The 261,661-nt window shown below is 42.2% G+C and overlaps 2 protein-coding genes across 2 annotated transcripts; one reads left to right on the top strand and one right to left on the bottom strand.

The window, feature by feature from the left end:
• The first annotated feature begins 70,791 nt into the window (after positions 1-70,791).
• TMEM247 (transmembrane protein 247) lies at positions 70,792-77,082 on the top strand. The gene is made up of 4 exons (XM_054972495.1): positions 70,792-70,851; positions 72,469-72,699; positions 74,114-74,437; positions 76,879-77,082. Exons 1-4 carry the CDS (start codon positions 70,792-70,794, stop codon positions 77,080-77,082), a joined length of 819 nt encoding a protein of 272 aa, XP_054828470.1.
• Positions 77,083-120,625: 43,543 nt separating this feature from the next.
• Positions 120,626-245,386, bottom strand: EPAS1 (endothelial PAS domain protein 1). Its single transcript, XM_054983933.1, has 16 exons — positions 244,935-245,386; positions 172,463-172,653; positions 152,330-152,481; positions 149,805-149,889; positions 149,275-149,393; positions 148,981-149,183; positions 142,953-143,059; positions 137,553-137,700; positions 136,049-136,260; positions 134,967-135,154; positions 133,844-133,954; positions 132,440-132,936; positions 129,227-129,350; positions 127,783-127,906; positions 126,778-126,960; positions 120,626-124,761 (listed from the first exon to the last, which is right to left on the bottom strand). The coding sequence occupies exons 1-16, from the start codon at positions 244,958-244,960 to the stop codon at positions 124,610-124,612; spliced, it is 2,622 nt and encodes an 873-aa protein (XP_054839908.1). The 5' UTR covers positions 244,961-245,386; the 3' UTR covers positions 120,626-124,609.
• Between the last annotated feature and the right edge of the window lie 16,275 nt (positions 245,387-261,661).

Here is a 261,661-nt window from a genome sequence, read left to right as displayed (position 1 = left end):
CCATCAACCATTCAGGCTATCTGATGGTCCTGAGATTTCAGCCTGTTGCTCTGACTGCAAAAACCTGCATCTCAGGGCCAAAGCAGAGATCTGGCAAACCACTGCACTGCAGTGGCTTTTAGCAGCTACCCTATATTAATATATTGAGTCATCTGCCCCATGTAGGAACGGTGGCTAATCTCACACCAACTCACATCCCCACCCCTCTCTTCCCTTGTGCTTGGCAGGGAAGGGTGACGTGAACCTGAGACATAATGCAGAGTCAGAACATAGTGCAGAGTTTGTTTTTATGCTGTTAAATCTGGCTTTTATCATTATTTAATGTACCGTTTTATCAATGTGTTTTTTTCTGTATGTTGTAATCTGCCCTGAGCCCGTCCACAGGGAGGGCGGACTATAAATTTTAACAACAACAACAAGAAGTAATGCTTAAAAGGCATCAGTTTTGAACCTGCCACATCAGGCTGATCCTGGATCCTGCAGGAGATAAATATTTTAAATATAAATAAACATAATATCATGTCCCAGGGAAGATGCTGGAACAGATATTAAGGTGTCAGTCTGCAAGCATCTGACAGACAACATGATGATATGGGGAAACTGTCAGCAAATGAGAGAAACACGGTATGAACCACAAGAGAAACAACCTACACTGTGATTAACTTACTAAGAAACAAAATTAAAGCAACCTTGTAACAATTTTTATATATATCACATGGTCAATAATGACTCGGTGCTTGCAACTTTACCTCTTTACATCTTTAACAATGTAAAATATCAGTTATTAGTTTATCATGAAACATACAAGATCACGAGATTTGAGGACAAATCGTCTAACAAAATCAGGCAATTAATCCTTACAATGACATTTCATACAAATAATTCCTATCAGAACAATTCAGTTCTAAAGTGCTGAGCACTTGTAAACTGTTCTTTTAGATTATAAAGTGCTAGTGCCTGTTCGTTAAAGTGACTGTGCCTCACAGTAAACAGACAGACATATGTGAAACAATGCATTTCCAAACCAATTCAAAATGCAGTACGTTCTTCAAACAGACTTCATTGTATGTAAAACAGTTCTTAAGTAGTATGTCTTCACAAATATTCCAAGTGCAAGTTCCACAGTAACCACAACGGGCGAGCCAGCCAAAATTTTCCCATTTCAGAATATTTCCCATTTCAGAATATTTCCTTTGTCACAGCAGTTACAGAATTCACAAATCCTATCGGTGCCTACAAAATTGCAACGTTCTCCAATCCTCCATCACACGCCCAAGGCAGGGGTAGTTGAAATTCTGGAATATTTTTTGTGAGGCAACACAGAGGAAAGTCGCTTAGAGATTTTATATCAGGACTTCAGTGCCCTTCATTTCTGTCCATTCTGCCCTCCCCAAAGTCTTCTGCACTACAGAAGATATTAGAGGTATGTCCTGGATATTAACTATCCAATAAGCAAACAAAAAACCATTTTAATGTCATATTGTACTAAAAATGAATACATACATTATACAATTGGTAATATCACTAACTATTTGAAACTCTTCCTTATCTTAGTTCCTGGATATCTGGTTTAGAGTTCGCAGAAGGAGAAGGAAAGGAGACAATAGAAATATTCCTCCTTCCCTTTCTGTCAGAAAGAACACACAAAGCCCTGGGAGGGGGGAGTTTGTACCTTGGTGGCCTACACCAACTCTTGGCCCCCAAACTAGGCTGGCAGCAATGGCTGTGGTAGGCCCTGTACCTGGCAGTGCAACAGCCTACACAGTAAATGGCAAGAGGAGAGGAGGAAAAAGAATAGAACAGCAATAAGAAATAGGATTAATAGTCATAACAAAAATGAATGCAATTTAAAAAACCAGAAATGAACATGATGATTCCCAGAGTTGGGAATAAGGGCTAGTTCAAGGCTTAGAGCCTTCTTTCTTAAACCTGCCCCCTCACACACACACCTTGGCTTAAGCAACTATTTATTATAACTGGAAAATTATAACTTTACACACAGCATAAGATAATCCCCACCCCTAACTCCTTTCTGCTCCATGAACCAAAGGCCTAGTAGTCAGTGTCTTAGAAGTGCTGTTTTCCTGTTGAAGCTGGTCCAGCTACAGTCCCTCAGAAGCAGGCCTCTAGTGAGAAGTAAAGTTCTCAGGGCCTCTCTCCTCACCATCTGAGAGAAGAAATCAGCTCCAGTTCAAAGACAGATGTTCTGGCAGCTAACCTCCTCCAGAAGATGTCCCCCCCCCCCCAAAAAAGGAGAGCCCGCACCAGACAGCTTCTTCAGCTGAGGCCTTCCAGGACCCCAGTCCTTGGAGAGACCAAAACAGACTAGGACCCTTCCTCTACCCCTTTCAATTCTCTCTTTTTTTTTTCTTTCAGTCATTCCTACACACACTCTTCCTCAGGCCAGGCCCCTATACCCTCCTGATGGGAGAGAGGATAGAAAACCTGGAACCTCATGCTGTTGTGGTCTCCCTTCGCACATGCACTCTGGCACCAGCTCACACTGGCCACGGGAGCACTCCATCTTAGTCAATTCTCATTTTACTAAGATTGTTCAGCATTTGCACTTTAACAATCGTACTTCCATATATTCTTACATAACTGAATGTGACACCTTGGCAAAAAAACTCCCCAAAAACCCTTCACTCTCATAGAACTCAGCTGTAGGATTGCCAGCTTCCGAGTGAGGCAAGTCCCATTTGTCCTACTACTACTACTTTCACCCAGAGTACTAGAGTACCACAAAGATGAAAACAGAGTTGCCCTTACTAGTAACTGTTTTTCATCGAGTGGTCTTCTATGCAGGCGCACAACCCTCCTTCCTGCCCACTGTAAACTCTCTAGAACCTTAGTTTCTGTAGGGGTCTCCCGTGGTGGCATAGTGAGAACTAAGGGAGTAGAACCCCTCCTCCTGACCAGGTGATGGTTTCGATGGGAAAATACCAAGGGGAGGAGGGGTGTTCATAGTCCTCTAGAAACCTCTGGAAATCTTTTCTGTGGCTAGCCAGCTTGTCCAGAGTTTATTCTTCTCTACTTGCAGGTATTTATTTGTTTATTGAGTAATTACTTCATTTATACCCCACCTTTTGCCCCAACGGGGACCCAAACAGCTTATTCTCCAACATTCTCCTCTCCACCAGTTTTTTCTCACAACAATCTTGTGATGTATGTTAGACTAAGAGTGTGTGACTGGCCCAAGGTCACCCAGCAAGCTTCCATGACAGAGTGGGGATTTGTACCTGGTGTTCTCAGGTATGTGGTCTTTCATCTCTTCAGACCTATTCGGTACACATTAAAATTGGAGCTGTTTAAAATGAAATATAGACTATGTGGCAGACTCAGCTGTACTACATGGTATTGGGTCCTATCATGTTTGCTGATGCTATGAAGACTACATCCCGAAGCCAAGAAAACAGCCACACTACCTTTGAACATAATCAAATGTTCTCAAAGCTAATCAGAATAGACAAGTTTCTTGCAGTGTTGTCTTCTGGGAGTGTGAGGGAGGCTGAAGGTGCACCAAATGCTTGAGGCAAATAACACCCCAATGGTTCCATTTTGGGTCAGGGAACTCACAGTTGGTACCTTGCTGCATTTATCCTTGGCAATCTTGGGGTAGGTGGGATGTGTAGCTTGGCCCTATACCTAGACTTTGAATGAGGGTGAAGACTAGGAGATTCATTCATTCATTCATTCATTCATTCATTCATTCATTCATTCATTCATTCATGTATGTCATTTATAGTCCGCCTTTCTCACTGAGACTCAAGGTGGATTACACAGTATGAGGTTAATACAATCAGGATCAAGTAAGTACATTTCAACACAATACCATAAGGTAAACATATACAAGTTTAAAGACATAGCATTAGCAAGGATCCAAGACATAGTAGAGATACTGAAGCAAAACATAATCAATTCTAGGGCTAACATTAGACAGCATGGAGCAATAGTTTTACATAGGAGTACATATTTAATGCAGCAGATAATAGATGAAGCAAAAATGGTGATGAAGTCTATGATCCCAACTCGTTAGTGGAGCATCTGAGACCCCATCCCTACAAGGCAGCCCTCCCATTTGAGTAAAAAGCCTTTTTGAATAGTTCAGTTTTGCATCGTTTACGGAAAGCCAGGAGAGTGGGGGCTCTTCTGACTTCCTCAAGCAGGATAGGGGCCACCACAGAGAAAGTCCGTGTACGGGCTGCTGCTGACTTCACCTTTGTGCAGCCTGGTACCTGCAGGAGACCCTGTTCAGATGAACAAAGCTGCCCTGGAGGAACATAGGGAGGGAGGTGGTCCCGTAGGTATGCCGGACTAAAGCTGTGAAAAACTTTGTATGTACTTTGAACTGAGATGAAGCAAAGGCTTTGAAGAAGAGTTCCATTTTGTGGAGAAAGTCCAGCAAAAACATAGAGAGTGCCACAGAAGCATTCTGGCAGGGAAATCCAGGAGGGGCTCTGGCTCAGTGATTGAGCATCTGCTTGGCATGCAAAAGATCCCAGGTTTAATCTCCAGTTAAAAGGATCAAGTAGTAGGTGATGTGAGAGACCTCAACCAGAGACTCTGGAGAGCCGTTGTTAGTCTGAGTAGACAATACTGACCTTGATGGACAAATGGTTTGATTCAATATAAGATGGCTTCATATATAAAACCTTCCTCACGGGGTTGTTTTGAGGATAAAATGGAGACAGGGAGAATGTTGTAGGCCATTTTGGGTCCCCATTGGTGAGAAAAGTGAGCAAGAGGCGATTTTGTTAGGTGCTTGGAGAAAGAAGGTGATGTACCCATAAATCGATTTTCAAAGATAATTTGACAGCAGACACAGAATGCATTATTTAGTTGACTGCTGTGGAAAAACCACACCAGAGTGCTAAAAGGCTGAATTAGCAGTGCTTTTTTTCCTAAAAAAATGTTTAGGGGTACTCTCAGTTTGACTCAAGAAAATCACCATTTTATAGTTCAAATTGGAAAAAATAAATGCAGTCAATGGACAAAATTACCAAGAACTTGCATTACCTCATATTACACAGCTCACAATAACTTCCAGATTGGCATGAGGATGTGTTCACCGTGAAAGGAAATGATATCAGAAGACTGTCAGTGATGAGAATTATGGGTATCAATATTGCCAACCAAGCCCCTCTATAGTGACAAGTGCGCACAACCAAAGAGTTTCGGTATAGACAAACTCTTTGCGCAAAACGTACACAAATTGGTTGCCACCATCGGGGGTAGCAACAAGACTGACTAATCACCATGCTAGATTCCAACTACCAGAGCTCCAAGTGACTTAGAGAAGACTTGTTTGTATTTGCCTGCACCCTAAGGATCACCAGTTATGCCAGCGATCTCAGTGGCGTGTTCGATGCTCAAAGATGTTCCATTTTTTGTAATACAAACAGCGCTCCTAGTGAGTTTAAATATAACTAAACATCTTTGTTGCTAACATACACTACATAAAACTTAACAAATCACATAAATATCGATGGTGCTACACCTCTGAAGATGCCAGCCACAGCTGCTGGCAAAACGTCAGGAACTACAATGCCAAGACCACGGCAATACAGCCCGGAAAACCCACAACCACCATCGTTCTCCGGCCGTGAAAGCCTTCGACAATACAACGTTTGGAGTTGGTTTAGCGGGAATTCCAACGTTTTAAAATTTTTACTTTCTCCCATTAGATTCACAAAATGTTTAGGGGTATGCATACCCCTGTGTCCCCCCAGAAAAAAAGCACTGTGGATTAGTATCAGTGAGACAAAATAGACCCAGCCTTTGCAGGAGACCGCTCAATCTGCATATTCAAGCATGGCTCTTTCACAGGTGTTCTTTGAATATGATCTATTTTCCACATTGATTTAAAAAGACAAGCTCTGTAGGTACTTCCAGAGGACCACAAAAAAGGTGTGTGTATATGTGGTTCCCCCCCCCCTTTTTGCTAATAGTGCACCACTACTTGTCTGATTCAGTAGTACAATATGGATCACCTTCATCTGAAGAAATAGCTATGTTGGGGAGACACCACTCCCTACTTGTCCACTTGTTTTATTTATTTAGTACATTTGTATCCTGCTCATCCTCATAAGTCAGTCAGGATGACATCTTTTTTCTGTGCACCTCCCATTTTATTGTCACAATAACCCTGTGAGATAGGTTAGGCTGAGAGAGAGCAAGTGCCCCAAAGTCACCCAACAAACTTCAGGGCACAGTCGGGATTTGAAGCTGGGTCTCCCAGATTCTAGTCTGACACTCTACAGTACCATAATCATTGCCAGGTTTCCCCTTAGAAGACCTTAAAGAGTTGGTGTTTCACCTGCCACCATGTGGCCCCTGCTGTTGAAGATGCTTCGTCACCCCTCTCCTCGTATAAAGAGAGATCACTGTATTGCTGCTCATCCAGGTGGCGAGGGAGTCACTTTCTCTTTGACTCAGTTTCTCTCCAGTTGCTACCACCACTGGGTAAAGCCATCTGCCCACTCCGTTCTCACACGGACACAGCATCTGCTGCTCCTGAGAAGGGGCAAATATGAGGGGAAACTGACATTTCTGTACCAGGATTAGCTACATCGACAGAGGAGGAAAATTTTGACAATTTAATTTTTTAAAAAAAAATCAAAAGCAGTCTGTGAACCCCACTGCTGGGGTAAGGCAGTTAATGTGACCTATTTTGATTTTAAATTTTAATGAAATATAAAATCTTTCCCTATCCCTCTTTAGCGCTGTACTTCTGCTACAGTTCTTAAACAAAAACGAGATTAATTGACCAAGCTGCAGATTATACGTCTATCAAGGTCAGTATTGTCTCATCTGATTCTCAATGATTCTCCAGAATCTCAGACTGAGGACTTTTGCATCACCTGCTTCCTGATCCTTTTAACTAAAGATGCCAGGGATTGAACCTGGGACCTTCTGCATGCAAAACAGACACTCCATTACTGTTCTACAATACATGCCCATATCCATTTCATCTCGTTTTGGAACATACAGGACTTCTTCAAGAACTTCATTACAGAGTGATAGCATTTGTTAGAGGGGAGCCATGGAACTGATACCACACTCTCATTCAGTGTTAGGGTTGCCAGCTCTGGGTTGGGAAATTCCTGGAGATTTTGGGGGCGGAGCCTGGGGAGAGCAGGGTTTGAGGAGGAGAAAACAGAGAGAGAGAGAGAGAGAGAGAGTTCATAGATCTTATTCTGGATATAAAGTATGCCTGTACAACATTTGAATATATACATTGCTTCATGGAGGGGAAACATTCCAGAACAGAAAAAATTCACAGATCTTCTTTTGAATACAAGGCATAGCTGAACAACATGATCCACCAAGCTGATTCCAGGCTACCAGCCAGCCCATCAGGGGCTTGATAAACCTCTGCTGTCTGCCTTGCATATCAGGCATCTAGGCAGATCTAGCAGAAAGCAAGTGACTTCTTAACTTTCACATTACTTTCCCCACATCTGTTCATTACATGTATTTGTGAGTTGTGAATTTATGTAAAAGATGAATCTCAAAGCCTGGATAGAAGTGCCAGACACATTCTGTTAATTTTACTTAAATATTTGTACAGTGCTTTTCTCCCCAAAGCAATCCAAAGTGGTTTACCATAGAAAGTAATATAAACAAACAAAACAACAAACTACATTGTGGGTTTCTCCTGGAACCTGTGGCTGGCTTATCCAAAGACAGTGGTTGCAAGCCACAGGCTAACAGCCAAAGGGCCATGAACCCCTTCATTCTTGTTCTTCAGCATACACTTCTACCCATGACCAACTCTTGCACCTTAATCAAATCCCACTCTCAAAACCATTTTTCCAGTCTTCAGTTGCTAGTCCAATCTACAAGATGTTATCGTGGAAATGGAAGGAGGGAATAATCTTTAAAATTTATTTGCTACAAAAGTCTTGAGTGATATATCTGAAAACTAACAACAAATACGGTTCTGTTTTAGGATTAGTTTTTTGTTTTACTCTGGTGACTGATTATTTTGTTTTCTCACCATCTACAGTGAAAAAGAACTTGCAGAGTAAGCTAGAAAAGTTCCAACTACTAGTCAAACTCACAATTAGCAGAGAGATTGATGATGGTCTGTAACCTGCCAATTGCCACTCATTGGGAAGGAAATCTCATTGTTTGATCTAAATTTAAGGTCTAGCTCTCTTCCCCTGGCAGAATTCGCTCTACTGCATTTTATCCATAGGACGTTAAATTTTTCTCATACTAGAATCAATATATCTAATTCTCAGGATAGTCCCATCCATGGATACTTAAATCCAGAGACTGGAACCATGGGCAGACAAAACAGATCTTTCTACAAACCTGAGAAAAGCCTCAGCTTTGCAGAAAAATGTGAAATCTTTAAAAAAAATCGGTGTGTGTGTGTGTTAATCTCCCCAGAATAACAGAAGCAGCATCTGTACCTTGTTCGTCAAGTGAGAATTCCAATAACCCATAAAATGGGGAGTTAGTGTGATGTAGTGTTTACAGGGTTGGACTAGGATCTAGGAGACCAAGGTTCAAATCCCCACTCTGCCATGGAAGTTTGCTAGGTGACCTTGGGCCAGGCACACTTAACCTACCTCACAGGGTTTTTGTGAGGATAACATGGAAGAGGGAAGAATGATGTGAGCTATTTTGAGTCCCCAATGGGGAGAAAGGTAGGTTTTAACTGACATAAACAAGTAGGTAAACTTACCTGACATTTGGCACAAAAATGAGACAGCCCTGAAAATTTCATCCTTGTTGGATAGGGAGAATTTTGTTTCCTGTTTAAACCAGGGGACATTTTAAAAATGAATTGAATGACTAAAATTAATAGTTTTATTATGAACGTAAAGAAACTGAATCAATTCTTTCAAATGACTCGAATATTTAAATGAAGGGGTTTTTTGTTGCCACGCCTTGAAAACACTTGTGCAACCTGTATTTGCAGGCAGTTTTCCTCATAATAGTCGTGGCCAACATACGTAGTATTAAGAACGTAAGTATCACACAGGATCTTCAACTACATAATTTTATTTTTGACACTAACTAATGTAGATAATCATCTGTCTTGTCAAAAGCCCCTAGACATAGTATTTATTGTTGGAAGAATAAAATCATCTTAAAAGCAGAGAATTAAAAGCCCAAGTCAGACAGTGGAGAAAAGGCACCACTAATCCATACCCTTTTCAAAGCAGCTAGCCTTGATTAAAATCTTATCACAAATCATTTTAATAATGTTCATGATTACTAACCATAAAATAGTACCAATGAATAAATCACTGCTTTCAGTAATACTTATTTATTAGCCTGAGGCATGTCATTATGATGTGATCAGAAGAAAGCTCTTTATATCACTGAGATCTTCAGCATCTCTTTGCACTACACATAAAGGACGTCTCTCTCCTCCCAATGACTCCTAAACTCACTGTCAGAGGTGGGTGGGCACATTTCCTTCCACCCCAACACTGTCCCCTATGTCCAGAGCAGTCATTATTTTTGACACTTGATTGCCATGAGGGACTTGCCGTCAGATGGCAGCTGCAAGCTCCCTGTGGGAACCGAGTTCCAAAGCACACAGAACCCTGATTCAGTTTGGGATCAGTGGTACAGGGGGTAGAAGTGGCTTCAGCCTCCCCTCAGTGCTGTATTCCTCCTGACCTGAAACAGCCTCATGGGGCACTATTTTATTTACTATTTTATTTTTTATTTATTTATGGCATTTATAGTCCACCTTTCTCACTGAGATTCAAGGCAGATTACATAGTGTGAGATTAGTACAGTCAATATCAAGATCATTTCAATAAACAATGCCTTAGTGTAAATAAATGCAAGTTTACAAAGACGTAGCATTAGCAAGGATCCAATACAGAGCTCAAGAAATGTATTTGGCCTGTTGGAGGGCTGCGTATATAGCTGATCAGCACAAATGGCGTACACCCATGACCTTTTGGGTTGGGGAAATGGCACTGGGGGAGACTGAAGTTACTTCTTCCCCCATGCAGTTCCAACCTAAATCAGGAGGACTCTGCATGCTTCAGAATGAGTTCTCCACAAGGAACTCACAGCTATAGCCTGTCCACAAGTGCCCATGGTAGTCACGTGTTAAACATAGGTTAGACCCCTCATTTTTTTCCTATGTAAGTCTCTCTTTCCTATGGCAGAAAGTTAAGGAGTGCTCCCGGGAATATCACTGGGATGTTTAACTAGTTCAAGGCAGAGAGAGAATACAATGTCTAGGATAAAGACCAGGATTTGCCCATCTGTAATGTGTTCAAGTTTACAGCCCATTCCCATATAATTCAATAGGATGAACTGAAAACTGAGCCAGAGTGAGTTCTTTCTTTTTTTAGCATCTGCCACAGTCACTGGAAGGGTGCAAAAATCCATAGGGCTATGCACACTTCACTGAAAACTAGTTGCTGCTGGACTGCCCCTCTCCCTATGCTCTGTCATGACAATCTTGCTCACCTGACAAGGGCCTTCTAGAGATGCCACCCTACAAACAGGCAAGATCAACACCAGTTGGTACATGTGCATTCTCTCCTGTGGCCTTCATCTTATGGAATGGCCTGCCTGATGAGGTCAAGAAGTTAAACCTTGTGCTGTTTCAGCTCTGTTCAGATTTCTGCTTGGTTTCAGATTTACACAATCCTCATCCTATTACATTGCTTATTGGATGCCCCATTTCATTGATTGCATTGACTTACACTGTGTGATCCATCTTCAGTCTCAGTGTGAGAGATGAACTATACATAATATAAGTAAGTAAGTAAGTCAAGGCTCTCTTCTGAAAGAGAATCTGCAAGCCACACTCTTTTGTTCGATAGAAGGAGATGGGCAGGATCAGCAACTCCCTAGTATTGTTGCTCCTGCTCTAGCACGGCTTTTTATTGGCACCAACAAACCTTACAAGATGTGGATATCCACAGCCCAGGCTCTTCTGAAATGAAAGTGTAAGTTTAAACTAGAACTTTTGGGCAGGGAATACATGATGTTTCTATGTACTAAGTAAAATTATCCTTAAAAAAAATGTTAACCAGCTGAATTTTTCTTCTATCTAGTAAACACTCAACAGGTTCACACTTACCAGGGAAAAGAGGGGTAGAAGGAAACCTTTATCAGATATACTGTTGCCAAGCCCAGCTATGTTCACAGGAGTTGATCTTCTACCAGGCCTGTTGGAAAGATGGTGGGGAGAGCCATTCAATTACTGCTAAATTACTGTTATTTGTATCGTAAATGCTCTGTAACAATATGAAATGAACACAGACAAAATACAACTAAATATAACCTTAATAACCATGGCATTTTGAGGCATATTTGAAGAGGGAAGTTGTGGTATTTTGAAGAGGGATTTATTTCAAAGTACTCTGCATTTTAATTCACTCCCCCCTTCAGCCAACAGTCACACACAGAATCAAGTCACCAAAGCAGTGAGCTATAAAGAAATATGAGTTTATTGTTTATAGAATAAGCCCGTGATATATCACCATTTCAGGCAGAAATGTGTAAAGGACCAGATTTGTGAGGACTGTATCAGGTGATAGCAGCATTCATACCCTTTAGTGTGGTTCTTAGGAAAGGGCAGGCTGATGTGAGTGGAAGCTGTGTGTGTGAAAGGTTCTAACCTGGTGGCTAGTCAGGGAAAGCCTGTTTGAACTCAAGTATTAAAGGGAATTAAAATCACAATCTGAAACCATTAGTGTGCCTTAGCCAGGTTTCTCTGAATGTTGAGAGAGCTGGGCTGCTGATCTGTTCTTTAAAAACAATCTGTATCTAAATACATCTTCTTTGTTATTTTTATAAACTCCTTGTTTTAGTGATCTCTGTGTTTTCATTACTTACTAGAAAAATAGACAGAGAACGCAAAGCCTTTACACTCATTAGCAACTGAGGGAATGGTTTACATTTAAAAATAAACCCAGACCCCCAAAATTATAAGAGGCTGTGTGAGTTCCCTCAGCTGAAAGAAAAGGCTGGTCACAAGGTTCAAATTATATATAGCTATATGTTCCTGTGTCTAGGCATTATTGCAGCAGGTTTTATGTCCTTTGATTGAGAGAGCACTGGAGACTCAAGTACCCTTTGTGCTATTTGGTTTATTTACAACTACTGAAGGTGAGATGAAGTACAGGTGAAGAGGTACTACTCCGACAAGGCTGCCATCCCAAAAAAGCGGGCTGCAACACACACGCACGCACGCGCGCGCGCGCACACACACACACACAGAGAGAGAGAGAGAGAGAGAGAGAGAGAGAGAGAGAGAGAGAGAGAGAGAGAGAGAGAGAGCTCTTAACCCTGATTTTCTGTTTCTGAATTCTGATGATAATTCTAGATAAGTAACTGTATGAGTCCATAGCAACAGAATAACACATTTGAGAAGAGAGCTCTGATAATTCACATCAGTTTATATGGAAATAAATTTTGTTTGTGTTTAAGTTTGTACTTGACTCCTGTTTTAAACTGCATTTTTCTGCTATCTCCACCCCCCCCCCCGCTTCACTCCAGAGCTCTAACTCACTCAGAACAAGAGACCACCTCCTAACAATCAGATCCTGCTGATATCACCAAGGGCTATTAACCAACAATCTACTTAACAAAGGAAGAGCAATGTCATACCCCTCTACATTAACAGAAGAGCAGGACATCTGGGTATCCAGAGGTGGCCTGTATTTCCATCTGTTTGTCTTTGAGGAAGATGGAAGATGACTGTGGAGAAATCTTGGGAGGGGGGAGCATAAGAGAGCTGACTTTCTGGCAAGGGAATGATTACTGTACATGAGCTAATGTATTTTGTCATCTCTGTCTTGGATTGTTTTAATTTTATTTATCATATGGTTCCACAGGAAGTCTTGGACGATGATACTGAAACACTCTCTGAGATCATAGTTGATGGGATAAGCAACCACACAGCACAAGGCACACTGCTGCAAAGAGGAGAAGTGCTATAAAACAGCAGGGAACCATTGCCAGGTTCTTCCGTAATGGCAATGGGGCCTAATAACGATGAAGCTCATTTGTTTTAATGCCAGATGTAGCCAGTGTTTTTTTTCCTGAAAAAGGAGGTGCCAGTATGCATGAATGCCCAAGAGGTGCTGGAACACCATAAAGAGGTGTTGGAACTCCATTCCAGTTTGTTTCCCCTGAAAAAAGCCCTGTTTGCAGCCTTCATCTCTTTTATACACAACTAAGTTATAGTCAGATTCTGTATCACACAATTCTGCACAAAAAATGTAATTGCCTGGTTTATACATTATAAGAAAACCATGATTTCACAATCTGTGACAAAAACTTTTCTGCACATTTTCTAGCAATTTTTATTGCTGCTTTCTGGAATGTAACAGGAAACAACTAAGTGGCCACTGAATTGTGGTGTGTTTGAATGAAGTGGTGTTGGGTGGGCCTCCTGCTTTACCGCTTCCATTCATTTCCTTATGAATTTATCTTTGACATATTTGTGTGGAATGCCCATCAATGACTATTAGCCAGGATAGCTAAATAGAACTTCTAAATTTTAAGGCAGTATACCTCTGAGTACCCAATGCTAAGGATAACTTGCAGCCCTCACTAAAAATTGTTTGCTGGAATAATCCTGGGAACCTTGGATAGGGCCATTTGCTGAACAACTGGGAGGCTAGTAAGCGGAGGAATAAGCAGGAGCAGGTCTCTCAGTATGATTGAATCATGGATGTGGCGGCACAATGGCTAGCCTTGGAGATGTGGACAGGTCCTGAAAAGTGAAGCCTGGCATGATCGAGATATTTTGATTCAATCAAGGTGTTCTTATGCAGTATATCTCCTTGTCTTGCTACAGTCCTTAACAAAATCACCCCGTTACAAATTCTCTCCCCCAAACTGACACTTCTCATCCTAATCAGTTAATTGCATCTGCCTGCCCTTATTTAGAAAGTGTACCAGCTTGGCCATTACTTTGGACACAATTCCTTTCTGAACACAAATCTGCATTCCAGAGGACTGGACCTACCACAGAAAAAGCCTGTGACCTAGCTGTTGACATACAGACCATCTAGATGAGAGTACACCATGAGGAGAAGGCTGTCTGGCATGTGAAAGTATACTAGAAATACGGTTTGAGACTGCTAGTCTTCTCTTCCCACATTATGGTACACACAGGTCAGGTCTGCATTCCCACCCTGTCAAAAGGAATACAATCACAAATGAGTTGAGTGTCCTCTTCAGTTCCTGAATCATGCAATGTCCGATTAGGATGAGGACTGTGGTGAACATGGGGAAGGGACTTTATCCTTCCCCATGTACCATTTTCCTACTGGAAACTTTCCCAGGGGATACTATTTGGGGATCCCCATGTGTTCCCTGTAATACATGTGGGTTTCCCCAGTGGGCCCAATAGGCCCCCTCAGGACTGTTTCAGGCTGGGAAAATAGGGGAAGAATAAAGCCCCCTGGCTTCCCCATAATGAATTTCAACTTGGGTAATAAGGGGATCTCATTGACACTGACACGGACATGTATCTAGTACATTAATGTCTTCCTGAGTACACATGGTAATACCAATGTTGATATTGTCGTTGTTAAGGCTGTTCTAGTTTGCCGGGACTAGAGAAGTACAGAAGGTCTTTAACCTAGGGTACTTCTGAAAGAAACCTTATTCCCTGAGCCACTACTCACAAAGTCACAGAGTCCACCCACCTAGAGGTGCCAACTGTGGGTTGGGACATTCCTAGAGATGTGAGGGTAGAGCCTGAAGAGGGGGCTCAGCAGGGTATAGTGCCATATAGATGCTAGCCTCTAAAGCATCCATTTTCTCCAGGGGAACTGATCTCTGTTGTCTGCAGATCAGTTGTAATTCTGGGCCTCACCTGGAGGTTGGCAAAACCACCTCACAACCTTCAGATGCCCTCTGCCTGGCTTGGCTGCAGTTCAGCTTTCAGAAAAGCCCTGGCTACTGGCTAGAGACCCTCTGCAGCCAGCAGTCCTGATCCCTGGGCCTACACAAAGGCAACCCCATATGCTGAGCACCACAAGCTCTAATGAATTGGCTTCTACTTAGCTGTTTCCACACATCACCACCACCACTATTTTTTTCAAAGACAAGCTCTGTTTTAGGAAACATGTACAAATTGAACAAGAATACATTGGCACTGCAGATTAGTCCAGTCTTGACCACAGTAGTATTAACAATTGTGGGGTCCTCCCTCTGAGGTAATCAGGTACAAAGCTTTTAAAAAATGATGCCAGGATAAACAAGATGCTGTTCTGAACGAGCTAAAAAGTTACTCATTAAATAAAACTTGTGTATCCAGTCCTCTGTGTGCTTTCTCAGAAGTAGTCTCCGCTGTGTTTGGTTACATATAAGTGTGAGTAGGACTGTAGCCATAAAACAAGTATTTCACCTTTAGTCAGTTACGTTCTGTCACATGAGGTAAATTTAGTTTAAAAATAGACTTAAAATCCTCTGCACAGCATCTCTTCTTATCTTTAGTTCATGCCGAGCTAATAAGAGGTGTTTGTCAGCATAGATACTATGATTAAAACAAATTTTAAGTATAATGCTTCCCATTTTACCAATTCTAGGTGGGTCTAATTTGAGAATCCGGTTTCAATAATTTAGTGAATGGTATGAAATTGGTCCCATATGGCCACAATTCTGAACAAAGTCAAATCTGCTTAAATTAATTGATTTTGATGGATTGAACTGTTTAAATCTGTCCACAGTTTTTAGTGCTGTCTGCTAAGTTAATCAAAGAGAATATAGTTAATCATTGATGGATTGGCCAATCATGTTTAAGTAAATCTGCATCTTTCCTGTATGTGCACAGGTGCCTTTTTTGAAATAATTAAGGAAGCATAAGATAGCTTACAATTAAAGTTGCTAGCTGCCTGGAGGGTAGAATTGCCAACGTCCAGATGTGGCCTGGAGTCCTCCTGGAATTACAACTGACTACCAGACTATAGAGATCAGCCCCCCTGGAGAAAATGGCAACTTTGGAGAGTGGACTGTATGGATTCACATTCCAGCTGAGTTCCTTCCTTTTCCCAAACCCCACCCTCTCCAGGCTCTGCCCATAAATCTCCAGGAATTTCCCAACCTGGAGTTGGCAGCCCTACTGATGGAAAATGTGCTGTTAGAAGCTTGGAAGGATGTTACTTACCAGATGATGTTATTTACCTCTATACTATGGAAAAGCTTCAGCTGTCCATTTCTAGATCTAAAGTGAAATCCTAAGCAGAGTTACTCCAGTCTAAGCCCATTGTAAATTTAGGAAGAAAGCCCATCATCAAGATTTTATTTTTCATTCCCTATTACAGTAATAACTCCAGATAGTCTCAGAAAGTAGACACAATGATCCAGCCAAAGTTACCCATGCTTAGCATCCCATTGATTTCAGTGGAAAAGTTAAGTAAATGATCAGTCCTCTCTTAATGAAACCAATGGAACTTAAAAATTGCTCAATTTTACTTGGATCACACCAACTCTTGGAATTATATGGACCTTTGTAATTGCTTCCTTGAAAAGAAAAAAAAGATAATAAGGAAATAGATGTTGCAGAACAAATTAGTAGGGTCTCAGGTTTTGAGAAACTGGGCAATACTTTTAAAATGAGTCATGGAATCTGTGGTATAGAACTTAGATTCACTAACTCACTCAGTTCATTTCCTGACCTTTTCATTAGGATGCATAAAGTGCTAACAAAACAAAACAATAAATACTTTTTACAATTGGGTGATTAATATATTTCACAGAGTAATAAAAATAATAGTGTTATTGGAAAAAATCAGAAAAAGATCATGTCTTAGTACTGTTGAAAATGGTCCAGAGTGGGGAAGATAACTTCAAGACATATATTTATTTGTTTGTTTGTTTTCTGCATTTATAGCCTGCCTTTCTCGCTGATACTCAAAGTAGATTACAAAATATTAAAAAATGCAACGAGACAGCATAAGACATCCAATGAACCATGCAATAGAACTATGATTACAGTATTAGAAAACACTGCAAACAAAAACTGAGGCACGTTATGCGGAAAGTAGAATTACACAGATTGCGAACAATGCAATAAAAGCAGGATAATAACTTAGAATAATCATTATAATAGACTACAATCCTATTCCATTAAAAAGTGCCCTCCTGGACTGTTCTATTCTGCTACAGTTCTAATCCCTTCATAAAAATACCTTGAGGAACAGTACTCTTTCACACATTTAGTGGAATAATTGAAGAGTGACAGCCTACCCAACCTCCCCAGGTAGGCTGTTGCACAGGGTGGGAGCCACCACAGAGAATGCACGAGAATGGACAGTTATAGCTCAGTCCTAAACTCTGGACTCCGGCACATAGTGGATGCTGGAACATAGCTAGTCAGTAGCCTAAGCAGGGAGAAGACATCTTCTGGGCATGGAGCAGGGTCTCTACTGGAGAGTGTGTGTGTGTGTGTGGGGGGGTGTAGTTGTGAATTTCCTGCATTGTGCAGGGGTTTGGACTAGATGACCCTAGAGATACCTTCCAACCCTATATTCTATGATTCTATCCCAAAAAAGGAGCCAACCCCAAAAGCTGGAAGAATAGCAGCTACATCAGAGTTCCCAGGGACACCTGAGTGGCCATCCAGCCACTGGATGCATGAGCTTCATTACCCTAGCCAGCTGCTGTTCTTCCCAGAAACCCTTGTTCTTCATCTGTCTTGTAGAATCTGTGGTTTTCCACACAACTTCAGTGGCCAGATTGCCCCCTTTGCTAGAGACGTTGGTGGTCCCTTTCAGTTTCTTCCCATAGTGAGTCTCAGTGTTCTGTGTAAGCCCCTAAGGCACAGGTAAAATCTTAGACCTTTGCTGGTTGCTTTTTTCTCAGTACTGTGCTGTGGTGACCTAGTTCCAGATGAGAAATTTTCCCTTTCCCTAACTGTCCTCCTCCACCTGCATCCAACTCTCTACTATGATTGCTACAGACTTGTTAGTTGTCATTTAGACTTCCTTACAGCCTCTGGATTTTCTGTTCTGAATTAATTTGCGCTTTGTAAGAAAGTGTGAATGAAAGCGTTACAACAGAAAAAAGCAGGTTATCTGCTGTAGTTTGGAATGTTTAAAAATCTCATTAAAGAGTACAGTAGAGAATTTTTGACGTCTGCTTATTTGTACGCACACTCGTGCACGCACGCACACACTCACCACTTTCCTCTCCAAAGATTCAAAGCAGCACTTTAACCAAAATGAGGCTCCCTCGAGAACAAGCCTACCAAAGATGAGGGTGTCACCCTCCTGGGGAATACAACTAACAAATGCAAGCAGTAAACATGCAAACTTTGTATTCTCAAGTATAAGGAAAGTGCAACAGTGCATGTAGTGTAATAAATAGGGAATAAGTAGTATAATAAATACTTCCGATAAATAGTCAAAGGTTTTCAAAACAGTACACCAAACCACACTTTAAACATCCGTCAGTTCGAGCAAGTGCATCCACTTTTTGCTTCCTCCTTTCCAGGTCCAGAGGAATGCATCAGCTGCAGGGTCCCAACAGGCACCGTGTAGGTGATAGTCCTTGTCTATTTCAGTCATTCATATGGCCCTTTGAATTTTTCTCTTGCAGATATCAAGATATCAGACAAGCTCAGAGGACGCTGTCAGCATGTTTATTGCTTGCATTTGTTAACTATAATCCCCAGGAGGGGATTCTTCTTTGAATCTTCTTTGGTAGATTCAAAGCAGCATACAACGGTGATTTCTCCTCCTCCATTTTATCCTTATAACAACAGCCCCGTGATGTAGGTTAGGCTGAGAGAATGATTGGCCCAACATCATCCACAAAGCCTCTGTGAGAGTGGGGATTCCAATCCAGGTCTCCCAGATCCTAGTCTGACACTCTAACCATTACATCATGCTGTCTTCTCCTTCAATATAAATCATAAAGTTTGGAAAATGTAAAACTTAATAAGTAAGCACAGAATTTATTATACCACATGATGTTTTTATTACACCAGGAGTTTGGAGTAGAAGTAGGAGGCATTTAAGTTGTGCATTTAAGTTCATGAATCAGCCCAAAGAAGTATTCTGTGGAATCATTAACTTTGCACACACCCTTAACCAACCCAAGTTGATTCTATGACAGATGTTACTTTGCTACCTTTGTATATCCTATATTTTGGGACCATCAATCAATCCTTTTCAAGCAGGCGATAGCAGATGCAGGGATCTCGCTCTGCAAGGAGGAGCAGCCATTCTGAGGAGCTATGCATGCGGGTATAACCTCTTTCTCTGTGGGTTCCATGGGGCTAAACTGGGAACAGAACTTGCAAGACAACATAGTTAATACATTTCTTAAAGTCAAAACCTTTCAATATGCAGAACAATACAACAAGATTCGTATAACTAAACACATAGATGTAACAGAGAATGTAAACTCGCAGCCGATAATGTCTTTGAAATCCATTAAGCAACTGGTTATTGCTTAATAGAACTTTGCAGTGAGCAAACTCCAGCTTTTCTGATCCATCCAGTGCCAAAGTCTTTCACTACAGTCCCCGTAGAACAAGGAACAAAGTGGACATCAGAGAAGCCAGGCTTCAGGCTTCAGTATAAAAAATACAGCCTTGTGATAATAATAATATGATTCCAATAATAATACCAGTCCAACTAAATTTTACCCCCTTCACTATTTAATTTTCACAAACAAAGGTTTTCCAATTACCATATTCAATGTGATAAAAGCTCAGAAAATTTTACTAAGCTCCCTAGCAACCAGCTTCTTCCTTGGCTGCTAAGCTACAGACACTGACTTGTCTCCTGCTGAGCTAAACCAAATATTTCCTGAGGGGGAGGCAGGGTTACATGGGCAATAAAGTTTTTCTGACTACTAGTCATATTGAACTTTCTGAGGAGCATTGGTTGGATCCCTCCGACTTTGGCACTTGGTCTCATCCAATTCCTTTCCTTCTTAGGGCCACCATCCACCATGGCATTTCTTCATGCATTTCTTTGAGCTTCTGTAGTACAGTGGTTAAGTGGTTTGGCTGCAAATCAGCACTCAACTGGTTCAAATCCCACTACTGCCATGAGCTCAGTAAGTGGCCTTGGGTAAGCCACTCCTCTCAGCCCCAGCTCCCCAGCTGTATTGTGGGGATAATACTAGCACTAACTTGTTCACCACTCTCGGTGAGGCACCAATCTGTCTAGAAGAGCGGTATATAAGTGCAGTTATTATTATTATGTGCCATGATTCCTCCCCCCAGCATAGCTTTTTGGTGGTGACTCCCTCCTCCCTTTCTCCCACCAGCGGAAAAGCTAGCTGGATACAAACCTATGCACTCATACCCAGGGCCGGATCTACGGTTGCCAGCGCCCAGGGCAACCGAAGATGGGCCACTCGCGCGTGCGCACTGTGCATGCGTGCTCCCGGCACTGTGTGATGATGTCACTTCCGTGACATCATTACGCAGGGCGGCAAGTACTGCCCTGCGGCAAGCTGGCTGTCCCGGCGTGCTGCAGAGCTGGCAGTGGCAGCGCAAGTGGCTGGGAGGCCTCCCACACCATTTGCCTGCCCCGCAGGACAGAGGGTGCATGGCAAGCCGGCCACCCCCTGTCCTGTGGGGCAAGCGAAAGGCAGTGCGGGTGGCTGGGCGGCCGGCTTGCTGTGTGACCCCTGTCCTGTGGGGCAGGCAAATGGCATGGGCAGCCTCCCAGCCACCCGCACTGCCTTTCACCTGCCCCACAGGACAGGAGGCGCGCTTGTCCTGCCGCCAGCGCACTCCTGGGGTGTTACCAGAACTGCCTTTTATAATGGGGAAATTAGCTTTAGCAGTCTGGAACTAAAATTAGCGCGGATCTAACCAACGTTTACGGAGGTCCCGATTCCAGACACTCTAGTGACAAAGAGGCAGACTACGAATAGGTTCAATAAACACGTGTATTTACTAATAGTGTGGCGTAAGCCTGAACTTGCACATACATACAAGAAAACACACAAGGACTAGGAAATGCAGAGTAGGAAATATAGAGACGGTCGCATTTGCAGGTACCCAACGATGATGAGGGAAATACTCACAATCCTGAAGCAGAGCAGAGACATGAAAGCGAGGTGGTCCAATGCCAGCAATGGATCCACGGACAGACAGCAAGGGGGTCTGGATAGGAATGGTACGCGCACCATGCGGTCTGAGGGACCAGCTTAAATACCCCAAAACGTACCCTCGGGCTGGTGCTGTACTTGGTGGTTCTCACAGATTAAAACAAAGGCTCTAATGGGTTGCTGAATGGCTTGGATGGGCCACCTTGGTAATCTGATTGTGATAAGTGACACCTCAGGAAGAGGGGACAAAAGAGGGAGGGGGAAATCCGAGTGGGCTGAATGGATGTTCCAGCGGACAGGGCTTGTCCTGATGTCATCAGCTCTGGAATGCGGAGGTTTCTTTGAGATGCATTCTCTAAGTGCTTGGGATGGTCGGCACTTAGCTTCTTCTCTGGGGCGGCTCCTAAGATATGCAGAGCGGGGCGAGGTTCCCTCACTGCGGACGTGGTGTGTCCGCTTCGCCGAAATGGCTCCTCAAAGCAGGCTTCTTCCCTCGGTCTTCTGGCTGCCTAAGAACATGGTTGCCGGCAGGGCATGGCGGAGGCTGGTTTGCAGGTTGCCCGGTAGCGAGGGCAAGCTCGGGGACCGGCCCGCGGGAGGCTCCAGGCGGGAACTGACCAGGGAGCACCTGGCCAGGCTCGCTGGGTTTCCCCGGCAGGCGCCCGGCTGCTAGCAGCGGCTTGGGCCCAGATGAGGCAGACTTCCATGGAGGCAGGGGGAACAGCACGTAAAACACAGTCCATAGCAGGGAACAGGCGCGGTCCGTGGCAGATGGCAGTGCAGGCACGGGGCATACTCGCAATAAAGTCCAAACACACACTGGGAGGTCCAGATATAGGTCTGGGCCGGGTTGCCTAGGAAGAAAGTCCTTTGTGCAGTTATCCAGGCATGGTGTCAGGAAACTAACACAGTCTATTGCAGCAGCAAGGTAATTAACACGCAGGCAGGAAACTGACACGTGTATCAGAGCACATACGTGCAGGGCAATCTTGGTGTAGCAGTGAAGCAGCAACGCAGGAAACTTTAACGCAGTCCATGGCAGGCCTTATAGCAGGAGAGGGGGCCTACTTGGCAACAGGGGCTGGCAGCTGCGCCTGGTGCCCCCTCTTTGGTGGCGCTGGGGGCAGACTACCCCCTGCCCCCCCTTTTATCTGGCCCTGCTTATACCACTAGAAATTCTGTATGACTACAGGACAGAACTGCCAAACTGCCTTTTATTTGGTATCTAATATAGCTAATATTCAACACAGAATGGTAAGTTATGCTACCACACTAACAACACTATGCTAGGAAAATAAACATGAAAGAATGCAAAATGCATATGATGATATGTCTTACTGGGCCAAATTCTGCTGTGTTAAAAGCATAGACTCCTTTGAGTTATACAGAAGTTATGAATTAGCTCTTCGTTTTGTGCAATTTTAAATTTAACATCTGTGCAAATATGGGAATGGGGAGTCAGATTCCACATTTTCAATTCCCACAAATCACAGTACGCTTTTTTCCGCCAACCAGATTCTACTGTTGCCTGAAGTGTGATGGGGACTATAAATGGGCTACTAATGGTATACACCTAGGGCATTGTTATAGGAAACTTTGGTTCAGGGCTGTTACGTCACCTAGCAGCCATAACTGTAAGTGAGAACGTCACATCTAACAGTCCTCACAGCACATGTTCTGCCCTGTAATAATTTATAGCCAATCTGATTATGCCAACCGTACTTGTTCCTACTTTGCCATAAAAAGTAATGTAAGTGCCTATAAAAACTTTATAACTGTGTCAGTACAAGGTCTTTGATCTTTAGTTCTTAGACCCATGCATGTATGTAAAACTGCTTTTGGTTTAATAAATTCATTTAGTCCTTTTTTTGTTTAGGGTGTCGGTGATTTCCATGTTCAGCAGACTGAATAACCCGGCATGCTCTTGAATTCTCAGAACAGCATGATACGTAACAGGATTGCACCACATTATATCCCAGCTCATTTTTCAAGGTCATTTCCGTGTGCTTCTGGCTATGCACTAATGTATCACTTGGAGACAATAAGTTCCTCTGAAGATGCAACTTAAATCACTGCATGTCAGTGTAACAGAAGCTTCTTTTACATGTGATGTGGCATTGTACATGAGAGCTATCCAAGAAGATTAAGCACTTAGCACTCATTTAGTGATTTAAAGTATTCAAAGTGCTTCATAAACATTATCTCTGCAATCCATATGACAGCACTATAAGATAGGCCAGTATTATCCTGATATTGCAGGTGAGAGCCCAGGTGGAGGCTTGTCTACAGTTACCTGTTGACTTCTTGTACAGCCTGATTCAGAACTTCATGTATCCAAAGTGCATAAAATGCTTTTAAGCTAGCAAGCTTTCTCTTTCACTTTAGTGGACCTGGAAGGACTATTTCATACATACCCTTTTGAAAAAGCAAAATAGGGCCATCCACTGGATGGAAGCCCTCTTGTGCAAGTATTGTTGCTATATCATTTGAAAAATATCCATCCCTTTCATACAGAGCAATAAACTTTAAGTTATGCTCCTAAAAGCTACAGATTTGCTTGGAAGCTTCTTAGGGGTTCTTTGACAGAAGAATGGCAGAAACAGAAGCTGCTTGAAAGAGTTCATGTCTGTCTTGTCAGTCTTCTCCCTCAATGTGCAGCTACAAATGAGCATCCACTTTGCACTGGACAATAGCTACAACATGGTGGCAGCAGCATAACACCTCATCTGAATGTGGTCAGAAGTGTGAGCTCTTGGGCAGGCATCAAATGGCAAAGGCTTTTAGTCCTTTGGATGTTAGTCTTATGGCTCATGCCCTTGTGGGAACCAGCTATTGAATGCCAGCCCGCCCAATACGTAATGTTGTGTTTGTTAGGTTTAAGTTTTCTTTTTATTTTTGAGAGTTGCTTTAGGTCCCTCCAGGGAAAACAGTGGGACATAAATACTTCAATATATAAGACAAATGGGTTTTGCTCATTTTCCAGACAAATTTGGGAGAATGTCCCCCTAGACAGTCCCCAGCAACTCTCTGCAATGTGAAGGGACACAGAGGGATTCCTGTAGCTGAAAAGGCCTTCTTCAGATAGGGTTGCCAGCTCAAGGCTGGGAAATTCCTGGAGATTTGGGCCTGGGGAGGGATAGGTTTATGGAAGGAAGGGACTTCAGCCAGGTATAATGCCATACAGCCCACCCTCCAAAGCAGCCATTTTCTCCAGGGGAACTAATCTCTGTCATCTGAAGATCAGTCGTAATTCCAGGAGATTGCCAGTCCCCACTTGGAGGCTGGCAACCTTAGATGTTCTAAGCAAGTACAGTGAATGAGAACAAACTCTATCCCTGACCTCTATGCCAACAGCTCTCTTCACATTATTAGGAAACCTGTTGTTTTAGGCTCTGTGCACATGTTGCAATAAAGATGCCTAGCTCAGAATGTGGATTGCCATTGTAATCCTGGTCTCCTACTATGCAAGTCCATTATATGTGTGTAAAAATATGAAAAGGCTAAATTGATGTGGAAAGTTTTCCCTGAGCATAGGAAGTCTGGAATGCAGAAACAGCCCAATACATCATGGTGCCCAAGGCGGGAAATCTAAATGGCATTCTTATTATGACAAAAATTGCAAAATATATTAAATAATGGGTAATTTACCCTTGAATGTTGCCCTCAAAATCTGCTTCCTGAATCAGTCCACCCTACCCTGCCTAATAGAAAAACCAGCTCTGCTGAAATCCTTCAACACAGAACATTTTAATACCATGCATTCTTGCCATTTTACTTGCTCACAAGGAATGAGAAAATCTGACCGGTCTCTCTGGAGTTGGTTCCAAAGAAGGGATTTCTTTCCCTTCATCATTTTATCATGTGAAACTGTAATCCCTTTAAAGCAGCCAAGAAGCTGAAATGGCAAGATACCTGCCCTTTAAAAAAAAAGAAACAGAAATCAGTAGGTTTTTTAAGTACAGTGAATGTAGATAGGTATGCGCACATTTTGGAAAATATCATATAAGATGCAACATAATCGGGTACAAGACATCCAGCTTCCTACAAACTTTTGTATAAGCATCAATAGTAAAAAGGAGCCCCATGGCACAGAGTGGTAAGCTGCAGGACTGCAGCCCAAGCTCTGCTCATAACTAGAGATGGGCACGAACAGAAAAAACAAACATGATCTTCTTTGTCCATTGTCATCCACGAACAGGGACTCACGAGCAACCACAAACATGAACCTGTTCATGAACATGTTCATGGCTGGCTGTTCGTGGGGGCTAGCAGGCTCTCCTCCATCCATCATCCAAGTTTGGTCAAGATCTCTACTGTTCCACGCCCAGAAACCTGACCTGAGCAAGCAGCAGGAAAGGTACCAATAATAAATAATAGCTTGTCCCAGAGCCTGGCAGCAGCCCTGGAACTTGAAGGGGTAGATCCATATCCCACCACACACAAAGAAAATTCAAGCTCCAATGCACTCTCCCTGTCTCTCTATCAAAATGCCAACAGCAGCTGTCTCTCCGTCTCCAAAGACTAGCCAGCGCTGGGAGCCCCCCTCCCCCCTGGTCTTTGCTCTCTTGTAACAAATTTGGAGCTCCACACTTGGAAGGAAGACCTGCCTATCAAACTAAATTGGGCTTAGATTGAGGTTTCCAGGGCAACAGCAGGAGTTCAGACAATCCCTGCCTAAGGGAATTGATTGCAGGTGCCAGACTGTCTGGCTTGACGAACAGCTGACAAACGTCATGAATGAGGCTTGCAACAACCACTTATTTGTTTAGCATGGGGCCTCATGAAAAGCTTGTTCCCGAACAGCAGATTGGGCAGTCCGTGGCTTTTTTTTGTTCATATTGCTGTTCGTGCCCATCTCTACTCATGACCTGAGTTCGATCCTGACGGAAGCCGGGTTCAGGTAGCTGGCTCAAAGTTGACTCAGCCTTCCATCCTTCCAAGGTCAGTAAAATGAGTACCCAGTTTCCTGGGGGTAAAGTGTAGATGACTGGGGAAGGCAATGGCAAACCACCCCGTAACAGAAGTCTGCCAAGAAATCGTTGTGATGTGACGTACCCCCATGGGTCAGTAATGACTCGGTGCCTGCATAGGAGACCACATTTATCTTACCTAGTAAGTAAATATATACATAAAAATATACAGTGACAGCAATCTAGAAGGTAGCAAATGAGAGGGGTGGGGCAGGAATTATACTCATAGCTACATGTTTTGCTTCAGTGGCTACCAACCACATTCTAAATACTGGGCAACTTAACACCCAAGTTGTCCAATGATACCAGTATGCCCTGCCTTTTCACAGCAGGGCAAACTATATTCACTGAGAGTTGTTTTTAATTGTAAAAATGGTGCTTAAAAGACCCACCCCCACCACACTTCTAATCTAAATTGGACCCTCACATGTCTGGTTTGTGACATCTGGAAGTGACATCATTGCATCTGCTGGGAGTGCGCCTGGGGTGCCTGCTGGTGGCTCAAAACCTCCCACCAGTTGCTAGTGACCGGCAGGCAAGCAAGTAAACTGCTGGAAGACTGACTGCCACCAGCAGGCACCTGGGATTCCTACTATGTAGTAGGTGTTTCAGGATCACTATTAATATTTATACATTCGGGGCACGTGTATGAAAAGCCAGGGAAACTTATTTCCAGTCTTCCATTATATTAGTCTGTTGGCATTACCTAAATACAGAACAAAATTGTAGAATTGTAGGCAGAATTGTAGGCAGGAGGCAGCTGTCTTTCACTGCAAGAGCCTTTAGTGTCTACCAACTGCCCTCTCTATATTTATGCTGACCAGGGATGATACAGACTTTTGCCGTCTCACTGTTTCTCCTCGAAAACACCTCATTCTGCTTTCACCTGTCCTTTGTACAAATTAAACTCCTGAGTTTTTATTTTCATACCACTTCCTGTGTTTGTGAAATTTATACAGTTTGTAATGTAATTTTTGTATAAAATGCATATAAATAGAAATAAAATACATGTTATGCAACAAATGAATTAGGAACACCAGCAATGAAAACGGACAAAACAAAGCAGCTCACAGTGATAATATATGAAAAAGAGTATATTTATATACCCTGAATGTTTACAAAAATTTTTAACCACATGTTGATAGATACCACCACAGATTTCTCTGTTGCAGAAGGCCCTGGGTATACCTACTGCAAGTAATAAAGAATTACAGACATTTCTAATCTGATGAATTAGAAATATCTGTAGAAATAAACAAACGCACCCCACGATTTGTGGTAGTGAAGGTAGGGTTGCCAGCTCCATGTTGGGAAATTCCTGGAGATTTGAGGGTGGAGACTGGGGAGGGTGGGGTTTGGGGAGGGGAGGAGTCTCTGCCTGGTATAATGCCATAGAACCCACCCTCCAAATCAGCCATTTTCTCTAGGGGGAAAGCATTTGTAATTACAGGCCCCAGGAGGCTGGCATCCCTAACTGAGGGGGGATTGGTTTCCTGAAGTGTCTTCTATTACAAATTGCAGCTGAAAGGATGTAATTTCAAAGGGGAGAAACTGGTTGGGGGAGAGGGTATTGCTTCTATTTTATCTCCCAGACAAAGAAGGGGGGCATTAGCAAATAGCTGAGAAGGAAAGGTTAAACACCACTCTTTTCTCTTGCCCATCCATCAGTCAAAAGCCACTTCAGCCTTTTTCACTTGATAAAAGAAAGCCCTCAGAGAAAAAAAACCATGGACCTACACATTTTTTTAAAAAATTTACCATATTTATATTCCGCCCTCCCCGTCCTGCCATCAAGACTGTTTTACCTGTTGAGGTAAATGTTAGTGAAGAACAATTTTGTATCATTTCTATTTCCAAACAGGAATGTGGTGTAACAACCGGTACCTAAGGAATTTTTAGTGAATTTTTATTCATTGGTTAAGCAACTTTTACTATGATTCCAAAGTACAGAAAAGGCTCATACACCAGAAGGGAAGATGTTTAAACATCATAAATGCACAGTTATGCCTTAGCAATTGTATCACAGTTGGCAGATGCTACAGCAGTCATGCGGCCAGAATATGATCTCATAGTTCTGGTTTCTCTAACCGCACTTTATGAAAGAGCGCAGAGCAAAAGAAAGCTAAGCAGAAGCCACAAGGAGGATATAAGTTTGTAAGAAGCTTAAAGAGGGCAGTACAAGGTTGGAAGACTAGTTCTCAAACTAGACATGATGGGGGCACATGTACTCCTTGCTTATGTATAAAATGGGGGAGAGTCTAGTTTCCTTCCCAAATGGCACATGGCTAAAAAGGGAGCTAAAGTTTCTTGGCTCCCACATCTTATCTCCCCTCCTCCTATTTTTTAGTGCTACAGAATCTCCCCACCCCGCCGAGCTCACTTTAGAGTATCAGAGCTGGACTGAGGGGAAAAAGTGTCCAAAGCAACAGGCATAGGGAAACTTTTGCACAACAGCTGGATTAAATAGTGTTTGCACAAGGAAATATAATGAAATAGTTCCAGTCCTAAATCACAGGAGCTTTTAAGAAGAATGAAAACATTATTGCAGAGATGGCAACTGCAAACGTAATGGAAAATCTGCAAAGGGAAGATTCAGTCACCCCATTCATACCCCCACCTCGTCAAATGATAAAGAACATGTCAATGGCATCTTATATACTAATAACCAACTGGACCTGATCTGTGGATGCTTAAATCTGGAGACTGGAACCATGGACAAGACTGATCTTTCTACACATGAAAAATGCCCCAGGTTTGCAGAAAAATTCAAAATCTAAAGAAAATACATTGAGAGGAGTTTTTTAAAAATGCAGCAAATTAATAATTTAGATGAAAATTGGGGACAGATAGAACATAAGTTGTTTGGTGGGTGTGAAGGAGAGAAGGACATAGGGAAAGGTGACCAACCATACGTAGGCTGCCAGGAGGAGGGAGAGAGGAGATAGTGTGGGGTAGGGGGATACAGGGGAAAGTATCCCAGCAAATTCTTGCAGGTTCCCCACCATGCAACTGCGCCCAGCTCAGCTACCGTCACAACTGGGCCATAGGTAAGAAGCTGCTGGGCGGGGGGGGGGGGAGTGTGAAGACAGGGGACAGACAAAGGTGGGTGGGGTGAAGGAAGGAAGCAGGAAAAAGGGTAGAGGCTATGGAGGACAGGAAAGAGAAAAAGGACATGGTGGGGGAGGAGATCCTTGCAGATCCCCACTTGTATATATATGATGTTCACAGTCCACATATGATTTTAAAAAGAAATTATGTGAGCCTGATCTTATCAGATCTCAGAAGCTAAGCAGGGTCAGCCTTAGTATTTGGATGGGAGACTTCCAATGAAGACCAGGGTTGCAGAGGCAACCCTGTTAGTCTCTTGCCATGAAAACCCCACCCAGGATCGCCATAAGTCAGCTATGACTTGAGGGCAGTCTCCACCACCATCATAGCAGGAGGTTTCAGAACAAGGGTCTGGAGGTGGGCTGGCTTGAGTTAATCTCTTTAAAGATGATAAAATCTAAAGTGTATGTCCTTTCCTGATCGTAAGGTAATGGTTAAGAGCTTGAACAATGTTGCCCAGTTCAAATCTCAGCCCAGCCATTAACACAAACATTGTTTTAGACAAGACACTATTGTTTGACTTTAGACTGTAGCGGCAGTTTTAACACATGAATCTGAGATAGATCATCCCATTCTGCAAAAGTAATGGGACATAGCTAGAGTTGCGAGCATTCCTTACCCTCCCAGTATGAGAGTGGGGGACCTGGACCTGGCACTTACTTTGAGCATCCTCTTGTGTGTGTGCTCCCAACAAGGTGCGATGTTGTCACTTCCAGAAGTGAAGTCATGTGCCAGTGGTGGGCATGCTCCTGTGCTTCACATGGGCCAACCAGCCAGGTGAGTGGCAGCGGGGTGGGGTGGGGCAGAGGCTGGGAGTGGGGGACCCCTTTCCCTCACTGGAGAACCTGGCAGTCCTGGACATAGCTTTAAGCCTTATACCTGTTGCTTCTATAGATCTTAAGCTGTGTGTCGTGTATATTGGACACCACAACACTTTTTTAGTAAATGATGAAGCACAGTATCCAATTGCTGCATTGTACCTTACAAGATACATGTCTTAAACATATTCTTTGGACATATTGAGTTATTTTGTCCTTTGGGGAGGAAGTCAGTACATAAATTAATTTTGTATTAGAATACTTATTTATTTTTGAGGATGTTTATATACTTTTAAATTATTTGCCTTTCTCATAGAACCTAACCGACGGTCAATAGAAATTGGCCCTCTGTGCCTTTACAGTTGCTAAAAGACTTCTATTACAGCACTGGAAAGATAAAAGCCCACTTTCCATAATTCATTGGATTGAGGACCTTATAAACTTACATTTCAGAGTATTATATCTAGACAACAATTGCGTATGGACGTTCTTAGATATCTGGAGACCTTTTATAGAAGCTTATGTAAATAATTGCCACCATTGATGGGTTTTTTGTTTGTTTGTTTCTTGCTATTTGCTTTGCACAAATAAATAAGTATTTTTTTTAAAAAACACACGAACCTGAAAACATCTGTGAAAGCACTTTTATTTGTGATCAGGAACAAGTTCAGAATAAACAACAATTCACAAAGATACACAGAAAGATACAAAAATTTTCACAGCTGTGGACCCACAACTCTCTCTGCCTTGGAAGCTGATGAGTTGTCAGTTTCATACACATTTTCAGCACACATTAAATCCCTTTACAGATAAAAGAACTCTGATGTAAGAGCAGTGATAAACCACATGGTTACTTTATCTCTCAAGCTCAGATCAAAACTGTCAGTTCATTTCTGCATCTGTTGTATAGAACAGGAGATTTGCAACCTATGGCCTCATGTATGACAAGCATTTTACAGGACATGTTACAAAGAAATGCATTCTCATTAACTAGCCATATCAAGCCCTTCAGTATCAAGTATGACATTGTGACGGTGCCTGCTGTCCGGGTGGGTGCCTTGGGGGTCCGTCCTGACCCTGGCAGTGGGGGGAGCGGCGATCGGCGGGTCCAGGGTGCGGGGGTCCCTCCAGGGCCGCGCTCACAGCCCGTGTGCTGGCAGGGGCTTCTGGCTTCCTTTGGTAGGCCTCAGATGGCCAGAGGCTGTTAGGGCGGTTGAAGGGCCCAGATTCACAGTGCTCTGCCAGGGGAGCTGCCCTTCCGTCAGGGTCAGACTCCCTGTGCTCTTTCTCCCTGGCCAGGAAGCCTCGAGCCCCTTTTATACCCACCCTCTAGGGGTAACTCTGCCCCACTCCCCAATTGCCAGCTCCCCAGGTGAGGCCAATTACCTGGGCCAAAGCCGGCCCTATCACCTGGCCCCACCGACGCCCTGGGCAGATCCCACTGGCATCCTGGCACCTGGCCTCCCTTACCAAGCCCTCCCCCTCACCCCCTGGTTGGCCCAGCCCCACAAGTGGCTTAGCCGGCGGGTCCGCAGGCCTATCGGTCGCCGGCACCCGTTAATCCCCATCCCCTTTCCGGCTGGGTGGGTAGCGGCTTGCCGGGCCTGGCCTGGCGGCAAGCCGAGGCCCAGCAGCCGCAGTGCTCTTGCTGCTCCTCCCCTGGAGGCCCGTTCCGCCGTCGCGGCGTCCTCCTCTGCTGCTTAGGCGGGTGTCCCCGGCTTCGGCTCTCCAGCTCTGCCTTGCCATGGCGCCGGCATGTGCGCTTTGGCCGCTGCGGCTGCCACAGCGCAGGGCGAGGCACCCCGGGCAGCGTTCTCGTGCCGTCCGTCTTCATTTGGCTGCAGGCTCCTCCCGGCCTCTTGGTATGTAGGGGCCCCCCAGGTGGGGTGCGGGGTGCCCGCTGAGAGGGAGGGGAGGCTCGTCCCCAGATAGATATGGAGATAATTATACTGGCCTACCTTACAAGTTTGTTGTAAGCAATAGCGAAAATGGGTAATGCTTTGTGCACCGAGGAAGAACATGATCTAACTATTAAGCTCAGGATCTAGATTCATGCAACCAAATCCACAAACATAAGGAGCCTTTGAATTTACATTTAATGATGCCACATTTTGGTAACTGAGGGGAATTTCCAGTGTTTTCAGCATGGCTGAGGATCTGCTGATCAAAGTAGCTCTTTGGATCTCTTCTCCAGAAGTATTCTTCCTAAGGAGTCCATGTGCCAAGTTAAGTGTTGTGGCTTCTGACATGGATGTCACCCAAAAGTTTTTCCCTGTGTGATCTGTGAATGGTGAAGGAGAATAGGAATTATCCCACACAAACACAGCTAGACACACACTAGAACTGAGAAGCTAATTTGTCAAAATATTTACAAAGACTCAATCCAATGTGGCTGGTGAGTCTTCCAGAGACCATCAATGGCTAGTGGGAAAAACTCTGAAGATACTGATTCTTGTGGCATTTTGGTACAAATACAAAAGTTTACGAGCTCTGTCCTTTGAGCCATTTCTCCTGTTCTAGCAATGGCAACTGTACAATTATACTTGAAAAAAAATCATAAAATGTCTTATAACATGGGTATATTCTAGGTTTGATGTTATGGTACCATGACAGACATGTTATGACAACACGTCCTTGGTACCACTTCTGTATGTTTTAATTTTGGGTCTCTCTTACTGCCTGCTGCATTTGAAACATTTATTGTTCTGAGGAAAAAGTGGAAATGAAAGGCATGCTGGGATACATTCAGAGCCTCTGGAACACTGTCTGAGGACATGAGACTAAGCTTCTCTGAATACAGTGTCTGTCCCCCCCCCCCCATATTAGAGGGATAGAAAGCAAACACGAGGTTGTAGGTAACACCCAGATAACATGAGTATCTGTCTCATGTGAGGATGCCCTTTGTCTCACTATTTACTGAAGCTTGTTCAAGTATTTTCAGAAGCAAGCTGATGATGGGATTGCATTCTTGATGGTGATCCACACAGCAAAAACACAGTCAAAAAGCTCCTCAATGTATAGGTCTCCTGAATTACTAGGGAATGGGATATACTGTATTGGAGTACAGGTTTTGAATGTGATTGAGGCAACCTCATGCAATAAGGAACATTACTTCAACTATGTAGTTTATTGCCATAGGGAACAATTTTTCAGAGGGCTCCTAGTCAACAGTGCCTCTCCCTTCTTAAAGATGATCTCAGATACATATAAAAATTAAGAAAAGTAGACAATCTGATGTGTAATGTCTAGTTTGGCCTTTGAGGAGTACAAGTGTCCTGTTCACACGCACGGACCTAAGGCAGGGATAACAAACACAATGGGATATGTTGACCCCACAACAGCCAAAGCTGGCATTGAGGATATTTATAAGAGCGAATGCCTGCAGCTGGAGCAGTAGCCTGGATCCTGCAGGCACTCACAGCACGCTGCAAAGCCTTATGGTGGATTAAGGACTCTGGATTAGAGATGGGCACGAACTGAAATATGAACCAAAATTCAGCACGAACTGCGCTGGTTTGTGGTTCACGAACCAGTGGTTCATCAGAGCCCATTTCTGACAAACCACCACGAACTTTAGGTTGGTTCGTTTGGTTTGTTTTTTGGTTTGTCACTGCAGACAGCTTGGTGCCGATCAATCAGTTTCCTAGGCAACAGGGGATGGACTTCCTGCAGACCTTCTGCTGACCCAGAAGTGGCCTTCTGCTGCCCTGGAAGTGACCTTCTGCTGACCCAGAAGTGGTGATTTGCTGGCCCGGAAGTTACATTTTCATGAACCAAAATGAACCGATTCATGAACTGGAGCAGGTTCGTGAAAGTTCGTGGTTCATTAAATGTGATGAACCACAAACCGTACGGTTGTTTTTTTCCGGTTCGTGCCCATTTCTACTCTGGATACCTCATGGTTGTTAGAGAGGCCTTGGGTAGCCAGTCACATACTCTGCCATTTGAGCTGTGCTTCTGAATGGACTTTCTGTCTTCTCTGTTCTCAGTGTCCTGGTGGTGACTGTGGGACCTTTGACAGTCAGCCACTCTCCTTCATGGGTTGTCAGCAATCTCATGTTCTGATGATAGCTTCTGTTCCTGAGCATTCTAGCTTTAAGTCCAGTAGCTACAGCTGGCTACAACTTCCCTGACAGCCCCTGGGGGTCCAAGAGCCCAGGCACTTCACTGTCTGTCATGGTTTTGTGCTCTGTGGCATCTATCATCATAATATCTTCATCCTCTGATGTGGACCATCAGGCCCAATCCTGACAGCAAGCCCCAGCTCTTCGATTAGATGACTCTGCAATCCTAAGCATCTTTCTAAGTCAATTGAAGTCAATGGGTTTAGAGAGAGGTGACTTAGAACTGGAAAGATACTATTGGCTATTTATTTAGTGAAATATTTATATTCTACTTTTCCAAAGATTTTTGCATCAATAAAATCAAGCAATGAAATCAATACAAAAAGAAGTGAAAAATGAGATGGCTGCAAATTGTACAGCTACAGCATAACAAATATAAAACAGAGCATAATCAGCTGAAAGCTACTTTAACCAAAGATAGTGGACAGATTTGAAGTTGAACAGATCACCCTAAAGCTGAATGAAACCAAGTTTTTAGCTGGAACCGAAATGTGCCCTCCCCCAACTACATACCTGGCAAATCTTTGGGGGAAGGACTGTCCAGATGATGTCCCCTTTCTCTGGTTGCTATCTACACTTCTGTTACCATGTACTCAGAGAAGGCTCATGGAGGACCTTAGCCAATGGGCAGGTTCATGCAAAGTGATATTATGTGAGCTACTCTGAACACTGCCTGTGTGTTTGGAAAGTGGGAAAAATGCCACAACCAATCCTAGATCCCCTCCCAGCTGGAGCTAGAACACTGCAATCTATCAGTCTAATGCTTGTTGTTGTCATGTGTTGAGATTGTTGTAACTATTCTGTAAAGGGAAAGGTGGGGTTAAGGGGTGTGGACATTAGATTTTATGCCTTAAAACTCTTAATGCATAAACAAGGCCTCATTCTTCATGTGCTGACTTTCTTCAAAGTGATGCATTTTATCCAAGATAATATAATGTCAGGGATTCATGATATGTTCTTTTCTGCATATAACATGTTTCCACATCTGGACAGATGTTATTTTGAGAGGAGATTAAATGGTGCTGTTGTTGGCAGTTTGTCAGTGGGGGCTTTGCAATTTTATACTATTCAGACTTGGCCTAGGAATGAAATTAAATTGCTGAACTCTGAAATCAATCTAATCAAAGCAGAAGAGCCCATTCTTTGCTGGTAGAATAATACCTACTAAATTTAACTTGTAAATTTGGCACAAACCATAACAGTAACTTACATAACATAAATACGGTACTTGTGAGGCTAGCTGGATAAAGAAGTTAATATTCAAGTCATCCCTTCCTGAATCACAAAATCAGGATATTAAACTCATGCTCAAAAAGGTCATGCGATTAAAATAGTAAACAAATTAGGGACCAAAGAAGTGAGGGACCATGCCTGCTCACTATCAGAGGGTTGTGTGAATATGCTTTCTATGGTTTTGTTTCTCACATCATTGACAGGGTGGGTCACAATGGTTATAAAAAAATCTGTTCCTTCTGAATGCAGCTCCAATTTGGTAGAAATTCTGTATCTTAAAAACTTACCTCAAAAGGAGATGCATCCCACCAGAGGAGAAAAGTATACTGCAAACTGACTGACACTCTGTGTGTGTGTGTGTGTCAGACAGATGGGGGGGGTTGGTCGGTCGGTCTATAACTGGTTCCTTTCCCTTAAAAAAGAGGTAATCTTCCCAATCTTTTCTCCCCAATGGAACAAACAGCAGATCTGGCAGTTCCCAGCTGCAATTAAAACAGAACAAAACATGCTGCAGATTCACTATGACTGTCATCTGATTTGACCAATACAGAATAACAAGAAGTCACGGCAAGCTTTTTAGGGCAAGCAATTCATTTTTTTACATTTATTTATTTACACCTTTTATACCCTGCTTTTCAATGCAGGGTATCAATACAGCAGCTTGCACATTGTCGAAGACAGGTTTTATGAACTCGGAATGTTTGTGCTTGCAAGACGCAAGATGTGAGTATTCTAGCGGCTCATGCTTAGAAAGTATTTTCATTGACTGTGAATAAGCTTCAGTCTACTTTTCATCTTTAACATTTTACCATATAAAATACGTTAAAGGTTGGGCTTGTTTGGTTTTGCTTTTGTCATAGACCTAGAAATGAATGAATGCAATATTAAAGCATCTGCACTGATTTCCTTCTCTTTCTTTCATGAATAAAATAACAAGGACAAGATGCAAGGGATATTAAATTTCACTTTTTGGAAATCAAGTTCTCTGTTTGCCATTTGGGTGGGTCCGACAAGTCCTTCTCTCCCTGTCTCCTATTTGATGATGCTTTCAAAGCAGATGCTGATGTTGCTTTGACCTTTCAAATTATTCTAATATGGGAACAAGGTCTTTTTTCTTTTTGGCTGATTTTCTATTCAATAGGGATTTTCATCCTTGATAAATTTACCTTAAGAGTTCATTATATAGGCTTTGCTGCCTCCTTTAATGTTGTCTATTCTGGTCATCTTTTAAAAGAAAATTTGAAAAGTTAATTTGGCTGTCTCACTATGGGAAATTTACATTCAGGCTAGTAATTACCTGGAGGAAGGGTGGCCAACTGGCAGTACAGACACCCGCGCCATTTTATCTAGCACCTGGAATGGAAAAACTACCATGAAGTTTGTCCACAGTTTTGCTTGTATGGAAAAGGAGTTTTCAAAATACAAGAAGTGGTACCTCAATAGGTTTGCCAGCAGATCTGGATTAAAATGTCCTTTCCATTTGTCCAAATTCGAACATTATAGAAGTGGTTGACAGTAATGGAAATGCAGGAACCCTTCTTTTGCAGTAACGTATAAATCAAATGTAAGAAAGCAGAGAAAGCTGCCATTTTCTTGTTCTTCTCCTCTGGAACAATCCTTTGGGCTCTCTATGTTTACACAGAGGTCCCAAACCAATTGCTGGTCCAGGATTATATGAAACCAATACTTTTTAGATGTAGCATTAAGTATAAAATGTATAATCCTAATGCAGAAGCTTAATTTAAGATATAAGGGTTTGGTAAGGAGATTAGGAGCAAGATTTACAAACCACACAAAGAGAATATTAAAGTAATCCAGAGCCCCTATTATAAAACACAGCTGCAACGTGGTTTGCAATAGACTGAAATAAAAATATTTGACCAAGGATATTCCAAGGAGAATCCTCTTACAGAAGCAAACTTCTTTAGAAAAGTCTTGGTGGATATTTTGAATCTTACTAATTACCTTTACACATGGTAAACTACCCTTGAAACACACGTATTGATTTATGCACAAGGCAGTCCCAAGTATCTTTTAATAAGCCCAGAAAATCCACAACAACCATCTTTTAATAAGATTTGTTTTTAAACCATCTTTTTTCCTGGTAGGAATCCTGTGCCTTTAACAAGTAGATAAACTTCAGCTGATACAGCTTTCCCCCATTACTGAGTCTCCATCCCAGAAAAAGAGTCACCAACAGAATTACTTCCGGTCATGCGACAGAGTCCTTTTAAAAAAAAAAAAGCAGCCTTGTTTGGCGGGACTTGGCTATAATGAAAACTATGTTGAAACGTTATTTTTCTCCAGACCTACGGACAATCTTAATTGTGGCAAAATTATTTAGAATGGTGGCAGCAGCCAGGAGAAAAATCCATACAGGTGGTATATGATAGCCACCCAGGCAAAACACTCTGATACTTATCCTTCTCACATTTATTGGTACTTGTATTGTAAGAACTCGTCTCTTACAGAAAGGGAAGAACAGCTGTAAATCTCTGCCTTTTCTTATGTTAGAAAACTTGAGCCATCACTGTTCTTCCCAAAGATTGTCCTGGGAATTATAGTTTTGTATGTCGCCAGATTTGTGGGCTAGACCCCTGAAGTCCCTAAATGTCTACAGGATATAAGATTTTATGCCTGGGAGCTATAGTGTTTAAACTAGGGTGAAAATTGCTCCTAAAAATCATCTGCCTTCTACATGACCATGAAAACAGTAGCCAGGAGGCACATGGTTGCCAACTTTGGGTTAGAAAAGTCCTGGAGATTTGAGGTGAATGTGGGGAGGATGAAGTTTGGAGAGAAGAGGGACCTCAGCGAAATATAATGCCTACTCACCAGTTAGGGTTGCCAGGTTGACCAAGGCAACAGCTAGGAGGCTGGAAGAGTGGGGGAGGCATGAGGGGCACTTACCCTTTGTTGACACACACACACACTCCTGTGCCCCACATGATGACACCATATCTGGAAGTCACATCATCATGTGGGTGTGGGAGAGTGCATGTGTCTCACAACATTTGGAGCTCATTCTTAAAGAATTGGCCCTCAAGTGATGCCATCGCTTTCAGAGTAACCAGAAGTGATATCATGGCCCAGGGCATGGGAGCACGTGCATGGATGTTTGCCCAGGCTGCCTACTGGTGGTGGGCAATTGCTGGACAGCCTGCCTTTTCCTGCCAATCACCAGCAATTGGTGGGCAGAGGGGCAAACCACCAAAACTTTGTCGCTAGTAGACACCTTGCAAAAGCAAAAAACCAGCTGCTCTCAGCTGCTTTGAAAGAAAAAGAATAAAACAGGTATTAGATTTTCAGTAAAGTGTGTTCCCTTTTGCAGCTGGCAATATCTAGTTTGGTGGTTTCATATTGTTTACATAGCATGATCTGTATTTATCTGTATCTCTAAGCACTTTCATACTTATTTATGAATTCATTTAATTAGAGCATTGATTACTTTAAATATATTAGAAAATACTACTTATATCCATATTTATTACTTGACTGTTTTTCCTCCTCCTATTGTGGTTTTCCACCCTTTGCTTTTGAATTGTTGCCAAGTAGGCCCCCTCTCATGCTTTAAGGCCTGCCATGAACTGTGTTAAAGGTTCCTGCGTTGCTGTTTCACTGCTACACAAAGATTTGCCTTGCACGTGTGTGTCCTGATACACGTGTCAGTTTCCTGCTTGCTTGTTAATTACCTTGCTGCTGCAATAGACTGTGTTAGTTCCCTGACTCCCTGCTTGGGTAACTGCACAAAGGACTCTTTTTCTGGGCAGCCCTGCCCAGACCTGTATCTGGACTTCCCAGTGTGTGTTTGGACTGTTTTACAAGTGTGCCCCGTGCCTGCATTGCCATCTGCCACGGACCGTGCCTGTTCCCTGCTTTGGACTGTGTTTTGTGTGCTGTTTCCCCTGCCTCCATGGGAGCCTGCCTCATATGGGCCCAAGCCGCTGCTAGCAGCCGGGCGCCTGCCGGGGAAACCTCCAGCGAGCCTGGCCAGGCGCTCCCTGGTCAGTTCCCGCCTGGAGCCTCCCGCGGGTCGGTCGCCGAGCTTGCCCTCGCTACCGGGCAGCCTGCTATCCAGCCCCAGCTATGCCCAGCCGGCATCCATGTTCCCAGGCAGCCAGAAGACCCAGGGAAGAAGACTGCTTTGAGAAGCCATTTCGGCGAAGCGGGCACACCACGTCCGCAGCGAGAGTACCTCGCCCCGCTCTGCATATCTTAGGAGCCGCCCCGGAGAAGGAACTAATTGCCGACCATCCCAAGCACTTAGAGAATGCATCTCAAAGAAACCTCCGCATTCCAGAGCTGATGACATCAGGACAAGCCCTGTCCGCTGGAACATCCATTCAGCCCACTTGGATTTCCCCCTCCCTCTTTTGTCCCCTCTTCCTGAGGTGTCACTTATCACAATCTGATTACCAAAGTGGCCCATCCAAGCCATTCAGTAACCCATTAGAACCTTTGTTTTAAACTGTGAGAACCACCAAGTACAGCACCAGCCCCAGGGTACGTTTTGGGGTATTTAAGCTGGTCTCTCAGACCACTCGGTGCTCAGGCCATCCTATCCAGAACCCCTTGCTGTCCGTCTGTGGTCCCAGTGCTGGCATTGGGCCACCTCGCTGTTGTGTCTCTGCTTCGCTTCAGGATAAGTGAGTATTCCCTCTACCATCATTGGGAACCAGCTAATGCGAAAGTCTCTGTATTTCCTACCCTGTATTTCCTAGTCCTTGTATGTTTTCTTGTATGTATGTGCAAGCTCAGGCTTACACCACACTATTAGCAAATACACGTGATTGAAACTATTTGTAGTCTGCCTCTTTTTCACTAGGGTGTCTGGAATCGGGACCTCCGTAGACATAGGTTAAGATCCGCGCTAATTTTAAGTTACAGACTGCTAAAGCTAATTTCCCCCTTATAATAAAAAGCAGTTCTGGTAACAGTCTGGTGTAGGAGGTGCCCCTTTTGGGATATTCAACTAGTAGACACCTGGCAGGCTTACCACCTGCCCCCATCTTCAGCTTTCCCTCCTTTCCTCCCCTTGGCAGCCTTTCCCTGGGAAAATTGCTCAGTTCCAGCTGCTGCATGGTGCCAGCTGCTGACTTAGTTGTATGGTGTTGGCTGCAGGGTTGGGCCCAGCTGCTCAGTTAGGGTTGCTAGGTCCCCCTGTCAACCCAGCAGGAGGTGGGGGACCTGGCACCTACTGTCTCTGTTGTCTGTCATGCGTGCACAAAGTGTGCACATGCTCCTGGATCCGCATGATGACATCACTTCCAGGCCGCCTCTGGGAGTGTTCTCATGCTCCGCGGGACGGCAAATTGGGTCTGATTCGGCATGATTTGAGAGCACTCCCGTGATCTGCTAGAGCGCTCCTGTAATCCGCAATGGCCTAATTCGGGCCAATTTGGGCCCAAATCAGCCCAGATTGGGCTCGAATCGACCCAAATCTAGTGCTTCTGTGCTCTGCAGTGGCCTGATTCAGGCCAGATCAAGCCCCTGGGAGCTTGCCAGGCTGCCCAGGAGCGTGCCCCTGAGAGGCCTGTGCCTCCCCACCACCAGGTAAGCAGGAGTGGAGGGTGGGAGCAGGAAATCCCCTGCCCCCAGCGGGGGACTGGCAATCCTGTGCTCAGTAAGGCATCTCACTTTCCTCTGTATCCCTCTCCCCACATTATTTACTTTCCCCCCCTCTTCCTGGCAACCACTTTATCAACATATCTTTACATGCTTCCTTTTTCTTTCCTACACACCCACCACCCTTTTATCTGCCGCCCATCTTCAGCTATATTTACTATTTATTTACTTCATTTATACTCACCTTTCTCACCAGTGGATCGCAGACCAGCTTACTGTATTCTCTTCTGCTCCATTTCATCCTCTCAATAACCCTGTGAGTTAGGTAAGTCTGAGAAGATGTAACTGATCTAAGCTTCCAGGGCAGAGCAGGGATTCAAACCTGGCTCTCTCTGATCCTAGTCCAAAATTCTAACCACTACACCACACTGGTTTCTGTGGGGTGGCTGTTGTTAAATAGAAGCAAGTAGCCGAACCTGGGTAAGTCACACAAGTCTGGAAGCAACAAGTTGTCCAGTGGAAGCCACAGGGCCTGCCCCTATGAGTCCTTCCTTAAAGGCCACAACAGACCCGGAAATGTCCCAGCCCCTACTCATTGCCTTTTACTGAGAGAAATCAAGGCTGGAAGGTTGGCAATACTATTGTGGTTGTCTGGCAATGTCTATTGAGGACGTTCATTTCTTAAAGCTACAGTTGCTGGTTCTATTATTTGGGGTTTTTTTTAAACCCATTTTTTAAATTTCAGAATATTTTGGATACCTGGGTCTTTTTTCAGGTTTGTGATAAGATCTGACTTATTTGTCCATGGCTCCAGTCTCTGGATTTATGTATCCACAGAAGGGGCCACACAGAATTAGATATACTGATACACTTAAAAACATACTTAAAACATGTAAAATTATGGACATCAAGTTAACTGCAACTCCTGCAACATATATCACTACTAACTGTCAGTCAGAGGCATTCATTAGTTACTCTGCTACAGGAGCATCAAAATAACTCTGCTTTGCATTTTTTATGGAAGCGAGAGAGTGTGGGAGCTTTTTGTACCACATCTGGTAGGCTGTTCCAAAGTGTGGACATGGCCACTGAAAATAAGTGCATGTCTGTGGAAGAGCAGATCTTCCAAACAGAGGGGAGCGCCAAAAGTGAGGCACTTGATGATCTCATCTGGCACACAGGATCATATAAAGTACACCAATATGCCAGTGCTAGGCTGCGATTTTTTTAAATATTTGCACACAAGACTTCATTTCTGTTTTAAGACACTACTTACATTAGGAATAAAAGGTCTGATCTAAAAGTAATATTTCAATACAAGGATGGGGAAAAGTAATGGACTTAAAAATGTGTAGCATTTATGTTTTACGCTTTCATACCTGTATCTGGTTATTAGCAAAGAACAAAATATAAGTCTACAGTTTGTTTAAAGCAGAGATTTGAGTCTTTGGCATGTATATCTAGTATACTAACTTATTTAATTGCTTATAATAGTCACTTATCCAGTGTGTAGATCCAGAGAGAGCTGTTCAGAATCACATAACAACATAAAGTCTTAAACCCAAGGGAAGGACTGTAGGTCTGCCTTACCTAAATCAATAGGGTTTCTAAAAGGCAGTGAGGTTACTGAAAATTATTTCTTTGAACTTTCTGGCCTTTAGATCTAACCTTGTTAGAATCAGACAAGGAAACAAGCTATAGTCCTATTGGATAACTTAAACGTCATCAATTTGGTAAACTACATGCTAAATCTACTATTGGAATCCAGTAAATCAGAGATATCTCTAGTCAACTGCAGCAGGTATTGGAAATACTGCTGTCAAGCAGGTTTTATTTTTTAAAAAAAACAAGCTTATGTACTATTTATGAAGCAGGACAAGCACTGGAAATAAAAGTAATCCTTTGTAAAGCAAATGCTATGTCTGGACTCCAGAGGGCGTCAGTACTGACTCTTACAGACGGATAGAACATGGGCATAGAATGCTAAAACTTGGTTGCTGCCTGGAGTACAAGAAAGGATGACATCACAATGAAATTACTGGTGCAATTATATTGGCTTCTACAAGCTTTCAGGACCAATCCTAGTTTCTAAACTTTAAAGACTTACACAGCCTGGCTCTTGCTTACGTTCAGGAGAATTTTCTCCTACACAATCCTCTGAACTAACTCTATCACTTGGTCTCAAACGAGCATGGGTTAAAGGGCTTTTGTTGTATTCCTATTTTTGTTAATTATTTTAATATTACTTGCTTTAAGAATAGTTAATAAAGTCATCTGGAAAAGTCATGTTTTGCATTCCTCCCTTGTAGATGGATTGGAAAGGAGGCAGAGCAGGGCTTTCTGTCATGATACATACCGATTTTATGGAAAGCCTTCTCTTGTGAGACTCACCCCCCCACACACCCCCACCATTGTACTGCTTCTGCTGGCAATTGAAAATGTTCTTGCTTTCGAAGGGGTTTTTTTTGTAGCAAATTTTGCTGAGCAAATTGGTTTGTTTTCTGCAACAGTGTTTGGTTTCAGTTGTCTTACTGATTTTATATTGTTGTTTTAGAAGGTTGTATGTCACCGTGAGCTCTAGATTGTTGGAAAGGCAAGTAAGAAATTCTTATATAACAAACAGATTGAACATACTAAATCTCTGGAGCCCTGTCAAGTTCACTTCCTTCTGTGCAGTGAAGTTCAAAATGTGTTTTCTTATCTCTGCAAGTGAAAGGGCGAGAGACCATCAGTGCCATCCTAAGCACTTACAATAAATAAGCCTGCTGATATGGGGTTGGAAAATCCCTAGAGATGTGGAGGTGGAACGTGGTGAGGGGGGGGGGGTTGGGGAGGGGGGGAACCTCAGCGGGGTATAATGCTGTAGAGGACACCTTCCAAAGCAGTTGTTTTCTTCAGGGAACTGATATGTGTAGTCTGGGGTTCAGTTGTAATTCTGGGAGAACTCCAGCACCTACCTGAAGGCTGGTGACCTGAAGCCACATCTTTCTAAAGTCAATGGGTTTAGAAGGTTATAACTTTGTTTAGGATGGCATTGTAAAGATTTTTTTGTTTTACAAAATTGAATAAAAGTTGAACATTCAAAGAAGAGGCCATCTGATCAACTGCAGCTTTTCTCCCCAACCGTTCTAGTTACTGACATGGAACAAAACAGATGATAAATTGCATCTGAAATTCTCTAACCATGGGGGGTGGGCAAGTATTTGGGAAAACCCTGCTCATTAGGTAGAGTTAGTTTAGGATTTGACTGGCAACTGGCAAGAGAGGCGAATGACTTTGCTTCCTCCCTGCACAAGGGAGCCACTGCCGCCACCACCCCACACCCATGGAGAACGTGCCACCACCACCACTCTTCTTCCTGCACATACAGGGAACCTGCCCTAATCTCACAACCCTCACTGGGGCTGGGCTTGCCATGGTGCCACACCTCCAAATAGAGTTGATAGAGCAGCAAAACAATTGCAGAAAGGGGCTGTTCCGAGATCCCCAACCCCTAACAGTACGAGGGAAAGAAGGAACAGGCTTGCTGCAGGCCGTCTGCAGGGGCCAAGGGAGCACACCCAGGGCTGCTGCTTGCCATGGTAAACCCCGACATGGGCAGGTGAGCTGGATGGTGACAGGTCGAGTTTTGGCCCCCTCTGCTGTTGGCACCCGAGTTAATTGCCTACGTGAGCTTAATGGACAGGGTGGTCCTGCTAGTCTTCTCTGCTTCTCAAATTTCAAAACACTAAGTGTTGTTTACAAATTCCAAAAGAAAAACAGCAGTTTTGTGAGGTATTTTTAAATTTGCATATACATATTGGCATATATTTTGTCTTTATCCATAAGCTATATCCTGATGTCTCTTATTGTTTGTGTGTTGTGTGATGAGGGGATTTGGGTGTGTGTGTGTAAAATATATTTAATGTTGATTTTAATGTGTAAAAGTGAACTGTTTGAGGGATGTTTTCTCCTCATTTTTTCCATTTAAAAGAAGACTTTTGCACTACAGAGGGTCGTTTACTTTTAAAAACGAACATTGAGTACCATTAAAAAAATCTGTTTGAGTAAGGAGGCAGGTAGAAATTATGTGTGGAAAATTTAAACTGTATGCAGTATAAATTTAAACCCCCATAAGCCATCTGCATCAGTAAATAAAGAACCAGAAAGTAGTGAGAGAACAGCAAAGCATAAAGTCTTTACTTCATAGCAGCAGAATGAGTCAGCATCTAGGGGTGAAGCAACAATCATGAAATATTATAAAACCAGCCACAATCATCTGTACTGCAGTACTTTAGCACCCTTTTAAGAAATAAGCAAACTTCCGTATGTGTCCAAGGGATAAACCAGCCGTCTGTATTCATCTTGTATACAGGACTGAATCCAGGCAATGATTTATCTGTACTGGAGCTTGTACTTTCATTCATAGCACTGCTACAGCTGAAATCGTTTGCCTGTGGTCCAAGTTATTAATAGCAACACTACGTAGCATTTTATAGTATATTTATTTATCTATTCCCTACATTTCTCCTCAGTTGGGACCCAAAGCAGCTTACATCATTCTCTTCTCCATTTTATCCTCACAGTCACCCTATGGAGTGGGTTAGGCCAAGAGTGTGTGACTGGCTCGCAGTCACCTAGCATGGCAGAGTAAGGATTTTCAAAGAAACTAATATACAACAATAGTTCTTGAGCTTTCTACTTCACAAATATTTTAATCATTTTGTCAGCTGAGCAACTCCTACTTTCTGCCAGAGAACTTATGGGAAGATTATAGGTTATATTCTTGGGTGCATAGTTGCTGGCAACGTTGCTGTGATATTGCTGTTGCCAGGGCTTTTTTTCTGGGAAAAGAGGTGGTGGAACTCAGTGCGTTGCCAGCACAGGGGGCAACTCTTGGCGGGAGGTAGTGGCCCTGGTACCACATGCGTGGGTACAAAGTGCGCACATGCTCCCAGGACCACACAATGACATCACTTTGGGTCAGCTGGAACAAGGGGAGAGTTTTTTAAAGTTTAAGTCACCCTCGGTGAAAATGGTCACATGGCTGGTGACCCCACTCCCTGATCTCCAGACTGTCTGGAGATCAGGGGGCAAGGGCCACCAGTCATGTGACCATTTTCAAGAGGTGCTGGAACTCCGTTCCACCACGTTTCAGCTGAAAAAAAGCCCTGGCTGTTGCTTTCAAAATAAAAATACTTCAATCCTGCAGGTTTTCAGTGTGGTACAGTTTAAAGTAGAAAAAAGCAAGCTGTAGTGGTTTCTGATTAGCTAGCTCCTGTGTTGTCACCAATATACCTTTCTCTCTCATTACTAGAGTAGAATTGAAGGGGGGGGGCAAGATTTGGCTAGAAGATATTTTTGCTGCTTTAAGCTTTTTTTTTTTAAAGAAAAAAACAGACAACCAGCCTGATTCATGAAGGTAAAGCAAGACTGAGGGCTGGAATGAAAGTAATTTGCCTAAATAATGTTCAACTTGTTCATATGCATGTTTGTAATACAAGTAGTAAAGTGGAGAAGAACCTACCGTGACTGCATCTGTCTTTATCCTAAACTATACCTCCTTGTTGATGTGCACACATGCCTCCTTTCATTGCAATATGAATACATTTCCAGAATAAAAAAGCACCTTTCTGTCTCATCTCCATATAAAACACACTGATAGCTGAACAGTGACTCGCAGACCAAAGGTGGATAATTCTTTCAAATTAATCTGTTTTATAAAGATACCTACCAGAGTCCCCTGTGTCTTTCTTTACTGCTGTTTCAGCAGCCCAAGTGCTGCAGCATCTCTCTATGGCCCCTGCTTTTTACCTTTAGCTAGTAGTAATTGCAAATTATTTCTGAATGCAAAGCCACAGAATTACTTGTGTATGGTCTTGGCAGGGGAGGGCGCCAGCTCCCAAAGATTTCCCTAAAGCAATAATATCGAACACCATCTATTTATACAAATGAGTTTTCAACATGGCAATATAATCCAATGTCACCAAGAAACAAAACCTAGGAAAAGTCTACATATTTATTAAAGCTCTGCAGGATTGTAGTTTCCTCTTTTTTAAAGATAACCAAGTCCTGTGAACCAAACAGTTGTTACAGGCCCAGCAGCAGGATTTGGTTAAAGAACATAGTTGGTAACTGTGGTGCAGAGCAAGATAAGAGCATGATGAACTCCTACTTACTCTTTTGAGGCTGTGCTATCAAGAGACAGAGAGAATCTCTAACCTGGCAAACCTGGCAAGATAAATAACACAATATGCGAAGAGGAAGAGAGACATCAAAGAGGCTCAACGTACATACAGGGCTATATCCAAGATACGAAGGCCCCACTGCTGATTCTACAGTTACCTATGTTTCCCCCCCCCCCCCTTTCTGGAAGGACTCCTGCACTTTTAATAGTTCCATGACAGACATCCAACAAGAGAAGCTTTTGCTAGCTGGGAGATACGATTTTGCTCATTACACAGAAGTTATACACACAGGGATCCTGCCAGAAAGAAATGGCAACAGGAATTTTTACTTTGTTTGTACAATAAAACCTATATTACAGCCTAATTGTACATTTTTGCCCTTTAATCACAACCATTATTGTATTGTGAGGCTTTTGCACTGGACCTTGGATTATTTATTCATGCAGTTATTTATACCTTGCTTTTCTCCTCAATGAGGATCCAAAGTTACATCATTCTCTCCTCTTCCATTTTATCCTAACAAAAACCCCATTATATTGGATTGCCAACCTCCAGGTAGGGCCTGGAGATTTCCCAAAATTACAACTAATCTCCAGATGACAGAGATCAGTTCCCGTGGAGAAAATGGCTTCTTTGGAGGATGAATGCTACAACAGTATATCCTGTTGAGCTCCAGCCTCTCCTCAAACCCCACTCTTCACCCTCAAAATCTCCAGGTATTTCCCAAGCTGTAGCTGGCAACCCTAAATCTAAGGCAGATTATCCTGAGAGAGAGTGACTGGCCCAACACCCAGGCAGAGTAGGAATTCGAACCCACGTCTCCCAAATCTGAGTCCAATTAAAGTAAAGTATGCCCATTGTTAAGTAGGGCTGCCAACCTCCATGTCCGGCCTGTAGATGTCCCAGAATTACAACTGATCTCCGGACAACACAGATTTCTCCCAGAGAAAATGGCTGCCTGTAGGATGCTCTATGACATTATACCCTGTTGAAGCCACCTGCCACCTCTCCAGGAATTTCCCAGCCTGGAGTTAGCTACCCAAATGAGTAAGATTGCCACCTGGGTTGGAGAACAAAGTCCTGTTCCTTTAATAATGGTTTAATGTGTGGCAATGAGCAGCTGAAGCTTTTCATGGCATGCAAGTAAATAACACCCCATTAAAGGAGCTGGATTTCCCCCTCTCGAGGCAGTTGGCAACCCTCGTTATTTTGGCCTAACAGGCCTGCGCCTTTCCCAATCTGACTAGGAGCGAGACACTCAACAGACGAGGATCTGTGTGCTCGAGGGGCAGCGGCACCAGCTCGCTTTCTACCTGCCACGCAGAAGTAATGTTGTGAAGTGACAGAAGATTTGGTTCGCGCTCTTTCTTCTGCGGGGAAATCCCAAGCGCTTTGCCTGCTGCTCCTCGCCTCCGTATGCCGACAGGCGGCTACTGCCGCTAGGAAAGACTTCGAGCAATAGGAGCGAGGCGCGGCAACCTCTTATTCACGCTTAGCAATTCAGAGAGGAAGGAAATGCTTTCAGGACATGAAAAAGTAATGGAGCAGCCGAGTCGAGCGTGTGAGCTATGCGCACGGGAAGGCTAGCGCCTCGTGGTCAGGACCCATTAAACCAGTGAATAATTCATCTGCAGCGGGACAGCCGGAGAGGCTGCCTTAGCTCACGTACGAGTCGGAGGGGCAAGCAAGCCTCAGGAAGCGGAGGCGGAGGCTGCACGTACCAGGGGAAGCATCCGGAGTGCAAGCGTCCTGCGCGTCACGTCTCCAAGGGGCCCTGCGGGCCTCCACTGTGTGGGGGAAACCTCAGCTGTATGCTCGGCGCGAAAGACGCTGCAGGCTGTTCCTTGGCTACTGACTGTTTGCTCTGCTTTGCGCGCTTTGGCAAAGGGGCAGGGCAGGCATGGGCATGTGCTTTGTTCCAGCTAGAGGTTCTGTGCTTTCAGCGGCTGTAGGATGCACAGAAATTCAACAGCCGAAAGTGTCTCAGTGCTACCTCTCAGCAGAAGAGAAAATGGTACCTGTTGAATTTCTGCCTGAGTTTGGTCTAAAGCATGGCAACCGTGCAACAGCAGCAAAAAAGAGAGGACAACTTTAAACCAATTTAAGATTAATTTCAACCCCAGTTGTCAAATCCAGACACCGAGGCTTCTAGTACTATGTTTTATTAAAAACAAAGATGTATTGTCAACAACAACCAGACAAAGATGTCTTATACAGTCTCAGATGATTCATACATCTAATTCAATATTGTATTGTCGAAGGCTTTCACGGCCGGAGAACGATGGTTGTTGGGGGTTTTCCGGGCTGTATTGCCGTGGTCTTGGCATTGTAGTTCCTGACGTTTCGCCAGCAGCTGTGGCTGGCATCTTCAGAGGTGTAGCACCAAAAGACAGAGATCTCTCAGTGTCACAGTGTGGAAAAGATGTAGGTCATTTGTATCTACTCAGGAGGGGTGGGGTTGAGCTGAGTCATTCTGTAAGAGTTTCCCAGGGTGTGGAATGCTAATATCAAAGGAATTACTGATCAGATGGGAAAGCTTATGAAAAAGCATAACCTTCAAGCAGTATTCAGACCCACCCGAAAAATACAACAGATGCTACGATCAGCAAAAGACAGCAGAGACCCCCTCACCTCTGCAGGAGTATACCGTATACCCTGCAGCTGTGGACAAGTTTACATCGGGACCACAAAGCGTAGCATCCAGACAAGAATAAAAGAACATGAAAGACACTGCAGACTTGGACAGCCTGAAAAATCAGCAGTGGCTGAACATAGCCTAACTCAAACAGGGCACAGTATCTTATTCCAGGACACCAAAATACTGGACAACACTTCCAACTACTTTGTCAGACTGCACAGGGAAGCCATTGAAATTCACAAGCATAAGCAAAACTTCAACAGGAAAGAAGAAACCTTAAGAATGAACAGAGCATGGGCTCCAGTTCTGAAAAACACCAGGCCAACAAAACACTCCACACCCGACAATAGCCCTGCAGAGAAGATTAGCACATCAAGCACCAATCCATATGCAAAAGAACCTCCTCAGGATACAGTGAAGCCTCCCGCCATTAGCATTCCACACCCTGGGAAACTCTTACAGAATGACTCAGTGAAGCCTCCCGCCATTAGCATTCCACACCCTGGGAAACTCTTACAGAATGACTCAGCTCAACCCCACCCCTCCTGAGTAGATACAAATGACCTACATCTTTTCCACACTGTGACACTGAGAGATCTCTGTCTTTTGGTGCTACACCTCTGAAGATGCCAGCCACAGCTGCTGGCGAAACGTCAGGAACTACAATGCCAAGACCACGGCAATACAGCCCGGAAAACCCCCAACAACCATAATTCAATATTGTTTATACTTACTGGTAGTGGTATTCTAGGGTTTCAGACAGAGGAAAGTCTTTCCTAATGCATGTTTCCTGAGATACAGGGGACTACAGTGGGAATTTCTGCATGCAAAACGTTTATACTTATCAGGTAGTCACAGTGACCTTAAGACCCTCTATCAATCATTTGGTACAGTTTCTCCCATCACAACAGAAAAGTGATTGGGAAAAGCTAAGTGTGGGTGGTGGTGGGGATCCTTTGCAACTGCTGTTACTTGATAACTGTGGCTTACCTCCTGCAGTGTCTTGCCCCATAAACTTCAAAGTGAACAGAGGATCCCAATAAACTAATCATATGTGTAGGTTTTACTACCAAGTAAGCCTCCTTTGGGCAGCAATCCTGTACCTCCTCACTAGGGATTAACTCTTATTGAACTCAATGAAACTTATGTCTGAGTAAACAAATCTATGGTTTACATCTCGTTTTCAGAAATGCAATGGTGTAGTTTTTTTTGGTTATTTGGCTTTTGGTACATCACTGTTTTTGAATGTTACAAAGGAAAGTTCCTCTGGGAAAGGAGAGGGAAAGGAACAATTCTTGCTTTTTGGGGGAGTGGGGTACAATTTTCCCCATTATTGCAGACCCCCACTTTGCCTTCTGTGCTGTTCCTGAGGGTTCTCCAACTTTTGTGGGCTGCAGTGGGAGCAAGAGGTGGAAAATCCTTTTTTGCAATCTCTCCTTTATTCAAGGATCTTCTAGGGTTCAGGCTGAAAAATGTCTATTACAAGAAGGTGTATCCCACCCCACCCCCCACACACATGAGAGTAGGAGAGGCTGTAAGTCCTTATAAAGAATACGCTCAATCCTAGTTGTGTAATGTGTGAAACAGAATAGAAAATAAGGCTTGAAGGGCGAGAAAGAAACTATTCGTTGCATTTCACTACTGCTGGAATGTAAAAGAAGCATGAGCCAGCAGTCAGAACTGCCCTGGATTCATAATGGATTTTTTGGCACCTGAGCTGTAAATTGGATGCTTTGGCTGCGTATAAGGGAGGAAAAACAATAACAGTTATTGCACGTTGGGCATTTTTCTCTCTTTGGCTGTGATTTGGTGTGGGAGTGAAGAGTGTGTTGCCCAGTTTTTCCACTGCATTAATAGCAATTTGTAACTGCCACTTTGGAGGCTTTCATTGCCCTTTTGTGGATTCTCTATGTAAGTTACTAGCCTTTCCCCCCTTGTGTTCTCCAGCTTGCCCAGCTGTTCTTCTGACTTGTCCCTGCCAAAGAATTATGGTATTTAATTTTCAGTCACAAGAAATGTTTTCCAAATATTTTCTTCAGAGACTTGATGAGAAAAGATCTCACCATACTTATCTTGTCTGCATATCTGCCTAGGGTAACCAGATGTAAATGAAAATGATGCTCTTGTGTATTTAATACTGTGTAGAGGAAAATTCCAGCTCCATTTACTGAAGCTGCATCTATCAACATTCTCTCATAGTACTAATAACATTGTCTCTTGGCAGAGCTATGTTACAAACATATATTCGTTTTCTGCCACTTTAATTGTCTTGGTTTCCCCCACAGAATAATTTGTTGAGGTGCTAAGAGTTATTTGCTAGAGACACATGTAAACCATCCCCCCACTCCCAATTTCCAAGGTTCTCTGGGGAAAGGAAATGAGTATTATACTAGTTTTAAAATAGTAAAGAGTCCATTAGCAGCTTTAAGACTAACCAACTTTATTGTAGCATAAGCTTTCGAGAGCCATAGCTCTCTTTGTCAGACACACTTGAAACTTTATGCTACAATAAAGTTGGTTAGTCTGGACTCTTTATTGTTTTGCTACTACAGACTAACACGGCTAACTCCTCTGGATCTATACCAGTTTAAGCCTTTCCTATATATGTGTCCTTTGGTATGACCCCTTCAACTTTTAAGGTGGAAGAAATCTCATGCCCAAGGTGATCAACATGGGCTAGATGTCATTTAAGACATGACAAAAATCTTCCTTTTCCTACACAGTTGTCTGCTCAGTGCCGTCCAATGATGATGTTGCAGGTGGTGAGGGGCCTGTTATACATTCTGTGTCTTGGGGAATTTGTGAGGTCCTTGGCAACTCACAGTGATCAAGTTGTGAAGTATGTATACAATTGATCATATCTGATCCAGTGTTAACTCCACATTAAGTATAGTTCAGTGTGTGATTTCCCCCCCCCAATTGTATTGGCTACTGCTGATTTATGACTATTTTTGGCTGGTGCTACTTTTATGGACATTTTAATTTTTTATTTGCTTTGAATATTATTTTTGTAAGCTGTATTGAATGTTACTTTAGTAGCAGAAAGATGGGAGACAAATTTTCTGACTAAATCAGTAAGTTTCTAGTTTGGAAAGTTAGATCCAAATGGGTAAGTCTGCCTTCTGAGTAAGCATAGTGAAAGTCATAATGCACACAAAGTCCCACTGGGAACAATGATGTACTTCTTTATCTTCCCCTGCTAGTTAAAAGATACCCAGTTATTAACCCGGATGTCCCAGTGAGAGTGGTAGTCTATAAATAAAGTAAATAAATAGAATAAAAATAAAGAACTAGAAGAAGTGCAGAAGAAGGCTGTCAACATCCTTGAGGGGTTGGAGTATCTTTCCTATTAGAAAAAGCTGAAGTGTCTGGGACTTTTCAATTTTAAAAAAAGAGGTCCAAGGGAGTCATGATAGATGAAATTATGCATGGGATCCAGAAAGATATTTTTTCTCTGTCTCTCATAATACTAGAACTCTGGAGCATCCAACACAGTTGACAGGCAGTAGATTCAAGGACAAAAGGAAATACTCCTTTACTGTATAAATGATTAAATGGTGAAATTGACTGCCAGTGTGTATTGATGGCCATGGGTATGTATTTAAAGGGGATTAGATAGATTCGTCAAGGATAGGTCCATCAGTGGCTACTAGAAATGGTCACTAGAGGGAATTACTACATCCAGAGGCAGTAATCCTCTGAATATCTGAACTAGGAAGCAGCACCCTAGGAAGGCTTTGATGTCTATGCCCTGTTCGTTGGCTTTCCAGCACAATAGGATGGCCACTGTGTTAAAAAAAAAAAAGTGCTAGATTAGATGAGCCACTGGTCTGATCCAGCAGAGGTGGTCTTACCTTTCCATGAGGATAGAGCAGCAAAGAAGAAAGTTGCATTAAATAAAGCCCATGATGTACCCAGATACTAGTTTCTGATGCTGAGTTTAACTATCAGAGTTTTGTTAAAGGGAAGCCATGCACACCAAAGCCTCTACTTCCAGAACATTTTAATTGCACACATGATGAGGATGCTCACGGCAATCATGTCATGCTTCTTAATGAGAAAGAACATCAGCTCTCTTGCAATACAGATGATATGCATGAAGATGAAGCAGTATAGGATCAAGGTATACTGGTCCTGAGGCAAGAGGAGGTGGTGGCCTCCTCTTGCAGGCTGCGGGGGGAAAAGGAAAAGGAATACCATGAAATGCAATGTGTTTCACACACTGCTGGTTACAGGCAGTTCACACGAGAACCACCTGAGTTCGCATGCATTTTTCAAATAACAGTAGTCTACTTCCTCGTTAAACTCTGGCAGTAAAACACTTTTTTCTATAGTCTTTATGCTGCCAGTTATATCTAATTTGTATAATTTATCCAAACAGCAGAATTTGTGTTTTATTTAAAACATTTCTAGCCTGCTGCCTTGAAGAATGAGGATTTGAATCCAAGCCTTTCTACTTACAATTCTAGCCACATTTGCACCACATTTGTGTTCCAGGCTGGGGAAAAATGACATTCTTAAGGTAGCAGAAGGGGGTATGACAGAGCCATCTTTGCCTGTGTTGTACATGCTGTCTGCCCCCACCCCTCTTTTTTGCCTTACCATCGTCTTGATCAAAGGTTACAAAAACTTGCAAAACAGCATCTTACATGTGGTTTTGTGCAATGATCTCTTAATCTAAAAAATAAAATGAAAATGAAAAGCAGCCTTAGGTGGCTCAGACTGGAAGTGTTAGAGTGTTTAAGGGAAATTGTTTATTTTTAACCATTCCCAGCAGCTACTTTATCTTTTTCCTCATAGTAAAAAAAGCATCTTGGGAGGAGGTTGTGTTGTGTGTCTGGATTTGAGCAGAAACAAACAGTGGGGAAAGAGAGACATCTTTTGCCTCTATTGCAGCCTCCCAAGGCTGCATTTTCTCTTAGAAAAAGAAGTCAGATGAATGTTACACATATCTTCATGTGGCATCTAGTTTGGCCTAGAGGCAAGAGTGGAAGGTGTATGTGCACCATAGCAACAAGGTTTCTATCATACCACCTTCAATTTGTCAGAAAAAACCTCCACAAGTATTGGGATTTTGGGGTGGGTGGGAGGGGATTGATTACTGATGAAGGCCAATTGACAAAATTATTCCTGCTATATTAGCTGAGCTTGTCCATTCTTGTGGCATTTTTCCTTGTCTGTTGGCCATTCCAGGGCCACAGATAGAAAACTGGGGAAAGAAAAAGCACCTACTTGAGTCACTGGAGCCTGCAGGCGCAACTCTTCCATCTTCTCCTCATGTTCCCTCTGTTTCTCCTTGTCCTCATATCTGTAGCGTGTCATGGTGAGCTCCATGTCAAGACGCATCTTTTCCAGTTGGGTTGCCAGAGCACGAGTGTGTTTGTTTCTTGGCTGCTCCATGTGAACCCAGCTGTCCATCTCACCCTCTGTGGTGGGAAGGCCAGGGGGCAGATTGTCTGCTTCTACCTGTGCCTTTGCCCTCATACGCACCTCATCATCTCTGATGTCTAGAGTGTCTGTCACGTCATTGGGAGTACAGGGTGGCTCAGTCAGATCATCAACCGCTGATGTTAGTTCTGTCTGGTTGTCAGGAGCAGAGGAAGCATTTTCAGGGTTGTCCTCCTATCACAAGATTGAAGACATGTGAAGGAAAACTCCTAAACAGAAATCTCCTAAATAAATAAATGAAGTGGTATGACTTACACTGGTATTGTTTTTACCCATACCTGTACAACCTGTGACTAAGCTTCCCAGTTGCAATCTCACTGGGATTTATCCTGTTGCCTGCTAATTACTGGCAATTGGCAGGACATGGAACCCCCCCCCCCCTCGGCAATTGCCCACCACTGGCTGGCAACCCAGGAAAGTGCGCACTGGGCATACTTCCGGCAGGGCACAATGACATAATTTCCTGAAATGTCCTCGTTGTGCTAGTCACAGGCAAGCTCCTGCACTTCACTGTGGCCAAGTTTTGCCCCAAATCAGCATTTGAGAAGTGATGTCATTGTGCAAGCGCCAGGAGCATGCATGCATGCACTTGGATGCGCATGAAAAAGAAGCATGAGGTAAGTGCCAGGTCTCCCCCTCCCACTGGGAGGGTATAGGGATCTGGCAACCCTGCTATGCTGGAATCAGCACACCAACCATGCACTGAGGCCTGCCAGGTGACTTGTATGCCCTCTGTTTCTGCAGTCCAAAGCAGGCAACAAAAACTGAAGGCTTATTATGCTTCTGATGGATGGTCATACCTGGCAAGGGAGCTTTACTCAACTTGGTGGGCTAAAACTGGCTTAGGCCTGTTTTTAAAAAAATCTTTTACTTTGAATAATGTGCCCTGACCTGGGTGGCTCAGGCTAGCCTGATATTTTCAGATCTCAGAAGCAAAGCAGGATCAGCCCTAGTTAGTACTTGGATGGGAGACCACCTAGGAAGACCAAGGTTGTTACACAGAGGCAGGCAATGACAAACCACCTTTGTTCACCTCTTGCCTTGAAAACCTCATGAGGGGGTCAGCTGCATCTCGATGACAAAAAAAAGTTTCAAAAGCAACAACGATATAATAGTAGAGGGCTGCAGGAGATACCTCCCAGACAACCTTTATGCATACAAATGTGCAGGGCTTTTTTTCAGCGGGCATGCAGTGGAACAGAGTTCCGGCACCTCTTTAATATACTCGGCAATCACACGTGAAAATATTATTATTTCAAAGAATCCTGTGTGTTTCTCCTTCATTTCCCTCTTGAGAGTTCCACTACCTCTTTTCCCAGAAAAAAACCTTGCAAATGTGCCACTTTGAGAACAATAGAAACATTTTTCTGCTTTGTAAACATACTTCTGATGTGAGTCCCTAAAAAAGATTGCTCAGGTTTTTAGTGTAATGGCATTTGATTGGATGATGAGCCAGTAGAGATTGCCTGCTGGTCAGTGCCTGTGTTTCATAAGCCAAGTTGCCCATTCATCCTGACAATACCTTTTAAAATGTTTGTGTTCTTTAGACAGTGAAGACTGGATTTTTAAATGAATAAACAACAAAGTGCTTTAAAAATGAGTATAATAACAATAATAATATTCAATTTATATAATGCCCTTCAGGACAACTTAGAGTGGTTTACAAAGTATGTTGTTATCCCCACAACAATCACCCTGTGAGGTGGGTGAGGCTGAGAGAGCTCTGGAAGAGCTGTGACTGACCCAAGGTCACCCAGCTGGCTTCAAGGCATATGAAATACAGTTAGTACTAAACAGGTGCCTGGTTGGGGGACTATTGCAGTCAGTGCCCGATGTAAGCGGCTCTGAATCTTCTAAATGAACAGCAGGACATAACTATAGTCAAACAATAGTAATTCTTACCATAGGGAATTTAGGCTCAAGGTAAAGGAATTGTGAAAAGCCAGGCTTGAAACCACACACGGCAGTTTTCAGTTTCACTAGCATCCCATCATGCACCTCTGTACCTGCCCATACAGCACCAGAGAAAGACACAGCATTCGTACAAAAATCAAAGGCAGCCTTATAGTGCCAACTACAAATTGATGTAATAGATTCTGCTCTGTGACATCACATCCTACCTGCTGCTGTAACAAGGTCATAGCTTGGTAGCAGTGTCAGGTACAAAATTGAACCTGTGGCACCTTGACCTCAATCCCTAGGGCTGATCAGATCCCAGGGCAGGGCTCTAGGCCTGTGGGCTTTGTATCCCCCAGTGGACAGATGGAGAGCCCCAGGCAAGACAGCAGGATTCGAGCCCAGTGGCACCTTAGAGACCAACAAGATTTTCAGGGTGTAAGCTTTCGAGAGTCAGAGCTCTCTTCTTCAAAAGGTCTAACTCTCAAAAGCTTACACTCTGAAAATCTTGTTGGTCTCTAAGGTGCCACTGGACTCGGATCCTGCTGTTCTACTGCAGACCAACACAGAGATCCACCTAAAACAGTCACAGACAAAGATCCTTCAAATGAAATAAAGCTTTATTGAAAAGAGTTTTGTTTTCTATACTAATCTCACTCACATTCTCATCCGCTCAAGTTAAGTTGGCCAGCCCTGATGGAGTGTCTGGGGCTGCTATGCAGAGACTGCTAGAGCAGGAGAAGATAGAAAATATAACTCTATCCTGGCCCCTTGTGAGCATAATCCATTGTAGGACTGATGTTGGTACTGTGTCTCTGGCCCTTCTCTGCTCTTTGTTCAGATAGAAGGCTGTATGGCAAGGAAGTGGTCTCAAAGAGATGCATAAGTAAAGGGATAGGGTCTATAGACTTTACCACTATGTACTGCCTGTTGCTGTAAGTATGATCCTACTGGGTAGTTTATACGTTGTATAATAGATCAGACTTAGAATTGCTTGTGCTCTGTTTTAGCATTAATTCAACTTGGTATTAGATTCTTGCTAGTTCTAAAACTTTGCAAATTTGCATTTATACACTCTATTACATTGTTTATTGAAATTGACTGTGCTGACTCACTTTGTGTAATCTGCCTTGAATCTCTTTGAAAAAGGCAGAATATAAATAACATTAATAAAATAAATAAATGGATGGACGGTTCTAGCGTTCTCTTCTTGTTCTATGTTACCAAAGCATTTTTCACAACTGAAGCTCAGAATGCTTTTTGGTCTTGGTTGGTAAAGTATGCAACCCAAGTGCCACTTCAAATCCTTGCCCATTGATCCTTTGAATTGTGTGTTATTATGGTCCTGTGAAGACACATGGCCTTAAAACCATACATGGCTGGTGTCCAGTCCATGTATTTCCTTGATTCATCAGAAGAGATGTCCACAAATTTCAATCTTTTTGGAACAATGACCACCACATCCTCTTCCTTATCCCACTCTTGTAGTTTATCCTCATTATCCTTGTAACCGGCTGCATATATGATGGGCAGAGTCTATCTTGAATGGGGTTGCTGTCTTTTTCATTCACTGCAGATGGACTGTCATGAAGACAAAAGACTCCTTTGTTGGGAGATGCAGCCTAAGGCATACTGAGTGTCTCATCTAACATCACATTTATCTCGTCTTCCCTTCTGTTCTCTGTGGGTTAACAAGGCATTGCTTTATTTCTGAGCCATGAACAACTTTTATTCTTCCCTTGCAGAGCTTCAGCAAATATTTATTTATTTATTCATTCATTCCAATAATGCCCCTGTCCTTCTCTCATCAAAGAAGGAGAAGGTTCTTGGATAGCTGAGGAAATGCTGAAAGGCAGCTTGTGGCTGTGGTTTTCTTTGCCTTTTAAAAGGCTTCATATGCAGATGTGTGGATGAGCATTCACCAATACAAAAACTTTACAATGACAGTTTGGGGCACTTGGGAAGGAAGAGCAAAATGTTTCTTCTCATGGCCACTCTTCATGATCTCCATGCAACTCCAGAATTCACAATGTCAACATGCTGGCCTTTGGCTGTGTCAAGTAATACCTCCTCAGGCTGTAGAATTTTTAAAAATGTGAATTCTTCCATTTTTTTAAAACAAAGTAGTAGTTATCTACATATTAATGTGTGCTGCCCTTAAAAGAGGGAGGAACCATATGCAGACTTTACAGGAATTATTAAGCTTTGCAAAAGAGTGAAATGGAGTACGCCAGAAGCTGCCTGCAATCGGTTTTGCAACCAATATTATCATGCCAGTGATTTACGGGAAGTGTCTGTAGGAGTTAGTATGCTTCCTCGCCTAACAAGTGAGCATTTATCATAGATTAATAGAGTTGGAAGGGGCCTAACGAACCGTCTAGTCTAGTCCAACCTCCTTCCCAATGCAGGAACAGCCTAAAGCATCCCCAACAAGTGTTCATCCAGCCGCTCCTTGAAGACTACCAATGAGGGGGAACCCACCACATCCCTAGACTGCCAATTCCATTGTTGAATTACCATTAACATGAAGAGTTAAGATTCCAGCTACAAACACTAGAGGCTGGTGCTAGAGTAACATCTGAAGAGAAGGAGGAGTCTCCTGTCCTATTGCTTCTCAGAAATGATCACTGTATATTGCCAGAATCTGAGTGGTTTGAGAATTATCCAGAAATGCTACAAAAATCATGGCTTTGATCTCCTCCCAGGCAGAGGTGAATAAAACTTATGCAAAGCAATTGAGTCATCTGAGTTTTTGTAATCATCATTGTTGTGAATCAGTGGGGGTCATTAAGTGGCAATCTCAGAAATTTTTCTTATACGAATGGAAATATTGAGCTTATGGGGGGAGGAATTGGGCAAGATGCCCTTTAATGACTTCCTCCTGAGCATCCCACCTCATATAAGCACGCACACACACACACACCCTCCTGGAGGAGAGAATGGAGCACTTTTATGCTTCTTTAAAGCCCCACTGGTGCTGGGCTCAAAATGAAGTGGCAAGGTTTAGAAGAGTGTGAAAATGGCATGCCACACTTCTTCCTCCATCAGCAAATGGGAGAACATCTTATGGGCCTCTGTGACATTGCAAGAGCCTCTGAGTCAATCTCCCATTCCTCGAGAGGACAGTCCAAGCGTTTCTGATCAGTGATGGGCCCTCTGTTAGACAGCAGGTCTCATTAGATGCCCTTGCCTCCAACATTGACTTGGATACTAGACTCCTGTAATGTAATATATGTGGTGCTGCCCTTGAGAATGATTTGGAAGTTTCACACACACAAAATATTCCAACTCACCTTCTGATGGCCGTGGTTGGAGCATATTGCCTTCTGAGCTTAATTCAAGGAGCTAGTGATACATAGCTCATGGCCAGCACATCTAAAAGACTCATCCCATACCCTGTGTTCTTTTATTACCTTTAAAATAACTGGCAACACCCTCTTGAGTATATTGACTATGCAATAAGTTGGGTCATGTTGAAGGTTGTTATCAGTGGCTGGAATTCTCTTTTCCTGAAGATTTTCCTAAGACCAAGGCTGTTTCCCAGAAATGGGTAAGTGGTCTTCCCAGATTCTGTCTTTGTATTTATATTAGTTTTTCAGGGCTGAAGTAGAGTTGGATTAGGCAAGATGGGTTATAGCCAATGTAACTGGGGGTGGTTAACATACTGGGTCATCATATGTGATGAGGGAGAATATCAATAGACTAAAACAAATAAATAAATGGGGAAGCCTAACCAGCTATTATGGTTAGGTTATATTGTCCAACACATTCCTGAAATCTAGTTCTGGTATATGATTGTCAAAATCATTTTTGGATTTTCCCGTTATCATAATGATTAATTTAGGAACAATGCACTGGCTAGTCAGGTCTGAGAACAATACTTTACATACTGGCTCTATACACATCTTGTTAAGAAAAACACAAGAAGCTGGAGTGTTTCAATAAAATGTAATATAGTGCTGACAATACAGAGAAGAGGTTTGCAGTCATACGGAAGAGACATTCTGTGTGCATGCACTAGTAACCTAGCATGTTAAAGAAAGGCGACATGCAATCTTCATTCAGACTGTGGAGAAAAAGAAAAGAGATATATTCAATTGATAAGTTGTCCAGTCTAAGAGAGAATCAGATCTGACCCTTTCAGTGCTATCACTGAAGAATATAACCCACAATTGTTGAGGCCTAGCAAAGGAAAATACTCTTAATGTCTCAAAACATGATCAAGAATTAATATCTCAATTGAATACAAGTGATTTAGATCTCCTGTTTGTAGCAGAACCTTGTTCTTTTAATACTATATCTGATTCAATAGTGTAACTTAAGGGTTCACACAGGATCCAGCCTCAATTAGCAAGGGACTCTGGAAAGTAAGCCAGCTCCCCTGTAGACTTCTTATCTAAACCAAAGAAAATGATGTCAGGACCATTACTTCAGTAAACAGGCCCTGAGCTGGAAGAATGGAGTCCCCGAGGGAACCTTGGGCTCAATGTCACTATGGATGGAGATGCTGGCTGAACGCCCAGGCCGCTGGAAACTCTGCTTCCTGAAGTAGAAAACCATGATGCCCCTTGAGTCTCAGAAGTAGACATGGGCACGAAATGAAAAAAAACCTGAACTACCTGATTCGTGGTTCATCGCTGTTCCACGAACCACGAACTTCCAGTAACTTTTACCAGTTCACAAACAGTTCGTGGTTCATAGTTCCTGGAATTCAAACACCCGGCGCTGGCTTCTGAAGCCAGTGCGGGGTGTTTGAAACTGACAGACTTCTCCTGCCGCTTCGGGGTGACAGGAGAAGGGGGCTGTTTCAAACTGACAGCCCCCTTCTCCTGTCACCCCGAAGCGGCAGGAGAAGTCTGTCAGCTTCAAAATACCCCATGCAGGCTTCATCCGATCAGTTGAAGCCGGTGTGGGGTATGTGAAACTGACAGCCCTGTTCTCCTGTCCCTTGAGTGGCAGGAGAACGGAGCTGTCAGCATCACTCACCCCACACCGGCTTTAGCCCATCGGCTGAGCCCAGCGCGGGATAAGTGAATCTGACAGCCCTGTTCTCCTGTCCCCTGAGTGGCAGGAGAATGGGGCTGTCAGTTTCACACACCCCACACCGGCTTCAGCCCATGGGCTGAACCCAGCACAGGGTGTGAAACTGACAGCCCTCGTTCTACTGCTCGCTGGCGGCAGGAGAACAAGGCTGTCAGTTTCACACACCCCTCAGTGGCGCCAGCCTGTCTGGGGTCACAAACCGCTCACAAATGTGACAAATCAGGTCAAAAAGTTGTGGGGTTCGTGGAAAACGCGGCCCCACGAACCATGTTTTCCCAAACTATGAACCAGCTCAGTTCATGCGTTTTTTTGGTTCATATTGTGGTTCGTGCCCACCTCTACTCAGAAACTCCACTCTCAAAGAGGAAGTCATCCTGTTGATAAAAGCACTTGGACAATGCAATGTACAAAGTTATAAAAGTTTATTTTTTATCATGGTTATTTTTTAAAATCAGTGCAAAGGTGCCCAAGTTTTCAGCATTCCTTACTTACCCCCACATACTTACCCTGTGTAATTCACCTTGAGTCTCGGTGAGAAAAGCAGATTATAAATAATATGAATAACATAAATAAATAAACATATAGCCCACAGGTCTATTCCAAGAAAAGATGAAGGCAGACATGGGGAATATGGTGTGTTTTGAACACATTTGCTGCCTTGCAAACGTATTCAAGAAACTGAAAACATATTTTAGAATGTGGGCAGAAACAGTTTTCAGCGCATTTAATTGTTGCCTGCATCCTTAAGGAGGAGCTGTGGCTCAGTGATAGAGCATTTGCTTGGCACACAAAAGGTCCCAGGTCCAGTTCCTGGCTTCTCTAGTTAAAAGGATCAAGTAGTAGGTGATGTGAAAGATCCTGAGACCCCAGAGAGCTGCTGCCGGTCTGAGTCAACAGTACTGACCTTGAAGGACCAAAGGTTTGTTCACAGCAGGTTCTTCCTCTGGGCCGCATGAACCCAGCTTTGTAACTTGTGGTGCAGACAAACCCAGGATAGCACCAGCAAGTCACTTGCTAGACTGGCCGCTTGCTTCCCATGACCATTTCAGAATGTTAGGCCCTGGGCTGGGCTGTTAGGTCCTCACCCTTTGCACACGAGGGGCTTTCTTTTAAAAAAGTTCTAAAAGGTTAAATATGTTTATATGTATATATGTATGTATAAACAAATAAGTGCTATTTAAATTTTAAAAAAAACCTTTACCAAAACACAGTTCATTAACATTTTTAGAACAATTACCAAGAGTCTATGCATGGAACCGCCATGTTCTGATGGAGGAAGAACCTCTTCAGTTGGACGTAGGCTCCACACTTAGATGAACTGAGCGGCAGGAAGGATCCAACACATGATCATTACTTCCTACTTTCTTATACTGCCCTTTCTGCCATGGAGCTCTGGGCAGCACATATTGGCATCTCCTCTTCTGCCCCCAATGAGTTGTGATGATCATTCACATTTTTTGGACAGTTGAAAAATTATTATAATAGTGTGGGGGTGATGTTATGGATGTTAGCCAACAAGCATTCATTACAGCCAGTTGTTTTTCTCTGACTACAACTAAGGGTCACTCTAAACATTACTTCATGAGTTTGCCACAGAATCAACCTGGGTTTTCACAGACACACAGCAGCTCTAGGGAATGGCTTGCTTGAAAAAAGGAGAGGCCAAATGGGCTTGGAAAGCTGCTGCTAGGGGAGATACACCTCCTGCCTTTCTCATAAGCATTTTTCCCTGTGCAAAAACAGTGTGTGTGTGTGTGGGGGGGTGTCCCGCTTTTGCTGCTGCTCGTGTACACATTACCTCCACGTACAGCAGGAGAAATTAGAAATCTCTTCTCCCACACTGTTTTTGCACAGGAAAAAATCTTGGGAGAAAGACAGGAGCTTTCCCTCGCCCTGTGGCAGCTTTCCAGGCTGATTTGGGCTCTCCGTTTGTTATACAAGCCCTTCCCCAGAGCTACTGTGTGTCTGTGCGAGCCTAGGTTTTGAACTCATGAAGGAAGTAACATTTAGTGACCCTAAACCATGTTAATAACCTGGATAACTTTTTTGGGGTGGTTGCCCCAGGACAGTAAAACCTGTGCTTGGAAGGTAGTGACACTATGCTTGGAATTCATGCTATCAAGCCACCTCTGCCACTCTTAAAATGTTACGTTTGTTTTTATCTTAAGTTTAATTAGTTAATAGTAACTGTATGCTTTCTTAAAAACGAGGAGACATGAATCTAATCATTTCCCCTCAGGATTTCACTTGAGCTAATGAGCTAGCACTCACCAAGACTCATCCATACTATATTTTTAATACCAAGTGTATACAGTTGTAACAAGGAGGTCAGTGCAGCCAAATATTTACAAAATACATTTCCCCCACCACAACTGTCTCTACACATATCTGATGGTTTATAGCTGAAGGACTGTGTGTGTTTCCCCCACTATTGCCTGCTGCCGCAATAATATTGTTTTGGGATTTTTTTGGGTTTGACGTTAGCCTGTAAAAAAGTATTGGCTTGCTCATTACTTGGTAACATTTTTACCCCTTCTAGAATTTGATTCCTAATGGACCAACACAGCTACCTAGAATGTGCTTATCTGAGCATATGACTATTGCAAGCTTGACATCCGCATTTTCCATTCTTAGTTTGTATCCCCGCAGAGCTCTTGCCCACAATTGACCATGGAGGGTTTGCGGGGGGGGGGGGGCGGGCGGGCGGGAATCTGCATAATACTGCTGTGTGGTCATCTACCTTCTGGATCTTCACAGGCTCCTCTGCAAGGTCTCCCGAACCTACTTTGGTATGATGTTTCTGGGAAGATCATACCCAAAGCTGGCTTGGGATCCAGGTGGACTGCCTATTTCCATGTATCCCACCCCCATTTCATGTCACATCTGATGCCATTTCTCTTTGCACCCACCATTTCCACCACCACTGGCAGTTTTTTAAAAAAAAATTGGTAGCAGATATACCGCTATACTACCAATTAAAAAAAGACAAATAGCCCATCAGCGGTGGAGGGGATGAAAACAGAGAAAAGCTCTCTATGGAGGCTCCCTTGACACCCTTGATATAAGCGTTTGCATTCACAGCAGCAATGAGATCAAAATGGAGAATTATCCTAGTGTGGCAGAAACTCACAAAAATTGGTGATGGGGAAATCCTGACCTTGCCTCACTTAGTTGCATGGTGGGAAAAGGGATACAGGCTCCCACCTTCCCATATACATTCCACTTCCTGCTTTACCTCTCTAGGGAGTGCCTGCTGCCGCAGTTGCTCCATCTTCTCCACATGTTGGCGCTGCCGTTCATTGTCTTCATGTTCATATTTCAGCCTTGTCAGTTCAAACTCCATCCGCCTCTTCTCCAGCTCAGTCTCAATAGCTAAGTCCAGCTTGCTAGTCGACCACACTGGTTCTGCCCCACTTACCACAATGCGGGGCACCTGCAGGCCCAGGTGTTCTGTAACATCATTGACCTCCTGCTGTTCTGGGGGTGCTTGTGGCTTTCCATCCTCGGGAGTACTTTTCACTTGCTGCTCGACCTTTGGGATTTCTTCATGCTCACTCTGCTCACATGGCTGCTTCTTTTCATTCATCTCTGGCAAGTATACCTCCATGGCCAGTTGGACCTCTATCCTAACTTTCCCCATTTCAGCAAAGGTCACAGAAGATGTCTTGGCAGTGGCTTCTATGTTGCCATCAGAAGAAGCCTTCTGGCTTGATGCTCGGAGCAGGCCTTGGCGCTGGCGTATTTGCTCTATTTTCTCTTCATGGTGACGCTGCTTTTCCTTGTCCTCATACATTTTCCGCTCATGCTGCCTCTGCCTCTCATTCTCCTCAGAGATATGCTTCATCTTGGCCAGTTCAAACTCCATGCGCATCTTCTCCAACTCAATCTGTGTTATTGGGTCCAGTTTGCTACCCAGTTGTTCCTCTTCCTCTCTAGCTATTGTTCTAGATGATGTCTCCTGCCGCATCAGCTCCATCTTTTCCTCATGTTGCCGTTGCTTTTCGTACTCCTCATGCTGGTACTTCAGCACAGTCAGCTCAAAGTCTCTGCGTAGCTTTTCAAGATCACTGTTAACTCCGTGGGCCTGCTGGAAGTTCCTCCACTCCTTTTCTTTAGCATCTATATTCTTTTCCTCTTTGTCATCTGCTTCTAGTTGCAAAGGGCTATTTATGGCTTCCATTTGCCGCCTGGTTTCTAATGGTGTCTGCTGGTCACCATTAGCCAGAGCATCAGTTACAACAGAGGGGGTGGCAGCAGACACTGAAGAATCAACAATGGCTTCCTGAAGGACATAGGAAAAATTCATGGACAATGTATTTCTGAGAAGGAACTATCCCCCAAATCACAATTTTAATATGCCAAGCCAACTTGGTTGCATTATGCAAAATAAGTTTCCAATAAACAGTAGTACTTAATAGCATTACTAATGAAGATAAAAGTAGAATGAGAAAAAAAAGGCAAGAAATAAAGGAAGACTGATAATAGGGTCAAAGATGAACAAGAAGTGGTTCTCAGATGAGAGAAAGGGTGTCTTGTGTGCTAAACACAAGATTGATTGAGGTAAATCTCAACTCAACTCATGCTTAACATGTTATCCAAAACTTATCTTTAAAACGGAGGGGGGGTGGGGTGGAATTGGCTCCTGTGCATGTGAGGAGGCAGGAGAAGTGTCTCCATTCCCTCCTTTGCGCTCCATGTGCTTCAACTAGCAAAGAAGGGCTGTGGGGGGAGTGGCCATTAGTCTTATAGCTGGTTCCATGCATCTGCTCAGAATTTGCCGGTGACTGGGCAGACATACGGAACTGGGAGTAAGACAAATAACTCTCTCACGAGGGCATTTCTCTGCTAGTTAAAGTATGTGGGGTAGAAGGAAGAGGATGAAGACACTCTTCCTGCCTCTGCGCTCACATGGAAGCTGATTTTTGTTCCTCCCTCCCCCCCCCCCCGTGTTTTTAAGGCAAGCTTCAGGTCACATATTAAGAGCGAGTTGAGGTGGAGTTTGCCCCATTCAAACTTGTATTTAGTGCACATGTAAAGAGACCCAGTCATCGCTGGTTTTGAAATGTTGATGACAGCATAGAAAGGAACACGTGGCAATTAAAACACAATCATATGCAGAGGTCATTGATTTCAGTGGCCTTAGACTGGGGTAATGCTGCATAGGATTGCACTGTTAATCTAGAAGAGACAAAGGAATGAGTTGAAGGATATGTGTGATGGACAGGAGGCTGCCCTGCCCCTGAAAGATAAAATAGCCACTCAGCTGTTTCATCCCTGAATGGTGCCCCACCATTCAATCACCTTTCCCTCCCTCCCTATGTCCCTCCATGGCAGCTTTGCTCATCTGAACGGGGTCTCTTGCAAGTGCCAGCCTGCACATGGGCAAAATCAACAGCAGCCCATACATGGGCTTTCTCTGTGGTGGCCCCTACCCTATGGAATGGCCTGCCTGAGGAGATCAGAAGAGCTCCCCTTCTCCTAGCTTTCCACAAACAATTCAAAACCGAATTATTCAAAAAGCCTTTTTTCTCAGATAGGAGGGCGGTATTGTAGGGAGGGGGGGGCCTCAGATGTTTTTGCTAATGAGTTAGGAGCCATAGACTTCACCATTATGTTGCCTTACATATTATCTGTTGCTTTACATATGTCGGGTAAAGTATAGATGACTGGGGAAGGCAATGGCAAACCACCCTGTAACAAGTCTGCCAAGAAAACGTCATGATGCGATGTCCCCCCATGGGTCAGTAATGACTCAGTGCTTTACATGGGTCAGTAATGGCTCAGTACCTTTACCTTTTACCTATATACTACCTGTGCTTCATGTTGTTTAATGTCAATCCTAGACTTAATTATGTTCTGTTTCAGCAATTCTTCAACCTCATATTGGACCCTTGCTAATGCTGTGTCTTTGTAAACTTGTATTCATTTACCCTATGACATTGATTATGGAAATGTTCTTGACACTGTATGGAAATGCTTGCCCTTGTCATTGCTACTGATTGTACTAATCTCACTATGCAATCCACCTTGAGTCTCAGTGAGAAAGGCGGACTGTAAATGACAGAAACAAACAAACAAACAAACAAACAAACAAACAAACAAACAAACAAACAAACAAATGAAATAAATTTCAAAGAAAGGATGGAATGTTAGAGGGGAATGAAGCAGCAGTTCTGTACAGGTCAGCCTCCCCAAGAGACAAGACGTATCCAGGGTGGCTCTGCTAGTGAGGCAGACTGGTTTAATTCTACCTCTGGGAGAGGACAGAGTACCCAGTTGTGTGGCCTGTCTCTAGTGAAGAGCAGATTCAGTGCTATTTTGTCTGAATTCAGTGGCCTTAGAGTGGAGTAATTCTGCATAAGATTGCAATGTTAATCTAGAAGGGACAAAGAAACGAGTTCCCCACAAGCTGGTCATTTCCACATGTCCCAGCATAGCGCTAAACTCACACAACGGGGGAATCTTCCTGGTGCAATTTCTGATGTCATAGTGCCACGAAAACGGGATTGTGGCACAATGATGTCAGAAATCGTGCCAGGAAGATGCCCTCATTGTGTGAGTTTAGTGCTATGCCAGGACATGTGGAAACGACCGCTGAATCAACTTTATTACCATGCATGTGGATTCAATTACACAAAATCAGCATTTTTAAAATGAAAAGCATCATCATAAAACTTCCAGCATGAAATCTTGGAATGAGAAAGCAAGTATGGAAGCATACAAAAACAGTACAGGGGAAAAGCCAAAGTTCTTGTTTTTGTGGTGGAACAGTGGGCAATTGCATTCTCCTCTACCATATGCAACATTATGACATGGCTGCTCCACATGGATGCTCATATGTATAGAGGCCCTATCTGCATGATTATACCTATTTTAGAAAGGGGGAAGATTATGCTGTTTGGTCTTCAACAAGTTTGGGTTTCTGAATGAAACACCTGTATCACACATTATATTATGAGGGAAATGGAGGGGGGAGCATTCATCCACTATTACGGGAGCAAGCGCTTCAAGTAAACATCTGACCCAGACCACAAACCATATACTTTTTGGTCTTCAAGACCTAGAAAGAGTTAAACATAATAGGCGTAACATTTTGGCCATGTCTTCCATCCATCCATCCTAATGAATGGAAAGTTTATTGGGTGCTGAATTAATGGTCAGTATTATGCTCTGGTATGTCACCAGCATCTGCAAATGGTAAAAGGAGATGAGCAAATAAAAAGTTTCCCTCCAGCAGTAGAAGACAAACACCAAGCTCTTACCATAGAGAATTTTCTGGCAAAACGGGAGAGGCAGGCTTTACCAGTCAGAGGCGCTATTTGTCAGCCAGCCCCCTTCACCCTTCCTCGGATACGGATACTTCAGGTTGCAAATCCAGACCATTGGAATCCAAATTCTAGGCCAACTGTCTTGATGATGTCATGAGATTCCACCCTCAGCTGCTTCACATAGTTCCAGCTCTTCTGACAAGAAACACATTCTGTTGCTAAGGTTTTGGCCTCCTCTGCTCTCTAATGATTCTTTAGCTGAGCTTGGCATGCTATGCTTCTTTACTGAAGAAAGGCAGGTGAAGTTTTCAGTAGCTGTGAGAACATGACACTTGAGCCACGCTGGGCCAGAGCACAATTCCACTTTTTCAAGCCCACCAGTTCTAGCATTGCCAACTTTTTACAGTCCCTTGTTTCTACATCTCTAACAGTTTCTTGCGCACGAAAACTGAGTTCCGAATGATCACTAAAGAGCATTGAAAGCGCATTATCCAACGTGTATGGAAGCAGCCATTGTGAAAAGCTTCAACAAATCAAACTGCAGATAAAGGAACAAGACACAGCTGAGACACTTAGTTGACAGCCCTGTCTTCCATGGTAGATAGGCCACATGCCTCTGTGAATCTACAGCCCCATAGTTTGTGCCTGCTTCTAAGTCATCAAAAGTATACTACCTCTGAGCATGCAGATTCCATTCATAGGCTCTTAGCAGTTGTGGAAGAGCTCCCAGCCCTATCATCGTGGTACAGCTATTGTGATGGGTAGGTTGAAGTAAAAGTGGCCACTATTCTGTGTTTAAAAAATTAGTTGGATCCACCACTTGGATCCACCAGAGTGTTTCCCCACACATAGAAGGATTTTGTCCCATGAAGCACAAATCCCACTGTAATGCCCCCCTCCCACCGTAGCCCTAAATGCCCCTAAAATGCTGCTCTTGGGTGCCAGGGGAACCCTAGGAGCAACTTTGGGGGCATTTCAGATTACTGTGGGAGGAAGAAAACAAGGAAGTTGCACTTCATAGGCAGAAATACTTCCATCCATGGAAACACCCTTCTGTGGTCTTAGACGGCTCCGGCTGTAACTCTGTTTAGGATTGCTCTTTAAATATCCTAATCATCTAATGAACAAAAGGGATTTTGTGATACCATTGCAGTGATAGTAAAGCCTCTGTCAGTGATAGGCTGAACTGTCCCACATCCTCCAACATTTCACCTGCTTCAAAAGCCAGAGTAGGACAGGAAGTTTCAAAGTAAATCAGCACAGAGTACAACAGGTGGCAAAGAGCCTTGGACAGGGTCTCACAGGCTGTAGCCACTTCAGTGAGAATCATACGTGTCTCTATTTTTGTCTCTGAAATGCTGGAGGGTGTGGCCATCTGGTGTGTGGGGCCTGGTATGATGATCATCTGGTAAAGTCAATAGAGTGAGAGGAGGAAGGGAAGTCCTGCGTTCAAACTCCAGCTCAGCCTAATTTGCTTCATAATGCTATGATGGGGGTGAAAGAGAAGCCCAGGAGGACTGGAGACAACAGTCCTTTTCTCACAGCCTTTGTAAACCGTTCTGGCTGCTGTTGCTGGTGGATTTTTTGTGCCGTTTCAGACGCAACTGGTTTGGCCACTAGTTGTTAAAAGTTTTTTTTTTTTAACTTTTTCAGAGAAAACGCTTGTGTCCCATTTGCAATGTGGGATTGATCAGGTTTTTAAAAAACCCTTTGCTTCTGTTCCCAAGCAGTCTGTGTACTCGCTGCACTGCACTGTTTGAAATGTTGGCAGCACTTTTGCCAACACTGCATTTAAAAAATTTTCCCACCCATTTTCAGTATGTTCTATTTATTTTTAATGGATAGCGATTAGTACTATAGCGCTGTAATGGTCGATGTAGCAGGATCTCTGAATTCCCAGCTTTCATTAAAAAAAAATTCTCTAGCCCTTTCCTTTATAGGGATATGCCTTTTTCCTTATAACTCCTCAAGAGAAGGAGGTAGAAACTTGCTTCTTTTTTAAAAGTGGGAAATCTGGGAATTCAGAGAACCTGCAGACAGTGTAGATGAAATTACAATTACACTGGCAACAAAAGCATCCTTGAAAGACCAAATCCTTTTTACATTTCTAGCCTTGCTTTAAGCAAGCAGCAACATTGAAAATAACCCTTAGAATAAATGTGAGATCAGGCAAATGTGACAATCCACAAAGGGCTCTTAGCAACACTTATCTCAACTGCTGTGGTAACTGGAAAATTATGATGTCATCAGAGTGGAATTTTTTTGCATCATTATGGCACTTTAGGAGAGGGAGTCTGGTTTGTGTTTGAACGGAGTGAGTTTGCTTCAAAGCGGGGCAGCTGGTTTCAGCTTTTCTACATGGGGCAGATGGGGAAATAGAGGCTTCTGCCTTGGAAACCAATATTGATGTTCATACTCTTCCTGTGACTAAATCTGCTATGGTAAGAAATTCTAGCACATTCTTCTGTATCAGCAGGAGCACAGAATGTGGCATTTTAGAGACTTTGAGGAGATCTTGAAGCATCCTCACGGCTTGTGGCTCTCATATCCTTTTCCAAATGTGTGAGAAGCTGAAAGTGAAAATAAATTTAAAAAATCTTAGGGTATGAACACATGAAGCTGTCCTATACTGAAACCAAGCATTTGTCTATCAAGGACAATATCGTCTAGTCTGACTGCTGGCAGTAGATCTCAAGGGTGTCAGGCAGAGGTTCTTCATAGCTCCTTTATCACTTTAGCTGGAAATGCTTCGGGCTGATCCTGGGACCCTCTGCATGCAAAGCAGACAGACAGTCTACCACTGAGCCAGAACCTGTCCTGTTGATTATCCAAAGCCTAGTACTTTCATGTCTCATCAATATCAAACATTCTCACTGGGGTTGTAAAAGTCAGTCTCTTATTTTCCAAATTTGTTTCCACAGGCTCATTGTATCCTTAATGATCACCTTTTTATTATAAGTTTTATTGTAAACTTCTTTGGATGGCAATTTATCAAAAAAACATTTAATACATTTGGAAAAATGGCATTAATTTTACTTCAAACGATGACCCTTGCAACCTTCTGTGGCAGCATTACTACATTCCTAGCTCATTCCTATAAAGACATCTGTTGGTTGTTACATCTATTCTTAAACTCTGACCTTTTCTTCCTTCTGACCTTTTGCAGGAAACACCCAGAGATCCCCATTCATCATCCGAGTTCTCTAACTTTGAGACAGAGTCTGTGTATCACACAGACAAGGAGATTCAAGCAGATCTAGATCATACTAGTAACTTGGAGGAGTCTGAATTCTCTTACCAAGGAGGCATTGCAGAATTCAAGGACATACAGGCAGGGATTGAATTTGCTGTGCAGATCACTCCCCTCAAAGACACCAAAAAGCACAGGGAAAAGATGGTAAGTAGCAATGAAGGCAGCATGCAGAAGAGAGAAGTTGTCATTTTTGCTCTGGGAGAAGAACACTGAAACATCTACTTTAATAGAGATGTTGGTCTGTGGACCTTTTCTCAGGAAAAAAATCTTAAATTGTACTATGTAAATAGTATAGGTGGTGAAGGCTCTAAATTGTGTACACCTAAGCCACAAATAAATCCATGTCTTTAAGGTGCCACAATACCCTATTTTTGTGTTTCCTGTAATAGAGAAATACCACTAATGCTCTGGAACTGTTGAGCTTTATGACTTCAGGTGCTCTCATACTCCAGCATTATTTTGTCCCCATACAATTGCGGTTTATCTCCACGATTCCTAGTTTCAGAAGAGAGGACAAGGCAGTCCCTTGTTCTGGGCCCCAAGTTCTATGTGGTTAAAATATGGTGTAATGCTCTCCCAACTGCTGATTATACATATCTGGCTGCCTCTTCTCCTTGTAACCCTGAGCGTGCCAAGAGGGAGCCACCTGCCAGCTAATGAGGCCAGCAGCTCCACAGGGACAGGTGATGCTACCACTGTAACAGGACAGATGTGTAAAAGCAAAAAATGTCTATCAAAGGCATGGTGAGACAATTATTTGTTTGTGTTTACATTTTAGTTCCTCCCTTTGATCCTAGTGCTTCTATAACAACCTTGAAATTCCCTTAGACCATTAGGATGGAGCTCAGGCAGACAGCACCTGGGAACAGGGCCTTTTCAGTGGCGGCAATCCCATTGTGGAAAATGCTTTCCAGAAATGTCCTGTAGGCATGAACTGTTCTTTCTTTAAGTACGAGGAAAAAGACTATCTTATTCTTCCAAATGAATTACAACTTGTCATATAATAGTTTTTTCTGCTGTTGGTTTCTGTTTTGCTTTGCAGTTGCTTATTACCACTTACATTGTAGTTATACTGGTCTCTTTTACATTGTTTGCATTGATTATAAGCCTTCTTGAACACACTACATGGAAACACTCAGAGAATTATTTTCGATAAAAACATTTTGGGATTACATTTTAGTCTCAGTATGGCTAACAATATGAATAAAAATAGGTAAGACGTACATTAAAAACATATGAAATCAACCAGCAATATCAAATTGATCAAAAGCACTGTAATAAACACTAGATCAGCATTAGCAAATTAATGTAGCCCAGCCTAACTTCATAAGCTTCCAAATGGCTAGCAGAAGATACTATTTGAAATCTTGCTAAACCATTGCTAAAATTTTAGTAGAACTGAGTGCCTCTTGGGGATAATTCCAAAACCAGGTCCCACTCCCCAAAAGACCATCCTTATGGTAGATATCACCCAGATCTCTTAGAGTGCAGGTCTATAGAGCAAGGCTGGATGTAGTGGGAGGAAGGGCAACCTCTTCTTCTGTTCTTTTCGTTTCAGGACACCCCAGCTTCTTCATACATTCCAGATTACATGATGGAAACTGTAGACAATAAGAGTCAAGCCGAGCGGCTGGCAGTCAGCACCCAAAGAGGAACCAGTGCTTTGCAGCCTGAAACATACTCCAGAATGGCTGAGGTTAGCAGTTTGGAGGGAATGGGTCAGCTGCATAGTAGGCAGATCACAGCAGCTGACCTTGACCTGGAGAAGATAAGATTGGATGGTGCAATGACCAGGATGAGGTACAGGCATGAAGATAATGAAAAGAGGCGGCAGCATGAGGAAAAAATGGAACGGATACGTCACCAGGCAGTTTCTCGATCAGTAAGTAAGGAAGACATAATGGACAGGCACAACATTTCAGTAATAACAGAAGCCAGAGTCAGTATGAAGCTGCCTCATACTGAGTCAGATAACTGGCCAATTAAGGTCAGTATTGTTAAATCTTATTGGGAGCAGCTTTCCAGGGTACCAGGTGGAAGTCTTTCATACTATCTCCTGCCAGATCTTTAAGTGGAGATGTCTGCGATTGAACCTGGGAGCTTCTGCTGGGCCACTGAGCCATGGCCTGTGACCCTTTCCTTAGCCAGGCTAACCTGTAACCTCTTTTAACACATGAAAAGTGTCAGCTGTTCACTTCTATACATTTATCCTCTATTAAAAGGATAGGGTATTTTTCTCCAGGCCTGCTGGCAACCTGAAAGAGAGCTGCTGCTTGCCCTTTTGAATGAGGTACACTCACAAGCAGCTTAGTAGCTCCATTGGCTTTACATTCAGGGGGACAGGACTGTCAGCCTTATAGACAACAGTTGTTAAAAGGAAGAAATAAAGGAGCAGCATTAAAAATAAAAAGCAACTTTTAATCATTTAGTACATTACAAGTGGAGAACCCGCAGAGACTTGTGGGGGGCATCTCATTTCCCCCTGTAGCCCATCTCCCACTATTTCCCCTTTCCTTTCCCTGGCTTAGCTTTTCCTACTTCCTTCTTCCCACTGCCAACCTACCTTTATCTGTCCCACTGTCATCAACTTTCCCTCCTTCCCTCCCCCTGACAGTCAGTCCCTCAGAAAAGCCTGGCCAAACTACGCAGTAGCTTCCAGGCTGGGCCTAATTGCACAGTGGCTGTTGCTGGTACTAAGCCAAGCCCAGTTATGTAGTGGCTGGTGCAGGGCAGGGCAAGTTGTACAGTGTCCAGTGCCAGGTCAGTGCCAGCAGTTGTACAGTGGCTGCTGGGCTGGGACAAGTTATATGGTAGCCACCACTACCAGGCCGGGCTGAGTGGTGTGGATATTGAGTCTTTCATGGTTCCCACCAGGCCTGTCCCAGTGACTCCTTCTCCATTATGTGACGTGACAGGGGGGGGGGGACAGGACCCCTTCCAAGGTTGTTATGGCCTCTAAGTCCCCCTCTGTTCCATGGCTTTGCTTAACAGAAACCGAAGTTTGGAAGGCTCAGCAATGTTGCCTAGCAACCTCTCAAATGGCAATTGAGAGCTTAGCAGGAATTCTTTGGTTTAAAAAAAAAACATTTTTTTTTAGATTTTCAGAAAGGTAGGGATTTTATTTGGGTTTGTAGAGAAATCCCTGCATTGTCCCCTAGTTCTATTGTGTGGATTTATTAATCCACACTCTATGGCCCAGTTCACAATTAGATATATGATTTTGTTGCTGCTCATCATATGATCAGCCACAAATGGGAATAATAACATTTTATTTTGCCTGAAGCAGCAAAAAACCTTGGGCCAGAAGACATCCCAGTAGACCTGCTCATTTCAGCATATGGGGGATGAGAAGACTGGCCTCCTTGTCTCCTGCTGCATTTGCTGAGTGGCAACCGGGCAAACACATGGTGATAAGACTGACGCCCTGTGGGAGCTGTCAGAGAGACTCTTGCCACTTCTCTGGCCATTGGCTATGCAGGCACATTCTGCTTTCAGGCTGTACAGTATATTTTCCTCCTGAAGATTATTTTTTGCTGCCTCCCTCAGAACAGTTAGTGTCACAAGAATGCCAACAGTTCTACCTGTTAATGGAAATCAACCTTCATGTGTTTCACTCAGGAAAGGGGGTCATGAATGATCCTTCTGCTGCAAGGGGAAATGTGGTGGTTGGGGGGAATACATGGGAACATGTATGGTGGGTTTATCTAAAACCACCCTTCTGATCACCAAAGTACCTTCTTGTTTGATTGAGCACTTTCACCAGAATTTAGTCCAGCTTTAGTCAAAATGTGCTGGACTTTCATGGCAAAAATCTATTCATTGAAATAGTTTTGAAATGTATCTGAATTTGCACAACACTTCCCAGGGTATTTTTGAAGGATGCACAACGCAACCATCTTGCTGCAGCTGAGCCGGTCTGGGTCTGATTTGAGAAAAAAAAAAGAAGGGGGTTACAAAAGTAATAAGTAACTTTAACACAACCCAAAGCCTTAGAATCTGAAGCATCCTTAAGGTTGTAGAATGAAAGTTTAAGCCCATTTAGCTTCCTCTGGATTTTGAGGGCCAAGCTAGAAGTGACGAATTACACTTGAATGGCAAGTGAACAGACTCACATGTATTCCTCCTTGTTCACTTGCTCTCCACTTGCAAATGATTGAGTGAAGTGCAAGTGGAGCGCAAGTGAACAAGGAGGAATACACGTGAGTCTGTTCACTTACCATTCAAGTGTAATTCATCACTTCTAGCTTGGCCCTATGTCAGACAGAGCAGCCACATTTCTTAACAAACACATAATTTCCTTTCCTTTTTTTCTTTCCCCTGCAGATTGGACAAGAGCTCCATGAACTACTCCAGCCCAAGAACCAGTATGCCCTATTTTTTTTCTGCTTCATCTTTATCCATGTTATTTACACAGCCAGGGAGCTTGCTTTCTATTTTATTACAAAGCACCACATATTCTGCTTTGTCATTGTGCTGTATTTCATTTTCAAGAAGACTATCCTGGGTTACAGAAATAAGAAGAAATAGCCAGGAAACAATAACAGACTCTAGACAGTGAAGGAAAAGAAGAAAGGAAAAAACAGCTTCCCGGAGTCTCCTGCTTCCCAGTCCTGTCCCCTTTTCTTCCCTCTTCTTAACTATCCCCCTCTTATAATGTGTGCAATGAAAATACAAGTTTAGATGTAGCCATCTAAGGGCCCATTTCCGCTTTTGAATGCTGCTGTTCAGTGATGCCTGCCATTGTTCAATTGCAAGCACCTCTGCTGCAGCTGATCACCTGAACCTGCCACCTTAATAAAATGACCGGGAATAAAAAAAAAAATCTGATTGTGTTGTGACGTGTGAATAGCTGAAGCTGCTTTCAACTGAGTCAGACCATTGGTTGATCTGTAGTGTGATCTACTCTGATTAGCAACAGCTCAACAAAGATCATAGTTAGGAGAGGCAGGTCTTCCTGACATCTCTCCCTGAGAGCCTGTGAGATGCCAGGGACCATCTGCGAGCAAAGCAGGCAACGCCAGCATGATACCCCAGTTCCTCCTACCCTTTCTTTGAACATAGGAAGGGAGAGATTGTGGTGAAACTTGTGTGTTTCCAGTGGATGAGTTCATACCTGTGCAACACCTTGGGTTTTTCAGGATGTGAGTGGCCATCCCTAGAGGTGGAAGAGTGTGCCTGCTTACAGGCAAAACGAGCAGAATATTCTTCAGTGGGAGCTCAGGTTGTAACTTGTTATAGCAGCCATTTCCTGCCTCATTCACTGCCCTCCTCCATATCCGTTGGCACTTCTTCTGAGACAACCTTTCTATGGCTCTGGTATTTTATTCAGAGGAGTTAAGGCAAGTTGGAATATGGGTTGTTACTCACTCTGGGTACCAGTTTTAAATTAATTTACTTAGTTTATAGTCTGTATTTCTTGCTGAGCCTCAAGGCAAGGTAACACAATTTTTTTAAAAATACAATAAAATGCAATACAAACAATGCAATCAAGATGGGTCACAAAATGAACAAACAACACAGTGAAAACAGTACCATTTTGTCATCTCATTTTCATCTGTGATAAAATGAACATTGTGTTTTTTTTATTAATGAGAGGAATATGTGTATATATAGAATTATTAGACCTCCTGGCCATATACTTGATGGGGGGATCTCAAGGTCACTTCCAGTTACTTGCAGCTGAATGTATGAAGCGGCTCTGCTGGAAAATACCATGTGAAAGGCCACGTGGGAATCCTGTCCCCGTGGTTTAGCTCTGCTATATGGCTTACACATGCGAGACTTCCATTGATTACTGGAGCTAACCCCTGACTGACAAGTATGTGTGTATAGGCCTAATGAACTGAGAATTTAAGGGAGTAGGGGCGGGGAGAACATGTTGGGAAAAATGCACTCAGAACACGGAGCTCTAGAGATATGGTGTATACATTGGTTGCAAGTGTGGCTTCAGGCCACACAGCACGTAATGCTGTGCAGTAATGTTAGTCATTTCTACAGCACAGATCAAAGGATAAGATTAAAGCTGATATTTCTTTGAGCACTTTCATTTTCTTCTTAGTAATGCATTATTGACGTTGGGGAAGGGAGAGAATCCCCACAAACCTTTCCCTTGCCCTAGGCAGTTGTGTTCCCTTTCAGCAGGATCAGATGGTAAAAATATTCCCCCTGATCATCACTGGACAAGGTCTGCCTGCAAATGTATCAGTAGACAGAAGGACTGCATATCTGTCAAGAAACTCCACCCCTTAGAAGCCAGAGGCAGCAGCAGCACTTTAAGGAAGACTGAGAGGGAAGGAAGGCAATTGAGGGGCAGAATTAAAGCTACTCTCCAAGAAGGTAGGAAGAGGATCGGCTCTGGTGTTTGTTGCTACTGCTGGAGACTTTTGCAGGATCAGGATGCTGAGGTAAGTTGCATGGAGCTTTATTTTGAGAAAAGGGCAAAGAGAAAAACGATGAGGAGCATTTTGCAGGAGTATCTTGGTGATCCATCCTTCAACCTAACATCTTGTGAGCTGATGTAGCACAGTGGATCAGGACGTGAGCTGGAAAGTCCTCAGTCCAAATGGCACTTCTGCCATAAACTCACTAGGTGGCCTGAGGCAAGCCATTGTTTTCACCCATCTGTAATGTGGGCATAAGAACAGTGGCTTGCCTTCCAGGGTTGCTGTAAGAATCACTAATACCATGTATGTTAAGAAGTGATATATGCTGATTGGGTAGGTTTCCTACGTTGGGCTTCGCTATCCTGTTCATGGGTCTTCTTGAAATGCTCAGTTTCTACTTTTTTTTATAGACCGAGGCTCTGTGCCATTACAGCCAGGCAGAAAATCAACAGGTGAAGCTTTACCAGGCACGGGATGGAATCATAAGTAATGCTTTACCTGGTGAGTTTCTGCCTCTCATGTAGTTATGGAAGGCAGAGAGCCTCTGATTGAAAAAGCAGCAGATCTACAGAGGGCACCAGAATGATCTCATTAGGCCCTCTTCTGGCACTGTTGAGTCATTACTTAAGCTTTCTCACTGAGTGTATGAATGAATGGGGGGGGTCAGGATGACATCTTCTGGTACCACTTCTGACCCTCCCCATTCAAGGTCCCTTTTGCACACCAACAGCACACAGACTTCCTCTGCAAAGTTCCTACCCTCCATTTTTACAGATTGTGTATATGGTTGATAGTTGCAGTCCCCAGTGCAAACAGAATCTCGAATGTGTGGATGTCAGAAGTGGCCCGTATGATGTTCAGTTGTGTGTTTAGAACACGTATCTTAAAATAGCTATGTGTGTGTGTTTAAAAACAGGAGCACTGGCTGATGGAATGGTTTTTGGCAAATTACTATTTTGTGTATTTTAATTAATTTAATACCTCAGTCAGTCAGTTTCTGCAAACCTTTTAAATGTCTTGTCAATCAAGTGTTTTTCATTATACCACAGCTTGATTATTAGCCGGAGGTAGGTGGAGCATGCATGTTACTCCCATTCTGCAGTCACTTCATTGACTGCCCATCAGTTACAGGGCTCTATTCAAGGCATTGGCTATCACATACAAAGCCCTTCATGGCCTTGGTCCTTCATATCTATGCAATCACTTTTCTCCCTATGCTCCACCATGGCAGCTTCGCTCATCTGAAGAGGGGCTTCTGCAGGTGCTACCCTGCAGTGGGTAAAATCAACAGCTGTCCATATGCGTGCATTCTCTTTGGTGACCTCTAGCTTATGGAACAGCTTGCCTGAAGAAGTCAGGAAAATTCCCACTCTCCTGGCTTCCTGCAATCTGTGCAAAACCAAAGTATTTAGGAAGGCTTTTCTGCACAGATAATAAGGCTGTGCTGTAAGGAAATGGCTCAGAGAGATGCTTTGATAAAGGGATAGGGACTGTAGACTATGCTACTGCATACGGTCTGTTCCTGTAAGCATGTTCCTACCAAGTAGTTTCCACATCATCTAATATCATGCCAAATTTCTTAAGTTTTGTTTCAGCATTGCATTAGCTCTATATCATATTTTCTGCTTGTTTTCATTTTCTGTAATCTGTACTCTATTGTATTATCTATTTGAATGCCCTAATCATTGAAGCTGTTGATTTATAGTATGTAATCTGCCTTGAGTCTCAGCGAGAAAGGCAGACTGTAAATAACAACAACAGCAATGGTTTTGCACTCCTGGATAAATTATTTGCAGGGCCCCAGCTTTGATTAAAACCAGCCTACAATACCTATTTTATTGGCATTGAATAGAATCACAAATGACTTGATTTTTTTGGATTGGCCCATTTATGCCTTTGTTCCTCATATGTGAAAAAGGGCGTCTGACCTGGGTGGGATTTGGCAGATCACCTAAAGCAGGTTTGTGGCTTTTAACGTGAAGATCACTACTTTTTTCTCCTGGTGATTGTGTCTGTACCTTTAACAGATGCTTAGCTTGAAAAAAAATGCTGTAGATGTAGCATTTGTCCTCAGTGCACCTTTAGGCTGGCAAAAACTGCATTTGATGCATTCTTGTGTGCTATGAAGCTGTTAAAGGACAGAGACCTACTTCTACAGAATGTAGAACATGCTCAATCTTGAAAAATGATTTCTTAATTATAGCTATTACTAACTATAGTGTCATCTTCCACCAATATGTAAGAACACCACCATTTTTTTCTATGAAAAGGGAGAAGCTGGTGTGGTGCAGTGGCCAAAGTAAGAGGCTAGTACTTGGAAGGCCTGGGTTTGCTTCTGCACTCTGCTGTGGGCTTCAGGAAATAATTTTGAGTCAGTCATCATTTTTCAGCTTAATATAGTTGTTGTGAGACTAAAATAGGTTTTTAAACCTTGCATTGCTCTCCAGTGTAATAAAATTAATAGAGAGGCTTGTGACTTTGGCATGCATAGGTCCATTTAATTGGATTTATAACAATAACATTCAGTGTGTGGAATGCACAATGCTGGCTGGAGTCATGTAGGTGCTACTGAAGTACAATCCCATGGTCTGAAACACGGGGAGAACAGTGGCATGCCTCCATGGATTTAACCAGTAAAAATGTTAATTAAGAGCAAAGGAAATAGACCTGGGAGAGGGCATATAAGTTGCTAGATGTTTCTTAGAACACAGTGAAAGCATTTGCAACATCACTGAAAATACATCATAGGGCTGCCAACCCCATCTTGAGAAATTCCTGAAGATTTGAGGGGTGGAGCCTGGAGCAGATGGGGTTTGGGGAGGGGAGAGAATTTAGCAAGGTGTAAGAGCATAGATGCTACTCTCCAAAGCAGTCATTTTCTCCAGGGGAACTGATCTCTATCATCTGGAGACATGCTGTAATTCCAGAAGGTCTCCAGGCGCCACCTGGAGGTTGGCAAATTTAACATCCAGTCATCGCTTCATATGCTCAGTGTTGTGGGATCTGACAAGGAATTTAAAAAATGTCCCTGGAAAAGACAAGCACTTGCTTCAAGAAATACCTGTATGTTTCACACTCACTGCAGGAAAAGATAAACCTTAAAGTTGTGGGTTTCAAGTTCTCTTTTTTCTGGGAACTCTTCCCAGAGCTGTGTAAAAGTTAAAGGACAGCAGGTGATGGGGAAAGACTCTTTGCTGCCTGAAGAACTCCTGTCAGTCAGAGTATAAAATACTGGGTTAGGTGAATCATTGGTCTGATTCAGTATATGGCAGCTTCATCACATGGTCTGCTGTAGGAAAGTCTGATAAAATGTTTTGTAATGGGGAAGGTATTGCTCTAGGATCATGGAGACTGGAGTTCAAGTCATGAAGGTCAATGGGTGACGTTGGGCCAGTCACTCTGAATCAGCCTACTGTGCTTCACAGGTATGTTCTGATGACAAAAGGGGGATGGGGAAGCATGGGGGATGGGTTGGATAAAAATGGACAGATAGAACCATTCTGAGAAGTACCAACTACTGCCTCTTCACCACAAGATGGCAGTGCTTCACCACATAAATTCATTGTCACCCATAGCATGACTGGTTTTCTTTTATTCATGATCTTCATCTTTCCAGACTAATGGCCAGCAAGCTTAGCATATATATTTGTATTGACATGCTTCGAATACATCCAGTATTTATAACTAACTTTCCCCCTTTTTTTAAAGGTGTTAAGTAGATCTCAAAATAGCCTGGGGATCATTTAATAATAATTAGGCAGGGCCCTGCCCCAAGGGGTCTACAATTTAAAGGTTGGCAATGGACACATTTATGGAAAGAGAAGCTATGAGGTTTCACATAAAGGGGCAGTCTTAGTCATTCTCAAGCCCTGGGAAGAACTCAGAATTATTCAGGCAGTTGGGAAAGGAGGGCAAATAAGCTGTAGGGTACTTGAGGCCCCCGTGCTCTATAGCTGATCAACCCCCCCCCCCAAATCAGTGGCATCAGTGGCAACTTGATGGCAGCTCCCAGCATGTTCTCCCAGAACAAGGCCCAGGGCAGCTGAGCTGCCTCAGATGCTCCCTGGCTAAGCTAGGCCCTGTTCTGTCCTTGGGGCTCAGTTCAGTCAGAGAAGACCACTTCAGTCACATGCAGTTGCCTTACAATGAGCCAGATCACTGGTATATCGATATTGTCTCCTGACTGGCAACAACTAGGGGTTGCCAGTGGTCTGTTCCTTTAAGAGAGGCTTAATGTGTGGAAATGGCCAGTTTGAAGCTTTTCATAGCGCGGAGATTAAAAGCATCACCTAGTAAAGGAGCAGCAGGACATTTTACTGCAGGTTGGCGGCAACTCTCTGTGGTTTCCCATCAAGGTCACTCGTTCTCCTGTTTCTGGATCCTTTAAACTGGAGATGCTGGGCCACAGCCTCTCCCACTGGAGATGGGGCAAGGAGTAAGGGGGATTATTCAAGGTGAGTTTTATGGAGAGTCAAAGAAACAGAAGAGGTGACACTATAACCTAGTTCCCAGGGAGGTAGTAAGCCTGTATATGGGCAATACCTCTTCAGCAGCAGACAAGGTCTTGCATGATGGGCTGCTCTTCCATAAAAAGAACGCACATAGGAAACAAACGTCATGGAGAAAAGGTCTTGCCATCTTACTCTCATGCTAGTTTTCTGTATGAACACAAATCGAATGCAAATTCTTCTAGATTGGACATCTTTGCAAAAAAAACACAACCTCCTCAAGACTACCTTAATTCAATTTTTCTCCATTTTAGTTATGGACAGAACTTTAGGCAAAGATGGGTATATGAGTCTTGAGTTTGGCTACTTAGTGATATTAGTGTTTGAAATGAACGAATTTAAGATCTAGTGGGATTACCGTGTGCAATTAATCAAGAACAAATCTTCTTGAAGACACTGGGATTTTTTCCTTCATAACTAATGTCAGGCTTGTACCCTCGCCTCTTTAAAAAATACCCATCAAGTTTGAATTTCAGAAGTGAAACTTGAATATGCTTGGGTAAAAGGAGCTGAATCTGATTCCTGGAATGTTGTCAAATGTTGAATTTGAATTAAATTTTGTTTCAGCTCAAGAGCCGCTTCTCTATGGGCCAAACTAGAGATGCTGGGAGAACTGTGATTGGGTTCCCTCAAGTTCTTTTGCTGGTAAATAGCAATCAAGGGCCCACAAAGAAGGAGGCGTGGGGAATTAACCCTTTCCCCTGCGCCATTTTCCTGACTTCAGATGCATCCCAAAGCTACTACTGGCCGTGTTAGGGAAAACATGTGCTGTAGTTCTGAACAGAATCACCCACTTCTCTATGACTGAAGTTTACCATGAAAAAAATGCACTGGAGACTTGTTCATAGTTCTCCCATCATCTCTTCTGAGTTTTCCCTCTCTAACATAGCAAGGCTCCCTGAGAAGGGATTTCCATGGTTGGTTTTATCATATAGGCTTGACGCATTGAGAATACGCTCTTGGCAGGCCTGAAAAACTGCAAGAGGCTGCAGGGGAAAGAATCCTATTGAAAGGAACTTGGCATGTCCCCATAGTTATTTAAGAATCTGATCTGGGAAGGTGTTAACAGCCAACATAATTGGTGTGTTTGCTGAGCCTTTCGCAATTGACTTCAGTGATCATTCTGCCAGGCTTCAAAAGACCTCTGCTATGACCTCTAAGCTCATCAGAAGGCCATGCAATATTGCACCCGTCTTTTTTATTTCTGTCATGTCAGTTCTCTAGCATATTGCAGATGAAAATAGGCATGTACTCCTAGCTACTCATAAGCCTGCTCTTCTCACCCACCTGCTTGTTGTGCTTTTGCTCTAAGTTATTGCTAATAGCTACATCTCAGTATTTGTCTTGATTATAATAGCACATGTAGGAACACATTTTTTAAAAAATGGAATGCAAATACCAACACAAGCACACTCGACACGCCCCAGAGGCATCCAAAAGTCAACCCACCTTTGAATGACATTTTGAGTGTTAGATGAGTGAAAATGATAAATGTCATTTGACGTGTTGAAGATGAACGAGGAACTTTTCCCACAATGGTGAGGTGAAAGGCAACTGAAAGGCTGCCAGAAATGCTGCATAATTAAGGCCAAAGGTTGTGTCCCTGATTCTTGAATGCAACATGAAGACTTCCAGTCAACGCTGTAGGCATATGGCACTGTTTTCTAGTACTGTGACAGATCACCAACGGAACCTCACCAAGAGCTAAGTTGCGGAAGGGTTTTCCCCAGCATTACTGCTCAAACTCGCCATGCCAAGGGCTGAGCCCAAGGCCTTCAGCATGCTTGCTTTCAGTGGCCACAGAGAAGATCACACAGCTATTCGTAAGGCTCATTGCTGACTCAGTTTTCTTTGGGGCCGTGCCCTGAAGGGAGGGGGTGTTTAACCCTTGAAACCTCCACTCAGTTACGTTATTCCGAACTGGCTTCCTGGCTCTGCTGTGTTAGCCTTTTAAAAGAGGCAAGATGTGCTTTTAAAGTGCATGTCTTTGCTCCTTTAAAATGTGTGGTCTGTCCATTAAATAAAAGTGACTTCAGAGTAGAGATGCATGCAATAAAGCTGCCAAGGATTCGAACTTTTACTGGCTTTAATACACACACATGCGTGCGTGCGCGTGTGTGCAGCCCTGGTAAATATTGCTGTGTCCTACGGCATAATATACAGTGTTGGAAGCCTAGGTGCATCATTCCCTCCTTCTGCTCTCTAAATAACTAGTTTTTGCCACAGGGCCCCACCCCGGCTTCACAGTCCAGGCAAATCAACTTAAAAGGCTGTCTGCTTTCCAGCCTCCACAAATTGTATTCCAAAACAGTATATCTGGTAGAAAAGTAAGAGGTGTGCCTGTAGCATGCTTGTTTTGTTTTTTGTCCTGATATTTTATTTGTATAACAAGCACAGAGAAGACTTTTATAATTACTGGCTTGAGCTGCACTCCAGAGTATTGCTGCAATGAATTTTAGGTCAAGAAGGATGGGTATGCATTGTTAAAAATTAAGGTCTTAACTCCTATGTCTCAAAGATCTTTTAAAATATTATTATTGATCATTTATCCTGATAAAGACTTCTGGGGAACTTGAAATTTATTTGCTACTTTGTGATGTTTTGGTAAAAGCAGGGCCTTTTTTTCAGGCAGGGAGTTTAGATTGCCCTCTGCTCTGCTGGAGCAGCGCGGAGGGCAATCTAATCTCCCCTCTGTCTGGAGATCAGGGGGGTGGGGCCACTGGCCATGTGACCATTTTCACCAGGGGTGATTTAAACTTTTAAAAACTCCCCCCTTGTTCCAGCTAACCCAAAGTGACGTCATTGTGCGGTCCTGTGTTCCACCACTGAGTTCCACCACCTTTTTCTCCATAAAAAAAGCCCTGGGTAAAAGCATTACATTATGGTTGTGTTTTGATATATTGGTTGTACTATATAGAAAATAAGGCCTGACATCTCAGAAGGTGTGCAAATTCTGCTAGGGTTAGCAAGCAGCAGTGTGATTTAATCTCAGAAATCCTTGCTTACTTTCTTGTCAAAAGAGACATTCCAATAAGTGTCCATTCAGTGCATGTTGTGTTCTTTTCAAAATGACAAAACTTCCCTACAAATTTCTGAAACTTGCTACTGCACAAAGCTTCTTCTGAAAATGCTGATGCTAAATTGGTAACACAGCCCTGTGAACAAATTACACTGATGCATGTACAACCTGCATATACAGCCACAAGCATTCATTTTACAAATGAAACTGGGGACCGGTACCTAGATAAATGGGTAGTTTCAATCAAATGTTCAGCTGTACATGAGAATGATTCAGTGCATGTATAAAGAAAAATCTAGTATACACCGTATACACCATACTGTACAGTGGACTGTACATGCATTCACTGTAACTTGTAAATGGGGTATAGTGTTTAGTAACAGACTGCATTTCATTGATAAAATGCCAGGGGATTTAGTACTTGATGGGTGGTAGTGTACACCATTTACTGGCATTATCCTTCAGGCTGCTGGATTTGGCCTGCAGGCCTACAGCTGCTCTATTTTCTCAACCTTTCCACATTCTTACACCAAGTATTTCAAGGTAACATGAATTGGGGTTTCTTTTCCTTTCCTTTTGTTTGTTTGCTTCCCTTCCTCTGGTAGCATAAAGTTCACAAATTTCACTGGGGTCATCAGAAATGAAAGCTGAAGCTTGCTATTACTTTTCTCACGAGAACCTTTCACACTGAGGTTGCTTGAGGAAGTTGACTTCAGCAATTTGAGATGAAGTGGTAAGGGTTTTTTTTAAAGAAAGAAGGCACAGCCATTGACACCAAAATATAGCAAACCTTGGCAGGTGTGAACTCTGTCTAGCCCCATGATGGTCAGTAGGAAACCCATGAACCATATTGTTGGGGTTAGAAATGTGTCACACAGATAGCATAACATTTTGTGGCAATGTATTATCGATGATCTCTAGCTGTATCTTCCACTAAGAAGACTAGATTAAGAACTGGCTCAGCACTGCTCTGTGAGACCTTAATATACTAGTAACAATTGTGCAATAAGACTCTAAAAGCAACAACATCTGGTTTCATCTTACTCTTGATATAGGATTATGGGAATGTCTGTATTAAAAGTCAGTTTTTCCATGGCATTAGCTGTTTCAGGGTCATAGCTGCTCTGAAATGAATTCTGAAAGCTTTGAAAGTAATATGCCTAAAGATTTCCTGTGTTTGGTTTGTCTGAGTTTGGGATACATAAGGCAAGATGGTGATGAAGTGATTTAGGAGTAGAGCAATTCATACATGATTTTTTTGCGAGGTGCATGCCGTATTATAGTTAGGATGGATAATGAATGATATAGCAGTATTTATTATCATTTGTAATTTTGAGATCCAATCCAAACTTCAAACATAGGATGGTTAGTAGGGGAATGCTTGTTTGAAAGAATTCGAAATCTGCCTTATTACCCAAATTGAAGGCCTCCTTAATTGGTTGGGGGAATTAGCTTTAAAGTAGATAGCAAGAGAGGGTAACTAGGAATCTCCACCTAGGTATACGAGGATTGTTCCCTTAGAGAACGCTCAAATATATCAGGCAGATGTTCAACAGGAAAGGTTTTTTATTAAAGAAAAATAAAAGGCAAACTTACAGAAAAAAACACACTGCATGAATACAAGGCTAACTAGGAAAAGCAAGGAGGAAAGTGGGAGAAAGTAGTTAGGGAGGGTGAAAATTACCAGTCCTGAATAAGGAAGAGTCCGTGGGAGTAGCAGCAAAATAACCAGCATTTCAGAAGGAAGAAGTGGAAGGCTCAAGCAAATCTGAGTGTGTGTTGATTGTCTCAGAACACACACACACACTGAGTATATAGCTGCCCAGTTATTAAGCAAAATGCAACCTGGGGTGAGGCTGACGTCTTGCTGCCAAAGACAATAGCTTGATGTCTGTCTCCAGAGGTGAAACAATGAATTGGGAAAGATGTGATATGGCTATCTGGGCTAGACTATAGGTAAAAATATTGCTTGATAACCTGGTAAGTGTTGGACAGGAAGGTTATCAAGTTTGCTGAATAGCGTGACTAGGTTAGTGGGGTAAGGGGAAGCATGGAAGAGCATGGGATTAAGCTGGGAGTTTCCTCAGGAAGCCTCATTATTTCTGCTTCTCTCCAGGGTGGAGGGTCGTTCAGTCAGACTGGTAACTTTCCAGTCTCCAGACTGGCTGGCATCCATTCTGCCTGAGGCCAGGCAATGTCTGGGACTTCTGGCAAGTGGTTTATGAAATTTCATATCTATAAAGTGCCCTTGCAGTATGGGGAGGGGGTCTGACTGCTAACAGCCTTTATGTGGATAATTAATACATACCTCCCTATACATTTGAATGGATTTAACAATCATTTCACCAGTGTTTTATCATCGAAATAGGGAATAAATAAATACAAGTTAATTCTGAGACATGTTATACACTGGTTCTAAAATACAAGAAAAACAAGTCAAGAATTTCTTGTCTTACTAAGGATTGATGGCATTGACCTGTTTTGCCTAGGAACTCTAAACAGAAGCCTTTAGGGGACTATAGTAGCTATTGATCATGACTGTGGCTACAGTCATTAGCTGAGAGACCCTTTCTAACCTTCTCTCAGCACTGCCATTGCCTACCCACTTCCTTGGTTGTACTTTCTCTGATGGCAGCTGGCTTCTTTGTTCTAACAGTAGCACAGTGAACAAGAAAATAACTGCATTTTGCTGCCACTTCCTTTTCCCCATCTGCTGCTGGAAGAAGCCGGGGGTTGTCAGAGGATAAACTTGATGGTGACTGTAGATGCTGAGAGAGGGCTGTAGAGGGCTTTTCATGACGCAGTTGTTCAGGCCTCTCATTTGTCTCACATAATACGGAGGCTTTGTCTACAGTACTTGCATAAACTGGGTATCTGTCTTCAACTAACATCTAATCTTGAATGAGAATGTTTAACATATCAGAGGCTGAACTGATTTATCCAGAGGAGTTAGCCGTGTTAGTCTGTAGTAGCAAAATCAAAAAGAGTCCAGTAGCACCTTTAAGAACTGATTTAGGAATTGTTGAGGATGATCAATAGTATTTACATCATCTGTTAACATTCACACTCCATCTTTAATCATTCTAATCTGCTGTACAAGGTTAGTGGAAGGATTACCAAAACAATGTACATGAAGCTCTTATAGTACTTAATGTAAACCACTATACAAATGAATAGTTAAGGATTAGACAACTTGAGCTACACTTTTAAGAATGAGATTGACTTTTAATCTGTGTTAACTTTTTAAAAATGTTTCCATTTGTCAAGTTTTACCAACCACAGAAACACTGCTGTTACTGTCCCCTGGGCCAGGGCGTACACTGGGATCACACATTTTTAGGTCTGAAGTAATGTAGCCAGATTTCCAACTTGCTCTTGTCATTTTTCTGCCTCCAGAGAGGAAGTGACAGGAAGGAGCAGAATGCCTACTCATTCTTTTCAGTCTTCTCATCTATTTATACTCATTGTGGGAATCATTTGACCAGTAAGTCCCTCCTGAGCTTGCAGAACTTCAAGTGATTTACCTACTGTGAGACAGCCTCTAAAGATCAAGTGCAACTCAATTAGGCTGGAACCCTTTGAGCTACACTCCTAGGAACTGGCAATTGGTCATTTAGCACCAAAGGGCAAGTTTGGATGTGTTATTGCTTTAATCCTGGCTAAGTTTGAGATTTAGCTATTGTGTGGAACTGCACTTGAAGAAGTTTTGGACGCTTCAGCTGACACATATTAATAATACAGGTCTTTCATTGTTTTTATAATCTTCCTTGGCAATGGTGAACATCAAAGGAGAATGTTGGGTGTGTTTAAGGAGTGCTCTCTGTTAAGATAAAACAATGAAAAAAACCCAAGCTGTGATGGGTGTATAGCTTTAAGTGAACCCTCAAGATCTAAGTTCAGTTTTCCCCTCAACACCTGTGCAGAGGCAGCCTTAGTTGGTTCTGGTGTTTTGGTTCTGGAATCTTTCAGTGAATATCAATGCCCTCCATTAATAAGAATGAACTGGAATCCAGATAGGGAAGATTACCTCATATCCACCATGGCTTATAGGTTACTACCTAAACAGTCCTGACAAGTCACTGTGCAAACTGGACAGCCTAACCCTGGTACATCTGTTTCTTTCCATTGAGCTTTTCTGATTTCTTTTAAGTGGCTTACAACAATATATACAATGTTATAGAAAATGTCATAAACTTTAATTAAACCAAAAGACCTACACTAAAAACAGCAAACTGTACAGCAAACTGTTTTTACACACACACACATTTCACCCCCTGATTTCTCATGACTTTTCCCCTTTAAAGTAGATAAACTAGTGAATTACCTTTGGAATTTAAAAAAAATCTCTGGTGCCATTTCTATTGTTTAAGGGCAAGGGAACGTCATAATTGGTGGCAGCACCATGATATGAAATTAAAACCCACAACTAGTTTGTCCCACCAGAGATACAAACTAAAATAAGAAAATATGTCATAAATTTGTGAGGAATTACCACAGAATTCCTGTCAGAAATGGCACCACCATGTAGACTCAGAAACACACATGGATGTGAAGGAGAGGAAACATCCATCAAATTCAGAAGGTAGAAATTATGAGAATTAAAATCAAACTGGCAAAAATAGAGGAAGAGATAAAGAAAAAGTCAAAATTGAAGCAGAAAAAGAACAAAAAATACAGTAAGCCAAAATTCAGACAGATAAGAATTAGCTAAAATAGCACATCAGGAGAGGGAGAGAAGGAGAGAGAGAGAGAGAGAGAAGCTGAGAGGGAACATGAAAAAGAAATGTATAATATGATGAAGGAAATTCTGTTAAGGGCAGAATTGCTGCTTCCACAGAAAGGTGGAGAAAGTACCTCAGTGGAGCAAAAGAAATTCCCACGTTATCAAAAAGGGGATGATGTGGAGGCATTTCTTTTCAGTTTTAAATGAACTTGTAGAGATTTTGGGGTCCCATATGAGGACAGAATGTTTTATTTGTGCCCACAGATTTTTGGACGACTGAGTAAAATATACTAAGAGATGAGGGATGAGGTAATCTCAAATGATTTGCTTTTTAAGGAGAGGGTCAGACTTAGATTCGGGATGCTGAACAAAGTAGAAAAGCTTTCAGAGAAATAAAAAGAAAGCAGGGCGAAACATATGCCCAGCTAGGCTGTTGTTTGAACAGAGCCTTAAATCAATGGGTTGAAGGAGATAAAGTAGACATTTGAAGAACTGATTAATAGGCTTAGAACAGTTTTACAAGTTCCTACACAACTTAGATGGTTTCTGAGGGATAAAAAGTTAAAGCCACCACTTCATTGGATGAGATAGAAGGGGACGTGGAAGGATCTCTTTTCCCACCTCCCATCAAGAAAAATAAAGTTTGGGGCACCTCAGAGAAAACTGAGCCATTTAAAACCAACCCTGCAAGGCGGAACAATTGTAGGCTAAATAAGAAAGGAGGGATAGTGTGCTTTAACTGGCAGGGACACATAAAAGCACATTGTCTAGAATGAGATGAAGAAAAACAGCAAACTTCATCCAAAATTGTCAGAACAGTTAAAAAGACAGAACCAGTTACAGAACTCATTCCAGATTCTGCTCCAGTAAAACCCTAAACAGAGAGAGCAGAGAGTCTTATGGGTCTGGAAAGTGCAGAAGGATTTAAACAGGGAATATTTGGAGTCTGTAGACATAAATGATGAAGAAGTAATAGGCTGGAGAGATACAGGGGAAGAAGTCACCATAATAAAACCTAACCTAGTGAAGAAAGAACAATATTTACTAGGATTAAGGAAATCAGTGGCCCAGAGTTTGAGGTGAACTTGCAGAACTCCCCATTAGAGATGGGCATGAACCAAAATTCGAACCAAAATTAAGCACGAACCAGGCTGGTTCATGGTTTGCGAACCACGGTTCGTCAGATCCCATTTCTGACGAACCGCCATGAACTTTTAGGCTGGTTCATTTGGTTTGTTTTTTGGTTCGTCACTGCAGACAGCCTGGTGCCAATCAATCAGTTTTCTAGGCAACAGGGGATGGACTTCCTGCAAACCTTCTGCTGACCCGGAAGTGAACTTCTGGTGGCCGGAATTGGCCTTCTGCTGACCCTGAAGTTATGATTTTCTGACCATGATGTTACATTTTCACGAACCAAACAAACCGGTTCGCGAACCAGGGGCAGGTTCGTGAAAGTTCGTGGTTCGTGAAATTTGATGAACCACGAACCACATGGTTTGATTTTTTTCCGGTTCATGCCCATCTCTACTCCCTATTAGGTATAAAGGATTCCAGGTAAAATAGATTATGGGAGTGTGGGGAGAATTGGATGTTCCCGGCTTATTAGGAAATGACCTGGCCTCACAGACAAGGGTGGTTAAAGCAGTGACCAGGAGTAGACTGCAAAGTCAGGCTTCAGGGCAGCAGACTAGGCCTGAGATTCAATGGGTTGCTATGGATATTAGTTGCTGCCACCTAGCAGAAGATTTGCAAACTGAGCCTAGATACAGGCAGTTTGTGTCAGGGCATAGATGCTGCAGAGTTCCTCAAGGAGCAAAGGCAAGATGAAACGCTGCATGATTTGTGGCAAATGGCGGAAACTTCTCAGGAAGTGAGTATTGAAAGTCATCTATTCAAGATCCTAGAACAGAGACTGTCTCTGAGGAGTAAACGTACTCCTAACTGGGAGAAATGTAAACAGCTAGTGGTCCCCAAGGAATACAGGATACAACTTTTACAGTTGATCCATGAGACACCTATGGCAGGACATCTAGGGATCAACAAGACCAGAGATAGCTTGCAAGCCAGATTTTATTGGCCCAATATGGGAAAAGACCTCAGGGCATTTTGCAAGTCTTGTGAGGCCTATCAGCTAGCGAGCAAGGTGCAAGACAAAGCAAAGGGACTCTTAAACTTGTACTACTTGTCTCAGAAGCATTCTCTAAAATCGGAGAGGACATTGTCAGACCAATCGCCAGAGTAGGGATCCGATTCCCCTGCTTGGGGCAGGGGATCCCCTGCTTCCTTGCTCCACCCCCCTCCACCACTTACCTGGCCAGCGGAGGTGGAAGAACAGGTGCAGGAACAGGCCTCCCTGGTACACTCAGAGGGCAGCATAGCAATGTTACTTCCTGGGAGTGATGTCATTACGCCACTATGACAGTGCTCCCACTCTTTGCAGCAAGCTGATTTGGGCCCCAAACAGGTTGAATCAGGGCCTTTGGGGGCCTAAATCAGTCCGCTGCAAAGTGGGCACTGCCCCCATGCCTGTGCAATGACATCATTTCCCAGAAAAGCACAATGAGAGTGACAAAAAGGGAAGTGCCAGTTCCCACCTCCTGCTGCCAGACTAAAGGGACCTGGCAACTCGACGCCAGAGCAACCTGGTGGGGGAATAAATATGGTTTGATCATAGTGGACTATGCTACAAAGTTCCCCAAAACAGTACCTTTAAGGGACATAGAAGCTAAAACAGTAGCAGAAGCCTTACTGATGGTGTTCACCAGACTAGATTTTCCACAGGAGAGGATCGTGGATTTGGGAACCATGTTCATGTCCCAAGTGATCAAGAGTTGTGCAAGCTTGGGAATGAAACACCTTACCACCACCGCTACAAGAGAACCTGCAAGAACTTGCAAGAGACTGGCTGCAGTGGGCAACATGCCCATCAGAAACAGAAGACCTGGTTACGACACCAAAGCCGGAGAGAGAGACTTCAAGCCAGAAGACTAAGTCCTCATGTTGAAGCCTCAGAGAAAGTACAATCTGGAAGTAGCTTGGGAAGGATCTTTTAGAGTTGTAAATAAGGTTTCGAAGGTAGACTATGTGGAAAACGTAAATTCCGAATGGGCAGTATTAAATGTTTCATGTAAACATGCTTAAGCCTTACCATGATAGAGATAACCTAGTCCTTATGGCCAGAGACAGAAAGAGGAAATTGCATTGACAGGTTGAGGGAAGGTAACTCAAAGTAGCATGACTAGTGAGGTGAAATCGGCACCTACCCTGACTAAAGACCAGCAATGGCATGTTTTAATTGAATATCAGACCATCTTTTACAATTTCTCAAGGAGAACACAGTTAGCTCAACACAAGATTGATACTGGAGATGCCAGGCCTGTTGCTCTCCCACCTGTAACTGGCCCAAATGCCATCAGTATCAAGAGGGAGGTTAAAGAAATGTTGAACCTTTAACTCATTGTTCATTCCGAAAGTCCTTGGGCCTCACCCATTATTTTAGTTCCCAAATTGGATCAGACAGTGAGATTCTGTGTTGACTACTGAAGGTTAAACAAGGTTATAGTCCCAGATGTATACCCAATTCCAAGGATGGATGAACTGGTGGAAACCATTGGGGCCACAGATTTCATTTCCACCAATGATTTAGCAAAAATATATTGGCAGGTGGCAATGGATCCTAAGGACTAAACCAAAACTGCTTTTGTGACCAGAGGACTCTTTGAGTTCACGGTCTTAGCATTTGGGTTTAGGAATGACCCAACCACGTTCCAGAGGCTGATTGGTAAGTTCCTTTGTGCTCCTTTGTGTGAACGCACCAAGAAATCCTTCCTGGTTAAGGTGATTTGGACGCAAGAATGCCAAACTGCATTTGACCTCCAGTGTTAAAGGCTCCTGACTTCATGAAACCCTTTACCCTCTACACTAATGCATCTAATACTGGGATGGGGCCCATGCTAAATCAGATTGGGGAGGATGGAAATCACCATCTCATACTTTACATAAGTAGAAAGATGATGGAGAAAGAGCAGCACCTCTCTGTGATTGAGAGAATGTTTGGCAATAGTGTAGGCCATAGATAATTTAAAACCATACCTATGGGGAAGGAAATTCACTTTGTGCACTGACCATTCATCTTTGCGCTTGTTAAACCAGGTGAAGAGTACAAACAGTAAACTGTTTGATGGAGTCTTCAGTTACAGGATTATAATTTCGACACAGAACAGAAAAAAGGGAAGGAGAATGTCATTGCTGATGCACTCTCCAGAAACACCTAAGGGTGGAGATTGCAGAAGCAGATTGTTATACCTATTGAATGTTGTATATATTCAACATACTATTGGTATTAATGTAAACAGAAAGATAATATGCATCCACATGCTTCACCCATTGCATAGGAAAGGCTTGTGAGAACCACCCCTGAAGCAATGATCTTCAAGGGTGGGACAACATAACACTTAGAAGTTTGTGATTGGTTCAACACTTGTTGAGTATCAAACATGTAACAACTGCTAAATCACATGACCTGAGAACATGGCATTCTTGCTTGCTCCAACAGCTGCTGCTAAATTGGCTTTCACAGGCCTTCCTTTTGGCTAAGCTTCACAATGGCCACGGGTTGCAGCATTCGTTACAAACCAGTGTCCTTTAACTGCAGAAGATGAAGTTGGTCAGATTGAGCAGAGTCTATTTGCATAAGCATAGTATTAACTTGTATCAAGAACATTAATAACAGAACATCTGTACAGATCTTTTAACAGCTAAGAGTAATTAAAGCTGTTTTTCATCCTTATCCAAATATTATTGTTCTGAAAGATTACCACGGCAAAACGTTTCCTCCTACACATAGCAGGTAAGATTTTTGCATTTTAAAACCAAGATAATATCTTCAGCCAGGCCATCTGCCGTTATGTTTTCAACTTACAAGGATGTACCACTTAAAGCTGGTAGATCCAGAAACAATGCTTAATTAGGACAACAATATTCTTATTCATAAGTGTCTCGTGCTTGAGATAGAATGGCCAGATGGAACAGAGGCCAAAAAGGCTACCAGGGAGAGGGTGAAGCACCCTATCTCTACCAGCTGCTACCTAGTCAAAATAGATCCTTCCCAAAACTGCTTTCTATGCATATCTGAGTAGCATACTAATTGCTCTGGCATCATTCATTTAATTGCTGCATATATAGGTGTGGTGATAAACCATATGAAACTCATTCCACTTAGGGTCGCCCCATGTACAAAAAGAGGATTGGTGCTATTCGCTGCTTAATAAAAGAGAAAAGTTCATAGTTCTTTATTCAGCAGATTTATTTTCCCTATTGATCCTAGCCTATTATGCAGGTCATGAAAGCACAGATGTTCAATCCTTAAAAACTCTGACTAGGAGATGACTTTTCTAAGGCTCAAAAGAAAGAAATTGCTTTAACTCCAGAGATGGCTAGGGTTACCAACTGTCCTGAGAAGAACTGGCCTGATGCACAGCTGTGGCTTTAGCAGCAGTTTGGCGTGCACAAATAAGAGGGTGAAGCTTTTGCGAAGTATTACTTCCAAATGTCTACATAACCAGGTTTCTGTTAAAGGCACAACAGATAAGCTGGTGTCAGTGGTAACCTCGGAAGGAGAATTTTTTGCTTTCTGAACCACATTCTGAAAATCTATGTGAAGTTATGTTTGAGCAGGACTCCATTTGGTGATAAGAATACTTAAGCAGCCCATTTGACTTTTCACAAACTACATGAGTCCTCCTGACTCTGAGATGAAGCTGTACCATACTCTTCATCTCTGTGAGTAAAAGGAATTCATGACCAGATCAGTGCAAGCTGTACCAAACTCCAAGAGAGAAATTCCTATATGGAGACAGGTACAAAAGTAGTGAACCTTTCAACTGTCTTTAGATGGGCAGTGGATGCACTCTGGAAATATAAGGCATCAACAGTTAATATCCAAATAAACAATATTCAAGAGTAATCACACATTGTTAAAGCAAATGTGATTCAAGCAGACAAACACGCTTATGACAATAATAGAAAGAATTCCACATAAGAGCAGGAAACAAGTGATCAAAAAATGAAAAACAGAGGTCAGACAACTCAGGGCCAAACCAGTCACAAGGTCTTGTGTGACGTTCAAGTTTAGGATCCTTAGGTCTTCTGGGCCTCCCGAATGGGTTGCTAGGGCATCACAGCAATGTTGGTCTCTTAGGCTTATTCTCCTGTTGAGACTGGTGAGTGTAGCACTGCGTAGGGTCCCAGGGAGAGCTCCGGATTCAATAGGGAGCAATAGCTTGCCTGGTGTTGATCAGGTTTTGAGAGAGAAGAATCAGAGAAATCAGGATGAGGAACAGAGGCAGAGGAACTGCAGCCAGAAAGTCATGAGTCTGGCCAAAAAGCAGTTGATATGCATAATGTGATGGATGGGAGAGAAGCAGTTTGTAGGATTAGAGTCTAGAAGAGAAGGAACAGATAAGACCTCAGGGCCTCTCATTACTGATCTCTACAGTAAAGTCATCCCCAAGGGTTTTAGTTCACATTAAGGATTGGCTTGTGTAGTCAAAGAACCTGCTCAGGAACAGCCATTTTCACTCATGAAAATGCAGTTGAAATACAAGAACCATTATTTTAAGGTTCACACAATTACCAAATCTTCTTTTCTCACATGCAGTCTCATTCCTGCTCTACAAAGTCAATTGTTCTAGTTTTCATTTCACAGAATGTAAGATTGAGCCCAAGAGCTCATGAAATGTCCATCTCTTAACACTTGAGGGGGTATATAAAGGAGAAGCAAAGGGGTTGTGAATTGCCAACTGCAGGACTCCTTCCAGACATGTAAAATTCACACGTTCCAGAAAGTGTCAGGATTAAAGGAGGAACAAGAATGGACAATTATGTAAGAAGCAGAAAGAAGCAAGAGTTCAGTCTTAGCATAGATAAGAGACAGAAGACTGACAGAGTTGGAGAGTTGAACAGGAGGCCTTGTGACCCTTCGTAGGAAGAACCGTAAGGTGGTAAGAGTGAGTCATGGAAACCTCAAAATAAAGCACTACAAAGCAACAAATCATTCACACTTTACAACAAGGTAGAATCAGCAAGAAAGTTTAGGTCAGCCAAGACACTCCAAAAGACTTGAAAGATGAGACAAGGGTCGCTTCCACGTGTTCCTTCCCCCCCCCCCGAGCTTTCTCTGTCCTGAAGCCGAGTCTTCCCAACCCGCTTTCATAACTCACCTTCCATATGCAGCGTCCTCGTGCATTTCTCGTGTGTGTTTGTAGCGGAAGGAAAAAAGGTCCCAAAACAGAAAGTGCGTTCTTTCTGCACCTCGTCGCAAATGATGTTAGTGCGGTCCTGCCCAACTTTCCTTTTTTTTTTTTTTTGAGCACATGTGGGATTGCGCTATATCATTGTCCTGTCTTTCAGTTTCTGTAGAAACTGGGCATGCGTAGTACTCCGTTCTCTACCGTTGATTTTCCAAAGTTTTAAATGCAAAAGTGTTTAATAATGTGAACAGTAGAGTAGTGCAATCGCACGATTTCATATCCTACTATATAAAAGGCAAAGCATATTCCCTAGCACTCACTCCTTATCCCTGCGGAGGTGCAGTATGCAGGGATAAGAAGCAAGTGGGGACAAAATGAGAGCTCAGCGCAGACTGCAGGAAGGCTCAGTGCGGCGGCGAGACCCTTCCAATGTCCCACGGCAGCGGGGGTGGTGCTCCCTGCTGCCTCCGTGGGGTCTTGGGAGGGCCAGGTACAAGCCAAGCGGCCCATCCCCCTCTTGACTGATGCCGCAGGGAAAGGCGTGGGGGTGGGTGGAAGCACTGTTAGGAGCTATTTTCCAAACCAACAGGCTTTAATGCTAGTTTGAAATAAAATCGGAAATGGCATTCTGTTCCCAATGTTGTTCCTAAACTGATAGTCTGATTGCTGAGTGATCCAGTGTAGCAAGCACTGCATTGTAATAGTGCAAGAACCATTTTAAAAAGTAAAGAAAAAAAGGGGGAGGAGGACATATACTCACACATGCAAGCCAAACGCTTGTGTGGGAGGGGTAACGGCAAGAGGAGGGGTTGGAGATTTGTGGGGAGGGCACTTCAGAAGCGTGAAAAAGCCTCCAGATGCATTGATACGTTAGATAACTGTGTGAAAAAGCGGCATCAAAAATGAAAACGGAACAAAACAAGTTTCACAAAAAATGCTCAAAACTCGGAATCATGATGACCTGCTCGCGCATGGGAAACGAAGACGTATGTAATGAGTGAGATAACCGGCCAAAGTTCTGTTAGCAGGCCATCTCATTAAGGACGTGTGGAAGCGACCAAGGAGTTTCAGTATAGCCTAGTGGCAGAGATGTCCAGGTAAACTGTTCACACAATAATACACCATTGAAGCAGAGAGGAAATAACAGGGTTTAGAGGGTATTATGGAATGAGAGGCCAAGGTTTAGCAAGATCAACAGTAATAATGACGGAAACTGTAGAAAGACAACCTACTTCAGAAGAATGTGTAGGCCTTAACAAGGATGGCAACTTAGAGAGAAGCTCTTCTAATGGAGCAGAGAGAGGCATAACAGAGACATCAGCTGATAGGGTGAAGGAAAGCCAACTGATCTAGAGCTTCCTGATAGATAGGCTGAAGTATAGCAAGATATACACTATCTGATATACACTGTCTGAGGTATAACAAGATATATACTGTAATCAAACTTACAGAGGAAGTTGCAACCTAACAGACTGATAGGGCAAGGAGACTGATAAAGGAGAGCGTACTCAGACTGAAAGGGGCCTAATGAAAGAGGCCGGAAACAGCTACTGCAGAAACAGTTTTGTCAGACAGGTGAACTGAAAGCAGATCAACGGATGTTTTTCTAGATCAGCTAGCCCAATGAGTGTCTCATCTTGGCTATCAGAAGTTAAAGAGAGGTAGTCCCCAGTTTCCTAGGCTAGTAAAAGTACTGGCTGAGGGTAAGGGGGAGAATACTCATTATAAGAATGGAATAGAGACTAGTTGATGGTAGTAACAAGGATGGGCTGAAGGAAGCACTAGAGAGCAAAGAGGACAGCCATCTTTAAGTTAGCATTTCTATTTTAGTTTCTAATTTAAACCTCTGAGAGAAGCAATCTGTCCACAGCCTTGCTGCTTCCTTGTACCAGGTAGTAAGCCTCGTATCACAAGTACCACAAGTAACCAGCAGTAACTCTTTTCTGTTTAGCCTGCAGGCAGTCTTTCAGATGGAAAAAGCCAATTAGTATTCCCAGAGTCCCTAAAGAACTTCTTAATTTTAAAGGCTCCCTTTGTTGGGGTGTCATTGCTTCAGAAACCACAACTTACGGGCTCCTTTCCTAAATACATAAAATAAGCTGGAGAACTCCCAAGGGTTTAAGTTCCCTGGTTAACTCGCCCTCTCCCTGGTGCTGTCGTGTTAGCTTTGCATCCCTTCCTAGGGGACACCCTCCGGAGCATCTCTTGCTAATATTTTTTTGGGAAGACTTGGAATGAGGAAGTATGAATCGACAGTACCCCTGAAGCCTCTCTTGCGAGCTGGATGTTTTGATCCTTGGCAGGAGTCTCTTCCTTAGAATTCCAAAGCATGGAGGAAGACTTACCTCCATGCCTACTAGGAAATGTGTGTGGCTATTTTTATTGTTAGAAAAACAAGGCCCCACTGAGCATGCTGGATTGACTGTCCTATTATGTTTCCCTTGCAACAGGGCGGTGTTGTCATCTAAGCTTCACGGAAGGAAATGGTGTTTAGCCTGTGGGCAAAGAGCATTTTTTAGAAATGCTTTGGCTTACCTCTCTGAGGGCAAGACACTACCTCTCGTAATGGATTAATTATAGGCAGGAATAAATCATCTCTGCCCCACCCACTCTTGTCTAATCAGTCTAAAGAAAATAAAACCTTCCTTCTCCATCCCACACTGACATTTATTGTGTTGGTTTTGTGTCAACAATCCTGCAACATCTTGATGTACAGAGTTGTCTTCTCAGTTGTGGTTTTACCAGTAAAATGGACGTTTTGTTTACACCTTCTCCAATTTTGTTTTCTTGTTCAGATCTGTGAGCATCTCCACTCAGTCTTAGGGTGTGATTGTTACATTTTTAGCCTGTCTTTTCTCCAAGGAGCTCAAGACAGTATTCATGAATCTCTCACCCACCACTTCATCCTCACAATAACTGCAAGGAAAGTGAGACTGAGAGCTAAGCTACAAGTGACGCCTGACACAGGTTGGACACTTGTCAGCTTCCCTCAAGTTTTGATGGGAAATGTAGGCATCGTGGTCTTGCAGCTGTAATGGAGAGCCAAGCTGTAAAATCAGGATGCCTACATTTCCCATCAAAACTTGAGGGAAGCTGAAATGCGTCCAACCTGTGTCAGGCATCACTTGTAGCTTGGCTCTCTGAGTTAGTGACTAGCCCAAAGTCACCCAGTGGACTGCTACATGAGATAATGAACCTGACCCAGAGCCAGTTTGGTGTAGTGGTTAAGAGAGGAAGGACTCTAATCTGGAGAACTGGGTTTGATTCCCTACTCCTCCGCTTGAAGCCAGGTGGGTAACCTTGGGTCAGTCACACCTTGGAGCCCCCTTAGCCCACCAACCTCAAAGGATGATTGTTGTGTGAGGATAATAATAATACATTTAATAAGCCACTTTGAGTGGGCGTTAAGTTGTCCTGAAGGGTGGTATATAAATCGAATGTTGTTATTGTTATATAGTTATAAACATTTGAGTAGCAATCAAATGGAGATGGAATCCCCACGCACATCAGAAATCATAACCAGACAATTCAATGCAGTCTAGGTGAATTGAAATGTATTGTGTGGCTCTTGGCTCCTTTGTATTGTATTGTGGGAGCCACAGGCACAACCATTTATTTCCAGAAACTGTCTAGCATCTCCAGCGGTGAGGCTGTGGCTCAGCAGTAGGTCCCCTGCTTTGCATGCAGAAGGCCCTGGCATCTCAGTTAAAAGGAACAGGTAGCAGGGGATGTGAAAGAGCTCTTTCTGAACTCTGCAGAGCTGCTGCCAGTCAGAGTAGACAATACTGTCCTTGAGAGCCAATGGTCTGGCTGAGTATAAGGCAGCTTAATGTATTCAAGATCCAGAACAAGTCAGGACATTTGAGCCTAGCTCTTCCTATACTCTTTAGGTGAAAGGGTATAGCATCTGACTTCTTCTAAAAGTCATGTGTTTCTTGCTGGCTAACAATACTGCAAAACTATATATCAAAGCATACCGTTAAACCACAAAGCAAGGTACAACACAGTGCTTTTAAATTAAAGAATCTTGGCTATCACACCGGCCCCGATAATGGCCTTTCAACAAAACACTGGAAGCCATTCATATGCTCTCCAGATTATTGCTGTTTTTGTTTCGTGATTTCTAATAATAACTAAGATGTTTTGGGGTTTGTTTTTCTATTGTAAATTGCCTTGTGGACAAGAAGGGGTTGATAGGTGGTGTGTACATTTTAAAAAGGAATGAATTACAGTCTGGAGTACTATGAAATTCTTAAATGTGGTAGAACAGAGCCCTCCAGGAGCAAATCCAGTTGCTCTACTTACAAGGCTTGTGGATTGCAGTCTGGGGGGCACTACGCTGGTAAAGGTTCAGTTGGCCTGTGTTGTGTATTCACTCTGTTGAACCAAGTAAAAACCAAGATTCCATAAATAACATCCAAGTTTCAAAGGAAGTGGCAAACAAGCCACCATGTCTACTGTTGTATGAATGGTTACAATTGAACTGTTGTATGAATGGTTACAAACATGGAGGGGCACAGAAGGGTGTACTTTTGCTGATCTATTTAGAAAATTTATATTTCACCTTGCCATAGGCATGCTTGAGATAGCTCATAAATAAAATAGTACAATGAAATCATATCAACACAACAGAAATATTATTTTCCTTTCCTTTCCTGGTACAGCTCTATTAGCCATAGCCTTAAGCCTGATCCTACGTTAACAAAGACCAAAATACTAAAACTACTACTGCCAATAACAGTGATAAAAGAATCTCACTCCAATCACAAAAATTTCCTAATTTTAGGCTGGATTACTAAAAGGTAGGATGCCAGTGACCTGGTAATGTATGGGTCCTTAACTTGTAAAAGAAAAGAAAGGTTCTGATTAATATTTGGGAGCTCATTCTTCTCAAGTATCAAAGTAATCCATCTTTGTCTTTCCTTACTGAAATTTGGGCATTCAATTACTAGATGAGCCAAGGTGCCTATCTTCCCTGTATTACAGAAACACGTTCTGAAAAGGGAATTTTCAAAAGGCGACCTTTCATTTCTGGAGTTAGTACAGCATTCAGTCTAGCAGCCAAGAAAATATCTCAGTATTGAGGTATCGTCATGGACTTTAAATATGCTGGTAAAGTATCTGGAGGTTCGAGTCCATTGTAGGCAAGGAACAGACCCGTCTTGCTCATTGATTTATGCTTCTGAAATCTAGCAGCAATAACTGCTTTTTGACCCTTGGGAATGTGGTTTTCTCACTTCCTTCAGAAAGTAGTAAAATTGTTCTCTTTCAGGTGCCTCATAACAGATAAAGAACATGAGAAGAATTTAAATACTGTCATAAATGGACATATACTTACCATGCAGTACATACCTGGAGCATTTGTTTGTTATTGAGAAGACTTTCATGGGACATTGAGTTTGTGTTGAAACTTTCAAATTTGTAGACTTTTGTATGTATTATGTCTAGAAATCATTAAGACTGTATGAATACACTTTCTGTATGACTGTATGAATGTTTGATATATTTATGATCATTTTGGTTTCATCACATACTATTACAATATATAGAAATCCCTTCTAGTTTCCCGGGTGGGTTTCCACTTCTTTTGCTTGTCTGAACCGGGATCTGCCTTGTTGTTTGCTACTTTTTCTTCAGGCGGCATCCTCTTGCCAAGACAACTGCTTTGGATTTCTCAGCCTTTATAGTTAAGCCTTCATCAGCACTGTAGGAGTTAAAGCTAGCCGGCATGCATTTCAGTCCTATTGATGTGCGAGATAATAGGGCAGTGTCATCAGGATAAATTAGGATTGAGAGATCTTGATTGTTGAGGGTGGGTGCATGGTGAGTAGGTCCTGAAACTGCTTTAACAATATCATTGATGTAAAGATTGAATAACTATGGGGATAAAAGAGAACCTTGCTGGACACCTTTAGAGGTTGGGATGGGTCTGGCCTTCAGGGCTACATCTGATTTTCACTTCTGTGTCACAATACAATCTAGACAATAGCCATCGCAAACACCTGCTGATCGTAGTTTCCTTTACCTTCTGCCATAGTCTAGTCCTAGATATGCTATCGAATGCAGAGTGTAAGTCCATGAAGGCTACATATAAATGATTATTTGCTGTAGTGGTATACTTTTCAATCAAATGAGCCAAGACCAGGGAGTGATTGACCGCAGAGCATCCTTTGTTCTTCACTCAAAATTTCTGACTCCTCCATCCATTCTTTCCATCTTATACTTAAATAAGCTTCATATAGCTTATTTTGACTTCGGGTTTGATTGTAACAGATCTATCAGTACTCCATCCATTCCTGTTACTTTTCCCAATTTCCTGTTCTTTATTAGGTGTTCAATGGTCTCAACCAGGATTCTAGTTCCCCGATCTCAAATTTTTCTCTTCTCTATTACTGGTTATATCCCTTTCATATAAAAGACTAAAGAATGTAAACCATACATTCGAGGAGATGCAAAGGGGGATAAATGAAACATTCTTAGCACTGTTGTTTACAATACACCAAAACTGCCTATTGTATCCATCATGAGCAGCAGATATCAAAGCTCTCCATTTTTTCATCAGAGTTACCCTTTTCTTATAGATTACTAGTTGTTTCCATCTCTCCTTAGCCATCTTAAGTCTGGTTAAGGTATATTCTGATCTCTTCAGTCTAAACTCCTTGTGATAGGCTTTCAGTTTTCTTAGGAGGATCCGGCATTCATAATCATACCAATAATTCTTTCTTTGCTTTTATCGATTAAAGGAAGGTAGCTGGTATACAGATTTACAAAGATCTATTATCTGACTCAAAGGATCATAATGAGATGTCACATTGACCGCTGAGGCACACTTATTGTGCAAGAGGCGACATTCTTGCAAATGGATTATTGAACCAATTTCTTGTGATATCAGTGGTGTCCATTTCCTTTTAATACTCTGGTTGGTCTGCTCAATGTATGCAGTTGAAGATGGTAGCTTAACTGCTTGTTTATCTACAGTTAAAGTTAGCATAAGGGGGAGATGGTCACCCCCAAGAAAGTCACAGATCCTAGTTAGCAGCACCTCTTCCAGTGTCAGGCAGTAGTCTACTGTACTGGCATCTTTATGGGTAAAACAAGTAAGCGCCCTTCAAGATTTCCATTTACTATCACAAGGTTGTGAGAGAGTACCAGACTTATTAATTGTTTACCAGCTGAATTTATCCCTTGGTCCTTTCCTACTCTGTTTAAAAGAAGGTCACTATATGGGAAGTCTTCCTTAGATGCGTCAAACATCTCTGAAATTATATTAGATCCATTTGCACCAATTTGGGCCTTAAATTCCTCTGTTATTATTAAATAATGTTTCAGTAGCAGAAACATTATATTTCAGGCACAATTCACACCTAATTGAACTGCAAGTAAGTTGAGGAAACTCCCTTAATAGGGTTAGTGTTCAATTAGCAGGCACAATTGATTGAGATACTTATACCCTGCTTTTCTCTCTAATGGGGGCCCAAAACAGCTTATAACATCATTCTTCCCTCCTCTATTTTATCCTCACAATAACAACCCTGTGGGGTAGGTTAGGCTGAGAGAGAGATCTAATCACTCAAGGTCACTCAGACAGCTTCCATGGCAGAGATTTGAACCTGACTCTGTTAGATCCTCATCTGATACTCTAACCACTACCCCATTCTGTCTCTCAGAACACTCATTGTACAGTTGCCAGCAGCCACGATGTATGTCCCCTAAATACTTCTGACAGCTTGGCAAAGAAGGGCCTAACTGGGATTTAAATATGGCTATTTTATTTATTATATTAGATTTTTAGTCAGCCCTCCCTGCCGAGCAGGCTACCTATGAGACATGCATTACTGGCAATGACAGTGGGTGGTAAGAGGTGTTGCCCAGCTAATACTGCTGCTGACAAATGTGGCAGTGTAGGCTCTGTGAAGATGGACGCTCATAACTCTACCCAGGACAAATCCCTCATTTCATCCTTTGGTTGCCCCTTTCTTCCCTTGCCATATCATTCCAGCACTCTTAATTCTGCCTGCCTCATTCTATAATTACTTCAATCAATCTCTGGGCCAAGCTACACATGACGAATGACACTTGAATGGCAAGTGTATTTCTCCCTGTTCACTTGCCCTCCACTCATTCCACTTGCTGTTCAAGTGTCATTCGTCATGTGTAGCTTGGCCCTCTGATCTTCTGTTATGCCTTCCAGGGTGCAAGAGTGAAGGCTGTCTGGGGCATGTGGTCATAGTCAATTTGCCATTTCTCATCCCTGTGATTGGGTTCTTCTTCTCATGGGTGGGTGAGGCATTTTTCCCGTCCAGCTGGCTCTGTTGTTGGAAAGAAAGGCATGGCAGTGTTTAGGGCCAGCTGCACTGCTCCATGTAGTCCACTTCCCCCAGCTGCGCATGAGACGTGGCGCCTGATGAGGTATCTGTCATGTGAGGCTATTGGCCTTGCAGCTGTACAGAAGAGGCTGTACAACCCTGCACTCCCTCCATGACTCCAGGAGATGCTTTTGAATTGGAGAACAATGTGGAAGAGGTCAAGGGAGTTTTGCAGGAACACTGGAGCCATTCATGCAATCAGGCTAGAGGCTGTCGGACAAGCAAGAGGGGAAGAGATAAGTGAAAAGCTGGGGCCTAGACATGCCGATGTGGCGACAGGGCACACCAAACACAACAAATGGTATCCTTTGGGTGCAGATCTGAGCCTGAATTAGAAAGCCTTTAACAGCTGTGGGATTGGGAAAAATTCATTAGGTGCAGCTTTTAACGATGTGTTTTTGTTTGTTTGTTTTTAACGGATAAGAAAAATATCACTGGTTAAAAGCCCAGAAAGGAACCTGTTTCATGAAATGAACTGACAACCTGGGCTAAGGTCAGACTGAAAGAGAAAAGGCTCACTCACAACTTTAATATATAAGATCTTAGATTTGTTGTGAGCTTTGTGAAGTCAGACCAAATCTTTGAGGGGCCAGGAGGGTTGGTCAAGGCTGTTTTCCTACCATTGAGCTGCCTCCACATTGATGGGATTCTCCCTAACTAAAAAGCCATAGAGAGGCAACCCAAGCCTAGTTCAAACCAATGGTTTGTGTGCCATTGAACTTTGAATGGGCCCCTAAAGTGGGCATTTGGAGCATGTGGAATTTTGCCCCAACTCCTATGCATTTCCTGGTTCCCCTTCTTCTCCACTGGCTGCTGCTGGTGGAGGTGGGGAAATGCTCAGAGGAACAGTGCTGGGACACACACAGGCTGTGCTGGACCACATCTCAGGGAAGGGACTTGGTTGTTTGGAGTGGCAGTCCCACTGTTCCGTGTAGTTCTGTTTTTCTTTTGCTTGGTGTGCCCTTTCTCACTCAATTGCCATGTTGACACTTGGCAGAATCTTTTGGGTCAAGTTGAGGCTCTTCCAAGCTCTACAGCCTGAAGATCATTTTAATGAGAGACCTCTGAGACTGACGCTGGGATCTTTTGTGAAGCAAGGGTGAGTTCAACTGCTGCGCTTCGTCATGGGGCTGATTCAGAGCTGTGGTTGTTCAAGAAACAGAGAGAGGTTAATTTTTGCTGACTGAAATTTTCTGGATTTCTGCCCAGCCTTTCCCAAACTGAAAAGAAGGCTTCTTCTGTGCAGCCATGGAAGGCGTCTGTGATACTACCTGTCCACTGATGCAGAGCTCCTGAGTCTTTTGTGGAGTAGTTTTGGAGAGATGCACCATCCTGTTGTTCTCTCATTTAACACCCATCTTGCCTGCTGCTAGTAATTAGTTGGCCTTTTGCTTGTAGCAACATTTGCCAAAAGAACCTTTGCGGGTGATGTTGTTCAAATGGAATGTTGACATCCAGCATTATCCCCCATTCCCTCGCTGGTGCTTGTGAAATGAGCCATTTTAGCCATACTTTTTGCTTTATCTTTTCCCAGGTCCACTTTCAACATTAAGTAATACATATACCTTCTGCCCTTGAAACATCTATTTATCACCTATCGCATAGAGATTTTTGAAATTATCATTTATTAGCCACTTCTCTTTGTCTTAATCTTGAAGCAGCTTGCAATAACATAAAAATCACAAAACGCTGCATGAAAAGTTGTGGCCGTGGCTGTGAGGGAGAGAAGGCAACCTGTAGCCAATAGTAGGGTAGAGGGAACTATGGAAAACTATGGTCAGAGAATAGCCAGTTGGATTTAGATTTGAGAGACATGGGCTCATATCTAGGATGATGAGTGGCTTTGGATTAGTTGACCTCAGTTCTCTTGTCTATGAAATGGGATTAGTAATGGAAACTTACCCCATTGAGTCTGAATGGGGGAAAGCACAATAAAAGCAGCAAAGCTTTTGCTGTTGTATAGCCTTTTTTTAAAAAAAGAAAATATTCCAAAACCAGCTATAGGAGCGAATAGCCATGAAAGCCTGCTTCCCCTCTCCGCACACACATGTGCATGCTTTCCCAACATCTTGCCATAGTTGCTGTGGCCCTAGTGAGATCATTGGCAATAGAACCAATCTTCTGTTTTAGAAGAGGAGGGAGTGGAGAGGAGTCAAATTGTGCCCTCCTCTCCCCAAATGGCTGATCCGGTGACCTTGCCAATGACACAACCCAGCTTTGCACATGCATCTCCCTGGCTCCTTGATAGGCCTTCAGCCCAAGGCAATGGCTTGAGATCATTGCTTGCAAAGTACTTCCCTCTTTTCTGTTGCATTTGACCTTTACAAGCTTTGTGACTTGTGTCAACGCTTTGCATTAGGTTATGGTTTTGCCTCGAGCCCTTCTTAAACTGAATGCAGTATGAGAGGCTGGTCATTCCTAGGGGTGAGTTTGCAAAGTTGTGCCTTTGGTTTTTATAACGAAGTGTCACCAGGAGATGAGAACCCTTTTACTTAAAGGTTTCTTATTCTTGTAAGTGCACTCCAAACACCAGTAAAGCAATTTCCCAGGGCTAGTTCCTATATACAACAGAATCAGGCTTTTCCTGTATTTCATTTATTGGGAAGCCTCCTCTTACATGTGATTTTAATTTTAATGTCTGAAAAGGGCTACAGTTAGATGGCCCTCTGTACTAGCAACCTATGTTAGTGATATTGAGTAGGGAAGGTCTGTAGAATCTATAGAATTTTCTTGCTAGAATATTCTTTTAACTTGTCTTCTCTAATTTTCTCTATTGTTTACAAATTTCCTAATCCCAAGTGTTGTTAATGTACTTTGAAAGATTGAAATACTTGCTGGTTTTGTGTAGGGTTTTTGCTTTTCAACTTTCATTTACGTATTGGTATATATGAGCTTTATCTCTTTACTGAGAAACCTTTCACTAATATGTATGTCCATGCTTTCTGTAATTTTTTAGTAGATGGCATGAGTGAGGTGATCTGTGTCTAATATGGTTGTCATTTTATAGGTTTGATGTCTTTCTTTTATCTCTGGGAATACAAAAAATTGGGGCTGGGGTCCTCTAAAGGCCTTCAGTATCTGCACAGCTTCCTAGGATTCTTTGAGGGATTTCAAGCTGGTTGGTATAAAATAAATCTGCATTTTTAAGGTAAGTGGGATCTCATCAGTGCTGTCTATCTAATAGATTTGAGTAGCATTCTAAGTAGACTTCTTTAAAATTGATCACAGTCTCTCTCAGTCTGAGTCTATATAAAACACTTCATATCAGCTGATGCATTTAGGCTGATCATCATTCATGACTGCAAGATAATTCCAGTTAAGTTACAACTTGGTATTAGCCAGCCTGAGGCACTAGTCACATTCACACAAGGCAATGGGATTAAATATAATCTTAAATCCAAGGAATTCAAATAGGTGCATTTGACTAAGTGTCACAAAACAAAGATTATTTTAAGTAGTTTAATCAGAAATTTTCTAATTAATACTGTTCCATAAAATAGCCCATCTTTAAAAACAAGGGGAAGGTTAAAGTTCCAACTTCCAAGTATTGGAATAGCATGTGTTTAATGCTGCCCTGCTGGAATTGTTGGGCTTTAGCTGTGCTTATTTTGTCTGGATCACATTTAAGTTCCTTAGTGAAACTTTAAACAACATGTTGCATGATGATATCAATTATCCCAGTTTGTAAATCTGTAGCCTTTTACGATTGCAAATGCCACTTTTTACGTTAAGTATTGTAACGGGCTCCAGTGACACTGATGCACGGCAGTATGAGTGACTCTCCATCATGTTTGCAAATATAATCTAGTGTGTGGAATAAATATAGCTTTTTTTGAAATCTGGGAAATGGAGCTTGCAATGTTGTTTCTGTAACTAAAATCTCAATGAAATCCATTAGAGATCCAGGACAGGGGGTGGTTTAAGCAGGAAACAAAGGGGGTTCTTTGCACCAGGTCTCATTAGTCTGATTAAATAGCCAGGAAAGCGAAGCATGAAAAATGCAACATGACAATGAAGTGGCTGGGATGCGTTGGGACATTTGAACCTCTAGGGTTGCCTCCCCTTTACAGGCTGTCGATTTTAGCCATAACATTATCCTTAGTTCTCAGGGATTTGAATGCAGAATACGCTCACATGCTAGGTTTGCCAGAATTAGAAGTGGCAACACTGCTAGAGGGGAAGGCAAGCAAAACTGCACTGACTCCGAAGGAAGGCCAGGTTTCTTTCCTCAGGTGTTCCATCAAGAGAAAGAGAGGGTCGGCCTATATTTGCATACAAGCTACAAGTAATTAAGACAACTTCTTGTGTATAACATGAGGGGACAACTTTCTTTGGGATAAATATAGTAGTTTCTCAGAGAGGGTTGGAGTGCAACAGAGGTATGGCTTCACATAGTTCATGTGCTCATTTCTTTCATGAAATACTTGCCAAGACAATCCCATGCCCTCCCACATGCAAAAGATACAGATGCATTGGTAAATCTAATGCTAAAGATCACTGTCCACTGTGTATTGCTGAAGGCTCTCTTCTATCTATTCAATGTTGTAGCAATTTACTTTGTCCTCTGTTGATTTCAAAGCTGAGAAGGGGGAAATTACTGGACAATTGTAATTGCAATGCAGTTTTAATGTGTTATCAAATTATACCTCAACATCCATAGCGTATGAATTGGCAGGCTGTACTCTGCATGGAACCTTAAATTCTGTGTGGAGGCATCTGTGTGCCAGTGCAATGGAGATGGGATGCATCTGCTCCACAGAAGAAATTTCTAGAACTTGCCACTAAAATATGGCAAGCCTAGCAAGCCTCTGTATGACAATTTTAACAAGGCATCCCCAAAAGGTAAAGATAACGACCAATGAGGGACTGTGGCTTATTAAGCATGGGAAACAAAAACATAGGTATTTCCCCTGGTAAATTGGGACAGCTGGAGGGTGTGAAATTATGCAAGGGTGTTTCCCATGGGCAGCGACAGGTTCTGTCTTATTGCTGTTTTCTGTCTTCAGCATATATCCCTCAGACCTTCTCCTCCCCAAATGTGATGTTGGGCATATAGGTGTAAAAGCCAAGATAAAGAGCATGTAAAAGATGGGAAGTTTTGAAAAGCAATTTAAGGCAGAAAAAAATGGTAGAGACCTATAAAGATTTGAGAAGGGAAATACCAATAAAAAATCTGAAACAAAAATTTCGCATAGGAAACCTGATTTCTTTACTCAAAGGTACTCAGGTCATTCAACAGTGAGTGGACTTCATGGTAGAATTTTGTAAAAATTTGACTGGTGTGAAAAGGGGGAAGAGAAAGAAATGAGTTATTCTAGAACTGGTTGTCCAAAAAAATGGCAGGAGTAGGTTTAGGGCAAAGAAAAATGATACTTTTTGAATAGTACATGATTAACATACAGTATTTTTTGCCATAGGGTGGTGCGCTGGTCACAAGCATAAGTGGTGGGATGATATTAATCCCCTGGGGGTGGGAGAAGAAAAACAGCTTACATTGTTCTCACCTCTATTTGATCATCATAGCAACCCTGTGAGATAGGTTAGACTAAGAGTATATGGCTGGCCCAGAGTCACACAGCAAACATCCATGGCAGAGTAGGGAATCAAGCTTGGCTCTTCCAGGGTCAAATCCAACACTCTAACCACTATACCACACTGGTTCTTCTATAAATTTTCCACTAAGCCTGTTCAGTAGCTTTGGTTAGGTATGTTGTGGGATAATTTTTAAAACATAAATTAGGCCTTGCAGTTTGTGACCCACCAATCCAAATGAAGCCCACTAGGGGCTAAGTATGCTGCCTATTTTTGCTCTCCGTGGACAATCCTGGCAGGCTACAGTGTCTGGCTGACTAACTGAGTTTGACTTGGTGGGTCTTGAACGGTGCAAGCCAACTCATATAGGCCGTCGTCACATGGGCTTTTATTTAGCGCTAAAATGGCGCTATTTCCTGGCAAACACCTACCTTATTCCAACACTGTAGCGATTTTCTCTCTTCTGCTTTGTGCTTGATAGTTGCGCTATTTTGTGCCTCAGTGTGAATGCCTCACATCGATGTATTTCGCCTCACAACGTCCTATGCCCTCCCTTCAATCCCAGAATCCATTTCTTCCTGCGACTCCCCTTTTTTTTAATTTTATTATGTCCTTATAACGCCATAACAACATAACACAATGCAAACTTTCTGCTGAAGTAAAAATGACTCAATCGCCATGGCAGAGTCTTCAGCGATGGGGATCACGTCAGACAGGGAGTTTTCTGCAGGCAAAGGGCTATTTATATAATTTCAAAGTTGGAAAAACAAAAGGGTCGTAATGTTTTGCTCTAACGGAATGTTTATATGCTGTTATTCCGTTATAGCGGAATTAAACGCCAGAATAATTTTAAAAAAGGGGGGGGAGGAGCTGCTTCTCCGCGGTTAGAGAGAACAGAACAGAGTGCTTCGGTGTGGACAGCTGGTGGCGCGAAGAGCCGTTAGGTGACCCAAAGAAACGTTACTGTGCCGATAACAGGTAGGACGCTATATGCTGTAATTTTAACGGAAGAGATGCCCGTGTGACGACGGCCATAGAAAAGCAAATCATATAGAAAAGTTAGGGTACAACTCTAATGCATTCCTTGTGCGATGTGACAAATTTTAGAAGTATATTTGTGGAACTTTTCACTCCAAAATACTTCCCTAATTGACAAAGTTTCCTGTAAAGATGTGGCTGATTTTAATGGGATCCCATTGCAATTAGGTGTATGCCAGTTGGAAAAATTTCCCATGGTCCTTTGTGGCAGAAGGCTCCTATCAGTAAACAGTCTGTTATGTTAGAGGGGGGAAACAATGAACAGAGTGTAGGGTAATGGTGATATATGAGTCAGCTGCCCCCTAGAATCAGGAACCCCTGTTGACATGGATGATATCACAATGCTTGCATACACAAACCCAGAAGGAAGGAGAAGGCAGCTGTGGGATAGCAGAAAGGAAAAGAGAATCCGATCAGTTGTGCTATTCCACCAAAACACGGTGTGGAGTTGTTTTCTGTTGCCCCAGAAGGTTGGACCAGAACGAACAAGAGCTTTCAGCTAAACATTAGGAAGAACTTCCTGACAGGGCAGTCCCTCAGTGGAACAGGCTTCCTTAGGAAGTCGTGGGCTCTCCTCCTTAGGAGGTTTTTAAGCAGAGGCTAGCTGGCCATCTGACAGCAATGCTGATTCTGTGAATGTAGGCAGATCATGATAGGGAGGGCAAGAAGGTTTACATCACTGTTTAGTTCTCGTGTCCCCTTCTTACATGCCCAGGTAATGCCGATCGCCACTTTGAGGTCAGGAAGCAATTTTCCCAGGCCAGTTTGGCCAGGGATCCTGGACATGTTTTGCCATCTTCTGGGCGTGGAGCAAGTGTCACTGAGGGTGTGTGTGTGTGGGGGGGGGGGTAGACGTAAATGTTCTGCATTGTGAAGGGGGGTGGACTAGATGACCCTGAATATTCCTTCCAACGCTATGATTCTATGATTCTTGCTTTGAAAATGTTTTGGGGTTTGGGGCGGTTGTGTCTGTGTGTGCTACATATAGGAAATTTTGCAAACCTATAGGAATAAGAGGAATAAGATCATGAATAGATTGAACCCATAAATGGGCTTGGTCTTACAAAAGAGAGCATTGATCAGTGGAGGCCAGCTAGCTGAGTTCCTTTCCCATTCCCGTAGCTCACACACTTGGAAACTGCTTCGCTGATTCAGTGGAACTCATCCAGAGAGTACTTACAACCCATCTTGTGGTACACAGGGGCATACATGGAAGGCAGCAATAATAATTTTTATCATTTAGAGTGTTCCAACTGCTTATTTTATTATTAAATTTAAGACATTCTTATCCAGTTTTTCTGTCCCATCAATTGGACTCAAAGTGGATTTCATAAAATCAAAAAAATTAAAAACAAATACAAATGCATATCAACAGAAATACAAAGAAAAGGAAGTCATTCACAACCTTCATACATGGGCTACCAAAAGCACACTGGAAAAGTTCTGGTTTACAGAACCTCATTCTCCTAAAGTCCATTCTCTAACTCAACGTTCATTATAGCCCATTAAGGCAGGTCAGTATTATCCCCAAATTGTTAGTGAGGGGCTGAGGTGAACAGACAGAAATTTGCATAAAGGCCACCTACGGAGGGTGAAATCTGAGCTGGGAACTTCAGGCTTGTTGAATGGAGTGAATTTATATTGCTGCTATCCAGCTACTTAGATGCAGAGGAGTTAGCCGTGTTACTCTGTGGTAGCAAAATTAAAAAGAGTCCAGTAGCACCTTTAAGACTAACCAATTTTATTGTAGCATAAGCTTTCGAGAATCAAGTTCTCTTCGTCAGATGCATGGTGGGTACTGTAGTCTCAAAAATGCTTGTTGTAAATCTCTTAAGTGTGAGTCTCAGTCGAGAGCATTGGAGCAGATACGGTTGTAACGTAAGGCTTGGTTGTAGACAATAGACCGAGTGGTATGTTTAGGGTGGTAGGTGGAGGTATGTAGGTTATTGAAGGCTCATACTGCATTGGAATTGGATGGTCTAGCTGTTTGGCTGCTACAAACTAACAGGGCAAACTCCTTTGAAGCCAACTGATCCACACACCAAAAGGAGATCCCCTTTCCCCCCCTAATTGCCTCTTCTCTCTCCTCCCCTTCTCTCCCTCCTCTTCTATATTTGACCAGTCTCTGTATCATGCATCTGACAAAGAGAACTTGATTCTCAAAAGCTTATGCTACAATAAAATTGGTTAGTCTTAAAGGTGCTACTGGACTCTTTTTGATCCAGCTACTTAGTTACTGGTTGTCTGTATTGCCCTGCCAAGTGGTAAGCAAGATCTTACCTCACTTCTGGGTCTAAACTCAGGAAAGTGGAGGACTGCAACTATTCTCACTTCTTGGCAAAACAATTTGAGTTACTAGGTTTTACAGTCTGACCTGAAGCTTAATTTTTTTAAAGCTTTTTTCCCCCTCAGGGTTTCCTCAGGCCGATGAATGAGAAGCAAGAGGGCAGCCTCTTTTCCACAAGGCCTGTTCCCTGCCTTCTGTCCTTGTTCTGAAGTTAAACCAAACCCCTTTTCTGAGCATGTCCTTCTAGTTATAGTGTGAAGATGGACAGACTTTAAAGTGTAGTGGAAGTGTTTGAACATAATTGCTTGTCCTAAATACTGAATGTAGCAATTGTGTGTTAAAATTTGTTCCCCCTTCCTTTAGAACGTGTCTGTGTGCACCTTTTCTCTCTGTGTGTAAGAGATTGTGAAAGAAGTTAATAAACATTTGAAAACACTTGAAAGAAGGGGAGAAATTGTAGGAGCTCAGCAGGAAGAAGCTCAAGATTTTTCTTGCTCTCTCTCTCTCTCTCTCTCCCTCTCAAATCAAATTTGTCCCGGCTCCACTTCCTTTTCTGTTGGGTGCCATCCTGTAGGTCTTTGGAGCTTTGGCAGCCTTAAGGATAGTACGGGTGACTACTCTGCCAAGTAGTTGCAAGCACCTGATAGAAAGGAAAGAAGCCCTGTGGAAAAACAAAGAATTATGCGCCCTCTGTCTCCTGGTATTTCAAGCAGACATTTTTCACACATTTTCAAGCAAGGTTTTACAATCATAAGGATTAGTAACTGGCAAAATCCAAGCAGCTTGAATCATAAGTGGCTTGAAAACCCTTTTTAAAATACTATTTTTAATCAATGATTGCTTGCTACTCCTGCTGCTTTGGTACGGGGAGGGATTCATGCTGTTCCTGCCCCGATGAGGGAATTTGAGTGCAGACGTAGAGGAGTTTTCAGGCAACTATGTGACATCCTTCTCCTCCTCCTCCTTTTTTCATCATACCCCATACTAGCATAGCTGCATTTTTTAAGGAGGAGTTGGTGGTGGTGGTGGCAGCAACAGCTCCAGTGATGGTCATAATTACAAAAAGTTCAAGTCAAATGCATCCACCAAGACAGTTCATCAAGGGGGTTAAAGAAGTAGTGGCTACTAGCCTCTGCTGCTTACTCAGATGAATGCCAGCTTAGCAAACCCCAAAGAAGTACGTCAACTTGAAATAATTAGTCTGACTCTTAAGTGATAAAAGACATAATAATTTGAGTGCAGCAGTGAGAATAGTATTTGGGGCAGGAGAAATTAGTATTTCAAGCTTATTTTCAAGCTTGATGCCATCAGTCATGGAAATGTTCTCTCCGCATGTCCACCTTAAGTTAAAGCTTTGAGTCTCAGGTTGCTGAATTCTGAGACCAGACCAGACCAGATCAGTTCCACATGCAAAGGACAAATATGTGTGACCATTTTTACTAATTTTTTTAATTTCGTATCTTGTCACTGGTTTTTTGTTTACCTAATTTTCACTGCTGTCACAGATTAGGCTTTTGTTACTTCCATGGCAATGATGCAGTTGATTAAAAATAATGTTGAAAAATGAGTTAATTTCAGCAGGAAAAATTCACTGCAAGGATGGAGAAACTGATGTGCAGGAAACAAGACTGAGTTTTGCTTCTCATAAGAGAAATTATCCTTCCTGCTCATCTTTCGTTCTCCCATAAAAGACACAGCACTTGCAGAGTCCTGACCATAATATGAGGGTCAGACTGTATATTATTCATTTTTCAGCAATGAAACATTGCGAGTGAAGACCTATTGCAGCAATAGGTGAAGCTCCCACTGACACAATAAGAGCAAAGGCACTTGAAATTATCTCTTGACTGATATTGTGGAGACCGGAATGTGTGGGGCAGGATATATTATATGTGTTTGAATCAGAGGGGTGTGATCCAAAATCCTCTGGAAAATTGCAGATGGTGCCAGGATAGATTTTACTCATAGTCACCTATGACTTGGTGTGGAGGGGTATCCTCCACAGCAAAGCAATGGATGCCGGGATGCACTTACTGGACTGCATTCTGCTTTACTGGCACTCCCCAAAATATTGTCACTACAAAGCAGCTGCTTAGGTTGCTTATGCAGTTGGGACAACTATGTGATTTCTCTCATCCAACTCTGGGCATTTACAGTTGTGATTTGGACAGGTGATGGGCTGATTTATGTGTTGCATCATTACAGAATGAGAAACAAAGCTACCCGCTCCCATGCATCCCCAAATATAGACCCAAGTCAAGAGCTGACCATGTTCATATCCTTCATATTGACAGTCAGCCCACTGCGACAGCCCCGTAACTGTTCAAAAACATTTGTTCTTCAGGACTTCAATCTACTGCACCATTTCTGGACCTGGGAAGGTTTTTACTAGCAGAGTGTAGATTTTCTCCCTTCCCCTCTGCTGTTGCAGCCTGAAATGCCCCAGCTCCCACTGTTGGAAATCCACCGTCTCCAGGAGCATCATTTCCTTTTGCTCATGGAAACATTGTGCTGGGTCCAAGCCCAGGGCCATGTTCACACTGCTTACCGGCCACGGAACATTGCGCCAAGTTCCCAGAACGACAGCGTCTTCCTGTTGCGATTTCGCACGAGAACTCCTGTTCTTGCACGAAATCACACCAGAAAGACACTGTCGTTCCAGGAGCTTGGTGCAATGTTCCATGGCCGGTAAACTGTGTGAAAATGGGCCAGGTTTGTTTTTGACTTCTTTGGACTTCTTGCTTCTATTACAGATTGCTCATAATTGATGTGTACAGGACAATTCTCAGGGATAAATGACACATCGGTGTTTTTTCTTTATGAATAGAAATGCAGCTGAGGGATTAATTTTAAGGAGGAAAATGGCTTGGCAAGGAAAAGTGTACACAGGTCATCTCCCACCCCACCCCCTTTTAGATCTGTTCACACTGAAGCTACTTTCACGTTTTTGCATTAAAAAGTGGGGACAATCAATTATGGAATGACACATTATGAACTTTGGTCCTTTGTAAGCTGTTCATGAGTGCTTCATTTTGATTGATGTGTATGATCAATGTCCAACCTGCAGACACTTTACTTCATGGCACCTAGAACCAGAAGTTGCTTCTCTACAACTTCAAAACTCAACTTCTTTTGTATAATCCCTGCTCTGTGTTGGAGTGCAGGGATGATAATGTTACAGCCAACCACCTCCCCATATGTAAAGTTGCCACATCCTTGTTCAAATTATATGCATCTATTCTTAGGCACTTCTGAGCAAGAGCTTGACTTGACACATCCCATATGCACCTCTCTAAACCTTGTATCAGTAGACCTGGAGTCAACTTGGTGTAGTGGTGTGGAGAGCCAGTTTGGTGTAGTGGTTAAGAGCGTGGCACTCTAATCTGGAGAACTGGGTTTGATTCCCCACTCCTCTACTTGAAGCCAGCTGGGTGACCTTGGGTCAGTCACAGCTCTCTGCAGCTCTCTCAGCCCCAATCCACCTCACAGGGTGATTGTTGTGTGGATAATAACAACATACTTTGTAAACCGCTCTGAGCGGGTACTAAGTTGTCCTGAAGGGCGGTATATAAATCGAATGTTGTTGTTATTATTATAACTTTAAAACCTGAACATTTCTACTGCCCTTGAGAATCAAACTCATCTGAATATGTGCTGGTGTCTTCCATGAGTGATTTGTACTAGGTAGACTGTAGATTTCATGAGATAGGGATCTGTATGTATTTATCAACCGAGAAGCCCCATCTAGAGAGAAATAAAAAGTTAAAAATCAGCCCTGCTAACTCTAGATCAATAGAATGAAGAGCTGAAATGGGCTTCAGCACTTCAGCAGTTTTATTTCTGCAGAATACCTTATAAAATATCTGGCTATGTCAAAATTATCTTTTTTCCGATCATTATCTAGTCTCGAGTCAAAAATCCTATGCAAATGCTGTGGAAAAAAAGGCCATAATTCACAGCACAATAGGTACTAACAGGGAGGCATTAGATCTGTCAGCAAGGGAGATAATTGCTATTGTATGCTATGCAAATCAAAAGGTGAAAGCAGGTAACTCTGGCAGTTTGCTATTTAAAATCATTACTAAAAAATTCACAGTGCCAAAATATTGACAGCATGCCCTGGCATGCTGCGCGAAGCTCCTTTGGAGAAGGGCAGGATATAAATATGATACATGCCTGTGTGGAAATTCCATGTACATGGGCCCATTTTGAGGATTCTCCCACACAGGGTTTGGATCAGGCAGATCAAATCCCTATTCAAACATAATACTGTCTAAGAAAGGGTATGAAAGCTCAAACTCGACCACTAATTTTGTTAGTCTTAGGTGCTACTGGACTCTTGCTCTTTCCCAATAATACTGTCCAGTCACTCTCTCTCAGCCTAACTGAATTCACAGGGTCATTATGAGGATGAATGATGAAACAAAAACACCTTGTATGCTGTCCTGAGCTGTCTGGAGGAAAGGCAGGATTTAAAACAAAACAAAACAAAACAAAACCAGAACATGCTCTACCTTGTTATTGTCAGCAGTGGCTAGTTCAAATTTTGCCTCCACCACTGACATTCAATAGCCACTAGTCCCTTACAGCCACAGCTCCATATGTGTGACACATGATTAGTTGCACAAATTAGAATGATGGTTATGCTGTCTGGATGACGGAAATCTGGGTTCAGAGCTGTGATCAGCCATGGCACTTCTGGAGGGGCCATGCGTAAGTCTCTTTCTCAGCCTAACCCACCTCACAGGGTTTCTGCCATTCTTCCCAGTTGTTCCACATCCCTATCTTGTGACGTCTAATTGAGAATTAGTTTTCAAATACCATTCATTGTCTGACCTTATCACATGCATTTAAAGATCAGTGCAAACCTTTTTTATTTTCTATAAATAATTTAATAAATACTTTACTTTTACAATGATACATCCAAGTGACAATTTTTGTCAGAAACAAGAGGCACAAAGACATGGAGGATCAGTATACTTTAATAAGGTATCAGTGTCAAAATACATTTCCTTCTCAAGTTAAAAGTTCCCATACAGTTAAAATATTATCAATAAGAAATCCAACAACATAGAGAGAATGAAATATTTATGACAATAGTTATGGTTAATATTTTAAGCATGGATTTTTCTTAACCCCCTCCCACCCTCCCCCATTCCCAGTGAGTTTAGTAAATGGTTACGGTACATTTTTTAAAAAATTGTAAGTATAAAGAAGCTAATTTATTTTTAAAAAGTGTCATTAACCCTTCAAGCACAAAAGTTATTACCACAACAGCTTTGTCAAATCCACTTAGCTAAGGCCACAGGCTTCAAACAGCTTACTCCAGTTACCACAATAAACCAATGGGATTGTTTTAGAGTGAACTGGGTGAGGTTGACCACCTCATGTTGCCACTATTAACTGATGCTTCTTTCTAAAGCTTAGCTATAATTTGACTTATCACAGTAACTCAAGGCATGATCCAGTCAAAAGTTAAACACAGTAAAGGCCCACTTCACTAATTTCTCAGAAGCAAAGGTGGATTTGCCTCTGATTGGATGATCAACAGAAATCTGCAGCCAATCATAGCCCCCATAGATGGGTTGCTTGTTTGATGCATTGTTCGCATCAACAGGACTTAAAAGTGCTTAGTATTGGGAGGATCGAGCCATTGATCTTTTTTTTTTTTTTTGGTAACAACTTCAGACTTCATCATAGGCCTTAAACCTTTATTTAAAAATGACAAAAGACCAATCTCATCCCTCCCACCATTATCTGAAACTGTGTTATAAATGGCTTAAAGACCATAAACTTGGAAGTGCTCAATCAATGCCGTGCTTTCTAATCTTAAAAGTGTTCTCACCTTCAGCATCTAGAGACTCATCTTGAACTTTGTACAGTACTGGCACAGGCAGACACTGAAGTCTGCACAAGCCCTAGCAGAGCGCCCTACTCAGTCTTGCTTGAGCAGGGATTCTGGGAGGGCCTGCCATTAGCACCTGGGGAATTTCCCCTCTTGATGCGGATCTCCTGCATGCTGGCAGAGACCACGGGGAATGAATCCAGGAAATTTACTTGTCAATACAGCTTGCCCTTTTGGTAGAAGGGCTACTCACTGGTGCACTTTCTGTGGCCTGCAAGGAGACTGCTAAAATCTAATGCAGGAACCAGCAGCACTTTTTGCATGCAAGCTTTGAGCACCTGGGAGATTCTGCACCAGGACAAAGAACTACAGTTGAAAAGGGTTTCTAGAATGCACACTTCATGCCAGTTCCAATGTACAGTTTTGCCTCCATGGAGGAATACTCATGAAAAAAAAATAATTAAAATGTAAATACCTGAATGGACTCTGAAGGGAAAATCCTCAACCAGACTAGATTCTCAAGCATTTTTGCTCACAAATCTTTCCATAGACAGCAATTTTCACAAGTACCTCTCCATGGAGGGGAAAAAAGCTGAGCACAATCTGTACTAAATTAAATATTTCAATACCATCAGATTTCAAACAGAAACAATTTAGCACTGCTTTGGCTTGTGCACATTATATCAAAATTGGCCCTTCAAAGGATTCAGCATCTCAAAAAAGTGAACTGAAATAAAAGGATAAACATAAAGCCAATGCCAGAAGTCTTTAGGGGTATAGGAACTTCAGCGCACTCATGAAGATCTGCTACCTACAGGAATCTCTCTTGGCACCTGAGTGCCAGGGACAGCTGCAAACAACAAAGCTGCACCTGTGAATGTGGGAGCCCATCTTTGCTGGAGCTCCATACATTCATTGAAGACCATGCAGAGCTTCGGCAGAGCTTTATGAATTCCAGAGTAGGAACCATGTTAGCTTGCTGTGGCATATGATTTATGGGTCAGAGCCTGCTCAGAGAGTTCCTTAGGCTGTAAATTAATGGGGCGGGTTGTTGTCAGTAATGTGAGGTGTTCACTGGGCTGCAGCAATGATCTTCAGGAGTTCGTGAGCACAGTTTTCATGAGTGCACTGACTTCTGTATAGGTATGTTAATTTACATCTGGCAATTATATTGGCAGATGGGCACAATCTGATATCCTGGTTTTTAAAAATCACCCTAAATTTTCCCCTTGGCCCTCATAACCTTGATTCTCTCACTTAAACTTTAGACTTTAATAAATCTTTTTTTAAAAAATCCGAACCCCTGAATTCCTTTATATTATTGCTGGACTGAATATAGAGTGCGCCTGCTTGCTAAGCCAAGGCAATGGGGCTTTCAGGGAACAATACAGAATCCCTCCCGTTAAATAAATTCCTGAGCACCAACATTGTTTTTATGGCATTTCTCAAACTATCAGGTCAGCTTTTTGATGGCTGACTGCAAATTTATTTGCTCCTGAAAGGCTATCAGCAGTTAAAAGGCAAGCTATAGACACAATACATGCTCTCCCACTCAGACACTCCGTAATATTTGATTTCTCCACAAATAACATGGTAATATATAGGCAAGCAAATACATTTAAAGTTGTATTTCTCAGCAAAATTCATTATGGCAGAGAAAGAGGCTAACAAGCTGGAAACAAATACCCAATTTAACTGGCAATTATCAGTGTTAGTAATAACCTTTGGACAAACCCTGCAACATTGCCCCAGCCGAACAAAAAAACTCTTACCAGATCTAAGTAAAATAGCTCCTTAAAAGGGTTCATGGTTCCACATATAAGTATAACAAAGTACCAATACACGATAAATATTTAGCCCAAAGAAAAACTCATAACTCGGTTATGTTTTGTTTTAAAAAACTGGTGAATTAAAAAACAGAGATTGAAAAATTTCTCCAACAATCTGGAATTCTCTGTAAATCACCTCTAGACCCAACTCTGATTCATTCCCAAACTCCTGACTTACTCAGAGAGCTGCTGATAAGGGCAAAACTGACCTCAAGGAGATTGGAAGCAGGAGTGCTGCCATTTTGAACTCTCACTACCATGATAAAAAAAATGAAAGGTAGCAGCACCCTACCCACCTGTTTAATCTGCTGAGTTTATCCTGGGATTTGGGAAGATTCTACTGGGGAAGGCACCTTGGTATTCTAAAACTCATGGCAGTTACTTGTCTAATAACTTCAGTTCTTCTATAGGCAAAAATAATTCCCATGGCCAGCCCAAATCATGGCCAGTCGAAATGGCTGACCTAAATAGCTGCACTTTATGATCCAAGTGGTACATCTTTAGATGCCAGGCTTGCAGATCATACATTTGCTTCATTGCCTCAAGTCTATTGCTCAGATTGCTTATGCAGCTGATCTGGCCCCCCTCAAAGCCACAAATGAAGTCTTACGGTTCTGAACTCCGTATTAGAAAAAGCTGTAACTGGCAACTTGCATAGCATTCCAAAGCTGCAATTCGCTCTTAGCAAGTTGCATATTACAAATGTGTGTATGTGGGGGGAATTCAGAGTGTTTTGCACTTTTTTTTGCTCTGAAGAAATCAAAACTTGCAATATTTTTCATGCTGGAAAAGGCACAAAGTAGAAAATCTAAGGACACGCAGTGAGTATTTTATTTAAATAAGACAGTGCTGACTGTGATTAGGGAAAATATCTTTTTCACCTATCTTTGGCAATAAAAATAAAATCTTTGCAATAATGAAGCCAAAGGATTACATACAGGCATTAGCACATCACATCTTTTTTTAATTAGATTGAATATTGAGGAAGTTTTAGAACATATAAATTACACACAGTGAAGGGGAATAATATAAAATTTCTAAGGAACGTTTTATTGAACTAGGAAAAAATACAGTAGATGCATATTTCTTTTAATACAAATAAGAAAGTGAGTAACTTCACAAAAAGGCCACTATTTGGTAATGTGACAAGTTCAATAGGTAAGTAAAATCTTGTAACAGTGTAATCAACATTAGAAACTGTCTACTTGCAAAAATAGATTTAAAAACTGATGCTGTTTGAAGCAATACAGGCCAGGGAAGCCTGCCGAGGGGACTCAAGTTGACTGGTCGAGAGCTCGCAGCAATTCACTCCCCTGCAGAAGTGTCGAACTGCCCAGCACCGGGACATTAACCTCACAGTCATATCTGGTCAATTCTGGCAACAAATAAGGTTCAAAAGATGGACCAAGCAGACGACTCGTGACGCCTGAAACAAGATTATTTTCACTGTTACACCAATTGTACATAATGTCATTTTTAGCTCTTTCTCACACCTTTTGACTTCTCAGATCCTCTTCTGAATTGCCTCTATTTCTACCCTCTCTTCAAGCACTTGTTCTACAGCAGCATGTCCAGAGATGGCAGTAGAATAATGCCATAGGCAGGGCCCATAACCCAGTAGCTGAGGAATCAAAGCCATGGTGTGTATTTATTTAAAGATACCATTTTTTAAAAAAAAAGAACAGTGTGCAACCATTCTATAAAAACAATGGTTTCAGTAAAAAAAATTCAACTACAATATATTTTTAAAAAGAATTTTTTTAAAAAGAATTCATAAACGATATGAAAAAAATACACGGGAAAAAACAGAGAATAGCACATAGCCATCTTGTGAAAAGCAGAGTAAATGTGAACTTTTAGAAGCTGACTGGAAAAGAAAAGTTTATACCCATCTACAGAACACCTGCAGAGAAGGAACAGGCCAAGCAGTGAATAGAATGGAGACCCAGAACTTGATGCAGTAATTGAGACGGCCCTTCTTCCTACAGAGAGCAGACTGTAAATAAACTAGTCTGCAGCAACTTAGGAGAGACCCTGATAACCAAAATGCATGCCTATGACACAGGGCATCTTAGGGGCAGTTTATAGGCTACAGCTCCATGTGGAAGCAAGCTTTAAATCGCTTGGTGCGCTGCTTTACTGCTGCAGCTTCACTCTGAGCACCAATATTTTTGCTTGTTTCCAGGGGTCATTTCGTAGAAAAAGAGCTGCAGGAACTTATTAGCATAACTCATTAGCATATGCCACACCCCTTAATCAGGCTGAAATGGCTGGGATTTGGCTTCTACCAGACGGGAGAGTGTTCCTCCACCTGGAAGTGGCCCGATCAGGGCCGTTTGGGCCCCAATCTAGGCCGAAACAGGCCCCAAAGGGCTCAAAATGGCCATTTTGGGCACATTTTGGCCTGGATAGGGCCCAAAAGGACCCAGATTGGGTCAGTGCTGAGAAGAGGAGGGGTCCCCTGCCAGGAGTCAACCCAATCCTGGCAGTTTTGATCCCGATCCTGGCCAAAACAGGCCCCAAATGGCCAAAAATGGCCATTTGGGCCCTGTTTGGGCCTGGATCAGAGCTGAAACAGCCAGGACCAGGTCAGTGTTAGGCAGGGGAGGATTCCCTTCCCTAGCACAGACCCGATCCCAGCCATTCTGGCCCTGATCCCAGCGGGAATGGGGCCAAAATGGCCATTTTGGGCCCGTTTCGGCCTGGATCAGGGCTGAAATGGCCAGGACTGGATCGGTGCTGGGAGGGGGAGGCTTCCTCCACCCGGCACTGACCCAATCCCGGCTGTAAAATGGCCCAAAATAGCCAAAAGTGGCCATTTTGGGCTTTCAGGCCCAGATCCAGGCCAAAATGGCCCATATCGGGTCGGAGCTGGACGGGGGAACCCTCCCCTGCCTGGCACTGACCCAGTCTGGGCTGTTTTGTCCCTGATCCAGGCCCAAATGGGCCCAAAAGGGCAGAAAATGGCCTTTTGGGCCCGGATCGAGGCCGAAATGACCAGGGCCGGGTTGCTGTCAGGCAGGGGAGGCTTCTCCCGCCCGACACCAACCCAATCCGGGCCCATTCAGCCCTGATCTGGGCCAAAATGGGCTCAAAATAGCTGAAAAAGGCCATTTTGGGCCCGTTTCGGCCCAGATCAGTGACGAAATGGCTGGGATCTGGTTGGTGTCAGGCTGGGCCACCTGACTCGGGAGAACTGCCAGAATGCTGTTCCGGTGCATTCCCCCTCGAAATGAGCTCTGCTTGTTTCCAACAAAACACTGCAAGCATCTTTTCCCTTCCTTACTTTTGCAGAGTGAGGCTGAGTGAAAATCGAGTGAATTAGCCACTCCTTGCAGATGGCTCACTCGGCCACCTTACCCCTTCTTTCCACAGACACACGTGCTTTTTTGGAAAGTGATCCCCAACCCACTTTTTTGGTTTAATTAGCATCAGACTTTACCTGACATCCTATGAGCTCGTGACACACGGAAGTCCTGATATGGGGAACTGTAAAAGTGGGGGGAGAATGTGGCTTTAGGTTGATCAGCAGGGTTTCCAGAGGAGGAGAGTGGCTGTTGCGGTGGCTGCTGTGCCATGTTCAGTGGCTGGCCTGAGCCTTTTTGTGGGTTACAAAGAAACTCATCTACAGTGTAAAGCAAGAATTAAAACAAACATCAGCTAGCTATAGTTGGGAACATCAAAAAAGAACCTGGCTTGATCAGATAGAACTCATCTTACATCTTTGACACGGTGACATACAACATTTTGCTCAAGAAGGTACTTTTCTGATCTCTCCTGCACAGTTTCTATGCTGGTGAGGCAAAATAACTCACTTGAAAGATTTGAGACTTACATGGCATCTCATTTAAACTGGGCTGCCAAGCATGCTTGATGAGCATTCCAGCACAACCCTTCCCCACCCCCCACCCCAACTGCAAAGTCCCAGACTCTTCAGCCTTTTCTCTCAGGAAAGGTGCTCCAACTCCCTATCTTCCCTCATTGCCCTCTTCTGTACATTTTCCAGCTCTACAATATCCTTTTTGAGATATGGTGAGCAGAACTGTTCACAGTATGCCAAATGCAGAGGCACCACAGTGTTAAGCTAGTGCCTTACAATATTAGTCATTTTATTCTCAATCCTTTTTCTAATAATCCCTAACAAAAAGTTCACTTTTTCACTACTCTCACACATTAAAACTTGGAAGTTTTCCTCAAGCAATCCACTACAAGCCAAAGATCTCTTTCAGTCCTGGTCTCCGTCCATCCAGACCCCATCAGCAGCTGAGGAGCAGCATGACAGGGAGTGTTAGATGAAGAAAGGGGCAAGGGGAGGCAGGGCATGCAAGTGGATCTTCCCTGAGCATCAGCTGGAGGCCTGTCAGCAACCGTTGGGCAGTGACATACCAGACTTCATGGTGCTCCAATTCCACTACAGCTTTCATACTACTGTTTTCTTTGTTCTTACCATTAAGGACACTTGTGCTGAGTGACTTCCTCTCTGTGAGCAATGCACAGTTTTCACCTTTGAGAATTTTCATCCTTTTCCACATTAAGTGGGATGGGTTGATGCCAGAGGTGTCTCCCTGTGTCTGTCAGGAGAAAGGAGAAAGGAGGACAAGCCTATGCAGTTAAGAAAGGGCAACAGGTTTTTTAAATGTGCACGTTTATTTATTTAAAGCATTTGTTCGCTGCTTTTCTACATTGCAGGAACTCAAGGCAGCTTACAGTATAAATAAAAAGAACCACAAATAAAAATAAAGTTTATAAACAACACAGTTTGGGACTGCCAGTAACATGAAAACAAAGTTAATTAAAAGCAGTTCTAATCAAAAACCTCTTCAGCTTCCTCCTGAAGCTAGGGGGCCAGGCGTACTTCCCTGAGGATGCTGTTCCGTAATGGTGGGTCTGCCACCAAAAAGGCCCTCTCTCAGTTACCCATCTGGTGAGCTTCTTTAGCTGATGGGGCAGTCAGGGAGACCTCTCCTTGTGAGCTTAATTCCCGGGCAGGAACATATGGGACAGTCCTTCAGATACCCTGTTCCCAAGCCATATTGGGTTTTAAAGGCCAATTGTGCTTATATTGTGCTTGGGTGCTCAGGAGCAGACTGGTAGCCAATGTAATTGCTGTAATATGGGTCACATGATCCCAATAGCTGGCCCCCAACCTGCAGTCTTGCAGTAGCATTCTGCACTAGCTGAAGTTTCTGAACACTCTTCAAGGGTAGCCCCACACAGAGTGCATTGCAATAATCCAGTCTAGATGAAACTTAAGAGTCTCCACACAAGACATCTTACACAGAGATGCTCAAGTGACTTGTTTTCTGTGTGGTCTTATATTCAAGTGTGCTCTGTGTATTCACAATGGGAGAACAAGTCTGAGATCTTTCACTTGAGCATCCTTGTGTAAGATGTCTTGTGTAGAGAGACTCTTAGGCATGGATGGCTAGATCTGACTTTGCCAAGAATGAGCACAGCTGATGCACAGCCAAAGTTGGGCAAAATCACTCCGAACCTCCACAGCCACTTGGTTTTCCAAGGTGACTGCTGTGTCGAGCTGCACTCCCAAGCTGTGAACATGGCTTTTCAAGGGAAATATAACCCCATCCAAGATATGTGAGATCTCAAATTCCCAGAGAACCTTTGTCTTGTCACTTGAAGCTACCTTATGTTGAATCAGACCATCTATCCATCAAAGTCAGTTTTGTCTACTCTGATTGGCCCTGCCTGTCCAGGGTTTCAGGGAGGGGTCTTTCACATTACCTACTGCCTGGTCCTTTTAGATGGAGATGCCAGGGTTGAAGCGGGGACCTTCTGCATGCAAAGCAGAGACTCTTCCACTGAGCCACAGCCCCTCCCCTAAGATAAAAACTTACGATGGGCAGAGACAGTCATAATTAAGGAGAGGTTACCCCATTTGGATGTAGAAATCCTTGATCTTCATAGTCAAGCTGCCGCTTCAGCTTCAAACTGTTGGCAAGAGCCATCCGTGAAGGGTTTATGTCTATGCCCCGCTCTCCATAACTCTCTAGTGACCTAGAAAGGCAAGACCCATTCTCTTTTATTTACTTCATACCACATCAACAAGATTTGCTGAGCTGCAATTCCTAATATAACTCTGAGTGCCTCATTGGCCAAAACACTTGGAACACCATTTTTGGGAGACAACTGACTATAGGGAACAGTAACAAGACATCAATAATGAAATACATATTTTTTGTTTCTTATTGCTCATTCATGAGCAGAAAACTCCTCAAGCAGCAAAGAAAAACACATTAAGGCTTGAATGAATTGCTGGTACGGATAATAAATATTTGTTGCCATTTTCTGTGTACCACAAACAGTTTTCTAAGGGAAGAATTTATTTCCACAGCCATGCTAAGCTTGTATATTGTGGTCAGTAAAGACTGTAAGCTAGAAGAAGCTGTCTGATTGTACTTAGACTTAAACTGTAACACGCTGGTTCAGTTTAGACATAACAGAGAAAACATGGTTTATTTTAAACTATGTGAAACCAGGATTCAGTTCGTAGACAAAAGACAATCACTCACATCCTAGTTTTCAAAGACAAATGTTGCTTTCATTTCTTTCTCTGTTGCCTGGGAGGCAGTGCCAGCGCACAAGCCAGGATTACTCCAGGATTTTTGCATTCAGATATCATGGGAAACCATAGTGAAGACTAATGGTGGTTACTAGACCAACTTCAGATCCTGGCTTCAGATTCTGATTTGATAGACCTGAACTAACCACAGCAGAGTAGCTGCCATTTAATCGTACTACTAACCATAATTAGTTTAATTAAGCCACGGTTCTGCATGAGAGATCAGAATCCAGCGGAATTTTTTACGGACTGGGGAAGATTGAAAACATATTTAGAAAAGAAGTGGGACGTAAAGGGGGAATTATGGCAATTTGAAAATTACTAGAATGGATTAGTTATTAGAAGAGATGGAGTCTTTGCCATATGAAGTGAAGTATTAGCTAATTGTTAGCCCAAATGTAAGTGGACTTAGAATTAATAGATATTGTTAGAATTACTAAAGTAGATATTTTATTCGACTGTTAGTTAGTTTAAATTTAAATATATGTGGAGTTAATATAAAGTAATAGATAATAGATTTTAAGTTTATAACAATATTTTTGAAGTTAATAGATAGGGCTTAGTTGAATAAAAGAGTAAGTAAATATGAGATAAGGAGTTACAGAAAAAGGGGATAGATTGGGAATAGATTAGGCTATAGGGTTGGAAAGCTGTTGGAAGTCTTGGAAAAGGGGGGAGGGAAAGGGTGGGGGAAAGGATAATGAGATGCTATTTGAAAGTTGTATATTAATATTCTCACCTAATAAAAATTTTCTAAATGAAGCCACGGTTCTGCACAATGTCTGAACTGAGCGACATGTGAATTGTCATGCAGCAATGTGGGAATTGCTTTCCGTGGCTTCACCCAACCCCCGGGATAATATCTAAAGTACTTGGGAAGGAAGTACTAACAAAACTGACCCTGGCCACGTAGGTCTGGCTTTTCAATGGTTATAGCAATGACTTGAGAAGAAGCCATGAAAGAGCTGCTCCAATAATGTATGGAAGGCCCCCAAGCAATTATACCTACAGCATAAGCTTGGTCATGTATCTACATACTCTTTGGCTATATGAGCCAATACGGATTAGGGGTTCAAATCCCTCACAGCTATGAAGCTCACTAGCTGACTTTTGGCCAAACACCAGGTGCAATCAGAACACTTTCCTGGGAGTCAGCCCCATTGAATAAAATGGGACATACTTCCAAATAGATTTGCTTAGGATTGCTCCCACAGTTTCTCAACCAAACCCTCAAGTTTGATGTGAGGATAAAAAGGAAGAGCATGTGCACCACCCTGAGGTCCCTGGAGAAAGGCTAGGACAAAACAAGGTCTACAACTTAAAAAAAAAATCCACATAACCATGCTAATAGTCTCACTTTTTAAAAAAAACACCTCTATGGAACCTCTCTAAGCAGACATGAGCACAACATTGACCTCTTCCTGACTTCTTCTAGCCCACTCTTCCTGATTTGACTACTCCGCTGGCAACCTTCCAGTTTCATGGGATGATAACTTCCCAATAAGGTTTCTACCTTCTGGGATTGTCAAGTTTATTACGATCACACTTCCTACTTTTTGTTTCAGCTGCTTATTTATTTTATTTAAATAAACTATATCCCACTCTTTTTTTTACAGATCAAAGTACAAAAAATTGAAGTCATCAGAATAGATACAAATCCACTTAAAATATGAATAACTAAAGTATACTTGAATTCGAACCCACCCTCCTGTACAAAACACTCTCTTAAGAAATTCATCCTTGCCAAGCTTCTGGATCTATATCAAATTGGAAGCCTTACTCAGATGCTCGAGAAGACTATTCCACAAGGAAGAGGCAACCATAGACAAGGCCCTTGAAAGGGCAGAGCTGCCTATGAGAGACAAGCAAGCAAGCCCTGATAGGAGGAGCACAATTGCCACACAGTTTCACATGGGTGCAGGTGCAGGCCCCAAGCCAAGAAGAGTATCAAAGGTAAAAACTAGTACCTTAATATGAACTTGGAAACATACCAATGGCTAGGACACTGTTCTCAGCACAGGTGTAATATGTATATTTCAGCTAGCACACTCTCTGGGCTGAGAATGAGCAGCTTTCCTATTGCTCTGTCTTATCTAAATATGCTTACTTCTTATTCTTCATTTTTGCTGTTTGGGGAAGTCAATTATGACATACTTTTAAAACCACATTGAAGTCCAACTGAAATCATGGGAAGGACAGTCACAGATCTCAGAAAAGACTGAATTGCTCTCTCACTTTTAAACTAAGCATGAAAGTATTTTTAAAGCAGGCAAGTGGAAGGTTTGGGCTGCTGAGCCACTTTGCACAACTTTTGGCCAGTATTGTCATGTGACAGGTCTCTATTCTTTTTCCACACAAAACAAATGCAGCTAAAACGGCAAGATTCATTTTGGAATCTTGCAGCTGATACTCATGAGCTAATGACTAACATGTGTACATGGCTGATATACGTCATGCATGGCTCTATCCCCTGCCCCCCAACTGAATGTATGAACCAGCCCAATCACTCAAGAACAGGAGTTACCTTTTCTTATACAAGTTCATGTTAGGCAAATGCAATGGTGACCCTGATGGAGAGCCGGTGAGGGCTCCAGAACACCTGTTGCCCATTAGCCTTGTTGCCCATTTAGTAGGGATGTATTGTAATGGAGGGTCAGGTGGCCACTGAGTATTTGGTATTCCACCCATCGAAGACAGTGGAGTGCTGGCTTGTGCATAGTAGGGCAGCAATGATGATGACTGGCTTCCATGGTGGAAGAATGCTGACAGCCCAGTTGCCTGGCCTGCGTTGATGTTTTTGTTAGACATCTGCTGGCAGTATTTCTCTGGAAGGAACTGGCTTTGTGAGGGCGGAGCAAGGGGCTGAAAGAGGTTGCTCATGTTACTTAAGCTCTGCTGTGTGAGTTGGACACTTTCAGAGAGAGGACGTTCTTCTTGGCAGATAGGACTGAGCTGGAAATCTTCTCCATCCATGGGAATATAAGGAGCTAAGGTCTCAAGGTCCAGCTCATTGAAGTCAGTCTGTCCAAAGAAAACAGGGTGGGGGTGTGGGGAGGAGGATACCAATTAGAACCATAAAACATTCGAGATTCCAGATAGAAGATTGTCTATCACTCATGTCCCAATATAATATCAAATATAGTAGTTCTTTCCAGATGATAGAAAGTAGTTTCCCATCACTGCTTTTATAACATTTTTTTGAAAAATTATCTATTCCTGTGTTCGTGCTATCAGTTGCTTTATGTGCTTCTTTATGTGCCGTTTGTAAATGGCAGAATTGCAGGATATAAATTTACCATAAATAAAATAAATGAGTGGGATAGGATTAGTATCCTGCTGTTGTCCATCGCCTGACTTCCATGTGTTTCTTAACAGGTCCTGTGTGTGGAAGACCCAAGTGCATGTGGGAACGGCAGTGTTTCTGAATATGCTTAAGGGCCTTATGTGCACAACTTGTTGTATGTATAGCACATTAATGTGTACAGATCAGGGGCTTCCCAAAGAGAATGTCCAATTTAGTGTTACAAAGAGATGAAACCCCATCCAAAATATATTGCCATAAAATTAGGGCTACCCTGCATGGTTTTTGTCTTTATGAGTTTGGGGCTTGGTTGAGCTCTATATAGTAAGCCTGTGCTTGCACTGCACCACTTCAGACTGCAGGTTGGATCTCACCAGACTGAATGTTCCTCCATACAAAAAAAAAATCCCTCTACATAGAAAAGTAGAATGCCAGAGAGAATGGTTCTTATTACCATTGCTTGGGTATGTATGTGTATGTAATGCCCATGCAACCAAGGGTGGCGCTCTCTCTTAGTCCTGGTGGGCAAGAAAAGGAATCACTGATGCTAAATAGGATGTGATAGATGTTAGAAAAAGAGACACTGTGTGTTGGTGGTGTTAAGATTTGCCGCATTGCATTGCTAACCTGTGAGCTGCACTGATTTTTGGCATCTGTGTCCATGGCAAAAAGTTTCTCGATCATCTCAATCTTCAGGTCTTCATCTAAGGAAGTGTAATAGTCTCCAGGGCTACTGGGCTGCAGTAAAATTAACAAAACAAAGCAAAAACAATGAATACCCTATCACAGGAATGCAAACAGCCAGTATCCTGCTCACCTATGACAAATAACCATTTCTTCCAGGTTACCAGTGGGGAAGCTTTACTTAAGGCTCTTTCTTTTTTTGGCCACAAATTACTAGTGTAGATACATGTGGACAGGTGCAGTAGAAAAGGTTTCTGTGGGCTATGCTTTTTTTCAATGTGACTGAAACATTGCCTTATCAGAAGCAACCTCTTTGGAAACCATTTGAACTTTAGTAAGTTCCTATTTAAACCAAGATTTTCAGAGATAGCCATTAAAGGACTGGCACACACAATTAGTTATTCTTGGATAACTACCTGTAACAATTCTCTGATCTGTACACATACTTCTTTTGTCCCACTCTTACATCTGAACAAATAGTTCTGGGAGAAAACATACACACCAAACCCGTTTATCAATGGCAAAACTGGGATGGTATATACACACCTATCACCAGTGACCTCTTTGGTCTTCCAGTGACAATATTAGAGAGAACTGAGCCCTCTTGGCTCAAAACACCGTAACAGACCAACACCATCACTGCCTGCTTCATGTAGCAGACGAAGCAGGCTAATGGCAAGAAAATACGAACTGGTGACAAGTTGCTGGTTTTTGCTGGAACACAGCTGCTTAAAACATAAAAAGGTTTGCACAGCTTATGTGGGCACTCATAAAAGTAATACACACCCCAATTCATAACATGCATTCTCACTGCAGCCTAGTTTCAGGTGGGTAGCTGTGTTGGTCTGTAGTAGAACAGCAAGATTCGATTCCAGTAGCACCTTAAAGACCAACTAGATTTTCCAGGGTATAAGCTTTCAAGAGTAAAAGCTCCCTTTGTCAGATACTTGATCTCTGACTCTTAAAAACCTTGTTGGTCTTTAAGGTTCTACTGGACTTGAATCTCACTGCAGCCGAGGGCAGGAAAACTGAAAAGCTGCTATTCAAGTCCAAGGGTCTTCCTTACAGTGGAACAGCTGCTGTTGCTGCTTGCGCTGGGAGTGCTGCTGCCAGGAGCAACCTGGGGCAGTGTAAATGATGGCACACTCAGCTTTTCGGCCTGGGGAGCCTGGCTCTTTGCTTCTGGAGGCCACTGCTTGTTTGGGGTCATCACAGCTTTGTTGTAGGTAGAGATTTCCTCAAACTTCTGTGTTCCTGAAATTGACATAAGCAAGGTCATTTCATCCTTGGGAGTCTGTTGATCCTATTGTCCGAGTCATGCCAAAATAAAACATGCACACATAAACATTGAAAAATGGAAGGTGGGGGAGTCCTTTTGTCCTGTGGAAGAGTACAGCTAAGTCTTGGTTTAGCATAAACAAGTGTTAACCCATAACCTAATGTCGCTCTCACTTGTCATGCAGCTCTGAAGTGATCTATGTGCAAACATATTATGTGTCTATGATTCCTAGTGGATGTCTACTGACACTGGAAATGCCGCCGCCGCCAAGGACAACCTGCATCTGATGTTTCCTGCATGTTTCCTGCATCTGATCTGCATGTGTCTTATCTAAATGAATAACGGATGTGACTGGCCCCATGACACAATCGTGAACTTCTACTGTTTAGATGTGATTGCATAGTTCAAGAATCTGTTTGTTGCATAAGGAATTTAGGCATCACACATTGGTGCACAGATGGAAGGAGAGTGTTCAATATATTAGATTTGGAAAACCACAATCTTTGATAAGCAATGAACATGCAATTTATGTGGCCCCTAGCTCTGACTTAGGGCAGAACACGTTCAAACAGTGATACATGTCTAGGAATCTGTTTGGATGTTCAAAGAACGGTCATTGCATGATAAAGAAATGAATGGCTCTAAGGGTTTGCAAAAGCACAACCCCAAGTGCCTCTCTGCATTAGTTAAAGCAAGAAATACTTTGTGACAGTAACACTGCTACTATATAAAGATGGCTGGAAGGTCCTCATTGTTTACCAGTTTCTGTGACATCTAACCAATGGTGTTCTGGCACACTGTTAAGACTGGGCATATTTTAAAAGATGTTGCACTTCTCCACCCCCTAAGTGGGCCAAAATATGACTAACCAAAGTCAAGAGATATAATAGCATCGCCTGGTGTTGGTGCCAACTGAGCCAGTTCTTCTGGTTCTTCTTTCAGCTTGGTGAACAAGAAATCGCTCTTATCCACTACTGGGTCGCCACTGTCAAACATTCCTGGATTCATTGCCATCATGCGAGGCTTAAACAGCGATTCTGTCTGATCCATGGAGAACACAATATCGTTGTTCTCTATTTCACTAACAAGACAATTAGGCATTTTAGAATTTTTTGCACTTTGTAGGATGATGTTAACAAACAACCACTTAGTTAAAAGAGGAATTATTCATGTATGTAAACATTCAGCAAACTGCCACCTGATTTGTTGTTGGAGACAGAAATGCCATCCATTTATTTGGGAAAAAAATAGTAATTGCATTGTATCAGTCTAAATACCTTTTAGGCACTTTCTCTACTCAATCAGTGGACTGAAAAAATAAAATCACAATAAAAGAATCAAACTGGACCAACAGGCTTGTCTAGAATAACAGAGAATTGGGTCTCTCTAATTCCACCATGTTGTTTTATGAGCCAGTGAATGGCCACATGGCCTGGAAGGCAGAGAAAGAGAGGTTTACTTCCTTCTGGGACAAGGAATAGACTAGTGGATTTGCCACTCACACCACTGACAAACTCTAACAAATCCCCACATGCCAAGTTTCTGTTTTAGCTAGATTGATTGTCTTCCAACCTCCTTTCTTCACTGACATGTTGTGGAATCCCTTTTCTCCTGAAATTGTGTTCAGGAAATGTTGTCAGGGGAAGAATTTCTGCTTCGCTCCCATTCTCTGAGAGGCTCAAAGAAAATGTATTGAGGGCACAAGATGCTGGAATGCTGTTAAAACGCAGCAGCTCTTAGTTTTGCCAGAGCTTAGATGGGAGACTTCCTAGCAAATGCTATGTAAGCATCTCTTTGTTTCTGCACTGAGCAGGATACAATTTATGTTTTGTGTGTTCCCCTCTCTACTCTCTCTCTCTCACCCCTACAAATTGCTGTACATTTTTGGGTTTTCAAAATCTGCTTCCTAAGAAGGCCCAAGCAGTAGCTAGGGAAGGCTCTGACCTCTCCTAGTTATCTGAGCCTTTGTTCTGTGTATATGTATACCTCAAGTAGTACATGAAGAACCTGTATGCCTACCTAGGGCAACTGACATTTTTGGAGGCTAACAGAATATCTTGCTTTGGGAAGACCAAACTTCACAATAAGTCAACAGGGTCTCCTTTCCTTTGGTTTGCCAGTTCTTTGCACTGGTCTGACATCGAAACTTGTTGTGATGCTATCTGAGGAATCTGTTCTTAGATACAAGAGGAAGCTCATTTCTTATTTCTTTAAGGAGCTCTGCTATGCTGAATTTTGAAGAACAGACACTCCTGGCTTCCAAAAGGAAACTGGGTGGCCAGGAAATGGAAACTTGGAATCAAGCAAGGCTGCTGAATTGCCATTGGGAAGAATAAATATTAAGGCAACCCAAATTCTTTCTAGTTGTCCTACCTCAGAACATAGTTGACACTGATGATGCACTGAGGCTGCAAGTTGCGTGTGTTGTAGATGACTGTTCCTTGGGTCTCCAGCCATACGTAGCCACCATGTTTGGCAAGCATGCGATATTGTCCAGTGATCACTTGACCTTTGGCACACACTATGGGGAAAAGCACACATTGCAGTGACTTTATAAAAATTCTAGGTAAAGCACAGTATGTATTATTTAAAAATGGATACAAATAGCATCATTTGCTGGTCTAAGCACCAACATATTCCTAAAAATGAAGACTCTTGTTGCGTCTTATTGCATAGATTTGGGCTAAGTTGCAACCCTATCCTCTAAGCTCCTTTGGGGTCATTTGCACCTAGCAAATGGTGGACTGCATCACTACACAGGAAGTATCTCCTTTTGAATGGCACCACAATATAGAAGGTGTGGCTCTGAACTGGGACTCTATGGCTGTGAGAACAACAGAACTGAGTGGGTGTTTTAGGATGAAGAAATAATCTAAGTCTTTTGTGCATGTGCACTTATTAAGTGCTTGTCTTTTACCCTACACCTTTTTTCTCATTCACTGAAGTTTTGCATTAAAAATCATCTAGCTCTTAATTCATTTTAGAAGATTGCCTTTTGATTGCCAGATTACTTGTGTGGAGAAAAATCAAAAGGTTTTGTCTGAAAATCATTTTGGCAAATGGGTTCTGCTGCATCTGTGAAATGTTATTAAATTGGCTTCCTGATAACCAGCTTGTCAATAAAGAGTCCTAATGAGAGTTGCCTGTTACATTACGGGAAAAAAAGCTTTTTAACGCTTTCATCTTAAAAAAAAACAAATCACATTACGTTCTGTTATAGCAAACAGTGGTTGCATGCTTCTTTAAAGCCTTATTGGGGGAGGGGGGTGGAAGTGTGTCCAGTGGCAGTGGGGAAAGGTTTCTGTGTATGAACTGGGGGCACAACATGTTGCAGATAACTCATACCTCCCTGGTGCATGATACCAGAACTCAGGGTTAAATCAACTCAAAACAGATTCAAGACTATCAAATATGAAGTATTTCTTTAATACAATATAATGAACTAATGGAATTCACCACAAAATGGAGTGATGGCTATTAGCTTAAATGGCTTTTAAAACAAATCAGACAGCTTTGTGGAAGATCCAGCTGGTAGCTATAATAGCTAAGAACAGAACAACAACTGTCTCAGGGCCATTTGATTCAACAATTTTGGCAACTGAAATCTAGAGAAGATAAGCCTTGACATGATCCAGCAAAGCTATTCTTATGTTCATTTATAATCCACTTTTTTGCCCTATATAGACTCAAAATGGCAAACAGTGTTGTCATGTATTTATGTGACATATTGATGGAATGAGAGGCTGCCCAAAGATTTATTCCTCTTATTGTCATCTGTTCAGATGGCTGATGACCTTAGGGGCAATTTCTGTTCTTTAAGTCCAACTAGTCTGCAAGTGTTGGAAGTAGAAGCCCCACACTCTTCTGTGGTTCTTGCAATCCTGTGAATGATAGGCCATGCATTCATATGCGATACCATACTGTTCATCTTTTTAAAAATCTTCTAAAATACATTAAGTATTTAATTTCATTCCTTGGTCTTAAGGTCTCAATGCAGCTCCTCAATGCTAACATTTTAAATCATTTTCAAACTTTAGTACAGTTTATTGATAAAAGGGTTACTTAGGACTTTCAACTGTCTTCTGTTGAAATGAATGGCAAGATTTAGTGTGAACAGGAACAGATCCAAAATGGGAATTATTACAGAACATTAATTATAGAATATAATTAAGTGCCTTGTATAATTTTAGAGTACATTGTCAGTGCATGTTATGTAATAAGACAAAGACGCTCTCTCTCTCAATCACTCACCCTCCATAGGTTGTAAGGAGCAGCACATGCCAAGTCTGCCAAATTAAATCCTATTCTTGCATTTGATGACTACCAATTAAAGTCTCTCAAATTGTATAGAATTTTTATACGAAGCCAAGAACACAGACAATGCTGAGCTTATTCCATCACAACATGTTTACTGCATCTGAAGACAATATTACAGTATTTAAAAATCGCAGCAAGCTATAGCTTGGTAGTAAGAGTAGAAGCAGAAGGTTCTTTTTTAAAAAAATAAATAAGCATTTTAGGCATTTTCATTTATCCTTTCATTTCTTCCCTACATTGTGGATACCAGCTATAAATAATTACCTTAAATTTTTCTAGAGCTGATGGAAACAATGTTAAGAAATTATAATCTTCTTGTAAATATTTTGTGTATTTAATTTAGCATTTGTATTCCCCATTCTAGCAAAACCAAATATGAAGTCGTCTTCTCCATTCTATTTTAGGTTTTGGCTCCTTGGAAGCAGGGATCTCTTATTTTCACCTTTGCCACCCAGTACATGGATTGTGTAATAGTAATAAAATCTCAGTCCTACAAACAGGATTATGTAAAGGCAAGTGCATATACTTTTGTACAATTATTTACTTTGATAAAATTAATAATACTGAACTCAGTTTATTTTGGCGCAGTTTGTTGTTACAACTCATTCTTTTCTTTGAGTTGTCTAGATTAGTGGTCCTCAGCTTGTGGTACATGTACCACCCATGGTTTGCAGAAGTAGCCTAGGTGAAATGGACCATTTCACAACAATAGCTAAGAATTTCCTTTTCCTTAACCCCATGTTCACCTGTAAACGTAACATGCCATCTCCTGCCAAAACTACCTGCCAAAGATTATCCGCATGTGCCCTTTTGGCATGCTAATAGTAATCTTGGACACTAGGTGCTTCTCCAAGTTTCCTGTTACCCCTACCCACTAATGTGTCTCTTTGATGTGATGCTTCCTGACTACCCTACCTGTCAGGGACTATGAATTAAAGCCATCACAATAAAATTTACTCCCAACAATACTGCATTTTAATGTCTTTAAAACATAGAGTAAATGATAAATGTAACAACAGATTGTCTGTAAATGTACCAATGTTCTTCTCCTATGTATTGCAGGACTTCAAACATGCTCTTGGGAACATTGGCATTTAATTCCTGCATTGATATTTCCTAGAGCATATTTTCCTGGGATCTTCTCACAGGATTGATCTCTTGGGCAGGGAGGATATGTGTTATTTGAACTTAACTAAGGCTTAACTTTGTTGCTTTCTCACATCACACAGGATGATATTTTGGATGACATAAGCTTGGAGAAGCTGATGTGTGAGAATACAGAAGAGATCCTTATTAGTTGAGGCTAAGTCTAGAAGTCTGGCATAAGAGATATTGAAAGCTGCTTGAATAACAGAAAATGAGCAATCAGAATATAAACTGCAAAGATTTTAAAGAGTAAAAGCTAATACTCACAAATAGCTAAAAGCATGCAGCTTGTGAATAGTAAGGAAATCCTGTATTCCACAATAACCCCAAGAGGACTACCTAACATAATCTGCTTTTGCTCATGTGAATGCAGCCAGCATTACACATTTCTTAATAAGAAAAGATTAAAATAAATAAGCACTATAAAGTTAATGTAGAATCCTTTCCCCGTGAAAGTGCTGTACAGTCAATTTCCTCAAATATACCAAAAGTATATTTTTTCCATTTAACACTTAGTGTTAATTTCCCCCCCTTGTCTACCTAGCTTAGCTCAACTTTAAACAATGTTATTTCAGAAGAATAGGAACATGAGTCTCCTTTCGTCAAAGCATAACCATAAAACTATTAGACTATTTTTAGACAATGAGCACCAAGTTACCGTGACAAACAATAGAAAAGGAACTAAAAGGGCAGGCAGAGGGAAGGGAGAAACAGGAATAAAAATAGCTCACTGTCTGTTTTGAAATTCTCCCATACTACTTTGTCTGAGCTTGTGAGCATTGTATGTAAATCTTTTAAAATTGTTTAAAGATCTACAGATCTTTTGTTGCACTAAAATATTGTGGCAGCTGAGCAATAACAGGATCCAGTTACCCTTGCAGGTTTTGGCCAATCTGTACCCTGGATCAAATAATTTTAAACTTGGCTTCATAAATGTTAGCGCTTCTTAAGGGGCACCATTCCACTGAATGTTTGGGCTGCCAGAACCTTATGGGCCCTCAGCTAATTCCCAGAACTACATCTGTAGCCATCCTTTCCCAAGGAGTCCTCTTTAGCTCATCTTCTCAATTACGTGTGGGTCTAAGACCCAACAAGCTAACACCTGTGGCTGATCTCCCTGAATGCCCCCCACCCAATTTCCCCCTGTTCCCATCTTTTGTTTCCTACTCTATAGTTTAATTAGGCTCTTTCATTCTTCCTTTATAACTTGGAGTTTAAAGCAACAGAGCTATGCATTCCAAAGGAGCACTGCTAAGGAAAACCCTTAACCCAGAGCTGGGAGACTTGGTTGTGGTAATGCAGTAGCAAAAGAAAGGTACTCTTAACAATTCACATAGCTGCAAGCCTGATCTCCTGCACAGAACCACTTCTATGGCTGAACTTTGGTTCAAGTTAAGATCTGTTTACACATATGTCTGTAGTAGAAAGGTAGAATATACACAGCACGGCCCAAAGCAACTCCAGAGGTTATACATCTTCAGAGTGGAAGAGGTATGAGTGTATTATTGTGACATTATGTTTTGATCTATCTTTAGATATGGATCTAACTCTTCCTTGCAACTTCAAGTCTGCTTGAGAAATGGCTGTGAATTCCCTCCTTCTGTCACACCTTCCTAGTACCATTTCCCATTATTTGTTTATATGTATTATTATTTATACAAGGTGAGCAGGGGATATGGCTCCTAGTAGAATTACACGGGCAAAAATAGACAGGTCTCAGCCCCTCAAACAGCTTGCAAGCTAAACCAGGCAATGAGGGAAACAACAGAGAGATGGAAGGAGGGAAGAATGCAGGCATATGGAGCTAGGAATAAGGATTAAGCCATTTGGAAAGGCAGATATATCCTTTTAGAATACCCCCAAAGGACCATTTCTTATTCATTGAAGGCTACCCAAACAGGATTGTTTTTTTCAAAAAGAACTTGGAACAATTGTTTCAGTATCTGGATAAAAGTGTTTTGCTTCTTAAGTCTCATTCCACATAAACAAGTAGTAATGAGGCCATTTGGAACTGCAGTTGTACGGGGCCGCCCATGCTTCATGTCATCTATGCACAGCACATGGGTTGCCACCACCATAGTTATCTTAGTGCCACTAAAGACTGCCTTAAGAAAAATTTGTAGTGGTGTAGGAGACAATCCATGTGGGCAGGCCAGCATACACAGTTTACCATAACCATGCTGCTTACATCTTCCATATCATAACTTCTTTGTTTAAAGAGGACTTAAAATCAACATTTCAAACTGCTCACTAGGTAAGTGCTCAACTCCTGTTCCTGCCCAAGAAATGCAGCTTTAGCCTGTAACTTACAGTTCTGATGACTTTTGGTCATATTCTCAGAATCCAATGCATGATAGAACTCATATGCAGAACGGCCCAACAGCTCCTCAGGATGATATCCAACCAATTCAGTTATCCTTGAAGCAAGAACATGTTTGTGTTAGACGTCTGAACACTTAATACTAATTTTTTTTTTAACAACATACCTCCCTAAACTAAGGGAAAAGATTAATCTTACATGAAAAAATAGCATTGGATGTTCCTTGCAAACTTACATGAGGCTATCTCCATTTGCTTTTTATAAATTTGGCTCCGAGCAAGGAAGCCTAAGACTGCGATACTTGCTAATGAATCAAGTCTTAAGGTCCAGGTAGAAGAGAGGGCTTACATCAGTAGGGCACAGCAGTCTTCTTAACAGTCTAAACTGATATCTACAGCTAGGAATTGGCTCCCTCCTCTTGGAATTTCCATTATTACAATAAAATACTAAATACATACATGCAAGGCAAGATATTAAAACATTTTCTGGGGTTGTGGTTCTCCCCCATCCTGGATAGTTAGCTGCTCTATTTACACAATTATGTTTCCTAACATAAATTCCATTAAGATTTTCCCAAGAAAATCTTACCAGTAAACAAACAAAAGACTCGGTTACAAATAAATAGGATTTCTGAGGTCAAATCTTCACAGTTCCAATTGTTTACTGGGGCGAGGAGCTCTATTAAGTATCCTATATACACTGCATCGAATGATTGCTGTGTATTTTTGGCAGTTTTGCAAATAACCATTATTTTGTAGTTTTGTATAGTTCTGATCATATCTAGCAGCAATTTACATATCCAATGTACTTAGATGGCATCTTTCAACACCCCACCTCTTGTTAAATGAAATGGCATCCCCCCCCCCCCCACACACACATCTGAACTGCATCACTCCCAGCTGACATAAACTTTACAAAGCCAGGAAATACAACCTGAGAACAAACACACAGCCTCCTCTGCCTGCAAGCACGTATTTGCCATTATCATTCATGACAGCTAATAGTGTATTCTCACAAGGATCCTGGCTCTTCATTTCATGTGATTTTAACAACACCGACTAGGCTGTCAGTACACCAACAAAAAGTGGGACTTTTCTAGAAGAACAGGCATGTGTTATATTTTTCAGATGGGCCTGCAACTACAAAAAATAATGTGCGATCAATTCCTTAGTGACACAGACCAGAATTGATTTAAACGCACACAGATGATCAAGTTGTTTGTAGGGTTGCCAGGTCCTCTCACCTGTAAACCAGGGGGCAGGGTGCTTGGTGTACGTGTGGATGCTGCTTTTCTACCTTGTGTGCATGCACCACAGCCTCCTCAAGGACATCACTTCCAGTTTAAACCAGAAGCAACGGAGTCTCAGCAGGGCCAATTCAGCCTAAAACGTAGCTGATAGGCTGATTCCTAAAAGAATTGGCCCCTGTTTGTGCCAGATGCAGTGTATTTTCAGGGCGTTTCTTATAATAAAACTTTTAAGAATTGTTTATTTTGTGAGCTGCCTTGACAAAGTCTTGGAAGAGGTGGCAGGTAAATGGCTTAAATAAAGATGACGTGAAGCACAAGATGAAAACTGTTCCCCTACTCTCTGAAATGTTCCCTTTCCTTCATTGCTTATGCAATACAGTCACTTCAAATGAATTTACGTGTGCCACTCAGTCAAGGTGCACATGTGCAAAACAGAAAGCCAGATCTAAATGCCCTTGTCTCACGTTTCTGAATCAAGGGATGTACATCAGCCTTTCTGCATGGTCAATCACATTCCAGCTTTTCCAGGTTTTACCATGCATGTATGATTTCAGTTTTAATCAATTTCGCTTTGTTTTAGGAAACCGAATAATGTGTGCAGAAGTCATTACAACTTCAGAACAAACAGCCACATTGCTAAAGGTGCATGTTAAAAAATTGTAAGTCACCCCATCCAACTGTATTTATGGCATTTCTCATGGTAGAGTTGTTTGCAATTTAGTAGAAAATCACTTGTGTGAATGGAATCTAAATGCATTGATTTAAATGAAGTGACCTAAGGCTTTTCAGCAAGAAAATCCCAGACAGAATTTCCAGTTGTCTAATGATGCCTGTTTCTCTCCGCAGCTGGAAAACTACATTATGTACCAACATCCATGTTAATCCTGTACATTTTGGTTTCTTAAATTTCTCTTAGCCAGTGACTAACTTCCTCACCACAATGTTGACCTCTCAAAGTTCATGCTGTAGAACTACTTCTTATAGAACAACTTCCCTGTGAAAATGTCATGTTCAGTAGGTTCAGATACAATCTTGTGTAGAGGTTGTGGTGTCTCATTTGCTTCTTTCACTGAGAACAAGATCTGCCCAGTACATCTGCACAAGTACTAAATGTCAGCGCTGTGTTTATGCTTTTAAAGAACAGGTAATACAGAAAATAGGGAAATTCTAAACCTGACCTATGCAGGATTGAAATATTATCCAGAGATGAATTAACATTTTTAAAAGCTGTTTTTGAAAACTGGGTACACATCCATGCGCCTTTGCTAACTTATCAGTTAATCATTTAGCAGAACTATTCTTCTGGCATTAAATCCTCAGTTACAAGCTTGAGTCTCTTTAATTTTTAAATGAATTATACAGTTGGTTCATTTTTCCTCCAACCTGCAATACAACTGGATGTACTGAAAAGGTTTTATTTTCAGCTTTCTGAACACTCTGCAGAAGTGGCCTAACGTAGGCACACCTTGTTTCTGAACATGTGGTGCGTTCTTTGTCAGAATCATGGTTTTTCAAAACCTTAATGCATACAGACTGCATGCATGGAAATTGCATTAGCTGGGTCCATGTGGCACTAAGCACCAGATGTGAAACTAAATGGTTTGCCAGTGTCACATCACACACTTTGTTCAACTCTCTTTCAAGTGGCACATGTTTTGAGGATAGATAAGGGATGCAGGGACGAGAAATTATGTGTTTAATTCCAATGTTTGCATCAGTGTGCAGGAGGTTGTACATCCAGGAGGAGGCTCTCTATTTGGATTTAGTATTCTGTTTGTAGAATGGAACTATACATTATGACACACATTGCACTGTTGCCAAAAACAGCAACTGTGACAAGATTTATCCCCATTTAAACATACAGTAAAATTTAGATGTCCCTCAATGTCTTTACCGTGAACATTTCCCTATACCACATCACTGACTGCTGCTATTATTGGTGGAGAAATGCACAATGCCATTATATTAGGATACAGGTAAGTTTTTATTATAAGGTTATACAGTGGAAGGAAGCTTGACAAAGGGCTGTGGGTTTCAGTGGCAGCCTCGTGTTTATCATCTTGTGTAACAGATTAGCCCAGGAAAGTGAACTGTGTTATACCATATTCTGAATTTTTAAACATGTCACATTTAATGCTTATGCTTTGTTCAGATGATAGCTCCATTGAAGCAACAGTCACATATTTATTTTTACCTGTTTAAAATATTTGTTGCCCATTTTTCCACAAGGGGTCCAAGATAGCTCACAAATTACTCCAAATACATCAATAAAATGAATTAAAACAGTCAACAGTATCAGATATTATAGTGGGTAACTGTTGTCTTGCATTAAAAAAATTCTCAAAAGCAGTAAAATCAATAGGATACCCTCCCAAATAAAACTGATATACATGTTCTCCAAAAAATAGTCAGAGATGGGGCCCACCTAGTTTCTTATGTTCTAGAAAACGGGGCCATGACCAAAAAGGGCTGAGGATTCTGTCCACAGAGAATCATCCATTCCTTGGGGTGTGGGACAGCAGGCAGAAGATAGTGAAAGCACTTTCTAGAAATGAAGCTGTCATTATTGTGTGGCAAAAACAGAAGTAATGAAGGAGGCCTACTCTGCTCACATTCTCAAAAACAAGGATACAAACTCTTCCATTATAAGTTGTCATAGGTGCAGAGGAGTTAGCCATGTTACTCTGTACTAGCAAAATCAAAAAGAGTCCAGTAGCACCTTTAAGACTAACCAACTTTATTGTAGCATAAGCTTTCGAGAATCACAGTTCTCTTTGTCAGATGCAGTTCTCTTCATTAGATATTCAAATACCTCTCCCTACTGTAATCAAGTTGTCTCACTCCCTTCACTTTTTAGTCATGCTAATTTTTGTTGTGCCTTTTCTGCTTCATTTGACTTGGCAGTTTTTTGAGATCTGAGATGGTGTTATTGTTTTTATTTGCTATTTTTGCATTATTTTGTAATTGCTGGTTGTAATTTATAATTAATTGTTGTTTCAATTTATATTGTTTTAAGAAGAACATGGTAACTACGACTGTTTTGGGAATCATTATGACGGAAAGGCAGCAAACAAGTACTGAAAATTAATGACTCCTTTTAACAGACTCATAATATGCTCAATTTCCTCTTCTGTTTTGGATAACAGAATGAAAATATGAATTGCTCCTTTGAAGAGAATGGAGTAACTCAACTTCTGGACTATTCCTGAGAACTAGAGAGGAGCAAAGATTCTTCTTCCAGTGTTCTTATTACAGTGAGGGAAATAATTATTGCTTCTAGGAGAGGACAGCAGAGAACTCTGAAATATTTTCATAGTGCCCATTCTTATAGAAAAGAAGTAAATTAGTTACTTCTTTATGAACCTTACAGTAGTATACAGTCAGCGTAGTGTAGCGATTACATTGTTGGATCAGGATCTAGGAGACACAGGTTCAAATCTCCAGTCTACCACTGGGTAATCTCAGACTCTGTCTCAGCCTAACCTACCTTACAGCTTGTTGTGAGGATAAAATGGAGTTGGGAAGGACCATGCTGTAAAATGCTTGGGTCTCTCCCACTGGGGAGAAAAGCAGGGTATAAATATTAGGAAGGTAACTAGTTACAAAATTTGGGTTTGGAATTAGAAACCTTTGGATTTGATATTGAGAAAATTCTTGATGGGCAGTTGGAAGAAGGGAAGGGGCAGCAGGAGGAGGCACTGAAACATGGCATACCTTGTACTGTGGACTAGAGTGCGCCATTCTTAAAGAGCATATCAAGGAAACTCAGACATGCTTCTGCAGCCTTCCCCATGTGATTCTCCCCCCAAAATAACAGTATCTCATTCTGCTAGAGCAGAACATATTTTAAAGAAATTAAAATCACATGCACACAGACAAAATCCATTATCTAAATCCATCTATATCTATTTAACAAACCTTATTCTTATGCTAGATATACTCCCCAAGGGAGCCTAAAATGTCCCAATTATTCTCCAGTTTAGTTAATCTATTTTATTCCTAATATGCACTAAAGGGCTGAAAAGGAATCAGATATAGAAAAGGACACTGATTCATTCAGAGCAAATGGTCAGAGGAAATATATAAACAGTTGCAGGGGAATTATATAAGCAGCTATTGTCTGCCTTTTAATTGGAAAGGACCGATGTGAAGTACCTTCTGATGTCTGTGGCTGCTTCAGGATTCCATAAATGCAGACAGACATCACTCACAGGCTTTGCTCTCAACTCATTCCTTACTTCCTTGACAAGTCACAAGACCATGGCAACACCAATCAGGGGCCACTGAGTTCTGTGCACCACTACCCTTGGTGCCAGGCTGTCTGAATATTTCATTTCTCAAGAAGCTGGGTGAAGCTGTCTCAAGAATAGGTTCCATTTTTCTCCTCTTGCAAGCAGCCTAGCCTGCTTTCTATAGGATTCAATGGGACTCCAAATATCAGGAATTATTCTGAATATTCAGAACTATAAAATTCGGATTTGCAATTATTTGTAACTATTCCAAATATAGCATTATTAGTTGCTTTCAAATATTACTTCTTTGCAATGCCCCCCCCAACTTCTAAGCGGAATAAAAAGATTCAGAGATCTCCATTCTTACTCATATCTAACAAAGGGAACGTAACTCTTGAAAGCTTATACTCTGGAAACTCTTTGTTGGTCTTTAAGGTGCCACTGGACTTGAACCTTCCTCAAAATTATACATGGGGTGCAGAAAGTGGATAGAGAATTTTTTCATCAAGCTTTTGAGGTAACACGATGACTAATTACCTGTCATCACAGTAGGTGAATTTCATGTCCATGCTATGACGACTCAGGAACGTCTTGCTATCCAGTGGGATATCAGTGTTGGAAGGGTGCTGAATAGGCTCACACATTAATATAAGGCAGGACAAGAGAGGCTCCTTATAGCCACACAGGGCATGAGGAGGGCATGTATTATAGACCTTAATTTGCCCAGTGCAATGCAGAACCTGAAATATAAAAAGTTCATTTGTATTATTTAGGAATCCTTTTATGGTGAACAGATTCAACCTTTGGACCAACATAGGTAAACTTGCTTACCTTCCATGTGGCAGATTTGAGATTGACGGTTCTACCTCTGTTGGTAACAGTGCATTTCATTCTCATGAAGAAGTCACGTTCCATGGACATCTCTTTACTTTTTTTCCCAAAGCCTGGACCTAGAAAAGATAATATTTTTACTTGAAAATGCTGCACACCACTTAAAAATCCACCCTTATTACTCTTGCCTAGCTTATGAATCCATTTCTACTCTCATTAGTTTTATTTCAGCAGACCTGAAGGGAGTCATGAAATAAAGTTTGAATTCATGATCTCCCTGATCCTACAAGGTAGGACCTGTTAGAAGACTGGTATCCATTTTCTGGTATACTGTGGCAAATTGCACAGAAGAAAGAGAGGTCAAGTCTTGCCTAGGTGTACAGTACTTGGGTCACGTAATGATTGAACAGGCATAGACATACACTAGACAGGAAACCATCTCCGGGTTACGATAGGTTCCTTAAGAGAAGTCTCCATACTTTGAGCTGCCTTTTGCCCTATCTCCTCTGCATTGTAAAAAAATTATTTACCATTTTTCAGACTCAGGTTTTCTCGAATTTCCTCATGATCACATGGATGGGTGAAGTCAAAAATGCTGTGCCCAGTTAATTCCACCTGTTTGACAATAATACAGACAAAAGTCAGGGGGAAGGAAATGGACTTTAGAAATACAATTTAACACGGCATCTGCAACATTAATTACACTAGGAACATACCTGAGGTTTTTACAATTTTATATCCTGGCCAGGGATTACATGAGTAAGAGCCAAGCTACAAGAGACAAATTACATGAGGAGGAGCACGTGAAGGAAGTTGCAATGTTAGCTGGGAAGCTGAGTTTTAAAAGAGATCAGAAGGCTTTGTCAATTTCCCCTCTCTATAGAGCTAGGGAGGTCGCTGCTCAGAGGGCTTGTTAATTTCCTCATCGCCTCCGGAAGGCTCTGTCAGTTTCACCTCCCCTTCTAAGAGGTGAAGAGGAAATAAACCCTCTGAGCAGCCATCTCCCTGGCTCTGTAGAGAGGGGAAACTGACAAAGCCTTCCAATCTCTTTTAAAACTCAGCTTCCCGGCTAACATTGCGACTCCCTTCACGTGCTCCTCCACGTGTAATTCGTCTCTTGTAGTTTAGCTCTAAGAGTGGGAGTGGGAGTTACATCCTCCCCCCCAAATCTTGTCATTTCACGTGGCAGAGTTTATATTTTCCTGGTTCTTATTTTTAATTCTGTACAACTTTTGCTATACGTGGATGACAAAAAATAATGTTCAGGGAGGATTTGAATAGCAACTAAAAAGTATCTATAAATTTACACTTTCGCCTTTATTATGGTGGGGGTGCCAGAATTCAATTTAACCCATGTTTCAAACAGTTTCATTGGCTATCAGGCTGCCTCTGGTTCAAGGTACCAGTATAAACCCTCACAGCCTGAGACCTACACACCTGAACAACGACCTCTCTCCATATGCGCTCACAAACCTCTTAAGGGCTCACCTATCTTTATTAGCAGTGTCCTCCTACTGCCAAGTCAAATTTACATCTGTGTGAAACAGGGCCTTTCTGGTAGTTGCCCCTTATGGAATCAGCTCTCCATAGGCAAATAACTACTGCTATGTAGTTTTCACAAAGATTGTAAAGTCTGTCTTCTCCCAAAAATGAGCTTTTAATCTATGAAGGAAGTAACAATTAGTGTTTATGGCAGGTGCATTTGAGCTGTAGCTTTATGATATTTACATATACTAATTTTTGTTTTTCTGCTTGGTTCTGAACAGCTGATTTGTTATTATGCTGTGTCTTGAGAATGGCAGTTCCCTTCAGCTGATGCGTAGCTGCAGGGAGAATGTTGAAACCAGCGTATACCCGTGCAGAAACGTTTTGTGCAGCAAGGCCCTCTTTCTTTCTTTTTTCTTGTAATTTTAGCTGAACACAACTTTCAGCATAATGTCATTGTGGGTAATATATCTTTCTCCCTGCTCTATATAAATGACTGCTGGAATGGGGAACGGAAGAGGAGGGAGTATATGGCAACACACAGCACAATTACATCAAATCATATATTGATTGTGTTAAACTGGAAATGCAGAGTGTTCGGAGATCAGACTTCTTCAAACATTTAATTTCATCCTGAGAGAGGAGTGTGAAAAAGTGAAACAGAATCAAGAGGAAGATAAAGACAGATATAATGATATATAGAACAGAGTATGCTATGCTCACCTTGAGATTTTAATGGACAGATTAGATAAGAAGCATAGTAATCCTTCCACCCAAACTGTACCATTACTTTCACTACCATTAACAATATATAAAACATTTTAATAAGCAAAGTGCTTTTTCTTTTTTTCACATTCACATTAACTGTTATGGGAGTAGGTTGCTATTAATCTCATTTTACAAAAGAACTGAGGTTCGGAAGGAGTGATTATCCCAAACTGCCTACTGGTGCTATCCACATTTAACTCTCTTGTGAACCTGGCCTATATAAATAATCTATCAAACAAATAAACAAAGGAGCCCACTAGCTACATATTTGGCCTGATAGGTGCTTGACAACTGCTCTGTTCATAGTCCCAAGATAGTGAGAGAAAACAAGAGGTTTAAATCAAGGGCCCCAGACTGGCTGCATACAGCTCAATATGTCACGAGGCTCGCTCCTATCATCTGGACCACACAAGAGACAACGGTTTGGTCAATGGATCACAAACTAAGCTTAACTGAATCTCATGTAGATGTCTACAAGATGTTGGGAATCAAGCCTTCTACAAGTGAAACTATCATCCCTTGCTCTAAACTAAGGAAGCACACATTCCTGTCTAGGCCAGGAGCCACAGGTAAGTATGGTGCCTAGATAATGTGCTGTACTCTTCTTGGCTTTGCAAGTGTCAGTCTTATAGCCTCTCTAATCCTCTAAGAGCATCATTGGAAAATCACTTCTGGCACACTGAGACTGACAGGAAGCTCCTCTTAAAAACACACACACATTTGCAAATTAGCTACACCGGAAAAAGAAAGCAAGAAGCAGAAGTTATAATATCCAAGTTGCTATGTGAGAGGATACTTTTACCTGTGTCAGACCCATATATTTACTGATGTTCTCTGACAAAAAGATCATGTCTCCATCCTGTGTGATCACAGTAATAAATCCTTCCAAAGCCTTCAAGTACAAGTTGTCCATTTGCTGATCGGTTTCAATTTCATTCTCGTTGTCAGTGCAGACTGAAAGAAAATTGCGGGGGGGGGGGGGGACACAGAACAAAAGAGGAAAATCAGAACATGTGCTTCCAAGTGTGCACTACCAAATGATTTTAAAAATGCACAAATTTGATTTCAAAATGTTGATTACACTTTTTTACATGAACATGAGCATACAATAGTTGTCATTACAGTTCAGACAATAATCTTGCTGGAACCGCACACATGGAGAATCAGGACCCATATACTCTGCTGAGCAAGGAAGCGCATGCATGAAATAAGGCTCTGTGGGCATTTCCTGGCCTGATCCAGGGGACGGAACTGCTTGAAAAAGCATAGTCAGAACAACCAGTAACTGAACCAATCAGCTGTTTGATAGAAGAACCAGAGGGCTAGACTGAGACCTCTCAGCTATCTATCCCCAAAGACAGCTGGTCAGCAACAGCTCTGAGTATCTACCTGGGGCCATACATGAATGTGCAGCCCTAGCTGTGATGACATATATGTACTGGGCTTATAACGCTCATGTACAATAAGTAATGCACATAAAAATAATTGCAATTTGTTAACATTGTTCCATGATCATCTTTTTTCACTGTTACATAAAGATGCATGCAAAATTTTAGTTATGGAAGCAGAATGAAGAAAAGGATGATTAAATGGTTGTATTTAGTAAACTGATAAATTAAAAGCTACATACTTTTTATTATAAATTTGGTAATCAACAAAGAATTATTCAATAAATAAAAAGTAATTATTAAAAAAAGAAATAGTCATTCTAACAATATAGCGACACATTTCTTTTTTTCAGTTCAGTTTTTATTGTTACAGTCAAAGACCAGCACAACACAGAAACAGGAAAGCACACCACCCCAAATCATGATCCAAAAGTACAATATTTCTTTTTTTAAATAATTACTTTTTATTTACTGAGTACTTGTTTGCTGATTACCAAACTTATAATAAAAGGTATGTTGCTTTTAGTGATATACTGCTCTTCCCCCCACCCCCTTCGAGAAAAGGAAAAGATATTGTTGGGAGTAATCCTAAGCAGGTCTACCCAGAAGTCAGCCCGAGTTAATTCAATGTATTTAAAACATTTCTATTCCACCTTTTCTTCTCCAACTCTATGAGGCTTACTCTCAGGAAAGTGTTCTTACGATTGCAGCAAGGGTTGCTATTCTCTGCCCAGGACGGGGGAATCCCCTGATCCCACCCTTTCTGCCCCACGCCCACTTACCTGGGCTGGCAGGGGGCACGCTCCCTGGGGCGCCCCCTCCCCAGGAGGTGCGCCACACCCCCAGGTGGGGGTGTGTGCTCCTGCACTGTGAGAGTGGGCAGTGGCAGCGGTGAGGAGAGTGGGTGGCGGCAGCAAGAGCAGGCTGCTCTCACCCCCACTGCTGTCCACCTCCACCGTCCGCTCTCGCTGCCACCGCGGCCCGCTCTCACCATTGCAGCCCCTGTGCGTGAGAGCAGGCTGCAGTCGCTGCAAGAGCAGCCTGTGCCAGCTGGGACAAGGGCCCCCTTTGACCCGGGTGTGCCCTTTAACCCTGTGTGATGACATCACTCCCGGAAGTGACGTCATCATGTGAGCCGGGAAGAAGGAAGCTGGGGTAAGTTCTGGCTCCCAATCTCCTGTCGGGAGTGTCCAGGGACCTAGGAATCCCCTGTTGAGGGACTCCAGGTCCCCGGCAACCTTAATTGCAGCCTTGAAGTAATCTACATGCATCCAGCAAGACTGTTTTTTTCTTGAAATATATCATCCCCGTCTCCAATGTGGTATCCCTAAATGGACTGGAAATTCCATCATGTTTCCAAAACAGATTGTTGTACAGCAAATGGAGCTAATAAAAAACACATCAGCAAGACCTCATGGACACAGGGAGCAGTTCACATGGTTCTCTATATCACTGTGACCACAGTTAAGTATTACAAGTTATGAGAAACAAAGCATTGGTGATGAATACAGTATACCCTGACATGAATATGCTGTGTGTTTTGTCAGCCTATGGTAATAGTGGGAAAACCCACAACATGACGACAGCAAGACATGAACAAGTTTTACTCTAAAATGACAGAATAGGACAGGAGGAACTCAACATAAGACCTCAACAAAGGACTGCTATTTCTTATAGCAGCCCAGTTTTTAAGGCTTAACAAGAAATTACATACTGGGAGAAACAGTATTTTCGTCAGAGGAGCTGAAAGCATCCCTCTGCTTGACTCCAATTAAGCCTCAACTTATGACTATACTCAGGGCTTCTGGTCGCTACTCCCTGCACATGGCAGATGGGTATGAGAGTGGAAGACCAGAGTAAAAAGAACAGCCATGATGCAGTTTCCAGGAAACTGGAAAAGGGAGGCTCAGGTTAAAAACTCTTTTCATCTGTGAAACTTACTAATGTGATGTAGTGGTTAAAGTGCTAGTATAGGAACTCGGGGACCCAGGTTCGAATACCCACTCTACCATGGAAGCTTGCTGGATGACCTTGGACTGGTCACATTCTCAGCCTAACCTACCTCACAGGGTTGTTGTGAAGATAAAATGGAATGGAGGAGAATGGTGTAAGCTGCTTTGAGTCTCCATTGGGGACAAAGGTGGAGTATAAATGAAGTAAATAGATAGTTTTATTTATATAGTACATTTTATCCCACCTTTTCTCCAAATAGTTCAGAACAGTGTACATTTTATCCTCAAAACAACATTTTGTCTGCACAACTCTGTATAATAGGTGGGGCAAAGAGAAAACAAGTGATCAGCCAAGATCACCAAGTGAGCTTGCATGGCAAAGTGGAGACTTGGACTCCCAGATACCAGCTCAGACACTAATCGTGTAACCACGCTGGCTCTTGCTAGGTAGCCTTGGGCCAGGCACATGCTCTCAGGACTGGAGTGTCGTGAATATAGCAGAGGATAGGGTCCACATAACACGGCTGTATTATTTTCAAGGAAAGACAGGGTACAAAATGTAAAAATGCTGAGAAATGCATAAAAATGCTGACTGTCTCAAATGTGACAGGATCAGAATTAGAAGCAGTATAATGCCAAACTTTGTGATGCAGCACTGATGCTAGGAAACACAATTGCAACCTGCTGTTCTCAGCAGCCAGCGTAGACGGGGCCGGCGCACCCATTGAGGCCAGGTAGGCGGTGGCCTCAGGCGCGGGGTGCTGGAGGGAGCACCGGAGGAGGCGCGGAGGGTGGAAGCACGCGCCACAGAACTGCTGCCTCCTATCCCTCCCACCCCACACTGCCGCCGCCGCCAGCACACGCCCCTGGCCGGGCGCAGCCGTTGCGGGCAGGCATCAGCTGTGGCGCAGGCAACCAACCAGGAGAGTTTGGAGGCCACCCGTGCACCATCACAGCTGCCTGCCGCAGCGATTGGGCTGGCGGCGGCGCGCGTGCTCCTGTGATGATGTCACGTGTGATGTCATCACGCAGGCCGGTCTGCGCACGCAGGGGGGAGGGGTGCCCGGCTGGCCGGCCGCAAGTGCCAAAAACCCTTGCGCCGCCCCTGAGCGTAGAAGATGCTGTGCTTTCATAATCCCAGCTGCCACCACCCAGAGGCATACAAGTCCATCATGTACCAACTATAATTAATGGGAGAAATATGAAAAGTAGTGGGTAGCAGAGGCACTTTTGCAAAACCATCTAGAGATACACTCCAGCCCATTGTGGCAACAGGAATAAAACAGGAACGTACAATGCGGCACAGGCTGCAGCTGGCCACTGCCACAATTTTGTACACCAACAGCTAAAGTAGCTCGAAGGGATCCAGATGCCTGCTTTCACTGCTGTTTTTATGGTAAGCCATGTGCATGCCTTGCACAAAGCAAATTCTTTGTGGAGAGCCAAGACCACAGAACACTACAAGTTGCACAACAGATGAAACCTTTCCATCACTCAGATTCCCACCCCTCTTTGGACCACAGTCTGAAAGTAATGCTGGTCAAATACAGGAAGTATATTTAAATCCCTTGTTGCCACCTGCTTACTCCCTGGAATGGTGAGAGACAAAAATGCTTTACCTGTAATTTTAAAAGATTATATTTACTTTTCTACACAGACTTCTTGGAAAAGCTCTTCACCAGAGAGTTTGTGTAAAGATTACCAGGACCACAGATTGCTATTGAGGATAGACCCGATGCAATTAACTGCTCAGCATCATTAGTCTACTGCAGTCAAACAGGTTAGTGCTACCAAGAGAAGCTGTGACAAAACATTCTCTCAGAGGGCTAGAATTTAAGGCAATTCTACTGAAAAGAAACATTGCTAATGACTACTAGTTCATTGCTACAGCATCATAATATAGCACCGAAAAATCATACATGGTTTTTTAAAAAAGGTATGGATAAATAAATGGGTGCAATCAACCAATGACTATTATCCACAGTCTTTGTTTGTTTCTTTTGTTTAAACAAATCCCTCCATAAACAGATTCTGGGGGAAAGAAACAGGGTTTGGCTGTCCCTGTCTTGCCCAGCCTAGGTGTATTTGGCAGTCCACTGTTAGAGGCAAAGTACTGGGTAAAATGAAATTTTGCTTTTATTCATCAGGGCATCTCTTATTATGCCAGACATGCAAGCACTCGGAAAACTAATACTGGCAACATGCAAGCGTTTTCCATGGCAGATGTCACTGTAGTGCTAAATGCGCTTCAGCAGGAGTATAATTTGACCCCTCAAAAGTCAGAGATAAAATTACAAATGTGGATGAGACACAGGAGAGCAGGAAGGAAAATACTGTGAAAAGCAGGCAAGAGAGGGACTAGAATGTAAATTTCATTGGCACTTGAACTTCAGTTACCTCTAAAAGAATAAGGAAACAGCTCACACGCTCAACCAGCATGGTGGGTTGTTAAAAAGATTACTGTTGCCTCAAGACGTGCCCAAATTAATTTCTAATTACGTTTTGTGACAAGCATTGTGTACATGCTCCTCATTTGACAGAGAAATATTAGAAACAAGAGATTTTCTTAAGGTATCTTGTTTGCTTTTGTCGTTCAGTGGCACAAACCAGTCAAAAGGATAACTATTCAGAAGGATGGCAAGCATGTCTTAACTAGGGATGCCGCCAATTTCGTTAAGAAAATGTTTGATGTTCGAACTTATCATCTTTGAATGTAGAAATCAGATGTCAGCGGATCATTCAGCCTGTTGGTTCATGTCAAACAGCGACGAATGCCTGCCCAACTGAGAATGTGCAAGGTGCTGCTGATTCAAAATGATCAGCAGCCACTAGCATCAGTAAAGAGTACTTAAGCAAACACCAAAAGGTTCACTGAAACACAGCTCTTATTGATGGCCGAGTTATACGATCTGTGAGTGATCAAATTGTCTATTTAAACAATTGCCCAATGAGCAGAGCAGTTATGCAGCAAAGAAGGAGAAAGTGGTAGACCTCAATTGGGTTGTGAAAGAAACTGCATGCACAAAAAGCCTATTGTGCTGTACTGCATGGTTAACAAGGAATACAGTGAAACAATCTGTCGAACACCCACAGAGAAAATGATGAACTATCAAACTGATAATCAAAAAACATTTCATTGTTTGCAACTGATGAACAGGGCATGAGCTGATCCCTAGGCCGAATCCACACTCACTCACCATTCGCTTATCTTGCGCAGTCGTGGCAATCGGGTTCTTTCCGCTACCATGCTGTGCATCATCACATTCACCCTTCCAGTGCATTTTCATGGCGCAATCATTTCTCCACACGCCACTGAGTAAAGCGTTACAGTGGACGGTTCCATCCTCCGCCGTCAGAATTGACGGCGCACGTCACTTCCCTTTTTTTTTTTTAAAAAAAAGGTCAATTTTCTGGTATACCGATATTCCAACTTTTAAGAAATGGCAATGTACCCTCCCCCTCATCTTTGATTGGCTCATTTTTTGCTTGTTTGGCTGGTTGGTATGGCGGGCAAATTTGAAATTAGATTGTCACATTAAAGGCAATGTCTGGAAATTCCGCTGCTCAGAGTGGTTTTCTGCTTTTAGTAGTTAACAACATGGATGCTCAGAGTATGATATTTGTGATGATGGCTCAGATTGTGGTTGGCATGCTTTGCAGCACAGCCACACGACGCCACGAGATGATGCATTCTGTCTTTCGCACATGGTAGAATCTCCCACCTGCGTCCTAAGCTTTCAGGAATATATTTGTTTTCCGCACCTGCCGTTTACTGGAGACGATCGTTGTGGGAAATACAGGATTGCTCGGCTTAGCTCCTCACACTCTTAAAAATGGTGGGACACAGTAGGGAAATGGTCCCCATGTGACATGTGCATGCTCCGGTGACATTTTCTTTTCTAGCGCAAACTGCTGCTCACTACAGTTGGTTTACCGGTATACCGACCTTTCAGCACTGTGCAGGGAAAAAAAAGGCGGGGAGAAAACGGATTTCCGCCACTATCACGTGGTTTGGAAGGAAGGTGCAATTGTGGCGCGGTGATGGCAGGGAACACGCGGAATGGGAAAGCGTGTGAGTATCTGCATGAACAGCGCACCGCTTGTGAAAAAGGCGCGGAAACAAAAAGGAAGTGTGGATTCGGCCCTAGTCTTAACCTATGCAGTGATGATGAGTCATGTATATCATGATGTGTGCTTGTTGAAGTGCTACAGTGGAGGGATGCAAGCATCTGTTTTCCAGTGAGGTACCAACTTCTAACCCTCTCCAAGATGCAGACAGACATGAGAATATCTTCTGCAGTGCATAACCAGATAACAATGCAAACTATGTCACACGCTAGAAACCTGGAGTAGCCAAAATGTAACATTATTTCACCAACACCACTTCAGAACAAAAATGTCTATATAATACCAGCCAACTGCAAAAAGAAAACAAAAAAAATCTTCACAGACTAATTAATATAATCAATGAACAGTAATGAGTCCTTTGAAAAAGATTGGCCTTACAAGCTTTCCTAAATACTTTTAAAGATGGCGCTCTCTGCACCCTTCTGAGAGACCAGTTCTTAAGGCTGGAACCACAACTAAAAAGGCTCATTATAAAGTACACTATAGAAGAGCACACTCTCCAAATGAAGGGATAACAAGCAGGGGTGATAAGCTCTGCAGGCATGCAGAGGGTTCTTCAGGTAAGTGGACTCCATAGGTTTTTTTTAAAGCACCTAGAACTGAACTTTGAAACAAACAGCCAACCAATGGAAGTTGTTTCAGAAGAGATGTAATTCATTAATAGTGGCTCACCCCGTTTTTTAAAAAAATGCGCGGCTATGTTTTGCAGTAATCCAAGCTCCAAAATTGCTTTCAAGGGCAGCACTAGTGATATGCACTAGGGGAAAAAGGGCATTTTTCAGATCTGACTATTGGGAAGCATTTAAATATTCCCTTTAATCAGTTCCTCTCATACTAGTTTTGTATTTGGAATCATTTTTCCCCCCAGGATTCTGAAATTAACCAGTTGGGCCTTCTGTTATAAAGTATTTAGAAGCATTACAACAGAATAAAGTACTCAGAGCTGAGAAGTAACTTAGCAGTAAAAGTTTCACTGGTAAGAAACACACGTGCACACATAATGGATGGCATGGGATGAGGAATGACGTCACTTCCTAAAAGATTCCCTTAAGAGGCAAACTGGTAGTGTGCAATTAGAGCAGTTACAGTGGCACTGAGTGAAATAAGCGTAGTTAGCGATGAGAGTGTTAAACTAGGACTGGGGAGTGGAGAGCCCTAGCTTCAAATCCACAGCATGCCATGAATCATTCTTGGTATGCTTAGGCCAATCACTCTCTCAGGTAAAGCATGATACTGTCCTGAGCTTTTTGGATGAAGGACCTGGCTGAAGTAGTCCATACAAATCAAACTGTCTTCTACAATTCTTCTGAACAGGATTTGGTAATATGTAAAGCTATCTTTACTGGCATAGTCTGTAAAAAAAATATGAATAGGCAATGACCAATGGGGAATTGTCCTTTTTCAGCAAATGCCTGGTGTAATATTTAAAGAAACATTTCTTTTATGCTAAAAATAACCCTTGTAAACAAGGTTTGATTGATTCCCACTGTCAGGATGTGCAGAGTTCCAAAGGGCTAGAACATGTTTCCACAGATGCTGCCTGACTTCCTTTAGTCTAACTTCTTGGAATGCAGCTGAGAGCTCTCTTCACAAGCACTATGACTCAGGTGGGATCTCCGTATCCCACCCCCTGCACAGAACTATCAATCTTAATTAATGTACATTTTCATTTATTCAGTAAGGACACTGCATTCTGCTGCTTGATGAGTAGTGAGGATTCTAACCAAGTTACATACATTATCCACCCCAAGCTGTCAAGAGATATAGCATTGATTCTAACAAGTATTTGGAAATACTGCTATGAAGTGAACCAAGGATGTGCATTCAGTTATTAAATAATCAACCAAAATGTTTCATTTTTCATTCATTTCATTCATACATAATCTTTATAATTATTGAAAAATGAATGACAGTTGGTAATATTCAGAAAATTGGGATCTGGCCATTATTCTGGTGGATGCATACCTGCCTGGTTTAATTATTATTTACTTGTTTGGGGAAATTACATGCCACCTCTTCAGAAACCTGCTCAAATTTAAGAAGATCCGATAGGATGGGAGAGGAAAGTAACTCAATAAATGTGCAATGGAGAGGGACAGACATCACCACAACATCAATAGTATACAGGGTTGCCCAGCACAGCCTGGAAACCAGCAGGAGACCAGGGAGAGACACAGGGGGCAGCAGTCAGTGACTGTGTGATGTCACTTCTGGGGGAAACCCTGGAGTGACATCATGCCTCTATAGAAATTGACTGAAACTCTTGGTTTTACCATAGAGTTCCAGCAATTCCTATACAGGTGTGCCATCACTTCCAAGTTTTTCCCAGAAGCGACATTGCACAGCTAACTGCTTCTCCCCATTTAAATCTTTTTTCTCCTAATGCCACTCTGAGCAGTGGCAGGAAACAGGAGTTGGGGAACTCCTGACCCACCCCCAGGAGGATTCAATCTCTGGCATCTTTATTTAAAAGGATCAGGTAGTATATGATTTGAAAGACCTCTGTGTGAGAACCTGGAGAGCTGAAGTGGATGTGGTATGATGGGTCTATTTTCAAGCAAACAGAAAGTACATGGGTGAGAGGAATGAAACCCTTCTCCCTTATACAACTTACCACAGTGTGATCCTTCATTTCCTTTACATTCCCCCCCCCCCAGCCAGTTTCACTTTTGGTGTTGGAATTTGGCTGGGAGAAAAATGCATAGCACAGCGAGGTATGACTCAGGAGGGTGCAGGGTTTATCTCCCATTGCCCACATGCTTTGATGTACTTTAAAAAGTGCCTCCATCCCCCTGATTTAGACACGAATAGGTGTCTAAAGGTTACCCCCTATTTATAAACTATTTGTGTTCATGTGCTTTCCTAGATGGCCAAACATCTGCCTCTCCAATTTAATTTCTTATAAAATTGGGGCACCTTTTCACACATCTGTTTGAAATTTGACAGCATGGGTTTTTGTGGGTGTTATGCAATGCAAATTTCATCCCAATTTGATGCAGAGAAAAATTATAGCCGGAAATGTGTTTTGCACTGAAACCAATAAAAAAAAAGAAAAAGAAAATCGATGTGAATAATATTAACAGAAAGAATAAAATATTTTAAAATAAAATGAACCAAAACGGTTCCTTGAAAGCAGAGACTTGAATAGAATCATCCACATATGCATATATTGATTCAAGTTCACATCAACCTTTTGCAAGTTCACTTGGAATGAGTTTCAGGGCTTCTTTTCAAGTGAACATGCATTAGGGTTGCCAACTCCTGCTTTGGAAATACTTGGAGATTTGGGAGTGGATCCTGTGGAAGGTGGGTTTTGGTATGGGAAGAACTAAAATGAGGTATAATGCCATAGAGTCCAGCCTCCAAAGCAGCCATTTGCTCCAGAGAAACTGATCTTTCTCATCTGGAGATGTCCAGCCCCCACCTGGAGGTTTGCAACTCTAACATGCATAGGACTGCAACTTTATGTCTATTAAAACTTCCCCAGGCTAGCAGTGTTTTTTTAAGGAAAGAAAGAAAAAAAGCCAAGAAACTCCTGGGAGGCAAACAGCAATTGGGCTGTATTTTAGATCATCCAAACTGATTCTTTTATTTTACAAGATCTTGTAGCATGTATATAAATATAACCAACAGTCCCTTTCTCCCTGCACAGCTAATGATATTCTTTAAAACCATACAGGAAAGTTATTCTCCCTGCACCCACCGTCCCTTACTGGCTTTCTGGCGCCACTGGTTATTTCCCTTGAAACAAGCTCAAGCCAGATCCCACATTGCCTCCCTTTTCTGAAAGAACTTCCTGTCTGCTCCCTACTACTTCCCATTACTTTTACCATCCATTGCCCAGAAATAACTCCTCACTAGTTTCCTCCACCTGCTTAAGAAAATGTAAAGGAAAAAAAGATGGGGGAAGGGGAAAAGTAAACTAAAAAAAGTCTCCCACCATGTGTTATGTTTGCTAAGAATGGTCTCCAGGAAAATGATCAAAATAGCCTTTGTTTGGTAAATCTTGAGCTCAAGAGGCATGTAGATTCTAGGCCTTGCTCATGGGGCTTGTAATGAGAGTTTACCAATCAAGAGTACACATTTGGTTGCCACAGGATTGGGCTTGTCACATTTTGTTGGAGGGAGAAAAGGTTCTGAACTTTCTACATTTCACAAACGGGCAAGGTAGCATCTAGACTTTGGGATCAATCAGTGACCTTGTCATATTCCAGTTCCCTAAATCCAGACAGAGTAATTGGCATAATTATGAGAATCAAACATTTTCACCCTTCTTTCTCAGGGCCAAGCTACAAGCGACGAATGACACTTGAACGGCAAGTGTATTTCTCCCTGTTCACTTGCCCTCCACTCAATCCACTTGCCGTTCAAGTGTCATTTGTCACTTGTAGCTTGGCCCTCAGACAAGAGTAAAGCTTGTCGGGAATAGATGTAGCAGCCATGTCAATTATAGCTGCATCTTCCCTTATTGGCAGGACTGATGGAAAGCAGGAGCAGGTACATTCCCTACTTACAATATATATTTTGCTTTACAGCTCTGGATCTACAAGAGCTGGAGACTGAGACCCAAGCTACAAGTGACACCTGACAGAGTTTGGACACTTGTCAGCTTCCCTAAAGTTTTGATGGGAAATGTAGGCGCCCTGGTCTTGCAGCTTGGCTCTCTGACTGCTGTCCAATGGACTTTTCAACTGTCACTTGTCCAACATTCTGCCAAGCTGCCTACATTTCCCATCAAAACTAGAGGGAAGCAGACAAGCGTCCAACCTGTGTCAGGCATCACTTGTAGTTTGGCTCTGAGGCCTGTTTTCCACATGCCACAGAATAAAGTAACAGAATTCTGAGGTGGTGGAATGTAGCACTTCAGACCACAGGAAAGAGGGTCACATTTTGAATGCTCTGCTATGTGAAAACTGCTTGCAAAGTAAAACAAAACAAAACCCAGTACATTGGGAAGAAAGGTTCCACCCTGACCTTTTGCATTCTGTGCTCATTTCCTACTTACACAAAGTTCCTAATGTAGAGGGACTCCGAGAAACATAATCCCTCACCTGCAATCTGAAGTAGCACAGTCCAGTCTACCACCCCAACATTCAGCCACCTCATTACCACTCCACATGCCGCAGGTTTTGTAGATCAGGCCTTAAAAAAGAAGAAGAAGAAAACTGCAAAGGCAGTGCAGCTAATGGATGAACAGATACTTGTTGCTTCCAGGATCATGCTGGTTGCTGAGATTTCTCTTGTTAGTTTAAAATATTCATAGTTAAATCTACATGTTTCTCCCACAGCTGTGATGGTAACAACTGCTTTCTAAGTAGTTATAAGGTTCTAACTCCTATTCTTGGCACCTCCACTTAATATCCCTTGCATACAAGAACTTGGAAACACCTTACTCTGCAGGGCTGTTTCAAGGTATTTTGACAGCCCAAGCAACATACACTCATGGCTCAGGGCTTGGTTGGCAGTGTTGAAAGCCTGGGAGGCAATGCAATTTGTCAACTGCACTGCCAGCTAGAGTACCAGCTAGGGCTGCCAGGTCTCCTACTATGGAGGGAGGCCTCCCACTGGCAGCCTCATTTGCCCACTGCCACTTGGAGCAGCAGTGGAGGAAAAGAAACAGGAATGGCAGCTACAGTGCAAGATTACTTCTGGGTAAAGCCTGAAAGACATGTAGGTTAGCCCTAGAAATCAGTGGAAACTCTGTCAGGGGTTCCCAATGTAGTGCCTGTTGGTACTATGGCACCTGTTCTCACCTTTCTTAGTGCCAAGCATTTTTAGAAAATGGAGGGAGGGGGGCTCTTGCCCCAACAGGGCTTCTGATTAGCTACTGAAGATTTGATGGGCTATGTAGATTAAGATAGTATTGTTTCAGCGGCAGCTGCCACCACAGTGTTTTCTATTCTCTCACCCATCTTTCCCAGTTTTTAATTGCCACTCTTCTCCTCTGCACCTGGGTTTCCTCTGTGTGTGTGTGTAGCTCTGCCTCCTGTGGCAGCTATTTTATGGTTGGTTCTACTTCCTGTGGCAGCTGTGGTTGCACCCCTACACTGTATCAGAAATTCAAAGGTGCTCACCGGCTTATAAAGGTTGTAGACCCCTGCTCCATGGTTTTACCATAGAGCTTCTGGTTGATTTCTAGAATTACCCTAGGACCAACTCCTGCAATGCATCAGTGACCTTCTCCTTGCGCTGCCCTAAGATGTTGTTTGAGTGGACAGCTGGCCCTGTTTCTGTGCCGGAGACCTTCAGGAGCTGCTGTCAGAGTAGACCACACTAAATCAGATGGACCTGTGATCTAACTCAGCAGAAGGCAGATTCATACATCTGTATGCACCCAAAGGAAGATTCACATGCTATTACCTTTAATATATGCATCTTCCCATGGGGCTCAGGCTTCAGATGTTCCTGGCTACAGTGGGAAAAGGATGCATTTCCTTTCACCCAGCTTGTTAGGAGTGTAAGAACTCAGTCTAATTTTAATATTCAATAGATTTTTCATTCATGTGATTAATTGCTGGAATTGCTATCCTGCTATCCTTTTATTCCCCCTATGTCTTTGATATATAGCAAAGAGAAATTCAACAGACAAAACTTTTCCCCAAAACTACACATTTACATTCTGAAAAGAGTCACATCTTTTTAATTTCTAGCTGTTATTTCACTGTTAAAAAGCAAGAGCCCCCCAAAAGGCGGGGGAGGGTAGCAAGCCTTCAAGTTCAGTATGCACAAAATGGAAACAATATTCTACAGCTATTGTTTCAGTTAGCTTCCTGTGATAATAATCTCAGTCTGGCCACCAGACCAACATGTTGAAGGCTTCCTTCCCAGAATTCTCGCTTAGAGCTGCCTACTGTGAAAATCAAAGGGAAATGGGTTACTAAGTAAAGAAGGAACCATAATAAAGCAAAGTGTGGTATGTTGCACTCTTTTGAACTCCAAGATATGGGACCAACCTTTCCTATCACAAAATGACACAAAAGACCAAATCCAGACCCTTAGGTGACTTCTGTGGAGTACATGGGATGTACAGTCCCTAAAAATAATATTGAGAAGAAGGAAAATAAAGAATGAAATAATACTGAGGAATTAAAAATCCCGGGCCAGGAGTAGAATGCTAAAATTGTAGGAATTAAACAGCAATGCACTAACTTCTTTCTAGCCTTTTCTAAAATCTTTTACTTTTCTTTTACTTGTAAATAAAAGTATACATATGAAAGTTTTTACTTCTACAGTCTACATTTTTGTTATAAAACAGACATGAGCTGCTTCCATATTTGCCATTCAGTCTGGAATGGATATTATTGGTTCATTAAGCTTTTTAAAACAGAGAATCCATATGACATGAATGCCAATTTAATGCATTTCTGTGTTTTCCTTGCTGCCTTTCTTTCTTTCTTCTGGAATTTTTTTAAAAAAAAGTTTCAGTGCCTTCACAGCTGCAACACATCCAATTTGAACATGTAAAATGTCAGTGGAATTTCTCAGGGCTATATTTTTTAAAAATTTTGCTCCTTTACACTGTAACAATATTCCTGAATAATTAAGGATCAATTCAGGAATAATGCAATAGAGTAAAGGAGCAAAAGTACACTATTACACTATAACAGGAGAAGAGCATTAATTATTGCTTTTTTCCTTGAAGTTAAGTAATCACTCGTTATCTTTTTCTTTTCCATTACTGCAACTTTCCAATCCAAATCATAGAAAATAAAACAGAAGAAAATGAGCAGCCAGTCATTTCAGTTCTTTAGATGGTGACCATTAAAGCCCACCTCCCTCCATAGAAACAAAAACTGACAATTAAAGATCAATCCAGATTGAAAGGGAAATAAGGCATTTAGAGAAAGGAGCTGTAATGGAATAGATACAAGAAGAAGCAAAACCTTTACTGAGTAGTATTTACTTCCAAATAAATATACATGAAGATCTTGCCTGTGGGATGGTGGCGCTATATTAAGTCCCATGTTGAATCACCATTTTAATTCTGCTTTAAGGTGATTGCAGAAAAGGAGTTAATGAGCAGCACAAAAGTGTGCAGGTGTGGAAGCAGCTCTATACTCCTTTTTTAAAGTAAACCCTTTCACCTAAGTCATCATGGAAGGTCTAAAAAAGGTATAAGACCAAGCAAGGAGGAGAAGTCCAATAACAGAATAAAATTAAGAAGAAGAAAACATGACAGAAGCTTTCTGATCATTTCCATATTCATAACTGGGAGAGTGGGCTACTTGACGAGACTTATCATAAATCATCTAGCAATTGTGTTATAAAACTGAGGTGAGTGTGAGAAACACAGATTTAGCTTAGCCCTGTGCAGACAGGGTTGCCAGCTCTGGCTTGGGAAACTCCTGGAGATGTGGGGAAAATGCTCAAGGCAGGCGGAATTTAGAGAGGGGAGGGAACTCAGCAAGGAAGCAAATACAGCCTTGTTCACCAAATCTGCCATTTCCTTCAGGGAAACTAATTTCTGTAATCTGGAAATTAGTTGTAATTCCAAGAGAACTTCATGCCCTGCGTTGAGTTTGGTAACATTATGGGCAAACATTCTCGGCCTTCACACTATAGAGGCTAAGATCACACCAAACCATCCTGCAAAGCCCCTCCACATAACTGTCATATGTATAGTGCCCATATGCATCAGCCTGAATTGTTACCCACCTTGATTTTGAAGGTAAGAATTGGATTGTCAGGTGTGCCACTGACAATTAAGGATCAGCCTAGCAAAGAGCTAGGAAACGTTTCTATATGGTACAAATTCAAAAGTTTGAAAAGCACACTCCCTGTTCCACTGTAGCCACTGCATGGACAGGTTGGTATGTCAACTAATTTTTAAGGCAAATTCCTGCTGTTTCCACAATATTAAGGTTTTATCCACAGCCCACACTAAAACAAGAAAAACACAGAAAGCAGCATGACATTCAGATACAGGCTCTGAGAGGAAATTTTGACTCCACACTCTTGGGTGAGTATTCACAAATGTTATTCCCGGGAGTCGGGGGACCCTCAGACAGGCAGAGAGATAGGAGCAGAAAATGAGGGGAATAACTAACCCCTTCATCCACAAACAAAAATGCCATTCTGTCATAGGTACAACACAGTTTGATACATGTCACTCTGTTTTTGTTTTTGCAAAAGCAAAAATTAAGATATCTGCACAACTTGGGACTTATCAAAAAATATGAAGCCCACCTACTGTGGTCTGTGGCCTGCCAGGTGATCAACAGCCTTCCCATCTTTGCGTACTTCCTGCGCTTGTTAGATCTCATCTCAAGGAAGAAATAACATAACAACAACAACAACAACATTCGATTTATATACCACCTTTCAGGACAACTTAACGCCCACTGAGAGCGGTTTACAAAATATGTTGTTATTATCCCCACAACCATCACCCTGTGAGGTGGATGGGGCTGAGAGAACTCTGGAGAGCTGTGACTGACCAAGGTCACCCAGCTGGCTTTAAGTGGAGGAGTGGGGAATCAAACCTGGTTCTCCAGATTAAGAGTCCCGTCGCTCTTAACCACCACATCATCCATTCATGCTACTAAATACAATTAAATTGGGAGGGATATCAAAGGGAGGGAAGGAGAATCTCAGGTCATCTAAATGATGTTGAACAGTCCACAGCTGTGCAATGTGCAACTGTTCTTACTGCATCCAGATGATGTAGGGTTTAGTTGTAGTGCAGCTGTAGTTCTGGATTCATAAAATCTGACATTTTAAAGTGATCATCCAAATTTCTGCTGATATCCCTCTATCTTGAAAAAACTTTTCATACCATTTGATAGCATGCTAGTTCCCTTTAAATTGCTTTACTGTGACTTCTGTGTGAGAACAACTTCCTCCTGGAAACATGCTAAAAACATATCGAATCAGATGGTTTAAAAAATGGCGTGTCTAGTTATTCTTTTAAAAATAAGAGTTTCTAGTAAAATTTTAAAAACTACAACTAGGATTCACATTCTTGTTAGTGGAAAAAATATCCATGCCTTAAAAAAGCATGGCAGTCTAAATCAGCAGGAGAAATGTTTCTTACGAAGAGGCAGCATTCTCCATCATTAAACATACATAGACTAGAATAATAAATTCAAACAGATCATTTATGCACCTTTGAGTGGCATTGAGGGTGATGCACTGGCAAGTATAGCTAGGGTCGTGGCCATTTAGTGTAATAGGTTTGGAGAATAAAGCAAATGCATAATAACCTCCATCCTCCTCTCATTTGACGCATTACACACAATCCTGAGATTTGCTCACAGCTGGGGAAATCCCTTTGCAGACTCAAATACCGGTAGAATTTCAATTACAGAGCAGTGCTGTCCAAATGAAGAAAGTTGCCGGTGCTGGAAAAATCAACTCAGACAGTCAAGCTTAGCAAAAGATAAACTTTGAGAGAGGATGCACTCAGAAGAATAGGAAATAATGCAGGCCTGATTTTGTTATTGTTGTAATCCAAACTGTTTAATTTCCTCCTTGCTTAATGCATTAAAGCGCTTAACCTAAAGGATGATGAAATCCTTTTATTCAAGATGATTTAACATCTGCCTACCAATCGCATTTTTACTATCACAAGTGAAATTCTTTCCAAACAGCAAGGCAATTAATAGTTTACTAATTCATGTCACTAATTCTTTCTAGAAAGGGAGGAGATGTGTTCTAGTGTGGCAATCCCACTAGACTACTAACAGAAAAACTTGGGAGTGGCTAACGTAGAGAAGAGAAATGTGGCAAGCCAGGATGAGCTACAATGGATATTTATTTATTTTACATACCACTTCGTTTCTATTTTTAAGTCCTTCTTCTAAATTAGCAAACTGGCACAGCAAGGAGTGTTAAAAATGGCATCCACCAACCTTGAGTGGTACAGTCCAATTTACACACTCAGCATTCTCACCTAAGAGAGAGAGTTGTTATCCGCCCTGAGCCCGCTCGCGGGGAGTACGGAATACAAATTTGAAAATAAATAAACAAACAAACAAATAAATAAATAAGACAAAGTTTAAATAAGATGTTTGGCAATGAAAAAAACCCATGACTCTGTGCTTCCCACTGTCTCGTTTAAACTTAGCTGCTCCAGGTGCAAAGCAGCATCATGTGCTCAGTTAGTACACTGGAGATGCCAAGCATAGGAGGGTGATGCACTAGCAAGCTAAGCACATGCTACAGATTAGCACAGGGAGCAGCTCTGTATAAATAAGCCATACAAAATTACTCAGGTGAGTTCTTTTGCTCCCTAGCATTCTGTTTAAACCAAGCCCCCTCCTGCTGCCTGTCCCAAGTTTTAGGTGCACAATGCTAGAAAACAAAATCCAATGCGAGCAAACTAAACAGGGGCTACACAGACACTTGCTGCTTCCAAATAGCGCAGGCAGAAGACCCAAAGTGCAATCCTGCACCCACATTGAGAAAAACTGAGTAGGTCCCCCATGGCCCTATTGTAACACACTCCCTTGTCTCTCCAGCTGCCTCCATGTGTGCCAGGCTGTTTCACTTCTACTGCAACTCAAGAGGGCCTTTTGATTGCAGTCAAGGACCACCACATCTGGCAACTCATCCTTCCCTGGTGCACAAATGACTCCCAGCAGATGCAAGTGCAGAGCCATGCATGCAGGGCCAGGGGAAGAATCAGCAATGCATCAGGATGCCACAGAAGGGTGTGGAAGCTCCGCTGAATCACATCGCAGCATACTCAAAGGGCGTATGCTGTAGGGATTGTTACAATTCATTGCGCAAAGACACAAACAGATTTCTGCTTCTTTTTCAGATACTACTTCCTAACATTTTTGGTTTAGTATTTTGTTTTGTTTTTAATCACAAAACAGGCATAAAGGGAAGGTACAGTCTGGACACACCTAAGAGTTTCTTGGGAAAAGTCTGGCCTAAGCCTCAAAGAGATCTGAATGTCCCCCAAAGAAGAAGTGCATGTACAACATTCTAACTCAGATGTTTCTGGCTTCTAGGAGGATCAACTCATTGCAATTAAAGTGCTTGCTGGCATGGTTTCAAAAGCTGGTCTGCAACACATGTTATAATTTTAGTATTGCTCCAGTGCAAAGGCAAGTTAATATCGGTATACATTGTAAACAGATTAGTATATGCTATTAAGCAATGGGTGGGTATTTTTTTGCACTTCTGGATGAACAGCAGCCATGGACACAAAGCCAAAAAACCCAGTTGTGGATGGTGGGGTATCCATGAAAATGCAAATCCACGCTGAATCTAGCTTGCCATTGAACATGGACACCAATAAATGGAACAGCAAAGGGCAAGACATGGCTTTACCGACAGCACGCTGCTGCTTACCCAAAGCAATAACCTGATAAAAACCTGTAATTAAATATTTTAACATAAAGCTTGCATGCATAATCAAGCAAATCATCACCAAGTTCCATTTTGGTTCCTCTGTGCTGAGCAATGTGGGTGGCGTCTTCTAAACCAGAATCTCTATATCCTTTCTTGTATCAAAGAAGTTCATCTAGCAGACCAGATTTTATGGGGCAGCAGTATTTGGACCATATTGCACCATACATAAGATTACATTGCATGCAGTATCTTTTGCTGTGTACACAAGTTTGTGATTTACTCAGAGCTGTTTATCACGCAGGATGAAGCAGTAGCCAAGAGTACATAATGCAAAATGACAAAGAGGCAACAATCTTCACATAGTGGATCTATCCCAGATTTGTTTCCCTTCACATCTCTCCCCTCCTCCCCCACAATATATTACGAAGCAAAGTTTGCAGGCTAGTCATGATGACCAGCAGTGAGGGATGTGTAGTCAGAAAGTCAGATTGTATATATGCGTAATCCAGTTTAAGTGAGGCCTTTGGAATACACAGCTGCTTTCTCAGCGTAGTTGTGCAATCATGTTTTCCACATCAAATTGAGAGTTGCTTGTTCCAGCATGGGAATCTTCTGTGATTTATAAACTTTGGTATTTTAATTAGGATTAAACTCTTCAAGCTTGAAATCTTTTAATTGGTTTTAATTAAAATTACCCAGGTTTATTTTTAGGCATACCTTTATGAAGTATTACCAGATTTTCTGCCTTTATTTTGCCATTTGGCAATACGTTTATTTACTTAGCACTTTTATAACCCTGCTCTTTCCTCAGAGGAACTTAGCATGGTGTACACAGAGTTATCCAATCTTCACACAACCTCATCGTTTGTGACTGAGAGGAGGAGACTTTTCAAAGAATACCTAGTGAACTTAATGGCAGGGTGGGAATTTGAACCCAAGCCCCAGAATAGCAAGTTCAATATTACATTATGATGTTTACCACAGTGGATGCTGTTATAATCAGTTCAGATGTACACATATTATTATAATGCAAAGTTCTGACAGTGGAAACAAGGGCTCTGCTTCCAAAATGGGCCACACCCTTTAGGGTTGTATTCAGTTTTTGGGCTGCTGAACCTTTTACTACATCCATTGGATAATGGACCAAATTTTACTTATAAAACTTACCTGAAGACAACAGCTTGTGTGTCCTTAAGAAACTGATTGCAAGACGCATTATTGATGCCTTGTCCAGGTGTGAACTAATGTTGTGAGGCAAAGGCAGTTCATGGGCCAGCTCATAGAATACTTCAGTCTCTTTGCTTCTTCTGCACCTTGCAGCATCTCTTGACTTCTCCTTCCTCCTTTCAGAACTGCTCCTATGTATGAAAAAGAGAAAAATAACCTTGAGAAACATAGTATACTGTTAAGTCTATTTGCTCAGAGATAACCCAGATGAGTCTGCTTTAGTTGGATGACATACCATAATTAGATAGCTGCAACCAGGAGATAATGCAAGTCCATACATCCTAGTCATCACTCAGTTATTGCAACAAAATTTGCATGTGGGAAATATGGACATCGCAGATCAATCATTGCTGATGGATCTTCCATATGTGGGGGATATGTGGCGGACAGACGACCAGCCCTTTTAGCACAGGATCATAGACTCTATTCTAACTAGTGGGTGCTCTCCATGGTCTTTCCCAGAACATCTGCTACCAGAGATCCTTTCAGAGGGAGATATCAGGGACTGAACCTGTACATGTGCTCTATTATTATGCTATAGCTCATCTTCTTAGAAGTCAAGCAACAGAGAGCACCTGACACCATCTAAACCCACAATGCATTTCAATACAGGCGGTCCACACATCAAGGAGCTGGCAACCTTTGGTGTTAGAGTTATACAATATAGTACAATTTTGACAGCTATGGGTTGTGAAATTCTTGGAGATTTTGGAGTTGCAGCCTGGAGAGGGCAGAGTTTGGGGAGAGACCTTTGCAGGGTATATTGCCGTAGAGTCCATCCTTCAAAGCAGCCATTTTCTCTAGAGAAAATGATTTATGTTCTCTGGAGATCAGTTGCAATGCCTGGAGATCCCCAGGTGCTACCTAGATGTTGGCAACACTAATTGTAAACTGCTTCCTTCACCTGTGGCTCAGATGTGGAAGGCCTGCTGTCCACCTCAGATTTTTTCCACAACTTCATTTTTTGACTGTTACCCTTTTTGCAACATAAGGTCTCAGAACAGTCTGGAATACCAGCCCCTCAAGCTACGTTACGCCCACTTCAGCTCCTACCATATCCACCCAATAGTCTCCATATTGTTGTTGCTCTCCATCGCAGACCAGTTTTTCCACGAACACTAAAACCCAGGTTGGCCAAACAGCCAGAGTGGTATGAATGCCTTGTTTGTCCAGCAGTTAAGACATCCTCTTACACTGGCACTCACGTACTCCAGAAATATAGACTAGACTCAGGCTAGTTCTTGAAAGGAGGTAATGAAAGAGATCCACAAAGCAGTTGTCAAAAGATAATCCCAGCATGTGGATCACTGAATCTTGCGCATTGCAGAAGATTCTGAGGGTGACGGAATGTTGTAGTCTGGGCTTAAAATCTTCTTTTCCAGTCCTTGTTATAGGCTTTTTGCCATTATTTTCTTGCAATGCACATGTTGTTAAATAACTATTGTATACCAACAATGTAATGACACCACTCCAGGCAGAAAAAGTATGTGTAAAAGCTTTAACAGTCTCAGTAAAATATACTGCATTGGCTAATGAAACAAGCCACGTTCATTAACCAAGGCTGGTCAAAACTGGCTAATAATGAATGCTGCTTATGGAGAGTCATGATTTCAGAACAGATTGCATATGCTTTATTTCCACTGCAGCCAGATTACGTTCTTCCCAGAGATCTACTGCTTAAAAACAAGGCTTTAAAAAAATCAATATATATAAAAAAGTATTCACCCTACCTTTTTCAGAGTGATTTCATTCTTAGGTTTACTAAAATAAATTCATATCAAAGCAGTACTTAAAACAAGCACCACTTAAAACACTTCATTCCCAGATTACCCACTCCACCCTTTTCTGCCACTCCTTTTCTAATTTTCTGAATTCAACAACGGGGTTATCCAAGTTCCATCACTAAATGCATCTGGGAACTCCAGAACTAGGTGCCAGTTGCTGCAAGAGGCACAGACAAACCCACAAACATTTCTCTCTTTTTTGCCACAAGAGTACTGCTCATCAAAACACTACTCTTTAATTTACGTACTTGTTGTGGAATATTTCGCCAACAAAACTGACAACAAGCATACAATAGTGTAGTATTTTATCTACATGTCAGGGTGATTTCTGTCTGAAGTTACACCACCCACCTCCTTAACCCTTTGAGCTATGTCTATTTAACAACTTCAGTGCCTAAGGAATGTACCAACCAAACATATTATATTAACATATCGTGCTGTTGAGTTTATCTAGCCATCAGTACTATGCCCAATCTTCTTTGGCCATAACTCTCCAAGGGAAGAAGCTAGTGGGTGTCATAATGGCAGGCACCATGGTGCTGCAGTGGGATCACTGCCCTATAGTATACTTCATATGGCACTACTGTTCTGCAGACATCTTACAGGATAAACCTGTTCTGAGGTATGCAGATATGTAGGCTCTGCAAGTTACCTGGCATGAAGAGCAAGTGGGAAAGGGTATAGTCAGTTGGTTTGATCCCACAGAAGATTTTCATGCGCGCAAGGGTCCTTGAACCAGTGAAAGTGCTACAAGCATTCCTTGCTGGCTGCTTGCACTAAATGAGAGCAATTGTCTTCCTACTATCTATTCTGCATATGCAAAGCATACTGCAAGATATTTCTTCAAATACAATTTCCAAAACAAATTAAATACAATGTGAACCTTGTGTTATACATACCACTGCTTCATGTGCACACTGTTACTTGTTAGAAATGACACTGAAGCACTAAGTATTGGTGCTGCAGCCCTTGTGCAAGTGGAACCACACTCAGTATGCATCTACTTCTGCACTCACATCACTGGAACCAAGCCAGAACGCCATCTGATGGCAAAAGGCTCAATCTGTCCCTTCCAATACCGATTCACTTTATTTTTAATAACTTGTAATTCATAATAGAAGGGAAAGCCATCAACGTCTACTACCTATCATCCATCCATCCATCCATCCATCCAATAAATGGTGCTGTCCATACTTTGGTCTGGGCACCATTGCAGCTAGGCTAAAACAAACTAATATTAGATTAGGACCACCACTGAATTAAATTCACCTGATCCCCTGAGAATAATGGATGCTAAAAAAAAAACCCACATTCATTTCCTGTAGAACCTGCCCAACTGAATTCTAAAGCCCACCCTTCAAAATACAGACACACAATGTAACTTCCAACCTAATTTCAGCAATAAATTCCCTTGTTCACCCATATCAAAAGTGCAGATGATAGGCACTCTCTTAGATGAGACTTTCTGTGCAGCTTGACACTGAAGGAAAAATGCCACTTCTAAAGTGGTACCTGCTGTGATATGCACAAAGAGCTGCCAACTCCAGATGGTGCCTGGAGATCTCCCAGAATTACAACACATCTCCAGCTAGCACAGAATAGTTCCCCTGGAGAAAATGGCTGCTTTGAAGGGTGGACTCTATGGCATTATACCCTGCTGACTCCTCCCTTCTCCTGGCTCCACTCCTAAAATCTCCAGGAATTTCCTGAACTAAAGTTAGCAATCTTATGCACACATGAATCATTCTAAAAAGTGAAGTATGAGTTTTCTTCAAAAGTATTGTTTATTCATATGCACGTGTATGCAGATTTAACTCAAAGCAATTAATAAATATTCTCTTAAAATGCTGACCTACACAGATGATTTTGATTGCTTGTCTATTCACTTTTCTATCACATTTATTTTCCCACTCTTTCTCCAAGGAGCTCATGGCACCATTTCCATGTGGTGAAAATAAACCAGAGCCCCATGAGGCAGGCTTAGAGGTAGTGATTGGCCCCAGATAGCCAGCTGAGCTTCATGTCTGAGCAGTTATTTGAACCCAGATATACCCAGGGCCTTTAAACATTTTTGGATCCCACACAATGTGATATATGCCAGTTACTGCAGCAACTTTGCTGAAAAGAGTGACCTGGAGTATGTCGTGCATACTTGCATATGCCTATATACACACAGTTGTTGATTATTACATTGCAAAGGTCAGAAATCCACAGTTAATTAAACTGTCAGGAATAAATGCTACTGTTGAAGGGCTGGATATCACAGCATCAAATGTTACGTTGTAGAACAAGAACAGCGTGTTTTAATGCTACCAAAAGATAAAAGAAAATATGTATGGCTTTCTCTGCAGTTATAAACTGCTGACCAGACTGGAACAGACAACGTTTAGGAAAGCAAATAGTTGTAAGCGACACCATCAGTGTTTAAAAACACACACACATTTTGTTCAAAATCAGTTTCTTTCCTCCTGTTCTTTATTACACCCAGAGTATTAACTACTGCCCTGTATAATCAGTGTGTGCCAGCACATAATTTTTTTTACATACAGGCTAATCAAAAGAACTCCAAACTCTAACCCACCCTTGTTGAGTATGTTTGCAATTACCTCCCTTTAGCAGGCCATGTCACTTCCCTGGATATTGTTGCAAATACTAAAAGCAGCTAACTTGTATGGTTCAACTGTCTCTGTTTCCAAAGAACTGTCCTGATTTGCTGGTATGTGCCCCTGGTAAATCATTGTTCCTATCTTCTCCCTTGTGATATCTTAACACGTTACTAATGTGAATAATTAGAGATGCCATTCTGGGAGGTGGAAGGGCTTTTTGCTGGATTCTTTGTGGAACAGAGGGGGGGGGAACCATGGATGCACCCTGAGCTACTCAGATAAAGGGTGAGATAAATATGTGACCGAGTGAGTCTCTCATGCATGTAAATGCATGCAGATGAATGCTAATACACCATGCAGAGCCCAGTTCACCACTTCACATATTGCAACTGATAGGAAGTATGTTTTGAATGCTGCATAACATTACAGGACAATATATTTTGAAACAAATATCCAGTAAGGCTGTTACAGAGTAAATACATACACAGTATTCTGAAGGCTTAGGCAGTGACTCTTAGTGAGAATGGACTAATGAGTGTCTGTGAATCACTTGGGGTATGCTAACAAAATAACACTGCCCCAGTCACCAATCTGGATTTCAAAGGAAAAGTCAAAAACAACAAAACGGTAACACTAATGTAGCCTCTGAGATCCCCACTTTTATATTTTGCCTTTCATCCCACTTTCACTATGAGCCTTTGGATCTTAGGGCCATTCCACACATTGCACAGCAACAAACTCATGATCACTACAGAATGGACACTCAGAGAACCACAGCCTACCAAGGCTCTCTGACAAGAGTACAGATGATGCATGTGCTTTCCAACTGCGTATTTATCACATTGTATTTCTAGAGGCACCTAAAAATGATATACACAAAGAGGCCCTTAGAGAATAGATGGACTGTGCTTTCTAATGATAATTGTTTCCATCTTTTTAAATTAAGCATTTGATCTAATTTGGTCAGCAACTGCATTTTTCTTGTGGTATCCCCATTTAGAGGTTTCTTCCAATACCCATTTAAACAACAGTCCTTGAAAGCATGAATCTACTTGAGCACATTGTAAATAGGATGACTTTTGCTATTGCTTTTATTCGTATTGCTTGCATTTATGATATTAGTAATAAAATATGGGACAAGATCACATCAGGGAGATAAGGACAGTCTCCAACAGTGGATCATTATCATTCATTTGTATTTGCACAGCCTCAAGATCCTAATCTCAGAACATTCTTACATTGTAGCAATCAGTCATTTATTCTTGACAGTTTATCTGAAAGTTTGCAAAAACATCATTACCCAGAAGCTAAACCAGCCTTGTTGAGATCTGCCTGCTGATAAGGCAACTATTTACAAAATCTAAAAAGCACATACCAAAAGTTGAGCTTTATCTCTTCAGCAAAGGTTAAAGCAGCAATGGTCAAAGTGCAGTACTGGGGCGTCTAAGCAGCAAGGTTGTGGTATAGAACTCTGTCATCATTATTAGAGAGAAGTGCATTTGTGACCCTAAATTTCCACCCTTAGTAAGTAAGCTTCATTTTGGAGATCAAGATGAAATAACATAAACAACATTTCCATATGTGACCTATTAATATTGTGACATTTTGGTTGGTTCTAATTCTTAATAGAAGCTATTACACAATTTTGTTTTTGGATTTTTCTTCAGACCAACATGGTTACTTATATTGTTATACTTTAACAATATATGTTATACTTTAACAATATATGGTTACTTTAATATTATACACCCCTACGTGTTTTGCATACAGCTTCATTGGGGGAATCTTCCTTTTAGTGTCTTTTCCAGGTATGCACTTTAGCAGACTGCTAAAGTGCATAAACAAGAAAGACACTAAAAGCAAGATTCCCCATGACGACGATGTAAGCAAAATGTGTAGGAGTGTACAATTATTAAAGAGTCTTCCCTTTGCACCAATTGCCCCCTTTTTTGTTTTGCCTTGGTGCAGCCCCTCTTCTTCTTCTTCTTCTTCTTCTTCTTCTTCTTCTTCTTCTTATAATAATAATAATAATAATAATAATAATAATAATAATAATAATAATAATATTTGATTTATATACCGCCCTTCAGGACAACTTAACGCCCACTCAGAGCGGTTTACAAAGTCTGCCATTATTATCCCCACAACAAAACACCCTGTGAGGTGGGTGGGGCTGAGAGAGCTCCAGAGAGCTGTGACTAGCCTAAGGTCACCCAGCTGGCTTCAAGCGGAGGAGTGGGGAATCAAACCCAGCTCTCCAGATTAGAGTCCCACGCTCTTAACCAGTACACCAAACTGGCTCTCTTCATTACCTATTGTCTCTGTCTATTTTGTGATACTTCCGATTTAACTGTTTAAAAGTGGAATTCTTCAACTGAAGGAAGATTATCTAAGATGAGTATTCACTAATGGGGAGAGGTGTCTTCTACTAGGTAATATTACCCAGTTTGGTTTCCACTGACAGCTAGTAATTTGTTGGGTCATTATAAATGATATTACACAACTTTTGGGTTTTTTTCCTTATGGACAAACACACCTACTTATGAGCTCTGTTTGTTTACTTATTACTATGTTTATCTCACCTTTCCTCTTGGCTCAATACTTACCATTTTCTTTCAAAGACTCAATTCAGATAGAAAACCAACCCATACTCAGGTTCACATGTTTACTCCTCCCCTCCCTCTCTCTCTATAACATGGTATTTTCCTTGCTCTGTCATCAAACCATAGTTTTTTGTGACAAGGAAAAGCTAAAATGATTGCCTTTTTGCTGTGTCACAGATAAAGCCAAGATCACAATTTAGAATGATATTATCAGGGCTTTTTTTCTGGGAAAAGAGGTGGTGGAACTCAGTGGGTTGCCCTCGGAGAAAATGGTCACATGGCTGGTGGCCCCGCCCCCTGATCTCCAGACAGAGGGGAGTTTAGATTGCCCTCTGCGCCACAATCTGAACTCCCCTCTGTCTGAAGATCAGGGGGCGGGGCCACCAGCCATGTGACCATTTTCAAGAGGTTCCGGAATTCCGTTCCACCGCATTCCTGCTGAAAAAAAGCCCTGGATATTATAGATTCCTCTCCTCCACTGCCCCCATCAAGAGCAAATCCTTGTAGCACATATGCCATTTGGTTTTGGGCAGCACTTCTCAGCACCTGTAGGTTTTTGTTTTTTCTTCATCATAGGCATTTCATACAAGCAGAACCTCCAGTTCTGGTGATCCTCTGAATGCTGGGTGAGTAATAGCATGCAAATCTACAGTTTTTGCTCATGCTGAACAAGATTCAGTTGATTCTGACTAGGGCGCAGACAGACACTAAGGATGCCATAAGGAAAGACACTTCTAAAATAGCAGCAGTTGTGAATGTCAGCCTGGACTTGCTCATATACCAAAAAGGGCCAAATTGAACCCTATGAAAACAATTAGAATTACATCTCTGTTTAAGGCTGTGGCAAATTTATGCCAAGTTCTTCAGCTCTTCAAGGAAACCCATTGCTGCCCCAGCCTTATTGTTCAGAATGATGGATTATTCTTTTTGCCAACAAAATGCTGAGGAACAGTTAAACACATACTTTTGATGGTTTGAAGCTGCCAAGGTATGTGTTGAATGCAGTGGAAACAAATCCTTAAGATGAAAACAATTTTGAGTCTCAACAATATCTCAACTGAAACACTGTATTAGTGTTTCAAGTATTAGGGTGGGGAGTTCTGAGCACAGGGTAGCTTGTTCTCTTAAAAAGACAATATAAAGTTAACTATTGGCTTTGCAAAGCGCAAACATTGCCCAAACCCAATACAAAGAAACAATGATTAATCACTCTGCTTTATTTTTGATCCAGTGATGCTGTTCACATGGCAAAGAGTGGTCTCAGATGAGCCATGGCTGGGAAGACTCGTATTTGTTTCAAGTCAGAGGAATGGCCAAGACAGTTATTACAGCTTTAATTGATGTCTACGGATTTCTTCTTAAACATTTATACCTCTGTAACAATTATCTGTTCGATATGAAATAAGGCATTCTTCTAAATGTGACCAAAAAACATGTGGGTTGCTATAGACATAAAGGGATATTAACTGTATTTTGCAGAAGTCCTCCAGAGTTCTATGCAGAGAAAGACTTTCTCCAAAATCTGCTTCCTGGGACTGTTTGAACTAGCAATCCTAGTGTGATTGAACTTAGGACCTTCTGGATATATAGCAGGAACTCTCTCACTGTCTGCTAGATATTACAGAGAAGGGAGGGGAGCGAGAAGCAGCTTGAATTTTCAGCAGCAGCAGCTGCAAATTTACCATGAAATCTAGCGGAGCCCTTAGGATTAATTTTCTCCCCTATTTACTTTGAAAATGAAATGACACGGAATAAAATGAATGTTTTAAAAGAAACTGTTCAATTGAATGTGCAATGAATGAAAAACTAGGTACTTGTTTGGAATAATTTTCTCCTTGTTAGCCCAGTTTTTTTGTTCTTCAGGGGCAGCCTCAGGAGCTGTGGAGCCTGGTTCAAAGGTGCCATGAAAGCTACTAAACCTGTTCCTTTCCATTCAGAGCCGGTTTGAGTTCTTCTTGCAAATCTCCTAGAAAGCCCAAAACAAAATTTCCAAAGCCTTCCAGCCAGTTGCAGACTAAGTTGTGAAGAAGGTGGCAGGGCTGAGTCACATGCAGGATAAGCCAGATAAGAAAGACACCTTCAATGTACCATGAACAGATGCATGCCCAATAAGAAGGCTACAGTCTGAGAACCTGCCACAACTTAGCAGTGATACAAGGGTACCATAAGATAGGCATGCCTTTGTTGGCTGCTACAGAGCAAAAAAATGCCACTTGGACAGCTGCAATAATTGTTCTGATACATCAGAGGTTCAAATCTGATACATCAACCATCAAACTACTACAGACTAACACGGCTAACTCCTCTGGATCTATCAACCATCAAGGCTTTTTCAACTTCCTCTTACCTCCTTGGTAGATCCTCAAGCAATTGCATAATTGTTTCCTGAGCTACTGGCTGCTCAGAAATAGGAAAAAAATGTGGGTATTGAGTGAGAGCCCAAAAGTGTTGCCTCCCACAAAGCTCAGATTTCTGCTTAAATGGATATGACTGCCAATATCTTTCAAGGACTTGGCAGTGCCAACCATTTTATCATCAGTTTCTGGTAATGACTTCAAGGGTTCTTCAGTATCTTCAAGATACTCTTGTACATATTCTTTGTAGCGTGGATTTGCCCCCTTCAGTTGTTGAAACAGCTGCAATATTTACTTTCCAATTAAAATGAGTGGGTACTCTTATGTGAGGTTATTAACTTCTCTCCAACCAATGGAGCCAACTTGGGAGAACAATCAGCCTTGGCTCCCATTAAGTCATGTTAGCTGCTCCCTCAAAACATATCAAACAGAAAACTTCATGAGCTCTATTTGTTGTAGAGGATAAGATAGATTTATAATAGATCCTACAATTCTGCCTCAAGATAACTATTAGCAATGGGTACCGATTGCTCAACTGTACTAATTAATACTCTAGGCTGCCCTCCAAATATTCAATGTGGGAGGAGGGAATTAGATTAAGCCATGTTCCTTCTCTCCTCTGAAACTCCATGATATGACGGGGGTTATCTACATGCCTAAGCCTTTTTTGCGCAGACCTATGGATGGATCAAAGTAATAAGGCTTTGAAATTCAAAACTTGACAGGTTGAGATCTGAAAATCCTGTTGGACAAGCACAGAAGGGCTGTAGCCCTTGTGGTTGTAGCAGGAATTTTCCTGAGATGCCAAGCCCTGCTGACATCCACCTTTGAAGCAGACTGGGGTACAATGGTAATCATCTGGGTTGTGTAAAATCTGGTCAAAGTCTTACCTATGTGTTGAAACACAAAACCCTGGTCTTAGCTTTTCCTGGTCTCCTTGGGGTAAATAAATATTATTTTTATTTTCTAAGTTTTCTTTTTGCCAGGGATAATCATTAAAGCTCACAATTTCTGAGATCTGAATATCCTAAATTTGGTCTCACTATGAAATTTGAATCGAACGGCACAGAAATAAAGCATAACAAGAGAGCTGGTGTTGTGTATTATTTCTATTCTGACTATATGTGGGCTTGTCGTATGTGGGCTTGTGACATCACAAGGTGGGTTTAAAATGAGTCTGGTTCCCATATTCTTGGGCTGCCTTTGAGATCCCAAGGAAATTTCTCTGCATGTGTATGCATTAGGACCTAGACTGAAACACGCATATTTTCCATGGATCAAAAAGAGTCCAGTAGCACCTTTAAGACTAACCAATTTTATTGTAGCATAAGCTTTCGAGAATCACAGTTCTCTTTGTCAGATGCATGATACAGAAACTGGTCAAATATAGAAGAGGAGGGGGGAGAGGGGAGAGAAGGGGACATATATCAGAAGGGCACAAGATGCAATTAGCGGGGAGGCAACCCAAACATTCCTTTGCTAGTAAATGTAAACATCTCCTTTTGGTGTGGAGTCAGTTTGCCGTGTTAGTTTGCAGCAGTAAAAGCATCCAATTCCTATGTAGTATAAGCCTTCGATAACCACAGCTCTCCCCGCCAGATGCATCTGACAAAGAGAACTGTGGTCCCCAAAAGCCCATACCAGGCGCCACTGGGCTCCCCCAGACCACGCCGCTGTAAAGGAAATCTGTTACCTGTGATAATGTGATAACCATTCATAGTCCCTATTCAGTCCCAGCTTGACAGAGTCAAATTTGCATAGGAATTCCTATTCAGCAGCCTCCCGTTGGATTTTGTTTTTGAAAGGTTTCTGTTGAACCACAGCGACCTTTAAGTCTTTGATGGAATGTCCTGGTAGATTGAAGTGTTCTCCCACTGGTTTTTGGACGTTTCCATTTCTAATGTCAGATTTGTGTCCATTTATTCTTTTGCGTAGAGGTTGGCTGGTTTGTCCAATGTACAGAGCAGAAGGACATTGTTGGCACATGAGGGCATATATCAGATTGGAGGATGAGCAGCTGTAAGAGCCAGAGACAGTGTCGTTGATGCCATTGGGTCCTGTAATTGTATTCCCTGGGCAGATATAGGGGCAGAGCTGGCATCTGGGTCTGTTGCAGGGCCTGGTATCTGTGCTGGTGACTCTGCTGGCCGATTCATGATTGTAAGTGAGAAGTCGTTTAAGGTTGGGGGGCTGTCTGTAGGCAAGGAAAGGTCTTCCACCCAGGGCTTCTGAGAGAGAGGTATCATTTTCCAGGATGGGTTGTAGCTCACTGATGATACGTTGGATGGGTTTGAGCTGAGAGCTATAGGTGACAACCAGTGGTGTTCTGTTGTTAGTTCCTTTAGGTTTGTCCTGGAGCAGACTGTTTCTGGGTACTAGTCTGGCCCTGTTGATTTGTTTCTTCACTTCATTTGGTGGGTACTGTAGTCTACTCCAGGAACACTCTTACTAGTTAGAGGAATTTCAGCAGAATTAATTCATTTGTGCTGCTTACACCACTGTCCAAGAAGAAAATAGTACGACTGGGGGCGGGGGAGAGAACCATCTGGACTTAATTATAGTACTTCTGGGAAAAAATCATTTACCCTAAATGTTATTTTCCCATAACTAAGTCTTCAGAGAGGTTCTGAGCTTTGGGACTAAAAGCATCAAAACAGAGCACAGTTAAGAAAATGAATATTTTATAAAGAGTTGATTGTTTGGGGTGACACTTCCTGGGAACCAGATAAAGTATCCATCCAATCATTTGTTTCTTCCTATGCTGAGCAATTCACTGGAGTGAATTGTTAAAATTAAGGGACGATAAGGGTGATCCACAGAAGAGAGACTTGGACTCAGGAAACAGGGTTGCTAGGTCCTCTTACCTTTCCAGTGGGGGACGAGTAGTGCTTACCTTTTGTGAAGTCTTCACCCATGTGCTCCCGAGGCGGTGCAATGATGTCACTCCCGGGAGTATCATTGTCATGCAGCCCTGAGAGCATGCCCAGGAGGCTTATTCCCCAGCCTTTCCCCTCCCCACTGGCCAGGTGAGTGGTGCGGGGGGGGGGGGGGTGAAGGGTAGGAGAGAGGGATTCCGCCACCCCCACTGGGAGACTTGGGATCCCTACCAGGAGATCAACCAGACATCCCTCAATAAGCCACTCTCCCCTCTCTTCTTCTGTAAAGTAGGAATCATAGACATCAAACTTCAGAAATTAATTTAGAATCGCAGCCTCCACACAACAAACACTAACCTTGTTGAAACAGAGGGGTTGTACAGCCATGATATAAAACTATTAATCTCTTTGCATATTACAGTGATATGGATGAAAAGTATTTATTAATATATAACTACAGCTTTGTGCTCTGCTGAAAAAAAAACCTTTTCCTATGTGTTCCATTTTGTTTTCCCTTCAATATTTAATTTAATTAGAAATCAAGTCTTCTTACATGTTCCCAGAAAGTAAGCATAGCAATCTTGTCCAACAGAGAAAGCAAAATATTCTGTGACTCTTTACTAAGGTTTCTGAAAATAGGAGTCACAGAATATTTTGCTTTCTCTGTTGGACAAGGTTGCTATGCTTACTTTCTGGGAACATGTAAGAAGACTTGATTTCTAATTAAATTAAATATTGAAGGGAAAACAAAATGGAACACATAGGAAAAGCAGGGATGAAGTTTATGCAATTACAGCCATGCTTTAAGCTTCCCCTTTCTAACATCCTAACAGTGGCAGCTGAATTTGGATGTTCTTTTCCAAGTCCCCTTGGTTTTCACTCTTCTTAAGAAAGACCTGCCCCCCCCACCTCAAATTCTATAGGGCTGTTTAGTTCTCCTACATGTTACAAATAATGTTAGAAAAGAATTCTTAGATTTAAAAAAAATAAAACCATTATTTCCTGGAAATATACACCTCCCCCTCCAAAAATTGTAAAATAAATCTTTGTTGATATGTAACCTTGCTAAGCATTACTCTGGCAGGATCTCAAGAAGCATCCTTTATTAGAATACCTAGTAAAGCTGCCTGCATATCCAACTCAAGGCCAGCCTATTTTATACTTAGTTACTGTAGCTACAAGATATCACAAAACAGACAACAAAAGGAAAACATGCAATATAAATACATGCAAACTATACTCATAGTCCACAGTCCAATGCAGAATTAAACCCATTTGATACCACACTCAAGTCTGTGCTGGATTTTGGCTCTCATGTATGGTCAATATGGCTTTGACAGCTCTATATAGCTCTACTTCAACCTCGCTGTGAACATCTATCCGAATCCTCATCTTCTCAACTCAAGTTCTCTGCCTGGCTTCAAAACCCGGGAATGACATTTGCAAGCTATTTGGCAGACAGAGCAATGGCTAGAGACTCATACTAGGCATGTGGAGATTTGGTTCATATCAGCATGGACTTTCACAGGGTCTCCTTGGACAATCATCCTGTCTGACTGGTCTACTTCACAGAGCTGTTGTGAATGGACGGGGGGACATCACGTGTACTGCATTAAGCTCTTTTGGAGGATGAGAGAGATCATCAGATTCAATTAGAATGTTGAGCTCTCCCCTGACTTTGATCCCAATTTCAACTTTGCTTTTCAGGCCCCAGGCTATTCTCATAGTTCTGAGGAAAATATTAAGCTTTTTGTTAAATTAATTATCTCTATCCATACCAGACAGTGCCATGTTCCCATTTGTACATAAGCAAGCTTCCCATTACCTTATGATTCACTGGATCTAGAGTTCTTCTCCACTAAGTGAAGGTTCTTCTGTTCACAGAAGACTCCTTCCATGAACAGAAGACCTCATTTCCATTTACAGAACAGTCCTTCTGTTCATGGAATGAACCTTGCATGGACAATTCCTTACTTACCGGAAAAGAGCCCCAAGTACCCAAACCAATATATTTTCTCAAACCAAGCATTCCAGACTTTCCCTTTCTCCTCTTTCAGTCTGTAAAACAATCCTCTGCAAAACCACTGCCCACCACCTTTTCTGTCTCAGGGCCCCAGGACTATATATTTGCGAGGTTAACTGTAAGTTTGCCCTTTAATAATCAGCTTACTGCCTGTTTATTCTTAGAAGCTAGAGTACAGTTGCTACTGTATGTTGACAACTAAATTTCTCTCACCCTCATCTCAGGTTGTTTTGACAGGCTCCCGTTATCTCTATGAATACATTTGGGTTGCTCAGAAAAACCACAATACAACACACACACTTGGTATATTTGAAAGAGCAAAAATGCAGAGAGAACACAGTTTGACATTGTTTTAAAATAAAACAATCAGATTTTAGTTTATTGCACTGTTATTTTGCCCATACTGCATTGTATTTAAATATTCAGGAGAGCATTTTTTTAAACAAAGGAAATAGGTAGTAGTAATTGGAACTGGTCAGAAAGGTGCTTTCACGAAGGGACTAGGGTTGTAGTTTATTGCTATTGTTTTTTTATTTATTGTAATACAGTAAAAATTACAGCAAAAGGATATGTCCCACCTTGATGAACAGCTTGTGTGAGAAGGTCTGGAAAGCTCCCACACTTCTATCATTCTGCAGAATGTATAAAGCAATAACGTTCAGGAGGTTGTGTTGCCAGCCAATGGCTGGTACTCAATGGGATAGGAGGCAACACTGCAACCTGTGACTTCCAGGGAAAACTGAAAGTGATGTTATGTTGTTGTTGGAATCACCATAAACTCTGTGGTAAAACCATTAAGTTTCTGGCAATCCCTAGTGCAACGTGATGTCACTTCTAGTTTTCCTTGGATGCAATGTCATGTTGCTTGTGATGCTGGTGATCTTTTAAAAATATTCTCCAGCCACCCAAAGCATTAGCAATGGGAAGCGAGGGCTGCTAGCAAGAGACTATAGAGGGAGACCTGGTAGCCATATCAGGAGGGCATTTTAAAAGAGAGATTAGAACTGTAGCAGAATGGAACAATCCAGAAGGGTAACGGAAACAGTTGTAGTCTACTACAATGATTATTGTAAGTATCATCTGCTCTCATTTCATTCTCTTATACTTTGTTATCCACTTTCTGTGAATTGGTTATAGTATATACATTCCTTTATTCTGTTGTTTGCATTGTTCTTTAATCCTAGTCTTATTGCATTGTTCATTGTTTTTTGCGCTGTCTGATTGCATTGTTTTATATCCTGTAATTAACCTTAAGTCTCAGAAAGAAAGGCAGACCATAAATAAATTAAATAAAATACTACTATCTCTCTTCCATAGTTTCCCTAACTTTGTAATCTACTTTGTGTCTCAGTGAGAATGGTGGACTGTCGTAAAATGGCAGCTTCTGAGGATGCATTTTTATCCCAACTTTTCCTCCAAGGAGCTCTGAGTGGCACACGTGGCTCTGTCTGCCTCCATTCAGCCCCACCCCCCACACCAACAACAACATGAGGTAGGCTAGGCAGAGAGATGGTGACTGGTCCAAGACCACCCGGGGAACCTCATGGCGTGGTCAGGATTTGAACTTGGGTCTCCCTGGTCCTAGTTTGACACTTTAACCACTAACCATCTGTGATTCAATTTCCCTTCTGTTTATATTTCTTTTAACAGCAGTGGAGTGTGGGGAAAGGGCACACAGGGAGAAGATATGGGATAATACACCATCACAAACCATATCAAAAGCTACCCACTTCAAACCAGGTCAGCCAGACAGTAGCACTACATCCATTTACACCAGAAAGCTCATGCTGCAAAATCTGTAAAATCTGTAAAAATCCATACAGAGTATCACCTGAACAGGCACAGTTAAGGAGAACAAATGTGCAGGAATGAAGTGGTTTGAAAGAACAGTCTTCTGAATTCTCAGGAATGGTGCTGATACCAGAGAAAACATCTAGGATGGTAACACCCTAAAGACAGGAACACAACTACTGCACAGCATTACAAAACACAGTGCTTGCTTACATGTCAGTGATAATCAGGTGGCATTAAAAGAAATCAGGGCAGAGAGAAATCTAGTCACACCCAATAACTGGCTGCAGTTCCTAATAAAATAATCTGAAAGCCTACAAATCACAGCAGATGTAGCCTTCCATCTCACTATCTGATGTAAGCATGGATGCCTTGCATATGTACACTTGGGCAGCTAGACCTGATCTTGATGTGCATTCCACTGTGTACGTTCTTTCCAGATAATGGGATCTCCTTGCAAGCAGGAGAACTCCATGGGCACATGAGGGTTTTTATTTATTTATAATTGCTAGATCAGGGTAAGAATCAAAACCATGCCTAAAAGGAAGCTCACTGGGTACATCCCACCCCCTTTCCTCATTTGCAAAACCTCCATGACCTCTACTGAAAGATTACTGTATATAGCATTAGTATATATAATATCTCCTGCAAATGGTATTACTAGTAAAAAAAAAGTTCTTTGTAATAAGTACAGCTGAAAAGGAAATAAACTTGTAGTTTGAACCCTACCAACTTGCTCAGCTAAGTGAGGAGCCCTCCTCCAGAAGAAGAGACTCCTTGCACTGAAGGAAGACCCTAAGCTTTATCCAAACTGGTAGGATAAAGCCTCTGGTGTATGCACACATGTGTGAGACAATAATACCATATTTACTTGAACGGAAGATAACCCTGAATGCAAGGTAACACACCTTATACACAAAAAATAAAACTATTACTGGACATAACTGTAACTTGTAGGTGAATGTAAAATTACCCCCTTTCCCCCCAATGGCATACTTGGGGGGAAAAAACCCTATTCTTGCATTTGAGTATTCATTGTGATACCCTATTGAGATTCTGCATAAGGCACCATGTGTCAGGACAAGAATGCTGGTTTTAACTTCTACTGAATCAGAGCTCCCTAAATGCGTACTCTTGTCTTACAAGTGAATGGTTACCAGATAAAAATATGACAAAGTGCACAATTCCAGCAGAGGTTTACACAAGGGTGCTAAGCATAAACTTCTATCCACATCAGTCCATTTGATCTAGAGTAACTTCACGAGTGCTTCTGTATTATATCCTAATGAGCATGTTGGGGTAACAATTGTATGAAATAATACATGGAAACAGTAGCTGGGAAAAGTAGCAAAGGACAACCATCCTCCAGCTTCTTCCTAGGCAGACCATAATGAAAAAGCAACACTAACTGTCCTTGACATTTGGGAACTGGCAAGCAAAGGACGTTAGCTGCCAAACTCCGCAAGCTCAGAAGTCCCACGGAGTACAAATGGAATGCTCATATTTCATACACTTACAAGCAGCAACTGAACAGAGCATTATTTTTCTTAATGGAGCAGTTAAGCTTTCCTTTTAGTAAACAGATCTCTATCCAATAATAAGCAGCATTGAAGGGCGAGAAATCAAACCAAAGCATTTCACAGAAAAAAATTCTTTGCTTTCCTGATATAGCAGAAAAAGAAAACACACACACAAGTCTCTTGCACCATTCAGTCTCAAAGGCCCCAAGTTAAACTTAATGATGTTTTAAGACTAATTATGACTTGCTAATTTCATTACCTCAGACTGACCACACCCTTTGACAATACAAAGTTGTGGTGTAAAAGATACGGTAACAAAAGACTAAGAATAGTTCAGAAATGCAGGAAGTTTGCTCTGTGATTTAGAAAAAAACCTAGACAATGTCTCACTGCACCAAATTCACACTGCAAAATGGCCTTGATTAAAAAATATGAAACCCAGAGGACAAGAGTGAGTTACAAGCACTCCGAGGATATGATCCACTTCAATTGCTAATGGCAAATGCTGCTGTTGTATTTTTACCACTGCTTGTCTTCAAATTACTTTTAATTGGAGATAATTTAGCTTTTTATTTCATTATCTAGCACAACAGACAAAGGGACAACAAATTTGTTTTACAGAATCTCGAGCACTTGCTCTGTCCATTAACATAGACAAATGAAGGCCAATTAAAGCTCTTTAAGGCACATTTGCAGAATATATTGTTCCCTATGTTCTTTGTTTAAGCAGTACTCGGGTTGGGTTCTTGGCAGTAGAAGGTGAGGAACAGTTTTTGCCAGTTCCCTTCTTCTGCTCCAGATGCCCAATTCAGCCCTTATGCTGCTCCTGAGGGGTCCCCCCCGGAGCAGCATTTGGAGATGTTCAGTGGGCTGCAGCTTGTAAGGAAACAAACAGGAAGATTTTTTAAAACCGATTTCTTTTCTGAAGAGGGAAACCATCGCAAATCATCACTTTTCATTCACAGGTTACATAGCTGATTAATAATTCTACTATATAATTTAATCGGCATTTTTAAAGCTACAAGATTTCAGCAGCCTGGCATATGAAAGCCAAACAGAATCCATTGTTCATTTTTAATGTTTCTGCTATCCCACGCCTACACTGATATGGAGGTCGGGCACGTGCAACTTAATAGCCCCTGTAGCTGAACTGAACCGAGCCCCACTCACCCAAGTCAATTCTGACAGGCAGAAATGTTTTCCACTAAGAGACAATCATGGGATAAAAAATAGGAAACTAAGTCTGAGGACATGAATACATCTTGTGGATTAGTTAGAGGTGCTTACAAAATTCTCACCACCCACATTCTTTCCTCAGATCTTTTACAGCGCCAATCAATTAACAACCTACTATTCTTCCTTTTTAAAAATTGTTGTTCAGATTGCTGCACACTTCAAGTTGCCACAATTTTCAGTTCATTTCTTTGTTTTCCATGCAGATTACTTTATCACTGTGCAGGAAAATCCTTTGGGCTACCTGTTCAGGGCAGAGGACGGGGCACTGTGCTGTAGCAATGCTGCTCTTACCTTGAGGGGGGGTTCAGAAAGAGGCACTTTGGGGTGTCATGGCACTTGCCCTATTGTGTTCTGTGGGGCTATATTCTGCCTCCCCATACTGTTTAATATCTATATGAAACTGCTGAGAAAAGTAGTCCAGAGCTTTGGAGATGCACCTTTAATATGCCGATGACCTTCAGCTCTACTTCTTTTCCCCATCTGAGCCAGGAAACGTGGTAGAAATACTGAGTTTCATTGCAAGTCTGTATAGGTGGTTTTACTGTATGACATTTGTGAACAGCCTTATTGTTCTTTGCAAGATAAGGTGTAATATCATGTCCTGAAAAACCTGCTTTCTACCCCTTTGTCTTTTTTAAACTTTGTAACGTCCAACCTGATGAAGAGCTCTGGTGAGCTTGAAAACTTGCACAATGTTTTGTGTTAATTTGGTTGGTCCTTATAAAAAGTATTAAGGTGATTTATTTTGTGAGCTACTTTAGATACATTTTGTATGCACTAAAGAGACATACACATATTTAAAATGAAATTATGCATGCACTAAACCAGTGTGAAATGATTTAATCAGCGCAAAGGGTGTCAACCATGGGAAGTATATTTGTTGAGTTAAATTGATTCATGTTATGTAAAACTTTCTGATAATCTTTGCATTGAGAAAGCTGAGGTTTGACAAGAACATTTATTATGGTCATAATGGTTTCACTCAAAATATATTACGGTAAGCCCAATGCAAAGACTTGTAAATGTGTATGGTTGCTAGAGGCAAGCACTAGTCATCTATAGATGGGCTTTTTTTGTGATGGTACTCACTGGTACTGAGTACCAGCACCTTTGAGGGGATATATAGAGGTTGCCACCCCAGACTTCCTACTCTGGGCACTGATAACAGCCACTCCAGCAGTCCAGCAGGCGAAGCACTTCCCTTTTGCTTTGTAAGACTGAAAGCTTTACCTTCCCACGGCTTCAGCTTTCCAATCTCCAGGTTCATTCTGGGGTGTACCCACGCCCAAGTCATGAATTCCAGACTCAGCTTAAGTAAAATTATATTTATTAGCTTTAAGAAGTGTTGCAAAGCATAAAGTACTAACACTCAGACAGAAAACAAAGAAACCTTATTGCTGTTATCTAAAAATCTGCATATCTAAAACTTAAGAGCCTGCTACCTTAAGCATCTCTGGTCGGCATCCATTTGTTGTTCATCTTACCCATCTGGTAGAATGTATGCCCTCTCCATGCCTAGATGGTCTGGCATGGAGACATGTTGAGGGGGAAAGAATAGTGAAGGGTTTGGGGGTGAGCTGAGAAGCCATCTTTTATAGAAAGCGCTTCACCCGTCACTCAAGAGCCAATCAGGGCCAAGCTGTTAATTAGCATTACAGTTGTGAGAACATCCCGGGAGGACAGATAGAGGCTGAGGCAGTCTCCAAGGCCGAATTACTGGGGAACTCAGAGACTGCTTGCAGGTGTTGTTGATCAGCTTAGATAGCACATTTTAGGTTAGGCCAGAGCCTGTAAACTCTTAACCAAAGTTCAGCCATTCTTACTAGAATCCTGGCCTTAACTGGCAACTTCCATACATGGGGCTCTCCCAAGGCCTGAGGGGGGAATTTATAGAAATCAGTGCAACCTCATATATGAGTAGCAACTCTTAAAAACAAAAAAAAAAAGAAGCCCTGCCTCAAGGCAACTAGACAGGGAACTTGATTGCCTAAACATGGACTTATTTTAAGTAGACTAGCAAACTGAAAATTTGGACTTGTGTGGATTTATTTGAAATACTGCAGTCTTCCAAAAGCCCTTTTGACATTGATGGTAATGTCTAGGCTGCTAAAATTAATGCAAGGATGTACTTTGTGGCTTCTGACTGGTAAATGGAATCTAAAATTTTATCATACTCAAGCACAAACAAATTCTGGACTTTGAACCAATTATTATACTTCCACTATTGTGAGAGAGGAGAAAAATCCATAGGTTAGGTTCTATTTTACGCGAGCAGTTAAAAACACACAAAGTACGTAAAGCAGAGAGAGAGGAACAACAACAAAGGTGTGTTTTAATTAATGTCAGAAAAAAATAAAAACCAGGAATAAATGTATCATAGCTGAACTTAACTGGAGTGGCTTCCCCAATCAGAAAAACTACAGAACACATCTACATTCTAGCAGATCGTGTGAAGCCAGGAAAACATCACTGGCTTCAGTCATATATCAGTAAAAGCTGCTCAACAATGTGCAAAGTGGGGAGGGGAACCACATACATAATAAAACATAAAACCTACAAAAGCATAAATATTAGAAAAAACCTACAATAAGCACTGCAGCAGAGCAAGCAGATTTGCTCAAAGGATGAACTTCATAGTGGCTGTGAGAGACTGTCCAGATGGATGCTCCTCCTGCAGCCAATACAGGGAGGGGAAGGAGCCAAGTTCCACCTTCAAAAATCACAGTGCTAAGCTCTGCATTCTCCCCTTTTGACCCTTTAAAGGGCCTTTTCACATTCCCAGTTGAGCTGCACAATGTGGCTCAGTGGGAAACGAGGAGGAGGTCGCCAGTTTGTAGGGGAGCCAGCTTGTGTGTAGACGCTATTGAGGAAAAGGGAGAGGGGGCAATGGCAGCAGCAAGTGACATTGGGACAAGGTGTGTAGATGCCATCCCTGCCTGCTCCCATAATTTTTCCTGTTGTCACCATGGCCCAGGTACATTACTGATAAACCATAAGTACAGTCATTGCTCCATCATCAGAGCAGTTGAATCATAGAGATGAGAATGAACATAAGTGCTGAGAGGACACACACACAAAAAGCAGACAAGTAACTCCAAATCACAGCTTGTACATCTGTAAATTCAAACCATGGTTAGCTATGGTAAGTACAAATCATGATTTGGCATGATATCTAAATATTACCAGACCTTGACTGGATGATATAAAAGAACGAGAAGGTTCTGGAACAGTCTCATTTACTTCAATAATACTTTCCAGAGTGAGAAAATAGGATTGTAGCAGGCATTTGCTACAAAGAATACACACATGTGCACCCTGGACAGGGCCGGCCCGCCCATTGAGGCCGGCCCGGCAGCCGCCTCAGGGTGCTAAGGCGCCGGAGGGGCACCGGACCAGGGGCAGGGGTGTGCACCATGGAGGTTCTGTCACCGCTGCTGACCAGGAGCGCGTGCTGATGGCAGCAGCGTGGGGCAGCTGAGCGGGCAGCCTCCCGTTCAGTTGCTCTGTGGGCCAGGCACAGCCAGCAGCCAGGGCAGCCGGCTGCTCCTGGCCTGTAGAGCAACTGGAGGGCTGGAAGGCCCCCCGCACGTGCACCAGCCCTGCATGATGACGTCATATGCATCCTGGTGCCCGTGTGCGCTTGCGAGCACGTGCACATAGGCAGCCATTAAGCTACCTCAGGTGTCAGCGATGCTGGAGCCATTATTTCCATTATTTCTTTAAACAAATAATCAACGTTAAATCACAATCCAGCAAAAACTCCATTGATCTCAATGGGAGAAGTATATGCACTTCCTTAACTCTCCCTTCTGAAATTAATGGGATTTAATAGTGCACATGCAATTTTAAATTAGCTTCTGTAATGTTGATGATTATAAAACAGAAAAAACTGGATTATTTAAACTATTAATCAAGCTGCTTAAAAATATCATTACAGGTTACCATTATGCAAATACACCTGTAAATACACAGTTTGGGAGAAGTAAAAGCATTCGGCACTGTGATTTGACACCAGTTAAAATGTCATTTTAGCCTGCTGAAAGGAGATGCTCACAGTCTTCCTTTAGAAATATTTATATCAAATCAATTTCCAGTCATAAGTGGATGCCGGGAAATGACAACCTCTTGATCCTACAGTGGATGGGACACACCCGTAAGTCAGGCACCAAAACATGGAAGTGACAGGGAAGTGTTACGTCTGTAATATACGCAGGTAAGCCAGATCCTGTTTACATACATTTAAATATAAAATTAATGATCCTCACAGACGGCACAGTTCTTGAGGCAACATATCATATGTGGAGAATTGTAGGTGAACCGGCAAACAAATTCAAGATATTTTCAGAAGGTGTTCTTAATGAAAAGGAAAAAGGAAACCTTACCAGCTCTTAACCAGTTTTGGAACAGTAATATCTAAACCAGGATTGTAAGAATCCCTGCCTTTCATAATCCAGCAAGAAGTTCAAAGGTCAACACTTTCCCAAAGAATTGCAATGCCTAACACACAAGTCCATTTAAAGCTCCCAAAGTGTAGTTATATAAAACAGACTGGACCCTGTTCCTGTCCACTATCCCAAGGGAACCCACTGAGTTCACTGCAACTGAAGAGCAGCTATAAAAGGAGGGCAGGGTAACTTTAAAGCTTCACATGATTACATTTATATTACTTTCAAAATAGCCAGTAGATTCTGACATAAGACAAAAAGAAAGGTCTCTTCCCACCCACCCCACCCCCGATGTGTGATGCGGGATACAGGATATGTTTTCAGTGCATTAAGAAGTATAAGCTAGTACTCACCAAAAAAATTGAAGCTGCATGCAAGTGCCCATATTTTCCCACAATTTCACAAAAGTACAAAGGAGCCATATGGTTTTTGAAAGATACAACAGGAGAACATAAGCACAGCCACGGTGCAGCAGCCCATTGGTCCATCTAATGCAGCATCCTGTTTCACACATCAGCCACCCAGATGCCTCCAGAAGTCTCACAAGGAGAGCTCAGAGGCCAAACTTCCGCTTGTTGTTGCCCTGGTGTTCAGAGGGTAACTACCTTAGAATGTGGAGGTTAATTTAATAATCTTGGCTCACAACCATTTCAGTTCAGACTGTGCCACACTGATGTATTTGAACATTGAAGGCATTTTGAAAGCCACCAAGGCCCAGTCTGTGGTCCCACGCATAAAGCGGCACATGAAGCTGCCCTTTACCAATTCAGATCACTGCTTTATTGAAGTTAGCAATGTTTACTCTCCAGGCTCTCAGGCTGCAGCCTTTCACATCACCTGCTACTTAGGGCCTATCAGGAAAATTAGTGATCCACAGTTAGAACTATTTTTTTTGATAATTATTTGTCGCTTTACTAGTTCTGCGCATCAACAGAGCAGAAGTGAATGTCTTGCACATAAATGTGACTGTAAATGCAAAAGTTGCAATTACAAGCTCAAGTACTCTGAGGTTGCATCTGTGCAGGCCACCAGCCATTTCCCCTCCTGCATTGTTACATACGTTCAGGGCTTTTTTTCAGCAGGAACGCAGTGGAACGGAGTTCCGGAACCTCTTGAAAATGGTCACATGGGCTGGAGACCTCGCCCCCTGACCTCCAGACAGAGGGGAGTTGAGATTGCCTTCCGTGCCATGCGGCGTGGAGGGCAATCTAAACTCCCCTCTGTCTGGAGATCAGGGGGAGGGGCCACCAGCCCATATGACCATTTTCTCCGAGGGCAACCCACTGAGTTCCACCACCTCTTTCCCCAGAAAAAAAGCCCTGCATACATTACAGTTACTCATTCAGCCACTCACCAACAAGAACAATCTTGCTTGGCTCAGAGAGAAAATCTTGAACAAATGAGCTGCAATGTGCGCCTTAAGCTCTGTTTCTGAAAGGTACCTGCAAAACCAGTAGTCGGTAACTTGAAACAACAAGCCCATTACTTGGGAAGCACTCTTTTCTTCCAGCCTAGCCTGGAGGACCCAGAACGGAAGAAGAGAAGACCAAAGAGATGCTTATGTCCAAATTTGTAGGGAACAGAAAAAGAGCAGCAATTCATAAAAGGGTTTGTGGCTAAAGAAATTATAAAAGAACACCAGAAAGAGGACATTTTGATTGCGTAGACTTCGCATATGAGGGGGTTAAACAGAAAATTATTATTAAGTACATTTTTAATCACACTTTTCATCCAAAGAACTCAGGGTGGCATATACAGTAAAAAGAGTGTCTCTCTCTGCTTCCAACCAAGGCCAACATGGAGCTAGCCAAAGTGGGGGGCAGGGAGTGAGAGGAGTATGACAGTTAGAAATGAAAATACACACAGTAGCCCCCTGATTCATACACAAGTAGCCCAGTCAACCACCCAAACAACAATCCACAACACCCTCCACCAGACTGTGTCAAAACACAAGCCACAGACATCCAAGCTCCTCCAAAGCTCCTCATTGCCCCCCTCCCCCTGTCAGATTAAGAGGCAGACACAAGGCTTGGGTAATAAAGGGCCATTTTTATTTAGGCAACAACATGAACTGCAACAACTAAAAAATCCTGGCAAGGGCCTAACCAGCGGTACAGGTCAAGCCCTGGGGTCACTCCCCTGGACCCCACCTTGACCTGTCTGGGCGAGACCTGCTGCCCCGGATGCGAGCCATCCACATGCATGACTGGGATCCAGCCGGCCTGGCGGATGGTTTCCCCCTTAAAGCTCCAAGCACCTCCATCGCAGAGCATGAGGGAAGGACTTGTCCAGGAGATCCCACCAGGCAGCCTGCCCTCTGAACTGGCCGCCGCAAAGCATGCCAGCCGATCCTGACAGGCCCCTAATATCCCCACCAATGGAGATATGCCAAGGGTACTCACTGTCCCGCTAACATCCCCCCAACTAAATCCTGCCAATGCTAAGGCCGAGCCTCTGCTCAGGCCTTCACGCCCCAGAGGTGACTTACTGTAAGCCATAGCCCTTGCCTCAGGTCGTCTAATTATACATATACATATACATATACATATACATATACATATACATATACATATACATATACATATACATATACATATACATGTTGTTGCCCGCCACCGAAAGGTGGCCCCCATTGCTTCGATACAGGTTGGTCAAGCGGGCCTTAATCCTGAGATGGGGAAGATAAATGTCCAACCCATTCCCCCAAGCTAACTGAACTATCTCCAACCAAATAGTTAAGACGCCAGGCCACTGCTTGCTAATCCACTGCAAGTCAGCCTGTGCCTGCAAAGCAAGGGGACAGACACTTTACACGCCCAGGTCATTACCTCACAGGTGAATGACCAATATGTCAGGTGGAGGACCACTCCTCCCCTCAAACAGCAAAGGCAGCAGCCCTGGCCACCTTAGGCCTTGTCGCCCCTGCCACTCAATCATGGCCCACTCACTTAGCCCAAGCTGGGACCCAATCACCATCCTCTTGGCTTGGTGGGCCACCCAAAAACCATGCTGTGTCCGCATATAAGGATCTGCAGCCTTCCCCGGTGAAACACAGCACCTAAAGAAAAAACAAGTCAGTTGAGGTTCCCAGCACCCAGTTGGGCGAATGTAGACCAATAAGCCTTGGACCTCCACCGGCCCACCCACTGAATAACCTAATAACGCATGGCTGCAGCTCTCAAGGCTGTCCCAGTCCGGAAGGAATGGGTGCCACTTTTAACGTTCTGCAGACTCAATCTTGTCAGATTCCATCGAATGACTGTCCCATACTGGTGCCTAGTCAAGGGCAGGGGGGCTCCATCAATGTGACAAAACTATAACCCCTTGTCTTCCCCTCAAAGTGCAATATACTACTTCAGCGCTGACACCGGGCACCACTCTATATCTGCACATGGACCCAGCTGGATAACATACCCCAGCTGTAACTGATCCATCCTAGAACGTCTAATCCTTAAAGCAGCATTATCATCCACGCACCTTTTATGTCCTAGGCCAGTAAGGCCCTACCTGACTCATCCTTGAGAGGATGGGCCACCCATTCACTTATCCTACGTGCCCCCAAAAAGGCTGTCCATGCAGCTGCCTGAACTAGAGTCAACCCCAGGACCAGAGCAGCAAACTGGACGGCTGGAGTAATAGGCTCCCTCTTATGCCTAGGTCTAGCTGCCTCTCGGGGTCTGGCTATTATGCCTAGGTCTGGCTGCCTCTCGGGATTTCACTCTCTCAGTTATCATAGCAAAATACATACTGGGGAGGAGGCACAGGTAAGCAAATAGCTTCCTATTGCCATCCCCTAATTAGCTGAGACTCCTTACCATCCACCAGTAATGTCTCATGATCCGTTTGCATTGACGAGGAGTTACAGCAAACTGAATCTGGCATGGAGCAAGGGTCACTGGCTGTTTAGGGAGGTTGAGCTAGATGACCTTAGAGATACCTTCCAACCCTATGATTCTATGAATCCATGGCATAAAGGCCATGAATATCCCTTCTGAAGAAAGACATATTTGTGTAGTAGTGCAGAAAGAGGCATGATTTAGTGGCATCTAGAATTGCCAGGTCCCCTTTGTCACTCCTCACGAGCATGCACTCCCAGGGCAGTGCGATGACGTCACTCCCAGCAGTGACATTGTTTTTTTAAAAAAATTTTTATTGGTGAGTACATACAATGTTATTCAATACACAGATTCCCCGTCTTATCTAAATTATATCAGCCCCCACCCTTTCCCCCTCCTTACGGACTTCCAACAGCTTTCCAACCCCAAACCCCTCTTATTACTCAAATTACTCTCAACCATAATTTTTCTAAATCCTATATATGTTATATCAATTATTCTAAGCATGTTCAAATTCTTCTATATCTCCAATTTTCTAATATATCAATCTACATTTCACTGTTTAAACTATCTATTTTTAATACAATCTCCTTATTACTAATATTAGCTTAGATTAATTAATAGCTAAGTTTCCCTATTAATGGTAAAGTTACTTCTCTCTCCCCTTTATAAAGTCACATATTAATAATTCTCAAACTGCCACAATCCTCCTTTCACATCCCATTTTTTTCTAGATATTGTTCCAATTTCTCCCAGTCTGCAATATATTCTCCTGGATCAAGATCTTTAAGTTTTCTTGTCATTTTGTCCATCTCAGCCATGTACAGCAATTTGTAAATCCAATCTTCTATAGTTGGTATTTCTTGCACTTTCCATTTCTGCGCATACAAAAGTCTTGCTGCTGTAATCATGTAAAATAGCAATGTTCTATACTGCTTTGGAACATCTTCCATTCCCAGGTTCAGTAGCAGCAGTTCTGGGTTCTTATTTATTTGGGTTTGCAAAACCTCATTAATTATTTCTATTATATCTCCCCAGTATTGCTTAGCTACCTCACAAGTCCACCACATATGATAAAATGATCCTTCATGCTTTTTACATTTCCAGCATTTATCTGACATATTTGCATTTCCATGCGCAATCTTCTTAGGCGTTAAATACCACCTATACATCATTTTATATACATTCTCTTTAATGTTGGTACAAGTTGAAATCTTCGAAGTATTTTTCCAAAAGTATTCCCATGATTCCATTGTTATTTCTTTATGAAGGTTTATTGCCCATTTCACCATCTGTCTCATCTTCCGTATACCATTTTAAAAGTATTTTGTATATTTTTGAAATATCTTTTTTGCCTTCTTGTAGAATCACTTCTTCTAACTCAGAGTTTTTTAGTATTATTCCTCCCTTTAGACAGTCCAAGTTGTAAAGATCCCTAATTTGCCTATATTGAAACCATCCATAGTGAGGAGATAACTCTTCTTGTGTCTTTATTTTTGGTATTCTATGTTCTATCGACATTATTTCTTTATAAGTTAAACATTGTTGTTCATTATAAACAGTTCTCGGATCAATTACTTCATATGGTACCACCCATGAAGGGATACCACTTTCCATGTAATTCTTATATTTCTTCCAGATTGTGAAAAGGCTTCTTCTGATATAGTGATGCAAAAACATAGAGTCCGCTTTAACTTTATCATACCACAAGTAGGCATGCCATCCAAACAACTTTTTGTGTCCCTCCAAAGTAAGCAGTTTACGGTCTTTTAACGTTATCCAATCTTTTAACCATGTCAGACAAATTGCTTCGTAATATAATCTTATGTTTGGCAGTTGCAGCCCCCCTCTTTCTTTCGAGTCTTGTAATACCTTCATTTTCACTCGGGGTTTCCTGCCTGCCCACACAAAGTCTGAAATTTTTCTTTGCCATTTGTCAAATTGTTTGAAGTCTCGGATAATTGGAATAGTTTGCAGCAAAAACATCACACGTGGTAGCACATTCATCTTCACTGCTGCTATTCTTCCCAACCATGACAAATTTAATTTATTCCATTTTATCAAATCTCTTTCTATTTGTTGCCACAGTTTCTCGTAATTATTTTTAAATAAATCTATATTTTTTTCAGTCAACTCAATTCTTAAATATTTCACTTTATTAGCTACCTCACAGTCCGTTATATCCATTAATTCTTGCTGTTTTTGCTTCGTCATGTTCTTACACAATATCTTCGACTTCTTTTTGTTCACATGAAATCCCGCCAAATCACCAAATTCCTTTATTTTATCCATTACTTTTGGCATATTGTCTATTGGATCTTCCACTATCAACATTACATCATCCGCAAATGCCCTGACTTTGTAGGAAAATGCCTTTATTTTTATGCCACGGATTGTATCGTCCTCTCGAATTTGAATCAGCAAAATTTCCAAAATCAAAATGAACAACAATGGAGATAATGGGCAACCTTGTCTTGTACCTTTACCTATTTTCAATTTTTCAGTCAAATCATCATTAACTACAATCGCTGCACACTGGTCTTTGTAAATTCCTTTAACTGCTTGTGTGAACTTTTCTCCCATTTGCAGCGTTTCCATAGTGGCAAACATAAAATCCAAGTTCAAATTGTCAAATGCTTTTTCCGCGTCTACAAAAAAGAAACCAACTTCCCTATCACAGTGCTTATCGTAATATTCAATAGCGTTTATTACTGTCCTTAAATTGTCCTTAATTTGTCTATTGGGTAGGAATCCAGCTTGTTCTTCTGCAATAGATTCCGACATCCATCCCTTTAATCTTTCCGCCATAATTTTTGCAAATATTTTATAGTCATTATTCAGCAACGAAATTGGCCGATAATTCTTAACGTTGGTCAAATCCTGTCCATCTTTCGGGATCAATGATATATTAGCTTCATTCCATGAATCAGGAATCTTTTGGCCTTGTAATATTCCGTTAATTACCTCACTTAGAAATGGTGTCAGCTCATTGGCCATCATTCTATAGAACTTTGCTGTTATTCCATCTGGTCCCGGTGCTTTCCCTAATTTTGTTGATTGTATAGCTTCTTTTATTTCTTCCTCTGTCACTTCCCTATTTAACTTCTCTTTCCATTCCTCTGAAATTACTGGAAGCTTCACTTTCTCCAAATATTCTGCTATTGAATCTCTGTTCACCTCTTTCTTTTGGTACAGCTTTGCATAAAATTTAAAAAAGGCTCTACTAATGGCTGATTGATCTGTCAATGTTTTATCTTCCTCTCGAATCTTAGTTATGATTTTCTTCTCCCTTTTTTTTTTAATTGCCACGCTAAATATTTCCCAGGCTTATTTGCACCTTCAAACGACTTCTGTTTCATTTTTTTAAAATTCCACTCCAATTCTCTATTGTTCATTGCCGTCAATTGTTCCTGCAGGATTTTCATATCCTGAAATATTTTCTTTTTTCCTGGTCTTTTTTTAAGTTGTATCTCTTTGGCTTTAATTTTTTCCATAATTTCAAGTCTCTTTTCTTCCCTACTCCTCCTAGCTCTTGCATTCAGATCCATTAGCGTTCCTCTAATAACAGCTTTATATGTGTCCCATACCTTGTTAGTTGGTACATCCTTATTCAAATTGCACTGTATAAAAAATTTGGTCTCTCTTCGTAACAACGCCATATTTTCTTCCGTTTGCAGCAAGTCTTCATTTATCCTCCATCCTCTTTTCTTTTTCTTTTCCCCAAATCTCCACATAACTGGATTGTGGTCTGAGCCTACCTTGGGCATTATCTCCACATCTCTAGTCCATACCACCAGTTCTTTGGAGGCCCAGATCATGTCAATTCTTGATAGTGTAAAATGTCTTGCAGAGTAAAATGTATATTGTCTATTTTTCGGATTTTGTCTCCACACATCTTCCAGACTTTCTTGTTCCTTAATCGCAAAACACCATTTTGGCAAAAGTCCTCTCTTTTTCTGTGCACTTTTAGATTTCTTGTCTTCTTCCAAATTTGTAACTCCATTGAAGTCACCTGCCAAAATTATTTGATCATAAGTCAATTCATCTAATTGTTCCTGTAAGTCCTTGAAAAATTTTTCTTTTGCCCCATTGGGCGCATAAATTCCAATCACCAAAATCTTCTTAGAGTTCCAAATTATTTCCACTGCAATATATCTAGCATCTGTATCACTTAGAACCAGTTTTGGCTGTAGCTCCTCCTTTATATATAATACAACTCCTCTCTTTTTCTTTTTGGAAGCTGCTACAAATTCATTTCCAAGTTTTGCAAGTTTCAAATATTTCACATCCTGTTTTTTAATATGTGTCTCTTGCAAACACACTATATTACATTTTTGTTTTAAAAGCCAGTGGAAAATAGTCTTACGTTTAAAAGGTGAATTTAGTCCATTTACATTCCAAGATATGATTTTACACTCCATGATCAAATTTTAGCTCCTTTTGGTAAGTCTTTTTCATTGTCCCTGATAAACCTTTCCATCTCCTGGCCAGATCTGATTATTTTCCTTACACCACGAAATTCGAAAGCCAGTCCTTTAGGTATTTCCCATCTGTATCTGATTTTCATGTCTTTTAACATCTGGACCAGCTCTCTATACTTCTTCCTCTCCAACAACACCGATCTGGGCAGTTCTTTCATGATTCTCACCACTTTCCCATAAACCTCTAATGGGTCCTGAAATTGTTTACTCACAATTGACTCTCTTGTCTTTCTAGTTATAAATTGCACAATCATATCTCTTGGTAACTTCCTTTGAGCTGCAAATTTTAAGTTAATTCTGTATGCCACGTCCAGAAGCGCTGCAAGCTCCTCTTCTTCTTTTCCCAGGTATGCCGCCAAAATTTCTGTAATCTGCTCTTGGGCTGTTTTTTCCAAAACTTCCGGGATTCCACGAAATCTCACTTGTCTTTCCATTTGTTTACATTCAGCTACGGCCATTCTTCCCTTCACGCCTCTCAGCTCCATTCTCTGCACATCTGCCAAGGTATCAGCCGCCTTTTCTACTGCGTTAACTCTCTGCTGTGTAACTTGCATTTCTTTTTGAACCTGATCCATATTCTTCGCTAATTCTACCATCTCCGATTTAAGTGTCTCTTTAAAGTCTTTCAAATTTTTCGCCATCTCTTGCATCATATCTTTAAGCTCTTTATTCCCTTCCGAAACTTTTTTGTCTAGGTTTTCCAGCGCCATTTGCCATTCCTTCTTCGACATCGTGGGGCTAGCTCTACTTCGCTTCCACGAGTCTGCTCTTTTCCTTAGCTCCATGGCGCGATTTTATTATTTTCCTTTATTTTTAAAAGTCAAAGTTTAGGTTATTTTTGTAAAAACTGATATTTACGCGGTCCAAAATGTCGGGCGTCTTTTCTCTATGGTTTTATTCTGAGGCAACCACCCTTACCCTTGTCTAAGATGGCCTACTTCCGTTTTTCTTGAAGCCGCAGCTTTGCCCTCTTCAAAAATGGCAATATTCCACTTCCGCTGCTTACAAGCCGCTTCTCGCCAAGCTCTTTATGGTTCTGACGCACTTCCTGTTCCTCTCCGTTTCGCAGCAGTTCTCGCGATGTTGAAAGTTTCTCACAGTCCACTATCTCTCTCTAGCCGCAGGTATGTAAACAATAATTGTTTTTCCACTCTAACTTTTCTTTACAATGTCACTTTTTTTTTAAATAAAATTTTTTATTAGTGAGTGGTAAAAACAAAGAAAATTTTGCAAATTTGACACAAATAATCCCATTTTGCCCCCTGCTCTAACCCCCACCCTTTTCCTCCCCCCTCCCTATTGACTTCCAACAGCTTTCCAACCCCTAACCCTTCTTATTACTTAAATCTATTTCATTTATATTTCCCTACCAACTCTAATTCAATATCTCTTATTCTAAGCACATTCTTATTTTTACATAACCTCTATCAAACCTACTATCAATATAGTATATCTCAACTCAATATAACATACTAATATAATATAATATATAACAAAGATCACCCTATCTCTTACTTTAAGTAAGTAAGTGACAATGTCACTTTTTAATAATTTATTTGCCGGAGTTTTCTCAGTTATATATCAAGTCTTTTGCAGTTTTCTAGATCTCTTTGTCACCCAGCAGTGACATTGTTGAGCCACCCCAGGAGGCCTGTTCTCCTATTTTTCCCTCCTGCCGGCCAAGTGAGTGGGAGCGGGGGGCAGAGGGGGGGAGTGGGGGATCCCCTGCATCCCTTGGGGGACCTGGGATCCCTAGTGGCATGCCCAAACAGAGGCATTTCATGACATGAGATACCACCTACATGGCTTTTTGCTTTTGAAAGACGTGATTTGGCTGAATCAGGCTCTCTGAAATAACATCAGATGAAACCACTGAAAGACAGCCAAGTCAGAAATGGTTTGGCTTGAAAACTGAAGTGGCCTCACCACTAACAGCATCTCCTAAGAGACACACAAAAATTGTAAGCCGCTTTGTTTTGTTCTCCACATTAACCAATAAAAGTAGCTCAGAAGAGAGACTCCCCACCCCCAGCCTTACAGCCATCAACTGCAGAGACCTTTGAGGCCAGGTTTCTCCTCTCTCCAAAGCACTCGGCGCGCCATTGACACTAAAATCCTAGTATATCAATTACCAGAACACTTGTAGTAGCAGCATTAACAAGGTTCTTACACTGTATAGCAGCAGCAGAAATTGTATGATCATTACCAGGGAGAGAGAACTATTCAAAAGGAGGGCCTAGAAGGAACACTTCCAAGACTTTTAACACTTACACACAAAGCTAATCCTCTCGTCCCAGGTTCAGCTTAAAAAAGGAATAATATCTTCATTTTTATTCCAATTCGCCCTTATCCTAAGGATTCTGTTCTGGTCCATGGTACCGACTGAAGGTATGTGATGCAGCAGACTTGCTGCAGCTAAGCAGCTCAGGCCCTGGTCAATTGCCAAATGGGAAACCTACATGGGTCTTATGGAAGAAATGTAGGTATAATAAAACTATCCCCTGCTCATTTATAAGCAACTGCTTCAGTCTTGATTTGCATTCCAGCAGCAGCCACTGTCGCAAAGTAAGCTTGAAATTGTTTGCATGTCATTTGACTACAGAGCAGAAACTATTTCCTTTTCATAAAAGAACAGGATCAGAATAGTTTCTCTGTTCTTCAGGCTAATTCTGTTGTAAAAAAAAGCATCACAGAGCTAAGCTCTTCAAGCATCTATCAAGAAGCTTGGGCAGGGGAGGCACACATTTCACACATGCAAAAGAATCATATTTCTGGATCTTCAAAAAATCTAGGGTCTCTGTACTCTGTCAGCAGAATAGTTTTGCAACAATGAGCAATAGTGTTTAGTGAATTAAAACAATCACCACCTCTCTCTAAGCTTGTACAGGCCAATATGAAACACTGGAAGAATTTAACAGAATTTCAGTTCTGACTTAACTGACTGGATTCCCTGACAGCCCTTCACATTCTTTCTTGCACTAATGTCAAACAGTGCAAAAGCCCTGAGATTTGGACATCCAATTCTGCTCAAAGACATACAAGCTGAGCAGTTGCTTCTGTGAAGACCACCCTAACTTCAAATGGGCTTGTATGAAAACTGGAATAATCCTACAAATCTTTAAACAATCAGGGGACTTAAAAGAATTTGAAATGTTTGTCTATCCTGGCCTATTTCTTTTTCTACTTATGAATCAGACATGATGAGGATCCCTAAAAGTTAGCTGGCAAACTTTTGTCTGAAGTAGATATTCTAACGTTGAAATTTTAAGCAGAGGTGTACACTGAGAAACTTTTCATTTCAGTTTTGAATCTGGGAGTTACTGGTGTTTTCCTGGTGAGGTGTTGCCAGTTCAGCTCAAATCTGTTTTGTTGTTGTTGTTATCATGAGTCTCCGCCCTGTTCTTTGCAATGAGATCTTTGAGGCTCTTTGAGGCAAAAGTTTTTACGGTTAACAGCATCAAATATCACAAAGAACACAGGCCTCTCTCTAAACCATCAGCCCACTGGGTCTGAGCATACACAACAATAGGCTTTGATGTTTACAGACCCCAAAGAATGCTTGGGGAAGGCATCAAGATGAGACAAGTATTGCCTGCAGATGCGCACACTATTCTTTTCAAGGCCAGGTTGGGGAAACAAGGCTGTGGGACAGCTGTTTTCACACTTAACCCAAAACTGCATTGCCCATTAGCCCCCCTCCCTCTAAACCATTGATCCACTGAGTTTTTCCTCAAGTACACTACACAAACACACACACACACAACAGACCCAGAAGAAGGCAAGTGTTGGCAGGAACACACATTATGGCTGGAAACCAGCAATGTTGTAGTGAGGCAGCAGCAGTGGGATGCCCAAGCAGAGAACGCTCTGCAACAACATTAAAAAAAACCCTGCTTTATGTTCACTTTTTTCTTTTTCTGATGATTTGTACCAATAAAATATTAACTTTTTGTTCTGCTGTTATCTGTTGCTGCCATGTTTCCTTGTGCTTTGCACTGCAGCCAGGAATGAAAGATTGTTCCTTCTCTCATTTTGGAACTGATCAGTCATCCCATTCCTCCCTTTCTTCTATCATTGCACTGATAGGTGGGAGAAGGTACAGCTGTGCACCTTCTCTGTTTGGAGTGATGAAGTTAACACAAAGTCAATCTGGAGATACACCAGATCTGTTCTCCCAACATGGAACTGGTTGGAAAGAGATCGGGGCTGTGAATACACTTGTCATCTCAAACCACCAATCCTCCCAAAAGACCACAGAATCAAATCAGTCCTTTACAGTTTATATACAAGTTCCACCCAGAACTAACTGGCTTGCCTGCCATAATAGCATACAGTGAACAATCTCAAAACATAACAAAGAAACCCTCAACACAGAGCAGAAAACAGCCCCTACAAGCTTGTGCAACCCACCCACCCCCATCAATGTTCATCAATGTCATTAAATTTTGGAGGGGAAATATATTTTTTTTAAATACGTTTTCCTGTCTTTCACTGTCGGCAATACCGAGGAAGAGAAGCAACCAACAGACATGGATGTCGGCATGATGGCATGTGAATCCTGAGTCAGGCATAGGCTGGTTTTCTAGGGAAAGGAAAAGATGACTGACTGGAGAAAGGGGTGGGTGGAGGCAGCAGAATCTGACACAGGAAAAGGAGCAGCAGAGGCTGACCAAGGGACCAAGGCTGGAGCTGCTGTGAGACCCTTCCTCCCAGAGGAGCTGGCAAGGACCCAACTGGTAGGCATACAGTGTCCCCCCCCCCCCCCCGCCGCCACCAAAGATACACTCAGGCACATTGTGCACATACTCCCTTCCCACCAACAGAGTTAATTAGATGGTATAATGTAAGGGCTCGCTCCTCTCGGAATTCAAGTGGTAGACAATACCAATAAAATAAGATGCTGCCCCCCCCCCAGTGCATACCTGTCTGCAGCTGCTACAGCTGCACAGTAAGAACTGAAACAAAACACATGAACATTTCAGTGGGAGGGTGTTGTTACCTAGTAGCCTAGATTTGGTTCACCATTCTGAAAGCTGCTTTAACAAAACAAAACTGTGATTTCTGTATGTATTTCTGGACCATTTGTTTCATTCTGCAATCTGCACATCTCTAGTTTTGATCTCCAGATAAATTTATAGGCATATTCCTATGAAAAGGGCTATGGAGGTGGAAACGGTCCTTGTTGAGTTACTGAGAAGATGCATATGATGCCTCCGTAGGTTCATCACTTCTGAGCATTGCACTGTATTTAAGTGACATATCAGCAGTACCACTTTGAACACTATGGTTTTATCACTCCACTGGAATGGAAATAAAATCCAGTGGCTTAGGGCTCATAGGATACATAGCTGTATCCATTTTGGAGCTGGCCAGATATCCATAGCAAAACTGCAACAGCTATTAAGAAAGCTACTACAGTTCTGCTCCCAAGTTAGAGGTGTTGGTCTGGATCTGAGGACTCCGGGGTGGAGATGGTTTTAAGAAACCCACCATTGGATTGTACATTAAATTCGTAACTGAGAATGATGTCGACAGATTTTAGCTCAAGCAGAGATACGGAGTGGCTACTAAAAGCTGCCTTTAAAAGAAACATATTGTGTAAAGTTACTCTCCATTATGCTACTGCAAGCAATAGCATAGTCTGATTCAAATTAAACAAATCAGTGATTTCAAGCCACCAAGAAAAATAGATTTAAATAGTTTATATCAAGTTTCCTGGTCTTGAAATTCACATATTTCCTAAACAAGTTTGTTTCCTAACTAGATGTTATAAAACATTAGTTTGCAACAAAATTGAACATTTTATACAATCTAGGAGCATAATAAAAAACCCCAGGTCCTGAGCCCACATACATTGCAGAATTACAGCTGTTTAGTGACAAGAAACAGACTTTCCAGATCTCAGAAGGAAGGGCTGATAGTTTCTGAGCAAAACGGTGGTTCTACACTACGTTCACTCTGTTTCATTAGTAAAGATATAAATATTAGTAACTGGGGAGCTGAACATGTTAGAGAGCTCAGGAAAGGGAGCACAGAAACATTGCCCAATGGGGCTCCATGGATGGCCCCAGTGTCACACTCCCCTGCATCTCCTGGATCCAAGCATGTCGCCTAGTCCATTAACTCAGAAGCTCACACACAATACAATAATTTGTGTGTAATTTGTAATACTTAACCTTCATATTCAGGTATTTTCCCCCTTGTTTCTTTTTTGCCTGGAGAACCAGCTTTTAACTATACTAAAAGTATAGGCTTTAAAATGTTTGAAAATAAAATTTGGATTTAATACATCTTTTTAAAAAGAAAACTATATTTGATAGCATTTTTATTGTTTTTTTTTTAAAAAATATCAGTATTTTCCATAGGAAAAAAAGGAAAAACAAATCTCAGGCTTTTCTAACACCTTACATATAAGTCCCCCAAATTGTTCCCTTCTTATCAAGGGATAATGCTGGATATATCTTATCTTTATTATTCTTTGTGTAGGAGATGGAACCAAAATTATGGCAGCAATTGTTCTTACTGAGGATAGAAAAATCCCTTTTCCTGTTAGCAGGAGAGAAAGAACTCATATGCTTACTCCTGAAGAAAGGTTTGTTTTCCTTTGGAACAATAAAAAGCAAAGATGTACCTTCAAGAACACTTTGGCTTCAGTGCTCAGGCTAATCATTGGCCAGAATGCTATTTTGCACACATGCGCACAATAAAAGAGGAGGAAGGTGAAGTCACTCTGCAAATTTGCTGTTGATTTCAGCTGAGACAAAGCCTGACAACTAATATGACACCCCCGCCCCCCCAGTCCATAGGCACAATGCAACAAACTTACTGAATCACAGCCCTAAGATAAAACTTTGTGGCCAGAGCAAATGAGGCTATGCAACTCCAGGTCATTATTTTTGACAGGTACACATTTATTTAAAATGTTCATTGCCTGTCTCTCCATAAACTATGTTCAGTTTTTAAATTATTACAAATCTTATTTTCAAATTTTATTTACATTGTTTTGTTAATAATGATAACTTGGGCTATGTGAAGCATGGAAAGAGTTTGGTACACCTGGGCAGATCCAATGAGAACTGCAGGGAACAGCTGATTGAAGGGAGCCAATAAGATCCAGCCTGGAGGTATAAAGTTGCTGCCTCCAACTGGGACCTTCAGTCTGAGCTACTTGTTTGAAGACTGTGTTAACTCTGTTTATCCTGCTTATGGACTCCTGCCTATTTTGAACTCAGGCCTTGTCTCTTCCAGGGTCTGTCTTGTGGATTCGAACCTTAACCATACTTGTTGAAACTAGCCCTAGTTTGTTCCCCATCCAACTCCCTGATCCGGATTTCTGATCTGACCCTGACTTTGTCCCACAGCCTTGTATCTGGCCTCATGATTTGCAGACTACCTGACTTCCATGTCAGCCAAGTGCCTCAGCACCTGACACACAGACAGTTTGTTATACTTGAAGTCAAATGCTGGGGAGTGTCACTTCTGGTAAAATGCACGAACAACAAGCCATCAAAAATAACTGCTCAGCAGTGAACAACCATGTGCACATGTTACTAGTTATGCATGGCAGGAGCTCACTTGCATGGCGATAACTGTGGTGTTATATTGGCATATGGGCAAATCTAATGAGCAATAATGAGCCGGGTTCAGGTGGCTGGCTGAAGGTTGACTCAGCCTTCCATCCTTCCGAGGTAAGTAAAATGAGTACCCAGTTTCCTGGGGGTAAAGTGTAGATGACTGGGGAAGGCAATGGCAAACCACACCGTAACAAAAAGTCTGCTAAGAAAACGTTGTCCCCCCCATGGGTCAGTAATAACTCGGTGCTTGCACAGGGGACTACCTTTACCTTTACCTAATGAGCAATTATTTCTTTAACCACTGGTCAATGGTAAGGCTGCCCATCTCTAAGTGGGGCCTGGAGTTCTCCCAGAATTACAACTGATCTTCAGATTACAGGGATCCGTTCCCCTGGAGAAAATGGCCACTTCAGAGGTTGGACTCTATGGCATCACATCCCTGCTACACTCACTCCCCACCTCGAACTCTTCCCTCTCCAGGCTCTACCTCCAAACCTCCAGGCAATACCCAGCCTACAGCTGACGACTCTTATTTGATGAAATTTTTCCAGCCGTTGCTAAGAGTGTAGCATGACCGTTAAGGGCCACGCTACACGCTGCCAAGAAAAAGGGTTGTTTTCAGAAGATGGGCCTGTCCTCTCTGCGAAGCCTGTGATGTGACCTCATGCTGCACATTTCACCACCCACCTCATTGGCTATTCCAGAACATTTTGAAAATGTGTGACATAATGTCATGCCATTAGTTTCATCACTAAACTTTACAAGGAAAAGGAGAGGCACCTTGACAAAAAGACAGAGATTTTGTTCCTCATAATCTGAAGTAACAATTAGGCCTAGTTATCACAGGCCACAGAAAAAAGTGATAAATCTGTGTAGCTTTAGAATACACAGGATTTTTTTTCTTTTAAAAAATCCTTGCTCATAAAAAACTATCATTATCAGGGACAACGGTTCTAGCGTTACCTTCTCTATCACATACTAGCTCTAGAGATGTTTTCTCCTGGAGGAAATATGAATCTTCACCTGAATTCAGGAAAGCCAGGTCTCCCACTCCCTGTCTACTCTGCCCACCACTGCAGCTCAGCTGGGTGGCAGGGGGAAACTGCAGAGGGAAATGGGGGCAATCGGCATCATCAGTGACACTGTGGCGCGACCTCCAGGTCATGTTGGAAGAGACATCACCCTTCCTGCTGGTGTTTTACTTGCTCATCTGCCGTTTCTGAGAATTTGGCTACAATTATATCCTAATAATGTAAACTAGATTGTTCTCTCTTCTCAAACATTAACTCTCTAGGTAACTCATTAGGCAAGCATCCCATTTGCAATATGGGTAGAATTGTACTGGCCTACCTTACAGAGCTATTGTCAGGCTTCCTGAAAATATGTCTATGTAGCCTAGAGTAAATGAGATATGCTCTCAAGCCTGTCTTGACATCATCCTCTCCGTGCTGAAAGCCCTGCTTGCACATGTCAGATGGACACTGGTTGATCATAATTGTGTTACCTGGACATCTTCAAAAAGCATATTTTTCTTAAATATTGCTTCACATTTCTCAGTCCTTAGACTACAAACAAGTTCTGGGGCTCATTCCCAAGGAGCCATGGCTCAAATTAAGCTCTATTAAATCAAAGTTTTATGCCAGTTTTGCCACACCAGGAACATGGGCAAGAATTTTTGCGTTAAGGCATTACTATGTGTGGCAGAAAACTTCCAGTGTTCAGGAACCTACTCCCATTTATCTTTGAACACAGGCACCTTCAGACAGACACAGACCTATCTGCTTCGACATGCATTTGGTGGAGAGCCGTATCTCCCTGGCACAATAAGCTGAGTGACAGACACAAGAAGCCCCAATAAAGATATCACTCGAATGCCTCTTTTGCTGCTGGGCATGTGTTTGTCAGAGATCATAGAAAGGTTCATTCTCTGAAACTAGCATAAAGTGCAGTGCTGTTATTACATAAGTGAGAAAGGGTGTTTCCCCTTGTTTGAAAGTAGATTACTTTGTATAACTACATGTTAATCTAAATATGGATCACATACAAGCAAGAAAGCAAAAGATGTTAGAATACAAGCTCCAGCATTTGCCACTGTTAAAAAAGAAGTTGTGCCAGCTGCCATGCATATGTTTTAAAAGCCTCTTAACTACTGTGTTTAAACACCAAGAGCAATGTCACAGGACGCAGAAGAACCTACAGCTAAATAACGAAGCCCCTTGGATAAGATTTCTTTTAGAAATAATACATTTACTTAACTGAAGAAAAGCAAACCAGCCCATTATTATACACATTTCTCCTCCAAGTCAAATCAGAGACTCCAGTTGGTGCTGAACACTGCAGCTCATTTACTCTCAGGAGCTAGATGGAGCATGCATATCACTCCCAGTCTGTGGTCACTCCACTGGCTACCCATCAGTTACCAGACTCAATTTAATGTCATGACTATCACATTCAAACCCCTTCATGGCCTTGGCCCCTCATACCTGCTCGATTGCCTCTCTCCCTATGTTCCACCAAGGCAGCTTGGCTCATCTGAAAAGGGCCTTCTACAGGTACCACCCTGCAGTTGGGCAACATCAACAGTTACCCATACACATGGTTTCTCTGTGGTAGCCCCCACCTTACAGAATGGCCTGTCTGAGGAAGTCAGGAAAGCTCCCACTCTCCTGGCTTTCCACAAACTTTGCAAAACTATGCAAAAATTATTCAGGAGGGTTTTCTAATCGGATTATAGGGCAGTGTCATAAATAGTAGTCCAGAGAGATGCCTTGGTAATTGATAGGGACTACCGACTATGCTATAGATACTGTTTGCTGGTGTAGATATGCTCCTACTGGATGGTTTCCACATTGCTAATAGATGTTATGTTAATTAGTTATGCTTTGTTTCAGAAATGTTTAATCTCTGTTTCAGCTTTATGCTTGTTTTCAAATTTTCTGCTATCATACCCTACTGTATCTGTTAATTGAATGTCCTAACTGCAGATCATATGGTATTTTGCTCAGTAAAAGTCCTAGCTGTTGATTATATTGTATTCACTTGCACCGTGTAATCCGCCTTGAATCTCAGTAGAAATGCGGACTATAAATATTTTTTTTAAATCACTGGACCTGGTGCAAAAAGTTACAATACTTTACCAGGTATATAAAATTATACATGAACTCTGCACACTAGTTTAGGAGAAAGATTACCAGTGATCCATCAAAAGTCATGTGCTGAGCTCAGAGGTAGTTCCCAAAAATCCAAATCGAAATTTAGTCTAGATATTCTGTGCTTTATAGTATAACAAGCATAATATATAGACTTGGCCATTGTATAGGGTTTATCATAGATCTATGCTTTGGTGCAGGGCAGTCAATGGTGGTTGCAAATTAGCAAAGAATTGCTTTGTCTGAGTTAACTAGTGAAGAAACAAAATCAGATTACAAATATTCTTTACCAACACTATCCTGTCCTATGTTTCCAACTAAGGAATCGTCTAACACCACATAAAGCAATCCTGACCTTTTGGGGCAATAATTATTCACATTGATTTGTGGGATTGTGATTGTTCCCTTAATCCAGTTCCCACTGAAATTAACCATTTCCTCAAACTTTCTAAAATCAAGATTGTAACTCCCTCAGAAGGTCAAGTTTTATAACTTTTTTTGCAATCTTTACCTTCCTGCTTTGCTGAGATATTTGAAGTGTCGTCCAGTGCTCTAAGACAAAAAATATACAAACAACTCAAGGAACGTAGAAAAAGCTAAGACTCTGTAGCGATGGATTTTATTAGAAATCTATATAATAAACGTCCGTCTCTTTCTGTTTAAATTAGGGCTGCCTGGTCTGGGTTGGGAAATACGTGGAGATTTTGGGGATGGAGTCTGGGGTGAGGTTTGGTGAGGAGAGGGGCCCCAGTAGGGTATAATGCCATGGATTCCACCTTCCAAGGCAGCCATTTTCTCCAGGGGAACTGATCTCTGTTACCTGGAGATTGGTTGAAATTCCAATAGGTCTCCAGCCTTGAGGTTTGCAACTCTAATTTAAATGTAGCTATTTTGTTCCAGAATTCTTTAGATTCCTGAGTGTATACAAACAAAAATACACAGAGTCCATATTTCACGACATGCATATTTGCTTATAATTTTTCATAAATATTATTTCCATAGAACTTTGCTGGCAATAGCTTCTATTAAATTCATTAGAGCCATTTCATATTAGGTCCTATTTATTCTGTCAAAGAAGCAGCATGCCCTTATTTATACAAACAAATGTTATTTTGAATTTGTTTTCTTCATCAAGTGTTTCAATCTGTCAGTTTCTATGTAAGCATGAAACTTTGAAAACAAAGGGCATAAAACGATTTAAGAATTTTAGAGTAAAATTACAAATTCTGTTCCTTGAGGAAGATGATAAGTTTTACAAATAAAGTTATGCAATACTATGGAAACCATTTGTTAAATGTATAAGTATTCTTTACAATATGGAACAAGGAGTGTTTAACTTTTTCTCTTTTTGTTGGGTTAATTGTGGTATATGCAAGTTCAGGAATAACTAGTATTTTGTGATTTTTCTCTTGTAACTTTGTATTTTTGTATAATTTAAAAATAATTGTTTTAGAAGATGTCCTTTCACTCCATCTATACAATACACAAAGGTTCAGAAAATTCACAGCCTGATCCTATGCAATGTCAAATATACCTACAGTCCATTGAATTCAACAGTCTGAGAAGGGTGCAACTCTACTTAGATGGCATTGCTAATCCCACTGAAACCAAGTATGCGTAAATTTCACAGGATCAGGCTGAAATCCTATGTATGTTTGTTTACTCCACTGAACTCCATGGGACTTGTTTCAATTAAGCTACTCAAACTTAATTGAAATCAGTTTGATCCAAGTAGTTGAACAGCTATCAGCAAGCACTGCAACCATGGGCCGTTAGGAAGTAATCGCTTTATTTTGTTACTTCTCGTAAGTTTTGTTTTTAAATTTAACATAAACCCATATATTTGCTTTAAACAGAATTACAGTAAAATAGACTATAAAATCTTCCATGTTATTTATTTATTTAAAACATTTATTAGCTGTCATTCTACCTTGCAGGAACTCAAGATGGCTTACAATATAAATAAAATAACAATCACAAAATGAATAAAACAGAAGTTTCAAAACACAGTTTAGGACTGCCAATAAACAGGGGAAAAAGTCATTTAAAAGCATTCCTAAATAAAAAAGGCTTCCGCTGCCTCCTGAAGACTGGCAGTGATGGGGCTAGGCATTCCTCTCCCTGGTGATGCTATTCCATAACACTATAGCAGCTCATGTTTTCTTTTTGGATGGGCCTCTTAATTAATAACTTGGTTACCGGCAGTTTTGTATTGTGCTTAATTGCACACCCAGAAATATCCTGTATACTTTACACATCATGGTTTGGGACCTCAAATCACACATATCTGCACAAGCAATGTTACTCAGCAGAGGAGTCCTGCTGAATGAGCCTCTGGGGCTACTCAGGTAAGAGTCTGCAACACTGAGCCTCTGAAATGTACCATGGAACAATGGAGTGACTGGACCAATTACACACAGTTATACAAGCAAGGAAATATTATGCAAGACCGCAGGAAGTTGGAGGAGACAGTATTCTGGGCAGGCCTGGCAAGAAGTCTGTGTGAACTTCAGCTAACAAGCTGACTTTGGTCACTGGCGCCAAATTCAGCAAAGAACATTCCTAGTGCTGCTGAGGATAATGCTCCACATGTTTTTGCCAGTGGGATTTGCTCCAGAACTTTGTGTACCTGATGGAAATCAGATAAACACAGGTCTTTCTCTCTGTCTATCTTGCCAATTTGGTAGTGGTTGGTAGTGGTGGCAGGTCATTCAATACTTTTTAGAAGTGGCATTGCTCCAATCACAGCGTTGCTGACTGACCGTTACTTTTGCAGCTCCTTGCTATCTTAGCAGTGATGAGTTGCTTGTAAAAACAAAAACATTTGGGCAGTGAATTCCTGCTTCCCCTCTGTCTTACTCTTTACCCATGGCTGTACCAGATTTTAGCCCAAGTGAATCAAGCTACTGAGTCTATTGGTTTTCTTCCTCCCTTGGCAATGGTGGCACATGGGATGCTGCCTGAAGTGCGATCACTTGCACAAATGCTCTAGTTTGACTTGGCATACTGCCCAGGTCAGCAACAAGTATTGCTGGAGGATCTTGCTTTCAGAAAGGGGAGGAACACCAAGGATCTATCTCCGTCTCCAGAACGGATGGATGGCAACAGTGCCCTTGCATAAAACCTGCTCATCCATATTGTTCCTGTGCCTCTGGGACTGACAAGTGAGGAGGCAGAAGGCACTCAGAGGGAATGTCCAGTTGTTGACTCCTCATGCAGGGCTTCGTTGGGATGGCACTCACTAGTACTGAATGCAGCACCCTTTGATTGGAGGGGGGGGCTCCCAAATCTTGAGGGAGGAATTGGTGGAAATCAGTGCAACTTTACATATGAGTAAAAGGTAAAGGTAAAGGTAGTCCCCTGTGCAAGCACCAAGTCATTACTGACCCATGGGGGGACGTCGCATCATGACGTTTTCTTGGCAGACTTTTTATGGGGTGGTTTGCCATTGCCTTCCCCAGTCATCTATACTTTACCCACAGGAAACTGGGTACTCATTTTACTGACCTCGGAAGGATGGAAGACTGAGTCAACCTTGAGCTGGCTACATGAACCCGGCTTCCGCCAGGATCGAACGCAGGTCATGAGCAGAACTTGGGCAGCAGTACTGCCGCTTACCACTCTGTGTCACGGGGCTCATTATATAGGAGTACTGGCACTTTTTTAAAAAAACAAGTAAAGTACTGGCCTAATATAAACACCCATCAGAGGATATCCTCTTATCCTGCTCTACTTTCCTCTCCACATTTCTTTTCCCTTCTACTCTGCCCTTTTCCTTTCATTATCGAAGGGTCTACTCTGCCCAACAACAGACTGTGGTCTCCCTAATGGGACAAACTTCTAAAACATCAACAATGAAACAAACTAAAGCTATTAAAACTTAACATTCTGGTTGATTTTTTAATTTTAGATGCTGTGTAGGAGTTAAATCAGGATGACTCAGTCTTACACACTTACTGGGAGAAAGTGCTTAGTTTCAAGTAAATATGCATAGTGGATTGGGCCACATGTAGTTACAACTACATGTGGTCCAATTCACTATGCATATTTATTGTTACAGATGTTCCATTAATTTCAATGTCCTTTGGTATATATCAGGCCTAGTCTACAGATATAGTGGAATGGGGTGCACAACATCAGCTTGCAGGCAGGACATACAAATTTTGATTGAATCCCCTTAGAAACAAATTCCCTACAAGTTAAAAGAAAAAAAAAGAGTAACTCATCAGGTAGAAAGGTTAAGCACCACAGGAAATTTTACCCCTCATAAGATGTCACTGGGGAATCACTTGTTCGGTAAAGTGTTCCCATGTTAAAACAGCCCCTCAATATGCAAAACAGTTCATAATAAATTGAACATGCAAGCTTAATAACAACAACAACAACAACATTCGATTTATATACCGCCCTTCAGGATGACTTAACACTCACTCAGAGCGGTTTACAAAGTACGCTATTATTAACCCCACAACAAAACACCCTGTGAGGTGGGTGGGGCTGAGAGAGCTCCTAGAAGCTGTGACTGGCCCAAGGTCACCCAGCTGGCTTCAAGTGGAGGAGTGGGGACTCAAACCCGGCTCTCCAGATTAGAGTCCCACACTCTTAACCACTACACCACACTGGCTACAGTAGAATTCTCCCCCCCCCCCTCAAAGTGTTAGTTTCTGACATGTGAGGGAACTAGGGTTGCCAGGTCTCTTTACCTTCCCTGCGGCGGCGGGGGATGGGTGGGGGGACCCAGCAGAAACCTCTTGCGTGCTGATGCAATGATGTCACTTCTGGGAGTGATGTTATTGCACAGGCCATGGGACTGCTTCCACACTTCGTGCCATTTAGGGCCCGCAGCCTACATGATGACATCATTTCTGGAAGTGATACCATCGTACCATGCTGAGAGCATGCCCTGGGAGCCCCATTGCCATTCCTTTCCCCCTGTTGACCAGGTGAATGGTGGCAGGGGGTGACAGCTGGGAGTGGAGGATCCCCTGCCCCCACTGGGGCACCGGCAACCCCAAAGGGGCTACTTTTAATCATGCAAATAAACATGTACAATGCCATAATGGGGCACTGTTGTAAGGGCCACACCAACATGAACACACATCCATGAAGCTACCTTATACTGAATCAGGCCATTGCCGCATGAATAAATTTGTTATGACCTGGCTCCTAAACACTATTTTTTTTTAAAAAAAACTCTTCAAGAAACTTAGTGTGAATGCTAAGCTTTTCTTCAATCTACGCTAAGACAAAGATCAAAGATTTTGGTTTTAGTCTTTCTCTTTATTATTACAGCACTTAGCCAGTACGTTAACCATAAAATTTTTAGTCTAACAAGATGCTCTTTTTTAAACAAAGCTCAGTATCAAAGTACTTTGAAAAAATATTCAAGGTATTACTCAAGGCAAGATATTACAAATCTGTTTGGCTATAACCATGCTATCATTTTTTAAAAATACAACTTCAGAATCTGCAGAATCACATGACATTTTTTAATCACGATCTTTTTCACTTCCTCTCTTCCTCCCTCAAGAACAGACCTTCAGCCAATTTAGACTGAAATTACCCACTACAAATGGTTCCATTTATGTCAAGATTCGTGGCCTTGATCCCTCATATCTGTGCAACCGCCTCTCCCCCGTGTTCCGCCATGGCAGCTTCACTCATCTGAACAGGGCCTTCTGCAGATATCGCCCCACAGTTGGGTAAAATCAACAGCTGCCTCACATGTGCTTTCTCAGTACTAGTAACCCCCACCTCATGGAATGGCCTGCCTGAGAAGGTCAGGAAAGCTCCCACTCTCCTGGCTTTCCGCAAACTATGCAAAACTGAATTATTCATGAGGGTTTTCTACTCAGATTATAGGGTTATGTCATAAGAAGTAGCCCAGAGTAGCTTGGTAGGAACAGGGACTATAAATCAGCCTACCAGATACTGTGCTGATGTAGACATGTGCCTTCTAAGGAGTTTCCACACTGCTAAACATGCCATGTAGATTAATTATGCTTGATTTCATACAGATTTCATCTCTGAGCTCAGCTTTGTTTTTTCAAATTTTCTGCTACCATACCCTGTTGTATCTCTTTCCCCGATTGTCCTGTTGTTCATTATTGTACTTTGCTCAGTGAATGTCCTAACTGTTTGATTATATTGTATTTTCACTTGTACTGTGTAATCTGCCTTGGATTTCAGTGAGAAAGGCAGACTATAAACAAACAAACTAAAGGTTGCCTAAATCACAGTATGGACACACCAACCATTTGGAGAACCAGTGGTTTCCCATTTGTGCACATGACAACGTGATGAACATTTCAGGAATAAGAAAACAGTGGGTTCAGCTAGGGTTGGGTTTTATGAGCAATTGGCCCAGCTGCCCTACCATTAAAAAGGTGGTTTTAAACATCATTAACACAGTAAGAATTCACCAGAATCCATTCAAAGAAATGCAAAAGTCAGACTGCACTGAAGCCCTCAGTAGGATCAATATCATTAATTGCCAAGATTTCTAATATTTTAAAAAAGAACAGCAACTCCCTCCACCTCCTCCTCAATCACATAGCAGGAGGCCTCCCTCCAAAGGAAGAAAAGTTCCCAATAGGGGCAGGGGACTTCCTTCTTCCATTTGGTCTTTTCTACCACTGTTCAGCTGGGTTGTGGGAGAAAAATAAGTGGGAATTGGGGGAAGTCATCAGCATCCAGATGTGCTGACATCATTTGCAGTGCAACCAGAAGAGATGTCAGTGAGTTACCAGTGATGCTCCAACATTCAGTCAATTTTGGCTGAAAATAAGAGGATCACTGGTGATGACATCTCTTCTGGTCATGCTGGAAGTGACAGCAGATGTCATTATGCCACCAGCGAGGCTCCCCCGCAGCTGTGACTCTCCCTCCAGTTGCCAGTCTCATGCTGGCAACTCTACTCTTGCCCCAGTTCCTACCTTTCCCATTACTACTCAGTGGAGCAGTGGGAGCAAAACTGAGGGAGAGGGGGTTTAATATCAGCGAAAATTGGTATTGCATCAATGCTATATCACTTCTGGGGTGAACCTGGAAGTGTTTTCGCCAGGTCAGGGTGATAGTCTAGGATTTAACCTGAAATCTATGGTAAACCTATAGAGTTTTCAGTGAATCCTAGAACACTGTCCCAGTGCAGCAGTGTTGAGATGTTATTATTCCAGATTCCACCTCTTTACATCTCAGGAAGGGGGCAGGGAGGGGATTGTCTCTCTTTGCATATCCATGGTCACTTTAACTTCCCTAAATGGAATTAGGAAAAATATTTCCAGTATAGCTATTACACAATTTATATTTCTATAAGGCAAAGAGAACCAACTGGAGTACTAGGGTTGCCAGGTCCCTCTAGTCCCCCGGCAGGGGACTGGGAAACTGGCACTCACCCTCCATGGCATCTGGCATCCCTTCTCATGCGTGAGCTCTTGGCATGCATGATGACGTCACTTCTGGGAAGTGACATCATCACGTGGGTCAAAGGGCAGCCCGGCGTATGCTTCTCTGCTTGCTGAAGGACTGAATCATCCCCCTGCAGGCCCAATTTGGCCCAAAATGGGTCCGTTGCGGGGCATGGGGGCATAACGCACCTCTGGGGGGTGCCCCAGGGGCACGCCCCCCCACTGGCCAAGTAAGTGGGGTTGGGGGGAGGAGGTGGGAACAGGAGATCCCCCACCCTGGGTGGGGGATTGGCAGCCCTATGGAGTACTGATAGCACTGAGCTGAACAGCCAAGTCAAAAAGCAATAAAGTTTGGTAAAATTAAGAGGAAATAGCATCGTAAAGTCACAAAAAGAAGAAAAACCACAAGAAATTGGCAGATTAGGAAGCAAAGATTTAAACAAAGCCTCGGAGTATATGGATGGCCAACATAGGTTGCTTGCCTTAGGCTACAAATATATGTGAAGGGAAAAAATAATATTTTGAGATAATTCGAATAGATAACAACACACACCAACAATCGTAACATCAAATTAGGGAGGAGAAAGAACAATAACACTGCTTTCCTTGTATTAAAAAAGCTGAAGTAAAATCTCTTGCCAATGAAACCAATAGGTTTTTTAATTCAAGGGAGGAGGTCATGTATGTGCTTATATGAGGCTGCTGCACAGAGTAGGCACCTTCTGTGATTGACATTATCTGGCCTGTTAGTTATCCAAGGACCGTAACCAAAGAGAGGTTGTGGACTCACTTGTACAGAAATGCTGCCCTAAGCTTCCAAGAAAATGGCTGGTGCAGAAACAGTCCTCACAAAGACTGTCACCTGAACACTGCCCTTTTATATTATGCAGGTATTAATGTCAAACAGTATATGCAAGGTTCAAAACAATAGGATTTTGTGTTCCCGTTGTGGTTATTGCAAGAAGGCTCTGCAAAGCTTAACATTTTTCCTCCCATGGAAAACAGAGACTAATATTAAATTTCCCAACTAAGATCCACTGGTTCTTATTTTCACCTTTAAGTTTAGTTCACTCTCACATACACAGGAAACATGCTATTGTATTTAATGCTGTCATTGTGACACAGTCTAGGGTAATATTAAGAAATTCTAAAAGGACAAAAGGAGGATCCATGAGAACTCATTGAGGAGGAACCCCATTAGTCCACTAGTGCTCCCTTGCTCAGTCTGCAATCTTGCACCTCTCCCCATGCGTTGCTACCTAGTTTTCTCCCCTTCCAAACCACGTGCTACATTTCATGCTTCTCCCCTGGGCTGATCCTTTCTTTTAAAAAGCTTACATGCTCCTCTTCCCCCATGTGACAGGGGTTTTTTTGTGTGTGTAAACAAACCAGTAATTTTTTGGTAGGTGTTTATACATGTTCCTAGCTCTGGGTGGACTTTTTCTTACCCTTGGTTTTTGAATGCTAATATAACCACAATGTATCAAAGGAAGCATTAATGACACACAGAATGCAAGAGGCTGTGATGAGGTAATTATTAAATAAAACCTTTCCTTGAACTACTCAGCTTGAGAAATTACAGGTCTGCAATGAATCTCCTTTTTTAGCTAAGGTAATTATGTTGTGGCTTTAGGGTTGCCAGTTCCAAGTTGGAAAATTCCAGGCAATGTTGTAGGTGGAGCATAGAGTGGGTGGTTATGGGGAGGGGAGGGGCCTCAGCAGAGTATAATGCCATGGAGTTGACCTTTCAAAGCAGCCATTTTCTCCAGGGCAATTGATCTCTGTCAGCTGGAGATCAGTTGTAATTCCAGGAGATCTCCAGCTACCACCTGGAAGTTACAGAATACAAAAACAGAGACCCCCCCAAATACAACTAGGACAGAAAGTGGAAAACCGCAACTGGAGGGCAAATATAAATAACCCAATAGAATTTTTTTTAGTATTTAATGAATAGAAAAGTGACTAGTGCTCTAATAAGTTAAATAAGTTAACATATACGAATGAATAAATATATCTCATAAATACAGACTATTCCTATAGACAAAATGTAAACAGCAACAAAATGATTTTGTATAATGGCCAGGCAAAAATGCTCAGTGCTGCAAAGTGCCAGAAGTACAGTCTTTAAATACTTGAAAGTAACGTAATTTTTTCCCCTTTTTCTTTTTTATAGGTGCAGCTGAAGAAATGATATGAGAAGACCATCCAGGAGGTAAGCATCACAAAAGTCAAAGGCATAAAGTAATAAACTACTTATCTCTTTTCTCTTTTAGGTAATGCTGAGAAGCCAGAGTGCCCAACAGGGCAGGAACCCCTCCGCCCAAGAAGGAAAAGATGCATGGTCTGAATCTGGACCCCCTTCTGGATGCTCAGGTCAAGGCAGCATTGGCTGAAGCACCAGCTATGTCTCATCATAGGAGAAAAAAAAGAATTTGGCCATTGAGATGCATAAGTGAAGGTGTCTTCAGCTGAGTCAGATCACTGGTCCATCAAGGTCGGTATCGTCTACTCAGACTGACAGCCATTCTCCAAGGTCTCAGGCAGCTGTCATTCAAGTTACCTACTACCTGATCTTTTTGAGCTGAAGACGACAAGGACTTAACCTAGAACCAGATTCTCCACCACTGAACCACGTCCCCTTCCCACCTATTAACTGAACAATTCTAATGCACATTTTGTGGAACTGCCCTCAAAGGATGCTCTGTTTAAACTGCAGTTGGTGCAGAACACAACAGTCACATTGATCTCTGATGTGAGACAAGGGAAGAACATACAACATTGATTGTACAGAAGCCTCATTGATTACTCTTAATCCACTACCACACACCAATGTCATAAAATAAACATTTGATCTTATTTTTGAGATGATATAGGCAGACTACACCATGGTAATGGGCTGCCTTGGACAGAGCCAGACCCCCTCCAAAAAGGTTTCTTATTCTCCTCACATCCACCCCCACATGTTGACCCATGAAATTAAGCGTAAACGTTTCAGGGAATATAACTATTTTTTAGATGTTGACAAATAATATTTGTGCACTACACATTTGCACAGCATATGTTAAAAGTGTTCACCACCACATTTTATACAGTAAGTTTTGCAAGAGCCTATCCTTGATCGTTCAGATTCTATGCTTCACACTCTTATGGGGTGTAACTTTCATTGTATGCCATCTGGGTTTTCATCCCTCTTTCTAAAGAGTGGACTTACATTTTCACTTGTGTTTTGGTTCACCCCACCCCGCTTTGATTTTTTTCTTCTTCACTGAGCTATCCCAACTGTACACAGGCATTTTTCATGCTAGCATAAGTGACATGATACTTATGAAATTTGTAAAAGTAGAAGACTACAAATTCGTTACGGCTGGAAGAATTGGTCGTTCATAATACTGTGAAAACATACCTGTAAGTAAAGGCTACATTTTGAGCTGGTATTAAGAGCTTTGAGGGTGCTTTTTTTTAAAAAAAAAAATCAGTGTAAATAAAAACCAGCATTTTGAACACACCACCAGGATCTTCAAAATACTGCAAAAATAATGAAGTTAATATCATCAAGGGCTTGCTTACATGGAACATAATTTAATTGTGAATACATATGGCTGTGAGATTTTATTGATAACAAATAATAGTGTTATCTGAAGGCTGAATATTTTGAGAATTGCCCTGGGATTTTCCATACAAGATGAGGGTGAGAATAAGCAGTGCATTATTTAAAATTAAAAGTGCAGTGAACACACACCCTTTATTGCTTCCAGTATGTTTCACTAACCTAATCAAAAGCAAACCATTTTGCTTAACTGGGACACAATTTCATTTACAGCCACCACTTCAGAACCTCTTAAAAATTTTACCTTCAGTCTTCCTTTATTTCAGACAACAAAGATTTGCCTAGGCATTAAGCGCACAATTGTTTGTGCATTCTAAAACACTTACAACATAAACAGTGTTGAACCCATTGAACCCATTCATATCCCATTCTTCATTCTTATTAGATGACATTTCTTTTTGGGTATACACAGTTAATAATTGAGAACTAATGTTCTAGCTAATGACCTGTGCTTTTGAAGACTAGGGAGAGGTAAGGAACGTCTAGATGGAAAGGAGAAATATTTACTAATGGTACTCCTAGTCTTGGTGTAGAATAGGTGCTGTTGTTAGACCTCTTCAACAGAAAATTTTCTCCTTTTTTGTCTTCTTTTCTTTTTTATTTTCTTTTTTAAAACTTTAATAAAAGTTTATTTTTTAAAAAAGAGAGAACTAATGTTCTGGGGGGAAAAGGCAAAAGTGTTATTCTGTAAACAAATAAAACCTAAGGGTCCATTAGCCATTATGTCAGGAAAGCTTCAGGGCAGAACTCAGGTTCTGGCTATGGCACAAACAAATACAATTTTCCTAATGGGTGCCCATACTGCTTTTTGCATTGGTTCTTCACAGCTAAGTACATTGTGGTTAGTCTGGAACATTCCCTAATGACAAGAAAACCAGAATAATAGCTATCATGAATGGCTCAGACAGCCCTGATAGCACAGAATTCAGGGACAGAACATGGCAGGATGGAGAGGGAGTGTTCAGTTCAATTTGTGCACCTCTGCCTTGGAGTGAAAATCAAAGGTCATCTAAAAGTCTGAGGTTATATCTTCTCCCCTTCTCCCATACTGTACCTTTATTTAGTTATTTATTTATTTGCATTATTTATTGTCCAATTTCTCACTGGGACTCAAGACAGATTACACAGAATAAGCCAACACAATCAACCGGATGGGACATCCAACAAACAAGCCAATAGAATTTCAATCATAGAAATCTGGAACCAACCAAAAGGAACCTACTTACAACATCAGATAGTACAACTAGACACAATGGTATAGTCCCCAGCTCCTAACTCTTTACCCAGGCATGTTTCTGAACCATTTTGTTACACTACAGTTCTATATCCTGTGTAAAAAGTCCTCTTGTAATTCAGTTTTGCATAGTCGGTAGAAAGCCAGGAGTGTGGGAGCCTTCCTAACCTCATCAGGCAGGCCATTCCATAAGGTGGGGGCCACAAACACAGAATGTACCATGTACAGGTTTTGTTGGTTTTGTCCAATTGCATGGTGGCACCTGCAGAAGGCCCTACAGAGATGAGCACAGCTGACATGGTAGCGCATAGGGGGAGAGGTGGTCCTGCAGATATGAGGACTAAAGAGTGGACTTACATTTTCACTTGTGTTTTGGTTCACCCCACCCCGCTTTGATTTTTTTCTTCTTCACTGAGCTATCCCAACTGTACACAGGCATTTTTCATGCTAGCATAAGTGACATGATACTTATGAAATTTGTAAAAGTAGAAGACTACAAATTCGTTACGGCTGGAAGAATTGGTCGTTCATAATACTGTGAAAACATACCCTTTATTGCTTCCAGGGACAATTGCTAGAGGGTAGGTCTATAGCTAGAAATTTTGTGGTATGAGAACTCCCATTCTGCAATCACTCTGTCAGCTGCCCAGTTATCAGGTTCATTCAAGGTACTGACTGGCTATCCCATACAAAGCCTTTAATGGCCTTGTTGATAAACTGCTCCTTTCTCTCATCTGTTACATTCATTCCTTAAACTCCCCCACTGCACTATTCTCAAATACTTATCAAGACCTCCAAAAGCTGATATTAACAGTGCAATCTTAAAAATAGTTACACCCTTCTATTCCTTCAAGGGGTTTAGAAAGGTATAGCTCTGTTTAGGATTACACTATAAACTCAAGTGCAAGTCTGTGATCAGACAGGCAAAAAGGGAATATGAGGAGCATATTGCAAAGAACATAAAGAAAAACAATAAACAATTCTTTAAATATATTAGAAGTAGGAAACCAGCTAAGGAGGCCGTGGGGCCCTTGGATGACCAAGGCGTAAAAGGATTACTAAAGGGTGATAGGGAAATGGCCGAGAAGCTGAATGCGTTCTTTGCTTCTGTCTTCACTGTGGAAGATAAGAAGTGCATGCCCACTCCGGAAGCACTGACTTTGGGAGGGGTTTTGAAAGACCTGAGTCACATTGAGGTGACGAGAGAGGAGGTTATGCGACTGCTAGATAATTTAAAAACTGATAAATCACCGGGCCCAGATGGCATACATCCAAGAGTTCTGAAAGAACTCAAGTGTGAACTTGTAGATCTCCTCACAAAAATATGTAATCTGTCATTAAACTCTGCATCTGTTCCTGAGGACTGGAAGGTAGCTAATGTTGTCCCCATCTTTAAAAAAGGTTCCAGGGGAGATCCGGGAAATTACAGGCCAGTCAGCCTGACGTCAATACCGGGTAAGTTGGTGGAAACTATTATCAAAAATAAAATTAGTGGGCACATTGATGACCAAAAGCTGATGAGGAAAACTCAGCATGGGTTCTGTAAGGGAAGATCTTGTCTCACCAATCTGTTAGAGTTCTTTGAGGGAGTGAACAAACAAGTGGACAAGGGAGACCCGATAGATATTGTTTATCTTGACTTCCAGAAAGCTTTTGACAAAGTTCCTCATCAAAGGCTCCTAAGTAAGCTCAGTAGCTATGGGATAAAGGGCCAAGTCCTCTTGTGGATCGAAAACTGGCTAATTAATAGGAAACAGAGAGTGAGCATAAACGGGCACTTCTCACAGTGGAGGGTGGTGAGCAGTGGGGTGCCACAGGGGTCGGTATTGGGTCCAATGCTTTTTAACTTGTTTATTAATGATTTGGAATTGGGATTAAGCAGTGAAGTGGCTAAATTTGCAGATGACACGAAATTGTTCAGGGTGGTGAAAGCCAGAGAGGATTGTGAGGCACTCCAAAGGGATCTGTCGAGGCTAGAAGAGTGGGCATCCATGTGGCAAATGAGGTTCAATGTAGCCAAGTGCAAAGTAATGCACATTGGAACCAAAAATCCAAAATATAAATACAAGTTGATGGGGTCTGAACTGGCGGAGACTGACCAAGAGAGAGATCTTGGAGTCATGATAGATAACTCACTAAAAACGTCAGCACAGTGTGCGACTGCCATAAAAAAAGCTAATGCTATGCTAGGGGTTATTAGGAAAGGGATTGAAAACAAATCAGCCGGTATCATAATGCCTCTGTATAAATCGATGGTGAGGCCTCATTTGGAGTACTGTGTACAGTTCTGGTCGCCACACCTTAAAAAAGATATCATAGCACTGGAAAAAGTACAGAGAAGGGCAACTAAAATGATTAAAGGGTTGGAACACTTTCCCTATGAGGAAAGATTGAGGCGCTTGGGGCTCTTTAGCCTGGAGAAAAGACGACTGAGGGGAGACATGATAGAGGTTTACAAGATAATGCACGGGTTAGAGAAGGTCGAGAAAGATGTGTTTTTCTCCCTTTCTCACAATACAAGAACTCGTGGGCACTCTATGAAATTATTGAGCAGTCGGGTTAGAACAGATAGAAGAAAATACTACTTTACACAAAGGGTGATAAACACATGGAATTCGTTGCCACAGGAGGTGGTGGCAGCTACAAGCATTGCCAGCTTCAAGAGGGGACTGGACAAATATATGGAGCAGAGGTCCATCAGTGGCTATTAGCCACAGGAGATAGATGGTATTCTCTTTGTGGGGAGGTGGTGCTCTGTTGTCTTGGTGCTGGAAGGAAGGCAGTGGGAGGGCTTCTGGTGTCCTGGCCTCACTGACAGTCCTTTAGATGGCACTGGATTTCTAGCCACTGTGTGTGACAGAATGTTGGACTGGATGGGCCACTGGCCTGATCCAACATGGCTTTGCTTATGTTCTTATGTTCTTATGTTCTTAAGTTGGCTTCTGAAATACATCGGTTTCTCTTCTCCTTTATACATGGTATCATTTGCCAGTTGCTGTTCTCCTGGTTTTTCTTGGACATTTCCTAATGGTTTGAAAAAAATATGAGAACTAAAAAGTGGGTAGAGGGCAACAGCAAATGATGCTGTGTGTAAGGAAGGGTGGGAAATGCAATTAAGAAGACAACCTAGAGCAGAAAAGCCCAAGGCTATCCTGGCTGCTGGAAGGCAGAGATGCATCTCTGGGGTAATGTTGCAGCAGCAGGAGTGACAACGTGATAACAAGGGACAGTAAACTTCAATTGAACCACATGCCATTTCTGAAAAGCCAGTTCCCCCTTTTATATTTTAATTGCAATGATTGCCTTCCAAGAAGCTGAAGGTGTGATACACTGAGTTCCATTATTCCATGTTATCCTCCCAGCAGCCTTATGAGGTGAGTTAGGCTGAACGGATGGAACAAAATGTTTCATAGCTTAGTGGAGAATTGAAGCCAGGTCTTCTGGCCAGGAGAACACTTTATGCAAAACACTATCTTACCACTATCTTTTCCCATAAAGAATTCTGAAACATTCTTTCAGGGCCGTATTTAGGGGGGGCAGGGGGGGTTGCTTGCCCTGGTGCTGCCAAAGAGAAGGTGCCAGGTGCAGCTGCTGGCCAAGAGAGAAGCTGGTGGTGGCTGAGTGGAAGGGCTGGGAGGCTGCCTGCCCCACCCTGGCTGCCTGCTGCACTGACGGGGCAGCCAGCTCGCTGGGCACATGGCTGGCGGCAGCTGTGGGCGGTTGCGCTGAAAGGCTGGGAGGCTGCCCTGGCCGCCTGCTGTGCCAACAGAAGAGCTGCAGCCCAAATCGTGGGAGCGCTCCCAGGGAGTGGCCATGCCCTGCGCGATGACATCACTTCCAGGAAGTGACATCATCACGCGGTCCTGGGGGTGACAGGGGCGCCACTTGACAGGAGTTGCCCCAGGTGCTGGCAACCCAAGATACGGTGGTGCATTCTTTAGCAGCACCCTGTGGCATTCTGACCACAATTCCATACGATCTAATTCTAATTTCAACTCCTTCCACTTTACTAACAAGCTTTGCCCATTCGGTCCTATCATATATCCATGCTGCAGAATATGGATGGACCATGCCAGACAACAAGAGGTGTCAAACTCAAAACAAGATGGAAATGACACCTGAAATTTCTGCTAAGGCAGATCACTAGTATTAAACAATGGATTTTGAAGTTTACATCAAACAGCTGTGATATTTTCTGTTTACAAGTGGCCACAACTTACAAATCACATTTTCTAGATACTGGACAATCTGACCATGCATCCCATTTATATTATTCTTGTGATCACAGGTTTTTTTGCATTTTTATTTGCACAATAGAAGTGAAAATATATTTACAACAAATGAAATAATTTTTCCTGTGGTTGTCAGTATTCACAGATTAGTAGTTACCAATGATTTTTTTAAATTACATTTGCTACTTGTGTTACCAAACATAGTTTCAGTATGCCAGCTATAGAATATTTTAGGTCATTAACGCCCCCCCCCCCATTTTTCTATTAGCTCAGCTACTCAATTTATGACAAAATAAAACCCATTTGCATTCCAAGCTTCTCAATTAATTTATGAAGGCCCAAGAAGAAGAAAACCTTGTATTAGAGAAGAGTTTTGGAAAAGAAATCTGATAAAAGGATGACATATACAAGAAACTTGACTTACACCTTGCTTTTTCTACAGGATTGCCCAAATACTTGCCTAGATGGAAAATGGCTGCATTAGAAAGAATCGCATTTTCATGAAGGCAACAGCTGCAGCCTATGTGATGAATTCACGGTCATATCAATGTGTCAAGTTTGTTGCAGCAATTTTTCAACAGCTTCCCCCTCCCTCAGCACCTATAGCCCTCCTATACCCCCATCTAAAATAGCACAGCTGAGAGGCAGAAGACCCTCTAGAATGGAATGTCATGCAGCATGAGGGGGCATAGTGAAAAATAAGATGTAGGAATTGCTAACAGTATGACGTAGGTAGGGTTGCAGGAGGAGAAAAGGGCAAATACATGCATGTCAACAATTTTGCTCCCACATTCTCTAATAATTCAAAACTCATTTGTGTACTTTAACCTGGATATAATCAGTTTTATTAACCATAACCAGACCCTTCCTCTCAAAGAAGTTACCCAGTGGTACACCAACCGAAATTGGCTAAACGTGCTACTCACAACAGTCATGATTTGAGCCTCCATCTGCAGACATGGATCTGAAAGTCCTCCATACACTGCAAACTGGCTCTTCCAACAGAATGCCTACGCAGCCCCCCTTTTTTTTCCTTAAAAAAATCATCCATCTGGGTGTCTAAGGCAGTCTTGATTTCAAAATTAGGCCTGAAACTGGACTGATAAACTCTTTCTCCCAAGAGTTACTCAGCCAACACTTGCTCAATTGCCTTGCCCCCAAAGAAAACATTTGCCACTAGGCAATAGTTAATATATTCATTTGGATCCTGCAATGTTCACTTCTTCTTGTAAATCAGGATTAGGTACTCATTCAGGTTCCTGCTCCTAGGTTCATACAGCACAAACTGGTGTGCTTAAAACAACACCCATTTATTAACTGGTTTCAGAACAAGGGAGCTTATCCCATCTACACTTCTATTTAATGGACAGAACAAAGCAGATTTCACCCCCATGAGACTAAACCAATTGACAGATAAATCAGGGGGCATGGGAGAGCAGAGCATTCTGTTTTAATGAATACAGTACAGGTCCAGGGACAGATTTTTCAAGAAGGATTTTATAATTGCTTCCTTCAGGGTATTCAGCACTATCCCCTCTCCTTCCAAGTATTTACAACTGTTCCTTTAAATCTTACCCCCCTCCCTTGATTTCTGTTTTCCTGTTCTTCCTTTCTGGGCCTGTTACTTTTAGTTCAATAAAGAATGCTTGAGTTACTTAGATTGTCTGGTGGTGTGTCCTTCACCATCGAGGCCGCATTATGATATCTGGTGATGAGGATCCTCTGACCCACAATTATTTTTAGTACTGGACTATTTGGAAGGCAGATGCCTGACTCCTCGTATATGAGCAGGAGGTACACAAGACCAACTGGATGCTGAACCATGGAGCAGTTTCCTGCAGCAAAAAGTGAAACTTATCTTGTTGAGAGTGAGCAGCCATTTTATTTTCTCCCCATCACTCTGGCTTCTGGGTATTTTGGGCCATACGCCTTATACTTGTACCCTCTATCTAAGAAGAGAGGAAGGACCACAGGAACTACATCAAACCCCAAACTAACAATGGTGACATTTCTGGGCAATATTGGAGAATTCAATGAAGCTCATGAAATGTGGGTAGTATATTTGGAACACTGAGTAATTTGTAGCACTCAGTTTGACACTGAGAGATCCCTGTCTTTTGGTGCTACACCTCTGAAGATGCCAGCCACAGCTGCTGGCGAAACGTCGGGAACTACAATGCCAAGACCACGGCTATACAGCCCAGAAAATCCACAACAACCATCGTTCTCCGGCCATGAAAGCCTTTGACTATATAGTAATTTGTAGCTTGCAACTTCATTTCTGATGACCCTAAAGTTGCAAGTTTTTTTTAAAAGTCCCAGCCTTGAGCATATAGAGTGCTGTGCAACTTATTGACTCCAAGGCTTCTCAACAATGCTACTTATGCTGTCATCACAGAAGCCATGAAATCTCATTTTCCTCTTGCCCCATCAATGATTGCAGCACACTATAGATTCCATCAGCATCACCAAGGAAGTGGGGAATCAATTGCACAGCTTGTTGTTGTGCTTAGAAAGATGTCAGAGCACTGCTAATTTGGACAAATGTTAAATGATGCCTTCAGATAAGGAAAAAATATTATCCCTCTCAACATTAACATTCATTCAGGCAGTGAAAGGGGTTTGTGCTATGAAAGTTGCTGACAAGGATTGTCAAGAACCCAGTCTGAACTGGGGAGTGACTCTTCTCAGTAAAAGAAAAAAGCCTCAGGGAAGACCACAACATACAGGTAGATGCTGACAAGGACTGCCGTTAACAACACCTTATCTGCATATGTTGCCATAAGAAAGGGCATATTGCAGTGGCCTATTAATCTACCTACCAGCTGGCAATAAACCCCGTGAAGGTGCCTATTTCAACCCACCCGAGGAAAGAAGGGCAGCCTGGTGTATATAATTTAGAAGAAGCTTGTTTAAGTCACAGTGAACTTCTGCCTGCCTTACATGTGTTATCAGAAACAGAAGTACATGAAGGCATTTCAGTTAACTGAAGGCGTTCCTACTAGAACACAGCTGGATGGTGTGCTGCTGCAGTGTCTGTCATTCCTGAATCTCTTTATTTTAAGATCTAGTTTAAAATTCCCATAAAAGGAAGTTTCACAGTATTAAAGATCTACACAGGTGAAAAGTTAGTGCCAAAAGGGGTACTACATGTTACAGCTAGAAGCCCAGTCAACTGTCCTACTCTTGTATGTGGTTAAAGATAGATCAAGATGGGTAGCCATGTTAGTCTGTCTGTAGCAGCAGATAAGAGCAACAGTCTAGTAGCAACTATAAGACTAACAAAATTTGTGGTACAGTATGAGCTTTCGTGAGTCACAGCTTACTTCTTCAGCTCTCAAAAGCTAATACCTTACCACAAATTTTGTTAGTCTTATAGTGCTACTGGACTCTTGCTGTTTTCTACCTTTATTTGGCCATGCTTGGCTTAAACAGCTTCAAGTGAATTGGGCCCAAATAAAAGCAATTTCTTCAAAGCCCCAAACTTTGTATGATATGGTGGAGAGGCACTCTAAACTTTTTAAGGATGAACTGGGGCAGATGAATGAAACTTGACTGCCAGCCTAAGCATTGCAAACCATAAGTAGTTCCTTGTGCTTTAAGATCCCTTGTGGAAGTTGATTTGAATAATTTAGTGCAGATTGGTGTGTTGACACCTCTTTTGCACAGTGAATGGGAAACACCTATTGTGCCAGCGATAATGAAAAATGGCACAGTTCATATCTGCAGAGATTTCAAAGTGTCTTTAAATCCAGTTTTATATGTTACACAGTACCAGCTACTGTGCAGCATAATCAAAAGACATGCTTGCTGCTCTTAGACATGGACAATGGAGAGGCCGCAGTGCTGTTTCAGATTTTTCCTGATGGAATAGAGAAATCAATTGCCTTTGCTTCCTGCATCCTCAACTCTACTGAAAGAAATTATGCACAAATTGAACAGGAAGCCCTGAGCATTATTTTTCATATGAGAGAGTTTCATACCTATCTGCACGGCTGGCATTTTGCTTTATTGACTGATCATCAGCTATTAATGAGTATTTTTGGACCAAAATTTTTATAATTAATTTATTGTATTTTATAGATGTTGTGAGCTGCCCTGAGCCCATTCGTGGGGAGGGCAGGGTATAAATCAAATCAATCAATAAATAAATGCCTTGGACACATATTCATGTTGAATTCGCAGGACTTTTGAAGGCTGTACTTTTTAATAGTAGTTGATGCCCCATGCAGAATGGCCTGAAGTTTTTAAAATGGCCGCTACTACTACGTAAAAACTATTGGTCATCTCCACACCTTGTCTGCTCAGTTTAGACTGCCTTTGCAATTAGACAGTGACAACAGGCCTCAGTTCTGTTCCGATGTATTCTAGAGATTTCTGAAATTAAATGACATTGAGCATATCCACTCAGCTCCTTATCACCTTGCAACTAATGGCTTACTTGAATATTTTATACAGATGTTTCGACATGTTCTACAGGCCAATCAATCTCTTTTGTGTCATTAGCAGAAATTGGACAACTTTTTACTTGTTTACAGAACCATGACACAGGAGATGCTACCCAAGCATCTCCTGCTTCTCTTCTTTTTTTAAAAAACCTCTAAGGACCTGTCTGGATCTGTTACATCCTGATGTTGGTGTGCGGATAGCTAAATCACAAGCCAAGTGGATACATAGCCATAGCGATCACCATCACCATTCCTTTCAAGTCAGGGCAAGAAACTATGCTGGCAGGGAGAAATGGGTGCCTGCAATCATCTCTAAATGCAATAGGCCTCTTTCCTTTATGGTTTGCCTTTCCTGTGATACTTTATGGAAACAGCATGTTAACCAGCTACAGTCTCGTCTGCTTCCTGACCTTGACTATGCTTCTGGGGAATGCTGCCTTCCAAGACACACATCACTTACTAATACAGTACCAGATATTGGTGACTTGCTGGTTGAGCCATCAGCACCTGTACTTGCTAACCTTGTACAATTGCCACCACCTATGGATCAGGATATAACCACACCCTACCACCTTAATGTCCAGACCTGGATAGCCCAGGCAAGTCTGATCTTGTCGTATTTCAGAAGCTAAGTAGGATCAGCTTTGGTTAGATATTGGATGGGAGATCTCCAATGAAGACCAGGGTTGCAGAAGCAGGCTATGGTAAACCACCTTTGTTAGTCTATTGCCATGAAAACCCCACCAAGGGTCACCATAAGCTATGACTTGATGGCCCTCTCCACCACCACCTCAATGTCTCAAGAGAGCATGGAAACCTGTGGTGCTACTTGATCTATGGTGGGTATTTGTAGATTATATGCAAACAACCAAAGGAAAAAAATGAAAGGGTCTTTCTTATAAATAATTCTATACAGATGGTTGTTGTGGGTTTTTCTATACAGCTTGGTGGGAAACTTCAGCAAGGTTAGGCAGTTTAGTTAACTGTTATTTTGGGTCTGATAAAATGTATGGCAGAAGGGATGTGATGGACTGTTCCTTTAAATCATATCCCCTCCCTTGATTTGTTTTCCCGTTCTTCTTTCCTTGGTCTGTTAATCTTAGTCCAATAAAAAAGCCTCAAGTTGCTTAGACTGCCTGGTAGTGTGTCCTTCACAGTAGAGACCACATACATGATGATAACCATTTAGACCCACCCCAGGCAATCTCCTCCAGCTACTCAACAATGTGCAAAGTGTGAGTATTGAAGCAAAGGCCAGATTTAAGCAACTTGTCCACATCTTTGGACTGCAATAACTGGAATTCATCCAAGCAATTGTGATCGGACACAGCTCTGATAAAATTTTACTATTATGAATTTGTGGAGTCTGGCTTGCAGCAGTTTTATCTGTAAAGAGTCTAGTTTAAAAGTTGGAGTGAGCTTCCAAATTGATGGAACAGCTCCCTTACTCTTCAGATCAGCTCCACAGGATGGTTTTGTAGATGCAATGAGGGCACAGAAGAGAGTACGCTCTGCTGCCACCACCAGCCACAGATTAGGCGCTCTCTAGCCTACATTCCATTGTCTTCATCCAAATATTTTCTCCATTTGTGATCTCTCAGCTAGATTACCTTATTGCCTCTAGCTTCTTGGTAAACCGCAGAACCATGAGCTCTGAAATACAGTACTGAGTACTCAAGGTAGTCACTTTTTAAGTGTCTAAATTATCTTCAGATTCCACACGCTTTAACAGGAGTGTCAGCAGAAAACTCTGAAGAAAAAGATGAACGCTCAAGTGGGATGTATGCATGTGTGACACAATCTGCCCACCAACAACTCACACAAACACTGTTATTTCCAATGAAGCATAAGCCCAAGAGTACATGAAGATGTGGATCTTTTCTGCCCTCCCTCTTCTCCTGGCAACACTGTGAGATGCTGGAAATGTTCATTCTGGACGTTGTGTGACCCAGGTAGATGAAACTGGAAAGATCTCAGCATGTCTTTCAGCCTGTTGATGCAGTAAAAATGGCATGTAGACAGGCAGGCTAAGTTACAAAATAGGCTGGTTTATTTGCAAGGCTGCTTGTATTTTTAAAATTAAAATCCAACAAATAATTGTTTATGGATTCCACTTAGACAAAAAAGTTACAATAATACATCATTAATCATGAATTGTGGAATATCACAACACAGCTCCAAAGTTTCTAACTCAACGAAGCTTTTACAGAGCCATTTCATAATCTAAGCAGACCCGATTCTCCAAGAAAGGTGAAGCGCACCTTTCCAAAATGTCAGCCATCAGCATTCAATTAAAGCAATCTTCACTCTGTGTTAAGAGAACATAGGATTATCAAGAGGCTGAATGAAACAATGAAGGCTTGCTAAGACTACTGATAAAATATAATGGTCACTTTCAGCCCAACTTAAATTCTGAATATTAAAACAAATCAAACTGCACGCTTTATTGTCTTAAATCATTTTTGCCAATCACAGGGTAGCATTAAAATACAATTATTGCTGCTCCAATGAGATCAGAGAAAATTTTATTTTTTTTATTTATTTATGTCGTTTATAGTCCGCCTTTCTCACTGAGACTCAAGGCGGATTACACAGTATGAGATTACTACGATCAGTAACAAGTACATTTCAATACAGTATCAAGGACATTTCCATAAACAATGCCATAGGATAAATAGGTTTAAAAGACATAGTATTAGCAAGAATCCAATACAGAGCAGAAAAAATACTGAAGCAGAACATAATCAATTCTAGGACTAACATTATACAACACGGAGCATTGGTGGTACATAGGAGTACATATTTAAAGCAGTAGATAATACGTAAGAAAATATAGTGATGAATCTATGGTCCCTAACTCATTAGCAAAGCATCTGAGACCCCCATCCCTAGAATACAACCCTCCCATTTGAGTAAAAAGCCTTTTTGAATAGTTCGGTATTGCCAACAAAAAGTTTTATTTCTACTAAGAACTTTTGATTTCTACAGCAGAAAGGTCTTTGTGTTTTTGCAGACAGAAATGATTTTATTGCCACACTGCAGCACTCGAGTCATCCACTAAAGCTGCTGGAGTTGTCTCTATCCCATGGCCTGGCCTGCTGAAACCAGACTGAAAAGGGTCCAGAGCCCCAGAGCTATACAAGAAGACCTGGAGTTGGTTTGTTGGCTTACACATTAATCCATTTACATTGAGGGTACTACTGCATCATCCTCATTCTTCCTGTTCCCAATCATCCAGAAACATGCATAAGTGTTCAGATATTGGCTTATAGCAAATACATTGAACAAAATAAGGAAGAGCTAAGTATTAGCTTCACTAAGTATAAACAAAGCCACTGTCAGGGTTGCCAAGTTAGGGCTGTCAGATTATTCTTCTTACACAACTTTTTTACTTGCAGTAATTTGTGTCCCCTGTTAAGGTATCGTGAATTACTGAAAACGTCCATCCATGTTCATCAGGGAGAAATCCCCCTTCCCAAATAATAGCACTAATAATGCATAAGAGTTACTGAATCAAATTCTTTTCGCTCCCGTGGGCATTCATGACCCTGAGTGTTTAACAAACCAAAATTAATGCTTTGTTCCTAATAGACAAAACAAGAATCTACTTGGCCTTGTAAATGCCTTTGATAGCATCAACAACAAAATGCTTAATTACTTTTTAAGAGCACACAGGGACTAAATGAAAAAGCAAGACATTTCAACAATTCATTTAAGATGTTCTCGGAACACTGGAATAGCACATATAAAAGGAAAGCTAGAAATTCGTCCCAAGAAGACCTACGCATCTGGTCATTGTAGTTAGGGGCATAACAACAGCCAACATTACAGAACTAAACATGTTCGATGATTTTGCCTTTCTTTAGCAAGATAGTTCCTTCACAGTGTCAAAAGTTCACTGAATACAATGAATCCCATAATAAACTGTCTAGCCCCTGTGTGAATAATGAAACACAACATGCCCATAAACGAAGGAGCTTTACATGTCCCGAGTATGTAGGAAAATGAGTTTGTAAATTAATCAAAAAGGAGAAAAGCCAAAAATGAGTTTAAGGAGGGCTGAATATTCTTCAGAAGGGACAGAATGTTGAGACAATTGTGAGTTAGTTACAGGAAAAAGGAGACAGGAAGTACAATCAGTCCACTCAAAGCTCTGACAAGTTATAAAAATCCTGGATGGGAAGATTTTGAAAATTCCAGATTATTCCTCCCTCTTATCATTCCTCACTGGGCCCCAGTTGTCATCTTTTAATTCAGAACATTCTGGGGCTCTAATCACAGAACAGCTATGACAGCCCCACAGAATATCGGGCTGTGAGAGGATTCCCTTCTGTGTGCTATACCAAGCTCCACTTTTATTTACCAGCAGCTTCTTAACTACGGGTCATCTTACAACTGTAAGAAGCAATTTGTCAGACATACCATGCAATATATTTGAGAATCTCTCTACACGAGATGCCTTGGTGCGTGTTTGTCAAGTGCAGGGAGATGCAATGTTAGCTGGGAAGCATAGTTTAAAAAGACAGAGCCAGCAGAAAGAGCTCCTCCGAGGGTCTGTTAATTTCATCTTTACTTCCCAGAAGGATCTGTCAGTTTCACCTCTCCAGTCCAAAATTGTGTCAGATCACAAACAGAGGGCAGCAAGGAATGGAAATCAGCTACAGCTGCTGCCTTCCAGAGCCAGGCTTGGACCTGGAGAGGTTATAATGGGCTGAAGTTTCCCTTCTGGCATTTCACAGCCTTTTCACACAGCTCCGGTGTATAGCAAAGCCTTTGCCCTGCCACCCCCTCTGACTTTTTAAACTACCCTTCTCGGCTAACATTGCATCTCCCCCCACGTGTTCTTCATGTGTCAGATGTCTCCTGTAGAGAGACTCTGACAGGCCTCAATTTAATGCACCACTCTATTGAAGTTTGTTTATTACATATAGCACAATTCTCCTCCCAGTGTTTACTCTTTTCAGAATGGAACAGCAAGCACAGGAATTACACCCTTCAAAGCCAACTGAAGTCAAGAGGCTTTGAAGGATGTATCTTTGATTGGGATGGCACTGTAGAAGGTCTCCCTGCTTTATTTATATATGCTCTTTCTCTTCAATGAACATAAATTCATCCCTGTGTAAGTATGATCAGTTAAAAAAAGATACTGAATAGTTCACATTTCCTTTTTATGGTGCTAACACTTCATTCTAACTGGATGTGGGGCATTATTAACACCTTCTTTGTGGCTGTGTTTGTCCCTTTGCAATGGCATTCATCCAGCCCTGCTCACAGATGCATATTCTACAGTGCCATCATCTTACATAGAGCCTACTCAGAATCCTACTCAAGTATATTCAATGGGGCTTATTCCCAGGAGCATGTTCTTAGGATTGCATTGCTATGCACCTAGCTTACACAATTAGAGGGACACCATCTGAGGAATACTGTACAGCAGTTCATTCTCTGGACAGCATACCAATAGTGCTACAAAAACAAAACAAAGAATAAAGTAGAAATATATACTATACAATGTACTAATTCTTATACTGGTAAACACCGCTTTGATGACATTTTCCAAAGAAAAACTATGTTGGCTACAATATTACAAAACCTCCAGCTTTGCATTCCTATACTTATTATGGTTTCACTAATACCAGATTCCAAAAGAACACACGCATGCACACACAATGCTAATAATATGGGATTAAAAGATGGAAAATACTCGAGAAGTGAATAGGAACAAGTAAACCATTGCAAATGGGACTGTGTAAAAAATAGATGAACAATATATAGCCATCTTTATCTGGTCTTACTTTTGCAATATTAACATAAGAAATATAACATAAGAAAAATTGATACTGAACTTTACCAAATTTCCCAGTTTGTCATGATCATACCAAGGCACAGCATCAAATGTTTATATGTGCCAACCCTGAAACTGGAATAAACATTTATGTAACACTTCACTTACGCATGTATGTAACACAGGTAAGCTTTGTTGCAGTCCTTCCCTCTTAAACTATCCTTTATATGAGGATGAGACGAAGACTCCACTGGGTATGATACTGCCAGTGGTAAGACCTCACATTGATTTCATTGAGTGAAACGGCATTTAATTAAATATGAGGTAATCAAACATCGTTCAGATTGAGGAGAATATGTTAGACATCACAGAGTTAATTTGTTTTCACTATTAACATTTTTGTTTAAATCAAACATTCCCTGGTTCTGTGAACTAATCTCTGCAGCCAGAGAAAGCAAACCTTTGTATGCCAGTGTTGGACTGGACTGGATGGCCAGGTAGAATCGGGGGAAGGCCTTGGCCTCTACGTTCTCCAGTGTAACTGGCTGGCTATTGTATAAAACAGAACACTATACAAGATGAACCAGTGGTCTGATACAGCAAGGCTCTTCTTTAGCTCTCTTGTCATGTTCACAAATCCGTCAATGTTTAATATAAAAAGCAGGTGTGGTGAGGGTCTAGAGGCTGAGCTGAAAGTCTCCAGTTCAAATCTACCTCATTAGAGAATATGATGGTCAAGATACTCTCTGTTCTCATCTTCAGAAAACAATACCAACCTCCCTTGCAGTAGTATCATACTGAGAAGAAAGCAATTTCAACGCTGAAATCACTGTAGGGTATTATTATAAATTCCGGGTGGGGGGGAACTGAGCCTTGCAGGGGGAAAACGTGTGGAAAGATGAGCGAAAAACCAAAACTAAGATGTATTATGTGATTTCGAAACTATGTGTAAAGTGTGCTCAGAGGAGAATCCTTGAAGCCACAAACTCAGGTTTATTAGTGGATCGACCACCGGTTGAGTTGTTGGAAATTCCTCTTTTGCCTAACTGACAGCGAGTAAGAGAGGAGAGCCTAGAAGGCACAAGGGGGGGCTGGGATTGTGAGCCTATGGGATGAGGAAGAAAACAGAGTAGGGGGAGGGAAGACTGCAAGGGTCGGTTGTGCAACCCGAATAAACCCTTTAACCTCCTGGAATCTGCCGGACCTCTCCCAAACGCAATCAGTTCGAGTCAACTTGCCCCCTCCCTGCACTGAGCTCAGCAAATTCTCCCGGCACCCAAGGCGGATTCGCGACGCCAAAAAAGCCTCGGGCGCACCGATGCTTCTTCCCTGAACTTCGCTGGCCCAGCAGCCCAATCCAAAGGCTGGAGGTGAACGCTTGGTCCTGTCCGACGTCACTCCGCGCGTCCTCGCTTTCGTCCGAGAAGTGGCGACTTGATCCCCAATCCATCGCCTTCTACTCGGAAACGCAGAAGCAGCGCTCTGAAAGGGGATCGGGGCCAAGGAGCGCGTTTCGGCCTCTCCTTTCCAGTCCTCGACCATTACACTAAGGAGGGCCAGCGCAGGGGACCTACTGGAAGAGAGGCCGATTACGCAGCGCTGCACCCGGAGTTGCAGCTCCTTGGTTTTTTTGCCGCTAGTAATTGCCACGGGAGAAAGCGTGGGTTTCGCATCCAGAGGGCAGTCCGACTGGGAGAGAAGGGAGAGCTGTGGCGGCTGGGCACAGGCAGCTCTGTCTGTAGGAGCACGGCGGCCCACAATTCTTCCCGTCTCTCCAGAGAAGAACATGCACTGAAAAGCCCTGCTGGAACATGGCAGAGATCCATCCAGTCCAACATCCTGTTTCCCACACTGGCTAACAAGATGCCCTCCCCCCACACCTCCTGCTGTCCCTCCAACAACTGCTTTGGGACATGGAGGTTTCACTTCGCCATCACGACGCATCGCTCTGGAAGAGATGATGAATTTGTCCAATCCCCTTTTAAAGCCAGTGGCCACCAGCCCATCTTGTGGCTGCAAATTTCACAAGTTAAGGAAGCATCGGTTCCCTCTGTCTGTCCTGAGTCTACTGATAATCAGTTTCACTGAGTGACACCCCTCTCCCCAATTCTGGTATTATAGGAGGGAGAGAAAACGAATTTTCCTCCTCAGGAGTGATTCAGTGAAACGGACCGGCAGTAGGTTCTGGACCTTTTCTGCACACCAGGCAGCAGTGTTTCCCAGCTGTTACAGAAGTCCAGTGGCACCTTAAAGGAATCAAATTTGTTAATCTTTAAAGTGCTACTTCAATTTTTTCACACCATGCATTATTTTGTAGCCTCCCTTACTGCCCAATCCCATATCTTCTTAAAGTCTTCCATGTCTACCCCACTGTAGCTGTACTGACTTCTCAGCCTTGGCGTTCTTTTTTTTCTAAACTAAAAAGGCACAAACACTTTCAGGTTCTGTGGCAAAACCCTATCTGCACAAAGTCGCTCTAGATTATATCTGAGGAGACCCACAGGAATTAGACAAATGATCTTCAGAGATCTAGTGGATTGGGGGGGGGGCTAATGTAAAATAGTCAAGAAAATTGCTCTTCCATCTCTGCAGAAAAGCTTGGTAGTCAACTTTGCCTCCGCTATGTAGTTTTATCCCTCCACAAACACCCACCCCCAAACCTGCAGCATCCGCTGTTTTTAAGTATTGCCCTCAGACATCCACCAAGTCAAGATCAGGATTTTCCCCTTTAATGTACTAGCCTTGGTATCAGCAAGGGCTTTCCCGTCCAAGTTTGGGAGCATCTCTCAAATGTCAATCAAACTAGCCCAGGAACTGGGAGTCAAGTACACTGATCTGGGAGAGAACAGATGGGAATTCCAAAAAAGAAGTAAAGAACTGTCATTCTCGCAGCTTCCATTAATCAATCGAAATGGAGGGTGAACCCCCCCCCCCACGGATTTCAGCGACAGAGATAAGCATCCCGCTTATTTATCTTAAACAGGTCTTTAAAAAAAAAAAAACTATGAAAATGGTCCAGACACAATTTCCGTCTTGTTGATTTAACTATGGTAAGATAGTACTCATCTCTTTAAAAAAAGTGATACAAACTTTAATGTGGGAATTCTGCATGTTTCACTACGAGACTTTTTTAAAAGCTTGATATCCAAACAAAACGATTTAGGTGCCAGCCGCAGCGGCTACATCGGATGCCCATTCAAGAGATCCCCACTGGGGCCTCCCTGCCCAACCAGCTCCAGTGCAAAGCCAGTGTGTGTATACACATAAACAAAGTTTAAGATCCTGCTGACTTAGGCAAGAGACACTCAGCCACGAGGAAAACACGGAAAGAGCGTCCCTTTTTTCATCACACACACACAGGCGAAAAATATTTTTACCAGTCCCTCTCCAGAGACATCCCTCCAGCCCCTGGTCCTTCTTACCTCTTCTTTTCCTTCTCAGCTGTCATCTTGAAAGCTGCCGCCGCTGTTCCCCTCGGCGGTTGGTTAAGCCAAGTACACGGCTGGGAGGCAGGAGGGCTGGTGCGGGCAAAGGAAGCCCGGCGCAGGCAGATCCCAGGCAAGAGGGCCTGGCTACGGAGGGCGGGAAGGTCCCCGGAGGCCTTTGATAGGTGCAGGCAGGGCTAGGCTGGGCTGTTTTTCTGCGTCTCCCGCTCTGCTGGGGTTGGGCAGGTCGCCTCTCGGGCAAGGGCCACTGCTCGCGCGCTGTCTCCACGTCCCCCCCGACGCAAGGCAAGAAGTCCCCCGGCCGCCTCACCCCTGAGCTGACCATACAGTCTCAGGACACTGCCGAGGATTGTACAGCCCGCCCAGGGGAGAAAGAGTGGCAGCGAGCGCCCGCCGCGGCTCCGGCTTGTCCCCCAGCGACTGAGGCAGCGGCGCGCCAAGGGCTCCCTTTAAAACGTCAAGCTTTGGCTGGACGCTGCGAGGGGCAGGCTCAGGCTCTTGAGCCCCGGGCTCCGGCTCCGGCTGGAGCAGCCGACGGCGCGGCCTCCAATGGGCAAACGGGACGCCGGGCTCTGGGCCCGCCTCCGCCCCCTCCTCCCCGCTTGCCGAGCCAGTTTCCAAGACCTGTTGAGAGGAGGTCAGCGGAGCAAACTGCGAGAGGGAGGCGGGGAGAGGGCCACGGGCCGACGGCGCGGCTGCTGCAGAGGGAGGAAGGGTCGGCCCCGGGACCTGTTTGCGACCCGACTTGGTGGAGACACAGTAACACGAAGCGCTTTCTGTGCGGTTCTCAAGGCGCCTCCTTACAACAGCCCCGAAAGGTAGCTCGGTCTTTATTCCACGCCCATACGGCGGCTGAGGGGCTGCGCGCAAGACTCGTAACGGAGGGTTCCCGTTGCACGCAGCACACTGGCGTACCAGGAAGAGAGGGGACGCGCTCAAGGCTGACCTCTGCCCTAGTTTACCAGGGCAGGGAGCTCGCGCTGCAGAATACGGCGGGGCCTTGCTCGGGCAGTGCGGCTCCTCCCCGCACCACGAAGGCAACGTCAGAAGGCGCAGGAGAAATGGGCCGAGCCCGTGCTGCCGCACCTCCTCAAACTAGCATCGCACTTAGCGTAGTAGACATTGGATCAATGGTGTTGTGGGAAGGGCCCCTGGTGTGGGCTGGAAGTTCTGTCAATACAGTTACAGGGTGGCCCTGCTGCAATTTTTTTCATGCTATGAAAGCACAAGCCTGAGGATCAGTGGCTTGCCCTAGGCTGGTTACTGGGTTTCTGAAAGAGAAGAAATCTGAGGCTTTCTAGTTCATACCATAGCTCAGGTGGCCCCTGGCACAGTGCCCGAGGGTGCCATGGCATGCAGAACATCTTTCTTGATGTGCACCAAGTGTTTTTAGAAAGTGAGTGGGCCAGGTGGGGCTTTTGCCCAGCTGTGCTATTGGAGAGCTGATCAGCTGTGCAGTTTTTTTAAATTGCAGTAGCTGCCGCTACAGCACATGGATAATCTCTGAATGAAAAAAAATATTTAAAAATGTGTTCATTAAAAAAGACATCCTGTTAAGTAGAGCTTCTACCCCAAATGTTGAAGAATTACTATTAGAGTTATGCAGAATTTCACTGGCCCACAGACTGGAAATGCTCATTTTACATTCCAATGCCAAAAAAGGGGGATGCCAAAGAGTGCAGCAAGTATCGGACTATTGTGTTAATTTCCCATGCAGTCAAAGTGATGCTCAAAATTCTACAGCAAAGACTCTTACCATATATGGAACAAGAAATGCCAGATGTTCAAGTTGGATTCAGAAAAGGAAGAGGCACCAGAGATCACATTGCAAATTGATGATGGCTAATAGAACATACCAGGGAATTTCAGAAGAAAATCAACCTATGTTTTATAGATAACAGCAAAGCTTTTGACTGTGTGGATCATGAAAAGCTATGGAAAGAAATAGGGGTGCTACATCATCTGATCATTCTGTTTCGCAACCTGTACTCTGGACAAGAGGCTACTGTCTGGACAGAATATGGGGAAACAGAATGTTTTCTGGTTGGCAAAGGTGTCAAGACAAGGATGCGTATTATCTCCCTACCTGTTCAAACTCTATGCAGAGTATATCATAAGGAAAGATGGATTAGATCTAGAAGAAGATGGAGTGAAACTTTGAGCTATGCAGATGACACCACATTACTAGCAGAAAATAGTGAAGACTTGAAACGACTACTGATGAAAGTTAAAGGAGAAAGCGCCAAAGCAGGATTACAGCTGAACATCAGGAAGACAAAAGTAATCACTACTGAGGAATTACACAATTTTAAAGTTGACAATGAGGACATTGAAATTATTCAAGATTTTCTATTCCTTGGCTCAATCATCAACAAAAAGGGAGACTGCAATGAAGAAATCAGAAGACTGAGACTTGGAAGAGCAGCAGTGAGAGAGCTAGAGAAGATCCTTAAAGATAAAGCTGTCTCTCTGGGGACCGAGATCAAGATAATCCGAACTATGATATTCCCCATTGCTGTGTATGGATGTGAAAACTGGACAGTGAAGAAAGCTGACAGAAAGAAAACTGATTCATTTCAAATGTGCTGGGAGAGAGTTCTGCAGATACCATGGACAGCCAAAAAGACAAATAAGTGGGTACTAGCTCATATCAAGCCTGAATTCTCCCTAGAAGCTAAAATGACAAGACTAAGGCTATTGTACTTTGGTCACATCATGAGAAGACAAGATTCTCTGGAAAAGTCCATAATGTTAGGGAAAGTGGAAGGCAGTAGGAAACGAGGAAGACCTAAAATGAGATGGCTTGACTCAATAAAAGAAGTGATGTCCTCCAGTTTGCAGGATCTGATCAAGTCTGTTAATGATAGGATGTTTTGGAGGTCTTTCATTCATAGGGTCATCATAGGTCAGAGGCAACTTGATGGCACATACACACACACACAATTTCACTCCCTGCCATTTTGTGGTTGGCTCCACCTGCTGTGGTAGCCATTTTGTGGTTGCACTTACTACCTTTTGTCAGAATTTACAGTGGTGCTGCAGGCTTGAAAAGGTCGGGGACCCCAGCTTAACTTTTTAGCTGCTAGGTAACACAGCCACTGAAAGCACACAGAGTGCCTTTCTCTAATCACCACTGAAATCAAACTTGCTCCATTACCATACCTACAGAAACAAACACCCAGACTTAACACAATGACCTCTTCTAGAACCAACTCTTCCCTCTCTCAGAACAACACACACGCTGTCTATTTTAACATCCAGCCCACTGTTAAAGTTTTATATAACTCATAGCTGCTCCATTTCAGAAGTATAGCTTCTGCAGCCAGAACAGCAAAGAATTATGCTTTATGTATTGTGAACTTTGCTGAGGATCAGGAAATTTAATGAAAGGAAGCACATGGCTAGTCAGAAACTGAGCATAGTTTGCCAAAGGCTGCAAAATAAGTCGATAGGTAAGATGGTTACAGTTTATCAATTTACAAGCAGTCCTCCCATTTACCCTGTTAATAAGTCAAACTGAGTAGGCAATCAGCGGATGTACCACCACAACCACCAGTATCCATGGTCACATCATTCCCCCCCCCTTTTATTAAGAAACAGATGCAGAAAATGGGTAACTAATATCTTTCTAGTCACTAACTGTACAGGGACTACATATGTCATTATTCTCTTGGCTCATGAAAGTTGAAGATTCAGGGAAGTGACCTAGGAGGAAGTCCCATGAGGAAATCAAGATCCCACCCCCGTTGCTTTGTGCTGTTGCTTCCATTTTCCTCGCCTGTTTGAGAGCCTCAGACCACCTCCACCTTTATCCATTGGAAAGAACTAAGTGTTCAGGATGGCTGTGTGGGCACCTGCTTTCTTCCTCCATGCTGAACTTGTAAACTGGTAAATAAACTGGTATTATAAACACACCAAACATTTCATTGCATTTTTCTGTGCAAGGAAATTGGGACTTTCTACCTCTGTTAAAACAATACCACATTTGTTGGGTTTTGCTGCTGCTTAATACATTCTTCTCCACCACTTTTTATGAATTATTCTTACTTTGTGCTTATTTTCTCAGAGTATTCCAGTGATTTAGGGAGGGGACGGGAAATTCCCTCCTCTTGTCTTTAAATAATTATTCCCTGTTATCCGGGTTCAACCAGGATGACAATTACCCAACTGGATGGAATGTATTTACAGGGTGTCCTTGTTCAAATCAGGCCCTTTACTCTTGCTATTCTTCTGCATTCTGGGCTTTGTAAATTTTCTTTAGAGTCATGGGGGACAGAACTGTAGCCCAACATCACACTCTCAGCAGCTGAAGGGGATGACGAGCACCTGCTTGTCCTGTTTGGTTGGAAATAAAATGTGACTGTTGCCCTAAACACTGTCTGGCATCTTATTGTTCCATCTTGAACACATAGCTGTACTGTTTTTGTGCAAAAGCGCTTCCCTTTTTCTCCCACTTTTGAGCACTTGATGTTTGTGTAGATTTATTTTCACAACCGAAAACAAAGCTGGGCTCCCTCCCTTTATTGCTAATTCTACCTTCCTGCTTTTTTGGGACATATTAGATCTCAAAATCCCACATCTATGATGAACAGCCAGGAAGGCCAAAAATAAAGCACTGCCTTTATGAAACCTATAATCCCAACTGATAAAATTACAGTTCTGATTTTTCAGATTCATATCCATCCATTCTGACAAATAAGGAAGACATCAATAAAGTTCCATTAAAATAAACCAGTATAAAATAAAAAGTATACATAAAGCAACCTGACATGAAAGTAAAAATAAGGAAAAGCAGCAGGTTTTTGTCAAGAGTAAAAAACAAGAGAAGGAACATAGTCATGGGGTCCTTACAAAAGCTAACTGACTGGTAAAAAAAAGTGTGATCATTTCCCTATCTTTAAGAACCTTAAGGTTGCAACCCTGAATACATTATGGAGTACATCCCATTAAAGTCAAGGGACGTCTTCTGAGTAGACATGCTTAGGATGGCACTTAAGTGGCTGGGCTTGGAGGAACTTTTCAGGCAAAGGTTCCCTGTTACGGGAGTCACCACTGAAAAAGCCTTGCTCCTTCTATGGCATATTAATCCCACTCTTCCTTAAAGAACTCAGAGTGGCATATGTATTCTTCCTCTTCTCTATTATTGCTGTGAGGCAAGTTAGGCTGAGAGACACTAACTGCTGGCCCAACAAGGTCACTCGCTTCATGGTTAAGTAAGGATTTGAAATTGGGTCTCTCTGGTTCTAGTCTAACCCCATACTGGTTCCTTGTACTTGCAAGGGTAGTGTTGTTGCTGCTGTTTTCTCCCTTCCCAGGGTATTTGGCCTTCACCAGTTCTGACTTTCAGGCCAAACCTGGTACTCCACTTGACATCATTGCCTCTGCAACTGAAAGACAAACAGCTAAAGGAGGAGCCAAATCCAGCTCTCCAGATTCCCATCAAGAATCATTTCCCATCAAAGTATTATATTTTTACTAGCGGGGAACCCACAAGGACTTGCAGGGAGCATCTTGTTTCTCCCCCACTGTTTCCCTTCCCTGAAAGCCCCCTAGCGTCTCACCTTTTCCTGCCTCCTTCTCAACACTCACCAACCCAATGTTCCTTTATCTCCCCCTTCCCTGCTTTCAGTTTTTCCTCCTTCCTTACCCCTGACAGCCTGTCCCTGGGGAAAAGTCTGGCTGAATTGTACAGTGCCGACCACTGAACCAGGCTCAGTTGCATGGTGAGGAACTCACAAGGACTTACGAAGGGCATTTCACTTTCTGTTGTATCCCTTTCCCCACATTATTTCTTGTCTCCTCTAGGCAGCCCCCAGATCCTCGCCTTTCTCTGTTTCCTGCTGTTCTTCCCACCCACCTATCAGGTTACCTTTTATCTGCCTCTTCTACCTTCATCTATATTGTTAATATTACACCCCACTTTCCTCTACAACATGGACCCAAAGCAGCTTACATCATTCTCTTCCATTTTATCCTCACAACAACCCTATTAGACTAAGCTGAGAATATGAGACTAGCCGAAGATCACCCAGCAAGATTCCGTGGCAGAGTAGGGATTTGAACCTGGGCGTCCCAGATCCTAGTCTGAAACTGTAACCACTATACCACTGTTCAACAGCAGATTTTGTATGGTTGCTGCTGTTGAACAGTAGCAAGCTGTTGGACATGGGTGAGTCATCACAGCTGGGTGGTATCAAGTCAGCCAATGATTGCTGGGGGGGCACAGCCCCAATAGGTCCTTCCTCAAAGGCTGAAAGGGTCTTTTCCTGATAGAAACCAAGGCTTCAACTGGTAATACTATTGTGGTTGCCTAGCAATGGCCACAGGGGGCATTTGTTTCTTATATCTACAGGTGCTGCTTCTATTATTTTGAGGGGAGCTTAACCTCTAGTGTGGGGTTGGGTTTTTTTTTAGATTTTAGATTTTTCTGTAAATCTGGGGCTTTTCTCATGTTTGTCTGCTCGTAACTCCAGTTTCTAGATTTAAGTATCCACAGATTTGGTCATGATGAGAATTAGATATATTGATTTATTTGTTCCACTGTTTTCCATTGTGCCCTCAGGAAGCTCAATGTGACAACTTAGTTTCACTGTAGCACTAGGTTTGATTTGGCTGTGAGACTCCCACCTGCCCCCTCCCCGCACTCTGCTCACATGCCCCTTACCCTCACCACTGTGCAGTGAGGAGTGGTGATTCCCTCCCAGCCTTCCCCTGCTCACCAACCTGGTTCCCACAGTAGCAAGAGTTCCCTTTCCTCCAATGGCAGGCTTATGGAGGTGCATTTTCTGTACATACACAGACAATACCTGTTTGGGGAATTTAAACCCCTTCTTCATTTAAAAAAAAATCTTTTGGCATCTTTCTGCAAACTTGGAGGCTTCCACAGGCCTGCAGAAAAATGTCTAATATGAGAAAAAGTCCCTTTCTCTGGATCTATCAATCCTCATTGGTGTAATAATTGTGGAATCTTCACTAGACATGGGCACGAACAGAAGGAGAAAAAAAAAAAACACCAAACATGGTGTTTGTTGTTTGTTGCCATCCACGAACAACGAACAGTGACTAACATGACCTGCTCACGAACATGTTAGTTGTTCATGGGGGCCAGCAGGCTCTCCTCCAGCCATCAAGATCCCTACTGCACCAATCCCAGAAACCCTACCTGAGCAAGAAGCAGGAAATTACCAATAATAAATAATAGCTTGGCCCCAGAGCCTGGCAGCAGCCCTGGGACTTGAAGGGGTAGATCCCTACTGCACCACTCCCAGAAACCTGACCTGAGCAGGCACCAGGAAAGGTACCAATAATAAATAATAGCTTGGCCCAGAGCCTAGCAGCAGCCCTGGAACTTGAAGGGGTACATCCCTGCCCGACCACACACAAAGAAAATTCAAGCTCCAATGCACTCTCCGTCTCTCTCTCAAAATGCCAGCCACAACTGTCTCTCCCTCACTGCCTGCAAAACCAGAGCTGGGAGCCCCCCTCACCCCTGCTCTTTGCTTCCTTGTAACAAATGTGGAGCTCCACACTTGAAAGGAAAACGTGCCTATCAAGCTAAATAGGGCTTAGATTGGGGTTTCCAGGGCAACAGCAGGAGTTCGGACTGAGTTCAGGCAGTCCCTGCCTCGGGTTGCCAAGGGAATTGATTCCAGGTGCCAGATTGTCTGGCTTGACGAATAGCAACGAACAAGGCTTGCAATGACCACCTGTTCGTTTAAAATGGGGCTTCACAAACAAGCATTCGTATTGCTGTTCGTGGCCATCTCTAATCTTCACTGGAAGATCTAAAATTGAGAGATCTGATTTGGTTTCAACAACATTTATTTATAAGCTCCACATTGCTGGAATGATACAAAGTTAAATAGTTCCTAAGTCCTAGTCTTTCACCTCTAACCTCTGCTTCATTTAATGACCAGCTACACAATATCTCTTCACGAAATAATTTTAGTGTTTGGATGAATGGGAAACGGTATGCATTAGAAAACACAGGGCCCATTTTGAGGGGGAATGCACAGGAATGCAGTTCCAGCAGTTCCCCAAAGAGGTCACATGTCAGCAGCGCCGGATCTAGGGTTGCCCACATGGGGCAACCCTTGGCCGGCCACCTCGCGTGCGCGCGCAGTGTGCGTGCACTCCCCGTGCTGCGTGATGATGTCATTTTGGTGACGCCCACATGCGAATGGTGCGGGCGGCCTTGCAGCCCCCCACGCTGCTTTCGCCTGCCCCGCAGGACAGGGGGTGGCCGGCTTGCTGGGCACCCCCTGCCCTGCAGGGCAGGCAAAAGGCAGCACGGCCCCCCATGCTGCTTTTGCCTGTCCCGCAGGACAGGGGGCGGCCGGCTTGCTGGGCACCCCCTGCCCTGCAGGGCAGGCAAAAGGCAGCACAGCCACAGGACAGGTGAATGGCGTGGGCGGCCCTGCAGCCCCCCACGCTGCCTTTTGCCTGCCCTGCAGGACAGGGGGTGCGCAGCAAGCCGGCCGCCCCCTGTCCTGCGAGGCAGGCGAAAGGCAGATCGGGGGGCAGCGAGGCTGCCCGCACTGCTGCCTGTGCCCTCTGGCAGCTGGCACCTGCTCCCTGCACCCCCTCCCTGGTGGCGCTGGGGGCAGACTACCCCCCCTTCCCCCCCTCAATCCGGCCCTGCATGTCAGGTGGCCCTGCCCACCTGAATCTCGGCCATTTTGGGCCCGTTTCAGCCTGGATTGGGGCTGAAACAGCCCGGATTGGGCCTCTTACAGGTGGTGGGTCACTCTCCCACTCAGCAGCGGCCCAATCCTGACCATTTTGGGTCCCTTTTTGGCCATTTCAGCCCCTTTTTGCCATTTTGGGCCCAATTTCGCTCCTGAATGGCCAGGATTGGGTCCAAAACAGCCAGGATAGGTGATGTCAGGGGGTGTGGCATATGCAAATCAGTTATGCTAATGACACACTTCCAGTGATGGCAAGGGGCATGGCATATGCTAATGAGTTCTGCTAATGGGTTCCTCCAGCTCTTTTTCTTCGAAATGACCCCTGAGAAAACATATTAGATAAACAGCAAATGTTGAATTATGAAGAAATAATATTACTTTAAAGGAAATTAAACTCCTACTTTCCCTTTTTCTTTTTTCAAATAAGGTATGTAGTTATTGTTTTACTGAGAAGATAGTTTCAGGTGGGTAGCCGTTTTAGTATGTAGTAGTAGAAAAAAGATTGAGTGCAGTAGCATCTTAAAGGCCAACAAAATTTTCCAGGCTGTAAGCTTTTGAGACTCACTCATGTTAAAAAGTGAGAAAGCAGTTTGAAATCAAAAACAACTTTTTAACATATAATTAAGTATACATAATACTTCTAGCGGAATGATAGCTCAGGGATATTCACTTATTAAATTTAGACACCACTCCTTTATGTTAAGTGAAGAAATGGGAGATTTACCAATTGGTTTGAGATTCTAGGAGGAGAAATGGATTTGAGAGAACGATCGAGTTCCAAATTAATTTCAGTCAGCTCAGACTGGAGTAACTCTGTTTAGGATTGCATTTAGTAGGATTTGTAATTTCTTCAGATTTTTATTTCCAATTTTCCTTACAACCAGGGTTGCCAGCCTGCCTGGTCCCAGCTACTGCCCCCTGGCTGATAGGGAAAAGGTGTGAGGAGGCTAGCTGGAGCACATGGTGAAATGGTGCGTGTATACTCTGTGACCTCCCCAATGATGTCACTTCTGGTTTAAACTGGAAGCGACAGATCCTCAGTGGAGCCAATTCTTTAGGAATTGGCCCAGCTGAGACTGTTTCTTCCAGTTTAAACTGGAAACCGCATCATCAGGGAGGCCATGGAGTGCAGGCACGGGGCCCACCCACCAGGTACCTCCTGCTCCTTGGTTTACAGGTAAGAGGACATGGCAGCCCTGCTTACAGCTGCTAAGGTGGTTATTGTGGCATATTGGAAAAAATTAAAACTCCCTCCCCATATAAATGATAAGCGTAATTGTGTTTGGAATGTAGCCTTTTCCCCAATTTTAGTTTTGTCATCGTTCATTTTCTGTTGCGTTTTTTCAAATACTGCCATGTGTTTTCTATATTCAACTAAAACATCAGTAAATATCTATAACTATCATTAACTAACATTAACTATCTGCTAAGGAATAATAGCTCTCAAAGCTCATCTTTAATAAGTTACACACATTACTGCTTTCTCTAATCAGCATATATCAAATGTTTTATTTTAGCTTGTAGATTCAAGTAAGATACTCTTCTTCAGAAAACATTACTCAGAGATTTATTTCTATCCCAGTAGCAATTATCTAATCCTTCTATTGAGTTAATTTCAGGAACATTTGATTCATGGTGTTGAGTGCTGACTTTACTTAACACTGCTACAAATAATTGATTTTTCAGGAGATGAATGTGGCAGAAAGTACCTGCTACACATGCAGAAGGACTCAAGTTCAATTCCCAGTACCTCCAGGTAAGGATCATGTGAAAGACCTCTGCCGAGCCCTACCAGTTTAAGTTGACAATACTTGTGTTGATAGGCTAACGGTCTGACCCAGTAGCAGGCAGCTTTGAGCGTTAATTTCCCATTATCTCTTTCTAATAGAAACACTTTGACTTTCTATATTACATTTATGCATGTATTCAACTCAGTCTGGATGTTGATTCAGAACAGTTATTTTCCCATTACATAATGTATATGATACATGTTATGTGTTGTGTATTACTGCCACTTCCATTACCTCATAATACATTCCAATGTTTCATAGATAAAAATAGGAATACTACTGTGGTAATTGTATCTATATTCTAAACACTGTTTTAAAAGATTGGTTAGGATAAGTGTTAAGGCACTTACAAAATCACTCAGGCTCCAAAACCCGTAAAAGTAGGCTGTTACAGTTTCCACTTTAACCTCCACACCAGGTGAACAGTACAGATCTTAGACAGTCTGACTTTCATGCTTGCTTATAACTTAATTCCACCTCCCCCCTTTTTTTACCCTGCTTTTCACTGCAATGGGGACCCATAGTGGCTTACAACATAGTTTTCCCACTCCTCCATTTTACCTTCACAACAGCCACCCTGTGAGATAGGTTAGGTTGAGTGTGTGTGACTGGCCCAAGGTCATTCTGTGAGCTTCTGTGGCACAGGAGACACTGAAATCTGGGTCTTCCAGATTCTATAATCATAATAATAATACTAATAACAACAACAACAACATTTGATTTATATACCGCCTTTCAGGACAACTTAATGCCCATGCAGTGCAGTTTACAAAGTATGTTATTATTATCCCCTCAACAAAACACCCTGTGAGGTAGGTGGGGCTGAGAGAGCTCCAGAGAGCTGTGACTAGCCCAAGGTCACCTAGCTGGCTTCAAGTGGAGGAGCGGGGAATCAAACCCGGTCTCCAGATTAGAGTCCTACGCTCTTAACCTCTACACCAAACTGGCTCTCTAGTCTGATGCTGTAGCCACTATACCATGCTGGCTTCATGCAGCTACATTTTCTCTTGCTGTTTTAGCTCCATTTCTCTTCTTTTGGAGGCAATTCTGAAATGGAGTCAGGGCTGTATAAATAATAACATAATAATAATAATATTAGATTTATATACCACCCTTCAGGACAACTTAACACCCACTCAGAGCGGTTTACAAAGTATGCTATTATTATCCCCACAACAAACACCCTGTGAGGTGGTTGAGAGAGTTTCATTACCTGTCAAGAATTTATAATATGGGGGGAAAAAATCAAAAATAGCAATGACAACAAACAATGGAGGAAAACCCTATAGATTACAAACCTACAGAACTGCTTTTCTATAGCTGCAATTGCCAGATGTGCTTTTAATATGGCTCAGTTTGCTTGGCAGGGAGTTGCTATTTTTCTTGTTGGAAGATATTTCATGGAGAAGGCTAACTTTACCATCATGACACAGCCAGATCACTTTCCTCAGTTTTAACTGAGTACTTATTTATATTTTTAAAATGAAAACAAAGAGGAAGACAACAGAACATAAAAATACAATAACCTAAAAGCTAGTCAAATAGAATTGGCTAGCAGACAAACATCAGTGCCAAACCAAACAAACAAAACAGAAAATATACATACAAAAAAAGGGGGGGGACCCTATATAAACTAAAAGGAGGCTTCCGATATTCTCTGTGACAAATATTAGTATTTTCAAATTTCTTCTTAATCTGTGTTAACAATAAAATCTCTTTTTTTCTCATGTACAAATTCCTTAATCTGCAAATCCACAAGTCATCAACTCATTAGTATCTATTTCACATACAAAATCAATAAGAGGTTTCCATTTGGCAGCAAATGAACCTATTCTCTTCTCTCTGATGAGTAACATAAGTTTTGGCATCTTCCAACACCTTTATCAACCGTTCATCCATTACTGGCAGTGTTGGAAACTTCCAATATTGTGCAGAAAATAGTCTTGCTGCCGTGATCATATATGAAAACAAAGTTCCATGGCTTCTTTCCAAGTGACTATTCATCATTCCCAACAAAAAGGTCTCTGGTTTCAAATGTATTTTAGTCTTTAACATCTTCTGAATTAATTATTGTATTTATGTCCACTGAGTACTTATTTATACACAGTGGATTTTCATCATGCCCTTTAAGTAAAAGATCCCAGGAATATCTCTGATTTGTTTTTTAAAGAATTTAAATTGGAAAAGATCATAATGCTGGAAGAGACCTTACAGACTCTCTAGTATCCAGCTCACTGCAGGAAATCCAAAGGTTTATTCCCAACAGATGGCTGTCCAGACTCTGATTATAGACTTATAGAGGAATAGGCTATATAATGGTGTGTCTAATGGTAGAACGCTGGTTCTGAACAGTTTGTTGTGCAATAGCCTGTTATGATGAGCCAAGGGATGGTGGTCGTTCTTTTGGTTATACTAGAAAAACAGATTTGTCTTATGTTACCCGCAGTTCAAAATTATTACCTCAGCTGCAGCATATAAAACCTCAGGCTGTGAACTATATGGTCTCTAGTACAGATGTGTTTACATCTATGTGCTCTAGCGCCAAGTTGCACAGTCCATCAGTTTTTTTAACTTCTAGAAATGCCAGAAATAGGGAAGAAACCTGAAGAATGGCTATATTAATTTTAATGTATTACATTTTTAATGTATTACATTTATATACCACTTTTCAACTTGTGTTCCCAAAGCAATGTATATAACCATTGAAAACATATAGATTTGGATCCTGAGGTACCATTCCTCTTACAGAACAGCTTTTTCATCTGTGGAGGAGGGGGGAGATATTATTCTGCTGATTCCCCCTTTACTGATGAAGATTCCCAGTTTGCTTCCCACACTGTTCACTGACCCATAGGAGAACAAATGGGAAGGGAGTGGGACATAGAAGACAGGGAGACAGAGAGCTAAGTTACAAGGTGAAGGGAGTTGCAATGTTAGCCGGGAAGCTGAGTTTTAAAAGAGATCGGAAGGCTTTCTCAATTTCCCCTCTCTACAGAGGCAGGGAGATGCTGCTCAGAAGGTTTATTTCCTCTTTGCCTCTTAGAAGGGGAGGTGAAACTGACAGAGCCTTCAGGAGGCAAAGAGGAAATTAACAAGCCCTCTGAGAAGTGGGTCTTTGCTGGCACTGTAGAGAGGGGAAATTATCAAAGCCTTCCAATCTCTTTTAAAACTCAGCTTCCCGGCTAACATTGCAACTCCCTTCAAGCGTTCCTTCTCATGTAATTCGTCTCTTGTAGCTTGGCTCAGAGAAGATGGGGAAGTTCACTTCCTCTAGCATGACTCTTTGCATTACCTTAAAATGCAAAAGTTAAACCCAGCCATTCTCACCAACAACATTTTCAAAAGCCATTCCCCAAAATGCCACACATACCCCAAGTAAAAATCAGGATCAGCCCTAGCAAATAGAACAGTTGAAGTGAAGTATATTCAGCTTTCTGATCTGAAGAAAGTCAGACTTGCCTGCAAAGCAACAATCTGATTGCATGGTAACAGAATTGAAACAAAGCTAATCTGTAAATATTTAAAACCTAGATAGGTTAACCAGAACATGCATGTGAGGGACTCTAAATTTAGCTTTCAGATGATAGAAGAATGTAGCAAGATCAAAGAACCGGTCACTCATTCCCTAGCTTAACTGGATTTGAGGTTCTTCAATGATCTAAGGTGAAGTCAGAGCTCCTTTCTGTGTCTGATTCTAGGATAAACACTTGACTTCACAGTCAGACAAGTAAAACATTTCATCTGGCAAACTGGGAGGCACATAGACAAAATTCAGAAAGAATTGCAGTGCCATCCTAAACAGAGTTACACTGTTATAAGCCAAATTGATTTCAGTGGACTTTTAGAAGGGTGTAGTAACTCTGCTTCGAATGGCACATGTCCAGACCAAGCCTTGCTGGTTTTGCTTTGCATGCTTGGATTTGAATTATGGCTTCTTGTCTGGCTCAGCAATGCTGGCAGTTATCTGGGAACTGGAAAAGGCAAAGCTGGTGGTTTTCAAATAGCATCCATCTCCCTTCTGTTTAGTGATGCCAGCCTCTGCATTTATTATTTTTATTTTCATAGGGGATTTTGATGCTGCTTCTGAACAAACTTTCCTGAAGTAGCTGACATCCAAATATAAAATGCATTTAAAAAAAAGCATTACAATCAATTTCATATGATCAATACAACAATTACCAGCATCAGCAGCAATAGAAAAATAACACTACCATCTAATACATGTCACTTTGACTGCAGTTTAATCTGCAGCAATTATCAAGTGATTATTTTTAACTGCAAGCCATTAAGAACTGATTACTGCAACTCAAACCTCTCTTAGAGGCACAGAAGCAAGCCAGGCAATACCCTGTTACAGAAAATGGTATTTACAATACATATAAGGAACAAAAGAAAAGAGACAGGTGCTGTTGGACTCACCTTAAGGAACCCAGAGTTATCCACATTGGTTGTGAGCAATTCACAACTTCCCTTCTTGAAGTTGTCCGTACTGGAGAAAAATGTGATATACAATATCCAAATAAAGAAAACAGGTTTTGTCTCCAAGTATCTTGAGAGCCCTCACTTGGAGTTGACTGATACAGCTCAGGCACATCCTGCTGAGTGTTTTGGGTTCCTTGGTGCTTGGATGGGAGTATTTGGAGACTACTTGGAACCCTTGACATATGTATAGCACCTTTAAGTTCCAAAAAGAGAGGGGATAGAAATATGTGAATATGTAACCAAGTATTAAAATTGCATAATAATATAACAAAAAGTATAATTAAAAAATAAATATAATATCAAAAACAGAACTTATAGCAGATTATTAAAATTATATAACATTTCTCCTCTCTGTCCCTTCACTTATTTATGTTAAAATACATTTTATATTCAGCATATTAAGAAAAAACTTATCTTTCAGCCACATCGTAAAAAAAGACTTTCTATTTTTCCTGAAATCGGTCTATTATACATACAAGGAGTTAATTTAGCCATTATTACGTAAACACATGTTTATGTAACAAAATGATTATCATTAGTAATCTTCATCTCATTATACAGCATCATCAGTGTCTATGCACTTTAGGAAATAAGCAAAAGTCAAGTCTGTGCTTTGAGAAACTTGCTATCTACATTTTGACATTGGGGTGGCTGGGGGAAGGTGAAGGGAGGCAAGGGTTATGAGGGAATAGGGCAAGTGTGAGGACACCAGTGTTTTCTAATCTTCTGATAGGGGAAGGCCACAACAGAGATGATATCATGAATAAGCTCTCAAGAATGCTTTCTTTTAAGAACCAAGCATGATTCAGGCTGTGATCACCGTGCAAGGGAGAAGAGTTAAGCTTGAATGTGTTACAGAATATGAGGCAAGTAGCAACTCAGCAAAGCCATTTCATGATAGGAAAAATGGCGGCGGGGGGGGGGGGGTCCTAGTACATATCATGGGCCTGTGAATCTGCTTTTTAAAAGGAAAAAACCCTAGGTGCACACTCTGTCCCTCAAAACAGTTAAAAAATTAATACTGGAGGTATGTTTACTCTTATACAGCCATAATGTTTTTAAAGTTTCATGTATGGGTAAAAGTTGCTCTTCAGGAAACCTCTTCTGTGATTCTCCATAAGTCACTGATCTGGGAGTACTTTCTGACTGAAGGAGGAGCAGTAACTCATACTGAAACATAAAGGGCAGCCTTATCAGAGGGCCAGACTAGATGAGATGATATGAGGTCAGTGAATGGATCACTTGAGCATTAAAAACAAAGTAAACAACAGTTGATGGGTGGGGGGGGGACCAGTTAGGATCAGGACTGCAGCATTTAAAAAAAAAAAACACCTCCACATCATTTTCATAACCTCAGCCCTGTGGAGCTCCTATTTGCCTAATTAGGGAAATTGTTCTGCCTTCAAAGAACACATGGGAAGGAGGAATATTTGAGACTGGAAAAATGGTATAGAGGAATAAACTCCCTTTCCCTTACATCATGGCCTCAATCCGAAGGGCCCATGAGGCTGCTATTTATGGATTTTTAAAAAAATATTTGAGAGCGCTTCTACGAGTTTCTCAGTAGTTGGGGAGCCAGTGTGGTATAGGTGGTAATATCGGACTAGAATATGAGAAATCCAGGTTCAAAATAACATTTTGCAGTCAAAACTTGCTAAGTGACTTTGGGCCACTAACTCTCTCTTAACCTAACTCTCAGGATTATTGTGAGGCTAAAATGGCCAAATGAAAGGAACTGAGTAGG

Source organism: Eublepharis macularius, chromosome 1 (genome assembly GCF_028583425.1).
Source record: "Eublepharis macularius isolate TG4126 chromosome 1, MPM_Emac_v1.0, whole genome shotgun sequence".
NCBI classification, from domain to species: domain Eukaryota; kingdom Metazoa; phylum Chordata; class Lepidosauria; order Squamata; family Eublepharidae; genus Eublepharis; species Eublepharis macularius.
Note: the sequence above shows the minus strand (reverse complement) of the source record. Positions and strands in the feature narration are given on the sequence as shown.

What these genes read in the sequence shown, in the direction of transcription:
- TMEM247 (XM_054972495.1), top strand. Translation starts at nt 70,792, where the DNA reads ATGGGGGTGAAAGAGAAGCCCAGGAGGACTGGAGACAACAGTCCTTTT. An exon ending in AAAAGCACAGGGAAAAGATG is followed by an intron (nt 72,700 to 74,113) that starts GTAAGTAGCAAT and finishes TTTTCGTTTCAG; the next exon opens with GACACCCCAGCTTCTTCATA. An exon ending in ACCAGGCAGTTTCTCGATCA is followed by an intron (nt 74,438 to 76,878) that starts GTAAGTAAGGAA and finishes TTTCCCCTGCAG; the next exon opens with ATTGGACAAGAGCTCCATGA.
- EPAS1 (XM_054983933.1), bottom strand. Translation starts at nt 244,960, where the DNA reads ATGACAGCTGAGAAGGAAAAGAAGAG. An exon ending in TATTATATCTCTTGACTTTG is followed by an intron (nt 135,155 to 136,048) that starts GTTAGTCATATT and finishes TGTCAATTTCAG; the next exon opens with GAACACAGAAGTTTGAGGAA. An exon ending in CAGCACAAGTGTCCTTAATG is followed by an intron (nt 126,961 to 127,782) that starts GTAAGAACAAAG and finishes TTTACACTGTAG; the next exon opens with ATGAGTTTCTTTGTAACCCA.